The sequence below is a fragment of the Tenrec ecaudatus genome, chromosome 2 (assembly GCF_050624435.1).
Source record: "Tenrec ecaudatus isolate mTenEca1 chromosome 2, mTenEca1.hap1, whole genome shotgun sequence".
In the NCBI taxonomy this organism is placed as follows: domain Eukaryota; kingdom Metazoa; phylum Chordata; class Mammalia; order Afrosoricida; family Tenrecidae; genus Tenrec; species Tenrec ecaudatus.
The window spans coordinates 122,109,047-122,397,404 of NC_134531.1; the positions used below are offsets into that span (position 1 = coordinate 122,109,047).

Below are 288,358 nucleotides of genomic sequence, written 5' to 3' on the forward strand. Positions count from 1 at the left end.
CACTAATAAACCCCACAAATTAGAGTATCATCTATGAGTTCTGTGTAGCCATTGCAATGAATTATTGAACTCACATAGCATAGTGCTATGGAAGAAATGGTTGGTGTCAGAATATGATAAAGAAGGATGGAGGTTGGAGGCATGCCTGACTTTTGCCTCAGAGGAATCATCCTTGGTTAGATGTGGAGTTAGATTTTTCTTTCCTCTCATGTAGTCGGAGCCAGGTCAGATGTGGTTCCCATGACGTTTTCTCCTTCCTCTTAATAGATCTGTTTGTTTGACTTGGTAAAATCGAGGGGAATCAAAAAAGAAGGCCCTGGACAAGATAGATTGACCCAGTGGCTGCAAACAGTTCCATCATAAGAGCAACTGTGAGAAGTCGTGGGCCTGGGTGGTGTTTAGTGCTGTGGTACCTACTGTCACTATAAGTTGGAACCAACTTGAAAGGCCCACAGCCATAACCATAATAATTGTTTGGCTGCAACTGAGCCCTTGCAGTGAGTTTAGGGATAACTTTTACTCCCCCAAAACTATTAATAGCCTATTATTGATTGAGAGCCTCACAGATAACATACATAGTTGATTAGCACATAATATGTACACTATATGTATTATATACTGCTTCTTCATAAAACTGTATTTTCTTATGAGATGAAAGGTTAGTTTTCAAGAAGTACAAGTTTTCATGCCTTTTCTCTGGTTCTTATAAGTATTTCCAGCATCTCCAGTGGCATTTTGTATGGACTCCAAGCCGCTGTTCAATGTTTGTGATCCTGCACTACATATCATTTAAAATTGCATGAAAACTATGAAAGATCACTTTCTATTGCAATATGCAACATACTGGAATGACGAACTGCACATGTTGATGGCGCCCTGCTTTGGGGTTCCCAGAGGGTGAGACAATAAATTTGTGGTAATTCTCCACTTGTGGTAATTCTGCTATAGTAGCTCTAGGTAACTAAACCAGTAGGTTTATCAATGATAAGTTACAAAATTGTGTCAAAATGACAGTGTTAAATCTCAGTTTAGTAACTTTAACACTAAGCGTTTTGGAATTCTTACGCATTTTTCCAACATAAATGCTCTACACAGAATTGATGCAGTACTGTTATTACCAGCTATTCTAAATGTATAAGATAATTTTGTTTAAAATGTTTCATTTTAGTACTTATTATCTCGTTCAGCAAATTGGAAATGCGTGTATTGCTGGTACAGTAACTAACCTCCAGAGTCACTTTACTGACGAGGGGACGAAGGGAGTGGTGCATCCTGGGATTTGTAGTTTCCAGCAGTACAAGGACTCCCGTACTAAAGCGCCTTTCCTATTGAAATTTCAAGCCCAACTGTTAAATTAAAGCATAACTTGATAATTCTCTCCTCACTCTCCACTTGTGTGTACCTTTTTGAGCTCATTATATTCAACATTCAGACGAACTCCGTACTCGCTCAAAAACTTCAAAGGGATTGGTCGCCTTCCATAGTGGGCGGAATGCTTGGTAGACCGGTGCTCGGGATTGGCCAGCCTTGTCCAGACAAGTAGTTTTTTTTATCCACTTAGAAATATGTCTACTTTGGGTTAAAAAAAAAAAAAAATCCTTCACCGCAGCTATCTCGCGAGATTTCAGCCCGAGAGGCCCCGGTCCGCGTAGCGAGCTTCTGAGGCCGGTGGGGGTGGCGGGCCCCGGAGCCCGGACGAGAGCGGCCAGCTGCCGCGGGGAGAGCGCGCGCTGCTCGCGCCATTTCATCCCGTCAGCGCCGGCTGCCCGGGCCCGAGGCAGGGTGGGGACTGCGTGGCTCTCCCGGCCGGCGGATCGGCCCGACCCTCACCTGGGCCCACGCGCGCAGTGACAGGTGCGCGGAAAGCGGCGCCCCGCCCGCCCGCCGGCCGGCCCGCCCCCTGCGGGCCTCGCCCTCCTGGGCTCGGGATGTCCTGGGGCCCCAGCTGAGCGGCCCCGGCTTCCTGCGCTCGTCGCCGCCGCGGCCGCAGCCCCAGAGTGGCCGCCGCCCCTGAAAGGCGCCGAGGGACGCGACCGCTGCCCTCGGGCATGAGCCGGACGCCGCGTCCGCTGCGGGACTGAGGCGGCGCCATGAACCTGCACCAGGTGCTCACCGGGGCCGTGAACCCCGGCGACCACTGCTTCTCGGTGGGCAGCGTTGGCGACCAGCGCTTCACGGTGAGTGAGGGTGACGGAGGGGCAGGCAGGCTCCGGTCCTGTCGCTCGCGGCCCGTCCCGGAAAGGGCGGCTGGAGGCGAGAGCGCCCCGCCGCGCGCACGGCGTCCCCAGCCCCGCCGCGGGGGCCTCCGCCGCGGGCCGCCGGCCCGGGCCTCGGAGAGCGGAGCCGGCAACCAGGCTTCAGCATCGAGGTGCCCGAGGGGCTCGAAGCCCCGAGGTCCACAGAGGATCGTCTGTCTTTTTAACGTGCACTTATCCGTGTCCGTCTAGCTTTCGCGGGGTGCGGGAGTTTGCCAACGTCGTCGACACTGAAGCTTCGTTGAGAAATGTGTCGGGGACCCAGCATTCCCCCCGCTTCATACGCTCAACTTGTCAAGCTTAGAAAGAGTTGGGTTCGTTTCATATTTAGCTCTAACTTCGTATCAAGCACTGTAGTTAAAAAGTGTGGGTGTCTTTTAAAAAGCACGATTTGTTTGTCACGAGCAGTTCTCAAAAACTCACCGCCACCGAGTCAATTCTGACTCAGCGCAGAGTAAACATATAAAAACAGGACCTTTCGTTTTTCAAGTTCACGGAAGAATACCTTTTAAGAGAACAAGTATTAATTTTCATAAAAAACTCACTGCTATCATTCTTTGAATTCCATATGTAAATAGTCTAGTGGCCTAAGGACACTTGCATTTATCATGCTCAAATAGATTACTAAAAGTGGCATTAGGCTTTTTCAGAATCGGTCTTATATGCTATGGCGTGGTAATTCCAGTTTAAATTTTCATGAAAGTGATAGTGGTTTTCCCAGAGAGTGTGAGGAAAAGGACCCTAAATGTCTGGCTAGGGATATTTTCTGACACAATTATCCATTTTATAATAATTTCAAACTCTACATAAGCCAGTTGCATAATGATCGTAATGATGGTTTATTATACAGCTTCTGTAGACATTTTCGATTGTGATTAAAAGGTAAGTCTAATAAGCAAGTGGAAAAAAGTAAACAACTTAACAGATAGCCCAAGTTTAGAAATTATAAATTTCTGATAGTACTTGCCTTTTGATCTTTTTGAGGCTTTCTATTTCTGTAAAGAGTTACAGTCTTGGAAACCCACAAGGCCAGTTGTGCCATAGTGTTAGTATGAGTCAGTGAGTCTGCTTTGGTTTTGGTCTTCTCAGTCAGAATAAATAAACCAATTCCAGCGCATAGTAATAGGACAGAGGAGAACAGCCCCATAGGGTTTGCAGTGCTATACATCTTTTAAAAAGCAGGCTGCCATCATCCTTCTACTTCCTTTGGAAAGTTCTCCTGGTGCTTTACACTTCAGATAGCAGTCTAGTTCTAGTGTTTACTCTGCCTCTAGGGCTCCTAGAATTAATCATACCCACTATGCTTGGTGGCTTAATGAATTACTCTTTGACTGCTAAGCAAAAGGTCAGCAGTTCAAACCCACCCATGGCTCTGAGGAAGAAAGATGAGACTTTCAGCTCCCTTTAACATTTACCGCCTTGGAAACCCAAAGGGGAAGTTTTTTACTACCCTTAGACTTTACAATATAGAGGCTCTGTATGTGAACTTGATGGCAGAGAGTTTGCCATCAAAGGGCATGGTGCTTAGGACACAGTTCTACTCTGACCTGTAGGGGTGCCATGAATCAGAGTCCACTTGATGGTAATGGACTTGGTTTTTGTGGTTGCCATTGAGTTGATTCCCACACATATTGACCCTAGGTGCAGGGAGACAACCTCATCTTCCTCTAGCAGAGCTGCTGTCTGGTTTGAACCACTGATCTTGGATTAACAGTTCAACACCTAAACTACAGCTCAACTCCATTTAATACCTGAATTATACTTATAGATCTGTGCAGCCAAATGCTTAAACATTGTTCCACAAGGGTTCCTTAGATGGTTTGTGAAGACTGAAAAAACAATCTCCTTAGGTTTCAGTTTTACTTGTAGCAGGAACATGAAATCTTAGCCCTCTTGGAGAAATCTGTTATTCCTCCTGGTACTTTATGCTTTCTCTTAAGTCCTGTGTTTGCAGTACTTTTACTTGTTTGCAAAAAACTTACTAGTGGGGATTAAATTATTTTGACTTGACTTTTTTCAGTAAAGGGAGGAGCCCTGGTGGCATAGTGAGAAGCTCATTGGGCTGCTTACCTCCAGGTCAGCAGTTCAAAACCACCAGCTGCTCAGCAGGGGAAAGATGAGGCTTTCTATTCCTGCAAAGAGTTACAGTCTTGGAAACATACAGGGGCAGTTCTGCCGTGCCCTATAGGGTGACTGTGATTCACCATTGACTTGATGGCAGTGAGTTTTTGTTTTTTAGTGAAAGCTCCTAGCAGGCAGAAATCAGATCTCTTACACATACTTTCAAGTCACTGTATTTGTGTTTCATTATATCATTAAGCAGTTTTGTCTGGCTTCCTTGACTTTTATTGTTAGTGTCCACTCCCTGGATGGCAACTAACAACAGCGCAAAGGAACAGTGAGTGACTGGAGGCAGGGGAACAACTCACAGATTCTTTACCTGGATTTGTCTTCTGGGTTAGCCGAGTATAGGTGTACAACAGAGCTTCAAAATGTTCATGAACAGATGGAATGAAAAGATAATGGATCCCCACCCCCACCCAATAAGGTCCCCTTTATATGCAGGGCATGTTCTTTTATACTCTTAATTGTTTGTGTGTGTAAAGTAAAGCTACAAATAATACCTGCCACATAGGGCTAAACTCTAAATTTTTTGTGATCTACTTCTAAAAAGCCAACTATTGAAAACCCAAAAGAGCACAGTTCTCTGACACCGAAGTGGCATGCGGTGAGTCAGAGAGGGCATGACAGCAGCTGATTAAGTTCATTGCTTAATTGATTCACAGACATACCATATCAACCAGCAGTCCTACAACAGTGCTCAGTGCACTATAATGGAAATTCAAGTCCACTGGTTGGGGTACATGTCTGACTCAGAGAAGGAAATTTCACGTCTGTTGGTGGGTAAACCAGGAGGGGCAATGTGCCATTAGGAAAAATGTTTAATATTCTTTATATAGACCCCCCAATAGGAGGAATATGCCCCATAATTATGTTCCTATGTTTCTCAACAGGAGAAAGATGCTGCTTTCTATCCTTTAAAGAACTACAGTCTCGGAAACTCAAGCGGGCACTTCTACTCAGTCCTCCAGGGCTGCGATGAGTTGGCAACAACTTTATGACAAGTTACTTAGGTTTACAGGAGAGAAGAAAACATGTTGCGTACCTAACTTGAGGCTCCGTTAGAATTAGACACCTCAGTGTTCTCAGCCAGGAGCACCTAGATTAGAATCCATAACACAGACAACTGGTCTTTGGATGTTGACAGAGAAATGGAAGCTGAATAAACATTCTCTTTCCCCAACTTTCTTTAATATTAAGCATCCTTTAGTTCAATTTTTGGCTTTATTCATTTGGGGTAAAACTTTATTAGTGACTGTGTGATTGCTACATTAGGTTGGAGGATGGAAAGAACTGAAAATAAATAGTTTTAGTGTGGGTCATTATGAATGAGAAGAATATGTAGGGGGAAAGTCTTACACTATTTTCATTTGAGAAATCTTTGTGCTGCCCATCATGTGGCCTTCACTGCCACTGAGTCGATGCCTACTCTTACCAACCCTATCGGACAGGGTAGGACTGCGTCTGTGAATTTCTGAGATGCTTAACTGCTTATGGGAATAGGAAGCTTCCATCTTTGTCCTGAGGAGCTACATGGTTTTGAACTGCTGACTTTATGGTTAGCAACCTAACTCAAAACCACTATGCCACCAGGACTCTTCTTTCTTCTTCTTTTTTTTTAAATGATTTTATTGGGGGCTCATACAACTCTTATAATCCATCCATCCATTCATGTGTAAAACACATTTGTACATTTGTTGCCATAATCATTCTCAAAACATTTTCTTTCTACTTGAGCCCTTAGTATCGGCTTATTTTTCTCCTCCCTCCCCCACCCTTCCTCCTTCAGGAACCCTTGATAATTTATAAATTATTATTTTCTCATGTCTTACACTTCACCCACTTTTCTGTTGTCTGACCCCCAGGGAGGGGCTTATATATAGATCCTTGTAATCAGTCCCCCTTTCTACCCCACCTTCCCTCAACCCTCCCAGTATCACCACTCTCTCATCACTGGTCCGGAGGGGTTCAACTATCCTGGATTCCCTGTGTTTCCAGTTCCTATCTGTACCAGTGTACATCCTTTGGTCCAGCTGGATTTGTAAGGTAGAATTGGGATCATGATGGGAAACATTTAAGAACTAGAGGAAAGTTGTATGTTTCATCATTGCTACACTGCACCCTGACTGGCTCATCTTCTCTCCGTGACCCCTCCATAAGGGGATGTCCAGTTGCCTACAGATGGGCTTTGGGTCCCCACTCTGCACTCCCTGCTCATTCTCAATGATAACGATTTTTTGTTCTTTGATGCCTGATGCCTCATCCCATTGACGCCTCATGATCACACAGGCTGGTGTGCTTCTTCCATGTGGGCTTTGTTGCTTCTCAGCTAGATGGCCGTTTGTTTATCTTTAAGCCTTTAAGACCCCAGATGCTGTGTCTTTTGATAGCCAGGCACTATCAGCTTTCTTCACCACCTTTGCTTATGCACCCATTTTTCTTCAGCGATCGTGTCAGGAAGGTGAGTATCATGGAATGCCAGTTTAATAGAACAAAGTGTTCTTGCATTGAGGGAGTACTTGAGTAGAGGCCCAGTGTCCATCTGCTACCTTAATACTAAACCTATAAATATCTGCACATAGATCTATTTTCCCATCATCATATATAAATATATTTACATATGTATATCCCTGTACTTAGAGCTCTATAAATACCCTTTGCCTCTTAGTTCTTTCCTCTGTTTCCTTTTACTTTCCTCTTGGCCACCAGGACTCCTTATAGTGTGATTTTGAGTACTAAAATGGACTTGTAGAAAAACTTGGTCTGTTTTTAAATATGCACTATGTTTTAAATACTTTTGAAGTACCTTTAAGATTATTGAAGTAATACTGGTTCTCAGTTTCTTGTTTTTTTCAAAAAGAATAAATATTAATTAAAACATACCAAACCTGTCATTTAACCAGGAAATATATCAGAAAGACATTCTTTCTTATTTACCAGTTATAGTTGGTTAAAATAAAAGGTCAATGAAAAAAGAAAACCTAAATGTCTTGTAGAAATCAAAGAGATTTCAAATTAGAATACTAACAACCTTTCATAGCTTTTGATATTTGAGAAGATCCTTTGCCAAAAATAAAAAATTATGTTTGATTAGATGCTTTCTATCAGCACAAGTAAATTCAGTTGTTCTTCCTGTGTGTATTTAGTTTGAAAGTTAATAAACCTAATGTTGCAAGTGCTGAAGAAACCAAAACCGAACTCACCACTATTGAGTCATAGTAACCTTATAGGACAACTCCCCCTGAGAGTTTCCCAAACAAGATCTTTCCAGCAGGAGAAAGTCTCCTTTTTCTCCCACAGAGTAGCTAGCAGTGGTTCTCAATCTGTGGGTCCTGACCCCTTTGGAGGTCCAATGACCCTTTCACAGGGGTCACCCGATTCATAACAGTAGTAAAACTACAGTTATGAAGTAGCAACAAAAATAAATTTATGGTTGGAGGGGTCACCGCAACATGAAGAACTGTTTTAAAGGGTCGCAGCATTAGGAAGGTTGAGAACCACTGAGCTAGTACCACTTAGGGCCCTTGTGTGTGCTGGATAGAAGGATGTTAATTTGTCAGTTGCATTTTCATTGATTAGTAGTGGATTATTTTGATTACTGATTTTATTGAGAGACATAGCTGGCTTACTAACTGTACTGTAACATACCAGGGGCTTCTAAAAGTTCGTGGAAACATGGAATGAGAAGATAAGGGAATTTTTTCCATGATCCCTCCCCCCTCAACATCTTAATTTTGAAGAGCAAGGAATGTGACAATTTAGCTGAGAAGTCATCCATTGCTATTCCTATTGTTTTAATTACCTTTACATTATAACAAGGGCAATTTGAACTGTTTTGTGAATAATTGTAGAAAAATCGCTAAAATTAGTTTTAGATTTTCATTTAGTGGCATTCTATATTGTATTTTACATTTCTACTTAACAGTGGGCAGTTTATATTTAAGAAACTAGTTGAAAAAAATTTTATTAAAAAGAAATTTTATTTAAAATGAGTAGCCTTATTATTTTTTTACAATCATACATAAATGAGTTTATTCTAAGCAAAACATTTTTATTTCAAATGAGGAACTGATACCAAGAGCTCAAGTAGAAAGCAATTGTTTTGAGAATGATGATGGAACAAATGTACAAATGTGCTTGACACAGTGGATGTATGTATGGATTATGATAAGAGTTGTCCAAGCCCCCAATACAATGATTTAAAAAATACATACTGTTATTTCAACAGTTTATTGGTATATAATTCACAAGCCATACAGTTCAATAATTCAGTCATATCAAGAAGTGTTTAGACTATTTTCTTAATTCTTGAACTCATTATTAGTTCCCCTTTTCTCCCAACCTCCTCTGCTATGTACCCAAAAAACATTAGTTCAGTTACTGTCTCTATAGACTTAACTATCTTAGATTTCATATTAAGAAAAACATTTTAAAAAAATGACAAAAAAACTATCAACAATAACAAGGTAAAAAGAGGAAAAAAGCCTCAGTAGAAATTAGTAAATATTGAAAACTATAACAAATTTAAAACGGGCCAAAGGGAATCAAAATATCTATTTAAATTTTGCATCTCTCAACTATTGTCAGAAGAGATTCACCAGAGGCTTAATCCATGTGTGGATCCTACAAATGGATTTTGGGTTTCCACTGTCATCCATAGCCCTTTGCCTACTAGGTGTTCACGATTTAAGCTCTGCTATCATTCCCTTCCTCTGATTAGGATTTTATTACAATTCTTTGATCACACAGGCTGATTTACTTCTCCCATGTGGACTAAATTGGTGGCTCATTTAGATGGCGTGTTTGAAGACAAACCTTCAACACCCCAGATACTACTCTTCCTGATAGCTGGGTGCCATCTAGTTTGTTTACCACACTTCGCTATAGCACCCGTATCTGCAGTGATTTCTTCATGAGGGCGAGCACCCTGGAGGACCATGCCCTAAGAAGTAATTGTCATTTGGGGCCTAGAATTAAGTGTAAACATCAAATCCATTAATATATTTATGGTTTATATATATATATCTCTGGTTCACCTAAGAGACATCATTGTCATTTTACTTTAAAGAACATTATTAATCATCCCCATGGGTCATAGGGTAATTCTGTTGATGTCGCATTAATTTAGCCAATGGTATAGAATTTAAAACACTGTTGAGAAAAGGAAATTATACCAGTTTTGGCCAGCTATTAACCACAATACATGAAGTATAGACTTGTGCCAAGTAAACGCAAGTGATTGGGCACTGTTTACACAATAATGGAGGTTGGTGATAGGGCAAAGTTTTCAACAATATTCCTTCACAGAGGCAGGGCCACAATTACCAGATCAATATATGCCATAATGAAGCAAAGAGGGCACATTAAAATTCTATTTGGTAGTTGCAGGCCACCATTCCTTGTGTTACCCTCAAGATTGCAGCCCAGTGAATAAGCAGTACACCACCAGGGCACCTTGTTTCTTGTTCTATGTCATTGTATTCAGTTGTACATATATGCAGTGTTTTAGAGGGGCCCTGGTGACACAGTGGTTGAGCACTTGGCTGTTCGTCAAAAGGTTGGTGATTCTAACCCACCAGATACTTTGCGAGAGAAACGTGGCAGTCAGCTTCTATAAAAATGACAACTTTGAAAACATGATTGCTCCTTTAGGACTATGTGAGATAAAGTAAACTCTATAGCAGTTTAGTTTAATTTGGGTTTTTACAACAGTGCTGCCGGAGGGGTCATTTGAAAAGGAAAATAAGTTACTATTGTGTTGCTTAAAATGCTTCAATATGTTGCATTGTTCTTAGGATAAACAGTGAATCTTCCCCAGGCATTTTAGGGTATTTTTGTATCTCTTACCACTTTTCCTCCTTCCAATTATTAGCTGCTTATTAACCTACTGCCATATCTGATCTTTTACCATTCATAGATTAGGAAATGCTTTCTTTGCCTTTACTTGAGCACCATGATCTGAAGGGTGTGTGTGTAAGTAGAGAGAATTAATTTCTTTATTTCTGTAAATATATCATTTGCCTGTTAAGTATTTTTCATCTGTTTAGTGAAAGCAGTCATGTCATTTGTGTTGTACAAGTCACCAATATCCATTGCCAAGTTTCCCTCATCATAAGTAAAACAGTGATTTCCCCTTTCCTCCCATACTAGTAACCACTATCAAACTCTGAGTTTTACATATTTACCTATTCCAGCTATTTCATATGAGGTGCAACAACATTTATTTTTTTGAGATTGATTGATTTCACTCAACATGGCATTTTTAAGGATTAACAGTGTTTAGGACTTCATATCTCTTTCTGGCAGTATGGTGATCCATTTTATGTATACACTGTTGCTAATTTGTTGATGAATACCTTTTGACTACAGTCAGTAGTGGTACTATAAATATTGGGGTATGTGTGTCTATTTGTTCCACTGGTTTTGAGTCTCTTGGGTATATAATAATGGAATTGCTGACTTATGGTAGCTTTGTGTTTTCCATAACTTTTGAGAAACCTCCACATTGTTTTCCACAGTGACTGTACCATTTTGCATTCCCTCAGCAGTGCATGATGGTACTAATTTTCTTACCAACATTAACTTTTATGTTTTTCATTGTGGTAAAATACGAACAACAAAATTTGGTACCATCTTAGCCATTTAAAAAAAATCATTTTATTGGTTGTTCATACAACTCATCACCATCCATCCATCCATCCATCCATTGTGTGAAGCACATTTGTACACTTGTTGCCACCATCATTCTCAAAACATTTTCTTTGTACTTGAGCCCTTGGTATCAGCTTTTCATTTTGCTCCCTCCCTCCCCCACTCTCACTCCCTCATGAACCCTTGATAATTTATAAATTTTTTTTTCATGTCTTACACTGGCCAATGTCTGCCTTAACCCACTTTTCTGTTTTCCGTCCCCCAGGGAGGGGGTTATATATAGATCATTGTGATTGGTTCCCCCTTTCCCTTGCCCTACTGGTATGCTTACTCCCAATATTGGTCCTGAGGGGTTTATCTGCCCTGGATTCCCTGTGTTTCCCACTCCGATCTGTACCAGTGGACATCCTCTCGTCTAGCTGGATTTGTAAGGTAGAATTGGGCTCATGATAGTGGTGGGGTGGGGGGAGCATTAAAAGAACTAGAGGAAAGTTTTATGTTTCATCAGTGTTATACTGCACCCTGACTGGTTCATCTCCTCCCCGAGACCCTTCTGTAAGGGGATGTCCAGTTGCCTACAGATGGGCTTTGGGTCTCTACTTCTGAATCCCCCGTCATTCACAATGACATGATTTTGTGTTCTTTGATGCCTGATACCTGATTCTTTAGATACCTTAAGATCACACAGGCTGTTGTGCTTCTTCCTTGTGGGCTTTGTTGCTTCTCAACTAGATGGTCACTTGTTTACCTTCAAGCCTTTAAGACCCCAGATGCTATATCTTTGATAGCCGTGCACCATCAGCTCTGTTCACCACATTTGCTTATCCACCTGCTTTGTCTTCAGCGATCATGGAACAAAGGATTCTTGCATTAAAGGAGTACTTGAGTAGATGCCCAATGTCCATCTGCTACCTTAGTACTAAACCTATAAATGATTTATCCATTACCATATAAATATATTTACATATGTACATGCCTGTATTTAGACCTGTATAAATGCCCTTTGCCTCCTAGTTCTTTCCTCTATCCTTTTACTTTCCTCTTATCCCACTATCATGTTCAACCTTCATTGGGTTTCAGTAATACCTCTCGGTTACATTGCCCTTGATCAAGCCCTACCAGGCCTCCTACACCCTCACCACCATCAATTTTGGATTACTTGCTGTTCTCTTGTTCCTGGGTTTGTAAACACCCACTTCCTTTCCCCCTGCCCCCACCTTCCATGTCCCCCTGGAACCGTTGGGGAGTATTGTTTTCTCCTCCAGATTGTTTATCATGCCTGTCTTACATAGATAGACCTACAGAGATAATAATTTGCACAGTAAAAACAAGACAGCAAAACAAAGCAACAAAAGAAAGCAACAACAACAGCAAAACCCAACAAACCAAGACCAAAAAAAGAGAAGCCTATAAATAGTTCAAGGTCTGTGTGTTGACCTTTCGTAGTGTTTTCTGGTCAAGTCTGATGGGGTGCCAAGTCCTGGCCCCAAAATCTATTTTTGGTATTCTGGGGACTTACTTGCTCTGCTCCCCTTGCTGTTCTGTTGTACGCCCTTGGTCTTGTGCCTCTGTGCAATTCCTGTACTGTCTCCAGTGTTGTCCCCCGTAGCACTATGGGTCAGTGAGGGACATTGTGTCTTGTAGTGGGGCCGGCCCTATGTCTTCTCTGTACATTGCCTGCTCTGAGCAGGAATATGGTTCTCAGGGCTTGGTGGGCCAGGATGTGTTCTACTCTCTCTTCTTCCCCCATCATAACCATTTTTAAGCATATAATTTAGTGACGTTAATTTTATACCACCACACTCTACTTCTAGGACTTTTCATCTGAAACCAAATTTTGTGTATATTATGCAGTAGCTTCCCATTTCTCATTTTCCCTTCCTCACAGCCTCTCTTAACCTCTTTTATACTTTCTGTCTGTATGTTGTGCCTGTGCTAGATACCTGTATAGATGGAATCATACATTTTGCCCTTTTTTAATTGTATTTTACTTAACATAATGTTTAAAAGTTGATCCATGTAGTAACATATTTGTACTTTGTTTTATGGCTACATAATATTTTGTTGTATGGATAGAACATAGTTTGTCTGTTGGAGATTTGAGTTTTTCACTGTGAGTCCATTATCAAAAACGTTGCTAGGAATATTCACGTGCAAATTTTTGCATGGATATACATTTTCTTGGATATGTACTTAGGAGTAGAATTGCTGGCTCATAAGATAGTCATACTTGACTTTCTGAAGGATTGCTAAATGTTTTGTGCAATGTGTTGCAACAATTTACTTGATATGAGTCTTTTAGTCAAAGTCTTTGTAACTCTCACCAATGAACTAAACTGCAGGTTGAGTATTTTTCCGTTTTCCTGATAGTTCTGGGTAAGAGGTGGAGAAAGACCTAAAGAATTATGTGACTCCATTATGAGTGATTGTTCACAGGGTTAATTGTAATTATAAATATTTGGAACTCTAAAATGGAAATCGGTCACTATGGCCATTGTAATGATTTATAGAAATCAACAGAGAAGTAGAGAGTGCTATGGGTGGGACAGCTGGAAAAAAGATTGGAGGTTAGAGGCATGTCTGAACTCCACTTCATAAGAATCATGATGCTGAGTTTGATTCTCCTCCTTTATGGTTTTAGAAGGCAGATACTGCCTCTATGCCCTGTGTATGGGTATGTACATTCATTACATTCTTTTACATTTTTGTCAGTAATACATGAAGTTACCAGTTTCTCCATATCCTCTCCAACACTTGTTATTTTGTTTCAAGCTAGTGTAGTGGGTATTTAAGAGATGTCCCTTTGTGGTTTTGATTTGCATTTCCATAATGGTTAATGTTTTAAAATGCCCAAGACTAGTCCATTTCAACACACTCACAGTTAGGATATTGTTCTTTATGCAATCCATCATTAGGCCTTCAGCATCTGACAGTGTTTTATCTCCGCTCCTTCCACTGAAGTGAGCAACAGATTCTTTCTTCATAGAAATTTCAAGGGGCAGCTTGAAAAAATTATTATCATGAAATGTGCAGAGACCTAGAAAAACCAGAAGAGACGAAAACACTCAACATCTGAAATGGAAAGGAATTCAAGAAAAAATGGAAGCCTTGCATTGCAATGAAAGATTCTATGGGCAAAATATTGAATGATGCAGGAAGCATCAAAGGAAGATGGAAATAATACACAGAGTTCCTGTACCAAAAGGAACTGGCCAACATTCCACCATTTCAGGAGGCAACATATGAACAAGAGCCAGTGGTGCTGAGAAATTCAAGCTGCACTGAAAGCATTAGTCCAAAACACAAGGCTCCAGGAATTGATGGAATCTCAATGGAAATGATTCAAAATGCTGTTGAAGCACTGCAAGCACTTCTCTCTGCCATGAAATTGGGAAGACAGCTACTTGGGTACAAATATGGATCTCTTCCATTCAATTGTGAGTCATAGCCTGTAGAAATCTGCTTCTTCTAGTAGCAGGTCCTCTTCCAAACTAACGTTCTGTTATGGAGTCTATTACTTGTAGTGACTTGGATTATGCATTGAATTGCTAACCGCAGGATCAGCAGTTTGAAACCAGCAGCCGCTCCACTAAAGAAAAATGAAACATTCTACTGCTCTGAAAATTTAGTTTCAGAAAGCCTCGTGGGCAGTTCTCTCCTAAAGGTTGCTTAGTCCACACCTCTTAGTTGACTTAAGTTCTTTTTAGTTTTCTTGAAGTTCACTGAGTTACAGCGTAAAGGAGCAGGTCATATACATTGTACTTTGACTTTCTGTTTTAGTGTAACGTTTAGAAGGTCTACCCAATATCAATTGCTATTGTGCATATATTTTTCTTTCTGGAACTATAACTTGTGTATGTTCTCATGGGTATTTTATATTGGCAATTTGTTGACAAATTTATTATTTCTAGTCATGCTTCCTAGGTGTAGTATTCTAGCGAAAGCCTATAAAACGTTTTTAAGATTTTACAACAAAAGTCAAGGGAGATGGAGGAAAGAGCTAGGAGTCAAGTGCATTTATGGAGGTCTAGAAAAAGACATGTATATGCAAATATATATATGAGGATGGGGAAATAGATCTATGCGTCTATATTTATAGGTTTAGTATTAAGGTGGCGGAAGGACCTTGGGCCTCTACTCAAGCACTCCCTCAATGCATGAATACTTTCTTTTATTAAATTGGCACTCTATGAGGCTCACCCTCCCGACATAACTGCTGAAGCCAAAGTGGGTAAACAGTAAATGTGGTGAAGAAAGCTGATGGTGCCCGCTATCAAAAGAGATAGTGTCGAATGATTGGGGCAGGGAATGTATGGATGTGCTTTATACAATTGATGTATGTATATGTATGGATTGTGGTAAGAGTTGTATGAGTCCCTAATAAAATGTAAAAGAAGAAAAGAGAAAAAAATGATTAGGGCAAAGACTGTACAGATGTGCTTTATACAATTGATGTATGTATATGTATGAACTGTGAAAAGAATTGTATGAGCCCCAATAAATTGTTTAAAAAAAAAAAGAGATAGTGTCTGGGGTCTTAAAGGCTTGAAGATAAACAAGCGGCCATCTAGCTCAGAAGCAACAAAGCCCACATGGAAGAACACACCAGCCTGTGTGATCGCGTGGTCCTGAAGGATCAGTTATCAGGCATCAAAGAACAAAAAAATCATATCATTGGGTGCACACCTCCATGATACAATCGCCGAAGACAAACGGGTGCATAAGCAAATGTGGCGAAGAAAGCTGATGGTGTCCGGTTATCAAAAAAGATAGTGTCTGGGGTCTTAAAGGCTTGAAGGTGAACAAGCGGCCATCTAGCTCAGAAGCAATAAAGCCCATATGGAAGAAGCACACCAGCCTGTGCGATCACGAGGTGCCAAAGGGACCAGGTATAAGGCATCATGCAAAAAAAACCAAAAACGATATATATATATATATTTTTATGGTGTATGTATGTATATATATACCATAGTGAATGAAGGGGGAAGTGCAGAGTGGAGACCCAAGGCCCATTTGTCGGCCACTGGAGATCCCCTCATAGAGGGGTTTAGGAGAGGAGATGGGTCAGTCAGGGTGCGATGTAGCACTGATGAAGAACACAGCTTTCCCCCAGATCCTGGATGCTTCCTCCCTCCAACTACCATGATCCGAATTCTACCTTGCAGGACTGGATAGGGCAGAGGTTGTACACTGGTGCATATGGGAGCTGGAGGCACAGGGAATCCAGGGTGGACGATACCTTCAGGACCAGGGTGTGAGGGGCGATGCTGGGAGAGTGGAGGGTGAGTGGGTTGGAAAGGGGGAACTGATTACAAGGATCCACATGTGACCTCCTCCCTGGGAGATGGACAGCAGAGAAGGGGGATAAGGGAGACTCCGGATAGGGCAAGATATGACAAAATAACAATCTATAAATTATCAAGGGCTCATGAGGGAGGGAGTAGTGGGGAGGGAGGGGAAAAAAAAAGGACCTGATGCAAAGGGCTTAAGTGGAGAGCAAATGCTTTGAGAATGACTGGGGCAGGGAATGTGCGGATGTGCTTTATACAATTGATGTATGTATATGTATGGATTGTGGTAAGAGTTGTATGAGCCCCTAATAAAATATAAAAAAGAAAAAAGATTATAATTAATAATGATAGGCAGCTTTGCACAAAAAAATTTTAGAACAATAATCTTAAAAGTTTTAACGAGAGCATAAATACAATTTAAAATTAATTTTAATGCCATTAGATACTTAAAATATATGTATTTCTGAGTACAAATTTATGTAAAAACAAAACCAAGTTTATCTAACCTTTTCTTTAAAAACAAAATGGGCTGTTTTTATAAATACATTTTCATTTTTAATAATAAAAATGCATGTACATTTAAATGATTTAACATTTTATAGCTGACTTTTAATATCAACTTGTTCATGGATTATGATTATGTCAGAAACATTCTGTTGTTGTTTTCTGTTGTTGCTAGAGCCATCAAGTAGGTTCTGACTCATAGCAGCCCTTTCTTTTCACATCAGAACAAAACACCTTACATTATCGTTATAATTGTTCCTCTGTGGGAGCCCATTGTAGTAGCCACTGTGTCAGTCCATCTTGTGCAGGCCCTTTCTCTTTTTCTGCTTCCTCTCCACTTTACCAAGCATGATGATGATGTTCTCCAGGGACTTCTAATAATATGTCCAAAGTATATGAAAACAAGTCTTACCATCCTTGCTTCTATGGAATATTCTGGCAGTACTTCTTTTAAGACAGATCCGTCTGTTATTTGACAGTCTGTGGTATTTTCAATATTCTTTACCCCACCATAGTCCAAATGCATCTAGAACTATATTATTAGAGGTAAACTGCAACTTAATGAGTCTTCTAAATTTTTTTTGTTAATTTTTAATGCAAAATATAACAGGTCAACTGAAGGGAAGCAATTCTGTCTGTCTGTCTTCTTTTTCAAACAATTCTCTTGATACTCCTCTCTGTGCTATCAGTTGTTCTTTATCTCTTTTGTGCATCCTTGTGATTAACAAAGGACTGTTTGTACTGTCTTCTTTTTGCTCTAAGGTAATGCCAGAAAGCGATTAGAGCAAAGCACTGAATAGTGTGGACTTTGTATGTTTGGTTTTTCAACAAGACAGATACTCTATTTTGCCTGATCTACCTATTGTTACCAAATTCTTTCCTAAGTTATTAAAAAATGGTCTTTTTCATTAAATGTGTTCATAGCTTTGAATTGATTGTTAATACTAGAGGCCTGACTGAAGTGAAATTCAGTCATAGTTTCTATAGATCCTTCAGAAACGTTAATGCTACTCCAATTTTAGGCAGGTAGGTAATATTTTGTTTGTTTTGCTTTTTATTTCTAAGGTGACTAAGTGGACCATGTTTCAAAATTTAATGTGTAATCATACTTTCAGTTTTGGAAAAGAATATTGTTATGTTTGAACCCACTGATGCAGAAACTGCATCAATCCATTTTGCCCATTAGCTTCCTCGTTTTCGATGACTCTCTACTAAGAGTTTTGTTTTGTTGTATCTAGGGTAACTGTGAGTTGGAACCAACTAGACAATACCTAACAGCAACATCAGGGTATGAATGTCTAACTTCGCAAAGTAGTTGTACTATTTTATTCTCTTGTCAGAAGTTCGGGTTGCTTCACATCCAAACAAACAAAATTACTGCAATTGAGTCAATTCTGACTCATGGTGACCCTGTAGGACAGGGTAGAACTACCTCTGTGAGTTCCTGAGGCTGTAACTCCTTACAGGAGTAGAAAGCAGCTCCTTCTTTCTCCCACAGAGCAGCTAGTGGTTTTGTTGCAGTTTCAAATAAATGTCAGCCACTATAATGTCTTAAAATTGAGAAGAGTCTTTATTCAGCTAGCTGGACTACCGAGAAACTGAAGTTGTTTCCCCTTATAGCAGGCCCAAGTGGACCGCTCAGTTTATCTTTAAAAGCAAAACCTCATTTTCACTTGTCTAGGACTCAAGCAACCATGGAGAGAAGCAGAAAACATAATTAATGGGTTAATTGTAACTTAGAAAGAGCAAGAAATCTTTGCAAGGTACATCTGTTATCAAAAAGGAAACAATACCAGAATTGATTATAACATCCTGGTTAACATAACAAGGCTAATTATACCATTCAGATTAAAACATCAAAAGGAATAATATTGATGAATAATAAAAAGAAACAATGTATTGAAGAATAGTCAAAACTATTTACAACATTCTGAACCGGGAAACATGAGAGTACATTTTTTAATGAATCTGCAGTAGAGAGCGGGCATGTCAACCAGCAGTCAGCTTTCCAAGATGAAAGGGGAAAGCAGGGAAAGTCATATGGCAGCCGACAAAAAATGGAGTTTCCTTTGCTAGTCTGCCTCAGTTTCAAACTATGGACCTTGCGGATCACAGCGCAGCTCAAAACTACTACACCACCAGTACGTCTCACATCCAAGTAAGGACTTTTTAATTATGGAGATAGTGTTCCTTTGTGCTCATAATTCTGATACTAGCTCTGGGATTTGAGCCTACATTCAAATCTTCCTACTAAGTTTCAGTTTCTATATTGGCAAACTGGGCTGATTATAGTAAATAACTCATAGGATTTGTAGAGAGGATTAAATTGGCTATCAATGAAAAGTGTGTGGTATTGGCCTTCTGGCCAAAAGCTAAAGGAGAAAATAGTAGTGAATGAAACATAGGAGAAAGCTAAAAAAATTAAAGCATTTAAAAACTTTTTGGAAATGCTGTAATAATTTGGGTACTAAATGTTTTCATTGTTACATTACATGGCTGGTAACTCTTTGGAAGTAATGTCATTCTTATAAAAATATTACAATAAATAAACAATAGAAGCAGGATCCATGTTGATTTTCCTAGATTTGCCTATTACTAATAATTTACTCAATTTGCTATAATTTATTTGGGGGCTCTTACATCTCTTATCACAATCCATATATTAATCCATTGTGTTAAGCACATTTGTACATATGTTGCCATCATCATTTTTAGAGCATTTTCTTTCTACTTGAGCCCTTGATATCAGCTCCTCATTTTCCCCCTCCCTCCCTCATGAACCTTCGATAAGTTATAGATTATTATTTTCATATCTTATATCATCCTCTGTCACCCGTCACCCACTTTTCTGTTGTTCAACCCCCTGGAAAGGGGTTATATGTTGATCCTTGTAATCAATTCCTCCTTTTTCCTCCCACCTTCTCCTTATCCTCCTGATATCTCTATTCTCATTATTGGCTCTGAGAGGTTTATCTATCCTGGATTCCCTGTGTTGCTGGCTCTTTTCTGTAGCAGTGTGCATCTTCTGGTCTAATCCGATTTGTAAGGTAGAATCGAGGTCCTGATAGTGGGGTGATGGAAGCACTAAAGAACTAGAGGAAACGTGTGTTTCATTGTTGCTATAGTACACCCTACACCCTGACTGGCTCATCTCTTCCTTGTGATCCTCGGATGCTATATCTTTTGATAGCCAAGCACCATTAACTTTCTTCACCACACCATCAACTTTCTTCACATTTGCTTATGCATCCATTTTGGTTTCAGTGATTGTGTCAGGAAGGTGAGCATCACAGAATGCCCGATTATTAGAACAAAGTGTTCTTGTGTTGAGGGAGTACTTGAGTAGAGCCCCAATGTCCATCTGCTACCTTTATTATTAACATATAGATATAAGTAAAGTACATAGATATATTTCCCTATTGTTATATATAAATATATTTACATATATACATGTCTGTATTTAGACCCCGATAAACGTCCTTTGCCTCCTGGTTCTTTCTTTTATTTCCTTTTACTTTCCTCTTGTCCCACCATCATGTTCCTCCTTCATTCTGGTTTAGTAATTCCTCCCTGTTACATTGCCCTTGATTAGGCCCCACTAGGCATCCTACAGCCCTTCTCTCCATTGATTTTTAGATCACTTATTGTTCCCTTGTCTCTGGATTGGTTGACACCTCTCCTTCCTTTCTTCCACCCCCCCCTTCTACTGTGTCCCAGAGGAATCATAGGCCTTTTGTCTACGAATTATTTATTCCACTTATCTAGATAGACATGCAGAGACATTAATAAGCACAAAAACCAGGCAAAGCCAAACAAAACAACAAAGGAAGACAAAACATCACCAACAAAAAGAAAGCTATTGACAAAAAAGGAAAAGCCTATAAATAGTTCCAGGTCTCTTTCTTTCTTTCTTTCTTTCTTTCTTTCTTTCTTTCTTTCTTTCTTTCTTTCTTTCTTTCTTTCTTTCTTTCTTTCTTTCTTTCTCTTTTTTTTACCTTTAGGAATGTTTTTCAGTTGAATCTGTCCCCCAAACCCCAAAACCTATTTTTGGTATTCCCCAGGGATTTCATCACTTTGCTCCCCTTGCCGCTCTGTTGCATGTCCTTAGTGTTTAGCGCCAGTGTGATGGGGTCAAATCAGGCACAATTCCCACACTGTGTCTCCAGTGTTGTCCTCCACAGTGCTATGGTCAGTGAGGGACAGCATGTCTTGTGGTGGGACCTGCTCTATGGTCTTCTGTGTGCGTTGTCTGCTCTGAACAGGAGTATCATCCTCGGGGCTTGGTGAACCAGGATGTTCCCCTCACTCTCCATCCCTCTTTGTTTCTCCTGTGTGTTCTAATCAGAGGTGCCCCACTCCCCAAGCTATAGCTTCAGTGCTGTCCTCTGAAGTGCATTCTTCTTGGGGGCGGGGAGGGGGGCCGTCCACATAGTTAGAATTGGGGCCGGCCTGCAGCCCTCTCTATTGGTTCCCTGGCCAATTTGCTTTCTAATTTTTACACTATATCATGATTTTCTGAACCACCTAAAGGTGAGTTATAGCCATCTTGGCTCTTTACCATTAGTGGTGTTTTCTTCATCTTTTTTTTTACTTTTAATTTTAATATTTTTCTTTTTCTCCTGATTTTTAAAATATCATTTGATTGGGGGCTCTTACAACTTTTATGACAATCCATACATCAATTGAATCAGGCATGTTTGTACATATGTTGCCTTCATTCTATTGTAGACATTGACTTTCTATTGAGCCCTCGGTACCAGCTTTTTTTCCCTCTTCTCCCTTCTTCCCCCTGTTTTCTTCTGAAAATAGGAAGAACTTTATAGCTTTATGTTGGTATAGTACATTTATCTAATGTATCATCCATATTTCAGATTTATCAGTTTTTTAATAGTATTTTTACCCTTTTCAGTAGAGGAGTTAGTCAAAGGACAAGTACTGGTTTTAGTTATCATGTCTTTTTAATTATTCTGAAACTTTGCATAGCATATTTTTTTGTGACACTGACCTATTTAAAGAACACGGTATACCTCATTTAAAAGTATTGATTGTATTGAAACATGTATCAAAAAAGTGACATTTTAATCTGTAGTGTGTTTAAACTCAGTGTTCCCAGTTGTACTCATTATTTTGTGCAGCCTCATACTATACTGTTAACCAAGATGCAGTCTTATTTTCCCCTATGACCCATTAAAAAATTATTAATATCTGTTTATTATTATATACATATAATTCCATAGTTCAGTCACATCAAGTAGAATTGTACAATTGCTACTACAATCGGTTTCCAGACATTCCTTTCTACATGGACTCCTTGAGATTCTCTCCCTTTTACCTCCTCCATGACTGTACCTCCTCCCCTGAAACCTTTATTCTACTTGATGTCCCTAGAAGTTCATCAGTCCTGGGTTTCATATACTGAAAAACAGAAAAGCATAACACAACTTCAGTAGGGTGACCTCAAATGACATAACATCTTTGAGATAAACCATAATATGAACAAACAAAAACAATACAAACCAAAAATCCAGAAAATTTTGGAAACCAGATCAGGTCCAAAGGGTGAAGTCTTTATGGAAGTAATTCCTACATCTTTCTCCTGTGGGGTAGCTGGTGGGTTTGAACTGTCAACCTTTAGATCAGCAGCCACGTGCTCAGACACTGCACCACGAAGGCTACTTTCACATATGATTACCAAATATTTTCTCCCATTATGTAGGCTGTCTCTTCACCTCTTAAATGAAATCCTTTTATATACAAAAATAATTTTGATAAAGTTCAGTTTTTATCTTACTGTTCATGAAGCATATCTGAGTTGTTCTTGTCATATCTAAGAACTAAGGAGTTCAAAAAGATAAGGTTTATAACAAAAGATAAGGTACTGCAGCTTTAACCCTGTGCTTGCGTCTTAATAGTTTTATGGTTTTAAATCGCACATTTAGATCTTTGAACCATTTTGAATCAGTCTTTTTACATGAGTTCTGGGTCTCACTTCGCTATTTTGTGTGTGTGGACACCCCTCCATTTTTAGCAGAGTTTTTTCATCTTGTATTTGTCTGATAGTTCCTCTTGCTTATATTATGATCATGTGTTTTGAGCAGAAATGTACATAGTGATTGTGAGTAACTTAAATAGGTGATTATTGTGTCCACATTTATGTATACATTTGTAGGCATATAATACCTATCTTTCATTACTGATGTTAATTTTCATTTTCATGTTGCCCAGTTTCTCCACTGTCCCTCCCCACCCTAAATTAATAGTCGTCTATAGAAAATCACTTTTAAGATTATGCAACAATACTAATTTTCATCAAAACTTTCTTCTTTTTTGAGTAGGTACTGATAATTCTTGCCTGCCTTCTTGCTTTTCTTTGTTATTTTGTTGTTCTTTGTGTCTTAGCCCTCCCTGTCTTGCTGACATAACAAGTTATGAGTTCTCCTTGTAGTTATCCTGTTAGTGTGCTCATTTCTACTGGGATGCCTTTGATGTTGGATCTGTCAGCAAACAAAGCTAGCAAATGTATACATGTACGTCCATATGATATATAATATATAGAAATACGTAAAATACACATTTTGAAAAGCAGAAATTCACACCAAATTTTGTAATTCCTAAACAGCGCTTCCTATCTCTTGTGCTTTCTCCCATTCTTTATCTGTTCCTTCTTGATCATGAGAACCCTGGCTCATTTGCAGAATTCTTTGCCCATGCCATTTGTTTGTAATCAACCAACCTGCTAAAGAGTTCTCCTTACCCTGCCTAGGCCTGGGCAAAATCTATATTTATTCCTTTTCCTCCCTTCCAACAACCCTACTTCCTTTCAAATTCTTAATTTGAAATGCAGTTAGTTACATAATTTGTTTCATTTTGCTTTCAGTTTAAGATCTCTCCATTACTGATTTAATTTCATTTTGAAATATATATGATATTAATATGCTTTCAAACACCCTGACTGAATAAAAATTGTACTTCAGTTATATCTAAATGGCAAGCATGCAAAATTTAACACTGAATATTTTCACAGCAATAAAAAGTATTTTATCAAAATTTAATATCAAGGATACATCCATTTCTAAGATAACAAGAGGAGTATTATGAGAGACAACTTTTCTTTAAATAGTTCTTGGAATTTATTCTTGCTAATTAACTTGTGACCGTCTTATGGTTCTATTGTTGATCTTTATATGGAACATAAACCATGGGAGTTTTTGTTTTGTTTTAGCCAACTTTTCCATTTTGTGCCACTAGTGGAAGAATCAGAATTGATGATTTCTAATTCTTTTTACTAATAATTCCAGGCAAGCTTCTTAACTTAGGAACCTGGGTGGAACGAAAATAGCTCTAGACTAAGAATCAAAAGCTGGGGTTTGCAAGGCTACTCTGGCACCGAGAGAAGTTTTATCAGCCTATTTGGCCCTTGATTGGCCCAAGAATTGCATGGAACATAAACAAATGTATGTATAAAGTCCGTTTCTTATACATATCCATCTATGTCAATATGCACATATTCTTAAATTTTTAAATTGTGAATTAAAAAATAGTTTACATGGGGAATCCAGGACGGATGATCCCTTGCTGACCATTGGGAGAGTGGTGATAACCGGGAGGGTGGAGGGAAGGTGAGGGAGAAAAGGGAAACAGATTATAAGGATCTACATATAACCTCCTCCCTGGGGGATGGACAACAGAAAAGTGGGTGAAAGGAGACATCGGACAGTATAAGATATGACAAAATAATTTGTAAATTATAAAGGGTTCATGAGGGAAGGGGAAGAGGGGAGGGAAGGGGAAAATGAGCTGATGCCAGGACCTTAAGTGGAGAGCAAATGTTTTGGGAACGGTTAGGGTAACAAATGTACAAATGTGCTTTACACAATTGATATATGTATGGATTGTGATGAGTTGTATGAGCCCCCAATAAAATGACTAAAAAAATAGTTTAGAATTGTAACATGACTGATAAACTGTATCCTGAGCATTTCTCACGTGCATTGCAACCTATCAACTTCCTTAATAAACTTTGAATCATGAGTATTATCTGTGAGTTCTGTTTAGCCAATACCTAAGAACATAATTGGTGTCAGAATTTAGATTAATTGCACTGGCTCCAGATTCATAGAAACATGGTGTTCTTTTAAGAGATAGAACTCAGGCATCGAAAATAAAACATTTGATTCCTAGAATGGTTATATTGGATCCTGTTATTTGTAAGGAATGATATGCTGCAGATGTGAGGAGAAATGCTGCTTGTGGAGTGATCTGGGGAAGAAGCCTGGCTGACTTAAGATTATTAGACCAGTGCCTACTGGAACCATCCTGCTAGAAGCCCCAGGTCATATGACGTAAATAGATAGGGTGTAGGGGTGGGGACGTGATTATTGTATTTGGTTATTATTAAAAAGGTTAAGGGTTATATGTTTATTTGACTGCACTATTGATACTGTATCTTTCTCAAACCTTGTAATGTAGGAAATTAATCAGGATTACAAGAAATAAATCATGGTTACAAGAGCTTATAAGTCTCCCTTCAGCCTATATTTGATTAGATATACAAAAAAGGGGAGTTAAGAATTACCTGAAAAGAAAAGGCTTTTTTTATTTAAAGCCAAGGCAGAGTAAGGGGCTTAGAAAAAAATCTGAGCCCTATTCAGAAGTGTGGAGAGAACATTTGAAGGGAAGACTTGCGGAGCAAATCACCTTTCAAAAGTCTGGCTTTTGAAAATTTCAACAAGCAGTTTGCCACTGGATGCATCAAAGCAGGAAAGCGCCTTTCTAGGACTGAAAGTTAAAAGGGAGCTGGTGAGCTCATAATGGTAACCACCTGGATCCACTTACTGAGTGGAAGTGGAAAAATTGCAGCAGTGAATACATGGGCTGATTTGGACATGTTCTTTTGGTACCCATTGATGTCCACAGAGGCTAAAGATGAGAGAGAAGAGAAAAGGCTGACTGTTCTGAATTTAAAGAATTTTAGGGATATTGAACCTTTGGGCATTCCTAGCCCCAGAAACCAGCTGGTCTGAAGCGTAGGAGGTACGTGTGGACTTCCAAGCTTGCAGCTGTTTCTTTAAAAAGAGGAAGACCCTTGATGGGGCAGTGAATGATTTCATGTGGCTCTTCTAGCCAAGGTCTATAAATCCCACCAAATGATCTTTTGCTGAATGGGTCTGGTAATGTGGTGGGGGAAGATAACTGATAGAACTCACCTGTGAGTAACTGAACAGAATTCCCTGAAATGCCAGCCTGCTGCCTAGCAAATGAGCCCTCTAAGAAACAGGAGGAGGGATCTCATTAACAGCAAGATTAAGGAATGGAGTGCCCCTCTAGATCCAAGATCCCTGCACAGTGAACCTCTTCAATCTGGAAGACAGCTATAATATTAGAGGATCAACAATAACAGGCCCAGGAGTTAGAATATGAAACAGAGTGGTGCACTTCCCAGCCCACAGAATAATTCAACTGCATTCTTGGGGCAGGAGGCTAGTTTGTGGCATGGAATGCCTTTGGGCACTTAACTGGAGAAGCTGGACTTGCTAACCAGGGAAGTAGGACAGAATGCTAGGGTTGAGGGTATGTCCCTTTGATCATTTACCTGAGAGAACTTAGCAACTTGTCCTGATAAACAACTTGTACCCTGACCATTACGACCTGTTGCATTACAACCGGTCATCTTCCTTAATAAACTCTTTAATAATGAATATTGTCTGAGTTCTGTGTAGCAATTGCAATGGATATTAGAAACTAGAGAGGTAAAATAGCACTAATTAAATAACACAAAAACCATTTTGGCTTTGATAAGAATTAAGGTCAAGCATGTATATATATATAAACTATGTTTTTACATTAAGGTAGTATATGTTCCAACATGATGAAAAAGTAAAGTTACTTAAAACTGCAGCTGAAGAACTTCTCATAATGGAAAACACCTTGTGAATGACATTTCATTATCAAAGTAAAATAATGCATGCCAGCCAACCTATAATATGTGAACCCTAGGAAGACAGTTATATAACCCTGTAGTAGAAGACATTCCATCCTTAAAGGAGACAAAAATAAGACAAAAGATAATAATTCTGCTAATATAAACTCAAAAAGAGTTGTAACATGCTTTCCAATAGGCTGAATATACCCTTGGATTTATTTATATATAGTAACTAAATTTTGTGCAATTTAAATATATATTTTTTATTCTTTTGGTATACAAGGGGGTACCCCCCTAAAAAAAAACCCAATCCCCCCACCCCAAAGCTATGTATTTAAGTGTTTTTACAAAAAAAAAAACCAAAACTTTGTGTTGGGCAGGGATGTCTAGGGACACAGAACCAGGATATTTATTAGTATAGATATGTTTATACAGCATGAAAGAATATAACAGCTAATTAGTCCACACAGCAGTACACAGTGCTCAGTTCAACTCACTTCTGTGGAACAGTTAATATACTGGAAGTCCTTCAACTCATGCTTAGTCCAAAGTCAAGAAAGCAGACAGCTGAGTCTTCATTCAGGCAATGCTATCAGAGTCCGCCCATAGGCAGCAAACAGCAGGGCAGGTCATCACCAGTCAGCAACTCTGGAGCTTAGCAAAGCAGGCCCAGTGGAATATCTAACTCAAGCAATGCAGGATGAGAGGATCCACCAGCCTCAAGCTCAAACAATGTACACACCAGCAGCGTGGCAAAGGAGGTCTCCAAAGAACCTCAAGCTCTAGCAACACTATCCACTAGGTTGGCTTGTCCCACAGGTAGTATAGCTCACAGGTTGAGGCAGAGAACTAGCTAAAACAACTGCACATGGGTGCGATTACCAGGAAGCAAGAGAGAAAGGGGAGGGTGGGCCTTGCCGAGCCATTTATATCTTTGCCCTCCAAACAAACTGCAATGTGATTAGTCCCATATGTTCCTATTGGTCAGGTTGGTAAATAAACCTGCCTATCACAATCAGCTTCAAAGTACTCTCCATTGCATTCAATACATTTGTTAAATCTGCAATTCCATTCTTGGAAACATTTTTCAAACTTATCTCTTTGGATGGCCGATAGCACCTCCTTAGATTTTCTTCTTTTGTGTCATCAAATCGCTGTCCTATCATGTTCCTCTTCATTCGCAGAAACAAAAAGAAGTTGCATGGAGTGAGGTCAGGTGAGTAAGGTGTGTGGGGCAAGAGAGGCATGCCTGTTTTTAGCCAAAAATTGGTGTATTGAAATGGCTGCATGAGCAGGTACATTGTCATGGCGGCAAAACCAGTGTCCCATCTGCCACAAATCAGGCCTTTTTTGTCACACGCTGTTTTTATTTAGAATCTCTAAATAAAAAGCTTGATTAAGTCTGACCTGGTGGAACAAACTTCAAATGCACATTTGCATTTGAGTCAACATTTTTCGTTTGTTTGGGAAGTTGACGGATGTCCAAAATGAGGTTTGTCATCAGTCGACATTTCACTTTTTTTTTTTAGACGAGAAATCCACTCATACACGAGTTTTCCACATAACACTGCCCTTGTAAGCTATGTTCAGCATCACAACAGTTTCTGTGGCATTTTTTTTCTGAGCAGGAAACAAAATTTCACAGCCACAAGCTGTTCTCTTAAATCAGCCATCACAAAAACACAGGTTTGAGAGAAATTGCTTTTATGAAAAATGCGCTTTGACCAGAATGAACCTTTGCAAACGATGCAACTCTGGGGACTAACTCAGAGAGAATTGCTGAATGCTTGCCTACCGGGAAAACTGTTTACTATGAAAGCTTTGCCTAGTGTAGCCTTTTCTGTTTTCTTGGGGGGCCGGTACCACCTAGTATATAAATCACCAACTCTGTGTCAGGCTCCTCTGGTAGAATGAAGGGATAGATCAGAGAACAAGATATGCTTGAATCTTATTCTCTTGGAACTTAGGTGCTGGTAATGAAAATGGACACTAAGCATGATATTGAAAGATCATGCTTCTCATGTATCCATTGGGTGGGGGCAGGAGCTGGAGATACTACTGTGATGATGAGTAATGCTGAAGGAAGAGTGGTTGGAGATAGAGACCTGGATATTGAAAAGAAGCTAGTGAGTCCCAGGCTGGGCAGATTAAATGGCAGACAAATCCCTTTGAGGTAGAAAGAGAGATTGATATAATCAGGGAACAGAAAGGACAAGAATAGAGGGCAGGACCCACTTGAAGGAAGGAAAGAAAGAGTAACCTGAGATTGGGATGGAAAAGGTGGAAAAATCAAACCGTCTTGTCCAGGGTAAAGAGTTGAGATTTATTGAGATGTAGGAAACTATTGAAGAAGTTGAGGTAGTAAAAATGACTTTTACAATATAGATTTCAAAAGAGTTGTCTATGTGAAAATTAGACAAGAGCTAGAAAAAAGTGTCATTGTTGGTATACGCTTTGCAGATAAGGCTGAGACATATGCTGTAAGAGTATAAGTATGGGAAATGTTTCCAAGTTTATATATATATATGTATATATATATATATACACACACACACACACACATTTAAAATTGGTCTTTTGGTATGCTATTTGATGCTAGTATCTAAATGATAAATGTTTTCCTGACAATTTCATCTTGTTTCTTTTTTTAGGCTTATGCATCTGGATGTGACATTGTAATTTTGGGAAGTGATTTTGAAAGATTACAGATAATCCCAGGAACTAAACATGGAAATATTCAAGTAGGATGTGTAGACTGTTCAGTGCTACAAGGCAAGGTTTGTGATCCTATGGTAACATGCACATTTGTTTTGCATATGCTTTTTTGTTTGGATAATCTCCAGTGTAGTGTGTTTCCTATTGAATTAGAGGCTGAGTGTGTTACAAGAAAGCTACGAATTTCTTTGGCTCTGTGAATATGCATTATAGATTTGGACAGGAATTCTGTTCTCTATAGTAATTATTAATTCTCTAAAGTAATTATTGCCTGGAAAACATTATAAAACAGAATCAAGGAAGGATAGATCGCTTCATTAATTTAAAAGATTTTTTTTCTCCCTGCCATCTAGTAGACCAAATCATAGTGACCCCATAGGACAACGTAGAACTGCTCCTGTAACTCTTTAAGGGAGTAGAAAACCTCTTTCTACCATGGTTTTGAACCGACCTTGCAGATAGTTCTCTAATATAAAAGATACACAATTTCTTTTAAAATGTAGAACCGGTTTAAGACTTACAAATATTAAAAAATTGATTGGATTGAGGGAAAACAAAATAAACATTTGTTTACAAATAAACTATGTAAAAGTCAGTGGGTTGTCCTCCCCGCCCCCTCCCTGGTAAATGGTAATCTTCCTATAACTAATGGACAAGTTTTGTTTCTACGGAAGATGAACTCTTCTAAAATCAATCATTTTTTTATTAATGTGTTACAACTCTAAGAAAAATGAAAAAAGTCTATCTGGACTTCTCTTTGCATATGAAAGGGTACAAATTAAGTTTTTTTTAAAAAGAGCCATACAATTCTATGTCAGGTAAAATACTGTCTCATATAATATAGCTTGACTTAGCACTCTATAGGAATAGGTGACCAGAGCCAGGTGTAGTTGAAATGAGATTGGAATAGATTTTATAAATTTACGAATTCTGGTACTCTACATATATAAATACATTGTTTGACTACATAATTTCACTAAATATTTTGGGTGAGGAATTAGGATGATATCAAGTGAACCTAATATTGTTTTTCAAATCTAATTTTTACTTCTGGTAAATCTGCTAGTTTGAGAAGTTACTGTTTGGGACCTAGTTTAAAGATATTCATGGTGAAGAGTTTCAACTCCTTAAAACCTTTACCTATTGTATGGCCTACTGTTCTTTGTGTTAACCAGTTGTCCCTTCCCTTTAATGTAATGCCTCACAAGTGTCACTTCCTTTGTTCAAGCTTTTCCTGCTTCTCACTGTATTACAAAAATACTTTTGTTATGGAAGGCTAAAAATTCTTGACTACCCTCACCCCTCCCTCCAGTTAAGTTTGTAATCTTTATTGTTAAATAAAAATTAGTTTGTACATCCAGACTCACAATTGGCTAGTTAATATTAGAAATCTAATTAAATAACTTCCAACAAGAGTTTGTGCCTGGTTGCTAACTGGAGGTTTAAGTTACCACAGGTGTCTTGGAAGCAAGGCCTGGTTGGTGGTCTGGTTCAGAGGAACCAGCTATTGAAAACTCAATAGTGCATGATCTATTGACATACAGGGAGTGAGGAAGAGTCACAATCAACTCAAGTGGCAAATTGGTTAGACTACATGACAATCAAGATTTATAATCATTAAGAGCAAAGAAGGTGACTGTGAGGAAGTACCTCACAGTCTGATTAAGTCCTCTCTTCATGGCCAGTATTAAATGGACACTTACTGAGTTTTTCCTCTTACCTCCAGTTTTTATTACTCCCAGTACTAAAAATAAATTTTCCTTTGTTTTGTAAATACCAGTATAATCAAAGACATCAGGAAGAACATTTACAGGTTCTGGTACCTGAGCACTTCTATTTAATTATAAGAAAGAAAGGCTATTCAACATCATAGTCACCAGGATCACTACTGCTGTTGGATTGTGTTTTTGTTTGTTTGTTTTTTACTACTACTACTACAACATTCATTTTCCTGCAAAAATTTACATGCATTTATATCTTATTTCTTTGTGTTAAAACATTCTTAGATTTACATTGCCTTGGAAAAAGTTCAAATTGCTCACCTCTGTATAAGGCACTGCATAACATGACACAAACCTTTCATGTTAGTTTCTTATGCATTACATCCTTATAGGTGGCACTGTCTTCTTGCCATGTTGGGTCACCTGTCTCCAAAAATAGGTTGCTTCTTGTTTAGTCTTTATTCCTGTGTTCGCTCCCTCTCAGGCCATCCCAGAACAATTCATTATGGGTGATTTTTATGGTCTAAAATAAATAGAGAAAAGATTGTAAATGTCAAGGATTTTGTTTTACTTGGATCCATGGTGAATACTCATGGAAGGAACTGTCAGGAAATCAGGCATTTATTGCACTGTGCAAGTGTCCTGCAGAATCCTTCTTTTAAGTATTGAGTAGAGATGAGAGTGCTTGAGAAATAAGGTACTCCTAACCCAAGCCATGTTGTTTTCCACTGCTTCAAATGCCTGCGAAAGCATAAGGAAGACAGGAGAAGAATTGGTACATTTTAATTAAGGTGTTAACAAAGCGTATTGAAAGTACCCTAAACTGCCAGAACAGCAAACCTGTCTTGTAAAAAGTACAGCTAGAATGTTCCTTAGAGGCAGTGACAGTGTGACTTCATCTCACGTACTTTGGACATGTTATAAGGAATGTTATAAGGACGTGTTATAAGCGAAGTGAAGAAGGACGTAGTTGAGGGTCATTGAAAAGGAGGAAATCCTCAACAAGATGGTTTGACATCATTGCTTCCACAGTGGGGTCAAACATCACAATTGTGAGAGTGGCACAGGACCAAGCAGTGTTTCATTCTTGTGTGCCCTGGATTGCTATGGGTTGGAACCAACTCCATGGCACCTGACGTAAGAAATTCTCAGAACTCTTGAAAGTAGTCAAAATTTCCCCCTGCATTTGTGTTCGATAGCCTTATCCCTTACAGCACTTCACCAGGTCATATACTCTTATTTCCATCTGTATTTTTTTCTTCCTACTTTTCCTTCCTTTGTCTATCTAACTTACGATAATCTTCTTCATTTGTGACTCACTCAAATTATTGTACTTTATGAAATGAACAATTACTATTTTACAAAACAGAACCAAGGAAATATATATACTTCTGTAGGGGGCCAGCCTCAACCAAGTGGGGCCTAAAGGGCAGCTTTGTAATTGAAGGGTAAATTAGTGAAACATCAGACAGGACATGCAAGGACTCACTTCTTTAGGTGGCAGGATCAAAAGAGAGAGAGCCAAGCAAATGCCTTCTCTCACAGGCTTATATAACCTTGGGCATGGGTTGTACAAGGGGATGTGTTAGAGGTGCACTCAGAACAGGAGGAAGATGTGCCAGGGACACAGGCATGACAGGAAAGGTACATACCTAACAAGATTCTAGAGTTCTAAAGTTAAGCACTTAACCTTGGTTGTCTGAGCTGACTTGACTTAATCTATGATCCTTATCAGAAGGGAGTGGGCTTACTTAAGGTGGGGTGGTCTGATCACTTCTTGAAGGCAGACGACCTTCAGGCAGTTAGCCTTCAAGCAGTTAACCTGCAAGGTACCTTGTGCTTACAAGCAGCACCTTAAGATTGGCATTGTTAGGAGGGACATTGGGAATAATTTTAAGAGAATGTGACTGGGATGCATCTCCAACTCATGAGAGTGAAGGCCAGTCTCCACCAGAATCTGCCTCGCAAACTCCTTAAATATGAGCACAGAGAATTTGTCCATGTACATTCACTCCCCCAGTTTCAGTTTCTTACGTACTTCATTTAAGAGTACATTTAACAATATTCAAATGAAGCAGAATATTTTAAAAATATTTTTAAATGTAGTAAGAAGTTCACAATGTAACTTATTCTTCAAAATTTAACTGAGTGTGAATCAAAACACATTTCTGGAGACTGTGCATCCTCTTTAGCTAATGGGCCAAAAACTTAGCCAATAGTTGCCCCTAAAACCTCTTTGCTCACCCTTCATCAGCATTGGGCACTTTGAATCTATTCTGAATCATTCAGTTCTTTCTCTTTCCAATACAGCACATTGGTTTTTGCCATCATCATATTCACTTGTAATACTACAATAATCTTGTCAATTTCTATTTTAATTTATTTGTTTCTTCATATAGAAATCTGAATGATCTCATTTTTACATATTACTACACAGCATAAACTAACCTTAAAACCTCTAATGGCTTCTCATTTCTTTTAAAATAAAATCTAGACTCCCTCATGTGGCTTAGAAAATCCTTCTTGAAATGATTCTTATCTACGGTCTACTTTTCATCCTCATATTTAGCCATTTTTGTGACAGTTTACTATTTTAGCCACATTACTATTTGAGAAGTTCCTTAAATACACATTTTTCCCATTTCAGAGCTCTTATATTCTCTCTGATTTAGAATTTTCACAGAGCTTCATCTAGTCCTTGGCCCCTCATTCCAAACATACATCAAGATTTTAGCCAAGTGAGTTTTTCTTCATATATCAGTCCTTTATTGGAAACTATGTTTTATTGAAAATTATAATGTTGGCTTCATTAACCTGTATAAATAAAAACAGAATGATTTGCTCTTTTGCTTTAAGAAAGGAAGCCCATTGTTGCTGCCAGCAAGTGTTGGACTACTAGCCACCAGGTTCAGTGTCAAGCCTACCAGCTGCTCGGAGAGAAACTGATGAGCCCACCTGCTCCTCAAAAGATTGACAGCCTAAGAGACCCTAGTCAGGGCCACTCTGATTTGGAGATTGGTCCTTGGTAGTAGTTTTGGGTTTGGATTGCTTTGGAAACCTATTTTAGATGGTCATTTTTAGTAAAAACACATTTCTTGTGTTCATCTATGTTAAATTAAAATAGATCTGTGTATTACAGGTAAGAGAACCTGGTAGTGTAAACAAAATGGATTATATAATATAATGAACTTTTACTTGGAGATAAAGAGAAATTAAGTCCTCGTATGGGAGAGTTTCAAGCAAACAGCTTATAGACAAATTTCATTTTCTTTTAAATTTCACATTTCCATGATGTTTTTGAAGCCCCTTGGAGCATGCTGTAATATAGATGAACCTTAAAAACGTGATGCTGAGTAAGGCAGTCGCAGAAAGACAAAAATTGCATGATCCATTTATATTAAAAAAGTCTATGTATAGGGATTAAGTAATAGATTAATGGGTACCAGAATTGGGTTTTAGAGGAAAGGGGGGAGTCGTTGCCTATGGGACACTTAAGTTTCCTGTTAACAGTGGTGAAAGATACATGTGGCATAGTGTAGAACTGCCCCTTCGGGTTTCTGAGGCTGTAACTCATTGGAGCAGAAAGGCTTATCTTTCTCTTGTGGAGCAGCTTGTGGACTTGAACTGCTGACCTTGCATTTAGCAGCCCAACACATAACTCAGTAGCACAATGTGATGAATGCAATCAATGTTATCGAATTGCACATCTAAAAATTGTTAGTTTGGCAGATGTTTTGTTAAATACAGTTTTTACCACAATTTATGACAATATCAAACTGACCATGATTAAAAAGTGAGTTTTTATAGATTATTTTCCCTAAAGTTTACAGTACTGTAGATCAATTTAGTTGCATAGGCAAATAATGTCTGAAGTAATAAAGAGCTTACATTTTCAAAATACTTTACATATTAAATATTACCTTCCCTCTAAAATGTAAATCAAGTCTCACAATTCTTAAACTAGCTAGGGCAGTTACTCTTGCTCTATTTTCATGAAGAAGAAACAGGTCAGGAATACTGTGACCGTGACAAGTCCCATCCACATTAAAGAAAAGGGTAACTACATTATTTGAGTGACTCAAAGCCTAGTGCATCATTATACAACTCAGGTTATATATGTACGCATACACAAATGCCTTTAGCAGTCAGCTGTATAGATGAGTACATGTCTAATTTTAATTAAAGTACTATGTACCTATTTCTTTTAGACTAAAAGCATCTTTGAAGTCTAACATCCTTCTATTTATCTGACATACTGGCAGTTTCAGTCTGCAGTTTTCTCTGGATAAAACGTTCAGAACTAAGTTCACACTGCCTTCTACACTTCTGAAGAGAGTAAAGAGCATTCTGTGCTCTATTACAAAAGGAAATGCTTCCTGTATAGGTCAGATCTAGAGTTTAGCAGACTGTAGTACCCATTGTCTATTTTAGCTTTCTAATAACCAACACCATTTTTGTCAGAGCCTCTTCCCTTCTAAACTTCCAGAAATTTGGGGAAGAAAAAATTCCTAAAGCTTGCAAATTTTAATAAATGCAGGTGGGTTTTTTTTCTTAAAGATATCTAAAACCTCTACTTCATTCTTTTTAGTACTCTTTCTGGTTATTCACCAAAGTTAGACGTATACCAGTAGACAAAGAACAGAGTCAGAAAAGTTCAACCATCTGAACTTGTGTTAAGTAATGCATGTGACAGCCAGATCTGGAAAAGTCAACTAGAATTTAATCACATCTACAAAGCCCTAATACTAAGTTGTGAAGTAGAAATTTTACAACCTGAATTTCCTTGGTGAAGAACTATTTGTGCAGTTCCATTCATCTGTTGATGAATGTGTATTTTGTTACACTTTTTGGTTATTGTGAGAGCTATATTGAACATTGGTGTACACACTTCTGTTGATGTTTATGCTTTCAGTTCTTTTGGAAAGTGAAATTGAAAGATGATACAGTTTTTCCATGAACTTTGGAGCTCCTTAATATCTACCTAATGGGATTGCTGGGTCAAATGGTTCTGTGAGGTGATTGAAAGCCTCACTTCACCTCATAAAACCACTGGTCAGCCAGGCCTTCTATTCCACATAGGATTGCCGTGAATCAGAACTGACTCAATGACACCTAGGAACAACAGTAACAAGATGGTTCTATGAGGGACTGCGAAATGGTTTCACATGCAATCATACCATTTTTTCCCCACCAGCTATGACTTAAAGGTTCCAATTTCTTCACAACCTCATCAACACCTATAGTTTCCATTTTTAAAATTCATAGTCATTCTAATGGTGTGGAAATGGTATTTCATTGTGGTTTTGATTACATGTACTTAAGGACACTGAGCATCTTTTCATGTGCTTGTTAAGTTAGTGGGATAGACTCTGATGAAATGCCTGTTCAGTTCCTTTACATGTGTTAGTCTTTCTGTTGTTAAAGTGTCACAGTTCTTTATTCATAACTCTCCCAAATTTCTCTCAAATCTGTAGGTTGTCTTTTCACTGTAGTATAAAATTATTTGAAGAAAAGTTCATAATTTTTTTTCTGTCTTTGCTGCTGGTGCTTTTGATTTCATATTTAAGAACCATTGTTAAAACCTAGTCCGTTTACATATAATTCATGTTAAGTTCCATATTTAGTGACGACAATGTTTCCTTTAAGAAATGGTTTTAACCTCTTTAATGTGTGTGTTAGGCAGGATTCTCTAGAGAAACACCAGGACACTTACGCTTATATATAAAAGGATAGGTTTATTGTCAGAAGGAATGCAATAGCTAATTAGTCCACACAGCAGTACAGAGGGCTCAGTCTAACTCACTTTCGTGGGGCAATGAATACACTGATGAAAGTCTTTCCAACTCATGCCCACCAATGGTCCAAGGTCAAGGAAACAGCAAACTGGCTGGCCGGAGGTGTGGAGTCTACCTGCAGGTAAGACAAGCAGAGCAGGACAGTAGGCAGCAGACATGGCAAGGTGGGGAAGCAACAGCAGGAAGATGAGATGTCAAGGTGTACCAGAGGCCAGTAGCACAGCAGTATAGTAAAGCAGGTCGTGAAAGAGCCTCAGTGTAGTAGTGACGCATGGCGCAGTGATTGACATGATCCACCTTTGGCTCGGCCCACAGCAGCAAGTTGGTCTAATCACCAGGGAAAAAGAGGTAGAGGCCAGCCTAAGAGTGTCATTTATCTTGGTTGCCTTCCAATCAATTGGCGACCTGACTGACAGGCTATACTCCATTCCTTTTGTTCCAATGGGACCCATATTGGCATAAAAAAAACTATCACAGAGTACAAAAGATCCAAGATCTCATTTTGAGGACTAAGACCTGGCATTTTCAATCGCCTCATATGCATGTGAAAGCTAGACAGTAAATAAGGAAGACTACAGAGGAAGCAATGCATTTTAACTTCAGTGTTGGTAAAGAATATTGAATAGACCGCCAGAAGAATGAACAAATCTGTTTTGAGAGTTGTTCAGCTGGACTTAGAAGCAAAGATGGCAAGACTGGCTCATACACATTGGGGACACCATGTTATTAGGAGGGACCAGTCCTTTAAAAAGGACATTGTGCTTGGTAAAGTAGTGCATCAGTGCGAAAGGAAAACCCTCAATGAGGTAGGTAGATACTGTGGCTGCAACAATGAACTCAAACATTTGAAAGCTTGTGAGGATGATCCAGGAATTAACAGCAGCCAACGAAAATGATCTGTCTAATGTAAATATCGGGTATTTAATTACCTTAGCAATGTGATTTTAGTTCTCAAAATAAATCTGTGAGGAAGATGAGTATTATGGGCATTTACATAAAGATAAGAGAACTAAGGATTAGGGAGGTTAACTTGATGAGATTATGACTATCTTTAAAGTAAGTTTTCTTAAGTATCACTAAATGAAATTGTGTGGTTATAGTTATGTAGTCCTATTCATTTGTTTTGTTCTTTTGATTCATAGTTAACAGAACCATAATATAATTTGTTTCTCTTTTCTTTTAAAAAGATTGCAGCATCATATGGAAAACTCATCTCAATTTTTGAACCAGTTAACCTACAGAAAGAAAAGAAAACTTTGGTTAGTAATTTCTTGTGTTTCTTTTAGGAACTGAAATTTCTTAAGACGTAAAAGATACTTTAAGAGTATAACATCCCTGAAACCCAAATGAAGGCTGAGCATGATAGTGGGACAAGAGGAAAGTAAAAGGAAATAGAGGAAAGAACTAGGAGGCAAAGGGCATTTATAGAGGTCTAAATACAGGCATGTACATATGTAAATAAATTTATATAAGATGATGGGGAAATAGATCTATGTGCATATATTTATAGGTTTAATATTAAAGTAGCAGATGGACATTGAGCCTCCACTCAAGTACTCCCTCAATGCAAGAATACTTTGTTCTATTAAGCTGGCAATCCTTGTTGCTCACCTTCCCGACACAATCCCACAAATGGGTACATTAGCAAATGTGAAGAAGCGGATGGTGCCCAGCTATCAAAAGATATAGCGTCTAGGTCTTAACGGCTTGAAGGTAAGCAAGCGGCCATCTAGCTGAGAAGCAACAAAGCCCACATGGAAGAAGCTCACCAGCCTGTGTGATCATGAGGTGTTGATGGGATCAGGCATTAAAGAACAAAAATTATATCATTGTGAATGAAGGGGAGTGCGGAGTGGGGAACCAAAACACACCTGTAGGCAACTGGACATCCCCTTACAGAAAGGTCTTGGGGAGAAGATGAGCCAGTCATGGTGCAGTGTAGCAACAATGAAACAACTTTCCTCTAGTTCTTAAATGCTTCTTCCCCACCACTATCATGATCCTAATTCTACTTTACAAATCCAGCTAGACCAGAGGATATAACTGGTATAGATAAGAACTGGGAACACAGGAAATTCAGGACAGATAAACCCCTCAGGACCAGTGGTTAGAGTGGCATTACCTGGAGGGAGGGTAGAGGGAAGGTGGAGTAGAAAGGGGTAACCAATTACAAGGACCTACATATGACCCCCTCCCTGGGGGACGGACAACAGAAAAGTGGGCGAAGGGCAACGTTAGACAGTATAACACATGACAAATAATAATAATTTATAAATTATTCAAGGGTTCATGAGGGAGGTGGGGTGGGGAGGGAGGGGAAAATGAGCTGATACTAAGGGCTCAAGTAGAAAACATGTTTTGAGAATGATGATGGCAACAAATGTACAAATATGCTTGACACATGGATTGTGATAGGAGTTGTAAGAGACCCCAATAAAATGATTTTTTAAAATCTCACACTACAATTTTCAAATAAGTTTTATTGAAATAAAAATAAGAGTATAACATCCAAATTGTCATCAAGGGATATCAGTGTGAATTATAGTTAATTGGAGATAAGCCATTTCAAATAAAAAACATTGAAATGTTTTATTGTAATATAATTAAATAGATTTGGCCGACTTTTCTTGAAATGTTTTACTTTTTTCCTTTCTGATACATTTTTTCCTGATACATTTTTATTTGAAGAATCAATACTTAACCTTTAACAGGTAGATTGTGGCTGCTATTCCAGCCATATATGGCAGCTTTTTCTTTGTTTTCACATCTTAGCTTTACATCGTTTGCTTGCCTTTTTTTTGGTGTATATTGTTCTTAAGATTACATGTTTTGTTGCAGAGTTATAATGCACATCTACAAGTTATTTTATGACACTTATATTCTATAATTGAATCAATGAATTTTTTCTCTATAAAGAAATTATATTCAGAAATAGTTCTGAAGACTGGTTAAAACATTAATGATTAAACATTGGTCTTAGATAGTATATTCCACAGGTGTTTTAATGTTCATCAGTATGACCATTGAACCATCTCCACTGAAGATTAAATTAGTTATTAAAACCATATTAAAGAAGGACAGCATAGTGTACCAGGCGTCCTGAAACTATGGCCCGTGGGCCACATGTGGCCCACTGAGGACATTTATCCATCCTGCTGGGTGTTTTTGCCCTATTTGTTTTTTTATTTCAAAATAAGGTATGTGCAGCGTGCATAGGAATTTGTTCATAGTTTTTTTTTTTAACTGTAGTCCAGCCCTAGTCTGAGGGAAAGTGAACTGGCTCCCTGTTTAAAAATTTTGAGGGCCCCTGGTGTCGACAAAAAGCACTGTGTTGACGCCCCAAAGACTGGTTTTTTCCGTTATTTTCTTACTCTCTGATTAAGTCTCAAATTCATCCTATAAACCTGTTTGTTCAGCTATGGAATTACATAGAATTTATTCTTCATGGAGAATTTTGTAAGTATGGCAAAGATGTCAGAGACTGTATGTGGAAATGTGGTAATCAATTGTGAAAAATATGGTATTTTTATAATAAGAGTATCTTAAGATTTTAAGACTATTTACCTTTTGACAGTTTTCATATAATTTTTCCCTTAACTCAAAAGTAAAACTTTCAAATTCTAATATATTTTGTGTCACTGTTATTTATTTTTTATAAATAAGACAGCTGAAGCCCAAAGAAATTAAGTCACTTGATTAGTAAAACAGTTACTTAGCCACAAAAGTACGGCCGAAACCAGTTGTACTGATTTGTAGATGGTGAGCATTCTTTATTTTGTGTTAGTGAAAATGATTTGTCTGAGATAATTGATGTACATCTTTAAATTTTTTGGAAGGAGTATATATAATTCTCCCAATTTCTATTTATGTTAATATATCATCTTATTATTCTAGTCTAGAGGCTCATGTAGATTTATAAATTAGCAACGGACAGCATTAAAAATAGAATTAAAAGATGTTACCTTTTAGCACCCAGAGCAATGTATTGCAAATAATTCTTAATATTAGTTGAATAAAATAACTGACATTTTAAAATAAATGTTACAATAAAATGCATTTTTAGTAAGTGTAGAATAGAGAATTTCAGTTTTTGTACATTTTCTCTTTTATTATAATTGATTAATAAGATCAAAGTTCAACAGGAAAGAGATGTCTTATTGGTAGTCAGTACTGTGCACAGAAGATAAGAAGGAATGTATTTGGCAATGAAAAGAAAAACAGGGACAAATGCAAAAATTAGACTTGGAAGATACACAAATCTATAATTTTAAAAGATGGCCTCAGATTCTTTAGATGCTCATAAAAAGGTTGGACTCTACCTTCTGGAATATTCTTTTAAGACATTTTCTTATGTGACATTCCTTATAAGAGATACTCTTCAGAATCACTGTTTGAGATTATCTGCTCATTTCTAAACTGTAGACATGATTTGTGCTGAGACACTTATTTTTATTTATTTATATTTTCAGGCACTTACTTTTACAAAGGGCCTTCAAAAAGTTCATAGGAAAAAAATCCATTACTTGTCATTTCCATGTTTCCATGAACTTTAGGAGAGACCCTGGTGTTCCTAGTTTCAGAAGATCTGATTTGTACTGTGATAGAGAGACATTCCTGTAACACGGATGTCTTGGAAACGTACTTATAGATCTCTGTGGCAAAGTCACCTGAAATTAGTTTTTGATTTAAATGATGTGTCTGTGCCTTATCCCAGACCCTTTGAATCTGAATCTTTTGTAATGGGTCTTGGAAATTAGAATTTTAAATAAACATCTTAAACTGTTAGTTGATCTTAAACTGTTAAGTGGGCTGTTGGAATCAACATCTAAATTTAAAAAGAAAATTAGAAGAGGAAATGTCAGAGAGCAATGTATGTAGTAAAGGTAAATTTACATGTATATGTGTGTGTCAGTGTAACATGTATTTTTTACTGGTTTGCATGTAAAAGATTGAAAACGTTTTTTAAATATTGCTTTAAGGAATAGAATGGCTTTTTGTTATTAGGTGCCTTGAGTTAGTTTAAACTCAAGGTAACAATTACATACAATTAAGAAAGTGTTATATCTCTTACTCTAAATTTTCCTACATACCATCATGAATATCCCAGGTGGGGAAACCGGTTTTGAAAGGAAGGAAGAAGCCCTAAGTAGCCTCAGACACATTTAAAATTAAATCTTTAATTATAACTATAATATTATTTTTATAAAGTTAGAGGTTAGTAATATAGTTGTCCAACATGGCATATTCTTCTTTGCTGTATGTGAAAACACAGGTTCCTGTAACTCTAGGAGAGATGATAGCCTTTCCCAATGTCCATTACATATTTCGTAATTCTCTTCACTGAATGACCATTATGGTCATGAAAATTAATTAAATTACCTTTAAAAATTACTGCATTATTATTGAAAATAAGCATTTTGAAAATAAACATTCATGCATGTATCTGATAGAGAAAAGGTATAGTAATAAAAATGGATAAATTACTTTTTTCTTGTAGGAATCATACAGTCAGTGGCAGAAAACGGGACAATTTTTTCTGGAGTCAATAGCACACAATATAACTTGGGATCCCACAGGTAAGAAAACAAGAGAAACGGATGTATTGCTTGCTTAAGTATTGCTTGTATTATTCTACTGTATTTCAGTTCTATGTGTGAGATTGCGAGAAATACAAAAGTAAGTAAAACAAAATCATGGCTTTTTAGAACTTGCCCTAAAATAATGATAAATAGATGATAAAATTTAGTAAGTGCTACAATATGAATATGCATTATTTGGGGAAAGAGTGTAGTGGGTTATGAGTTAGGTCAGTAGTTTGAAATCACCAGGTACTTTGTGGGAGAAAGATGAGACTTTCTGCTCCTATAAAGAGTTGTATCTTTGAAAATCACAGTAGTTCTACCGTGTCCTATATGGGTCACTGTGAATAGGAATTAACTCGATGGTAGTGAGTTTCCATTGAATTTGGTGAGGAAACCAAACTCACTGCCATTAAGTTGATGCCGACTCATAGCAACCCTATGATACAGTTTAGAAGTGGCCCTGTGGGTTTCTAAGACTGAAAGTCTACAGCAGTAGGAAGCCTCACCCTTGTCCCACTAAGTGGTTGGTGGTTTCCAACTTCTGATTTTAGAGTTAGCAGCCCCTGTGTAAACGTTATGCCACCAGAAATCCTTTTGGGAAGGGGACATTCTTTCTGGAGAGTGAAGCTTTATTAAAGAGTGTTTCACATGAGAATGGGTAGATTTTAACAATGAGTATAGGGTAGCATGAAAGAAATAAAATTCTAAAAAGATAACAAGTTTATGTGTCAGTGATCTGTTCTGCGTTTTATAACCATCCTGAGACATAGTGGCTTTAAACATTAACCATTTTATTGCTCACGATTTAGGAATTACTTTATGGCTTTGTGGAGTTGATGCTTTTTGCTCCATTGCCTGAAGTAGCTTGTCTGGGACTAGAACAATGTTTCCCCAAATGGATGAACCACCCGCTGTGCTGAAACAATTCAGGGGGTGGCAAAAGGAGATACCAGCACTTCATCCTGAATTATGGGCTATAGTACAATATTTTCATTGCCAGGGGTGTACCAAGTGATTTAAAAAAATTTTTTTGTGTGTGAAAAAGGGACAGTAGGACTAAAATGTTTGAGAAACTATGGACTAGAACAGGAGTTTAGCAAAAGTGGCTGGAAAGCTATATGTGATTCTTTTGGTATGTACGAGGTATTATTTAGATAATGGTGACTTCCTTTGAAAAATATGTTTATGGCTCTTGAATAATTTTTAGATTATTGTTAGTGCCAGCACTGGCTTTCCCGTCTGAACTGTTTGCCATCCCCTGGGCTGGTGGAGACAAGAAAGACTTGATTCATTTATCTGCCACTTTGGTGTTGGCTCTCAACTGGGAGCCTTTTTCCCTTCCATATGGACTCTTACCTTGTGCTCACCCTCTCTCAGGTGGCCGCACTAGCAGCTGAATGCTGAGAGGAGAAACAAGTTCCAAACCCTCATAAAGTTTTGGCTTAGAAATCTCAGAATGTTATTTCAATCACAATTTATGGTCCAAACGAGTCTCATGGCTTGTCAGTAGTAAAGGAGTGGAGGAAGCACTTTCATCTCAGATGGAAGGTGTGACAAAGTCTGATTGAAGAGGTTTTGTTTAACTGGGAGACATGATTTACTGGGAGCTGTTTTTAACAGTCTACTTCAATGATTGTTAAAATGATTGGCCCAGAAAAAGAAAATGTAGGCTATGTTGTACTAAGTAAGTTCATTAGGCCGTCAATTGAGAGCTGAAGGAATAAGATTGTAGCCTTTTTTAAAAAAGGCCTTTAAAGGCATCCTAATAATTTTAAATTTAATTATTTCTATTTGTCTAAAGGCTATTTTAAGTTTCTAAGAGGAAAATAATATGTAAGATAATCCTTTTATAAGGTTGGTATGGTAGCAGTGAATTAGATAAATCAAATAGTAGGAATAGGAGACAGAATGACCTTTGAGAAGGAAGTATTCCCAGTTGTATGAATGAGAAAAATGAATATTTTCAGTGCCTATAACATACTAGGTACTCATTTAATATTAAATGAGTGAACGAATAATGCAAAGAGTAGATGGCTATGAAATGCATTTATGCAGAGAATTGACATTATTTGAAAAATGGATTTGAAGACTACTTTAAGACTATATATGACCACATAAAGAAGATTGACATATCAGAGTTAGAGAAGTTAGAATATAGATTTTATTTGGATGTTTGGAGTTTGAGATGCTTGCATATCATCAATAAAGTAAAAACTGAAATCATCACCATCAATTTGATTCTGACTCATAGTGACACAATCAGAACTATTCCTCAGGTTTTCTGAGCCTGTAAATCTATATATGGAAGCAGACCATTTCATCATTCTTTTGTTGTGCCAATCACTGTCAAGTCAATTCTGACTCATAGTAACTTTATATAGGGTAGAGTTAGAACTGACCCCTGGGGTTTCTGAAGCTCTAAACCTTTATGGGAACAGAAAGCTGAATCTTCCTCCTGTTTTGACAGTAATGATCTTGTGATTAACAGCCCAACATGTAATCTACTATACTAGCAAGATTCATATTGTGCCACACAAGCCAAAACCAAAGTCAGTGCCATCAAGTTGATTCTGACTCATATCAACCCTATAGGCTAGTGTAGAATTGTCCCTGTGGGTTTCTAATACTTTGACTTAGCAGTTCTCAGCCTGTGGGTCGTGACCCCTTTAGGGTTTAACAACCCCTTCACAGGGGTCACTCGATTCATAACAGTAGCAAAATCATAGTTATGAAGTAGCAACGAAAATAATTTTATGGTTGTGATGTCACCACAACATGAGGAACTGTATTAAAGGTCTGCGGCATTAGGAAGATTGAGAACCACTGCTTTAACTCCTTACAGGAGTAGAAAGCCTATCTCTCCCTCAGTACAACTGGTGGTTGCAAACTACCAACCTAGAGGTTATCAACCCAACACACAGCTCCTTAAATATTCAGTAGATAATTAGAAATTTGGATCTAGAATATGAGAGAAGTTAACTTTGGAACCTTAAATTAGAAGTCATCAGCATAGAGAGAAAATAGGTCTTTTTGCAGACTAGATAAGAGGAAAGAGAAAAAAAATGTCAGAACCTTTAGGTTATTTTAGAAGATGCAAGTTTTAAGTATCCTTTGACAATTTGTAATAAAGAATCACAATATTTTTCAATGTTCTTTTTTTTTAGGGGATTTGTAAGACAGGTCACTTTTCTCTGGTAATGGCACATAGTTAAACTAAGCACTCCTTTGCTGCCATACTAGCCAGACACCCTGTTGGAGAAAACCCCTAATGATATGCTCCTTTAAAGACGTCAGCCTAGAAAATACAGTTAGCTCTTCTACTCTGGCCGGTAGGGTTGCTGTGAGTTGAAACCACACAACAACAAGCCAGTCTGTAAAAGGAAGCCTGGCGACTCCAAGATGAATCATGAGTACTAATGGAATGGTTGAGGGTTGAAACCTACCAGCTGCTCAGAAGGAGAAAATTTTCACTCCCATAAAGATTTCACTTCATATTTTTCCTTACATTTTCAATTCAAGTACACATCATTTCTCCCTCTTGTGGGATTTTTCACTTGTATTTGTTTTGCCTTTAATACTGTCACAAGGAATCATAAGATTTTTATGCTTTGCTCCATACTGAAATGTGTACTTGTCATGAAAAGGGACAGGATATTTTTTTGTCCTTTCATCCCCAGTGCCTAGGACCAGGCCTGGTGCAAAGAAGACACCCATTCGTTGTTGGTTGAATGAGAGCCAGTGAGAACGCTTTACTACTTTTTTTCAACAAAATGAAATTGCACCCACTTTTCTTCACCCAGATTTTTTTTGTTAATTGACTTTTTGGTCATTTTAATTCCTTTTATATTGTATGAAAAACTCACACATGTTAACCTACCTGCATGTAATTATTAACCTAACCTAAATAATAAGTGGTGAATTTTTGTTTGTTTGTTTTTTTCAGGCAGCCGTCTTTTAACTGGGTCCAACTGTTTGCAGCTCTGGTCCAATACTAATTTAGAAAAGCTAAATGAAGATGAGAATGCAGATAAAACAGATCTTAACTTTGGGGATTGGAGATGCATCTGGCATTGCAAGTAAGCAACTGATTAAAACAATTAAATAGAAAAGCCTATTTGATGTAGTTGTATTATATGAAGATACTTAAACGTTCATGGAAAAATTCCATTATCCTTGCTTAAACTTTTTATTGTGAACTGGGTGAAGGTTTAGAGAGCACATTAGTTTCCCATTTAATAATTTGCATATTTTATTGCAATACCTACCCACAATGTAGCATCACTGATCCTGTTTCTTCTCTGTTTGTTGTTGTCATTTCTCCTCCTTTCCAAACCCTTCTGAAGAATGTGCTTGAGTAAATGCTGCCCCTTTTACCTCCAATGATTGATTATTCTAAGGTGTCTGAACATCTTTACTATTATTGTTCCCTATATGTTGCTGCTGCCGTTGTGAAATGCCATCTGGTTGGTTCTGACCCATAGCAACCCTGTTCACAACAGAACAAAATACTGCATGGTCCTGTGCCATCCTCACAATTGTTTCTATGTGTGAGTCCATTGAGATAACCACTGTGTCAGTGTGCTCACTTTTTCTTGCCTCTCTACCGATCATCATGTCCTTCTACAGGGACTGGTCTCTATTGACAAAATGTTCGAAGTTGTAAGATGAAGTCTTGCCCTTCTTCTGTCCAAGAAGCACTCTGGCCATACACCCTCCTCATCACCGATTTGGATCACTTGTTGTTCCCATGTCCCTGGGTTTGTTAACACCACTTCCTTACCCCCACCTCCCCCACTCATGTCTCTCCAGAACTGTTGGTCCCATTGTTTTCTCCTCCAATTGTTCATCCAGCCTCTTATTTAGACAGACCTGCGGAGATAATAACATGCACAATAACAAGACAGAGCAAAACCAAGCAACACTGTACAACAAAACAACAACAGCAACAAACCAGATTTTAAAAAAAACACAACACGAAAGAAAAGCTTGGCCAAGGACTGTTTACCAGTCCATTCTGTTGGGGAACCATGCCCTGGCCCCCAAATCCACCTTCGGCATTCCCCAGGGACCTCATCGCTCCATTCCCTTGCTGTTCTTTTGCACCCCCTTAGTGTTTTGCCTCGGTGTGACGGGATCAGGTCGGGTGCAGTTCCCATACTTTGTCTCTGATGTTGTCCCCTGTAGGGCTATGGGTCTGTGAGGGCCGTCTTGTCTTATAATGGGGCCAGCCATGTGGTCCTCTCTGTCAACTGGCCGCTCTAATTGGGAATTTTGACCTCACAGCCTGGTGGACCAGGATGTGCTCCACTCTCTCCTCCTCCCCCTTCATCTGCTCCAGTGTGCTTCGATCAGATATGTCCCTCTCCCGGAGCTGCAGATTCAGTGCCGTCCTTTCAAATAAATTCTTCTGCGGGAGGGGCAGGGGTCCACGTAGTAGTTGGGATTGGGGACAGCCCCCCAGACCTCTTCACTGGCTCCCTACTCCACGCCGGCATGTTGCATTCACATCTTGGAGCACTCACTGGGTTGAAGTCTGGTCCCTCTTTCCCTAAGACAGAATCTTTTAAAACTTCCACCTTTTCTCCATTTATCATGATATTACTTCCTGGTCCAGTTGTGAGGATTTTGGTCTTCTTTATATTGAGTTATGATCCATACTGAACACTAATCCTTGATCTTCATCTCCAAGTGCTTCAGATCCTCCACACTTTTAGCAAGATTGTGTCATCTGATATTGCAGGTGGTTAATCAGCCTCCCTCCAATCTTGTTGACACATTCTTTTTATGAGCCAGCTTCTCTGATTATTTGCTTAGCATACAGGTTGAACAAGTATTGTGAGAGGATACAACTCAGACACACCCCTTTTCTGATTTTAAACCATGCCGCAGCATTCTCTTCTATTCCCACATCTGCCTCTTGATCCATGTACATGTTCTGAATAAGCGCACTGTAGTGTTCTGGAATTCCCATTTTTTTTCTCAAGGTTTATTGTGGTCCACAGTTTATAAACCATAGTTTATTATGGTCCACACATTTGAATGTCTTTGCATTGTCAATAAAACACAAGTAAACATCTTTCTGGTATTCTCTTCTTTGAGCCAAGATCCATCTGGCACGAACAGTGATATCCCTTGTTCCATGTCCTCTTTGAATCTGGCCCAAACTGTTGAATGAGTGGTATCAATGATTGTTCTGTAGTTTGAGCCTTCTGTTGGATCACCTTTCTTTTTTTAAACTTTCTATAACACCAATTTACTCGTTTATTAAAAAGTAAACATTTCATAGAATACTTGTGATGATTCTTTTTTGGGGGGAGGGAGTGAATCGCCTTTCTTTAGAATGAGAACAGATCTGAATCTTCCCAGTAAGTTAGTCAAGTAGCTGTATTTCAGATTTTCCAGCATAAACAAGTGAGTGCTCCCAGTTCTTTATCAGCTTACTAAGCATTTTGATGGGTATTCTGTCAATTCCTAGAGTCTTATTTTTGGCTCATGCATTCATTGCATGTGAACTTCCTTTTTTCAACACCATTGGTTCATGCTTCTCTGCTAACTCCTGAAATGAAGAATTGTCAACTAGTTGGTTTTCTTTGTTTTTTGAGGGGTGGTGGTGCAGTGATTCTGTGTATTTTTTCCATCTTCCCTTTATGCTTCCTACATCATTCAATATTTTGCCAATGGAATCTTTCAAGATTGTAGAACGAGGCTTGACTTTTTCTTTATTTCTTTCAGATATGCTAAGCATATTCTTCCATTTTGGCTTTGCAATTCTAGGTCTTTGCATATTTCATTATAACATTTGCTTTTGAAATTTTCTATTCAGCTCTGACTTCGTCTGTTCTTCCAGGTGCCTTAGCTATTCTACAATTAAGAGCAAGTTTCAGAGTCTACTTGGGTCTTTTCTTAATTTCCTTAATTTTTAATGACTTTTTGATTTCTTCATAAATGATGGTCTTGATGTCCTCCCACAGCTCATCAGATCTGTCATTAGTGTTCAATGTACCCCACATGAAAACATCTATTCTGTAGATGAAATTGTGCCCATAGGGCTGAGTTTATTTCCAGACATGAAGCGTGACTACGAGCTATAGTCTCAGCAGTTCTATCAGTCTCTTTCTGATCAGTAAGTCGGATCTTTGTTAGGATTTTGAGTTTTGTCCACATTTTTTAATACTCTATTCAGAACCTTCTAATGTATTCCCCTTCAGAGTACTTAGGAGTAGTAGCTGGAACCATCTAGTTTTTCTAATATCTATTGTGAAGACTAATGTTAAAGTAGCTCGTTAGTCCATTGAAATATTTGTTTCTGTATATCTTCAATTTTTATAACTCTTTCTTTCACACAGAGAAAAACCAATAGTTGTACCTTTGTTGGCCACTCACAAACTTTTAAGACCTGAGTCAGTATTGATCAGAGTAGGATGTAGAACATTGTCTTTGTGACCTATGTTAATCCACTTGACCCTCCACCCGTACCCTCTTCTTGATCTTGGTCCTTAGCCCCCAGACCCAATGATTCATGCCCTCAAGGTTGGTTGTGTCTGAAAGGTTTTAGTAAGTTTGTCTCTTGTATGCTCCACAGCAATCATGGATACATTTATGCAAAGGTAAATAAATATTCATATACACATATCCTCTGTCAGACCTACATATAGTCATGAGAACACCTCCACTCTCCTTCCCTCTGGGAACTTAGAATGTGTTTTGATGAGAGCTGAGGAAATTTAATGTTAAAATAAGTTCAGAATGTACAGTACTAACTTGGACTAGATATACTAATTACTTATTGGAGATGTTATTAAAGTTAGCAGAAAAGCCATGGAACAAGAAAAGATGCACATTTCTGTTTAGAATCAGCTGAAGATTATATCCACTGGAATACATTTAAACTTAAATTTTGATCACATTCTATTTGTAAAAACATTTGAAATGTCACTTGCACATATTAACTGAAGATAAGTACTATTGAGAAAAAAATAGGTTAAGGGGAAGAATATTAGAGGTGAGATTTTAGACACTTTTGTTGTTTTTTTTTGTTAAAAAGGGAGTTTCTGTACAGCGTGTTCTTCTTCCAGAAGATTGAAAAATGTTTTGACAGAATTTTATTCTGCATTCTTCCATTGTTACTTCATTTGTGGATTATGTGTGTGTATGTGTGTGTGGATTGTATGTGCTTCCATCTGTGTGTGCCTCTCATTTTGATTTTTTTTTCTGCCCACCAACTGTCACATAACCTCCAACGTGTCCTTCCTTTGGTTTGAATCTATTTTTCTTGAATTAAAAATTTTGAAGTATTTAAAGATTGACTAACTTTTCTGAGCATAGTATCTTCCAAATCTCCGTAGTAGGAGGGGGTTGACAGTTTGTTTCATCATTGTTCATTAGGTATGATTAATATTCCATTGTATGCATAGACCAGAGTTTGTTGATCATTCCTCTACAGATGGACACTTTGGTTGTTTCCATCTTTTTGCTTTATGAATAGTGCTGCATTAAACCTGGGTGTGCATGCAGGGTGGTACCCCCAGAAAAAAAAACAAACCAGAATTGAGCTGGGTGGAGCAGAGCTCTTGTAGTACGCATTTTTATTGCTGGGTGAGCATCAAGGAACTCACACTGAGTTAGTGCACCCAGTCACATTAGCTGGGAAGGTTCTCTGTGGTAACAGTGTATTTTTTGGTAAAAGCAGTTTCACTTGAACCTTGTGTTTTTGTGATGGCCTATTGAACAGAACAGCGTGAGGCTGTGAAATTTTGTTTCCTGCTTGGAAAAATGTCACAGAAACTGTTGTGATGTTTAACACAATTTACAAAGACAGCGCTATTAGAGAAACTCAAGTGTATAAGTGGTTTTCTCATTTCCAAAAAGGTGATCGATTGATGACAGACCTCATTGTGGACATTCATCAACTTCCCAAACAAATGAAAATATTGACTTGTGCATTTGGAGTTCATTCCACCAGGTCATGCTGTTAAGCTTTCTATTTAGAGGTTCTGAAAAGATAGCATAGCAGTACACAACAAAAAAGGCCTGGTTTGTGGCAGACAGTGCACTCTTTGCCACCACGACTAAGCACCTGCTCATGCAGCTATCTCCTTGTGCCAGTTTTGGGCAAAAAACCCGCATGCCTCTCTTGCCCCACACACCTTAATCACCTCACCTCTCTCCGTGTGACTTGTTTTTGTTACCACAAATGAAGAGGGACATGAAAGGACAGTGATTTGATGATGTAGAAGAGGTGAAGAAAAAACTAAGGAGGTGCTGTCAGCCAACCAAACAGTTGAGCTTGAAAATGTTTCCAAGAATGGAATTGCTGATTTGACAAATGTATTAAGTGTAATGGAGAGTACTTTGAAGGTGACAAGGATGTTTTGTAAAAAAAATTTAGTGTATAGGTTTGGATTTATGGCAGGTCCGATCCCATGGACCTCTCACAGTGTCCCATGCCAAAGCATACTGTAACCCCGAACCATTGCCTGGCTTTACCCCGTGGGCTTCAGGCACTGAAGCAGTTTGCACAGTGGGAAAAAAATTAAATACATTCCTTTGAAAAACAATTCTGTTTTGGGGGTACCCGCGTGTATCTGTTCATGTTTTGTTTTTTTATTCCTTTGGTGTGTATCCAGAGTAGAAAGATGGCTGGACCTGTGGAATTGCTGTTTGCAAATATTTAAGAAAGTACTGTACTGTTTTCTATAATGGCTTACAGATTTGCAGGGATGCCCTTTATTTTAATTTTTAAAAAACTTTTATTGGCATTTCATCCATATATCATTGTAATTCAGTAGTTGAGTCATATCAAGAAGAGTTGTTCAATCATTACCACAATCTATTTTAGAACATTTTCTTCTAGGTATCTAAAAATTTTAATTTTTCCCCTTCTTCCCCCACCCTCCTTCCCTCTCTCACAAAACCTTGATAATTTATAAATTATTATTTTTTCATGTTTTACACTGTCCAATATCTCCCTTCACCTACTTTACTGTTGTTCATTCCCCAGGGAGGGGGTTCTGTGTAGATCACTGTGATCAGTTTTCCCCCTCTCCCTCACCTCCCTCTTACCCTACTGGTATCGCCACTCTCACCATTGGTCCTGAGGGGTTTATCTGTCCTGGATTCCCTGTGTTTCCAGCTCTAATCTGTACCAGTGTACATCCACTGGTCTATCTGGATCTGCAAGGTAGAACTGAGATCATGATAGTGGGTGGCAGGAAGCATTAAAGAACTAGAGAAAAGTTGTATATTTTATCGGTGCTACCCTGCACCCTGACTGGCTTGTCTCCTCCCCATGACCCTTCTGTAAGGGGATGTCCAGTTGCCTAGAGATGAGCTTTGGGTCCTCACTCTGCACTCTCCCTCTCTCACAATGGCACAATTTTTTGTTCCTTTGATACCTGATATCCGATTCCATCGACACTTCATGATCACACAGGCTGGTGCGAAGCTTCCTCCATGTGGGCTGCTTCTCACCTAGATGGCCTCTTGTTTATCTTCAAACCTTTAAGACCCCAGCCCCTATATCTTTTGATAGCCAGGCACCATCAGCTTTCTTCACCACATTTGCTTATGCACCTGCTTTGTCTTCAGCAATTGTGTCAGGAAGGTGAGCATCATGGAATGACACTCTTATTTAATATAGTCCCAGAAGTCTTAGCCAGAGCTGTTAGACATCAAAAAGAAATCAAAAGTATAAAAAGTCTCATAGATGAAGTAAAACTCTCTGTTTGAAGACAATATAACTTTACATATAGAAAACGCCAAAGACTCTTTAAGAAAATTTCTGCAATTAATTAAAAATTTGGCAGAAACCTGGCACTTTTAATAATGAATCTTAAAAGATGTCCTAATGACTAACCAGGTACATAGAAATGTATATACATCATGATCCTTATAACACTTTTTGTGTGACAGCAAAAGTTGGAAACAGTGAATTAATTACTGTATATACTTGAGTAAACCGATCCGAATATCAGCTGAGGCACCTAATTTAACCACAAAAACTGCATTAAAAATGTGCTGAAAAACTCAGCTTATACACAAGTATATACGGTAATTATTCTAACTCATGAAATTAGAGTATAATGGAATTTTCCCACAACCTTTTTGAAGCTTCCTTTTGTATAATGAAAATACCCTACAGCCAGTTAAATAATGATATATACTGATGCAGAAATGACACATTTTAAAATAAGTAAAAGATGAAAGATACTGCAATGCAAACTGTAAATATGAATTTGCTTTCAACCCCCACATTCATACCTCCCCCTAAAAAGTAGAGGGGGAACAGTAGAAAGAGAGGGAGAAGAGAGAAAAGCCTGGAAGTCTATCTATTAAGATGTTAGCTTTTTTGGTCTGGGTGAAGGTGCAATGCATTGGTGAAACTACTGGTGACTTCATTTTCTTTTCTTCATCCACCTGTATGCATATATTAAACTAAGAATCAGTTGTAATACTATTGATACTTGGAATAAGATGTCACTGTTTTTTCTTTTAGAAATTAATTTAGAATGGTTCTGTTTCCTTTGTAAGTGTGAATTTGGGTAATGGAAAGGGAAACAATGATAATGAGGATTGTTTTGAAGTCTGCATAAATGAGTAGTCGGAAATAAAGCCAGCAAAAAGAAATGAGTCAAGTACCTTTGAGAAAAAAAATGCAGGTAGGCAACAAGTATGCAGGTCGAGCTGACAGGCTATATCATTTGTGACTACAAGACTCCTGTTAAACCACATGTAACCTTTAATTAGGAGAATGCTACTCTAAGGCAGAATTTATTGGCTTATTTTCTATTGAAATGTGTATTGGAAGATGGAATCCAAAATTCTTGGAAATTTGATCTCTACATTTTAAAAATGCATTCTTTATCTTTTGTCATAGACTTTAAAACTTTTGATAAGCCATTTCTTGCTAAGATTTTTAAGCCTGGACACTTTCAAGTGTTTCTTACTCTGTTCACTTATGAGTATATGAAAAGTGAGTGGGGAAACTTCTCATCAAATTTTAAAAAATTGTACTCAAATTGCTGAATAATGAAGTAATTTGAATTTTCTTCATTTAATTTTCCTTGAAAATTATTCTTTATGTGTTTGATTTACAGAACTGCTTCCGAAGTGCATTTAATGAAATTTTCACCAGATGGAGAATTTTTTGCCACTGCTGGGAAGGTAAATTATGAAAATACTGGTAAAAGAACTGTATGCTTTTGGTTTACTTTTAAACTTAAGACATTAAACTAGCTTCATTCCTTTATTTAAGTTGGAAATATTTTCTTTTTCAATTAAAAATATTAAATAGAAAAAATAACTAATGTATTAAAAAGGCAATATGGTACAGTTGAGCTAGCACTGTGATCATGGTAAGGTTATTTAATCCTTTTGAGTCTTGGTTTTCTCATATTAAAATGAGGTTAATATCACCTACTACTAGGTGGTTAATGATAGAATTAAATTGCACAATACATCTAAGTGACTGGTACAGTGCCTTGTATGGAGTAAAAGACCAATGTACTATAAAACAGAAGCCCTACTAACTCAGAGCAGTCCTGGGTGTGCTTTCTTAACCTGTAGACTCTTGCAGAAGCAGATAGCCTCACCTTTCTCCCTGGGAGCTGCGGGTGAATTTGAACTGCCTACATTGTGGTTCAAAGCCCGTTGCCTAACCCACAGTGTCTTCAGGGGCCACTACTAGATAGCTTTTAGCTGACAACTCGGGTTGATTAATTTGTAGTTGAAAGCTTTCTAGAAAAGTATTTGTAATCATTTCCCAATGTGAAAACTTTGCTACCTCCTGTTTTCAGAAAAATTTATTTCTTTAAAATTGTTTTCAGATCAGTTTATCAATCACTAATATTTTAAAATTATTGGTCTATAAACCAAGAGTGTGGGATATTCTAAAACATCAGTGAGTTTTTGTAGGAGAGAAGTAGAGTTGTTTTTTCTGATTGACTTTAGGACTGGGTTTTAAGAGTGGCATCCAGTACATGCTGGCTTCTCTTTTTTCCTTGTATTCCTTTTTCCCTAAATTACAAGGTACACATTTGATTTTACTTAAAATATTTTATGTAACAGTTGGCTAAGACTAGTTAACTAGGGATTTCTGTGTAGCACAAATAGTTAAATATTTGATGACTGACCAAAAGGTTGGTTGCTCACACACATCCATAAGAAAGGCTTGATTAAAGATCTGCTTCACAAAGGTCACAGCCCAGGAAACTCGATGGAGTGCAGTCCACTCTACAAAACATAAGATTACCTGGAGTCAGAGGTGACCCGATGGCAACTGGTTGGACCATAGTCTTGAACTGTTGTTGGATGGTAACATATCAGTGGCCTCATGTTATACTGACTTCATGTGGCAGAACAGAGCTGCCCATAGGGTTCATTTGGCTGGATTCTTATGGGAGAACATTGCCAGGCCTTTCTTCTGTGGAGCACAGGGTAGATTCAAATGACGAACCTTTTGTTTAGCCACCACCTGCTTAACCATTATGCCACTTCTGTTATTAACTACGGTAGTTCTAACCTTCAACATTTTCTCGTGATAATTCATGATACCACCCTTTTATTTCCTCTCCAGTACTTTGCAGATTGGCTTGACTGCTACAAAGATAGGGCTGATTGTTTAAACCCACTAGCAGCTCCACAGCTGAAAAATGTGGCAGTCTGCTTCTGTAAGGATTGCCACCCTGGAGACCCCACAGGGCCGCGTTAATCTGTTTGAGACTGTTGCTTTCAGTCAGATTTGACCTGCTGACAATGGGCTCAGGTTTTGTACATCTGCCATTAATGGTATTAATCTCATTTGACACTTGGCTAAAAGGGAAAACAAACTCTAATTTTATCTTTTGAGAATTTTTCTTGAATGACTCCACTTACATAGTAAATGGTGACTAGCATGCCTTTTTTTCTTTTAATCAACCCTTACAAGTTACACACATTTATACACTTCAGTTCTCTAAATACAAATTAAGGAATGCTGAGAGAAAAGCAGATCTGACTTGGAAGAAGTACAGCCAGAATGATCCTTAGAAGCAAGGCTGGTGAGACTTCGCCTCACACCTTTTAGACGTGTTATCAGGAACGGCCCGCCTCTGGAGAAGAGTTGCATGCTTGCTCAAGTACAGGGCAGTGAAAAGCAGGAAGACCCTTAACAAGACGGATTGACACAGTGACTGCGATAGGCTCACACAAGAACAGTTGTCAGCATGGTGCTGAGCCAGGAGGGATTGCCTTCTGTTGTACACAGGATTGCTAGAATGGGAACCTACTTGACCCGGCACCTAACAATGAGTAGAAAAACATTGTCATCATTTTCCTCCTCAGTTACTCCATGCTTAATACTTTTCCCATTCCTAAATTTATGTGACTGGAAGAAAAATCTTTTGTCCTTTGACTCAGCCTGCAATTTGATTCTGAGTTTGATTCTGTTTGCTTGACTGTGGTGTTTTTCTCTGGTTTTCCCTCAGGATGACTGTCTTGTAAAGGTGTGGTATAATGTAGAAAACTGGCGGACAGCTGTTCCCTCTCCAGATGGAAGGTCAGAAAAACAATCCCAAGGGGAGATGGACTTTTCATTTGTATATCTGGCCCATCCTCGAGCAGTAAATGGATTTTCCTGGCGTAAAACCAGCAAATATATGCCTAGGTTAGTGCGTTAGTGTTATTGTGATCTTGAATGTGTCTAACTTCTGAGCCTTTGAATATTTGTGTAATGTAAGTCGGCCCCCTGACCATAAGACCTTCAGCCTTCAGTCAGTGGAATCAACGCTAAAAATGAGAGTCTTGTAAAAGGAGTATAAGCTGAGATAATGTGCCAATGTAAAATATCCTATTCGCCATTGTCTCCCCTCTGCTGCTTGTTCTTTTTCACCAGGTACGTATGCTTAACTAAGTGGCTCCTGTTGATATTTTTATTAACTTGCTGATTTTCCTGATATAAGCCTTCTACTTATTTTTTTTTAATCAGATAAATTTTTAAAATACGTGTTTCAGTGTATTTTGGTTTCGTCCACTCTCGCTCCGGCTTTTTGAGTCACCCAGTTGAAGGCACACTTTGCCGACAGTGTTTCAGCCTTTGGGCTCTTGATGTTTATGAGGCTAATAGAGTAGTAGTTGATTTTACTTTTATTTGTGGAAACAGAAGGCTAATTCGCTGAAGGTCAGTGGATAACTAAGAAGTGAGGTGGTTGATGTGTATCTTATAGTGCGTTTTCTATTCTTGTATTGCAGTACTTTGGATCTGTGGTAGGTAAGGAGAGAATAGGTAGATTGAATAGTTTATCAGTGACCAGTGTGCAGGAAGTAAAAATAAAACATTATGAAATAATAACAATCCTGGTGGTGCAATGGTTGATAACATGGCTGCTAATCGAAAGGTCATTGGGCAAACCTTAGCAGTGGTTGTCTTGAAGAAAGATGTACAAACTCTGGGGCCAATTTTACTCTGTCTTGTGTGGCCATTATGAGTTGAAACTGACTCCATGGCACAGGAAGGAAATGTGAAATTTTCATTAGAAGATATAATTTTTTCTTGCTTACTATTTGAAGATTTAAACCTTAATTTCAGTTTGCTCTTAGAAATATGAGAATAATTTAAAAATTTTAAAGGTCCCACTTCATGCATGCACAGTTTTATTACAGACAATGTTTGTAAACATGTCTGTGATCAGTGAATAGTTGAAGATAAGTTCTCTCAATAATACTTAGTTTCAGTACATCTAAGTCTCATTCCAATGTCTTCAAAAAATTAAAAATGGTCCAATCCAAACTGACTTCTGAAGGGATCTGCTGGGTAGTTAAATCCAGGCAGAGATGTCACCTCAGCGGGTTAAGGCACTTTTTATATTCCAAGGGGGTAATTTTAGTAGATATTTTCAAGGGGCAGAGCATGACCATGGGGCTTATTAAGAAGTGTTAAAAAATTTTTCTAAACTGCATTGGTGCAAAGAAAACAAAACAGGAGTGTCAAGGAATTTTTGCCATTGTGACAACTCACCTACTCGTCCTTAGATGGTTCTTTAGAATCCTGGTGGTAAACCTAAACCCATCAACCTTAATAACCTGCTCCTGCACCTTTGCAAAACTCAAAGAGCACTGAGCCCTGTGAGACTGCCAACACTTCTGTCCTGCAGTGGTACGAAGTGAGGCAAGCAGAATTCTCCACGGAAACACCACTTTAAAATCTGTCCACACAATAGAAAACTGGTTGAAGAGAGTCATCAGTCCAGTGTAAAGACATGAAAAATAATAATAATTGATAAATTATCCAGGGTTCATGAGTAAATGGGGGGAGGGAGGGAGAAAAAGCGAGGAGCTGATACCAAGGGCTCAAGTAGAAAGAAATTGTTTTGAAAATGATTAGGGCAACAAATGTGCTTAACACAATGGATGGATGTATGGATTGTGATAAGAGTTGTGTTAGCCCCCAATAAAATGATAAAAAACAAAACTGTCTAGACTTCAATGAAGAGTGGTCTGTGAAATAATAACTTTGCGTTTTGATGTTTTTATGATATTGTTACATTTTTGTCTTACCTTTGTAAGAAGACACTTGAATTAACAGAATCAAGAACTACTAAATTCTACATAGAAAAAGAGCTAGATTGGTAAACATGTGGCTGTAATAAAATCAAACATCCATTCAATTGCAGTGGTCCTGACTAATGTTGAATGTTTATATATTGACATTTTCTTCTTTGGTACTTAAGTTGTATGTGTTTTAAAAAATATAGAAAAAGAATTATATTGTGCAAATTTGTGTTTTTGTCTCTAAAATATTTTTCCTTTTTAGGGCTTCTGTGTGCAATGTACTGTTGACTTGTTGCAAAGATAATGTCTGCCGTCTTTGGGTAGAGACATTTTTACCAAACGATTGTTTGCTCTACGGAGGTGACTGTAGCCATTGGACTGAACCAATTACTTTAACAAATAACATCAATAGAAATGCTTCCAGTAAAGAACGAGTTCAAAATGCTTTAGAAGTAAGTGAGTTTTTGTTGGATGTTATTGTTTATGTTTTACTACTTTTCATACATGATCTTTTTATATAGTCATTCTAATTAGTGTACAAAGGCATATGTGATAACAAGAAGTATAAATACATCAAGAAAACAATTTTCAGGAATTTGTTTCAAATATATATACTGAGAGACTAAGACATAAAACTACTTATAACTGTGAAGTCACTTGAATATAACATAGCCATGTAGCTCTTTTAAGTGTTGTTTTTTGATATTGAAAACAGCAGTTGATCTCAAAATGGTTTATCTTTGAAAGCTTTGTATTATTTTTTAAATCGTTTTTATTAGGGGCTCATACAACTCATCACAATCTATACACACATCAATTGTGTAAAGCACATCTGTACATTCATTGCCCTCATCATTCTCAAAACATTTGCTCTCCACTTAGCTTCTGGTATCAGGTCCTCATTTTTTCCCCCTTCCTCCCTGATGCCCCCTCCCTCATGAACCTTTGATAAATTATAAATCATTAATTTGTCATATCTTGCCCTGTCCGACGTCTCCCTTCACCCACTTTTCTGTTGTCCGTCCCCCATGGAGGAGGTCACATGTAGAACCTTTGTATTATTAAGGAGCAAATGTTTGTTTTTTAACATTTGGGTAGTATTGGTTCAGAATAGGATTAAATATATATCGTGTGGTACTTGGTAACTGATATAATGTCTCTGTGTAATAATAGCTGGAAGAATTTCTGTACTGAATTAGAAAGCTTTTCTTTGGCTCTTCCTTCTGCCTCATGTTAGCCAAATAACCTTGGGGTTCGTGTGAACTGTTTTTTCCTGAGAAAACTGATAATAATCATACTTCCATTGGCTACCTTATAAGATCAGATGATATGATAGCTGTGAAAATGCATTATAGATTATAAAATATCATTCTAATATATGATGGTGATATTATTTAGTTCTTGAGTAAGGCAAGTAATTTGTGGGTAAAATAAAAACTATATGCTTAAAGATATCATTTCCATAGGCACGTTATTATAAACCTTTTTAAACTTTTAAGTTCAAGAAATGAATTAGAAGAACATAAACCAAATACAATTTAATCGTAGAGTACCGTGTAAAGATTAACAAAAAGATAGGCAATTTTAAGTCCTGACCTTATTCTTTAGGTTTCACATTTGCCATGCAAACATTTTTAAAGAGGGAGGGTAGAGGGAAGTTGGGGTGGGAAGGGGGACTGATTACAAGGATCTACATGTAACCTCCTCTCTGGGGGACGGGCAACAGAAAATTTGGACAGTGTAAGATATGACAAAATAAGAATAATTATAAATTATCAAGGGTTCATGAGGGAGGGTAGCGGGGAGGGAGGGGAAAAAATGAGGAGCTGATACCAAGATTTCAAGTAGAAAGCAAATGTCTTGAGACTGATGATGGCAACAAATGTACATTTGTGCTTGATACGATGGATGCATGGATGGATGGATGGATGGATTCTGTTAAGGGTTGTATGAGTCCCCAATAAAATGATTAAACATTTTTTGGAAGATATTTTTACATACTTATAAGACAATCTGGTCTAGAATATATCTGTCATTTATTTTATACATATATGTTATTTAATCTATACATCTGTGACTTATAACCAGATGAGCATTGCTTTTACTCTGGTTTTCTTTCTCTTTTTTTTATTCTGTGTTTCATTTACTCAGGTAAATCTGAGACATTTTCGTAGAGGTCGGAGGAGATCACTTGCACTTGTAGCACATACTGGATACCTGCCGCATCAGCAGGATCCACATCATGTTCACAGAAATACTCCACTGCATGCCAATGCACTTTGCCACTTTCATATTGCTGCCAGCATCAACCCAGCCACAGGTAATAAAAGACTGTTCCGAAGATACTTTGGAAATCCGGTAGATTGTTTTTATAATTTGTTACACTTTCAGTTTTTAAATAAGTTAGGAATGACAATTTGAACTACGTTTTCATTCTACCCACCTCATTGGTTATACAGAGAGAAGACTTTATTTTCATTTTAAGGTCATGTTTGGGTTATACTTTAAGATCTTAATAAGTCATTGAGGTGCTCAAACTCTCTGCCACTGCATCTATGCCAACTCACAGCAATCTAATAGGACAAGGTAGAATTGCCCTACTAGGTTTCCAAGACTGTACCACTTTATAGGAGTAGGAAGTCTGAGATAGGCACTGTGAATTCGCTGGAAAGCTAAAATCTGCGTTAAGACTTAACACGGGGATTCATTACAAAGTATTGCTATCCGGGTTTCATTTCATACATGCAAGGGCTTATCCCAAACAAAATGTGTCGAAACGTGTCTCTCTGATCAGTGGATAGCTACAGTCAAGTTCGCTCAGTAATACACCTGGGTTAGCCTCTTTAGGTTGCCTGCAACAACAACAACAAAATCTTGCACAAAGATCAGTTAGCTCAAGGAGTCTTTTAAGTAATATCGAAGTCAATGAAGATGATTAGAGGGAACACATCATTAACCAGGGCCAAGTCTTGCACTGCCCAGGACTATCCAGGGATCCAAATCCAGTCAGAGCAGTGGCTTCTAACAGGATCTGCTGAACCAGTTCAATTCAAGGCAAGTAATTCAGCTCTGATAAGGCTCTGGTGATTATTTTGGGGATTCCAAAGGAATAATCATGATATATTGTCTCAAAGAACATAGGATGCTTACAGGGGCTTATTATAAAGAAGTGTAAAGAAAATGTAAAACTGCCTTCCTGAGAAAACTAAGAATATTATGTCAAGACATTTTTTCCCATCACAACAACAATGTAACTGCTCTATCTTTGGAACTTACCAAGGACTGTCCTATGAGACTTTCTTGAAAAGCATTATTTCATCTACCTCACAGTTCTGATCTTGCTCCTTCAACTTTCCTATGTTCTCAAAACTCAAAGAATATTTAAAAGGAATGTGAATTTGAGTCCCTCAAGGATGCCAAAACAGCAAGAGTATACATTGTGAAAATGTCGATATTACTAAAAATTCTTTACAGTTCAGTGCAACTCGAATCCAAATCCCACAATTCTTCAACGAAATCGAGAAACCAATCACCAACTTTATACAGAAAGGAAAGAAACCCAGGACAAATAGAACACTATTAAAAAATAAAAACCATGTGGGAGGCCTTTCACTCCTAGACTTTAAAATCTATTTTATAGGCATGGTAACCAAAACCTGGTACTTGTACCTATAGTGATACATATGGACACCAGTGAATTAGAATTCAGAACTCAGAAATACAACCAACTACCTTTAGACATATTCTCTCTGATAAAGGACTAAAACACATTAAATGGGCAAGAGATAGCCTTTTTCAACAAACGGTACTGGAAAAACGAGACCTTCACAACGAAAATAATGACACAGGACCCGTACCTCACACTAAGTAGATGAACCATTGCCCTAAATAAAAAGCACAGAAGTATAAAGACCATCAGCAAAAAAACAGGGGCAAACTTAAGTACCCTAATAGCAGGCATAAACACACAACCAAACATAATGAAAAATATCCACACTATGGAAGACAAAGAACTAGAACCTCCTAAAAATATCACATTTATGCACATCAAAACTTTATCAAGAGAATTTACAGAGAACCCACAGATTGGGAAAAATAGTAATAATATATGAAGGGCTAATCTCCAAAAATTTATAGAAAAGTACATCTTAAGAAGAAAAATGAAAATAATCCAATCAAAAAGTGGGCACAAGACATTAGTGGACAGTTTACCAAAGATGGCATACAGGTGGCTAACAACTATATGAAGAAACATTCATGTTTATTAGCAGTAAGAGAAATATGAACAACAGTGAAATACCACCTCACACCAACATTTATAGTAAAATTCAACGAAACAAAATAATAAATGCTGGAGAGGATGCAGAGAGATCAGAATGCTTTTCCATTGCTGGTGGTTCTGTAGAACTGTACAACCACTGTGGAAATCAACATGATACTTTCTTAACCAAATACAAATGCAAGTACCTATGATCCAGCAATCCCTCTACTAGGTATACATCCTAAAGAAATCAAGAATACAACATGAGCATCTAAGATATATGCAGACCTATATTTATTGCAGCAATTTCCATAATAACAAAAACATGGAAATAGCCATAAAACCTGATTATAGAGTTATGGATAAATAAAAGCAGTGGAAACTCGCTTACATACCACAGGTATGGATAGCACTAGAGAATATTATGCTAAGTAAAACTTAGTCTTACAAAGGTAAATATTGAATAACATTATTTTAAGGGAAAAAAAAGGAATGTGCTTTTTATACAAAAGAGAAGGTTTCTGATGACTGAGGAAGCTAGGGACAGGAGCAGGAACCAGGAGAAGGGAGGGTTGGGATACTGACGAAGGAGAGAAGGAAGTCTGCAGAAGCGGAGGAGAAAGGCAACCACACTTATTCCAGTTGTGAGGATTTGGGTCCTCTTTACATTGAGTCATAATCTTACTGAAGGCTGCAATCCTTGTTCTTCATCAGCAAGTCCCACAGTGGCTTAAGACCTCCTCACTTAATGTAGATAATTCCTTATAAAGAACCAAAGCCTTACAACTGAAACAGTAGGAAACATCCTGATAAAAAGAGAGGGTTGAAATTTTCAAGAGTTTCATCTTGCTTGGATCCACAACCAATGATCATGGAAGCAGCAGTCAAGATTAAAGGATGCATTGCATTAGCTAAGGCTGCAGAATAAGACAGCGTTGAAATGTTTAAGAGCAAAGATGTCACTTGGAGGACCAAAGTGTCCCTGACTAAAGCCAAGATATTTTCAATTGCCTCTTATGCATGTGAAAATTGGACAATAAAGAGGAAAGAAAGTTGATGCATTTAAGTTATACTTATTGGTAAGAATATGGAAAGCACTGTAGACTGACTGCCAGAAGTACTAATAAATCTGTTTTAGAAGTAGTTCAAAGAGAAAAAAATGATTAGGGCAAAGACTGTACAGATGTGCTTTATACAATTGATGTATGTATATGTATGAACTGTGAAAAGAATTGTATCAGCCCCAATAAATTGTTAAAAAAAAAAAAAAAAGAAGTAGTTCAACCATAATGTTCCTTAGCGCGACATCGTGTCATATAATTTGGACATCTTATCCAAGGAAACTAGTCCATGGAAAAAGATAATCATTTTTGGTAGTGTAGAGGGGCAGCAAAATAAGAGGGAGACTCTAAATGACACAGTCGCTCCAACTGTTGACTCAACCCTAACAATTGTGAACACGGTGCAAGAATGGACAATGCTTTGTTCTGTTGTACACAGGGTTTCTGAGTTGGGGCGGACTTGAGGACACTCAACAACCACAAATAACAGAATGTCTGTCAGAGAGCTTTGAAAATCTGTTCTTTTAGTTTTAGATTTTAGATCTGTACAATGAATAATTCTCAGAAAAATTATTGCATTCTGTCTTGTTTTGAATGCCTTTCTTGAATATGAGAAGGGATTCTCAATTTCCTGTCTTCCAACTTCAATCTGGATACTATTGTTAATGAATAAGCAGTGTACGCTTAGAGTTGGATGGATGGAGTCATCAAAGAAGTAAATATGTTAGTTCTTAAGTTATAAAAAGTGGTTCTGGTAATAAAGTACATATACAAAAGTACTTCAAAAGGTTTGTGGAAAGATGAAACTCAAAGTTAACAGAATTTTTCCACGAAGGTTTTGAAGTTCTTTTGTAACCCTGGAGTCCTGTTTGCATAGTGGTTATGAGTTGAGCTGTGATCTGCAAGGTCAGCAGTTCAAAACCACAAGCTGTTCCTCCCATAAAGAGTTACAGACTTAGAAACTCACAGGGGCAGTTTGACCTTGTACAATAGGGTCACTATGAATCAGCATATATTCAATGGCAGTGAAATATTGTAACACACTTCCTTGATAACCTGATGATGGCATTTTCAGGGTAGTTCTAGGTTAAAATATGCTATTACTAAAGTTTGGGTATAAATTAAGGTTTTTTCTATTAATATATCTAAAATGTTACAGACTTTTAAAATGAGACTGTTAGATTACTAGTAGAGAAAACATTTGTATGATTGAATAATTTAGATGATATAACCCAGAATATACATAAGAACTTCAAAAAGCTTATCATAAAAAGAATAAAACAATAATGATTATATTTCTTTAAACTTTTTGAAACCCTGTAGTATAATGTTAACTCCTAGATAATAGCTAGGAGCCTTGGCTGTGAATTGGTTAAGTGCTCAGCAGCCCCCCTGAGGGAAAAAGAAGTAGCAGTCTGCTTCTGTAAAGATGTGGAAACTGGAGCAGCTCCACTCTGTCCTTGTGTATGAGTCGGATTAGACTCGATTCCAGTTGGTTAGTTTTGTTTTTAGTTATACTAGTATGTTACCTTTATCTTTTAAGTCTGTCGTCAATAATAGTGGTGGATAATAATTTATGTCGGAAGTCTTACTTAAAGGTTAAATAAAATGTATTTCAGAGGCTTAGAAAAAATATAACAGTTATTACTGCATGTATGAAACCTATATGTTTTGTATGCTGGAATGCTAATGTTTTTATATTTTAATTTCTGTGTTCCTCATACCTAGATATTCCACTTCTTCCTTCTATTACATCCCTGAGCCTCAATGAAAATGAAGAGAAGAGTGGACCTTTTGTTGTACACTGGCTGAACAATAAAGAGTTGCATTTAACTTTGTCCATGGAAGTCTTTTTACAGCAACTTAGAAAAAGTTTTGAGCAACCTTCTTCTGAGGCCAGTGTGGAAGACTGTAATCCAGTTGATGTAAAGTCTGATGAAGGTAAGCTTTAAAAAGGATAAAAAACTAAATGTTTGATTAAAATACTAATTTTTTTAATGTTGGCGTACTGGTAGAGATTGTCAGAAACAAACTTCAACTATAGCCTAATACAAATTTGAATGAGCTCATTTCATAATCCAATGTAGGTAGGATGATTCAGGGACTCAGACTTCCTCATTCCTGTTCATCTGTCACCTTGTTTGGGAAGGTCCATCTATGACTTCCACTGAGCTTTTTAAAAATGCAGAAGCAGAAACTCCAACCAGATTTAGTAATCTAGAAATCTGTAAATTAACAAAATCCCCAAGCGCTGTATATGCATGTAAAAGTTTGAAAAGCATTGCCCCGGGACCTTATATTCTTCTGCAGTTAGCCTGTGGTTAGGTAGAGAGAACTGAGAGATGGTGTAGTGCCTTTTCTACTGCCTTTACTCAAAATTGACACATAATACATTCATTCACATTCCATTGGCAAGAACTAATCATGGGGTCCATGACTTGTCTCTGACTGGATGCACTAAGAAAATGGAAGCATGAATTTGGTCAAAGGAGCTTGATGGTGTCGTGGTTATGCCTTGGGCTGGACAGCCACTCTAGAGGAAGCGTGAGTCTTTTTGCTCCTGGAACTATAGACAGCCTCAGAAACCCAACAGGACAGGTCTACTCCATCCTGTAGGCTCACCATGAGTTGGAATTGACTCAATGGCAGTGAGGTTTGTTTTATTTAATTTTAATGATTTATAAGAGCCTTGGTGGCATAGTAGGGTATGAGTTTGGATGCTAATGAGAAAGATAAGCAGTTCAAACCTATCAGTTGGCGCTAGGGAGAAAGATGAGGCTTTCTGCTCCCCTAAAAATTTTCACTGTCTTTAAAAACAAATTTTCATTGTATTTTAGATGGGAGTTTACATTTCAGATCAACAACTTTGCATTCAGCAATTTGAACCACTAAACAAACTCCCCTGCTCTCATAAAACTTTACAGCCTTAGAAACCCAGTGGGGCAGCTCTCTGTCCTATAGGGTCACTATGAATCTAAGTTGATTCGGCGGCGCTGGGCTGGTTGGGTTGGTATGATTTGTACATAATTTTGCTTTAAAAAAAGTTTCCTTGTTTCTTTTTAATCACAAGCTTGTACATTCTCATTAGAACACCACAGTCAAATATTACAAATGATAATAACATTTTCATACTGTTTGGTAAGTGCCTTTTGAGATTCCTTTTTCTTAGATGCTCATATGAATATGTATTTACTGACTTTATTGCATTATGGATATTCATTTTTAAAACAAATTCAATATTTGTTTTTTAAAATACCGAATTTTACCTTACAGTGTACTATAACTTGCTTTTTGTTTCATAGTGGGCAGTCTTTTTATTTTTACAAATGCTTGAGTGTTCCATGCTAAGAGAACTTACATTTTAAAAATTATTTTATTAATAGACTTTTAAATTGTTTTTTCCCCACTATATTAATAATGGTGCAAGGATTCTTCACAGCATAGTTGATTACATGTTGGATTGCTAACCACAAGGTCAGCAGTTCAAAATCACTGGCTGCTCTTCAAGAGAAAACTAAAGTCTTTTTACTCTTGTAAAGAATTATTATCTCAGAAACCACAGAATCAGTTCTGCCTAGTAGTCCCTTAGTGCTTCGAGTTGCAGTTGACTCGATGGCACTGAGTCTAGTTTGCTTGGTTTAATAATAATATAGAGGAACACCTTATCTTTGTGTGACATTTTTTGTAAGGTAGATTCCTAAAATGGAATTATTAGGGAGGAGCTTTAGTGGTGCTGTTTGGAAGCATTGGACTGCTAACCCCAAGGTTAGATGTTCAAACTCACCAACCAGCTTGCAGGATGAGTATATCAGCTCCTGTAAAAATGTAGCCTCAGGGTTAGCTATGTCAGCATCATCTCAGTGGCCGTGAGCTTGGTTGTGGGTTTGTGGTATAAACACTGTAAAGTTCAATAACTTCTGCCAAATTATCCAGAAATAATTTATTAGTTTATAGTTTCTGCTCACTTCCAGGGAGTGAGCAGAGAGAGAAGGTATCTCCTGCTCCAAAGGGAAAACATACAGGCATTCCCTGAATCCTCAGGGGAAGGCCATGCCTGCACAGAGGCCTCATTGACTCTATAACCCAATTGATAGAGTAGACGCCACCCCTTTATTCTTAATCCTCGCTAGTCCCAAATTGACACCAGATTATGTAACTACCACACCAACATTGAATCTCATCAATATATTAATTTTTCCCAGTTGGTATGAGAAATATCACGTCTTGTTTTACTCTGCTTTTTTTGTCACAAACAGATAAAATATTTGTATTTATTAGCCTCTCTTTTCTGGCTTGCCTTTTTACACGCTTTGCCTAAGTTTAGTTTTTTCTTTATCTTATTAATATGTTTTCTTAATGTAAATGTTTTTTATATTTACATTTTAAAGCATCTCTTTTAAGGAAGGGTGACTATCCGTCACAGGAGGCGGTGACTGGGGTGTTTAAAATAGAGGTCAGGGTATAAATATTTCCCTGTGTTTCTTTGCCCACAATTTATTTTCAGATGCATGTCTTGAGGTCTCTGGCAATTGAGTGCTGTGACTCTATTCCTTTAAGATGTCTTATCAATTATAAATTCATACATCTAAAGGATAGTAGCAAACTCAGATTTGGATAAATACAGAATTAGGAAGAAAAGAATACATTATATCCCAATTATATATTGTGAAATTTCAATCCAGGATTTATAAGCACAATTTTCATTCTTTTATTTCACTGTAAGCAAATTGGAGGTCCGAAGAAGTGCCATGTTGTTCTGAAGGTTAGCTGAATGGTTAATTGTGGGACATGGCTTAGAAACCACTTAATTTATTTTTCTAGTCCAATATTATTCATTTTACTGCTAGTCTGCTAAGTCCTATAAAATCTTGTCTAGAATTACTGAGTCAACCTCAATCAACTGAAGAAGCAAAATTACTTTTAAAAGGGAGCATCTTAATATGAAAGTTGTTGCTTTTCATTTCAAGTGCATTTCTGAAGATACTTCATAACCTCATGTAATAAATTGATTCTATTTGCCTTGTTTCATAATCCTTTTCCTTACAGAAATGGATGATGGTGTTGACAATCTGAAAATTAATCACGAAAAGAAGGAAGTGAGCAGTAATAAAATAGTACCAAACTCAAGCTTTGTACCATTACCATCAGCTGCCATTGATCATCAGATTGAAGTACTTCTGGCTGAATGGAGTAAAAATGCAGACATGCTCTTCAGTATCCATCCTGTGGATGGTTCTTTGCTTGTTTGGCATGTAGATTGGCTGGATGAATACCAGCCTGGTATGTTTCGTCAAGTGCAGGTACTATTACTCTGATCTCTGTATAATTACTTGTTAAATGTTAAATATAATTACTTGTTAAAAGCACTACTTCGTAGTAGTTACTTGATGAAATTTCACGTGTTCTAATACTTGCTCTCTTAATTCTAGGTGTCCTTTGTTTCCAGAATTCCTGTAGCTTTCCCAACAGGGGATGCCAACTCTCTCTGTAAAAGCATAGTGATGTACGCCTGTACAAAGAATGTCGACTTGGCTATTCTGCAAGGCAAACAAAAGCCTGCTGGTCTCACACATTCCACATCAATGCTAATCTCTTCTGGTCACAGTAAATCAGCTAACAGTTTAAAATTAAGTATTTTCACCCCGAACGTTATGATGATTTCAAAGCATGCTGATGGCTCTCTCAATCAATGGCTGGTCAGCTTTGCCGAAGAATCTGCTTTTTCTACAGTTCTCAGTATTTCCCACAAATCCAGATATTGTGGACATCGCTTTCATCTTAATGATTTAGCTTGCCACTCAGTATTACCATTATTGCTGACTACATCACACCATAATGCATTAAGGACACCAGATGTCGACAGCCAAAAGCAACCTGATGATACTGTCTATGTTGAAGATTGTTCTTTGGGACAACAGAATAAAAGCACCACTGATGTGGTATTTCAGGACCCTAATGCAGTTTATAGTGAGCTCATTCTCTGGAGGGTTGATCCAGTTGGGCCATTGTCTTTTTCTGGAGGCGTTTCTGAGCTTGCCCGGATTAATTCTCTTCACGTCTCTGCCTTTTCCAATGTGGCATGGCTGCCTACTCTTATACCTAGTTACTGTCTAGGTGAGATTTTTAAAAATTAATATTTAAGAAATTTAATTTTTTAAATATACTATCCCTAAGTGGTTTAATTGTAAATGTTTGTAAATCCTTTCTAGGGGCATACTGCAACTCTCCTAGTGCATGCTTCGTAGCAAGTGATGGACAATATCTGAGATTATATGAAGCAGTTATTGATGCCAAGAAACTTTTATATGAACTGTCTAATCCAGAAATCTCTGTAAGTAAATGCTTTGTAAACTTCTGTGTGTATAAAGATTTTAGGTATTTGATTTATAATTAGTGGCTTCCTGGACTGAAGCGATCTACACCCATATAACCCCTGATGCCTTGAATTGCCAGTATTTTAGTTAACAGCCACGTGTTGAACCATTGGACTACCAAGCCTGCTTTGTGATATTTAGAGAAAAATTATTTCAGGTAGAAAAACTAATGCAGAGACCCTGATGTCAGCATGTTTGACATACAGTGATTACCTCTGTTGTCAGACTCACTTCGTTCCAAAGTTGTTTTCAAACACTGAAAAGTTTAAACACGGAACATATTTTCCCCATAAAAAATAATGGAAAACCAAATAATATGTTCGGTGGCCTCCAAATTTACATGGATAAATTCATTTTCCAGGACTTTTACACAAACTTAACAGCCTTAGGTTGTGGAAATACTCCCCAAAGCATCTAAATGAAAAATACAGTAAATAAAATTACAATATTTTATGCAAATAAGCTAAATAAAAAGCTCCATGATAAATGTTTGCACTAACAAAGTACTCTATGTTGTCAGGAGAAAAGCAGCGCTTAGCCTGAAGCGTCACCCCTTTGAGCCCAAGGCAAGACACACAGAGTGTCTCTGGCTCGCCTCAGACAGGGTTTGTCAAGTCGAATTTTCAGTTTGACCACGCAATAAAGTTACAGACATGTAGTAGATTTTTCTGGAACTTTGCTGATCGAGCAGTGCAAGGTTCAAGCTTGGAGCCTTTCAACAACAGAGGTATCACTGTGTTATAAAAACAATAAGGAGCCTAGCGCAATTCGGCTTTTTTGGGGTACTCCCTGGTATATGTAATTATTTTAAAATTAATTTGTTTATAGTAAAGAAGATATCTTTTTTAAACAGAAATACGTTGGTGAAGTATTTAACATTGTCAGTCAGCAATCGACAGCCAGACCAGGATGCATTATTGCATTAGACCCCATCACCAAACTTGTAAGTATTACTTTTTCCTACACAGGACGCAGCCTTTGAGTCGATTCCAACTCATGACAACCCATGTGTGTCAGAATGAAACTGTAGTCCATGGAGTTTTTAATAGTTTGTTCTTCAGAAGTAGATTGCCAGGTCTTTCTTCCTAGGTATCTCTGGAAGAACTCAAACTGCAGACTTTTTGGTTAGCGACTAAGTGTGTTGGCCATTTGCATCATCCAACGGCTCCATTCAACCAAAATCGTGCCCACTGCCATCAAGTTGATTATGACTTACACCAACCCTACACGGGGTTCTGAGACTGTCAGTCTTTATGGGAGCAGATCGTCTCATTGTTCTGTGGAGTTGATTGTTGTGTTTGAACCACTGACCAACAGGACTCACAGGACTTCTTTAAAAAGCCCGTAACATTAGATGCAGGTCGTATCTGTCAATTACTCTTGGTATTTCTTTATTTGCATTCAGCATGGCAGAAAAACACAACTGCTTCATGTTTTTCAAGAAGATTTCATTTTGAATGACCTTGAGAAGAAAAGTTGGGGAAAGGACAATTTATCTCATGCAGGTAAAGAAGCATTTTTAATTTAATGAGAGGCTATAGAATATATTAGGAAGTTAAATAAAGATGAATCGATAGAACATTTCACACTATTTGAAGTTGAAATTGTTCCAAAGGTTTGTTCTATTATTTATCATGTTTTAATCAGAAAATAAGCATGAAACCTGAGGGGGTTCTGTCTTTTAAAAAAACATAATAGAAATATTTTGTCAGTTCTATCTTTTTATAAAAAATAATAGAAATATTTTTGCCAGTATATTGGGTGCTTTTGGTATAGATGGGATACTGTTTAAAACTATTTGGGTAATGTGCACATCTGACCTTTTGAAAATGTGTAATCTTCAGTGGTCGCATAAAGACAAACTAAATACTTTTATAATAATAAAACAGTTTAAGGTTTTTACTAAACTCCTCTAGCCAACATTAACCATGATTTTGCAAAAAGGAAAGGTGAGAAAAATAAAGCCAACATCTCCTGGTTATCACTTTTAATGATAGAGTCAAACCAAACTAAAAAACTTAGGGAAAAAGCAAACAAACTTAGAAAGCAGCCATGCAGTATGTGCTGGCTGCTTAAAGAGTCAATTATCGACTGTGAAAGAATACTAACACAAACTTTTTCTTTCCGTTCGGATTTTTTTTAGTTTTGTCTATTGCATTTTTCTTGCAAATTAATTCTTGCAAATTATTTTTCTTCTGCTGTTCTATTTTCTTTCGTGAGAAGTGCTCCCTAGCATTCTGTGCTTTCATGGTAAAACCATGATTTCTTACATTGTTTTCATTTACTTTTCTTTCATTGGCCCTTTTACTCAGCTGTGCAAGTAAACAAACATTGTTGATGTGTTCTTATAACCTCTGAACATAATGAAGGAAAAGTGTTAAGAATGAAAATAAAAAAGAATGAAAATCAAATGTGCCAGATGAAAAGAATTAATTAAACACATTGTTATTTTTTATGTTGATTTTAAAATATTGATTAAAATTAAGACCATTCCAAGAAATTATTTTCTTTTTGTTAAGATTGAGTTCTGCAATGATTTTCATTTGTCTTAGCATTTTTCCTCCATTTCATTTCTAACTTGTTATTCTTCTGTTTATATGATGATTACATTTTTCTTAAAATATTTAGGGAATCTTTACAAACTTTCACTCAAAAATTATTATCTAAGTTGTCAAAGGAGTTTTGTTAAATTATCTTTTGTTCTAGCACAACGGTTGGCAAACTTTTGAGACAGAAAAGCCAATCCAATCCTATCTCTCACAACAATTTAAAGGTTATTCGAGACATAAGTATATTTTTAAAAACAAATGAAATCACTGTTATCTCAATATGTAGCCTTTAAAGTTTTTCAATTTTACTGAAGAGTCACATGTATATACCAAAAGAGCCACGTATGCTGCAGCTTGCTCACCTCTGTTCTAGAGTTAAGAGAAAAATTGTTTTACAGATACTTTCGTTATTGGGACATTCTTTACTGTTGGTGAAATACTCAGAAAAAAGATTGATTTTTGTTTTTCTTTTACAATCCTTGATCCTTTTCTTTAATTTTTATGTGTGCCCAACTAGCCCAGAACACATTACAAAAATTACTTTTCATTTTGTTCATTTCTAAACACAATGTGATTTAAGATACTGATAATTTCCTTTCTTAGTGTTCCTTTGTAACATGTTTTTCTTCTGTGAACCTATAAAAGGATAAAACCATTAAACTCTAATGTTTTTCTCTAGTTTTTTACATGCTCTGTTATAATGTATATATGTTATACATTTTTAGTTTATATGTAATTTTCCTTCACTATGACTGATTAAAAGCTATCATAAAATAAATTTTGGGTTTTTAAAAAACCATCCTGGATTATAATATAATGAATACCTAAATGTTGGTCATTGCATCAAAATTATGACATTATTCCATTATATCATTTAATTCACTTGAAAAAACCTGTTTGACAATATAGTTTTGTTATTGACAATTTTTTTCTTATTTTTCTTTATTTATTTTTAATCATTTTATGGGGGCTCATGCAACTCTTATCACACTCCATACAGACATCAATTGTATAAAGCACATTTGTACTTTCACTGCCCTCATCATTCTCAAAACATTTGCTCTCTGCCTAAGCCCCTGGCATCAGCTCCTCATTTTCCCCTCCCTCTCTACTCCCTCATGAACCTTTGATAATTTATAAATTATTATTTTGTCATATCTTACACGGTCTCCCTTCACCCACTTTTCCGTTGTCCATCCCTAAGGGTGGAGGTTATATGTAGATCCTTGTTTCGTTTCCCCCTCTTGACCCCACCTTCCTTCCACCTTCCCGGAATTGCCACCCTCATCACTGGTCCTTCAGGGATCTGTTATTGGCAATTTACCCAATGGCTATATCACATATATAAGTGAGTTTATATATCACTTAGTTTTTATCATCTTAAAAATTTTATCATGAGGGGACTTCGAAAAGTTCATACAAAAGGGAATTAAAAGGAAGCAGACATTTTCATAAATTTTTTGAGATCCTCTCATATATGTCAATAGTTTAGCAAAGGCAGTATGATTAGAATGTACAGAATATGGAACAATGTATAAAGTTATGTGATATTTTTACTATTAATTTTGAATTAATTTAAGGGTAGTATGTGTATATTTGTTGCATCCTTATAATACCATTTTGAATTTTGAACCATAGTTTAAAGTTTTGAACTATTTGCTTTTTTTTTCTTCCCAAAATCCAATTATTTATTTATTTTATAAGTCATTTTATTTGGGGCTCATACAATTCTTATCACAATCCATACAAGATTCAATTATTTTGATTTGACCTTGTTATACTAGTTCTCTCATTAATCCCTTTCAATAATAATAAATATCATTAATACCAACAGGCAGCTCACCTAGTAGATTTTCTGAAAAGTTCTACCTAATTGTAATAGAGTGTACTCAAGACAACCGGTCCTTGCTACATATGTGGAATTTACATTTAAAGTCCATTCCTGTCTCGTTGGGTGAGTTTTTTGTAATTATAAGTACACATAAAATAAAAAATTAAACCTGTTTAGACAATTATATCCTTAAAAAAGTCAGTCTGAATTAGAGGTGATTGTCATTTTTTTTGTTGCTTAATTCAACTTTCTTTTTATAATAAAGAAAATAGGTAATTTCTAATAAATTAATACAAATATTAATATATGTACTTCTTATCTCTTATAAGGTATTTGCAAATTTTAAAATTATTAACTTTTCTGCAGATGTAATATTTATAACATTTTCCCCCACTTATCGGTCCTTTTTATGTTTTATAGATGAAAAAAGAGATACAAAAACATCCGAAGCAGTTTGCCAGCCTAATGAACATTATTCTTCTCCAGAAAAGATTCTATCTCCTTTTTCACAAAAGTATGAAGCTTGCAGAGCAAATCTTCAAAGTACCAGCAAGTTGACCCTTTCTTCAGAAATGGTTTACAGCCAAGAGTTGCATTTACCTGACGGAGTTGAGATAATAAGTGTTAAGCCATCAGCAGGTTTGTAAATTTTGTGGGAAAAGAGTAATCAAAGTTTGAAACCTCTTGAGTGTTTGTCAACATATGCACAACTCCTTCTTTTAAATCCACACAAAATAACAAGTGGAAAGAATATATATCAGTACCCTCCATAGGAAACTTAAATTTATATTTTCTGATTATGCTGACATTTGTCAGCTAATTTTGGTTTTAAATACTGATTTTTAAACCTTCCATTGTCTTTTGAGAGAGAAAATGAAAGTTGTAAACTCTTGTAATTTTAGTAGTAACTGTCAGGAGCCATGTACTAAGAAGAATTCTAAGTGTGTGTTTCTTGCTACATATTCATCCTCATTATTCTACTGAAATGGTTCTTAAAATGGGGTCCCTAGAGATAAATAGCATCAATATCACCTGGGAGCTTGTTAAAAATGAAAACTCTTGACCCACAACCCCAGACCTACTGAATCACAAGCTTCGGGTGAAGTCAGCTGTTTTAACAAGCCTTCAGGTGATTCTTATGTATTCAAAAGATCAATAATACCAAGTTAAAATCTGTCTTTTGTAGTCAAGTATGCATCTTTGTCCTTTTCTACTCATCTTTTTTCCCCTGTGTACATAAGTTGAATGCTTTTTACTTATTTCATCATCTTATTACTTCAATCACTTAGTTTTTATTGAGTGAATGATAACAAATAATGATAATTGTGTCATTTAGCAATAGTACTATATTCCTTTTGACTTTAAAAAAGCTTTGTTATAATTATGTTGAAATGTGCTTTTAAAATATGATAAATATTCTAAATAATTTTATAATGTTATTATTCATGTTTAATAATTTAGAACAGTGGCCAGCCTCCTGTTTTTATAAATAAGTTTAACTAGGCCACAGCCCCATTGATTATTTGCTTTTGTGAATGATTGCTCTGTGCTACAGTGGCAGAGCGGAGTAGTTATGGCAAACACCCTAAGAACCAGAAAGCCGAGAAGCGTCCTTACTGTCTGGCCCTTTAAGAAAGTTTCCTGAGTTGGGGGAAAAGTTTCTTGGCTTCAAGTTTAAGAAACAAAGCTAAGAGTTTATGATTACATTAAGTCCCAACCAAATCCCACTTAGGAATCCTCTCAGATCAAGTGTTGCATATATCTGATTCAAGAAAGACCGGGTAAGGGGATCATTTCGTACTTGTGTAGGCATGTGCTATTCTAAATTGTATTGAAAATATGAAGGAGAATGAACTAGTATATGTTAAGATTTCTTTAATGTACTGGTCAACCTTTCAGACGAGATTTCTAATACTATATAAAACTTGGAAAGAGTCATGAAAAGAATGTTGGATTATAGCTTAGATGTCTAATTGTGCAGTTTTAACTGTTGACTATGAATACAAGATAAGGCTCAAGATAGTTGTACATGGCTATGATTTTTTTTTACCTACAAAATAAAGGAATTAAATAGCTTACAGTTAACTTGAGTTCTTTAGGTTTTGATGATGCTGTCCTTATTTATATTTTGTATTATTAAAACGTGTTACTCAACTAGTTGACACTTAAAATACAGATAGACCTGTCATGTTTTTAACAGTAGTTCAAGCAAAAGGACTGAAATCTTTAGTGCATGAAAAAACAAATATTTAAATTTGATATTTGTTAATAGACTCTTTTTTTTTTCATTTTAGGGCATTTGAGTTCTTCTTCCATATATCCTGTATGCAGTGCTCCTTACTTGTTGGCAACTTCATGCTCAGATGAGAGAGTAAGATTCTGGAGATGCAGGGTAACAGGTGTAGAATCTGCTACATCAAAGAATGGCAAGATGGATCTTACATACATCTGGGAAGAATGGCCATTGCTTATTGAAGATGGACTTCAGAACAATAGTAGTATCTCTGTACCTGGTAGACCTATAGAAGTTAGCTGTGCACACACAAATCGTTTAGCAGTAGCTTATAAGCAGCCTGCATATACTAGTAGATCTTCTCAGGATTTTATGATGCATGTAAGTATTTTTGAATGTGAATCTACAGGAGGTTCATGTTGGATTCTTGAACAGACAATTCATTTAGATGAGTTAAGCACAGTGTTGGATTCTGGCATTAGTATTGACAGCAATTTAGTGACCTATAATAAGCACGAGATTTACTTATCCAGTAAAGAGACTTTCACATCAAACACAAAGCACTTAGTTCACTTAGACTGGATGTCTAGAGAGGATGGTTCTCATATTCTGACTGTGGGGATTGGATCAAAGCTGTTTATGTATGGACCCCTGGCTGGCAAGCTACAAGAGCAGTCTGGAAAGGAAAGCATAGCATTTCCGCTCTGGGAGGGTACTAAAGTTGTGCCTCTTTCCAAGTTTGTACTGTTACGAAGTGTGGACCTCGTTTCTTCTGTAGAAGGCTCCCCTCCTTTCCCTATTTCTTTGTCTTGGGTTCGTGATGGCATCCTGGTGGTAGGAATGGACTGTGAAATGCATGTATATTCCCAATGGCAGCCATCTTCTAAACAAGAACTGGTTATAGCAGATTCATACAGTGGAAGTACTCCATCTATTGTAAGTTTAGTAAAACAAAGTAATTCATCAAGTTTTGGGTCGCATCCTCCAAAGAAAACTCTGACTCGATCCATGACCAGTCTTGCACAGAAAATCTGTGGAAAGAAAACGGCATTTGATCCTTCAGTGGATATGGAAGATTCTGGACTCTTTGAAGCAGCTCATGCACTTTCCCCAACTTTACCCCAGTACCATCCCTTGCAGCTTTTGGAACTCATGGATCTTGGGAAAGTTCGGAGAGCAAAGGCCATCTTGTCGCACCTTGTCAAGTGCATTGCTGGAGAAGTTGTGGCTCTGAATGAAACTGAAAGCAACCATGAACGCCGCCTTAGGTCTCTCACCATCAGTGCTAGTGGAGTCACTACCAGAGACCCCCAAGCATTCCACAAAAGTGAAAATACAGATTATACAGAAATAGATTCTGTCCCTCCACTTCCTTTATATGCTTTACTTGCAGCAGATGATGACAGCTGTTACTCAGGCTTGGAGAACTCTAGCAACCAGAATACCTTAAATAAATCAAACCAATTATCAAGTGAAAATTATGACGAGCTTTTTCAGATCTCAGCTCTAACGTCTGATAGCCATGTGTTAGAGACAGATGAAGAAAACACAAAGCCCAGGGTTATTGACCTGTCACAGTACAGTCCAACTTACTTTGGTCCTGAGCACGCTCAGGTTCTTTCTGGCCACTTACTTCATTCCAGCTTACCAGGACTCAGCCGAATGGAGCAGATGTCTTTAATGGCCTTAGCAGATACAATTGCAACTACAAGTACTGATATTGGAGAAAGCAGAGACAAAAGCCAAGGTAAAATTAAATTCTGTGTAGAATTGGAGGACAAATTGATGATAGCTTCTTCACAACACATTTAACTTGCTTCTGTACTTAAGATTTGTATTCAGTAATTGTTACTTTAGGTATTATATTACCTAAAAATAAAAGACCATTCCATTACACAATGTTATGAGCTATAATTTGGCTTTGGAAATATTAAGAGTGATATTTGTTTCCTTTAAAAATGCCAGGGTAAATTCCGCCTGCCTACAGCAACAGACAAAGGCATGATAGAATCCGGTCTTGTCTGGTTTGGGGGCTTTACTCCACATAGCCATTTTCTTCTTAAATTCCTTGAGTTAGAATCCTCACGAGATTGCAAGTAAGATTCGAAATGAGGAAGTCCACCTTTATTCCAGTCATTCGGATGCATCCCATGAGCCAGACTGACAGGAAAATACGGGGTTATATTTAAGAGGGGAAAAAAGTGAAATATGTACTAATTTTTATGTAGTAGCACCCTCCTTTCGTACAATCATAACTTCCAATAGTAGCAGCAGATTCCTGGGGTGGTGATACTCGTATGATCTGAACCTTTCTTGAAAATATTAGTGTACTATATGTCACAGAAAGAGTTAAACTATTTAAAAATTGTGCCACGTTATTGAGAGTTCTTGATCACAGGAGTACAGATTATGAAAGTTGTCATCGATACTAAATCAATTCATTCTCTGCTTTATGATTTTTTCCAATAACTTTATTGCTACCTTTTTCTGTGTTATATGATTCTATAATGAAAGTTAAAATTTAGGCTGATAACTTTTGTCAATTTAAGAACAATGTTATACTTAGCGCCACAATATGGTGGTTGCCAACATTTTTAGCTTTTACTGGTGCCTTGGTTAAAAGAAACAATTTTTTGTTATTTTACAATTAAAAAAAAATTCCTGGTTGTAGGTGGAGAAACTCTTGACGAATGTGGATTAAAATTTCTTTTGGCTGTTCGACTCCATACCTTTCTTACAACTTCCCTTCCAGCCTATCGAGCTCAACTCCTTCACCAAGGTAATTTGGGTCATAATCTACTAAATGTGGCAGTTTAGTTAAGAAGAGTAGCTTGTAAGCTTTTAGCTTGTTTTTGCTCACACATGAAACAGCCAACAAATTCTCCATGTAGTAAGGATCCAACTTCCAAGAATGTTATTGGAACTCAGCCCTTGCCTGTTGGTGTCTGGCTTTGAGTCTCTTCAGTTTTACTTTACTATTGTTTAGCTCTTCTTTCTGTTTCTTCATTCTCATTTTGTGTTTAGCTTTGGAAATGTTAAGCCTAAAATGATAACTCATATTTCTCCATTATCAATGAAAAAAAATTGAGCTTGGTTAGGAAGTAATAGAAATTTAAAAATAATTAGAATAATAATCTGTTCATTCACTGTGTGAGTTTTTTTATTTGTTTGATTGTGTTTCTTATTTATTCTCAAAGATTTTGCTTATAGTGGGCATTTCAGATTTCGTGACAAGAGTTTAAAACTTGGGACCATAATCATGCCCAAAGATGTCAACGCTGAATCTTGTGGTTAACCGTTTGTTTTACTCGGGCTTAGGTCTAATTCCAAATAAATTTCATTGTAAAGGAAGAGAATTAAAAACTGACCAATAAACAACACCTGTATAGACTCAGAGGTTGGGAGATTTATCCATGTATAGATAGGGTGCTTTATAAATACAGCAGGTAATACCGCAGATAATAGGAGTGACTAATAGCAGTTTTCTAGGTTCTTTTTTAAATGCTTTACTTATTTTACTTAATCATCAAAACAATATAAGGTAAATTGTAAATTATAAATTAAGAAACTGAGCCAGAAAGAGATGAATTAACTTTTCCAAAGCTATATAGTTAGTGGATCTGCAAATAAACACACATCCAGATTTCAGAGTCTTAATTGTGTTAGGTTCAAGTCACCAAACTAATGTTTTTATAATTCATTGGATTAAAATCATAAAGCAAATGTTGACCAAAAAAGATGAGAAGCAGCATTGAAGAGAGAAATGTGCCCATATATAATATTGTTTAGATGTATGTTTCTCATTTTCTTAAGTGATGATGGGTAATAGTGTCAATTCTGACTCATAGCAATCCTGTAGGACAGCGTAGAGCTACTCCTTAGGGTTTGAGACTGTTAGTCTTCGTGGGAGCAGCAACCAGCCTGATTTTTCTTTTGAGTAATAATAGCTAGAGAAAAATGCAGTAATATAATGGGTGATAGCTAGAGAATAGTAATTCTGCAACAGTGCCATTTGCCATAAGCATTTTTCCTTACCTTATTGAAAAGTGTTTTAATTGTAGAAAATATATGCTCATTTCAGAAACTGCTAAAATGAAAGAATTGTTTGGAGAAAAAAAGAAAAATCATACCCACTAGTCATAGACATTTGATTATAATTCTCTGAGTATCATGTAAAGTTCAGGCATTTTTTATTTAAAATATAGAACAAACATTTTTGAGAATCATTATATAATGGTGATTATATACCTTTCTAAACATTCTTTTTCACATTTTTCAGGTCTGTCTACTAGTCATTTTGCCTGGGCATTTCACTCAGTAGCAGAAGAAGAATTGTTGAACATGTTGCCAGCGATGCAAAAAGACGATCCCACTTGGGCTGACCTAAGAGCTATGGGTGTAGGGTGGTGGGTCCGGAATACCCGAAATTTACGCCGATGCATAGAAAAGGTAAGTGTGTTTATTTTACTGCAATAATGAGTATATTTTTTGCACATATCATTACAAAGCATTCAATATTTACTCTGGTGTTATCCTTTTTTTCTTTTTAAAGCACTGAAATATTTTTAAATATCCATTATGTTTCAGAATATTGTTTTTTTTTGTTTTTTTGTTTCAGAATACTATTAATGTAAAATTTTAAATTGACATTCTAGTTCTAAAATTGTTAGTGAACATGTTTGTTAGTAATATATATCTAATTTTTACCAAATAATTTACTTATATGTTTTGAAAAGTAAGTAAGATAGAAGTGTTAGCTCTGTTTCCACTGTACCTGTGGAGGCTGTAACTCTAAATTACTGTGGTCATTATCCACACACGTGGATACACACTCATAGCCGCGTAATTTAAAATGGATTGAACATGCATGTATGCTAGCTTCATATAGAAGGAAACTTTTTTTCACTTAAAAATGCACTTGTCAAATTTTCACCAATATTTTCTAATTAAAGGTAGCCAAAGCTGCTTTTTACCGAAAGAATGATCCTTTAGATGCTGCCATCTTTTACCTCGCAATGAAAAAGAAAGCTGTGATTTGGGGGTTATATAGGTAGGTGAGGAAACTGTTTCAAAATGAAAAACTTTTTATAAAAAGTATACATGTATTAAGATTTGTTCAAATTGGTATTCATTTTTTTAGATTCTTCAAGTTTCTAATAACAGATTTCATAAGGGAAGAAGCCTACATGTTTTCCAAAATAGAATTTTGATGAGGTCATTTTTGTTTGTTTTCAGGTTTATCAGACGCACAACCCATGCTTTCACTTACCTTAAGAACATCTCATGATAATCCTAGAGAGAATACTTTTGTAAAAATGCATACTAAGTATAAAAAGAAAGAAAACAAGAGTCTAGGGTGGGGAAGAAGATGGGTTGCTGGAGCCTGGAAAAAGCATCTTCTCTCTGCTCTTTTGAGAGCTGGTGGGTCAGTCTATCCCTCCAACTGCTCGTTCTTGAAGGCCTTGATTGCGTTCCAAAGCAGAGATCACTTTGAGTTTTTGCCTCACATTTCTTGGCAAGACTTGGTGACCATGATGACCATAAAATGGCTCTTGTTTGTTTTATGTTCATTTCCAGTTGAATCTTTATGAAAAACAATCTTTTGGGGATAGTTTTGATATATCAACCTTAAGGTAGTAAATATCTTAGATTTTTTTCAATTAGGTCATACTTTGTAGATTTTTTTTCAATCAGACCATAGTTTAAAGGTTTCTGTCACCAAAATCACTCTATAGCTGTTGGCCAGGGCACATGGAGAAGTTAACGTGAAAAAGTTAGTGTAATTTATATATTTTGCAAGGACATAAAAATAACTCCACACCCTGCTGCTAATACAGTTTTCAGTGAATTTGAAAGATTTTTTTTCTCTGATTTATATAAGAAAATGTTATTCCTATTCTTTACTGCTGGGAAAAGAAGCAGGATGTAATTTACAAACTGGCAAATGCAAAGCGGCTTCACAAACTTTTAAAAGTTCTCTTGTATGTCTGTTGATTCTTAACTCTTTGTAAGACGGAATTGATCATGGAAGCATTGTGTTCCAAAATTTTCTAACTTCTCTTTTCTTCATAGATCTCAAAAGGATGCCAAAATGACGCAATTTTTTGGACACAATTTTGAGGATGATAGGTGGCGTAAAGCCGCTTTAAAGAATGCTTTTTCTTTACTAGGCAAACAGCGTTTTGAACATTCTGCAGCATTTTTTCTTTTAGCTGGTTGCCTTAGAGATGCAATTGAGGTAATGAAAGGCCTTTTTTCCCCCAATAGCATTAACAGCTTTTACTTGTGACTTAAACCTTCAATTAAAATTTTTTTAACTTAAAATTAAAAAAAATTTTGGCTTAAAATTATATGGAAGTAATATAAGGCTAAAGATGAGGCATTCTACTCCTATAAAAAGTTATAGAATTGGAAACTCACAAGGGCAGTCAGTTCTACCCTGTCTTAGAGAGTTGCTATGTATCTGAATTGACTCCATCCATGGCAGTGAATTAGTGTATTTGTTTGTTTATTTTCCCGGGGGGGGGGAGGGGGGGGTTGTGGTTTTTTTTTTTTTGAGCAGACAGATTTACAAGTATTGACGCAGACTTTTCCCAAAGAGGGTGCTGAAGGAAACGAAAGAAGCCCTGCCCTCCCAAAACGGAAGGCAAAGCAAAGGCATTCAAGGCCAAGAAGGCAGTGCTGAAAGGCGTCCACACCACACACACATACACACACACACACAAAATATTTGCATGACACCCACCTTTCTGTGGCACAAGACCCTAAGCTAAGTAGGCAGCCCACATAACCCCCCGAAGAAGCAAGCTGGAGCACTATGCCCTCATTAAGTTTCGCTTGACCATGGAGTCTGCCATAAAGATGATCAAAGACAACATCACACTTGTGTACATTGTGGATGTCAAGGCCCACAAGCACCAGATCAAACAGGCTGGGAAGACGCGCTATGACATCGTAGTCAAGATCAACACCTTGATCAGGCCTGAGAGCAAAAAGACATATGGGTGACTGGCTTATGACTAGCACACTTTAGGTGCTGCCAACAAAATTGGAATCATCCAAACTGAGCCCAGGTGGCTAATGCTAAATAAAATATTTTTCAATAAATAAGTAAAATAATCAATTTATTGATATAAAATTCTCTGGAAGATTTGTAAAAACAAGTAGTATATTTGTTGTTGTTATGCTTGCTTATTAATTTCTGTTAATAAACTTTTTGTTGTAAATATTGAGCTAATTTATTTAATCTGAAAAGAATCCCATACTTATTTATAAGAAATTTTTTTTTTAGGTATGTCTTGAAAAACTGAATGACATCCAGTTGGCTCTTATAATAGCAAGACTTTATGAATCTGAATTTGATAGAGCATCTACATATAAGTCTGTTTTACGAAAAAAAGTTTTGGGAATTGAGTCTCCTGCCAATGAAGTCAGTGTATTGAACATAAATATGCATTGTGACCCTTTTCTTCGGAGCATGGCATATTGGATTTTGGAAGATTATGGTAGTGCTCTGGAAACATTAATAAGGCAACCTGTCAGAGAGGATCATGGTAAGGTGCACTTTGGAGCTGTTAGTGATAAATCATTTTTCAGAATCGTCCTAGGTACTGAGGGTAATATAAAATTGCTGAATGCATGATCCAAGACTTAATGGTTTCATTGGAAACACAGACTTGTATATATAGTTTTTGTATGCATGTATTGCTTTTGTTAAGGTGTTTTTTTAAATTAAGACTTTGACTTTTTTATCTTCATGAAATAGAATTGTTGATCATAAATACAATCAACTCTAGAAGATAAATGTTTTGGGAAACTACTAAAATAAATGTTTATCTTTGGTAGGAGTTATGGTTGGTAAACAGTTTTATAACTTTAAGAATAAAAATATATTCAGTGTAAAGAAAGCTGATATAAGTGATATGATTTGAAAATATTTAGCTAAATAAGCCTTGACACTAATTGTTCAATAGGAAAATGAGCTATAAAGGGTTTGAATTGTGTCCTTTTACTTTGGGTGAAAGTATACATACGTTTTTGCACATACATTCACCAAATTCTACGTTTACTACCCAGTAATTGACTCTTCGCATTGTGTTACCATTTTTGCTATTTCTGCCTTTATTATTTTACCACCATTGGCATGGATTCACTAGCCCCTAAGCTGCTCATCTGTGATTTAGAAAATTTACTAGCCACTCCAAGGGAGAAAGATGAGAGGCTTTACTCCTATAAAGATTGACAATATCAGAAACCCACAGGGGCAGTTCTAGTCTGTTCAGTTTCTCGGGTATTTGTTCAGTAGACAGATTGAACAAGTACAGATTGAGAAGAGGCAACCCTGAGGCACACCTTTCCTGATTTTAAGCCATGCAGAACTCTTGTTCTGTTCGCACAGCTGCCTTTTGATTCATGGACAGATTCTGAAGTGAAGTGTTCTAGAATTCCCATTCTTCTCAAGGTTGTCCATATTTTGTTGTGGTCCACACAGTTGGATGCATTTGCATAGTTGCCATAATGAAATACAAGCAAATATCTTTCTGGTATTTTCTACGTTCACCCAAGCTCCATCTGAAGTCAGCAGTGCTGTCCCTTGTTCCATATCCTCTTCTGAATCACATCCTCAGCCTGAACCTCTTGTAGCTCCATGTCAGTGTACTGCTGCAACCATGTTTGGATGATCTTCAGCACAATTTTACTTTCATATGATATCAATGATTAGTTTGACCTGTTCATTAAATTTTGTCAAAGGACCAGGTGAATGATTCAGCTCCTGAATTTTTCTTAGCTCTCAAAATAAATTTCTTTTCAGATCAAGCCATGATGTCAGACTGCAGTCCTGCCGTTTTCAACTTCTACAATTATCTAAGGACACATCCTCTATTGCTGAGACGTCATGTTGGCTCTTCTGATGTATTTTCCATACACAGAAGTCTAACAGGGAAAAACGGACTGTCTGGAACAATCAATTTAAGTGAAAGAAGATTATATTTTACTACTGCCAGTGCACATTTAAAAAATGGTTGTCCCATGTTAGCTCTGGAAGTTTTATCAAAGATGCCCAAAGTCATAAAAAAGACAAAACCTTTCTGTATAACGTCTAGTTTTTTTGATACTAGTAAAGACTGTTCTCCATCTTCCCCATCAAACTTGGATGCAAGGGCAGATAAGTCTGCTATCGATTGGTCCCAGTCATTGGTGAATGGTTTTGGATCTTCTTCGGAGGGTTCCTCAGAGAAGCAGTCAAACTCCACGCTCTCTTTTGATTGGAGTCAACCAAGTGTTGTATTACAAGAAGACTCCTTAGAGTTAAAATGGGACAGTGATAATGATGAAGAAAATGAGGACCTTCCTATTTCAATGAAGGAAATAAAACCTTCGCAGAGAACAACCAGTAAAAACTTAGATGAAACAAGTTCTAATTGCACAGAATCCTTCAATGCACTAGATGAGAATGATATTCTAAGTCCTTCAGAAGATATAATTACAGTTCAATTAAAATTTAGAGCATGTTTGAAGATTCTCACAGTAGAACTTCGTACTTTATCTACTGGCTATGAAATAGATGGTGGAAAATTGCGTTACCAACTCTACCATTGGCTTGAAAAAGAAGTGATAGCTCTTCAGAGGACTTGTGACTACTGTGCAGATGTTGAAGAATTACAGCCTGCATTTGGTGAAAATGTAGATGAGGTTCGATTAAATGATGATACTGAAGATTTGCTTCATCAAACAAAAGTGAAAAAACTGAAAGAAAAATTTCAGGAAAGAAGACAGTGGCTTTTAAAGTATCAGTCACTCTTGAGGATGTTTCTTAGTTACTGCGTACTCCATGGATCCCATGGTGGGGGACTTGCATCTGTGAGAATGGAATTGATTTTGCTTTTACAGGAATCTCAGCAGGTATGTAACATATATGATAGCTGTAAACTAGGGCCTTTGTAAAAGTTTCTGACATGCTGTTTTTATGTTTAAATATTAAAATTCCTGATTTTCTTCCTTAATATTGCTTTAAGAAATGGTCCCTTTTATGTAGTGCTGCATATTGTACATTTATAAAGATGTGTGTTTTTACTAGAGGAGAAGATATTATCCATCACTTATAGTATGATTGAAGAATATTTGGTTTTGATGTATATTAATCTGCTCGTGCCCCTTCTAACTCTTTAAGTTTTTTTTTAAGTTTTTAATGATACTTTGAGTTTTTATATTTTTTGAAGTTTATTTAAAGAGGCCTCTGAATAATTTAAGTAGTGTGTTCTAACTGTTAATCGCTTACAAAGCTTTTCCCCTTTGTTTTTAAGGAAACATCAGAACCAATTTTTCCTAGCCCGCGGTCAGAGCAAACCTCAGTACCTCTCCTCTTTGCTTGTACAGCTAGTGCCAAAACAGTAGTTGCCAATCCATTAGTGCACCTGAGTAATCTAACACATGACGTTCTACATGCCATAGTAAAATTAGATTCACCACCCCATCCGGATATCCAGAACAATAATGTAAGTATGCTTTGTTTTAAGCTTTTAATTTACTTGTATGCCATGAAAAAACTAGAATATACATTGTAACCAGTATTAAGATTTGACTGTAACAGAGACATTGCTGTAGTACCAAGGATATAGTGAGTCTAATCAAAGAAAACTTGTATTTATAGACAAGACTCATCATGTATTATGTATAACCAATTAAGCACTTTACTTTTTTTTAATAAATCATTTTATTGGAGCTCATGCAACTCTTATCACAATCCATACATACATCAATTGAGTAAAGCACCCTTATACATTCGTTGCCCTTGTCATTCTCAAAATTCGCCTTCCACTTGGGTTCCTGGAATCAGCTCATTTTCCTTTTTTTCTCTCCCCCTCCCTCCTGCTCCCCTTCCCCCATGAACCCTTAATAGTTTATAAATTATTATTTTATCTTATCTTACATTGCCCGGCGTCTCCCCTCACCCACCTTCCCGTTGCCCATCTCCCAGACAGGATGTTACACTTAGATCCCCGGGATCGGTTCTCCCTTTCAACACCCCCTTCCCTCTGGATGTCGCCACTCTCACCGCTGGTCCTGAGGGGTTCATCCGTCCTAGATTCCCTGTGTTTCCAGATCCCTACTGCACCGCTGTGCATCCTCTGGTATAACCAGGTCCGCAAGGCAGAATTGGGATCATGATAATTAGGGTGGAGGAAGCGTTCAAGAATTAGAGGAAGGTTTTGAGTTTCATTGTTGCTACACTGAACCCTGAGTGACTCATCTCCTCCCCACTACCCCTCTGCAAGGGATGTCCAGCTGTCTACAGGGGCACTGGGTCCCCATCACGCACTCCCCTCGTTCAAGGTGATGTGATTCCCACCCCTACCCCCCACCCCCCGCCTTTGTTGTTTGAAACCTGGTCCCCTCTGCCCTTCATGATCACACATGTTGGTGTGCTGCTTCCATGTGAGCTTTGTTACTTCTGGGCTAGATGACCGCTTGTTAAGTACTTTACATTGTAATAAAAATGCTAGCTTTGAGCTTAACTTGGTAGTTTTATTAAGATAAAAATAAGAAGCATTATTCAGATACATGTGTGGCTCCTTAGCAGTACATGTAGCCAAAGTACTGATCTTAGAGATATGCTGTGTTTTAAGAGTTTTAAGAGTTAATTAGTTAATAACTTGTGTTTTAAGAGTTAATTACTTTTCTAAATACCTCAAAAATTTTGAGGAAAAATGAAATTCAAAGATAATGGAATTCTCCACAAACTTTTTGATGCCTCCTCATATATGAGTAAGCCAAAAAGCATTGCTATTGGGGTTTCAGTTCCTGCATTCCCAAATTTGTTAGAAACAAGACACATTTAAACACATCTGTGTGATCAGTGGATGGCTGCCAACAAGATCTCTCAGTAATACACTTGCATTAGTCTCATTAGAGTGCCTTTTAAAAAAATATGATTAAAGCAGTGCCTTCCAAAGGGTCTGCTAACCCAGTTCAGGGCAGTTCAATGAAAAATTTTGTTAACTTTTTTTTGAAGTTCAACAGGGTTAATCTTGATTTTTCTCAAAGGATACAGGATGATCAAAGAGCCTTTTTAAGAATAATTTTTAAGAAAATTGAAAACTTTATTGGTGGGAAAAAGGCCAGGACTATTGTATGGATAATTTTTTTTAAATCATAACAATGAACCTGTTCGTTCTCTACAGTATTGCCCTGGTTTTGCCTCTTCAGACTTCTTTTTGTTACCCAAACTCAAAATCACTTTTAAACGGACTATTATTTGATTTTCTCAAGGATGCTACTGATCTGTAAATTAAAGAGCATGGACTTCTTAGAAAAAGGAATAGAGATGGAAGCAGTGCCTTCGGGAGGATATAGACCCCGATGGAAGAAATGCCAAGAAACAAGAACTTCACATTTTGGTGTTTTTGTTTGCTAAAGATTTTTGTGATTTTGTAACAAAACTGTTGACATCTTCATGTGAACAGTTTTGCTTATTGATAAGTTATATATTTTAATAATAATGTTATGCAGTCCTGCCATTCCTCTAGAATAGCCAGACACCTATGAACCAGCTACAGCAGAATAATTTTAAATACTTCTCTACCCCCACCCCCACCCGCCCAGGATCCTTTTTAAGATTCAGATTCTAAATTTACTAAATCAGTCTGAGATTCAGGCACAGGAATATGGGCGTTTAAGAAGTTCTCAGGTCATTCTGATGCTCATAACTGCTCATCTAATTAATTATCTAATCAACCACAATATGTTTCTTCTCCATTATCACTCTACCATTAATACTACATTTTATCTTTACCCCAACATCATGAAATCCTTTGCGATGGGATCACATTGTTGCTTTGAGGAAGAAAAATGCTGTTAGTGTGCTTCCACAAAGTTTCTTCTACTTTGGAAACCTTTTAGATCAGCTCTAATCTATCTTCTTTCTTACAGACTCTACACTTCATACTTTCTCACTGACTCTACACTTTACCCATGATGGCAGTGGGTTTGAGGACCATATTTGACTATCTTTGCATATCTTACTCTTTCTAAAAACTGTTCTCAACGACCATCATTTACTCTCACAGACTGTATCCTTCCTGTCTGATTTTCTACTTGCCTACTCGCAGACATTCCTAGAGTTCTGAACTTCTTTGAAAACTTTACTCCTTTAAATTAAATGTTGCCTCTTTTCCTGAACTGCTTTATAATATAAACCCACAGTTAGGATTTTAACTTCCTTCTGCTTGTGCTCACTTTAATGACCCTGTTCAACCCTGAGTTATAGCATAACCCTGTTGTGTCAGTTAGCTTTTGCTGTTAAAGATCCACCCTGAAACGTTAGTAGTTTCAAACCCACCAAATCCATTGCTGTTGAGTCCCTTCTAACTCATAGTGGCCCTCTAGCACAAAGTGGAACTGCTGCTTACAAGCAGTTTCCAAGGTTGGAAATCTTTTTAGAAGCAGACTGCCCCAGGTTTCTCCTGTGGAACCGCTCTACTGGGTTTGAACCACCAACCTTTGGGTTGGCAGCATTAACCACTGTGCCCCCCCAAAGCTCCCTGTCTTTAAAAACAACCACTCTTTATTTAGCTCATTATTCTATGAGCTAACTGCTCATTTCTTCTGGTTTGGACTAGCAAGGTGCATCTCTGCTGAGCGTTTCATTTGTCTCTGATCAACTCGTGGTTGGCTGGACACTGGGTGAGCTGGGATGACCTCATTTACATGTCAGCTCTTGGCAAGCTGTTGGCAGAACTGTAGTCCATATTGTATGTGTCTTGTCCTCCAGTGAGCATCCCTAGGTTTTTCATGTGGTGATTATAGGGGCTTAAAGATCAGTAAGAGTAGAACCTACAAGGTTTCTTGATGCCTAAATTGAGAGCTCACATATCAATTAAGCCATCAGAACTATTACAGCACTTAGGAACCCTATATGACATAGTGGAACTGGTCTTTACAGAAACACATCCACGTCTTTCTCCCTCGAAGGGTCTGGTGGGCTCAAACCGCTGATCTCAGCCGGTGCTCCACTAGGGCCTTTCGCGTGTCACTTACACTGCGTTTTGCTAGTCAGCATAAATCACAGGACCAGCCCAGATTTAAAAGTAGAGGAATAAACTCCACTTCTTAGATTCCACTGCAAAAGTTTACCATCACTTTCGCAATTTCTATATATAGTAGTCTTTGACATTTTTGTGTATATGATGATATTCTTGAGTTTAATTTTGTATTTTGTATTAATAAAGGCAATAAATGGCAATTTTGATCTTTCTCTTCCCACTTATGTACAAGACTGTCATTTGCCCTAATCAGATCAAGAGTCTAGTTTTTTTTTACTATTACTGTAGTTTATTTTCTAGCCTAAATTTTTTTTAATCTTCTTTTACTTCTGTTATAGCTTTTACCCTTCTGAGTTGTCTGACTCTACTGCCTTTCAGCTACTGTTTTTCATACCTATATTTTTTCCATTTTCTAAAGTTTTACTCTCTTTAAACCTTTTATGATAGCTAGGCTACATGCTTAAATATTGCTTGTATTCTACCATACATTCCACTTACAGGACATCAGGCTTAGTAAAGTGTAGAGAGCCAGTGAGAACGAGGAAGACCTTCAACAAGATAGAGTAGCCCTATGGCTGTTAACATCTCAAACATAACAATAGTTGTGAGGTTGGCGCTGGACTGACCGCTGTTTTGTTCAGTTGTACATAGGGAGTCTCTATGAATCAGAAGCAACTCAACAGCACCTAACATTGTACATTGGCTTGTCCATGAGTGAACATCATTTATCAGTTACCTTTCTTGTAGGTACCTTTCTTGGTTCAGGAAAAAACAGATTATTGGATGACTTGCTTTTAATACATATTTGATGTCCTACTGGGTAGCAGTCATCTACTCCCCTGTGTTCTTAAAATAGACATTAGTTAAAAAAAATAGACATTAGTTGACTGGGTTTGTAATGTATTTTGTAATTTCTGCTAAAGATCTTTGTGCTTTTTCTTTATATTTCTGGGCAAATATCAGTGTTTTAGAAAAAGCTATAAAATAGTTTAAGGACAAAGTGGTTTTTTTCTTTTAAAAAATTAGGTCTTGAAAAATATTGTACTTTCTTCCCACCCCCAAGGGAGATGAACAACAGAAACATGGGTGAAGGGAGACAGTGGACTAAGATGTGAAAATGTGTATGATATGAAAATAATAACTTATAATTTATCAAGGGTTCATGGGGGGCGTGGTGGTGGAGAGGAGCTGATTACCAAGGGATCAAGGAGAAAGAAAACGTTTTGAAGAAAATGATGATAGCAACATATGTATAAATGTGCTTAATATAATTGATGTATGGATTGTTATAAGATCTGTAAGAGCCCCAATAAAATGATTTATGAAAAGAAAGAAAAATGTTGTACTTAAAAAAGTAATTTTCTTGTTTGTTTTTCAGGTATATGTAATGCATACATTAGCAGCTTCACTTTCTGCTTGTATTTATCAGTGTCTTTGTGGTAGTCAGAATTACAGGTAAATATTGTTTTTATGAAATTAAGAATACTTATAGTAAACAATCAGGTTTCATATTTTGTATATTTCTTTTAGAGAGACGCTATATTCAGCGATCTATTTTAAATAATGCAAAAAAGCATATGATACTTTTTTCATCTTTGAAATGTTAGCTTATGTCTTTATGGCAACTGAAGCTTAAAGTCTTCTCAGTATAATTTACCTACTACATGTTCTCTGAATGATCGCTGCCTTCTGCTAGCCATTGCACTAGACATATGAGAATTTTAATTTAAACTAAATGAAGTCTTCTAATTAAGATCTTTCCAGTGCTAAAGATAAACTTCTTGAGCAGCTAAGTGGAATTCAGCATGGTATAATCACTTAAATGATAAGTACTATAACCTAGGTAGTACTGGGATGAGGATATAGAACAGTACATGCTTGAGGGTACTCAATCGTGACTAATTTGAAAGAACTGAGAAAAATTTTACAGAAGAGTTGACATTAGTACTTTTCTCTTACTAGTCTAAAATTTAACTTTAGTTTATCTAGGTTTTAAAAATTACTGTCTGGGACTCCATGGGTGGTCTTTTTATATCTATCTTCAGCTCTCTGAAATTTCGTACTTCTATTTAAATATTGTTATTTTTCTGTTTTATTTTTTCTCCTGGTAAATTGATACTATAATTTGTGAATTCATCGTATTTTTCTTTTAATTTCCTATCAGATATTTCATTTCTTGATCACTGTTACAGTTCAGGAGAAATCTTTGTTCAGTTTTCCACCTACTAATTCATTCTTCAAAAATGTCTTGTTATTTTGCTTGAGCCCTGGTGGCGTAGTGGGTTATACATTGGGTCACTAACCACAAGATCCGTCATTCGAAAACCATCAGTCTACACTGCAGGAGAAAAATGATGCTTTCTACTCCTGCAAAGACTTGCAGTCTCAGAAACGTAACAAGGGGCAATTCTACTCTCTCTTATTAGGTCATTATGAGTCAGAATGGATTCAATTGCTGTCAATTTTGTTATTGTTGTTATTAATTTTCGTTTTGTTTTTAATCTGTTTCTGTGTGCCCATTCATTCATAACCCCTCCCCAACCTGATCATAAGTTGCTTTCTTTAAAGTTTTGTTAAATTGACTTCCTCTTTGAAATCTTTTGCTATGCTTGTTATTTTTTCTATAGTTGGGAGTCTTCTCTGTTGGTTTTTGGTAGTCTGTTCACTGTGTGTGTTTGAATATTCCTGTGAGTAGCCTGTTTAACGTGCTGACTCTGTGACTGTATCCCCAACATAACTTCAACTTGATTCCTTTGACCCTATTCATCTTAGAAGTTCACTTTCTTGATAAATGAGTATGGCTTTATTTTCCTTAACCTACTTTTAACTTTTCTTTCACTTCTTTCTGTAGGCTTAATGTAGCAGGTAATGTTTTTTTTTTTTTAATGTTAGTCTGTAGATTTACTAATCATTGTAGGTTTAAGCCAATAAATGTGCTCTGTGAGGCAAAGGAACCTAAAAGTCTTTTCAGTATAATGTTTAAATGTGGGGTTACTTAAAAAAAAAGTGTGGAGTGTGTCCATTATCTTTTAATCCTGTTTTCCCATGAATTTTTTGAAGCTTCATCATGGTTACATATTTGTTTACTTAATAAACGATATAGGACTTTCTAACAGTCATTGACAAACTTCTTTGTTCCACATCTAATCAGAATTATTTCATAATTTGGGGCCAAGCTCTGTTATTGTTATTCATTTGTTTACTTCGTCTTACTTTAAATTATCTGTTGCTTGGGGAGGCTTATCCTGAATCCCCAAATTGTATGAAATACTTTTCTATTTCATATCACCCTCTGCATAGGTTTGTGTCTAGAAACAGTGTGATAAATTTACCTATGTTTCATTCCCTACCTGATTTACGTGTCAGGATACAGAGAAGCCACATTTTCTATTATAGGCCTAGTATTGGATAAGATGCCTAATGTAGAGCCAGGTCCGCATTAAATAGCATTTGAACCTTACCTGACTTTGTTCCCACTCAAATGATTTGTTTTGAAGTCCCCTGTATAAGCTTGCCATTTGTGATCCTTAGTGATTTTCTTGTATTTATTCTAACTTCCATTAAATGACTATGTTTAAGACTTCTCACATGTATTTTAATTTATAAGGCTTATCTATTTACACTTAAAACTGGGATAAGTAATAAATAAAAACATGTTTCGGGTACCCTAGAAATTAGATCTAAAATATAAAAGTAATTTATGGGAAATTCATCATAGATTTAAATATTCTTTTTTTTTCTCTCAGTTCATTGCAAACAAACCAGTTTACAGGAATGGTGTATCAGACAGTACTGCTTCCCCACCGGCATTCTTTGAAAACAGGAAGTTTAGATGAAGCAATAACTCCCAACACATCACCAGCTAAATGGCCAGGTATAAAAAAATTGTGTATCTGTGTTTTTTATTGAAAGTGTTAGTCTAATGAATAAAATCAAGTTTGTTTTTATAATGTGAAAATTATTGTTAAATATTGCTAAAAATGGTGCCATTATTCAGCACTACTTCTCAATCTCCACAAATTACTTTAATGCAAATTAATAATTTCTAGATCATTACACTAAAATAAATCAAGTGCTCTTTCTATTATGGAATTTAATTATTTTTACATTTTTAATGATAGAAAACATTCATTAATGGTATTGCAATTTTATAAATGTTATTTATTTTAGTTGCAGCAGTGAGATTTTTTTGGCATGACATTTTGAATTAGTAATTTAAGTTGCGTTTCTATGGCTTAGCATTTGTTCATTAACTATAATTGTTTTCCCTGGTTATGAATCCAAGAAAGGACATGTTTAATCCCAAAGAGGTTTTTATTTCAAAGAATTGGAAATGTAGTTATTTATTTTTAAAATTCATTATTAAACATGGCTATTTTTGTTGCATGTTGTAGGAATAACCTCTCTAATTCGACTTTTGAATTCTTCTGGTGAAGAAGCCCACCCTGGGCTTACAGTTTTGCTCTGTGAGATTCTCACAGCAGTTTATCTTAGTCTCTTCATCCATGGCCTGGCGACACATTCTAGTAATGAACTATTTCGGATTGTGGCTCATCCTCTCAATGAAAAAATGTGGTCTGCTGTGTTTGGTGGAGGTGCACATATTCCCAGCAAAGAACAGACACATTCAAAAGCTTTAACTGGTTAGTGTTAAACCTTTTTACCTGTTTTGGATTGGTTTGGTTTACTTTAAGACCGAAGTTTTTATTCCTGTGAAGAATAATTTTCTCAACTTTAATTACATTTAATTTAGTCACTGTTCTAAAGTTCTTGTTATAGACTATTTTCTTAAATAGTTTTTCACTGAAAATGCAATATATAAAGTTTCTGGTGCAACTCTCTAACCTTAAGATACTCATGCACCAGTCTGGTTCAACATATCAATGATTAAACTTAATGTAAGTTTCTTAAATCTTTCACTATTGAAATTTTTATTTGCTTTGAAATACATTGTTATACTGGTTTTTGTTCTATCCCAAATACAGACTCTCTCTTCTTTCTTTGGCAGGAAGGCACTTTGCTATGCCTAGCCCCCACCAGGTAGTGGTATTCTCCATGGAGTGTGTGGGCTTTTCCAAAGCTCTCTCAGCCATCAGTTCTCATAGCCCTCCCAGTCTTGCAGGCAAGATACTAGCTTTAGAAATAGGCTTTTATAGTTCAGCTTGCTTTATGCTGGTTTGGAGGGGTTGGGGTACAACTGGTTCAATTTTATTTTGTCTGGTATTTATAAAGCGATGAGACATTTTCGTTAATGAAGTCATTTTATTGATTTAAGTGAATGATTAGCATCATTAGACCATGTTTACTATTTTATAGTAAATATGCTTTTAAATTGCCTGGTTTTAATACTTTTCCTTAGATTTTAATAACTTGTAATATGCAAAAATAAAGATATGTCAGTGCTAATCATGCTAAACGAGACTATTGCTTGAAATGAACAGAAAGTCATTTCATTTGAAGCTGCTTTATGATTTGCTTAATCTGACCATTAGGGTCTTTGGATTTCTAAGTGTTTATAATGATAGTAAGGTACATTTCTACCATTGTGTCCATACTTTAATACATTCTAATATTAAACTATATGTACTGTACTAATTTTAAAATAGGAGCACCATATATTTCTGCCTGGAAAAGAATTGTTATAATGTGCTCCACCTTTCTGTTAAACTTTCTTTTTGTGACTTAGTAGCTAATATGCAGTTATCTTGGTTTTCAAATTTTGAGGGTAAAGAAGTATAGCCTTAAGGAGTAACAGGTGTAACTGAGAGCCAGATTCATTCAATACTAACATATTAAAGAATTTTTAAAAATTAAATGCCCTTTAAAATGTAAGACATTTATATACATATTTTAGAAACCCAACAGGTTAATTGATCTCTTTATGAAATTTAATTCAGTTCCTTCTTATTATCTAGTGCTTCTATGCTTTCTGTACTAAAAACTAGTTTGCACTATGATGTAGCCTGAACTATGAAACAAAACCATGTTGGCTTAGCTTCTTCCTACTTTTTGCATTTGTTTGAGATCATTAATTTCCTGGACACAGTTTCTAAACTAGCTTCCCCTACACCTCTCCACCCAAATCCCATCCCAGACAAACAAGGATGCAGTGTCAGAGTTTTATGCTTAGTACTTATTATAAAACAAATTCAATTTATAACTTTGAATAGAAAGTAGCATTGTAACCCACAAGCTACCATTGACAAGGAGAGGAATGAGCATAACTGTGTTTCAATAAAATGTTCTTCAGAAAAAGAGGCAATAATTTACACTAGAAGTAAATGCTGTTTGATATTGCCCTATTTGAAACATTGTATGGCCGTTCCTGTTAAAAGGAATGCAGATGTTAAGAACAAGCAATATGTCTAAGTCAATGTACCTTCTTAGCATTATTTTGACATTCCAGGAAAGAGTACTTTAGAACAAGTGACATTAGAAGGAATGAATAAAAATTTCCCTGCCTTGGCCCCTGACATTCTTGACACAGGTAGGAGTGAGCTAATTCATTTTTGACTGCTGTAAACTATTGAAAATGCACCTTGCTAATATGTCTTCTTCTGACACTTGATTCCATCCTGCCTGGTCTTCATCTGCTGGACAAATTTACAATACAGTTATATCTCCCTGGCTCTTTTCCATTGCTCTAAATTAAATTTATTTCATTCTACCTTTTATCCTTATAAATTTCAAATGAAGATCTACATTCTCAAGCTTTTTAACATTTTATTGTGCCATACTTTGGTGATTTTTAAAAAGAAGACCAACTTCATATGTAACATTAGGCTCTAACTTTAACTAAAGAAAGATCTTAAAAGTCTATGGGCCGTGAGATTCATAGCTTTATTAGGGTTACTGCTGTAAGTTCAGGGCTTTCAAACTTCAGACTTAGAGACAATACATACTTGTCTTTTGATGTTATGTAAATTTCCCCATACTTTGCAATGGTTGACCAATCCCAGTTTACAACAAATTCTTCCCCACAATTCCAATCATCACTTGCTTTTAAATCATTAAAAACACTTTCAGCCTTTTCTTACACTAACCAAAAACCATACCCAGTGGCATTGAGTCATTTCTGACTCACAGTGACTATGTAGGATTCCCATGACTAAATCTTTATGGGAGTAGTCAGTCTCATCTTTCTGCCTCGGCGCAGCTGGTGGATTTGAACTACTGACCTATATAGTTAGCAGCACAACATTGATCCCATAGTGCCACCAGGGCTTCTTTTTCTAAGCAGTAAAAAAATAAATCTCACTGCCATCAGTCAATTCCAACTCACAGCAACCCTACAGGACAGAATAAAGCTCACTGTGGTTTTCCAAGACTGTAGATCTTTATGGGAACAGAAAACCTCGTCTTACTTCCATACAAAAGTATATGACTTTGAGCTGCTTTCCTGTGGTTAGCAGCCCAGTGTGTAACCCACTATACCACCAGGCCTCATAAGAGGCTAAATAAAAATCATACGCATCTGTTCCAACTTACATTGAACAGATGAAGGCTGTTAAAAGTATTTATTTACCTGACAATTCAATCAATTTCAAAATATTACTATTACTGAAATAAGTGTTTAGAACTTTCAAACCTATTATCTAAACAATGTTTACATAAAGATAGTTGCGTGAGAGGATTTTTAAAGTCATACATTTTCCTTGATCTGCTAGAAATTCTGATTTTAATTTTCTTTGCAATAATTGTAAACTTAATTATATATCTGTATAATTATATATTTTATATGCTAATTTTGAATAAAGAAACATTTCAATGTAACATAATTTGTAAAATAATTTTCATTAGACTGAGTCTTGGCAGATCTGAGTTATTGACAAAAAGAATTAATATACATAAATATGCAATTCTGTACATAAACCTATAAAGCAAGCGATTTTTAATTCAAATATTTAAAATTTTTCTTTTTTAAATGATTTTATTGAGAGCTAGTACAACTTTTATCATAATACATACATACATCCATTGTGCCATACACATTTGTACATTTGTTGCCATCATCATTCTCAAAACATTTTCTTTCTACTTGAGCCCTTGGTATCAGCTCCTCATTTTCACCTCCCCCTTTGAACCCTTGATAATTTATAAGTTATTATTATTCTGTCCTGTCTTACACTGTCCAATGTCTCCCTTCACCCACTTTTCTTTTGTCCTCAGGGAGGGTGTTATACGTAGATCCTTGTGATCGGTTCCCCCCTTTTTACCCCACATTCCCCTTCCCCTCCTGGTATCACTACTGTCATTGTTCCTGAGGGGTTTCCTGGATTCCGTTTCCAGTTATTATCTGTATCAGTGTATGTCCTCTGGTCTAGCCAAATTTGTAATGTAGAATTGGGATCATGATAGTGGGGAGGAGGAAGCAGTAAAGAACTAGTGGGAAGTTGTATGTTTTATTGGTGCTATACTGCACCCTCATTGGCTCGTTTGCTCCTTGCAACTCTTCTGTAAAGGAATGTCCAGTTGCCTACAGATGGGCTTTGGGTCTCCACTCCACATTCCCCCTCATTCACAATGATACTATTTTTTTTAACATTTTATTAGGGCCTCATACAACTCTTATCACAATCCATCCATATACATACATCAATTGTATAAAGCACATCCGCACATTCCCTGCCCCAATCATTCGCAAAGCATATGTTCTCCACTTAAGCCCTTTGCCTCAGGTCCTCTTTTTTTTTCCCCTCCCTCCCCGCTTCCCTCTCCCTAATATGCCCTTGGTAATTTATACATTGTTATTTTGTCATATCTTGCCCTATCCCGAGTCTCCCTTCCCCCCCTTCTCTGCTGTCCCTCTCCCAGGGAAGAGGTCACATGTGGATCCTTGTAATCAGTTCCCCCTTTCCAACCCACTCACCCTCCACTCTCCCAGCATCGCCCTCACACCCTTGGTCCTGAAGGTATCATCCACCCTGGATTCCCTGTGCCTCCAGCCCCCATATTCACCAGTGTACAACCTCTGCCCTATCCAGCCCTGCAAGGTAGAATTCGGATCATGGTAGTTGGGGGGAGGAAGCATCCAGGATCTGGGGGAAAGCTGTGTTCTTCATCGGTGCTACATCGCACCCTGACTGACCCATCTCCTCTCCTAAACCCCTCTATGAGGGGATCTCCAGTGGCCGACAAATGGGCCTTGGGTCTCCACTCTGCACTTCCCCCTTCATTCAATATGGTATATATACACACACACACACACACATATATATATATACACATACATATATCTTTTTTTTTTTTTTTTGCGTGATGCCTTATACCTGGTCCCTTTGGCACCACGTGATCGCACTGGCCGGTGTGCTTCTTCCATGTGGGCTTTTTTTGCTTCTGAGCTAGATGGCCTCTTGTTCACCTTCAAGCCTTTAAGACCCCAGACACTATCTCTTTTTATAGACAGGCACCGTCAGTTTTCTTTGCCACATTTGCTTATGCACCCGTTTGTCTTCAGCGATCCTATCATGGAGGTGTGCACCAATGATAAGATTTTTTGTTCTTTGATGCCTGATAACTGATCCCATTGGGACCACTCGATCACACAGGCTGGTGTGTTCTTCCATGTGGGCTTTGTTGCTTCTGAGCTAGATGGCCGCTTGTTTATCTTCAAGCCTTTAAGACCCCAGTCACTATCTCTTTTGATAGCCGGGCACCATGAGCTTTCTTCACCACGTTTACTTGTTCACCCACTTTGGCTTCAGCAGTTGTGTCTGGAGAGTGAGCATCATAGAGTTCCAATTTAATAAAAGAAAATATTCATGCATTGAGGGAGTGTTTGAGTAGAGGCCCAACGTCCTTCCGCCACCTTAATACTTAACCTATAAATATAGACACATAGATCTATTTCCCCATCCTCATATATATATTTGCATGTACATGTCTTTGTCTAGACCTTCATAAATGCCCTTTGACGATACTATTTTTTTTGTTCTTTTATGCCAGATGCCTGATCCCATTGACACCTCGTGATCACGCAGGCTGGTGTGCTTCTTCCATGTGGGTTTTGTTGCTTCTAAGCTAGTTGGCTGCTTGTTTATCTTCAATCCTTTAAGACCCCAGATGCTGTCTTTTGATAGCCAGGCACCATCAGCTTTCTTCACCACATTTGCTTATGCACTGACTCGCTTTGTCTTCAACAATCGTGTAGGGAAGGTGAGCATCATGGAATGCTAGTTTAATAGGACAGTGTGTTCTAGCATTGAGGGAGTACTTGAGTAGAGGCCCAATATCCCTCTGCTACCCTTAATACTAAACCTATAAATATATGATCAAAAGTCTATTTCCCCAATCTCATATAAAAATATATTTACATATGTACATGCCTGTATTTAGATCTCCATAAATGCCCTTTGCCTCCTGGTTCCTTCCTCTATTTCCTTTTACTTTCCTCTTGTCCCCACTATCATGCTCAGCCTTCATTTGGGTTTCAGTAACTCCTGTGTTACATTTCCCTTGATCAAACCCTACCAGTCCTCCTACACCCACCTTGCCATCGATTTTGGAACACTTGTTCCCTTGTCCCTGGGTTTGTAGCACCACTTCCTTTCCCCTACCACTCCCTCCCCTATGTCCCCCGCCCCTGAACCATCAGTGCTGTTTTTTTCTGTCCAGATTGTTTATCCCACCTATCTTACCTAGATAGACAGACCTGCAGAGATTAAAATATGCACAAAAAAACAAGACAGAGCAACAAAAGAAAACAAAACAACAACAGCAAAAAAATGACCAAAAAAACCCCTATAAATAGTTCAAGGTCTGTTTGTTGACCTTTAGGAGTGTGTTCCAGTCGAGTCTGATGGGGTGCCATGCCCTGGCCCCAAAGTCTATTTTTGATATTCCCTCAGATTTCCTTGCTCTGCTCCCCTGCTATTCTGTTGCACACCTTTAGTGTTTTGTCTCGGTGTGGTGGGGTCAGATCTGGTACAGTTCCCGCTCTTTGTCTCCAGTGCTGTCCTCATTAGGGTTATGGTCAGTGAGGGATGTCATGTGTCATAGTGGGGTCGGCCCTATGGTACTCTATATGCATTGGCGGCTCTGAGCCAGGAATATCATCCTCAAGGTTTAGTGGGCCAGGGTATGCGCCACTCTCTCTTCCTTCCCCTTCATCTGCTCCTGTGTGCTCTGATCAGAATTGTCCCTCTCCCTGAGCTATCGCTTCAGTGCTGTCCTCTAAAGTAAATTCTTCTTAGGGCAGAGGCAGCTGTCCACGTAATTAGGATTTGGGCTGGTCCCTCAGACCTCGCTATTGGTTCTCTGCTTTGTGCCAGGATGTTGCATTCACATCTTAGAGCACCGGGTTGAAGTCTGGTCTATCTTTCCCTATGGAGATATAAACAATACCTTTTCTTAGGTGGGTTAGTGCCCTGTTCCCCCACTACCCATGTCTTTTTTTTTCCCCTCTCCTTTTTAGTTGGCTACCATATGTACCCCTGAATTTGTTCTGGCCCCTGCCATACTACCTAGACCTCACCCTAGGAATGTTTGTGTACAGTAGCTTTTCCCCTATGCCCCTTTTGCATTTTTTTAAGCTTACTTCAGCAGACTCAGGTTGTACTTGTCCTTTTGTGATTGCCTTACTTCACCTAGTATCATTTTCTCCAGTTCTTCCCATGAAGCAATGTGCTTCATGCGTTCATCACTGCTTTATTGGGGGGTGGGGCTGTTGTTGTTTTTTTAAATCATTTTATTAGGGGCTCATACAACTCTTATCACAATCCATACATACATCAATTGTGTAAAGCACATTTGTACATTCATTGCCCTCATCATTCTCAAAGCATTTGCTCTCCACTTAAGCCCCTGGCATCAGCTCCTTATTTTCTCCTCTCTACCCCGCTCCCCCCTCCCTCATGAACCCTTGATAACTTGTAAATTATTATTTTTCATATCTTAACTCTGTCCGACGTCTCCCTTCACCCACTTTCTGTTGTCTAGCCCTATGGAGGAGGTTATATGTAGATCCTTAAAGTCGGTTCCCCCTTTCCACCCCATCCTCCCTTCACCCTCACGGTATCGCCACTCTCACCACTGGTCCTGAAGGGATCATCCGCCCTGGATTCCCTGTGTTTCTAGTTCCTATCTGTACCACTCTACATTCTCTGGTCTAGCCAGATATGTAAAGTAGAATTGGGATCATGATAGTGGAGCAGGGAAGTATTTAGGAACTAGAGGAAAGTTGTATGTTTCATCATTGCTACACTGCACTCTGACTGGCTCATCTCCTCCCCATGACCCTTCCATAAGGGGATGTCCAATTGCCTACAGATGGGTTTTGGGTCTCCAGTCCACACTCCCCCTTATTCACAATGATAGGATCTTTTTGTTCTTTGATGCCCAATACCTGATCCCTTCGGCACCTCGTGATTACAAAGGCTGGTGTGCTTCTTCTATGTGGGCTTTGTTGCTTCTGAGCTAGATAGCTGCTTGTTTACCTTCAAGCCTTTAAGACCCCAGACACGATATATTTTGATAGCTGGACACTATCAGCTTTCTTAAACATCACTGCTTTTTAGGGATGTGTAGTACTCCATTGTATGTATTCTTAATAAAGACTGTTTCTTATTAATAAAACTAGTATAGGTGTGTTGTGCATGTGCATTTTAAAATTATTTTCCTGCTAAGATTAATTTTTTTAAATCATTCATCCTTATCACAATCCATTTATAACATGCATTATGTCAGGCACATCTTTACATTTGTTGCCATCATCATTTTCTTTTTTTCCTTTTCTTTTTTTACATTTTATTAGGGACTCATACAACTCTTATCACAATCCGTACATATACATACATCAATTGTATAAAGCACATCCATACATTCCCCGCCCCAATCATTCTCAAAGCATTTGCTCTCCACTTAAGCCATCATCATTTTCAAAACATTTTTTTTCTACTTGAGCCCTTGGTATCAGCTCCTAATATTTTTGCTAAGGTTAATTTTTAAAGTTCAAAATAGGCTAAGGAATAGTAATTTTTAAATTACTCTTATTTCCTGTTAACAGTTAGAAATCCATATTTGCTTTTTATTACATGCTGCACAGCAAAATATATCTTTTTATTTTCTTAGAATACTTTTTACTATATTTTGTGACCTCTACAATTTCAGAAATTGAAATTTGTATTTGTGCCATAAAGTGGAACCTGTAGCTTTGTCCCTATGTTATCTTCCAGTCCTTTATAGGTTTAGGTTTAGCATTTAGGTCTTTGATCCATTTTGAGCTACTTTTTTGTGTATGGTGTCAGGTGTGGATCCTGTTTCATTTTTCTGCACCTGAATATCTGTTTGCCACCACCATATTTTAAAAGAGGCTATCTCTTACCTGTTGGATGAATTGCAAACAAAAAATGTTGATACATAATTTTATGTTTCCTGCCTTAGGTTTATATATTGTAAACATGTTCCCCTCAATATCATTGATTTTTTTTAACCTCATATCATATGTCTGAATTCACAGACTGCATATTCAAATATTTCCTGTTTTTGAAAACCTTCTTATATTTGGCTTTTAAAACTCTATTTTTAACTGTAGAATAATTTGTTCAAAATCCATTAGTCCAGGATTACAAGTAAGTTTTCTTGGAGGTTCTCTATGCCTCTAAGCTATAGTAATCTAAGAACAAAAGAAGTAAAAGAATAATATTAAAATAAGGTGATACATTTCTTAAACTTAAAATATTGATTTTTGAAAGGTAAATGTATATTTCACTGGATGAAACCACTAATTTCAAGTTTTAGGTTGTGTGTAACTATGAAGAGGCTAATGGAGTTTTTCCATGAAATGTCTTCCTCCCCACCAATATATGTAGCAGATAAGTTGGAGACTTTTTAAATGTTAATAAGAACTAGAATGAATGAACATTTTATCTGACCATTCCTTTCAAAGTCATTTAAAAGGACAAAGCAATAGTAACACTTTGAATATGAATATTAGGTTTTGTTAAAATTAAATTTTTCATATAAAAAATAAGTTAAACTGAGCTTGACTGGAAGCGTGATATAATGCATGTGCATGCTGAACAGCTTTAAATGATAAAACAAAATTATACTAAAGCACAAATATTTGCATTCCTTTAGAAGGTAAGTAAATTTTCTGTGTAACGATTACTGGAAGATATTGGTCTGCCTTCCTGTATAAAGCTGTTTGCTTTTCTATTTGACAATGTCTATGATAAAACCTTTAATTTCCAAATGATGATCTTATGACTTTGTGTATAACTTATACAAAATTTGTTAGCTGTTTTCTAAGAAAATACTGAAGAGCTACTAAGTGTTTTCATATTCTCTCTCTTATTTATAATTCCATTGACCAGAAAATAGCATCTTAGTGGCATTTCCAAAAGAATGAATCAGCTTAATTAAGTGGGTATGGTGCTTGAATTTTTAAAATATTACCTAATGAAAAATATAGTTTGATATAAAAAAGGCCAAGGAATCACTGAAGAATCTCATAAGTGAGTTGTTGCTTTTTAATTAACCTCAACATCCATAGTACATATTTTTTAAAACAAATGTAGAACATTTTCCTAGCTATCTTCTAGACTGATTTTTAGGGAAATATTTCATTAGTATGCTAACTAAATACATAATGGGTAAGTCAGCATTCAGGAAGTGAGGGACAAGTTGATATAAAAGAAGAAATTGTTATATGTACAGGGATGTTTTTCCTCTACTTTCTCTATTTACTTACTTCATGCTTTCATAATAGGAGTCACATTCTTCTTATATATTCAATTTATAGTTAACTATAGATCTTTCATAAAGGCAGATATAATATGTCCCATGAAAATAGTATTTAAATTTATAATACTTTATCTTGTTGTTGTTAGTTTCCTCGTTAGTGGAAGAAGGAGAAAAACAGAACAAACCATTTAGGCCATCAAAAATGTCTTGCAGAGAAACTGCTTCCCCACCAGTCATCCAGGAGTCACTAGCAGTGAAAGAGAAGTTCATCCCACCTGAGCTCAGTATCTGGGACTATTTCATAGCCAAGGTAATGCATGTGCTGAGTGTAACTTTTGGCATTTCCAAATATTTATTTGATTCTTATTTAGAAATTTTCTACTTTTAATCAGATTGCATTAAAAGAAAATAGATCATGAAATATTTTTTACCATATTTCAAACCAGTTTTTCAAGCAGTTCTTTGAGAAATGAAGAATTTCACAATTTAAACAAATGGTTAGCTTGATTAAATCTAATGTTGGTGTACTTCATAGCAGTTGAAGGAATCCAGAGTGCAGAAGTTAAAGTATCCTGGTCATGTATACTCTTTCATTCCTTTTTGTTATCTCTGGCGGTCCTTTCTTTGCCAATACACATTTACTTTACTGCTGTACAGGTGAATAACCCCAGTCCCCTCCCCCAACAACATTTCAGTTTCTATGTTAAATGTAAGTAGCGTATAAAAGAGCCCCTGAATGGAGCAAAAACTTAAAACAACCAGCTATTTGTCAAAAGGTTGGCTATTCAAACTGTCTCAAAGACACCTGCAAGGACTGGTCTGGCAATCTGTGTCTGCAGGGTCACAGTCTTTTACACCGCATGTATCCATTTTACTTTGCATACAGAGTCACCATAAGTCAGACAGAATCTACTCAACAGCAACTAATAGCAGGGATGACAGCAAAACTCCACGGAGTAAAACCTTTCCTGCTAGCTTTCTCCAGTCTTCAATTCACTACCTAAGTAACAGGTGCTATAGTGGCACTTCTGTCAAGGTAGAATGGCAGTGGTGATTGTACATCACCGGATTACACATTAACCATAAAGTATGTAGTTATCTTTACTCCTTGTCTCCTAGTGATAAACCCATATTACATTTTATAAAATTAGATAATCCCAAAAAGAAAATAGCCAGCAAAAATGAAAATAGAAAAAAATAAAATAAACCAAACCCAGTTTAAAAAAATGGAATAAAAAATAAAACACTGGAAGTGAATTTCAAATCTAACATAAGATGGAATTGTAGAAGAAATGGCTGACTGGAATGCTGACATTGCTTTCGGTTAAGAGACTCCAGATATAGCACACATTGGGTGCTGGTGAAAAATACTGAATATGCCGTAGATTGCCAGAAGAATAAACAAAGCTGTTTTGGAAGAAGTGCGGGCACAGTGCTCCTTAGAAGCAAGGTGACAAGACTCCGACTCACCTGCACAGGAGAGACAAATCCCCAGAGAAGGGTGTCATGCTTGCAAAAGCAGAACATCAGTGAAAAAAACAAAGACTACCAAGCAGGTGGTTTGGTACAGTGGCTGAAGAAGGGCTCCCAGCCACAGCGGTGGCTGTGAGGGTCAGGGCTAGCAGGGTCTCTTTCATTATGTCGTACGTAGGGTTGCCGTGCGTCAGAGCAGTCTCAATGGCAACTAGCAACCACAGCATGGGTGTTTTGGAGCTGTGAAGTAGGGAGGTTCTAAGTAGCTAAAATTTAGCTTATTTGCACTCTGTGTAAACCCATCAGCTGTGTGTAAATTTGAGTTTGGTGCTGGAATGCCTTTTAAATTAAGAGGCCTCGGTTTTCCATGAAGAAATAAAACAACCCAGAGCCAGTACATAGAGCTCATTTTTGTCATTCGTTTATGTAACATTTCTAAATCGTGGTCTCATTCACATTCCAGCTTTTGGATTTATATTCCCCCAGATCTTCATCTCACCCCCAAATCTTTGCATTTTAGTAAATGACATATTACTCATCATTAGAGTTGCTTGAACTCACAATTCAGAAATCATTATTTCTTTTCTCACTTAACCTTACTCCCCAAATCTGTAAGTAAATTTTGCCAATGCGCTCTTCAAAACCTACCTTTATTCTGTTATTCCTGTCTATCACTAACACCTGTGTCTAGGCTGCCATTTCTGGTCTTAGTTCATTTCTTCATTTTCATTCTTAGCATTTGATTTTTCTGTCACCTCAGAGTGGCCACAGGAATATTGGTAAACTGTAAACCTGAAATCTTATCTTTTACCTAAAACAAATTAGAAGAATTCCATTACATGCCTCACCATGATCCACAAGGCACTGTCTTATGCCATTATCTTCAACTTTTCTCCTCTTGCTTAGATTTGAGTCCAACTGTTTACACCAATTTCTTTTCACTTTAGAACTTTTCTTAATCTTATTTTCACTATCCACATGTGTTTTCTTCCCTCTTCTTATATGGATTATTCATGTTTGCCCTGTAAGTCTTTTTCTACATAAATGCCACTTGAAAAAATCATTTAAAAAAATCATTTTATTGGGGGCTCATACAATTCCCTTCACAATCCATACATACATCGGTTGTGTCAAGCACATATGTACATTTGTTGCCATCATCATTCTCAAAACACTTGCCTTCCACCTGAGCCCTTAGTATCAGCTGCTCATTTCCCCCTCCTTCCCCCTCTCCCTCCTTCATGAAAAAATCATTTTATTGGTGGCTTGTACAGCTTTTATCGCAATCAATGCTTAAATCCATTGTGTCAATCACATTTGTACATTTGTTGCCATCATCATTTTCAGAACATTTTCTTTCTACTTGAGCCCATGGTATCAGCTCCTCGTTTTTGTGTGTGTGTGTGTGGTTTGTTTTTGCCTCCCTCTCCTATCCTTCCTCATGAACTCTTGATAATTTATAAATTATTATTATTTCTTCATGTCTTACACTGACTTATTTCTCCCTTCACCTACTTTTCTATTGTCCGATCCCTAGGGACGGGGTTATATGTTGATCATTGTGATCAGCTCCCTTTTTTTCCCTCTACCCTACTCTTACCCTCCTGGCATTGCTACTCTCATTATTAGTCCCAAGGGGCTTAACTGTCCTGGTTTCTCTGTGTTTCCAGTTCTATCTGTACCCATGTACATGCTCTACTCTAGCTGGATTTGTAAGGTAGAATTTGGCCATAATAGTGGGAGAAGGAAGCATTAAAAAACTAGAGGAAAGTTGTATGTTTCATCATTGCTATACTGCACCCTGACTGGCTCATCTCTTCCTTGTGACCCTTCTGTAAGGGGATGTCCAATTGTCTACAGATGGACTTTGGGTCTCCACTCTGCACCCCCCCTCATTAACATTGATATGATTTTTTTGTTCTGGGTCTTTGATACCTGATACTTGATCCCATCAATCAACACTTCATGATCACACAGGCTAGTGTGCTTTTTCCATGTGGGCTTTGTTGCTTCTCACCTAGATGGCCACTTGTTTGTCTTCAAGCCTTTAAGACTCAGATACTATATCTTTTGATAGTTGGACACCACATTTTGATAGCTTTCTTCACATTTGCTTATGCACCCATTATGTCTTCAGCGATCAGGTCAGGAAGCTGAGCATCACGAAATGACAGGTTATTAGTACAAAGTGTTCTAGCAGGGAGTATAAGTACTGAGGGAATACTTGAGTAGAGGCCCAATGTCTGTCTGCTATCTTAATGATTAACATATAAATATATGTACATAGATCTATTTCCTTATCATTATATATAAATATATTTACATATGTGCATGCCTAGTTTTAGACCTCTGTAAATGCCCATTTGCCTCCTAGTGCTTTCCTCTATTTCATTTTACTTTCCTCTTGTCCCACTGTCAAGTTGGGCCTTCATTCGGGTTTCAGTAATTTCTCTGTTACTTTGCCCTTGATCAAGCCCTACCAGGCATCCTACACCCTCCTTGCCATCAATTTTAGATCACTTTTTGTTCCCTGTCCTTGGAGTTTTTAACGCCTACTTCCTTTCCCCCTGCTCCCTTTCTCTCTCCAGGACTGCTGGTCCTGTTGTTTTTGCTTCCAGATTGTTTATTCTTCCTATCTTGTTTAGGTAGACATTGCAGAGACAATAATCAGAAAAATAAGAGAGCAAAACCAAACAAAAAACAAAACAACAACACAAATCCAACAACAAAAAAGAAAAGCCTATAAATAGCTTCATGTCTGTTTGTTAACCTTTAAGAGTGTTTTCCAGTCCACTCTGATGGGTGCCATTCCCTGTCTATTTTTGGTATTCCCAAGGGACTTCATTGCTTTGCTCACCTTACCACTCTGTTGCACGCCCTTAGCATTTCACATCGGTGTGGTGGGGTCAGATCAGGCACAGTTCCCACACTGTGCCTCCAGTGTTGCTCCTCATAGTGCGATGGGTCAGTGAGGGACAGCATGTCTCACGATGGGGCCAGCCCTGTGGTCCTCTCTGCATTAGCTGCTCTGCTTGGTGGGACAGGATGGGTTCCACACTCTCTCCCTCCCTCTTCATTTGATCCTGTGTTCTCTGATCCAACATGTCCCTTTCCCTGAGCTGTAGCTCAGTGCTGCCCGCTGAAGTGAATTCTTCTGCGGGAGGAGGGACTGTCTACAAGTAGGGATTGGGCTGGTGTCGCTGACCTCTATTGATTCCCTGCTTCATGCCAGTATGTTGCAGTCATGTCTTGGCACACAGGTGTGAAGTCTGGTCTATCTCTCCCTCCCCTGTGGAGATATAAACAACACGTTCCACTTGGGTGGGTTAATGCCCTGTTCCCCTGTTTCCCGTGTCTTTTTCTTTTCCCTTCCTTTTATTTGGGTGCCATATTTATCCCTGGATTGAGTCTGGAAATGCCACATTTCAAAGAGACATTTCGTGACCCATGACTCAACTAGCTCTTATCAGACTTAATATGTCTTATATTTAGTTACTTATATCCAGTTACTCATCATTTCCACTAAAATGTAAGGTCCATCTTTATCCTTTGTAAAATTCCTAAGATCATATATTCTCCTTGGCATATTGTGAGTGCTTAATGACTTTTTGATGTGTGGTTGAATAAAGGACAGAGTAATTGACTAACCATAAAAATAATCTATTATAGGAAACATAAATATAAATAGGATGAATTGCTTTATTATTAATATACTTGAATGGACTAAATCAGATATTTTTGCTATACACCTGTAATTTATTTATTTTTCATTTTAGCCGTTTCTACCCCCTTCCCAAAGTAGAGCAGAATATGATTCAGAGGAGAGTCTTGAAAGTGATGACGATGATGATGATACTTTATCATCAGATTTCCATCTCCAAGAGCATTCAAACTCAAACTCATATAGGTATGGAATTTAAATGTCTTAAAGGAAATATTTTATCATTGTTTATATATATATAATACTTTAAAAAACAATGCATGTGCAATTAATAGCTTTATTAGTTTTAACGTTCTAAGTTAAACTACTTTTTTTAGTGAAATATGCTAAGTTCGTTTCCTTTTAAGTAATCGCTGTTACATTTTGATTATCTAAGTAGTCTATCACTTGTGTTCTTCCTCACAGATTGTGCTATGAGATTATTTTATGCCATTTGCTCCTTAAGATAAGCACCATTGTTTTAGCTTAGAAAATCCAATTATGTCTTTTCAGGAGAACACTAGTACTTTAAGATATCAGTAAGTTATATTAAGAATTAAGGTTACAGATAGACATTGGGCCTCAACTCAAGTACTCCCTCAACACAAGAAAACTTTGTTCTAATAGCCTGATATTCTGTGGTGTTCACTTTCGCGACACAACCGCTGAACACAAAATGGCTGCATAAGCAAATGTGGTGAAAAAAACTGATGGTGCCCGGCTATCAAAAGATATAGCATCTGGGGTCTTACAGGCTTGATGATAAACAAGTGGCCAGCTAGCTGAGAATCAACAAAGCCCACATGGAAGAAGCACAACCAGCCTGTGTGATCATGAGGGTCGATGGGGTCATGTATCAAGTAGCGAAGACTCAACAAAATCATACTGTGAATTGGGATGGGGATCATGGAGTGGAGACCCAATGCTCATCTATAGACATTTGTATATCCCTCACAGAGGGGTGACAGGGAAGAGATGGGTCAGTCAGGATGCAGTATACCACTGATGAAACACACAACTTTGCTCTAGTTCTTTGGTGCTTCCTTCCCCCACACTATAATGACCTCAATTTTACCTTACAGATCGGATTAGACCAGAACATGCACTCTGTTACAGATAAGAGCCCGCAACGTAGGGAATCCAGGATAGATAAACCCCTCAGGGCCAGCAATGAGAGTAGAGATATCAGGAGGATTAGGGGAGGAAGGGGAAATCTCTATCACAAGGAGCAACATATAACTCCCTCCCAGGGGGACAAACAACAGAAAAGTTGGTGAGGGGCAATGAAGGATGATGTAAGATATGGAAATAATAATCTATAATTTATTAAGGTTCGGGAGGGAGGGCAGGGGAAGAAATGGGGAGCTGGTATCAGGGGCTCAAGTGGGAAGAAAATGCTTTGAAAATGATGATGGCAGCATATGTGCAAATGTGATTGACACACTGGATGAATGTGTGGATTTTGATAAGGGATGTAAGAGCCCCCAATAAAAGTATTTCATAAGGAAAAAAAAAGGAAAGGAAGCGGGGGGGGTAAGATATCAGTAAATAAGGACTAACTTTAAAAAGATGCCATATCTCTACAAATACACTTCAGTGTACATTAGGACACATTTAGAAAGTAATTTGAAGATGTAGTATTTCTTAAACATAATTAGCACGAAGACAACAGAACTTAAGGGACTGGTTTTACAGTGTGACTGGTATCTCCACGCTTACCTGGTGCACAACATACAGCATATATAAGGATCTCCCAGAGTACACTTTATTAATGGAACTTTTATATATACTCTGAATTCAGCTTTTATTCTCAATGTTTTCCATGTAGTTTGGAAGATTTTGTTCTTTATTTGTACAGAATATCTAACTACAAAATTTAGGAAACATGAACAGTGTCAATGCCTTACACGATAGAGATTAAAAGAAATCATTTGCAATTTCATCATTTTATGCACAAAAACTCTATGAAGAAAGGTAAAGTCACATATTTAGTCTCTACAGATAATTCATGGCATTCAAATATAATTACAGCAGAGTTCTTGAATTCAGGGTGAGAGTGTGCATAGACTATCTCTTTATGAACCTACTAAATTCATAGACTCACAAAATAATTTACGTAATCTCAGTTCCATGGGATTCTCAAAATTCATTCTACAGAAAATAGAGGATTGTGTGATGTTTAAGGAACCATGGACTTATATATAAAATATTAACTTAACATCATTGGAGTTATTCTTGAAGATTGGAAATACTTTTTATTGTTAAGTAATCCTTTTATTCAGTGAAACCTTCTCTCAAACTTTTTTCAATTTATTGATGACACCACCATTTTACCCCTAACCCAAGTTTGAAATCTTGGTATTATCCTCATTTTCCAAAACTAGGGATTTAAAAAAATTATGTATATATTCTATCCACATCACATGTGCCACTTGTATAATATGGCCATATTATACAAGTGATAGAAAGGTGATTTTAAGAAGATAAGAATTTATGTTGGAAAGTGCTCACAATTATAGTAGCTGAGAGACAATAGGTTTCCTAACATGTGTTATAGAATCCTATTATTATAGAAGTGTATCTGTGCACTGTACGTCTGATAGATCCAGGTGTTTATGCCCCAACATGTAGACCAAACAATGATAGTATAACCTGGTTATCTCTTAAGTTATACAATTCAAAGTTTATTTAAATTTATTTTACATACCTTTAATTTCCAAACTGAAATTTTAAAGTTTTTAAATTGAAAATTGTCTCAGTAAATGATTACCTAATTTATTTTAACAAAAAGAATGATATATACCACCAAATATCTGTTTACATATTATGTAACAAACATACAAACTGTACACTCCCAGCTCAAATGCAGTCTGAATTATTCCTATTCCTGAATTATGAGATATTTTCTCACCTGTTTGATATACTGTATGCATTTGAAAGGTATATATATATATATATGTATATATATATATAACATTTTATTAGGGGCTCATACAACTCTTATCACAACCCATACATATACATACATCAATTGTATCAAGCAAATCCATACATTCTTTGCCCTAATCATTTTCAAAGCATTTGCTCTCCACTTAAGCCCTTTGCATCAGGTCCTCTTTTTTTTCCCCTCCCTCCCCGCACCCCCCTCCCTCATGAGCCCTTGATAATTTATAGATTATTATTTGTCATATCTTGCCCTATCCGGCATCTTCCTTCACCCCCTTCTCTGTTGTCTGTCCCCCAGGGAGGAGGTCACATGTAGATCCTTGTAATCGGTTCCCCCTTTCCAACCCACTCACCCTCTACTCTCTCAGTATCGCCCCTCACACCCCTGATCCTGAAGGTATCATCCACCCTGGATTCCCTGTGCCTCCAGCTGCTATATGCACCAGTGTACAACCTCTGCTCTATCCAGTCTTGCAAGGTAGAATTCGGATCATGGTAGTTGGGGGGAGGGGGGCGGGAGGAAGGATCTAGGATCTGGGGGAAAGCTGTATTCTTCATCGGTGCTACATCGCACCCTGACTGACTCATCTCCTCCTCTAGACTCCTCTGTGAGGGGATCTCCAGTGGCCGACAAATGGACTTTGGGTCTCCACTCTGCACTTCCCCCTTCATTCACTATGGTATTTTTTTTTGGATGATGCCTTATACCTGATCCCTTTGTCAGCTCGTGATTGCACAGTCTAGTGTGCTTCTTCCATGTGGGCTTTGTTGCTTCTGAGATTGATGGCTGCTTGTTCACCTTCAAGCCTTTAAGACCTCAGACACTATCTCTTTTGATAGCCGGGTACCATCAGCTTTCTTCGCCACATTTGCTTATGCACCTGTTTGTCCTCGGAGATCATATCACGGAGGTGTGCACCCAATGATATGATTTTTTGTTCTTTGATGCCTGATAACTGATCCCTTTGGGACCACGGGATCACACAGGCTGGTGTGTTCTTCCATGTGGGCTTTGTTGCTTCTGAACTAGATCACTGCTTGTTTATCTTCAAACCTTTAAGACCCCAGACACTATCTCTTTTGATAGCTGGGCACCATCAGCTTTCTTCACCACATTTGCTTGTTCACCCGCTTTGGCTTCAGCAGTTGTGTCGGGAGGGAGGGTGAGCATCATAGAATGCCAATTTAGTAGAAGAAAGTATTCATGCATTGAGCGAGTGTTTGAGTAGAGGCCCAAGGTCCTTCCGCCCCCAAAAGGTATATGCATTTTATTAAGAGGTAGTATATTTAAAAAAATGAGGTAGTATGTTAATGGTGTGAAGGCAAGATAGAAATGTACAAAATAAACAAGTACATTATGGGAATAAAACATTTTATTGAAAGGAAAAGCTATTACAATATGTTTTACTAATTGATATATTTTCTGTTGGCCTTATTTAATTTTTTGAATTTCTAAGACATGGCTCAAAAGTAAATTACCTGTATAAAAATCAAATACTTTGAGGGTTTTCTTCTTTTGTTATTGCATATAATGCTAGCATGAGCAACTGTAGATAGATATTTTGGTTTTCTTGGGTTATATTTTCAGGGTGGATTTCTAGTCGTTGAGTTGTTGGATCAATAGGCAGTATACTCTTTTTACTGTCTAAGTAAATATTTAACAGAGCCACTGTTGCTTTATTTCAGTTGGTCTTTGATGCGATTAGCGATGGTGCAGTTGGTACTCAACAATTTGAAGACTTTCTATCCTTTTGCAGGTCATGATCTCGCAGGTAATTAACATTAGCCAATATTGCCATGCTTTTAATTTAGTTCTCTTTATATTCGTTTTCTTAAAACAGTGGAAGAAAAATATTCACTGACATCCTGTTGTTGAAGATGTTTCTTTGAACCAAATCAACCACCTTTAAAAGTGTCTTCTCATACTGATAGGTGCCCTAGAATAGCTATGTTAGATCAAACAAGGAGACTCCGCCTCATGTGACTGACTGTATTGAGACAATGTTTATAACTCTGATTCAAAATTGGGCATGAAATAGGGTTAGATACATAGAATATTAAGTCAGTGTAAAAACTAATAACTTACTAACCCTAAAGGAGCCAAAGGTTTGGATAGGAAAGAAAGAAACAAGATTGAATACCAAGTTATTCAGTTATGAACTGTGTTTTGTTACAGTGATGCTTTAAACAGTTCATGGAAACATGGAATTAAAATATAGTTGAATTTTTCTGTGAAATTTTAAAGCTCATATATAACTAGAATGAATTCTAAAACATGTTTAACCAAAAAAAAATTTTATGTAGAATGACAAAGATAGTTTATTCTCAAATTGTATGAATTTTCTAAAATCGAAAAATCATGAACTCAAATAATGAGCATCATTATTTGGAGGTAAATATGAAAGGTAAAAGTTTAACATAGGATTAGAACTCGGAGATGTGAGGGATTACTCTATACTATTAAGTTTTGTGATTATTATGTAGTACTTAAAAGGAGTTTTAGATTTTATTTTATGTTTTTAGACAAATCTTGAGTTTATATGTCATATGGAAATTGTTTTATGCTCTTCAGGTGCTTTCTTCATGTTAAAAGTCACAAATCATTGATATAACAATAAGTTATAAGTTATAAATTTTCTCGAATTAGGATGTAATTTCTACTTCAAACTCAAAATCCAAACCTACTGCCACGGAGTAGCTTCTGACTCATAGTGACCCCATAGGGCAGCATAGAGCTTTTCCTGAGGGTTTCCGCTGTTGTCAGTTTTAAGAGCATCTCGTGACTTCAAACTGCTGACCTCTGCAGTGGAAAACCCAATACCTAACTCACTAGGCCATCAGGGCTCTTAGTTTCTACTTAGATTGCTCCATTTTCCAATGGCCTAGGCTACCTATTTATGTTCAAATTTAAATATATTTATGACCTTTTTATAAACCTGGATTTTCATATCTCTTAAAAAAATCGTTTTATTGGGGGCTCTTAAAGCTCTCATCTCAATCCATACATCCATCCATTGTGTCAAGCATATTTGTACCTATGTTGCCATCATTTTCAAAACATTTTCTTTCTACTTGAGCCCTTGGGATCAGCTCATTTTTTTCTCTCAACCACCCTCCTTCCCTCATGAATCATTGACAATTTATATATACATTTTTCATGTCTTACACCAACCGCTGGCTCGCTTCACCCACTTTTCTATTGTCCATTTCCCTGGGAAGGGGTTATATGTAGATCATTGTGATGAGTTCCCTCTTGGATTTTCATGTCTTTATTCCTTTCCACATCTCCTCTCCCAAAGTGTGTGTTAATATCTTTATGGGTCATTCTTAAAACTAAAACAATTTATTACTACTAATAAAAATGAGGCAATTTTATTTTTACGTTTTAGAACTTCCTGTGAGTTCACCACTGTGCCATGCAGTTCTAAAAACCCTCCAGTGTTGGGAACAAGTTCTTCTCCGACGCCTTGAAATCCATGGCGGGCCACCTCAAAACTATATCTCTAGTCATACCTCTGAAGAAAGGTTGTCCTCAGGTCCTGAAATTCTTCGCCACAAAGCTTTACTGGAACCTACAAACACTCCTTTCAAGTAAGTTTCCTGTGGATATTAACTAAGAACGTGATCAAGTCTTATTTAGAGTAAAAATATTTAGGCCTTTAATTAATTTGGGATAGTGATGGTTCATGGTTAGAATTCTCACATTCTGTGAAAGAAACTTTCATTAGTTTCCCATTCAGTGTACCTTAAGCACAGCCACCACCCATCTGTCTTTGGAGGCTTACATGTGGCTTAGTTGTTGAACCAAAGAACTCTGGTGGTGCAGTGGTTACACATTGGGCTGCAACCCACACAGTCTGAAGTTTGAACCCACCATCCCCTGTAGTTCCATAAAGAGGTCCAGTCTGGGAAACATAGAGAGGTGGTTCTCCCCTGTCCTCTAGGGTTGCTATGAGTCAGCCTTGACAAGATGGCATTGAATTTTTGGAGTTGTTGAACTGGTTTTCAGCTGTGTTTGAGTAAGTAAACCAAGATTGACTAGATAAAAAGTCTGGCTGTCATCATTTAAACATATGAGAAACATATGAATCACAACGGTCCAGTTTGTAACTGATCATAGAGATAGTGCATAAATGAGCAGTGTTTCTAAGTAACTTTTATAGCACAATATAAAATTATGATGCATATTGTAGTGCAGACTTTCTGTGAAGGCCCAATAGTAAGTAATTTAGGCTTTTGTGTTAGATTAGGGTGAGACATATAAGATACAATAAAAAGCTTTATATCTAAAAGTAATTATATGTCAAGGAAGCATCCCAGCTCAGCCTAACTCAAGCCCATAAGTCTGATACTAGTCCATAAATCCCTCTTCCAACTCCCTCAGTCACATGCAATGTTGCAGAAGGCAGGACTATCACATGCCGGTGGTGTAAAGTCATGTGATTCCACACTTATTTCAACCTGGCAGGGCTCGGGCAGCTCTCAGCCTGGCTAGTAAGCAGGTGAGGGAGGGTATAGGGAGGTTCCCCAGGCCCTCCTAATGGGTAGGCCATGCCCACAAGGAGGCACCCTCAGGCCATGACCTGATTGACAGGTTGAACACCACCCTTACACTTTTATGTATCTTCAGGTTGACACAAAATTATGTAACTGCCACAGCTTTGTAGGTCATACAGCCTTGACATAATCATTTGGCTCTGCCACTGGGATAGGAAGGACCCTAGTCACAACCCTGTTTTCAAAAGCACGAGGCCTGTTGGATTTGGCCGATGGGTTTTAGTATAAAAACATTTTCTTTAAATCAGTACTATTAACTGTGTAACTATCGGAGGAGATAATAGTTGACACCAGAAGATAATTCAATATATATAATTCTTCATCAAGAAAATAATTCTCAAAAAAAAGAGCAAATGAGGTGGTCTCTCTTGGGAAAGCCCGGAAGAAAGAGTATCAGATTATAAAGATGGCTGCCTTGGGGTCAGAGCAGACCGACAATGTGTGTCCAGATTTTAGGGTTTTTTGGTGGTAACACAGTTCACTTAAATGTACAGCGTTGGGATCATGTTCATTTGCACTCTGTGCTGGTTATGCTTGCTTGTGAAAATATCTGGCAACTGTGCAATTCATGTTATAAGGAATTATCTATTTTCTCATAGTATTGAAGTCATAATGTCATTTCAGAATTTTAGTTCTGTGGAATTTTTGTGTAAAAATATATTCTGGGTAATTTTAACTGGTAAAATGATAATTGTGATTTAATACTGCATAGTGTTTTGAGTATTTTTTCATATGCAAAATTGTTACGAGCCAATGAAACTATTTAAAAGTTAAACAAAAAAAGTAAATGAAGGAAACAATATTCTTAGTGACTTAGTGACCATAATTGAGTTACAGTCTTGCATTAGCTCTTACCTCATTGCTGAGCAGTACAAGTGTGGGCTGGTACATGTCCATACAAAACTGCCAGCTGCTCCTCGGGAGAAAGATAGGGCTTTCTACTCCCATAAAGAGTTGAACTCTCAGGAACCCACCAGGGCATTTCTACCCTGTCCTTTGGGGTCACTATGAGTCGGCATTGACTAGTTGGCAGTGAGCATGGAGCATATGCCCAGATACAAATCTTTGTGTAGCTTCTCTCCTAGATCTCAACTAGGAAACATATTTACAAGAGGGCCTCTAGAATTTCATGGAAAAATAGAATCAAAAGATAATGGAATTTTTCCATGAAGTTTTTGGAAGCCTCTTATATATGTTAAATCTTATGTCTGTAGATTCAAACTCAGCCTGCCTCCTGTCTTTGCAAATAAAAGTTTTATTGGATTACCAACCATAACCACTCACTCGCATATTAGTTGTGGCGCTTGCCCAATACAGTCAGAGTTGAGGAGTTGTTGTTACAGAGGCTAGGTGATCCACAAAGTCTGAAGTCTTTACTATCTGACCCCTCAAGAGAAAAGATGATGATGATAGATCTGATTTTAGTTCATCTGAAATGCACATTTATATAGAGCTTCAAAGAAATGTGATCAATTTAATCAGAAATCTTTGAAGTATATACTTAAATTTACTGTCTCCATAGATCCAAACATCACCTGGCACTTTCTGTGAAGAGGCTTTGGCAGTACTTGGTAAAGCAGGAGGAAATTCAGGAGACCTTTATCAGAAATATATTCACAAAGAAACGGTGCTTAAATGAGGTTTGTGAAGTTAAAACCTGTTTAATGTTTCCTGATTGAAGTCATATTATTAAGTAACCATGAGTTGCATTTTACAGATATTTTGAGAAATTATCACACTATACATAAATATTTTTGTATATATACACACACACACATATATATATATATATATATATATATATATATATATATATATATATATATATATATATATGCATACACACATATTGCCCAGAGGAGTGATTCAAAATAACAGGTACAACAATATTTTGAAAGTAATTAATATGTATTTGGACTTGTTTTTTCTAAATATATTGCTTGAGTTAAGATTTTTGTACATCTTGGTTTTTGTGCGTATTATAATCATTAAGAGACAAGATTGGAAATACCTGTGATATAATAGCTGAAAGAGTTTTATCTAGAAGCTTAATTGACACTGGTTTTATTTTCTGAAAACATCTCAAATGTACACATTTTCTCTTTTTCTACTGCATGTGTTTAAATTAGTGAAATTTTACAAACTCCAGTTACTTTATAATCACACTTGATTATATTTTTATATTGCTGTTGTACTGGTTATTTTTCTTCATTTAGTTCAGTTCTACTAAAAATTACTACTTTGATATGGGGAACTTGCACTTGAATTTATGATTTCCTTCATTGAGAAAGTTTTGTTATTTAAAAAAAATAGAATGCTTCTTATTATTCAAATTGGCAAAAAGCAAGGTGGCATCTAACATTGAAAAAAAAGAATTCCATGTGTCTTGTTTTCAATCTGAGAATGCAGCAAGCACACACACCATTATTTAATCTTAGGCTGAGCATGCAAGTATTTCCAAGTTATCCAATCTGAAACAAAATAAAGTTGATTTGTTATTTGAATTAGTTATGTTCCCTCAAAAACAGGATTAGGAATTATTAAACCAGCCTTGGTTGACCTCAGCTGGGAGTTGATCAGCACATGCTTCTCAATCAATCTCTGCAAAAGCATTGTAGGTACTGTTAGTGGATCGATTAACTCTCGAATAGGGAACCCGCACTAAAAGAGATCAACTGGCTCTTCTGTCCTTGTTGACTTAGAAGACTTGATCTTTTGTACTTTGAGAGAACGTTTTAAACCTAGGCTGAAAAATTAACACATAGGCAAATAGAACTTTATTCCTTTTAGGACTCCAGTGTATACATACCAGAGTTTATTCCAAAGAAAATATGTTAAACATGTCTCTGCAGTCAGTGGATGGCTACATACACATTGTCGCAGTAATACACTTACTTGTCTTATTCTTAGATTGCTTTCAAAGAAAGGCTGTTTCAGGGCCAGGGTTAAAACTGGGTTTGAGGTCAGGGCTGAGAAATTTTAAACAATATTCTAGTGGAAATCTAACCAAATCATTGCAGCTTTGCAAGGGGTTTGCAGAAAGGCTGTCCAAAATAAAATAACCGTTTTTACATAGAGCAAGCATTTTAAGGAAGGTTGGGAAGACGTTAAAATGAATTCAATGTAGAGAGATCAGCTCAGAAAGGTATGGTGATTGGATTATCGTGGTGGTTATCTATCCTAAGGGCTTAGTATGAAGATGCTTTAAACAAATTGAAAACTGCACTGGTATCAAAAAGACCAAAGAAGTTGTACCAGAAATTCTTGTTATTTCCTTCACAACACTTGCTCATTCTTTGAGAGTACCAAGTGTCTTGAGTATTTCGTTTGAATCTTTTCCCCATCCAACTCTAGCCGGTTCTTGCCTTCTGTTTTTTCCAAAAACTTGTAGAGCAGTAAAAAAATACACACAATTGGAGCCTCTTAAGAATGGTAAAACTGCTGATTTAATGTGGTAAAAATCAGTGTGCACAGTTCTTTGGGCAAAGGTTGAGCAATAGAAACCCTGCGTTCAGAAGCATATAGACCTAAAGGGAGGATATATCAAGCAGCAATAGCTTGATATTTTGCTATTTTTATTTTTTTATTATTATTTTCTTTTTTATTTATAATAAATCATTTTATTGGGGCTCACACCACTCTTATCACAATCCATACATACATCAATTGAGTAAAGCACCCTTACACATTTGTTGCCCTCATCATTCTCAAAATTCACCTTCCACTTAGGTTCCTGGAATCAGCTCATTTTCCTTCCCCCCTCCCTCCCCGCTCCCCCTCCCTCACAAGCCCTTAATAACTTATAAATTATTACTCTATCCTATCTTTCACTGCCCAGCATCTCCCCTCACCCACTTTCCGGTTGCCCATCCTCCAGAGAAGAGGTTACATGTAGATAGATCCTCAAGATGGGTTCCCCCTTTCTATACTCCCTTCCCTCCCGGTGTTGCCACTTTCACCACTGGTCCTGAGGGGTTCATCTGTCCTACATTCCCTTTGACTTGCATTTGCCTTTTAACCTTTTTTAAAAATGTCAAATATTTAGTATATGAATTACCACGCACAAAAACCAAACAAACTCACTGCCATGGAGTGCCAACTCACTGTCACTCATTAGGACAAGGTACAACTGCCCCTGTGGGTTACCCAGACTGTAACTGTTCATGGGAGTAGACTGCCCAGTCTTTCTCCCTAGGATCAGATAGCGCTTTCCACCTGCCAACCTTGTTGTGGACCGTAGCCCAGCGCGTAACAGCTCAAGAAAAATGTAGTAACTTAACAAAGAGTATGCTAGTAAGCTTGTCGGACTAATTTTGTTAGTCTAGTAACATGCCTACTGGTGAGATATTGTTTCTTATTTGATTTTAAATTTATCTTTGTCTAAAATAATTTAGTATAATTAGAGTGTTTTAAACTAGTATAAAAAGTATTGCTGCATTGTTCTATATTGCAAATTGAGTTTCTCTTTTATTTCTCTGGTATACCTCATAGTATAAATATGCTAATTTGATAAAATTGTAAGCCTTTTTTAATTGAATGCCTAATTGGTATAGTTAATAAAGGAAAACATATATATGAGGGGGTATCCCCCCCAAAAAACCCTGGAATTTTCTCCCAAAGCTATGTACTTTAATTTTTTTATAAGGCAAGCTATCACTTCAAAGTACTCTCCATTATACTTAACACATTTGTCAAATCTGCAATTTCATTGTTGGAAACATTTTTCATACTCATCTGTTTGGATGGCTGATAGCATCTCCCTCATTTTTTTCTCCACATTTTCTATGTTGTCAAATTGCTGTCTTTTCCAATCCCTCTGCATTCACAGAAACTCAAAGAAGTCACACAGAGCAAGGTCAGATGAGTAAGGTGCATGGGGCAAGAGACATGCTGTTTTCTGCCAAAAACTGGCACACAGAGATGGCTGCGTGAGCAGGTGCTTTGTTGTGGTGGCAAACCAGTCTCCCATCTGCCACAAGTCATGCCTTTTTTGTTGCACTCTGTTACACAATCTTTTCAGAACCTCTAAACAGAGTTTGTTTAACAGTCCAACCTGGTGGAACAAACTCCAAGCATACTACAAGTCAACATTTTCATCCATTTGAGAAGTTGATGGATGTCCAGAATGAAGTTTGCCCTAAATCAGCATTTCACCTATTTTAAAAGTAGAAAACCACTCATACACTTGAGTTTTTCTCATAGCACTGTTCTTGTAAGCTGTGTTCAACATCACAGCAGTTTCTGTGGCATTTTTCCTGAGCAGGAAACAAAATTTTATAGTCACACACTGTTCTCTGAAATCACTATCACACAAAAAACGAATTTTGAGTGAAACTGCTTTTACAAGAATATGCACAGTGACCAGAGAGAACCTTCCCAGATGATGCCACTGGGTGCACTAACGAGAGCGAGTTGCTTGATCTTGCCTACCAGGAAAAATGTGTACTACAAGAGTTCTGCTCCGTCCAGTTTAATTCTTGTTTTGGGGGGTACCCCTGGTGTGTGTGTGTGTGTGTGTGTGTGTGTGTGTGTGTGTGTGTTTATAATCAGTTTAGCACTTTTAGTGATACGTGTAGCACTTTTGAGAAATGAATTCTCACAGTGAAACTAAAAGCTGGTGTATCTAGATTATTTGGTTGACTTAGGGAAGGGATAATTTTGTTGACTTTGGAAAGGGAAGGGAAATACAGAACCAAACCAGAATGCTTAAAGATAGCAGATAAATGTAACTGTACATTTTTCAATCCTATCATTTTATTCATCCTTTCCAAAACAAAAATTTTTTTTTGGATCTCAGTCACATTTTATTATTACTTTTAAACATTTTGGTAATACGAATCCTTTTTTTTTTTTTACATTTTATTAGGGGCTCATACAACTCTTATCACAATCCATACATATACATACATCAATTGTATAAAGCACATCCACACATTGCCAAAACAAATTTTTTATATTTTAAGAGAATTTCCAGATTTGTTTGCTACCACATTGAGTTACCAAATTGAATTGTTACCACAATCAGTTTCTAAACATTTTCTTTCTTAAGAAGAAAGAACTCTTTAATATCAGTTCCCCTTTATTCCCTCCCTACCCCCCCAAGAAACCTTATTATGTGTTATTATTATTATCATCATCATAGTTATTATTGGGGGGGTTATCCTACCCCATCCAATATCCATTCACCTACAGTTAGGTTATTCACTCCTCTCGAGGGGTGTTATACAGTTACCCATGCTTTCAGCTTCCCCTTCCGCCCCTCCCTTTCACCTCTTCCCATACCTTCAGGGAATCATTACTCCCTTTACTGTTTCTGAAGGGTTATCTATCTTGACTTAAATTCATTGAATAGTCTTGATTATACAAATGAACATATGGAGGTCTAACATTAATGAGGTAAAAACGGTAATAGTAAGGGGAGGAAATACTAAAGACCTAGAGGATAGTTAAGTATTTTATCAGTGCTATTCCTCACCCTGAATTTATCATCCCTTACATATAGCTCTTCTGTGAGGGTCTACCCACCTAAGTTATTTTTATATTGTAATTATTTTAATTTCATAAAAACATGAAAATAAATTGTGTACATAGATTTGTAACTATCTTCACAATTCTCTGAGTTCTTGTTTCTCTAGCTTGAAAATGAGTATAACACCCTTTACTTTGCAGTGTTTTAAGTAGTAGATTTAAATCGTTGAAACCTGAGATACTTAATGCTAATTATTAGTAATTTGTTCTCCTTGTTTCGTTATTTCTTGATCATGATACTCTTAAAGCTATATTGGTTTTTTGATAAAATAGAAAAATGTGAAAAGAAAAATTTGCTTTAGTAAAATATAAGTTGGATGGAATTAAATAAAATCATAACATTTTAGCAGTATTACAAAAATATTTAATTTTTCCTGGGAAATTAGCCTATTTTTTCTTTTAAAATTTCTCCTATATCTATTGTTGTTATAAAATTGTAATGATCATTCCCAAGTTCTGACACGGCCCCAGGCCATAGGAAGGCATTTCTTTAGGCTCCTGCTTGAAGCCAACAGCTCCATCAAACTGCTGCCCTTGATTCAGGGCCAAGCAAAAATTAATTCAAGTTAGATTATCATCTAAATTTTAAAAGCTAGCATCACAAAGCTTTTAGGATAAAGCATACAATGTCTTTGCTCCTTGAGGTGTATATTTCTTGTGTAATAAAATACATTTACCAGTAAAAAATGATAATTATGCTAAAGTCTGAATCCAAATACAGTGATTTTTCTATTTTTTGAGATTGTTAAGAAATAAGATATATGACAGACCAGATATATTTTATATGGAGACCTGGAGGTACAACAGGCACTCGGCTACTAACTTAAAGATTGGCAATTTAAACCCAACCAGAAGCTCTGCAGAGGAAAGGCCTGGTGGTCTGCTCCTTTAAAGACTGTAACCTATAAATCTCCGTGAGGCAGTTCTACTCTGTCACATGGGCTCGCTAGCTGTCAGAATCAACTCAAAAGCACACAACACATTTGGATGGGAGATGATGTAGAGTATGTACAAACTATTGTGTTGTCTTCCCCGCCCCCTTTTGTGTTTAAAAGTTAAATTGTATAATTTCTTCATCTACGTTTACACTCATGATATATCTTCACGTCTGTTCCTTTCCTGAAAAAAGTGGCTTATTGATACACACAGTTTTAACTAGAGTGCTCACCAAGTTTTAGAAATTAAGTATAAATGCCTACAAATATACTATGCCTGTGTCATTTCCTGGTGGCAGTCAAACTCACTCACTGCTCCAAGGGAAAAAAGATGAGGCTTTCTGCTCCTGTAAAGATCTACAGCCTCAGAAACCTTCAGGGCACATCCTCCATAGGATCACTACAAGCCTGAATTGACTCAGTGGCAGTGGATTTGGGTTTGAGAGTTTGATGTCATTCCGAACAAATTTCAGTCATCTGCTATCTTTGTCTCCAATTTCTTTATTTCTGTTTTCTCTGAGAAAAAATAAAGATCTTGATCCACCCTTTCTTTAGAACGTGCTAATATCCCCTTCATACTCATCAGCTGTTCCCTGCAAAAAAGCTGCTGTAGGCTGCTCCTGAAAAAGTGCAGCGTCAAAAACACTGTTCGATGGGGTTTCTATGAGTCAGAGTCAACGAGACAGCAGTGAGTTACAGTTTTTTAATAACACCTTTTAAGAAGGAACTGTGTCTCGAAGCATTTATTTATGACTATTTCTAGCAAGCCAAGAAAATAGAAACCTAGAAGTCAGCACTTTCTAATCGAGTATTCCTGAGGGATAAAATAGCATGGAAAATAGGACGTAATGTATAAGAAATAGTACGCCAGCACTAATAACTTTGAAATGTGTTCTTTTGATAAATTTCCTGTTAACTTAATATTTCTAAAGAAATTAAGTGACTAAAAATTTCTGAGGAGAGAGAATAAAAGTTACAGTGGTGGTTACTGAATTCTGAGAGATTATGCTTTCTCAATCCCCTAACCATCCATCCCATACATACTGCATTATGTTTTATGAAATTCAAAATATATCTCAGTTTAGTGTTATTTTCTAGAAAATTTTGTTTAAAATATAATTTTTTAAATAGACCCATGTTTTGCATGTTATATCTTGCCTTTGCTCTTTGTCATGTGGTTATTCTTTTTTGATTAAGTCATTAGAGGACCACAATGAAACCATCAAAAATTCTATGATGGAGGAACCAAACGTCAATAAGGTACAAAATAGCATTCAATTGAAATTAGAAATTGCATTCTCTAAGGAGAAAAGCAAAGTGTTTGCCAATTAGTTTTGGCCTGGAATATTTACAATGGAATTAAATTGTTATTTATATATTTTAAACAGCTTAACCATTACAATTTTGAAAATTGTGTTTTGTTTAATAAGAGAATGCAATTTTAAAGAGAGTTGAATGTATTCTATTTTGGCAAAAGTTCTTCATAAATATAATTACAATAGCACTTTAAAAATTATTATGCAATGGTATTGTTTCATTTCTGTAAGTATTTTAAAAATAAGATATATATGATAGGAATTACTTACAGTAGTACAATTATTATTATATAGTACATATTTTATTGGTAGGTATCAAAATATAGGTCAATGCCTGGGTATTGTAAGCACAAATAGTTGGAGAACTTGAAAATGGCAGGTTACATAAATTTATGAGAATGTGTAATTGTGTATGTAAGTTATAAAATAATTTCTAAGTGCCATATGATAGCCTATTCAAGTGTGCCTTTATTAGATAAGAAATTTAACCTGTTTTGCATATTTGGCATAGTTCATTTACTGTGAAGTATTACCAGCAAAGTGATTTTAGTGGTAAAATTTTTTAAAGATTTTTTTAAGGCTGCATAATTTCAACTTATTATTCTTCCCCCAAAGGAATATTTTAGTAAAACAGGAAAAATAATCCTGTGCAGTTAGTTAGAAAAAGACTGACTTAGTAATTAAATATATTTCACTGTAACAGAAGGTTTTCTTTATATATGATCCATAGTTAGGGCATTTTTAATGGCCTTTGGAAGTTTTGAGAGAAAATTACTCAAACTTTAAATCTATTAATAAACTTAACTTGCGTACATAATCATTATTTTTTGCCATTTATACATTACAAGAAATTCTTATCCAGAGGTTATTTTCTTTTGGCATTCTTTATCAGATGTTAATAATATTGACTTGTATTTCTTTAGTCAGTTCCCTGCTATATCACAATTTAGTCATTCATATTTTTAGATTAACATCATAGCTATTTTTATCCAGAATTTCCCAAGTCCTTTGCTACAATTAAAAAAAATAGTTTGATAAGGTATTTTGTTGTTGGTTTCTATTGCATTGACTCTGGCTCATGGTAAACCTCTCCCCTCCCCCACCCCCACCATATAAAACAGAACGAAACAGTACCTGACCCTGTGATGGCTTCATGATTATTGTTACCTTTGAGCCCATTGTTGCAGCTATTGTATCAACCCATCTCTTTTCTTTACATTCCCTGACCCTCTACTGTCAAATATGATGTCCTCCATCAGTTAATTCCTTCTGGTGGCAGGTCACAGTGTCAGACAATACTCTTTAATACCCAGGTCATAGTGTCAGACAATATTCTTTGATACATAAGGTTTTCTTTAGCTATTTTGCAAAAGCAAGTCTCCAGGCCTTTCTTCCTAGTCTGTCTTAGTCTGGAGGCTCTGCTGAAACCTGTTTACCAGGGGTAATTCTGCTGGTGTTTGACATCTTGGTGGTATAGCTTCCAGCATCCTAGCAATACGCATGACATTACAGTATGACAATCTGACAACTGGGTGATGGTTATTATATATGTTATATTTAGAATAACTGCACATATTCAAAGTGTATGCTTGGTAAATGTCATACATATACACTTGTGAAACTATCACTGTAGTCAGGGTAATAAATGTATCTGTTACACAAACACATCCCCCCTGCAAAAGATCCCTAGTTCCCCTTTATGTTTCGATGTTTTGGGGGGACTTTTCGGTGGGGCTTTTTTGTATCTGTGTATCTATTGGACCTGGTAGGCTGTGATATGCAAGGTCAACAGTTCAAAACCACCAGCCTGCTCTTCAGGAGAAGGACAGAGCTTTCTGCTCCTGTAAATAGTTACCGTCTCAGAAGCTCACAGGGTAGTTCTATTCTGTCCTGTAGGCTCACTGTGAGTTGGCATTGACATGTTGACAGTGAGTTTGGTTTTTGGTTTGGTGTATTTGTTGGTTCCACCCATCTCTCAATTATTGTTCTATAATGCCTTGCATGTTGCTATGATACTGAAAACTCTTGTTACTGGTTTTCAAACATTACCTGGGTCACTTAGGGTGGACAAGTTTCTGGAGAACATCGAAACTAAGAAGGCCTACAGATCTACTTTTGGAAATTCATCAATGAAAATGGTGTTGTTCCTTACAGTGCTGGAAGATGAATCCCTTTAGTTGGAAGGCACCCAGAATACATGCATGTAGTCACAACAGTGGAGTTCTGCATACCAGTTATCTTGAAGGTGGAGTAGGACTAGACAACATTTCCCTCTGTTGTACAAGGGAGATTCAAAGTTTGTGAGAAAATTCTGTCTTTTTTTGTTAATAGTTTTATTAGCATATACTTCACATATCCTACAATTTAATCATTCAGTTGTATTAAGAAACTTTGTGCAATTATCACCACAATCAATTTCAGAGCATTTTATTGTTTTTAACTCCCCTTCGCCCCCTCCCCTATCCTCACCTGCTGTGCCCCTAGGCAAGTATCAATCAGTTACTGTCTCTATAAATCTCCCTGTCCTGGATCTCATATACTGAAAATTATGCAACTCACAAGCAGGAAGCAAACAAAGACAACAATGCTTAGACAAAACATAGAAAAACTTTAATTGAAAAGGAAGAAAATATTAAAAACTGAAACAGCTTTAAAACGTGTCAAAAGGGAGATCAAATGAAAATATAATTACCTCTACCATAATCTCCTTTCCAGTGCTCTGGTAGAAGGCCATTCACATCTCTTGACTCTGGTTAGAGGCTTAATGCATGTGGGGGCCTGCAAATGCATTTTGCGCTACCACTCCTATCCATAGCTTCTGCATTACCCTTTGATTGCATTTATTTACAAACGTTTTGAAGCCCCTAATACATGAGCACGCCATGAGATGGCACCAACTCCATAGCAACCATCAGCATCACCCAGACAGTCCTTTCAGCCATCCACCGGGGTCTCTTTGCTCCTTTGTCAAAATTCACTGGACATACATTTGTGGCCCTATTTCTAAACTCCACATTTTGCTTCACTGATGTATTTGTGTAATACAATACTAGCTTGATTATGGCAGTTGTATAGTAAATCGTGAAGTGAGATAATGTAAGTCTTTCAGATTTGCCTCTTTGTAAAATTGTTTTAGCCTTTTGGCTGGTCGCAAGTTTATATGCATTTTTATAATAAAAAGAAGGAGTCAATACTGAGATTCCAACACATAGATATGGTGTCTTTCTCCATTTATTCAGAGGTACACTTATTTTGTATATTTTACATAGGTGTTACATATCTTTTGTCATATTTATCCCTGAGTATTTTACATATGATGCTATTGTAAGTAGTATTTTCTAATTTTACTTTAATTGCCCAGTACATGCAGATATGGTAAATTTTGTATTTTGATCTTCTTTCTTACAAGCTTTCTACATTTGCTTATTCCAATTTTTTTTATAATATATATTTCTAAATTAGTATATTGCCTGAAAATACAGCTTTACTTATTGCTTTTCAATCTGGATGTTTTTATTTCGTTTTCTTGCCTTATTCCACTGGTCAGAACTTCCATTCCACCACTGAGCAGATATTCCTGTCTTCCTACTAATCTTAGGAGAAAACATTTAGTCTTTCACCATTAAGAAGCCAATTGAATAAAAGTCTACAATGCATGACTTCAGCCCTTAAATATGCTAAATATTTAAGATCATATTCATTGTGAATTTTAAGTGTGATTTTTGTTGTATGAGCGTTAGCAAATTAGTTCGCAGCACGTACCAAGTTCTGTGTCTAACTTTACCAGATCATGCTTCCACGTTCTTCCTTTCCGAGCTCAGATTCCATCATCCGTTAGTCTTACAAACACCCTCACTCTTTTGCCTTGTGACCTCCCCTCACTTAGAGTAAAATCACAACTCTCAAGTTAGCTTGCAATCTAAGTAAAGTGCTCTGAAGTGAATTTTGTTTTTCCGATTCACACTTTTTCCCTTTCAACAAACTTGCTGTCAAATTTATCTGCTGAGACTTTGCCTAGTCTTTCCACTGCAAGTGTAACTTCTGCTTTATATGCAGAAATGTTGCAATCCTTCCTTCAACAGTAACCTGACCTAAGACCAAATCTTCTCTGATCCTGACTTTGGTATAGGTGGTTAATAAAAAGAAATCTGTATCTCCCTCCTAGATAGCTGGGGTGGGTTGACTTTTTGTTTTAGGGTCTTCACTTATTCTCATCAGCCAAGCAAAAAAACATATTTTCTGTCTTTTTTACCCCCTATACTTGAAATGCATATCTCCCCTAAATTTAGATCTCTAAGCTTTTTCTTCCGTATATTTACTATTTTTTTAGATTATCTCTTGGCATTCAGTTTTATCCATAGCCTGTAACTAAAGTATAGCCAAATTAATTTCTTGAACTCTAGACTTGCATCTGTCATTATCTAATTTTCCCTCCCCCTGAATTTCAACATAGAACTTTCTCGATACTCCTACCCACAGCCACTCTGTCTCTCACTGCTGGCCATCTCCACAAGTCAGCCACTTAGCAGGCCTGAAAACTAGTAGGTCACCTTGATCTCCCGCTCTGTCACTCAGACTGCAGTGAAAGCTGAAATTATATCTTACATTAACATTTTTCCACACCTAGTGATTGCTTCATTATTTTATCTGTTTATAAAATGATTTTAAATAGTATTCTAAGTTGAAAGATAATGTGTACCACTTTTCACAGGTAAGCTGGAGGTTGATTATATTAACCTGACAATAAAGTATACCAAATTATTATTTATTCAGCTACTAAAATGATTCTGGCTCAGAAAAATTGCTATTCCTTTCAAAATTTCTGGTTTTCTTGAATGAATTGAAAGTTATTTTAGATCAAAGATATATAGTGCAGACCATGGGCTAAGTTTAGAGTTCATGAGAAAAAAAAAACTTTCCATTTCAAAAGGGCTGTTTAAAACAAAGAGAAACACAGTGACCCTGAGGTTTGTAAAGACTAAAATATTCAATATCTGACCTTTTCATATTTGTAACATTATTAAGGAGTTATAATAGTTGGTAAATTAATCTTACTGTACTACTCTCTAGTCAAGAGTAAAGCAAGGTTAATGTAATTTCTTAGTTGCATGTTTATCCTTAAAGTCGGTTCATTCCAACTTCAAAGGTTAACTAATTAACCAATTGTGTGTTATATAACTACTTAAATGTGGAAAGATAGATTTGAAAAATTTTAATTCTATTACAAAATATAACTTCTAAGATAATTAGCATATAAAATAGTACCATTAGCGTAGAAATATCTGAAAATTTTTAAACATATGTACTATGTGTAAGATTAGCATGTATTTTGGGTATTATAATCACTGTCTGTTTATATTTTATTTTTCTCCATTTAGATAGAAGCAGATTTGGGATATCCTGGTGGTAAAGCAAGAATTATTCATAAGGAATCTGATATCATTACTGCCTTCGCTGTTAATAGAGTGAGTGCAGAGACATTTTTTTCTTTTTTTTAGTGATTTTATTTATTATTTTTTGTTTAATCACTTTTCTTTCATAATTAGAAAATACCTAGCCTCAATTTTATTATCAGTATTTCTATTGATAGACTAACTTTTAAATTTTAGTATCACTCCTGTTTTTTAACTTTATTAAATGTTTATATTATTTGATAATATGATATAAGTTACTGTGTAATTGTGTATAATTAAATAATAATGCTTTCTTGTAAGGAAAATGCTTTCTTGTAAGGAAGTACCAAGTATATTCAGTAATCTGTAGAATTTATGTAATACATTCTAGCATCCAATCGGAATAAAAAGGGTTTTCATTTCCTTTGGTGGGTATTTTGAAAGTTCTTTAACTTAATCAAATATAAGAACAACCTTGAATATACTCATCAAACAAAGGCTTATCTGCACCTCATGGAGAGTCTCCGTCTTTGCATTCTAGCTTTAAGAAGGAGCCTGATGGCACATTGGATTATGTGTTTGGGCTGCTTACCTGCAAGCTCAGCAGTTTGAGCATCCTGCCTCCAGCCACGCTGAGGGAGAAAGAAGGATGGTCTTAGAAACCCTGTGAAGCAGGGGTAGTATGGGGACCAGGGGACAACTGATACCAAGGGCTCAAGTAGAAAGAAAATACTTTGAAAATGATGATGGCAACATATGTACAAAAGTACGCACAATGGATGGATATATGGGTTGTGATAAGAGCTGTAAGAGCCCCTAATATAATGATTTTTTTTTAAAGGAAAGAAACCCTATTGTATTAGTCTGGGTAGACTAGTGAAACAAATCCAGGGAGGTTCATATGTGTATAAGAAAGAGTTTTATGTATAAGAACAATTGTACATTAAGAAAACATTCCAGCCTAGTTCAGTCCAAGCCCATTAATCCGATATTAATCCATATGTCCAGTACCAGTCTGTAAATTCTTCTTCAGACTCACGCAACACATGTAATGATGCCGAATGCAGGAAGATTACAGGCCAGTGGGTGAAAAGTCTTGTGGATCCAGTGGCGGTAGAGGCATCTCAGCACTGGGAGGGGTCTCCACATGATTCATGTAGCTCAGAGAGAGAGAGAGAATATGTCTCCCACTTCCAAGGAGGAATGTAGGAGTTCCCAAAATCCTCGGGAGAAGGCCATGACCACACAGAGGCCTTATTGGCTATGATCTGATTGGCAGGCTAGACACCACCCCTTTACTGTGAATCCTCAAAATGACACCAGATTATGTAACTACCACACCTATGAAGCAGTCTTCAACTCAGTAGCATTGGGTTTAAAATTATTGTGCTCAACAAATTTAAATTCCTTTATAAAACATATTTTTGAAAGATAATTAACATATAAAATAATAACGTTAGCATAGAAATATCTCATTATGACATTTATGTTCTAAATGCTTACCTTAATATGGTAATTTTAATGTATTTAAATTTTTAATTAATTTTTTAACCAATGTGTTTTCTATCTACTGCTTAGCTTTTTAAGATTCTCCTTAGAGATGTCTATGAGCTTGTGGAAGCATTGACCATATATACTCATGTATAAGCTGAGTTTGTCAGCAAAGTTTTTATGCAGTTTTTTGTGGAAAAATTAGGTCCCTCGACTGATGTTCCAGTTGGTGTATACTCGAGTGTATATGGTAACTTTAAATCCAGTGGAGTAGTGCAAGGTTTTAGTCACTTATTTTAGTCACTTTTAGTGTTTTTATTACTTGTCTTTCATCATTTTCATTGCCTTACTGCAAAATTTTTAGTCACTTTAAATAATATAAACATAGTTTATTTGTTTCACATATTCCTACTTATAAAAGGAACTTTAATATAGTACTGTTTAATTCAAATTTTATATATGTGATATTTTGTAAATGTCTATTTCTTAGATTTATATCCTACTGAATTTTAACTATTCAATAATCCTTTCAACACTTGAGTCTCTGTTTTGCTGTGCTATATTTGCATTTTCTTCCTTTTTCTTAGCTACTTCTTGTTTCATTCTGTCCCCATAGCCCCTGTGTCCTTCCTGTCACAGATATTCCTGAGCAATGATTAGTTCTTTTCAAGACAGGCAAGTCCAGAATCAACCCCTTATCCAGACAGTTCTCATGTTATAATTTTTAAATACCATGATTCTTTTCCTTCTTGCCCTCAAAGTCAAAATTATGGCATGTGCCCTATAAAATCTGCCCCCCCAGTCCTATAATAAAATCGATTTTAAATATTCTATATGAAAACAATTTTTCTTTTTAAAAAACACAAATACATGTGTAAAACAATGAACAAACATTCACTAATAGAAAGTTTGCCTCTCAGTAATATATGAGCTTAAGTTTTGGAGTTTTTTTTAATCATTTTATTGGGGTCTCCTACAACTCTTATCACAATCCATATGTACATCCATTGTACCAAGCACATTTGTACATTTGTTGCCATCATCATTCTCAAAGCATTTGCTTTTTACTTGAGCCCTTGGTATCAGCTCATTTTTTTCCCTTCCCTCCGTGCTTCCCCTCCCTCTTGAACCCTTGGTAATTTATAAATTATTATTATTTTTTCATATCTTACACTGTTGGATGTCTCCCTTCACCCACTTTTCTGTTGTCCATCCCCCAGGAAGGAGGTCACCTGTAGATCTTTGTAATCAGTTCCCCCTTTCTGCCCTACCCTCCTGGTATCACCACTCTCACCACTGGTCCTGAAGGGATCATCCACCCTGGATTCCCTGTGTTTCCAGTTCCTACCTGTACCAGTGTACATCATCTGGTCTAGCCAGATTTGTAAGGTAGAATTGGGATCATGATAGTGGGCGGGGAGGAAGCATTTAGGAACTAAAGGAAAGTTGTATGTTTCATTGTTGCTACACTGTACCCTGACTAGCTTGTCTCCTCTCCGCAACCCTTCTGTAAGGGGATGTCTAGTTGCCTACACATGGGTCTTGGGTCCCCAATCTGCACTCCCCTTCATTCACAATGATTTGTTTCTTTTGTACTTTGATACCTTATACCAATCCCTTCAATACCTCGTGATAACAGAGGCTGGTGTGCTTCTTCCATGTGGGTTTTGTCTCTTTTGAGCTAGATGGCCGCTTGTTTACCTTCAAGCCTTTAAGACCCCAGACGCTATATCTTTTGATAGCTGGGCACCATCATCTTTCTTCACTACATTTGTGTATGCACGCATTTGTCTTCAGTGATCATAGGGAAGGTGAGCGCACAGTGATATTAGTTTTTGTTCTTTGATGCCTGATAACTGATCCCTTTAGCACCTCGTGATCACACAGGCTGGTGTGCTTCTTTCCTGTGAGCTTTGTTGCTTCCGAGCTAGATGGCCGCTTGTTTACCTTCAAGTTTTTCAGACCCTAGACCCTATATTTTTTGATAGCCGGGCTACATCAGCTTTCTTCACCACATTTGCTTATGCGCCCGCTTTGTCTTTATAGATTGTATCGGGAAGGTGAGCAACATGGAATGCCAGTTTAATAGAACAAAGCGTTCTTGCATTGAGAGAGTACTTGAATGGAGGCCCAATGTCTATCTGCTACGTTAATACTAAACCTATAAATATATGCACAAAGATCTATTTTCCCATCACATATAAATATATTTACATTTGTACATGCCTTTATTTAAACCTCTATAAATGTCCATTTTCTTCCTAGTTCTTTCTTCTCTTTCGTTTTATTTTCCTCTTGTCCCACTACCATGCTCAACCTTCATTTGGGCTTCAGTAATTCTTCTCAGTTACATTACCCTTTATCATACCCTACCAGGCCTCCTACACCCTCATCACCACCGATTTGGATCACTTGTTTCCTTGTCCCTGGGTTTGTTAACACCACTTCTTTTCCCGTGCTTAAGTTTTATTTCCCTAGATTCTATATTATTTTTTGACATTTAAAAAATCATTTTATTAGGGGCTCATACAACTCATCATAATCCATACATACATCAGTTGTGTAAAGTACATTTGTACATTCATTGCCCTCATAATTCTCAAAACATTTGCTCTGTGCAACGATGGAACATACAACTTTCCTCTAGTTCCTAAATATTTCCTCCCCGCCCACTATCATGATCCCAATTCTGCCTTATAAATCTGGCTAAACCTGAGGATTTACACTGGTACAGGTAGGAACTGGAAACACAGGGAATCAAGGGAGGATGATCCCTTCAGGACCAGTGGTGAGAGTGGTGATGCCTGGAAGGTGGAGGGAGGTGGGGTGGAAATGGGGAACCATTGCAACGATCTGCATATAACCTCCTCCCTGGGGGATGGACAGTAGTAAAGTGGGTGAAGGGAGACCTCGGAATAATGAGGGTAATGAATGTACAAATGTTCTTTATACAATTGATGTATGTATGGATTGTGATGAGTTGTAATGAGCCCCTAATAAAATGATTTAAAAAAACAAAAAACATTTGCTCTCCACTTAAGCCGCTGACATCAGCTTCTCATTCTGCCCCCTCCCTCATGAACCCTTGATAATTTATAAATTATTGTTTTGTCATATCTTGCACTGCCCAACGTCTCCCTTCACCCACTTTTCTGTTGTCCATCCCCCAGGGAGGAGGTTATATGTAGATTCTTGTAATTGGTCCCCCCCCCCTCCCCGATCCACCCCACCCTCCTGGTATCGCCACTCTCACCACTGGTCCTGAAGGGATCATCCACCCTGGATTCCCTCTGTTTCCAATTCCTATCTGTACCAGTGTACATCCTCTGGTCTAGCCAGATTTGTAAGATAGAATTGGGATCATGATATTGGGGGGTGGGGAGGGGAAAGCATTTAGGAACTAGAAGAAAGTCGTATGTTCCATTGTTGCTACACTGCACCCTGACTGGCCTGTCTCTTCCCTGCGACCCTTCTGTAAGGGGATGTCCAATTGCTTACAGACCTGTTTTGGCTCTCCACTCCGCACTCCCTCTCATTCATAGTGATAGGATTTGGGGTTCTGATGATGCCTGCTACGTCATCCTTTGACACCTCATGATTGCACAGGCTGGTATTTTTTTACATTCTTGTTAGATTTCTAACTTATAATTAGCACTTGCTTGTGCTGTCAAAACAGAAATACCACAAATGATGGTTTTAAGGGACAGAAATTTATTTTCTCACTGTTGAGGAATTGAACTCTGAATTTTTATCTGTTCCAGCTTCTTCTAGAAGCATCCAACAATCCTTTGCATTCCTGGGCTTGTAGGTGCATCTGTCTCTGCCCTCTGTCTTCCTCTTCCCCTGTATGTGTCTATTCTTTTTTACTAACTCAGCCCTGATTAGATTTAGGAGCCACCTTACTCTGGTATGTATTAACATAACAAAAGAGAACTTTTTTTTTCCCCTGGAAAGGATCACCTTCACCAGTACAAAGATTAAGATTGTAGTACTTGTTTAGTTTGGGAAATTAAATTCAATCCATCATGGACAATTTTTGCTTGGCATTAAAAAAGTCACAACCACTAATAATCCCTTACACAACAGAACAAAATATTTGCCAGTCCTGCGCCATCTTCACAATTGTTCCTCAGCCTGAGCCCTTTGTGGTAGCCACTGTGTCAATCCATCTCCTTGAGAGCCTTCCTCTTTTTCACTGCTCCTCCACTTTACCAAGATGATGTCCTTCTTTAGGGACTAGTGTCTCCTGACATGTCCCAAGTGTGTAAGGCGAAGCCTTGCCATTCTTACCTCAGGATCACTCTGGCAGTCCTTCTTCCAAGACAGATTTGTTTGTTTTCTTAGCAGTCCATGCTACTTTCCCTATTCTTTGCCAGCACCGCAATTCAAATGGGTTAATTCTTCAGTATTCCTCCCCACCCTACCCTTTTTTTACTGATGTCCTATTGATTTTATTTATTCCCATTGAATAAGGAAGACTTTTCACTTAATCCACATTTAGAAAGAAAGAAAAAAATCACAATAAGATTTAATTAACAAAGCAAACAAACTGCCATTGAATCAAATCTGATTCATGTTGGCCCTATAAGACAGAGTAGAATTCCCTGTATGGGTGTTCTATAAAGTTACAGATGAGGTATGATTTTATGGGAGCAGAACAGGTTGTATTTTTCTCATAGAGTGGTTGGTATTTCCAATTGCTAGATCCCCAAAATGTAACATTGCCCTCCAACTTGTGACAATGTCTTTCACTAACAAGGAAGTTCGTAGACTTCTCCAAGGCTTTCTCAGTTTCATTAGAGCCTCATTGTGTATGCAGAATTTACCAAATCTTGCCCCTTTCCCTTCCAGAAGTTAGCCAACCAGATGTTCTTTGTGGCCTAGCAGCCCATAATAAATATGTACATACTCTAAAATGTTATCTTTATTTGGATAATAAAGACAGGAACCAAAGAAAAGCTTAAAACTGAGTTATGTATATCACACTTTCCTATTTTTTTCCTAGTCAAAGATTAAGAGGAGTTAATTTGAACAATTGACCGTTATTTTTATAGTTTGAAGTTCCTTATCTTTCACACATTTTCTTACCTTCCAGATCTCTGCTCTTCAGCATCTCCCTCAATTTTTGTGTTGTGCTTCTTTAGGCTGATCCTAGCGTTCTTGCAGACTACAGAGTCAATCCTAGGAAAGGAAATAAAGTGGTACTTCTATTACCATTTATAGTTGGACATAACTTATGAATATTGTGCTAAAATTTTTAATTGATGAAATTATATATATACGAATGTGTAGTCTATGATTAATGATGCAATTTATAGATGTTAATTTCCATGTTCGCAAATGACTCATATATATTGTACTTTTTTAATTATATGTTTTTTTTCTATCTCAGGCAAATAGAAACTGCATAGCAATTGCTTCCAGCCATGACGTTCAAGAGTTAGATGTTTCAGGGATTCTAGCTACACAGATCTATACTTGGGTGGATGATGATATAGAAATGGAAACCAAAAGGTACCTATGTTCTTTATTTCTGCTCAGTAACTTTGTTGTATAAATGTGTATACCTAATGAACTCTAGCTTTCACTAGATTCTCTAAAGTCACATTATTTCGTTGTAAGCAGAGTTGGGGCTGCTGTGTACTAAACTGTTAAAAGGGGAGAGCAGAAGCATCGAAGGGAATTGAAGATTTAAAGGGAGTGGGTGAAAGGACCTGAAATCATTTAGATGTGAAGGCATTGTTTATAACTTAGAAGTAAGAGCTGAAATCAAAGTAAAAAATGTAAATATCAATATTACAGCAGTCAGCTGCATAAGAATAAAAACTTATAGTTACTTTCATTCATTCTTTTGTAGCTCAGAAGATTTCTTGGTTATACATGCTCGTGATGATTTAACAGCCGTTCAGGGTACAACACCGTATACACACAGTAATCCTGGCACTCCAATCAACATGCCATGGCTTGGTAGTACACAGACTGGCAGAGGAGCATCTGTGGTATGTAAAATTAAAAATACTTTAATACATGTGTAAGAGTCCTATCTTTACTCCAATTAATGGATTTAGTTCTTTAAGTCTTACATGCGGAAATTATACATTTTAGCTAGAATAGTATACTTTCACTTGAGAAGAAAATCAAGCAAAATCTGACATACAGAAGAACTAAAACGTAATTTTTTGTAGTGATGTAGGATCTACTGGAGCTCTGATACTGAAGGGATAGAGCTGATACACAGAACCAAAGAAACCCAGCACCATTAAAATTTTCAGTGGTCTTGTCAACGGTGGTCAGTCCCACCCCTCTCACCACCAATTTCACAAGTCCTATAATGCCATCTACATGTGAAGAGTGCTTTCCCTCCTCCTTTCCCTCAGAAAATTATTTCACTAAATAGGGAGAATGTTCAAGTAAAAACTCAACCATCTTTAATAATACCACATACTATTTCATGCTTAATGCAGTTCTGTATGACTTCTATGATATTTTAATTCTTTGAGCTATGACAGCCACTGTATCCGAGTTACCAGTGGTGTACTGGTTGTGCATAGTGCTGTGATCCAGCAGCCACTCCACAGGAGAAAAATGGGGGTTTCTACTCCCATAAAGAGTTACAATCTTGCAAACTCTGTCCTGCCCTATTGTGTCACTATGAGTCGGCATTGACTTTATAGAAGTGAATTTTGGATTTGGGGGTTCTGTAGATAACTTGTGAAATTTAGAGAGAGCGTGCGGCTTAGGTCACCCTGCCAATTTTAAGATTTCATGTTGTAAAGCCCACCAGCTCCTTAATTCCATGACTTTTCTGTAGGGGTGTTTTGTTGTTGTTAGGTGCCCTCAGTTGGCTCCAAGTCATAATGACCCAGTCCACAACAGGATGAAATGGTGCTCAATCCTGTGTTTATGTTCGTTCCATCGTACCGAGGGTCTTCCTCTTTTCTGTAGACATTGTACTTCACTAAGCAGGATGCTCTCCTCCTGGTACTGGTCCCTCATCTCTGAAGTATGTGGGCCAGAGTCTCCCTATCCTTGCTTCAAAGGAGCATTCTGACTGTACTTCCTCCAGGACAGATTTGTTTGCACTTCTGGCAGTCCATGTTATATTTAGTATGTTTTACCAACATTTTAATCTAAATTCTTTTTTTGGTCTTCTTATTCATTGCCTAGCCTTCACATGAATGTGAAGCGATTGAAAATACCATGGCATGGGCCAGGTGCACCTTAGATTTCAAAATGATGACTTTGCTTCTTAACACTTTAAAGAAGTCTTTTGCAGTATATTTAATACGTCATTTGATTTCTTGACTGCTGCTACTATGGACACTGATTATGGGTCCAAGAGAAATGAAGTCCTTGAAAACTTCACTCTCTCGTGCATTGTGCCTCATGTTACATTATTAGTCCAATTGTGAGAGTTTTTTTCATCCTTATATTGAGGTGGAATTCATGCTGACACCTGCAGTCTTGACCTTCCTCAGAGAGCGCTCCCTATCCTCTTCTCTTTCCATCAATAAGATGGTGTCTTTTGCGTGTCTTCATCTACTCCTGATGCTACATTGTTTATATTGTCCAGCTTCTTGGAATATTTGCTCAACAAACAGGTCTTTCAGTGACATCAGTGTGTGTGATGGGTAGGAACAGGTGGGATTAGTAAGGTCACAGTTTGATTGAAGGGCAAAGAGATAAATGGCTCAGCAAGGCCCACCTCTCTCTCTTGCCTTCTGGTGATTGGGCCAGCATGCTGCTGCTTTAGCTAGTTCTCTGCCCCAACTTGTGAGCTACACTACCTGTGAGACAGCCAACCCGTGGATTGTGTAGCTAGAGCTTGAAGTTCCTTCAAGACCTGCTTTGCCACACTGCTGATGTGTACATTACTTGAGCTTAAAGCTGAAGGATCCTGTCATCTTGCATTGCTTGAGTTCGCATCTGGGCTTGCTTCACTAAGCTCCTGAGCTGCTGGCTTTTGGTGACCTGCCTACTATTTGCTGACTGTGGATGGACTGCCTGCTTACCCTAGGGAAGAATCAGCTGATTCCTTGACCTTGGACCCAGCAGCCCTTGTAAGTTGAAGGACTTCTAGTATATTAAACTCTTCCACAGAAGTGAGTTAAACTGAGCCCTATCAGCAGATGAAGATCCTGAGAGCTTTGCACATTCTCCTTTTAGGAGGCAGCTCTTCCACTCAGCCTTTCCCTCTGAGAAGCTCTTGCTCCAGCACACGTTCACACACTGTTCTACTGCCACACATAAGGTTTTTAATGAACAATTTGTTTTCAGAAGTGCTACCAGGCCCCTCCTGTTCCTAGTCTATTGTAGTCTGGACACTCCAGTGAAACCTTTCTACCATGGATGACTTTGCTACTGGTATTTGAAATACCAGTACAGAATCCCAGCAATACACAAGTCACTGCATTACGACAAAATGATAGACAGTGGTGGTGGAGTATATTAGTATTAAATTGAAAGGCAATTTGGAGATTATTCAAATGAAATGATTTGTTCATAGTTAATTTTTTTTCCAGTTGACATGCTAAAATTTATTTATAAAGCCAATTGATAGTATAATGGGGAACTTGAGGATTCAAAGGATAGTATAATCACTCATTTTTTTCCTTCCCATTTCCAGGTTCAGGAAATACAGTGACGTTCCTCCTCTAATACCTTTTTAGTCAATCTCTCTTCTACAATTTTAGTAGCTAGAGTACTCTTTTTTAAAGTACTAGGCAAATTGCCATTTCTCTATGTAAAACTTTCAGATTTCCAAATAAAACTCTTAAGAAATACTTGTCTTTGACATAGCTTCTAAGGCCCCACATGATCTAACCACTGCCACTCTCTAAAGCCGCATTTTCTTTCCTTCTATAATTTCCATAGCTTCTCCATCGCAAGCATCTAATCTCTTTATTCTCTCGTTCAGCTTTTTACAGTACTAATGGTTTTATTGTTTGTTTTGTACTTACTAGAATGTAAGGTCTGAGTCTGCCTGCCTGTGCATGCTGACGATCTATAACTAGAAGGTGATGTTTGACCTAGAGTTAGGTGCTCAAGAGGTATTTGTTCTTACTCTTAACAATTCCGACACTGAAATCTCCTTTCTCATTTCTTTCATGACTGATTTTTTTTCTCCTATCTAAATCCTAGCATATGTCTTTAGGTGAGGTAGTTTTGTTTGTGAACAAACCAAACTATGATAAGTAGTCATAGTCCCCACTCCATTTTCCAGAGATATGTACCAGTATAATAAGGTTTTCACTTAGGGACGCAACCGTAACAGCTGTGAGGATGGTGCAGGACTTGGTAGGGTTTCTTTCTGTAGTTCCTAGGTTCCTTATGAACTGGAACCAGCTCAACAGCACCTAACAACAACATGATGAAGTTGTTCATTTTTATGTAGGTTTTCTTAACTAGTTAGTTATTGCTTGATAACATTCTACATATCCCTTCAGAAACCTTTTCAAACTTGGTTCACATATTTTTTTTTTTTATTCTTAGAAATTTTAGCCAGTAAAAAGAGAAAATAAAGGAACTAGAACTTTCAGGCAAAAAGAAACATGAGATTTCAGCATGAAATTTACTAGAGTATCACACAGCCATTACTTATTTATTTGTGGTTGAGAGATGATGAATAAAATATTTTCTTAGTCCTGCAAGCTCTTATTGTATTATAAATACTAACAACTTAAAAAAGACTTCCTATTACAAATTTCTGGTGTTTTTTAGTATAACTATAAACAATATGTATTTTCCAGTTTTAAAAAAATTCTTTACCAGCCCCGCTGACCTTGTCCCATTCCTCCCTACTAATCTTCAGCTTCCCAACAGTATTAGATGAATTGAACAATTTAAAATTTTTTAAAATGTAATGTGCATGAGACTGCTACAAGCTTGTTTTTCCAAATGATTGCATTATCGCTTAAGTCAAGTTGCTGTATGCATAGGAAGTGTTTAGTAAATGAGAGCTCTCCCTTTTGTTTTATGTATTTATTTTGCTCTTGTTTGAAAGGCTTCTTAAATCACTCAAAGCTGTTTAAAAACTATTGTAAATAAGCAGCTCCAAACTATCAGTTCAAAAATTTATCCAATTTTCTTTTTGCCTCCCTTTTGTTTTTCACATGCTTCTGCTTGTCTTTTTAACCTTATATACTTACTATTCAGGATTATTGCAGTAAATTTAATGGGATCAGAAAAGAATTGTCCAAAAAAGATGTAAGACTAAATTCTTGAGGGGAATTTATTCTTAGATCCTGGTCCTATGATACAAAAACAGTAGGTGTGAATAACATATAAGAGCTGCTTTATTAAATTTCATTCTGGTTGTTATCTTTAGTAGCTCTTATACTGATAGGTGAAATTACAAAAATATATTATTTAGGTTCCTATACCAATTGGAATATTTAATCCTACCTCATATTACAACTATAAAATAATTATTTTTGTTTTTTTAACAGCTGATTAAGAAAGCCATTAATAATGTCAGAAGAATGACTTCTCATCCAACTCTTCCTTATTGTAAGTTAAAGATAATGAGCAATTTTTCATTCCTGTGTCTTTTTTCTTAATTAAAAGGCTTTTGTTTCATTAAAAGTCAATGTTTATTTTACTATTTTTGTAGAGAATGCTATCAACTAAAATCACCAGAATTGTATTAAAATGGAGAAAATTTTTGTTGAATTTAATAGATGTTAGCTCAATGGAGTATATTTATGGTATTTTAACTTCATATTTTAAGCTAGCAAATTTATATGTACACATGGAGTCCTTAAAAGAAAATACTCACAGCCATCAGGTTGATTTGGATTTCTGATTACCTATAGAACACAGTGGAACCGCTCCCTAGAGTTTCCAAGGCTATATATCTTTAAGTCTCATCTTTCTCCCTAAACAACCAAATCCACTACCATTAATCCATCTCCTAGTGGCCCAATAGAACTATTCCCTAGGAACAATGGAACTGTTACCAGGTGTTCTGAGACTAAGCCTTTCAGAAAACCTCATCTTTCTTCCATCGAGTGACTGGTGAATTTGAAATACGACTCTGGTTAGCAGCACAGTGTGCCATTAGCTACACCACTAGGGCTCCTTGATGAACTCCTTAAACCAAAAGCCAGACTTAACTGCCATCCAGTCAATTCTGACTCAGAGTGAGCCCATCGAATAGTGGTTCTCAACCTGTTGGTCGTGACCCCTTTGGGGTCGAACGACCCTTTCCCAGGGGTCGCCTGATTCATAATAGTAGCAAAATTACAGTTAGGAAGTAGCAATGAAAATAATTTTATGGTTGGGGTCGAACGATCCTTTCCCAGGGGTCGCCTGATTCATAATAGTAGCAAAATTACAGTTAGGAAGTAGCAATGAAAATAATTTTATGGTTGGGGAGGGCACCACCACATGAAAGGTTGAGAACCGCTGCTATAGGACAAGGCGGAACTACACTTGTGAGTTTCCGAGACTGTATCTTTTTATGGTCATAGAGACTTAATGCCAAAGGAACTCCTTAGACACAGCTAAATTGTAGAAGATAATAAAACAACTGCAACCTTGTGTTACATAGACCATAGCCATAATTTGTTCATTAATTGCCTCACTGTAATCAGTTTAAGAGGTCTTGGGTGATGAGACAAATGAATAAGCTACTGACTACTAACCAAAAACTTGGGCAGTTTGAGTCTTCCCAGAGCCATAGGAACGAAGACCTAGTGAGCCTTTGAAAGCACTATGGGGTGTAATCCAACTCTGAAATGGGTCACCACCAAGGGGAGTCAGCCCCGCAGTAGTTTTGTTTTGGAATAATCAATTCATTTCTTATTAATTGTCAGTTTATGTTTTTATCATTCATTAATAAGCATGGGAAATAGATATTTAAAAAGCACATATATTCTAAGGTTGGATGTACAAGTTTATTTTCCATTAATCTTTTTTAGGAAATTCTAAATTTTGTCTTCATTTAACAGTGAACTTCATGGGGAATTTAATGGAAGTGTTGAAATGATGAGAAATAATAGAAATAAAATACTGGTGGGTTAGAATCAGTATTCATTTTGCCATGTGAGTATTGCAAGCTGTAGCCTTTGTCGAGTTGAAAACTAGAAATACATACTTTTCATCCACAAGTCAGTGTAATGTGAAGCAAGAACAAAGAGCAATTATAAGGTTTGTAAGTAAGGAATCAAACGTGTTTTGTAAACAATGCTTCGATAATTACCACTTTAGACAGTGCTCCCTATAGCAAAAAATATTTGCCATTGCTCCAATCTGTCTCTATGTCGTAGGGATTGAAAGTTTCGTAGGACATTGAAGGCACCTCAGTTTTTTCTCAGCCCCTTTCTGACAGCTTATCAGTTTGTAATGAACAATCCCCTTGAAATAAATGGAGTCCCTTGCTTCAAGGTTAACTGATGAATTTATGTTCAAAGGTATCAGGTAACATGAAATCACTTCTGTTGTGAGGGGTAAGTACCTTGTTCAGAGACTGCTGAGTTTAGTTGAAAGTTAATTAAATATGACTGCCCTTTTTCCGGAATATCATTATTTCATGAGCAAGTTTCACAGGTAATAATTTCATTCAATAAGTGCTTTTTATGCAATAGAAATGTTATAGACAGAAATTTTAAGATTGGGCCCTGAAGTAGATACTTCATACTATTTTATTTTTTTATTTGGAGTAGATTTTAAAAATTATATAGTCACTCTAACCTAACTAAATTTTTACTTGTACTCCAAAGAAAATTTTAGAAGTTAAGCTACTGTCTGTACTAGCAGCCAAAAAGCTCACAGGAAAAAAAATTCCATCATCTTTTGATTTCATTTTTCCACAATATTTTGTAAGCACTCTTGCTTAGTTGCCTGAAGTCATTAATTTTCTCTTTCAGAATAGTAATATCTTTCCCCTTTCCAGTAAGTACTTACTGAGCTCATATGGTAGGTTGTATGTGCACGTGAATGAGTAAGGATGAAAAGGGCCATATAGGGTTGTGAAGACTGATGTTTGCACGGTCTATTAGTCTGTTGTGCAGATAATTTCCATCACTCGTCTATCATACGAATGGAACCAATAATTGCACTGTAGGTGGTTGCTCGTGAGCTTTTGAAACCACTGATGATATTCACCAAATTAGGATATAGAACATTGTCTTTTGAACCATGTTTTGCCATTTGGCCTTAATGTTCCCCAAGGCAAATCCCACAGAACCAACAAAAGTCCATTTATTTTACATTTGGTAATAAATGATGAAAACTTGGCTAATACATAACTAGCAACTTGCCAGCTTATATTTTAGACATTAATGTAATTTTTCACTATCACTATACCACATTCTCATAATTGTATATGAATATCTATTATATGCTTGGCATATTTCTAACAACTTTATTATATTATTTCATTTAATTCTCATACATATTTAGTAATTTATAGATTTATAGGTAAGGTAACAGCTCACACAGAGTATCACAGAATATGAGTATCACAGGCAAAGTGAAGAATTCGTAATTATTTAGCTTGTTCTATTCCCACATTGAAACAGATAATATATTTGATTTATTGAGTAAATTAGGATAACATAGAGATTATACATGGCATTTGAGTTTTTTTGTTTCATGTCTTAGATAATAGCCCTACTAATTAATGAATTCTTAGCCTGGATGGCAGACTATCTCTTTACTAATCCCAAGAATGTGCTATATTAAGTAGTTATAATAAAAATTACTCAATAAAGGCTATTAAAACACCTTTGAGATTATTTTAAAGAAAAATACAATTTGTCTTATTTACATATTTTTATTGTTTAGAAGATATGCTTGCAGTCAAAGGAAAGTACATAAAACTATTTGTGCTTTTGATAAATATTAAAGTAAATTTTATACAAAGAATTATTTGGTGGGTAATTTCTTTCATTAAGATTTTCACATTGGAGTAAAATTTTTCCACAAAATTATTATACTAAATTTGCGATTTCTCCCCCTCTTATAATACAGATCTGACAGGAGCTCAAGATGGAAGTGTCAGAATGTTTGAATGGGGCCATTCTCAACAGATAACCTGTTTTCGAACTGGTGGCAATTCAAGAGTTACACGAATGAGATTTAACTATCAGGGAAATAAGGTAGTATGTAGACCTATAAGTGTGATTGTATTGGAGGTGTGAAAGCATAGTAGTTTGTGTCTCTAAACAATATATGCTTGGTTTTGGATTTTTTAAAATATAATCAAGGAACGTTTAATAAGTTCAATTGCTTCTTTCTGGAAGTACATTGTTACATACCCATTAAAATTCACTTAATTAACTTACAGAGACTAGATGATTATAAGATAAAGTTTTTATTAGTAAATACTTTCACACCTTCTGTATCCTATGGAATCTTGTCATTCAAAGTGTGGTTCAGCACCAAGCAGCAAGTATCATCTGGTAGCTTGTTAAAAATGTAGAGTATTGTTCCCAACCCAACCAACTCACTCACTCCCTGCAGTTTAACCAGATTATCTGTTGATTTGTATGTATGTTAAAGTTTTGAAACACTTTAGAGCAGCACATCAATAAACTGCGATCTGACCTCTTGTTTAACAAATGACGTTTTATTGGAACAGTGCTATGTCTATTCATTTATATACTTTCGTGTGGCCCTCTGGGTTAAGCTATGGGCTGCTACCTTTTATGTTAAATCCACCAGTCACGCCATGGGAGAAAGATCAGGCTATCTGCTTCCAAAAAGATTTATAGTCTCCCAAACCCTAAGGAGCAGTGCTGTGTCCTCTAGGGTCACTGGGAGTCACGGTTGCTTCACTGGCAGTAGGTTAGGTGTATGGCTAATTTCCCACTATAACAACAGAGTGCAGGAAGACAGAGACTGTGTGACTGCCAAGCCTAAAATGTGTATTATCTGGCTCTTTAGGAGAAAGTTGGCCAACTTCTCCGCAAGAGCATACTTTACTATCTTCCCTTCTTATACACTACCATTTACTCAAATAGTCTCTCTGTGCCCCTCCTATCTCACTAACGCTATTAAAGGGCAATTTCAACCTGCTCTTTGTCACCAGTATGAGTCTCCAATAAAAACTATCTTTGGCTTATGGCATCTTGCCACCCCTTTTCCTTCAGTCTCCCAACCTTCAGATTTCTTCATGCGTCCCCTGTCGGATGGTGCGCTGGAACCTTTTTGTCTACACTGTTTATCACACAGCTCTATTCTATTTCATAAAAGTTAGGGATGCTCTTTTAGTGTAGCTAAAAAGCAAAATTTTCAGAGCATATAATTTCTGAATATCAGTTAGCACTATTATTTGCTCCTTGATAGAAAACTAATGGTTTTTTTTTTGGCAGAGACCCTTAGAGTTTTACAGTCCTTTCCGTTGTATTCCATATTAACATCCTGAGTCTTTATACCTTTCCATTTTGGTTATTAAGATTATTGTACCTCAACTCATCTCTAATTAATCCTTAACATTACCAACAAACTTATATAACTAACAACATATCTATAAAACCTCACTAATAATTAAAGAAATGTAAATGTACCCAATGTTTTTCTTGTCTAAAATGGATAAATAGTTGAAATTTTTATAATACTGTCACTATGATATAACAAAAGGTAATTAAATCATCGTGATCATTTCAGATTGAATCTGTTGACAAAGCTTTCCAATTTCTAGATGTGTTTTTATAGAAAGGGAGACGTAGTGGCGCAGTGGTTAATTAATGTTTGGCTGCTAGCAGAAAGGTTCCTGGTTCCAGCCCACCAGCTGTTCAATCAGAAACCATCTAGGAAACCCTATTGTTCTGAGCTGGCACCAACTCAACAGCAGTGGGTTTGGTTTTTAGTTTTTCCTAGGTAAATATTCAATGATATATATCAAAATATGCAACACTTTATTTTAATTAGAGAAAATGGACAATTGTCTATAAGAAAAAGTTCAAAATTAATAGCACAGCCTAAGAATAAGGTAGATCTCTATGCACTTATATAGAAAGATGGCTATAGTAAGTCAAAATGTAATTGTAAAACAGCACATTTGTTGTAACCTTGGTTTAAAAAAACAAAACCTAAAACCTATGTGTATGAGTGTTTGAATATACACAGAAAAATTTTTGAAAATAAACACATCAGATGATTAACATTTGTTCGACCTGGGGCAGGGGCAGGTAGGTGTACAAGGCAGACATCTGTTTATTTTACATGCATTATATAAATATACATTATTTTATAACATAAAGGAAAAAAATTAACAGTCTTATGCAAAGACTTCTTTCAACATTGACGTTTTCCAAGTAAAAATTGCTCTGACATTCTCCAGAATTGTTAGACTCTGATAATCCTGGTTTGTTCATCTGATTGTATGTTACTGGAAGTCCTTAATTTGTCTTTTTCAGAATGAACAGTGCTTTCTAAAACATGATAAAGCTTGGTCATATGAATTAGTATGTAATTACAGAACCTTGGTTTTGGATTATTGATAGAGAATATGCAGATTATAGAGTAGCTTCGTGTAGCAGAGTGTGTATGACAGGACACTCGTTTCCTTTAGATCCCTACTGCATTTTTTTAACACGGGAGCAACTGGGCCCATGCATAGGGAAATTGGAAAGTCATCAACCACATGCTTAAGAGTCAATTTATGAGTCGTAACGAGAATGAAAATATTAACATGAACTTTTTTATTTGTATTAAAATTTTTAAAATGATTTTCTCTAAGTTTGGAATCGTTGATGCTGATGGATATTTGAGCTTGTATCAAACAAATTGGAAATGTTGTCCAGTAACTGGAAGCATGCCTAAGCCATATCTGGTAAGCCAATAAATTTTACTTTTAAGAAAATAACAAATGTTATTTTCCAAGAATGTCTGTTTTAACCAAAAAATATTAAAACCAGTAAAAAAATGTTCCCATATATTTAATCCTATTACTGTAAGCTGTTGTTATTATGTGAAAATTACTGGGTGAAATACTGTAGAACATCCAGAGTCTTGGGAAATTAGCTCAAATAAAACCAAAATAATAATCTGCAGAGAACCTGACACCTGTGAGTCATATAAGCCATTTCCTCCCTCAGAAAGCGCCACCTGTGCTGTGGTTATTTTTCTCCAGTTCCCTCTTATGAATAAGGTATCCAATAGCTAGTACTATTGGGTTTTTTGCCTCCTTTTTGAAGAGCTAAAAAATATGGATGCATTTCTATTCAGGACTCTGAATAAAACTTCAGCAACTTCTTGACATTGTTTGTATTTAATGTATTCATTGTTGCCGTTTGTAAGACTGAGGAACACCTGTTAGGAAGAAATTAAGATTCTGGTAATTTGCCCTAGATTAAATGTTGGAATGGAGTACTAATTTCAGTGAAAGCCAGCAAGGAAGGGTTAGAGAAGCTATCTTGACAAGATAGTAATTTCTCATATTTTTATGACGCCAACAGATATAAGTATGCGAATTACATTCCCAGAGGAATTGTATTTTATCTCTTAAATAGGTAGATTGTATTTATTATAAGAACACATGATTTAGCCTTTTGTACAGATGGTCTAGGGAATGGGGAGGTGGCTCAAAAGATAGGTGTAGTTAACAAATTCATTTTTTATTAAAAAGAAAACTCTGAGCTATCATTGGGTGGAAGTTTTTCTTATAGACTAACCCTTCCATAATATACTGTTATTTGGTAGACTATTACAAAAAATGACTTTCTTTATGCTTTTGACTATTAGTAATATATTTTTACTTGTATTTAAACAATTTTTAAAGATGACTTTAATCATTTGCAGAAAATTCTCAATAACATTAGCTAAGATAATCAAGTGTCTGAGATCATCTAAAATCTCAGTTTCTGTCTTCCCATGAAACAAAAGTGTTATCAAAGGTATTAAGTGAAATATTTGATCTTCTTTTCTTTCCCTTTGTACTTTTTAGTTGAACAAAGTAAAGGAGTTTCTCGTAAAGGGTAATGACACATGCAGTTGACACAAATGGTTCTAGAAAAATAAATTAGGTGTGTGTCTATGAAAAAAGGAGAGGCAAAACAAATGTTAAAAATATGCAAATCTGGATAAAAGAATTCGAATTTTCTGTTATTCCTGCAACTTTTCTAAAATTTGTAGGGGGAATTAAAAAAAAAAAAAGACAACCAAAAACCACGTGATCACTTTTTGAATAATACACCTGTCCAGAACTGAAAGCTTTTGTGACTGAAATAACATTTATTTATAACATTCCAGACTTGGCAGTGTCATAACAAAACAGCCAATGATTTTGTCTTCGTGAGTTCCTCCTCTCTGATAGCTACTGCTGGTCTTTCAACAGACAATAGGTAAGAGATTATAACTGAAGTGTGTGCGTGTGTAGCTGAACTTATCCATTTATTTTAGACTGCTGTATTACTTTGGTTTATTAAGAATTGGTTTCATAGTTTTTCCCTTAAGTAATTCTATCATAAGGATTTGTTTCTTTCTTAGAACCTTTTTTAATATTCTGATCATACACCTAAAGAGAGTCTGGTACCCCTAAAATCAAATTCTATTTCTTTCTTATTTTTAAATTTTTGATGTTAAGACCACAAAAAGCAGTAGGGGGACAGTGTTTCCTTATTAATGCAATTAATTTTCCCCTATGTTATTCTCTCTGTATTAAGAAAGGTTGGGGTTACAAATTGGGAACTTTTATATATTGCATTGTTGATTAATCTTTGTAAGAGCCCCATGAGGTAGAAAATATCACTGTTTCACAAGAGAAAACAGGAACTCAAAGAGACTTCTTGTCCAAGATGACATACCTAGTAGCTGGCAACTAACATTGTAAGAAAATCTCTCTTCTCCACCCTCATCATCTGTCGCCCACTTTTGTTTTCCATCTTGTAGCTGCATTCTAAGACCTAGGCCCACTATCTTTGCCGAACATTCATATGTAGCTATGAAGTCATGCTTTGTTGTACGCATGGGATTATAGGAATATGGAGGCTATGGCCCATCGCCCATGAAAATTCATTACATAGGTTAATGTAATGAAATTTTTTTTGCAGCTCATGAAATGGAGTGAAGGCAAGGTCCATTCATACTAGAAAAAATTTTATCTGTATACAACTAATGTCTTTCATTATTTATGTACATAGTCCAGAAGTTAACAAATTTGATGTATATAAAATATTGTTTTCATATTCCTTCTTCATCTAATATTTTTATAATACATGTTATCCTAAGGTAACACAGTTTTATAAGGTTCTTTTTTTTTAGTTTGTGTACAAATAATTGCTATATTGGTGATTTATATTTGGTGCTTCTATAAATCTAGGAGCCTTCTGTGAGAGCATTGCTCCAGTGTTACATAATTATGTGGTACAGAGTTTAAAATCTTTTTCATCTTCTTTTAGTCTTTTTTGTCACAAAATGCTTTTTTTCTTTCCAGGAACATATGTTTGTGGGATACTCTTGTTGCACCTACCAATAGTTTAGTCCATGGTAAGTTTTATAAGCATCACTCCTATCCATTGCCAAGTGGAAATTCTGTATATTAATCTCTAATCAAATATCGGGCTCCAGGTGCAATTACGGTTCGTCATTCCTCTTGTGATCACCCAGAATTTCTACCTAGGCAGTAAGCTAGGGAAATTTTAGGTCATGCACAGTTTGTTTTCCATCTCTGAAATCGTCTGTGTTGACCAGTGTCTAGTATCTTGAACCATTGTTTTTGGTAGTTAACTGGATTATGAATTATTTCTGGCAGGCAAAGAAATCTGGTCTTTTTTTCTATCTTGACAAGAAGTAGGAAATTTTTTTTTTTTGGGGTTAAGTGGTTCTTACTTATTTTTGTTTTTTCACTTTCAGCTTTTACCTGCCATGAGAGTGGAGCCACGGTGTTAGCATATGCTCCCAAACATCAACTGCTGCTATCAGGTGGCAGAAAAGGCTTTACATGTGTGTTTGACCTTCGCCAACGACAACAGAAGCAGCTTTTCCAGAGCCATGACTCTCCAGTGAAAGCCATCGCTATTGACCCAAGTGAAGAGTACTTTGTTACAGGATCTGCTGAAGGGAATATCAAGGTAAATACCGATGCCACAATGTCTGCACAATGGAAATCTTCAGAAACCTTAGCCTGTTAATCATATTGATGACACTCAACAATGCTAATTGTTATTTAGTATATCTTGTGATACGTGAAATAACATCTACCCTTGAAGTTTTTCTGGTTTTTTATTGATATTGATCGTGCTTAACTAAAGCATGCAAAATAACTCTGCTTCCATTCATTTAAACATATTTTAGAGGTGCATTAGATTTAGTCTTGACTCCGAATTCATCCTTTGACTTGTAACTTACCGAATTCAGTTTTATACTGAGACCTAAACTGATGTTTTCCTTTATCCCAAATTTCTTCTCATCTTTTTATAAAATCAGCGTGTCTGATTCAAGAATTCTGAATGTACCTTGATAAACCCTACCTATATCAGTCATTCTCCGACCCTTACTGTGTTTGTAGCACATAGCCACCTGATAAAACTGCTAAGCAGCTTATCAAAATTGCAAATTCCTGGGTCCCAACCATGGAATACTGGGTTGGTTAACTCCAGCACTGAAGAATCTGAAATTAGATAAGACAGGTTCAGTGGTTTGATGGGCTGGCCTCTGGCCACATTCGGAAAGACCTACAGGGAGAGGTCAGTTTAGATTAGTCTGTGTTACTCTGGAGAATGTTCTGGAGAAGTTATTTTTAGAGCCCATTCATTTAATCAATAGAGAGCATATTAAGGGCTAATAAGTTTGTAATTCTTGGTTAGAACCAGGCAAGTTGTTTTCATAATTCTCAGCAAGAAAAATAGCTAGAATGACAGAATTTTGAAAGGGTTTATTTTTTTTTTAAGTCAAGTATATACCAAAAACTATTTTGCTTCGTGATCACTAGGTGTGGAAGGGATCAGATCTCAGTCATCGGAGAACAAAAAATCAAATGATTGTGAATGAAGGGGAGTGGAGAGTGGGGACCCAAGACCCATCTGTAGGCAATTGGACATCCCTTTACAGAAGGGTCGCGGGGAGGGGAGGAGCCAGACAGGGTGCAGTGTAGCAACAATGAAACATACAACTTTTCCACTAGTTCCTAAATACTTCCCCCCACTATCATGATCCCAATTCTACCTTAACAATCTGGCTAGACTAAAGGATGTACACTAGTACAGATAGAAACTGGAAACACAGGGAATCGAGGGCGGACGACCCCTTCAGGACCAGTGCTGAGATTGGCAATACCAGGAGGGTGGGGAAGAATGGGGAAACCAATTATGAGGATCTACATGTAACCTCCTCCCTGGGGAATAGACAACAGAAAACTGGGTGAAGGGAGACATCTGACAGTGTAAGATATGACAAAATAATAATTTATAAATTATCAAGGGTTCACGAGGGAGAGAGGAGGGGGAAAGGAGAAAAAATGAGGAGCTGATTCCAAGGACTTAAGTAGAGAGCAAATGTTTTGTGAATGATGAAGTCAACGAATGTACAAATGTGCTTGACAATATGGATGGATGTAAGGATTGTGATAAGAGTTGTATGAGCCCCCAATAAAATAATTTTAAAAATTATTTTGCTTTAATTTGAAGCTTGTTTCCAATTTGAACTGCCTGCTCTTAGAATAAGTCAGTATGTTTTACATTTGATTGTACTCTGATTCTGCAATTTAATGTTTAATCACAGTTTTTCAAAGGAAACCTATACAATATAGTATTCATAATTCAATAAGTTTGTTTTCGTAGTATGAATTAATACATTTCTTAAGGGGAAGAAACAGGGTTTTTCTAAATATCTAAAAAATATCAGGAAACAAATTGATTTTCTTACATATCGTATGAAAAGCATTCACATACATGAACATGCGCATAATTTATTTTAGAAAATTATTTTAGAAATTTAAGACTAAAGATAGAAAGTCTTAGTAAATTATTCTGAAGTTGTAATTATTAATTTTACTTTGTAGTTGGAACATAACTTTGCTTAGTGAGAGGTCCTCTTGGTGTTAAGGCCTTTCCTTCTTTCCAGCCATCCTGATCTAGACAGGGATTATATGCCCTCGGACAGCTGTGTAGTTAAAGCTTTGCTGAAAGATAGCTAAGAAAACTTGATAAGATTTCCTATAATACTGCAAGTTTCAGTAGCATTTGACATTTAACTTCCTTGTATTTTAAGCTCATCTCCAATTTGGAGTTAATAAGAACTTTCTGTCTTGAGGAGATTTAAGAATTTATGATATACGAACAATTAGAAGGACCCTTAGTTGCGCTGTGGGTTACATGTTGGGTTGGTAACCACAAAGCAGTGTGTTTCTTTTAGACACAGTCAGAGGAGCCCTGCTTACTTAATGGTTACACATTAGGCTGCTACCCAAAAGGTCAGCAGTTTGAAACCACTAGCCACTTTTCAGGAGACAGACAGCTTTCTGTCCGCCGTAATAGTTACACTCTCAGAAACCCATGGGGGTAGTTTTACCCTCCCCTAAAGAGTCAGAGAATCATCTCAATGGCAGTGAAGGAGTGGCACCCAATCAGGAGTCTAGGTGGCACAATGGGTAAAAGTCAGGCACTAGCCTAGCAAGTTACTCATTGAAACCCCCAGTGGTTCTGTGAGAAAAGGATATGGCAGGCGGTTTCTGAAAAGACTTTGGGAAGCTTTGGAAAGGCCATGGGGCAGGCAGTGGTACTTTGTCCTGTAGAGTTGCTGTGAATCCAAACCAACTCAGACACAGTGAATTTCTTTTGGTTTTTATACAATTAGATCTACAGTTTGTATCTTTGTTTTGGAAAATCCTTCTTTGCTTAAAACCAAGCCAAAAATCAATTGCCATGTAGTCAATTCTGACTCATGGGGAACCCGTGTTTTAGAGCAGAACTATGTACCTTAGGGTTTTTGCTGATTTTTTGTTTTAAGTAGGTGATTCTGTGTGGCTTGAATGGCCAGCCTTTTGTTTGTTTTTTTTAAGTCATTTTATTGGGGGCTCTTACATCTCTTATAACATTCCATACATCAATTGTATCAAGTATATTTGTACATATGTTGCCATCATCATTTTATAAACATTTACTTTCTATTTGAGCCCTTGGTATCACCTCCTCTTTTTGTCCTTCCACCCTCGTGACCCCTTGATAAATTATAAATTGTTATTATTTTCATATCTTACAGCAACCACTATCTCCCTTCACCCACATTTATTTTAATAATTTTTATTGGGGGCTCATAAAACTCTTATCACAATCATTACATACATCAATTGTGTAAAGCACATTTGTACATTCATTGTCCTCATCATTCCACCAAACATTTGCTCTCCACTTAAGCCCTTGGCATCAGCTCCTCGTTTTTCCCTTGATAATTTATAAATTGTTATTTTGTCATATCTTAAACTGTCAGATGTCTCCCTTCACCCACTTTTCTGTTGTCTATCCCCTAGGGAGAAGGTGATATGTAGATCCCCATAATCAGTGCCCCCTTTCCACCCCACTGTTCCTCCGCCCTCCCGGTATCGCCACTCTCACCCCTAGTCCTGAAGGGATCATCCATCCTGGATTCCCTAAGTCTCCGTTCCTATCTATACCAGTGTACATCCTCTGGTCTAGCCAGCTTTGTAAGGTAGAATTGGGATCATGATAGTGGGTGGAGGAGAAAGCATTTAGGAACTAGAAGAAAGGTGTATGTTTCATCACTACACTGCACCCTGTCTGACTCGTCTCCTCCCTGCGACCCTTCTGTAAGGGGATGTCCGGTTGCCTACAGATGTGTTTTGAGTCCCCACTCTGCACTCCGCCTGATTCACTGTGGTCAGATTTTTTGTTCTGTGATGCCTATAGCTGATTCCTTTAACACCTTGTGATCACACAATTTAATGTGTTTCTTCCATGTGGGCTTTGTTGCTTCTCAGCTAGATGGCTGCTTGTTTACCTTCAAGCCTTTAAGATCCCAGACGCTATAACTTTTGATAGTGGGGCACCATCAGCTTTCATCACCACATTTGCTTAGAATTAAGGTAGCAGATGGACATTGGGCCTCCCTTCACCCACATTTCTGTTTTTCATCCCTCTGAGGTGGGGGTCGGGGGGGTCGGGGATCATGAATTGATCATAGTGATCAGTTCCCCCTACCTTCCCTCTACCCTGCTGGTATCGCTACTCCCATTCTGTCCCTGAGGGATTTATCTGACCTGGATTCTGTGTAGCAGGAGCTCTTATCTATACCAGTGTACATGCTCTGGTCTAGCCAGAAATGAAAGGCCGGACTGGGGACTTGATAGTGTGGGGTGAGGAAGCCTCAAAGAACCAGAGGAATATTGTTTCGTCAGTGCTATACTGCACCCTGGTTGACTCATCCCTTCCTTGTGACCCTACTGTGAGGGGATGACCTAGTGTCTACATATGGGTATTGGGTCTCTGCTCTGACCCCCCTCGTTCTCAACAATGTGTTTTTTGGGTTTTTTTGGGGGGGTGGTCTTTTGGTGACTGTTACTTGATCTCGTCGACACCTCATGATTGCACCTGTAGGCTCGTTGCTTCTCTGCTAGATAAGGCCAGCCTTTTGGTTAGCAGCTAAGTGCTTAACTCTTTGCACAGCTCAGGGATTCGTATCAGCATAAGAAGGGAGGATTAAAATTTTATTTGATTAATTCTTAGTTAATCAATCCCAATTTGCTTTCTTATTATTTTTCAGATTTGGAGTCTTTCAACCTTTAATCTTCTCCACACTTTTATCAGCGAACATGCTCGGCAGTCCATTTTCAGGAATATTGGAACCGGCGTGATGCAAATTGAAACAGGACCAGCAAATCACATTTTCTCTTGTGGAGCTGATGGAACAATGAAAATGAGAATACTGCCGGATCAGTTTAGCCCATTAAATGAAGTGTTGAAAAATGATGTGAAATTTATGCTCTGACACTTTGACTATAACATGTATAATTTATTATCTACTTCATGGAAGTGGCCAATAGATATAATGATATAATGTACAGTGATCACTCATTAGTGCCACATATAAGCTAATACTCTCTTGTTTTCATATTTATTTTATAAAGCCTTTGCCCATTATACACTGATGCCTTAAAGATTAACAAGGTCATTCAGAATTAGATTATATTGCCTAAAGTAGAGTGTGTAATTAATACTGTAATACATACATATTTATAGTATTTGGTAGGAAGTATGTCGTAGTGTTAAAGGAGTCTTGCTTTCTTTTTGTTGTTAATAACTTCTGCAGATGGTTTTACACAGGATAGTCATCATTAATTCACTACACCCTTACTTCCTCATATTTCTACATCTCAGACGTCCCTTTTTGAATCTACACTAGTGTGACATTTCGGTAAGAATCCAACAGTGAGCATCTTCACTAAAGCTCGCTCATTGGGGCTTTAGTGATACATGAGCCAAGTGGCTCATACAGAAAATGTTCATCCGTCTAACTCTAGATCTCACCTCATGTATGCGTGTGTATATCTGTGTATATATATTTTGCACAACTTATTTGAACTTAGTTTGTGTACATAAAAACTACACATTTTTCATGTGTTTTGTGCCATAACAAGTACTGCCACCAGAATAACAAACTTTTAGCAATTTTTTTAACATTTTGTTTTTTAATTTTAATCCTAATTAGCAAATAAATTTGAGAAAGACTTGCAAGAGTATTACTTTAAAGGTTGTTTTAAGTTAAAAGAGCCTTAGAGGGAAATAAAGATTCTGTGTTGGCATAGGTAAGGCACTTTGGCATGTGTATGCTTGTGAATTTGTCAAAGGGTTTTGAGTACCAAATTAACGTTTTATTTAAATTTTAGTTTAGTTTTAGGTATTTTGGATCTAAAATTTTGAAACCTTCAAGCAATGTTTTCAGAAATAAATGTGAAAACAGTCAAACAAAGTATTTACAAATGTAAAGTACCTGTCAGATCTACCATTAATAAAAAACCAAACATATTATTTTTGCCAAAATATATATTATTTTATTATAAATATTACCAAAATATTAAAAACACAGAATGCTTTCAACTTACATATGCTAATCCTATGTCTTTCTGTTTTGTGCTGTATACCTTTTCTAACTCAGAATTATAGAAAACATGATAAATACTTGATTATAACCAGTGAAACTTGAGGCAGATGGGACTTAAGAGTTTAAGGGACAATTATATATACGATTTAGCTTAAATATATTTTGTTTAATAAGAACTATAAAAGATTTTTATGTAATTAAATATGGACAACTGTTATCTTGGAAATTAAAGAGTCAAATAAAGTAAAGAACTGAAGGGCTGGCAAAATGAATTTTGTAATATCCTCAGGATACTTTTATCTTAAAAATATATTGGTAAATATTTTGTAAATTGTATTTCATAATTTTAAATGTGTTGAACCCACATACAGTGGAAGCACTGTAATTATGTAGAGGTTTGTATACACATAATAACCTGTACCTATAAATTGTGCAATAACTATGTGACTATTTTGTCATAGAGAAATCTGTGACAGCATTGCAAACAGTAATATTGTTCAATGTAGTGGAAGTTTAAGTTATTTTCCAGTGATTTCTTCACAAATCAAGATTTAAAAGTGTTTGGACACTTTCAATGAAATAGACTATTAATATGCTTCTGAGAAAAATGATGTGGATAAGCAAGCATTTTATTTGAGGGTTTATATGAATACCTAAATTATGTAAACCCATATGTATTTACATCCAGAGTCATAAATATTTTAAATAAACAATCATGCAGTGACTTTTTTAGCATACTATTGTTTTAAGAAATATTTTTCCACTTTAGTTGACTTTTCAAAAAGCATTTTACAAACGTATATACATAAAATATACATACCATTTGAAATTAAGAAATTTTCCATTTTGTGTTAATCCAGAGAACACTAGATAACTTGTCCAAATAACCTGTTCATCCTGTTCTAGAATCGTTTTAGCTTTATAGGTAAGCATTATTTAAATAGATGAGAAAAAATAGGATATATATATACATTTAAAGTGCTCTATAAATAATAGTTCCATATTAATAGAAAGAATATATCAGAAACATTTAACTTGAGTGTACATTTTCTGAGATGTAGTTGGGTTTTTTATTGGGAGCTCTTAAAGATATTATAATGATCCGTAATTCAGTTATATCAAGTATAATTATACAATTGCTACCATAATAATTTTCAAAACTCTTTCTTCTTGAATTCCTTCCTATCAGCTTTCCTTTATAGCCCTTGAGATTTAGTTGTATAATCAAAGAGCTCATAACAAGTCTCATATTCTGAGTTACAAGAACAGTACAATAGTTTTCTTCATCATCCTTTCTGCATTTATTTTCCATTTTCCTTTAAATAAAAAAAACAAAAATTGCCATGATTTCTCACATTAGTTTCAACAACTGAAAAACACTAATAATATGCTTCTTAAGAAAGACCTTTGCAACTGCACATCCCCTTAAAGAAGAGTCGCGAGGAGGAGATGAGCCAATCGGTGCCATGTAGCAATGATGAAACATACAACTTACCTCTAGTTCTTTATTGCTTCCTCCCCCCAGCTATCATGATCCCAATTCTGCCTTACAAGTCTGGCTAGACCAGAGGATGTACACTGGTACAGATGGGAACTGGAAACACACGGAATCCAGGGTGGATGATCTCTTCAGGACCAGTGCTGAGAGTGGCGATACTGGGAGGGTGGAGGGAAGGTGGGGTAGAAAAGGGAGCCAATCACAAGGATCTATATATAACCCCCTCTCTGGGGGATGGACAGCAGAAAAGTGGGTCAAGGAAGACATCAGACAATGACAGTAATTTATAAATTATCAAGGGTTTTTGAGGTGGGAAATGAGCTGATACCAAGGGCTCAAGTAGAAAAATGTTTTGAGAACAATGATGGCAACAAATGTACAAATGTGCTTGACACAATTGATTGGTGTGTGGATTGTGATAAGAATTGTACGAGCCCAAGAAAGAAAGACCTTTTGACAGCGACAGGATGGAAAGGTTCTTTATGGCATGATTAGAAATCCACACGCATTTTATTAGCAACAACAAATATTTAATGTCATGTACTAGAAGGATCTATCAAATTTAAAAGAGCAAACTGAATAAAATGTGTGTGTCATGAAATACAGATATCGGTGTCTCTACAAAGAAAGCTTTAAAGCTATTGGAGAAACTAGGAAACAGAATAGGCAATTCACAGACAGCTACAAAATATGGCCATCCTAACTAACGGTTAAAGGAATGTTATGAAAGCAACAGTGTTTTACTGATTTTTCTCTATTAGGCTATTTCTTTTTTGGTGAAGATAGAAATGGGCACACTCAAACATTACTGTCAGGACTAAATTGCTCCAAAGTTACTTGGATGTTTATTAAAATTGAATGCACATAGCTTTCCCTGTACATCACTTGTGAGAAGGTATCCTATAAAAATAAAACCATCCCAAAAAGAAAAAGTGATTTTTATTGATAAGATTTTCACATCAATAATTGACTGGAAATTATCTTTGTGTTAATTACTAGAGAAATGTTTTATCATTTAGAAAGGTCAAACTTGATTGTGGTTACCATTATGCTGATACTTTTGTTGTTTTCAAAATGGTGAATGACACACAGCAGAGCAAGAGACTGCCCAATCCTGTGACATCCTCACTAGTGTTTTCTTTGAGCCCATTGTTACAGGTACTCTGGACCCAAAGTATGATGTACTCTTCCAGGGACTACTCTCACCTGATCACATGCCCTAAAGTATATAAGATGAAGTGCTGTTACCCTTGCTTCCAAGGAGCTCTAAGATTTGTCCTTTGGCAGTCACTGGTACTTTGAAGATGCTTCACTAGTACCACACTTCAAGTCCATCAGTTCTTCTATAGCCTTCCTTATTAGTTTTGACTGTTGGATTCCCTGAACATTGATTGTGAATCCAAGAAATATGAAATCATTGATAACTTCTATCTTTTTTCCCAATGATCATGATATTGTCTATTTCTGTATATTAAGTTGAAATCCATACTAGAGACTCAGTCCTTGTTCATCAGGTACTTCAAGTCTTGTTTTCTGTAAACAAAGTTGCCCATATCACATGTCAATAGTCTCTAATTATGATGCCTCATTCTTCGTATAGAAAAGCTTCTTATTTGTTCAGTATACAGATTGAATAAATATGGTGAGGAATACAATCTTAATGCATATCTCAATTTCAAAACATGCAGTTTTCCCTTGTCATATTTTACATGAACACAATGAAGTGTTCTGGAATTTCATTCTGTGCAATTTTAGCCATAGTTTGTCATGATCTATACAGTTGAATGCTTTTGCATAGTCAGTAACACGTGTCAACATCTTTCTGGTATTCTCTGCTTTCAACTTGATCCGTCTGACCTCACCAATGAAAGCCCTCAATTCAAGTCTTCTGAATTTGGCATCAGTTTCTGGCAGCTCCATCTTAAATTTTACTTGCATGTGATGTGAATGATATTTTAGATAATTTCCCTATCTTTGTTGAGTTGCCTTCCTTTGGAATGGGTACACATGCATCTCTTCCATTCAGTTGGTCAGCCCAACTGTCTCAAATTTCTAGACATCGGCTACTGCTTGCTTACAGTGCAGCATCTGCTTGTTGAAACATTTCAGTTTGTATTTCATCGATTTCAGGATCCTTGTTTTTGACTAAGACCTTACGTGCAGCTTAGATTTCTTCCCTCAATACCATCGATTCTTGATCATATGCTACTACTACTTGACATGCTTGAACACTGGCCAGTTCTTTGTAGTGGAGTGACTGCATATTCATCATCTGATGCTTCCTGTCTGATTCATTATCATTCAGTATTTCCCTTTCAATTTGAAATATGCTGAGTATACATATTTTTTGGTTTGCAAACTCTTAAGTTTTTGTACATTTCATTATAATACTCTCCCTTCGTGGGCTGCCCTTGAAGATCATGCTTCAGTGCCTTCTGGCCTCCATTGTAGTTTTTAATGACTTCATGTATGGTGCTCTTGATGTCATCTCGAAACTTGTCCTTGGTGTTCTATTTGTCAACTGTTCATCAGATGGCCTTGAAAGCCATGTGAGATATGCTGAAGGTAATGTTTTTGTTTTTTCTTTTTTTTTAATTAAATACGTTTATTGGGGCTCTTACAGCTCTTACTACAATCCACACATACATCCATTGTGTCAAGCCCATTTGTACATTTGTTGCCATCATCATTCTCAAAACATTTTCTTTCTACTTGAGCCCTTGAGCTCCTCATTCTAATGCCTTCGTTGCCTCCATTATAAACCCTTGATAAATTATAGATTATTGTTTTCACACATTACATCGCACTCTGTCTCCCTTCATCCACTTCTGTTTGTCCTCCTGGGAGCGGGTTATATGTTGATCCTTGTCACTGATTTCCCCTTTCTCTCCCCACCTTCCCCTTAGTCTCCTGGTATCTCTATTTTCGTTATTGGTCCTCATAAGTGGTGTATCTGTCCTGGATTCCCTGTGTTTCAGGCTCATCTGTAGCAGTGTGCATATTCTGCTCTAGTCAGATTTGTAAGGTAAACAAGGTTATAATAGTTGGGGGCGGGGAGGCATTAGAGAACTAGAAGATAGTGCTATACTGCACCATCTGGCTCGTCCCTTCTTTGTGACCCTTCTGTAAGGGGATGTCCAATTATCTACAGATGGGCTTTGGGTCTCTGGGTCTTAAATGCCTGCTCCCATTGACACCTCATGATCACACAGGCTGGTGTGCTTCTTCCATGTGGATTTTGTTGCTTCTCAGCTAGATGACCACTTGTTTATCTTCAAGGCTTTAAGATCTCAGGTGCTATATCTTTTGATAGCTGGGCACCATCAGCTTTCTTCATCCCAATTACTAATGCATCCATTTTGGCTTCAGTGATCATGTCGGGAAGGTGAGCATCACGGAATGCCAGATTCTTAATACTTAGTGTTTAAATATAAGTACATAGATGTATTTCCCTATTGTTATATACAAATATATTTATATATGTACATGCCTGTATTTAGACTTATATAAATGTCCTCTGCCTCCTAGTTCTTTCCTCTATTTCCTTTTGCTTTCCTCTTGTCCCACTATCATATTCGGCCTTCATTCAGGTTCAGTAATTCCTCGCTGTTACATTCCTCTTGATTAAGCCCCACTAGTCCTCCTATGCCCTTCTCTTCCTTGATTTTAGTTAACTTGTTCCACTGTCCCTGGATTGGTTGGCACACACACCACTTCCTTTCTCCCACCTCCCCTTCTCCCGTGTCTCCCCAACCATCAGTCCCGTTGTTTTCTTCTCCGAATTGTTTATCCCACTTATCTAGATACACATGCAGAGACATTAATAAGTGTGAAACCAGGCAAAGCCAAGCAAAGCAACAAAAGAAGGCAAAACCAACAAAAAACCATAAACAAAATAACAAAAAGAAAGCCAATGACAAAAAAACAAAAAGCCTATAAATAGATCAGGTCTTTTTTTGGACCTTTAGTAGTGTTTTCCAGTTGAGTCTAATGGGGTGCCACACTCAGTCCCCAACGTCTACTTTTGGTGTTTCCCAGGGACGTCATCTCTTTGCTCCCCTAGTATTATTGTTTTCATGAATTTTTAATTTTCTTCAGCTTAAACCTAACTTGCATATAATAAGTCCGTCCTGGGTCTTGTTTTGGCAAATGAGATGAACCTTCTTTTCTCTTCCCATAGATGGCAATTAGATACCCGTTTCTTAAATCATCATTGTGATAAGAGTTGTATGAGCCCCTAAGACAATGATTTTAAAGAAAGAGCTTTATATACAAGATCAATTGAATATTGCTTCTAGCCCAGTCCAAATCAAGTCCGTAAGTAAGATATTAGCCCATATGTACAATACCAACCTATAAATTCCTCTTTGGACTCACAAAACACACACAATGATGCTGAATGCAGGAAGATCACAGGCCACTGGGTGGGAAGTCTTGTGTACCCAGTGGTGGTGTGAGCATCTCAGCACTAGCAGTGGTCTCCATGTGGCTCCTCCAACGCAACTCTGGCTGCATCACCTTGACTCCATCAGGCTCTTTCCATAATGTCTCGCAGGGAGTGAGTGTGTGTCCTGCCTCCAGCAAGCTATTTATCTCCTTAGCAGCTCCAAATGAAGTCATCAGGTTGTGACCTGATTGACAAGCTAAACTCCACCCCTTCACTCTTAATACTCAAATTGACAACAGATTATATAACTACCCCACATAGTATTTTTCCACTTTTATCCCTTGTATCACTTTTGTGTTTCTCTTAGATTAACAAATACATCTGATACTATTATTTCCTTTGTGTTTTACAAAGTAATACAGTAAAGTAGAACATATAAGATGGGGCTTCAATTTGTGGAAAATTGAAATAAAAGAAAATGAAATTTTTCCACTAATTTTTGAAGCCTGCTCATAAATTGCTACACAGTTTTGTATTACATGTCCTTGAGTCATTCTCAACTCATAGTGACCCTACATACAACAGAAAGGAACAGGGCCAGGTCTGAGACCATCCTCACAACTGTTACATTTGAGCCCTTTGTTGCAGCTACTGTATGACTCCATCTCATCAAGGATCTTCTTCTTGTTCACTGACCACCATTATGTCATTTTTCAGGGATGGGTAGCTCCATAACTTAACCTTAATACATACAGCGATGTCTCACCATCCTCACTTCTAAGGAGCATTCTTGCTGTTCTTTAATGACAGATTTTGTTTATTCTGGCTGTCTACGGTACTTTGAATAGTTCTCCCTAACATCATAATTCTAATTCTTCAGTCTTCCTTCTTCAGTGTCCAATGTTTACATGGATATGAAATGATTGAAAATGCTATGGGCTGTCTCAGGAACACTTTAAAGGAGTCTTGGGCAGCACATTTTCCCAACACAGTTTAATTTCTTGACAGCTGCTTCCATGAGCATTGATTGTGGACCAAAGCAATATTAAAGCTTTGACAACTTCCATCATTTCTCCATTTATCATGTTGTCTCTCAGTCCAGCTGTGAGGTTCTTGCTTTCTTTATATCGAGTTGTGATCCAAGAACTGTAGCCTTCATCTTATCACCAAATCTTCAAGTACACTTCGAGCTCAGCAAGTGAAGATTGTGTCGTCTGCGTATTGAAGCTAGTTAACAAGCCTTCCTCTGATACTGATGCCTCATTCTTCTTATTGTCCAGGTGCTCTGATTATATCCTTATCATAAAGTTAAAATTGTTACTATGATTTTTCTACTCCTGCTTATAGCAGCCCTATGCACAGCTGAACAAAATACTGCTCGGGCCTGTGCCATCTTCACAATTGTTATGTTTGAGCTCATTGTTGCCACTGTGTCATTCTATCTCCTTGATAGCCTTCCTCTTTTTGGTTAACCATCTACTTTGCCAAGAAGGATATTCTTTTCTAGGTTCTGGTCTTTCCTGATTACTTGTCCAAAGTTTGTGTGATGAATTCTTACCACCCTCAGGCCTAAGGAGCATTCTGGCTGTACTTTTTCTGAGTCTTATTTGTTCTTCTGACATTCCACTGACATCCATGTTCTTCCGCTCTCCATAGTCTTCACAAACACCATAATTCAAATGCACCAATTCTTCAGTCTTCCTGATTCATTGTTCAACTTTCATATGCCCATGAGGCAACTGAAAACACCATGCACAATGATAGCTTTCCTCTTCAACTCTTCAGACAGGTCCTGTGAAACAGATTCCCCATCCAATATGCCATTTATTGCTTCACTGGATCCAAATCACATGAAATCCTCGACAACGTCAATCTTTTCTCAATTTATGATGATGTCATCTATTGGTCTAGTTGATAGGCTTTTGGTTTTCTTTACATTGAGTTATAATCCATACTTAAGGCTGAAATCCCTGATCTTCATCAGTAAGTACTTCAAGACCAAACAAGGATAAGTCATCTGCATATCACAAGTTCTTAATAAGTCTCCAATCCTGATGGAGGAAAAGTTGAAGTTATCAAGGATGTTGTCTTAAGTGACTCCACAATCAATGCTCATGCAGTAGGCAAGTGATCAAAATATGTATTATGTCTGCTGCCCAAGACCTCTTTAGAGTATTGAAGAGCAAGGATGTTACTGTGAGGACTAAGATGTGCCTTACCCAAGCCATGGTATTCTGCATTGCATCATATGCATGTGAAAGTCAATATTTGAATAAGGAAGACCATAGAAGAATCCAATTTTGAATCCATGGTTCTGGAGAAGAATATCTAAAGTATCATGGAGTGCTAAAAGGACAAATCTATCTATATTAGAAGAACTAAGATCATCCTTCTTAGAAGCAGGATGACAAGACCTTGTCTTGCATACTTGGGCTATATTGTCAGAAGAAATCAGTCTCTGGAGGAGGACATCCTGTTTCGTAATGTGGAGGGGGAGTGAAAAAGAGGAAGGTCCTAATCAAGCTGGATTAACACAGTAGCTGCACCAATGGCTCAGGCATAAGAGCAATGGGCAGGCTGGCACAGAACCATGAAGTGAGTTGTTCTGTTGTCCATAGGGTGGCTAATGGTCGGAACCTACTAGGTGGCACCTAACAACAGCAATCTTGATGTCACAGGCTTCTCAGCACGCAGATGGAAGAAGGATGGTGAGAGATTGCAACACAGATGCACACTCTTCCTGTTTGTTTTATTAATAAATCATTTTATTGGAGTACTTACATATATAACAATCCATGCATCCATTATATCAAGCGGACATGTACAATTGTTTGTGTCAATAATTTCTAAACATCTTAAAAATTTTTTGATTTATTTATTTAGTGTTTAAATCTTCATTTCTTCATCATCTTTCTTTAAAAAAATTTTTTTTGGGGGGGCTCTTACAACTCTTATCACACTCCATCCATCCATCCATTGTGTCAAGCATATTTGTACATTTGTTGCCATCATCATTCTCAAAACGTTTGCTTTCTACTTGAGCCCTTGGTATCAGTTCCTCAGTTTCCCCCTCCCTCCCCACCCCCCCTCTTTGATCATTTGTAAATTATTATTATTTAACATCTTTCTTCTTGAACCCTTTGATATCAGATCCTCTTTTTCCCCCTCCCTACCCCACCCGACCACCCCAAGAACCCTTAATATTGTGCATATCTTACACTGCCCATTCTATCCCGTCACCTACTCTCCTGGTATTCGTCTCCCTTGAGGGGGTTATTCTGCCCTCACTGCTATCTCTTCCTCCCCCTTTCTTTCCCCTACCTGTCTGAAATCATTACTCCCATTACCGATTCTGAGGGAGGTTGTCTTTCCTAAATTCCGTATATTGAGAGCTCTCACCTGTGCTACTGGATGCACACCAGTCTAGTGGGATTTGCAAAGTAGGACTGAGATTGTAATAGTTGGCGGTGGGGGGGGGGGGGAGATTAAAGAACCAAAGGAGTGTTGTGTATTTTATCAACACTAAACTGTCCCCTGTATGCATTTTATCTTCCATGCAGGCCCTCTGCATGGGAACACCCAATTATCCACAGATGGATGGGTCTCCACCTTGACCCTTCTCCATTACCTTGATGAGATTATTTCTTTTTTAACTTCTGATGCCTGTTCCTGTCGAAGCCTCATGAGTACACAGGCTGGCGTGCTTCTTCCATGTGGCCTTTGATGCTTCCCTGCTAGATGGTTGCTTGTTTAGCTTCAAGCTTTTGGTTCAGATCTTTTTCCCACCTCCTCAGAGGACTATCTTCTTACTCTTTTGGTGAAGTGTTTGGATGTACACAGGTATTTTATCCTTAGTATATCCCACTTGTAAATTTCAGATTCTTCTGTGTGTGTACCCTTTCCTATTTGGTTAGTCTATGTATTCCTTGTGCCATGGTTCTCAGGTTTGTCCTGATTCCTTTGTTTACGGTCCTTTGGGGTTTCACTTCGAGGTCTGTGATCCACCTTGAGTTTTTTGTGCATGGGGTGAGGTAAGGGTTTTGCTTCATTTTTCTGCAGGTAGGTAACCATTTTGTCAAGCTCCACTTGTTGAAGAGGACATCCACTTTCCATTTGATTTTTGGGGGGCCCTTATTGAAGATTCATTGTCTACATGCTGATGATTTATTTTCTGGGGTTTCTTTTCTTTTCCCGTTGGTCTGAGTACCTGTCATTATACCAGTACCACACTGTTTTGACTGCTGTGGCTCTATCATATGTTTTGAAGTCATGTAAAGTATTCTCTGCTAATTCTTGGGTTCTTCCCTCTCCATATGAAGTTGGTAGTCAGTTTTTCCATTTCTTTAAAGAAGGATGTTGGTATTTGTATTAGTATAGTATTAAACTTATATAGAGCCTTGGGTAGTATTAACATCTTTACTATAATGAGTCTTCTAATCCAGGAGCATGAGATAGGCTTCCATTTGTGGAGGTCACTTTTGGTTTCTTGCAGTAGGGTTCTGTTTTTTTGGTTAGGTATATCCCTAGGTATTTCAATTTGTGCTTGGTTATTGTGAAGGGTACTGCCTTCTTGATCTCCTCTTCTATGGGTTTGTCTGATGTATCTAGCAATCCAATAGACTTCTGTTTGTCGATCTTGTATTCAGATACTCTTCCATATCCTTCTATCTCTGCCAGCACTTTCTTTGTGGAGCTTTTGGGGTCTTAAATGTATAGAATCATGTCATCTGCAAATAACGATATTTCCACCTCTTTTCCCCCCAGATGAATACCTTTGATACCTTTCTGTTGCCTTATGTTGTTAGTTAGAACCTCCAGTACGATGTTGAATAAAACTGGGGACAAAGGCATCCTTGTCCGGTTCCTTTTTCAGTGGTATTGTTTTCTTCGTTTCTCCCTTGACTATGACGTTGGCTGTTGCATGGAGAGCTTATATTAGCTTGAGGAATTCCCCTTCTGTCCCAGTCTTGACTAATTTTAAACCATGCAGTATTATCCCTTTCTTCGTTTGCACAACTGCCTCGTGATTCATGTACTAGGCTTCATTCGGTTATGCAAATGCCTTCCTTGAATTTACATATGCAACATTCACAGAAATTGACCATATGTTCTGTCAAGTATTCCTATGGAGGCACAATAGTTATAGTGCTCAGCTGGCCAAAAGAAGGTCCACTGTCCAAAACCATTAGTCCTCTCCTTGAGAAAGATGTGGCAGTGTGCTTTTGTAACATTTAGATCCTTGAAAACCTTAGAAACACTTCTGCTCTTATCCTATAAGGTTGCTGTGAGTCAGAATCCAGTCACAGTGAATATATTGTTGTGTAATTGTTGCTTTGTATTTTCCTGTTATTAAAAACATAAAATTCCACAAAGTAGGAGCATTATACTATTCTCTAGTCACAATATAAGATTAGAAAAAAATAGAAATTGTCCCTTTGACCTAAAAATTAAGAAACAAATAACTTCTGGATCCAAGGAGAGGTAATAACCAAATCTTAAGAGTCCTACAAAATAAAAAAAGTAGTGGGCTTACTTGTAATACTAAAAAAATATAGCCATATCCTAATCCACAGAATGTGTGCATCTACTATGACAGAAGAGCAGTAATACCCTTAGCAAAATACATGAATTAGCTAAGGATCTTGAAAAATTTATCCTGGGTTATCTAGCTAGGCCCCAAATACCATCTCATATGTCCCTAGAAAAGAGAAGCAGAGGCAATGTGAAAACAAGCCAAGGAATGCTTAGAACAATGGTTCTCAACCAGTGGGTCGCAACCCCATTGGAAGGCGAATGATCCTTTCACAGGGGTCGCCTGTTTATGAAATAGCAACAAAATAATCTTATGGTTGGGGGGGCACTACAACATGAGGCGCTGTATTAATGGGTGGGGGCATTAAGAAGGTTGAGAGCCACTGACTTAGAACTATCAAAAGCTGAAGGACACAAGGAACAGATTTTCCTCTATAGCCTCTTGAAAGAGTGGCCCTGCCAACACTTTGATGATAGCATCCTGGCTTCATACGTAACAGACTATATGCTATCCTGCTGTTCTACACCACCAGCATTCTGGTGTTTGTTACAGTGGTCATGGGAAACTCATAGAGATTTTTGCACTGGGAAGTAGAATGCTCCTGGACCTATATTTAAAAAATATTAAAGTGGGTGGGGATTGAAGGAACTTTGAGAAACAATAGAAAAAGCATAGCTTGTGTTGAATGAGTGGATCTTAAAGACGTATATAGTTAGAATACAGAAAGAGAAGAGGAACATGTTATTGGAAGTTAGAGGAAAGGAGATCCGTTTAGATAGAGGCAGGAAATTTAGTTGAATTCAGAACTAGTAAACAATAAATTTCTCTATTTAACTGAGGAGGGTTTCAAGTACAGCGTTGAAGGTTGAGGTAGCTAGTTTATTGTGCCAGCCTGGCCAATAAACAAATGTGGGATTAATTGAAGGGCGGAGAGAAATATGGCTCGGCGAGCCTCGCCTTGTCTCACTCTTTGATCATTGGACCAGTGTGTGGCTGCCTTGCTTGTTCTGTGCCTCAATTTGCAAGCTACACTACCTGTGGGACACCTAACCTGTGGACTGTGTCGCTGTAATTTGAAGTTCCTTCAAGACCTGCTTCGCCACACAATTGGAATTTACATCTCTTGAGCTGGGGACTGACTTTTGGTGACCTCACTGTTGGTGACCTGCCTTGCTGTTTGCTGCACAGGAGTGAGTTGCATGGAGTCATTTATATTGCTTTATAATTTACCTGTTCATTTCTTGTGCTATATATCTATCTGTCTATATAAATATATATATGTATATATAATTATTAGCAATCTTGTTTTGTCTCTTTAGAGAACCCTGTCTAAGACAAAGGTGTTGCCTTGTTTCTTGCTACTTGTAATAAAATATGAGACAAAAGGTAAATCAGGGAAGTTGCTTTAATCATAAATGAATCAGCTAGGTTTTTTTTAAAGGAATCCGCTCTTGATTTAGGAGATGCATGGGCTATTCAAAGTGCATAGAATTAAAAAATATAAAAATTCACTGTTGATAAGTGTGTTCTGGAAAGAAAGCCAGGACGTCAGCTAGAAAATGTTTAGATCAGATTAGGCACCTATTTGGTTTCTTAGGGTTGTTGTAACAAAATACAACAACATAGGTGACTTTCATAAACAAAATTCAATTTTTTTTCATGGTTCTGGAGGCTTAATCAGGATCTCAATCACGCCCATTCCTTTCTGGGATCCTGAATTTTGGTGCCTACTGGCAATCATTGGATTCTTTTCAAGTAGACAAGTCTTAAATCTGGTTGGTCAAGTATGTGTCTCTGCATCTATTTTGTTCTTTTTATATCTCAGAATTGATTAGGTTTTAGATTCACCCTAGATGGTATGACCTTAATTGATCACATTCCATAACATTATTTTATACTACATTATGTGACATAATATTACATTACATTATGGAAGATGATTTGTTTTATTGATTGATCAAGCAACTGGACCTACAGCTTTGCCAAGTTGACACATAAACATATCCATCTATGGTGCAAAAGGTTTTCTCTTATGTAGGCTTTCTGGCCCGTGGTTTGAAATTCCCCCAAATTTTGAGGTAACTGTCCTAATGATGCTTTGGTTATGTGTGGGCTAAACACACTAGCCTTTTGTAGGAAAAGATAAGACTGACTACTCTGGGAAAGATGTACAGTCTAGGAATAGATTCAGTGGCATAGGATTTGGATTTGATGTGCACTTAAGTACACAGTTCACCACTATATGCAGTGTGTACAACGGCCACTTGGGTACTTCTGTGGGCTTGGTAAAGTATTATGTGCTAACATCAGTGTTTGTAGCCTGCTGGAAATGTTAAAGCAGTACACCTTTCCTGTCTCTCTTCCCTCTTCCCGAAGTACCTCCTTATTTCCCCATAAACACTATTTCAAATACTCATGGCCTCACAAAATTTTCAACTTGGCTCTTTTGTGAAATCTTACTCATTTCCTTCAGGAAGGCAAGACATGTCTTGTCTACTTCCCGAGTGCATATGTTTTTATATGTAACTATTTTGTTCAAAAGGAAGAAGCTAACTCTAAATGGGGTCTTGAAGCAAGAGAAGAGGACATGATAAAACTGGGACAGAGATATTTTAAACACACAACTTGATCTAGTTAGTTCCAGTGTCTTCAGTTGGGCACAGCAAAGTATGCACAGATGGTTTGTTCTTTGTTTTTAAAAAATCATTTTATTGGGAGCTTTTACAGATATTACAACAATTCATAATTCAATGAAATCAAGTAATTTTACAATTACTACCACCATCGGTTTTAAAATATTTTCGTTCTTCTTGAACTCTTTGATTTCAGCTCCCCTTTAACCCCTCCCTCTCTCACCTTACCCCCAGGAACCCTTATTATTATATTATGTATTGTATCCATCCACCTGCAATTCTGTTATTTGTTCCCTTGAGAGGGGTTATAGTCATCATTGCTATCAGCTCTCCTTCCCCCCTCTCCCTGCCCCCTTCCTGTACCCTCAGGGAATCATTACTCCCCTTACTGTTTCTAAAGGGTTATCTCTCTTGGTTTTTAGGCATTGAATGATCTTAATTATACAAATGAACATATGCAAGCCTACCGATATTAATGAGGTAAAACAAAGACGATTATAATAAAGGGAGGAATTATTAAGGTACTAGAGGATAGTTATGTGTTTCATCAGTGCTTTACCAGTCCCTAGTGTTATAATCCCTTCCATGTGGTCCTTCTGTGAGGGACTGTTTAATTATCTTACAGGTGGGTTTTTGGCCTCCACTTTGTCTATACTCCTTCAGATTAATTTAATTGCTGTTTCTGATGCCTATTCTTGTAAACACCTCATTATTACACAGGCTGATGTGCTTCTTCCATGTGGGCTTTGTTATTTCCCTGCTAGATGATCACTTGTTTAATTATAAGCCTCTAAGACTACAGATGCTATATCTTTTAATAGCTAGGCACCATCAGCTTTCTTCAGCACATTTGCGTATGCACCCATTTTGTCTTCAGTGATTGTGTAGGGAAGGTGAGTAACATACAGTGCCAAAATATTAGAACAAACCATTCTTGTACTGAGGTAAGATTTAAGTAAAGGCCCAAAGTCCTTCTGCTACCTCATTTCCTTGTTGTATTTACATATATATACATATCTAGACAAGTTTACCTATATTTATATCTTTACATATATACATATCTATATTTATACCGAAATATATAATTTTTACTTTTCCTTTCCTCTTTTTCTTTCCTTCTGCCCCACTATCGTGCTTACCCATTGTTCATCTCTCAGTAATTCCTCTTGGATGCATTTCGATTATCAAACATGACCAGGAATGCTACTCTCCTTTCAGCCAATTTTAGAACCCTTGCAATTCCCCTGTCCCTGTCATTATTGGCTCACCAATTACCTCCCCCTGCACCTCGCCTCTACCCCTCCCAACCATCAGTCCCTTTGAGATTGCTTATCCTGCATATCTTATATAGGTAAACACCAAAAGGAAAAAAGGAATACCTATACAAATAGTTCCAAATGCACAGAGGTATTTATCTTTTAAATTTTATTCTATTTTAATAAATCATTTTATTGGGGGCTGTCACAACTCTTATAAAAATCTATACATCATTTGAGTCAAGCACATTTGTACATGTGCTGCCTTTTTCATCCATCTTTATGACTGGTTCCCCTTTTCTCCCCCTACCCTCGTGGTACCACTACTCTCATTATTGGTGTTGAGCATATCTGTCCTGAATTCTGTGTGTTGAGAGCTCTTATCTGTACCCATGTACATACTCTGGTCTAGTCAGATTTGTAAGATAGAACTGGGGTCATGAATGATAGTGGGGAGGAGGAAGCATTAAAAAACTAGAGGAATGTTGTGTGTTTCATTGGTGTTATACTGCACCCTGGCTGACTCATCCCTTCCTGTGACCCTTCTGTGAAGGATTGTCCAATTATCTACTGATAGGCTTTCGGTCACCATCCTGACCCCTGTTGTTCTCATTGAAATGGTTGTTTGTTTTGGGTTGTCTAATGCCTGATACATCATGGTCACACAGGTTGGTGTGCTTCTTCCATGTGGGCTTTCTTGCTTCCCTGCTAGATGGCCGCTTATTTAACTTCAAGCCTTTAGGACCCCAGATGGTATATCTTGTAATAGTCAGGCACCATCAGCTTTCTTCAACCATATTAGCTTATGCACACATTTTGTCTTCAGTGAACGTGTCGGGAAGGTAAGCATCACAGAATACCAGGTTATTAGAACAAAGTGTTTTTGAATTGAGGGAGGACTTGAATAGAGGCCAATGTCCATTTGTTACCTTAATACTTAAGCTATAAATATATGTACATAGACCTATATTCTGGTGGTAATTACATAATCTATTGTCAATGTGAGACTTAAGAGTGAAGGGGTGGAGTTTAGCCTATCAATCAGGTTGCAGCTTGATGACCTCATTTAGAGGCGCTATGGAGATATATGGCTTGCTGGAGGCAAGACACACACACACACTCCCTCTGAGACATTACTGGCAACTAGACTGATGGAGCTATGCTGATGCAGCCAGAGTCCTGGAGCTGAAGGAGCCATGTAGAAACCTGTACCAGCACTGAGATGCTTCCATTGCCCCTGGATCTACAACACTTTCCACCCACTGGCCTGTGATCTTCCTGCATTTAGTGTCATTGCATGTGTTGCCTGAGTCTGAAGAGGAATTTATAGTTTGGTATCAGACACATGGACTAATATCGGACTTATAGAGTTGATCCAGACTCAGCTGGGATGTTTTTCTCAATATTTAATTGCTCTTATATATAAAGCTCTTTCTTATACATACATATATGAGTACCCCTGGATTTGTTTCTCTAGTCTACCTAGACTAATACAATACATGGCTATATTTATACCTCTATAAATGTTTTTTTGTCTCCTAGTTCTGTCCTCTATTTCCCTTTACTTTCATCCTGTCCCACTATCATGTTCGACCTTTATTTGGCTCTCTGTACTTCCTCTTGGCTACATTGTACTTGATCCCCACCAAACATTCTATGCCCTACTTGTCATCGATTTTATATTTCTTGTTGTTCCCTTTACTCTGTTTTTTTTTGGCTCCTGCCTCTCTTTCCCCCCACCTCCTCCTCTCCCATGTCCCCCTGGAACCAGATGTTTTCACCTCCGGGTTGTTTAGCCTGCCTATCTTATATAGATAGACATAAAAAGAAAGAAAGAGAGAGAGAGAGAGAGAGAGAGAGAGAGAGAGAGAGAGAACATTGATAGCTCCAGGTTTGTCTGCTGACCCTTATGAATATTTTCCTATCAGGTCTGATGCAATGCCAAACTGCGCCAGCCCCTCCCCCCCCACCCCCCCCCCACACACCCCACAGTCTGGGACACTTTGTTGCTTTGCTCACTTTGCCGCTCTGTTGCGCTTCCTTTGCATTAAGCCCTGGTGTGTGTGGAGGGGAGGAGGGAGGCGGGGCAGACCAGGCACAATTCCTACACTGTCTCCAGTGCTGCCCACCTTGTAGCTGTGGGTCAATAAAGGAATGTGTCTCATGGTGAGGCTAACCCTTTGATCCACTCCATGCATTGGCTGTTCTAATGTCATCCTTGAAGCTTGGTGGGCCAGGATGCTGTCCACTGCCTCACTCGAGCTCTTTCCCTCTTAGTTTGTTTGCATGTGGTCTGGGCAGTCCTGCGACTCTCCCCCGGCTGTATCTTCACACAGTACTATTTTTGTCACATAGTTGTAGTTACTGCTATCTCCACTTCAAGTGATTTATGAGATTGTGGGTATTTTTACTTATTAATTCATATGTAGCTACAATTGTATAAAAATAGTCCTTGAAGAAGGACCCCATGCTTGGTAAAGTAAAGGGGTAATGAAGGAGAGGAAGGCCTTCACCTCAACCAGACAGACAGACAAAGCTGCTGCAACAAGGGCCTCAAATATAAGAACAATCCTGAGGATGGCACAGGATCAGGCAGTGTTTCACTCTATTGTACATGGGGTTATATGAGCAGGAACTGACTCGAAGGTATCTAACAACAACACCAACATATTTAGCCAATGAAATGAGTTATTTGGTGTCTCCTAGATTGTTTTTAAATCATTTTATTAGGGGCTCATATAACTCTTATCACAATCCATACATACATCAATTGGTTTTTTTTTTTGGTTTTTTTTGTTTCAGCCTTTGTTTTTATTTTATTTGTTTTTTTCCCCTTTTGCATTTTTTTTTAAACAATTTATTGGGGCTCATACAACTCTTATCACAGTTCATACATATACATACATCAATTGTATAAAACACATCTGTACAGTCTTTGCCCTAATCATTTTTTTCTCCTCTTTTCTTTTTTTACATTTTATTAGGGACTCATACAACTCTTATTACAATCCATACATATACATACATCAATTGTGTAAAGCACATCCATATAGATAGTATATTTCTTTTAACATAATTTTTTTTAAACAATTTATTGGGGCTGATACAATTCTTTTCACAGTTCATACATATACATACATCAATTGTATAAAGCACATCTGTACAGTCTTTGGCCTAATCATTTTTTTTCTCTTTTCTTCTTTTACATTTTATTAGGGACTCCAACAGCTCTTACCACAATCCATACATATACATACATCAATTGTATAAAGCACATCCATACATTCCCTGCCCCAATCATTCTCAAGGCATTTGCTCTCCACTTAAGCCCCTTGCATCAGGTCCTCTTTTTTCCCCCCCCTCCCTCCCCTTTCCCCCCTCCCTCATATGCCCTTGGTAATTTATACCTCGTTATTTTGTCATATCTTGCCCTATTCGGGGTCTCCCTTCCCCCCTTCTCTGCTGTCCCTCTCCCAGGGAAGAGGTCACATGTGGCTCCTTGTAATCAGTTCCCCCTTTCCAACCCACTCACCCTCCACTCTCCCAGCATCGTCCCTCACACCCTTGGTCCTGAAGGTATCATCCACCCTGGATTCCCTGTACCTCCAACCCTCATATGTACCAGTGTACAGCCTCTGTCCTATCCAGCCCTGCAAGGTAGAATTCGGATCATGGTAGTTGGGGGGAGCATACATCAATTGTGTAAAGCACATTTGTACATTCATTGCCCTCATCATTCTCAAAATATTTGCTCTCCACTTAAGCCCCTGCCATCAGCTCCTCATTTTCCCCCTCCTTCCCTGCTCCCCCTCTCTCATGAACCCTTCATAATTTATAAATTATTAGTCATATCTTCAACTGTCCCATGTCTCCCTTCACCCATTTTTCTGTTGTCTGTCCCCCAGGGAGGAGGTCACATGTAGATCCTTGAAATTGGTTCCCCCTTTCTACCCCACCCTCCCTCTACCCTCCCAGTATCGCTATTCTCACCACTGGTCCTGAAGGGATCATCCACCCTGGATTCCCTGTGTTTCCAGTTCCTATCTGCACCAGTGTGCATCCTCTGGTCTAGCCAGATTTGTAAGGTAGAATTGGGGTCATGGTAGTGGGTGGGAGGGAAGCATTTAGTTAGGAACTAGAGAAAAGTTGTATGTTTTACCGTTGCTACACTGCACTCTGACTCGCTTGTCTCCTCCCTGTGACCTTTCCATAAGGGGATGTCCAATTGCCTACAGATGGGATTTGGGTCTCAACTCCACACTCTCCCCATCATTCACAATGATATGATTTTTTTGTTCAGATGATGCCTGATACCTGATCCCTTTGACACCTCATGATCACGGAGGCTGGTATGCTTCTTCCATGCGGACTTTGTTGCTTCTGAGCTGGTTGGACGATTGTTTACCTTCAAGCCTTTAAGACCCCATAGGCTGTATCTTTTGATAGCTGGGCACCATCAGCTTTCTTCACCACATTTGCTTATGTACCCACTGTCTTTAACGATTATGTCGGGACGGTGAGCAGTTTGATAGAACAAAGTATTTGTGCATTGAGGGTGTATTTGAGTGGAGGTCCAATGTCCATCTGCTACCTTAATACTAAATATATACATATATGCACATAGATCTATTTCCATATCCTCATATATATATTTACATATGTATATGCCTTTATTTAGACCTCTAGATAAATGCCCTTTAACTTCTTGGTGTCTACTAGATTCTAATAATTTTATTACCCCCCCAAATTGGGGATAACTAAAAATTACATTGCAAATTAACTGACTTAAGTATCTATTGGCCCAACCAGAACAACCAAAAACAACAAAACTCAATGCCATCCAATGATTCCAACTCATAGTAACACTATAGATGAAAATATTCGCATACTATGATATAGGGTGGGGAAGAAAAAACACACGTCCTCACCAAAGTCAAAGGGAAGAAAGACTAGACCTTTTTGATCACAATGATGCTATGAGTCGTCTGGAGTGCAGCGATCCAAAGTAAACGCTGATGCTGTCCACTGTGTGTCTACTGTTGGCTCCCCGTGGTCTCTCGGGTCTTGATGTCCTGGGAGGTGCTGCAAAGAGGTGGGGTCAGTGATGTCTTTCACATTTTATACTACTGTCATTTTTTAAAGTCAGCACTTTAAGGCTTTACGCATTCCATTGCTATTGCAATGTAAGGATTTGAAGCCGTCAGCAGCTTCTGGGAGAAACATGAAGCTTTGTGTCCTGGAAAAAGTTTTAAAGCTTTTGGAACCCTACCGAGGAGTTTGGTAGCTAGACCTCCAAATAGTCTTGAGTGGAAGTGGGTTGTTTATTTTTTCAATATCAGGTAGGTCTCAGGTGGAACTCTTTGAGAACTGCTTTGAGCCACGTGGAAAGGAGGAGGGGGAGGCGAAGATAGGTGTGGATGCCCCTCGTGCCCAGAGGGCTCACTGGCCACCGAGCTCTCTAGCAAACCCACCACGCCGAGACCCCTCAGGCCTGACAAGGGGAAGAGGCTCAGCGGCCACCTTGCCCTGTCCAGTTCTGACACCCAGCTGGGGTTGCCCATTCTTGAGGTACTCCAGGCGGCTGCTCCTCCTCTTCTGCCCGCCCCGCCCGGTGCCTGAGCACCCTGAGTCCGTCGGGTTCCCAGTGGTGGGGCTCCGGCCGCGGCTTCCCGCGCTTTCTAGTTCTGTGGGGCCATGGCCTACTGACTCTCCCTTCCCCGCGCGACCCCCTCGGGCCTCCAGACTTCTCCTCCCAGACACGCCCCCCGCCCCGCCCCCGCGTCTCCAGGCTCCTCACCTAGCCCCGCCCCCGGTCAGATGGCCCCGCCTTGGGGTGGGTCCCGCGCAGGGCTCCTCCCCCTGGTGCCCAGACCCGCGCTCCGCAGAGACAGCCTGCGGACGCCGCTAGTCCGAGGGCGAGAGGAAGGTTCTGCCCGTCAAACGGCCCAGCCTGCGAGCCCTGCCGTCGCCGCGCCGCCGCGCCTCTCCTCCGAGTAAGTGCCTCCCGGGCGCACCGTCCCGAGGGAGCTTCCCGCCTCCGAGCGTCGCGAGTGAGGACTTGCGGGGTGTGCGCTTAATTGTGTGTGGATTGCGTGTGTGTGTGTGTGTCTGTGTGTGTGTGCGTGCGTGCGCGCGCACTTAGGGACACTTCTGGGAGTTTTACCGAGTGCCTGCGTCGCCGGGGGAAATACGAGAGCCCCGGCTCAGACCCCTCGCCGACTTAGACCTGAACCTCCACTTCCTGCCCTGCGCCCCACTTCCCTCTCTTTTCTTCCTTTGGTAGACGCAGCCCCCCTCCCCCATGTGTCACGCCCTCTTGGTAACCAGCCCCACGTGCAGCCCAAGAAACTGCCCTGTTATCTGGCTGGCCCAGATTGCAGACTGAGATGCTGGCTGAGATTGTCATCCACCCTCGCGTTGTACAACGGGCCGGGGCCGCGGTTTTGCTTTGAGCTCCTTTGGTGAAGACTTCCTCTGCAGAAGTCTGGGTGTGCGTGTGCGTGTACTGTGGGCGCTGGAGCGCCGGCGGCCGTGGACTCCCAGCACCTGTTGCAGGGACACCTGAGCACCCACGCTCCGCGGACCCGCAGCAGCCGAGAGGCTCGCTCGAGACCAGGCTGACCAGCTAGGCTGGGCATCCAGAAGATGTTCAGTGATTCACTTACACCGTAGTTGGAAAGCAAATTAAAATACAGCCTTACTCTTGGCGAGTCCTGTAAGGAGTAAGATTGTCGTTGAAGGCCACGATTCAAACAACCAAATCTTTAGGCTTTTTAAGACGGATAATTTCCCCATAAATTAGTTTCATTCAGGGTCAGGACATTAAAGAAAACGTTAATTGGTAAATTTGCGTCATTTATGAATTCATTTATGAAATAGTAGTTTCACCTGCACGATGGTTCCTGAGGTTCCATCCAGCCCTAATGGTCTCTGACGTGTACACATCAGTCCATTTACTCTGTGTTGTTGTTATGAGAGTAGAGATACCCACACAATGACCCCTCTTATCTGATAAGAAATGCTGGCCGGGAAATGACCTTTTACATGGAAGTTACTCCATGAAGTGTCCGGACAACAAAAGTGTGTAACTGGAGGAAATACCCAAACAAGGCAGCCTTTAAGATGCCATTGTGTATCGGCATATGAAAGTTAAGAGTTGATAAGTCACTGTAAGTGCTGCTTATCACAGCAGATATTTTTATCCTGGCTTGAATCCTGTGTTACAGACAAGTGTTTCCACTCTGTTTAAACCAAAGAAATATTATGCTTTGCTATGTAAACATATGACTCCATCTCTCTTTAAGGAGAGAAATAATTATCACAATTAAGCCCCTGTAAACATTTATTGCCACTTTCTAATTAGATCTGTTGTAGAGACTTGAGTCAGCAAGTTGTTAACATTCTAGTTAGTAACAAAATTAGCTTTTTTGTGGATCTTTTTGGGTGCATTTGGCACTCTTTAGAGTTTCTACCTATAATTTGAATAAATGAAATTTAGAGAAAGGGTTTTATGTAGGGCTCTATGCTTTAATAGCTATAAGCCTTAAAAGCCTCTGTTTTCTGCTAGATATAGATGGTTTAAGAATCAGGTATCAATTATTTAAAAGAATGAAGGTTTCCCTTACGAGAATAGTGATCTTGCTCAAGGGGACTTTTTTTTTTCCCTTAGGGAAACTTCTGATCTATGGTATGTCTGCTATAGTGTGTTTAATTTACTGAGACAGATGTTGTGTGAGCTAGTCTTCTGAACTTTATGGTTTCTTTATTTTCTGTTTCTGACAATAGTATTAGACTGAGTTTTGCCCCAGTAGTGAGGCTGAGTTAGAATCGGCAGTTCTAGGACCTGAAATAGAATGAAGGCAATGGGGTGAACATTCTGCAAGGGCTGGATTCTGCAAGTCTTCGTTCTTTTGAAATTGGAGGAAAGGGTGTGCGGCATGAATGATTGCATGCAAACAGTCCTCATTAGGAAATGCTGTGTTGGGGGAAAGGTAGCCTTCTCGATGGCTCTGTCTTGGGGAGAGCTCGAGTGGCATAGGGGGTTTACAGGTGGGGCTGCTAACCACAAGGTCAGCAGTTGGATTCCTTCCACCTCGGGAGGCAGATGAGGCTTTCTGCTGCTGTACATATGTACAGCCCCAGAAACCCAAAGGGACAGTGATGAAAAAATAGGTACTACTTAACTTTGCAATTTGCAGATTTTTGCTCCTCTAGGGTGCTGCCCAGTAGCAGAAAAAGATTGACTCATTGGTGGCCAAACTGAAATTTCAAAAACGCTTGTTGCAGACTTGTGAATAAAGTCAAAACTAACCAGTGGAGGCAAGTTAGTTTTCATTCTACATTTGGCCCAAAGGAGAAAATGATTTGCAAGTGGAGTGTAGATAATTATAGCATGTTAGAGGCAAAACACACCTTTAGAAACCATGGGGTCTGTGTGTCTTAATTAAACCACAACCGTTTGCCGTTATGCAAGTTTGGAGGAGTCTCCTCATTGGGGACAACACTCAAGGTTTCTGAAATTAAGGTCTCAAATCCAGGATGTCAGTTGGTGTGAAGAAAGCTGTTTGCTACAAGGGAGCCCCTGAAGGTAAGTTTACAGTGGCGGAAGTACGTTCAGAATCCTATGTCTTGCAAAATAAAGGTACTTCCTTAGGACAACGGAAGAAGTATTTTTAAAACAGACTTTATTATTTCTCAATTTTTTTTCTGATGTCTGTTTCAAATAACCAATGGCATAACAGTAGTGAACCTGATTTCCTAGTTTTCTTTCCTTGGGCTTTTGCTTCAAGTATAAAAGTTACCTGAGAACCTTGTTTTAAAGTAGCGTCATTTTCAGCAATACTTAGTAATGGTCACTCCACCCTTTTTCTCTAAAAGCACACATTTCTGAATCCCAGCTCAGAACCAAGGTGTCTGCATACTGCATAGCTAGGTCGGCATAAAGTGATCATGCCTGGGGGCCAGCCAACATGATACTATTTCTCTGAGGTGACTGGAGTTTATCAAAGGATTCTGTCCCCATTGGAACACTCCATGCTAATTTATATACAAACCGGGGTTGTTTTTCTTCGGTAACCGAGAATGAAGTTCATCTTCACTAGGAATAAAAATAACTTTCGCTCTAAGAAGTGATTCATTCACTTCTAGTCTCTCATGTCTTAGTCACCACTGACTGTGCCGAGTATAGGCTGTATTTTGCATCCCCTGAGCCTTTGTCCTCACCTAAATACTGGGGATACAATTAGCATTCTAGGGTTGTTGAGATTGGCCTGCATGCAGAAAGCACCCTGGTGAGTGGTAGGCTCTATTGGGTAGGCCAAATAGGTCTCATTTCAACAGGATGGTATTTGTACTAGGGTCCTAATGGAGCCAAGAGGGAGAGAAAGAGTGGTAATTTGTACCATATGTGCTTTTAGCATGAACTTTTCTTTTTCTTCCCTTATGATGTCAGAGGAACCTGACGAACGGGGTGAATACAGCACAGTTTCACTGACTCCCAGCTGCAGAGTGTCAGGATTATATGAGGGAGATCTTCTGCTGGTTAAGATAAATAAACCCAAGCAGATATTGGCGTTTTATGAGGCTCACACATAAAGAAGAGTCTTGGTGTCCATTAAGCTGTTCTGTATGTAAAGAAACCTTGGAAAAGCTCTATTACAGTTCAATTGTGAGCGGTGCAGTGGGTTGGCCCGCATTTAAAACAGGTAATGGCCGACACCCCGCTGTCCAACACCCCCGGAAGAGGAAGAAACCCTGTCTTTGCTGCCTTTAATACCACACCTGGTCTCTGCTGGCAGGGTCTCTTCAGGGGGGTGTGTGATTTCTAGGAGGCAGAGGGCAGGATCACTGAAAGTTCTTCTGGTGACATGGTGCTCAGCACACAGTATGCTCTTGAAGATTTGAAATAAGCGTCAAAGTGGAAATAACTCACGTGACAAGGACCTTCCCTAAGCTTGGCTCTTATTCCTTCAAAACCAAGGTGATATAGTTCAGTCACCTCTCCACTCCCAGGTTATTGTTTTATTTACTCAAAGAATATGGGTTTTTTTTGTTTTAGTTTTAAACAACATGGCTGTCAGCAAAGGTAGGAGAGGCAGGGTGTGTGATTGTGGAGGCCTTACAATAGTCATCCTTTTCTGTCTGAGACTCTTAGTCTGATTCCTGTTCAGACTCACGCACACACCCAGACTTAACAGGAATTTCTCATAAATGCCACGGTCTTCTGAGGAAAAAAAAATACAGGAACAATGTTGACAACAGATTGCAAGGTTCTGAACAAACTGGTGACTCAAACTTTTAAGACAGAGCTCCAGTACCTGATTCTACCTCTTTGTAATCAGGAAGTCTCCTGTGTTTTTTCAAGAAATAAGGTAGCTTGCTGGGAAATGACAGGTGTTTGATTAAGTACGAGAGAGAGAGAGAGAGAGAGAGAGAGAGAGAGAGAGAGAGAGAGAGAGAGAGAGAGAGAGAGAGAGAGAGCGAGCGAGAGAGAGAGAGAGAGAGAGAGAGAGAGAGAGAGAGAGAGAGAGAGAGAGAAAAGGAGTAGAGCAACAGGTGAGGCTTTAAAAACCTCATGGAGAAGTTCCATTAGTTCTTGGTTCCATTTTTCCACAAACTTTGTTTCTTCACAAACTTTTTAAAGCATCCTCCCTACTACTTTGAGTGCCCTGGAAGGGTGGAGTAATCTTGATTTAGTGATAGAATTCCTTTTGTCTTAATGTAGTGATACGTCCCAGGTGACTCAGTTGCTTGTCCTTGGGGAAATGAATGACTTTGGGCTTCCAGCAGTGCCCGGTCATGGTCTCCATTCATTTGCACACATCCAATTGTCACCTTCCCTTTTATGACCTGGAAGGACTGATTATGCACACAAGGAATGGCTGCTATTTCTTGCCAGTGACAGACTGTGTGTAAATAGGGAGCCTCCCAGGGAAGCAGGTAGTCTCTGCCCTGAGCCCTCTCTCTCACAGCTAATCACTTACCAGCCCAGAGGTTCTGCCCACGTGGAGCCATTGGAGAATGTGATTATTTTGACAGTCACAAAGATGATACACCGGAAACTTTGAACTTGTACTCGCTCATTCACCCACCCACCCACCTGTTCACCAACTCATTCGCTGGACTGCCTGCTGTTCTAACTGACCATGTGGGTTTCCAAGACTGGGCTAGAGGAAGGACCTCTTCTTTTCCCCCCCGAGGAGTAGCTGCTTGATTTTAGCTGTTGACCTTGTGGATTACAGCCCAATTTGCAACCACTACGTCACCTGGGCTCCTTTGAGCTGTATTTGAGGACTTACCTGGGGCAATAGATTCCTAGCCTGACTGCCAGAAAGCATCACCTGGGAAGTTTGGTCTAAAAGGTACAGATTCCTGGGCTCCCCCGTACTGAATCAGCATCACCAAACCTGGCTCCAGAATCTGTGTTTCTAATAATTGCTCCCACATGACTGATGGATAGCAATTTGAAAATCCCTGTCCAAGAGACCATCATTTTAAAAAAAAGTTATTCAGGCAGCAGATATCTGTAGGGATTTTATAGTAGTGGAAAGCAAAGTTCTCTTCAAAGTACAACTTGGCATGAAAGTTTAAAAAGGATTACCACAAACATGCACACACAAAATGAACACCTGTGCACGCATCTTAAGATGTGACAGAGTAGCTTTTCAAGCAGGTCCTCACTGGGCTGAAAAATCGTGCTAAGCAATGAGCTCAGGAACAAAATATATCCCAAACCAAACGAGGTGTCCTACAAGGATCGCTAGGAGTTGAATGCCGAAATAAGAGACATTGGTATTTATTTGCTGGAAGTGTTTATTTGGAATTATTGGCAAGACTGACATAAACTAAGTGCTCCAGCTGATTGGAGAACGGCTCAGATTACCTTGTGGATCAGTGACCTGGGACAGGCATTTTCAGAATGGCACGACTCTTGAGTTGCCAGGAGGTCAGTTTTCCTGACACTTGGCTGCCTCCACCTCTGAGATCCTGCGACCTCCAGCACCTCTCCTTGCCTTGTACCCCTCTTGTTTTCAGATGGTTGGAAAATGGGAGAACAGATTTTTCTCTTTGAAGCTATCTTAGCTATCATTTTTCTTTCTTGTCCTTGTTTTTTTTTAAAGTTTCGAGTCTCCCCATTTCTGATTTCTAGTTTATTTTTTAACTTATTCTAGTAGAGCCAAGGGAATTATGAATGGTAGATCTATTACTAAAGATACATCCTGCTAATTTTAGTAGAGCCACTTCCCCCCTACCCCCACAAGGTTTTCATATGTGATCAAAGACCAGCCTTCTTCTGCAGCTCCTCACCCTCCAGGTTTGCTGTCCTAGAGCCCAGCACACCAGGGTCCCTGTTGGGTGAGTGGGGCAGATGGAGGTGGAGATAGGCAGAGAGCAGAGGATGAATCCCTCCACTCCTTGTTTTGAGTACCCCCAAGCACAGCCCTCTGCTTTTAACCGTTCTGTATTTTGTGAGTTCTGTACCTTTTCTATGGTTGCCCTCATTGCTCATTGTTCATGGCAGAAATAACTACATCAGGATACTTGAAACTGCAGCCAAGAGGATACCCAACCTACTCTGTTTCTTGAACATTATCAGATTGCAGAGTCGGTAGGAATTGAAGGCGCCTTTGTGGCTGAGTGGGTTACACCTTGAGCAGTTCAAATCTAAAGAACTCTGCTGGAGAAAGAGGAAGCTTACGACTTCAGTAAAGAATTATAGCCGCAAAAGCGCAATGGGGGCAGGTCTACTCTGTCTTACAAATTATGTCAGTGCCAGTGCGTTGAGTCTGGAATTGAGCAGATTGAGGACTGGGCCAGTGGCTGGGACCAGGTTATCAAGGGCCCTGGTTCTTTCTATCCTTCTCTTCCTTCTTGCACAAATTTTTACTGTTTTATCTTCAGATTTGCTGCCACCTGGCCAGAAATTGTCCCCCTCAGCTCTGGGTAACATGTACTCCTGATCTCTTTTGTGGTTGTTTTTCCTTGTATCGCCTTTCAACAGCAAGAAGAGTGTGTGTGCTTTTTGGTGGGGGGACTGATGGACACAGAGAAGGCAGCATAAAATTATCTTCATTGGGAGTAAAAGCTTTCCTGAAGTCCCTACAGACCTCAGAGGCCAGAATGGAGTCACAGTGGCAAGTGAAGCCATCTGCGACGGTGAGAAATGGGCCCTGGGAGGCTGGTCTTGCCAGTGGAATCAAGGGAGGGAGAATGGTAGTTGTGTGGGGAAGTAGCACTGTCTGCCACCAACACTAGCCACAACTCCGATATGCTAATGACTGGCTCAGGCCATCCTTTGACTGAGAATAATAATCCCAGATTCTATTGGGATTAAAACAAATCAGTGGTGATGAGTAGCGGGAGAAACAGCGGGGATGTGGAAGGTGCTGAAAACCACCTATGGTTTCTAGCAGTGACATTTGGATGTTAACGATCTTAGATTTCTGAAAATAGCATAAGCTTTGGAGAAAGATCTCTGCATTAATTTCCGGAAGATTCACAATCCCTGAAACAGTAATCCTGGCAAACCTTTATTGAGTGCTTAAGAAGGATCAGGTATTGTGCTCAATACACATGACTTCCTCCCGTTTTCATAACAGCCCTATGCAATAGGTACTATTTCTTGATCCTCATTTACAGAAGAGGAACGATGGTTTAGGAAGGTTCAACACTTGGACAAAGTCCCAGCACGGATGCCTCGCAGAATGAGGTTTATAACCTGGCAGTCAGCTAGTGCTCTGAGCTGTTAGAGTTAATAAAACAGCAACAAAGCCACCCACCATTGCTGACTCATGGTAACTCCATGTTTCAGAGAAGAACTATGTTCCAGCAAATTCTAGGGCTGCCACCTCTCCGAGTTGCCTTTGGGTTCAAAGCACCAACGTTTGGTTAGTAACTAGCCCTTAACTGTGTGTATCACCCTTAACCCGTAACTGAACTGCTATTATGATTGCTGTTAGGCGACACCCAGTTGCTTCTTACTCATCGTGACTCTGCATCTGAACAAACCACTGCCTGGTCCTGCGCCAGCCTCACAATGGTTCTCATGTCTGCGCCCACTTTTGCTCCCATTTGTCAGCCCCTCTCACTGAAGGCTTTCCTCTTTGTCGCTGCTGTCCCTCTGCTTGACCAAGCTGAGCCCGCCTTCAGGGGCTGGCCTTTCCTGACAACATGTCCAAAGTACGCGAAGTAGACCCTCACCATCTTTGCCTCAAAGAAACATTCTGGAGCTCTCTCTCTTCTCTGAACTCCCAAAGGCTGTTTGTTAGCTACTCTGATTCTGCTCGGTAGCGCTTGTCCCTGTGTTACTTTTAACTTTTGTTGGTTGGTTGGTTTTAGTAGTGGGAAGATGAATCATTGGGCTTGCTTGGCCTTGCTAACACCCACTTACCTCGCTTCATTCCACAAATTTCTCAGTCTCCCCCGCAAGGTTCGGAGAAACCCTGGAAGCGCCTGTGAGGTACACACCCCACCAGGGAGAGACTGTCCATCACAGACAGCGCCATTCCCATCAGCAGAGTGCATCAATAACCGAAGGTCAAATTAATATTAAAAACTCAGAGAAACGTGCCCTTTCTATTGCCCCTCGCAACAGGTGCCAACCTGCGAGGTGGCAAGTGTGCCCCCAGGCAAACTTTGCGCAAGCCAGAACAATGACTTGACTGTAGCTGGCAGTGCCATTGAATTGTCTTTGTCTCACAGCTCTGATGACAGGAATGCTGTGGGGCCTCTCCTCCAAGGCCCTTCGTGCCCAGCTCCGAAGCAGCGGCCACTCAGGGCCAGGTCATGATGGGGGCTGTATTTCCTCATGTACATCCTGAAACTCAGTTCTAAACTGTATTGGTTACCATGGGTGGTGGTGTTTGCTCAGACTTTTCAGGAAGCCTAAAGGAGATTGACGGATCTGTGGTTGCTAATCACTGACATAGGGAGCTGGGAAGGAGAGGAAGGGAGTAAGTTCCACGTTTAGTTCTGGGAATTCAACACTGCCCTGGGTGGGCATGTTGAATGTTACGACTTTGAGTCAGGTGATTCATCCCGTATTTGTGAGAACAGCACAATGACGCTGTGCAGTTCCAGTCGACGTCCAAGGGTATTGTTTTGTGTTTGTTTAAAGATCGTTTTATTGAGGGCTTTTCAAAACTCTTATTAATCCACACATCCATTGTGTCAAGCACATTTGTACATATGTTGCCATCATCATTCTCAAAACATTTACTTTCTACTTGAAAGTATCAAGTATCCTTGGTATCAGCTCTACTGTTTTCCCTTCCTCCCCACCTCCCACCCTGGTGACCCGCTGATACATGATGTTATTATTGTTTTCACATCTTACACTGACTGCTGTCTCCCTTCACCCATGTCCAAGAGGTAATTTGGAACAAAACTTGCTTGTTTCTGTTTTGCAGCATGTCACTTGTTATATATGTCCAAAGATAATTTTAAATGCCATAAGGCAAGTTTAAGTCAAACCGTCTATAAGTAATTTTACCTTTCCGCACGGGAAGTCCACTGAAGCAAAGGTCCAGACCTCGGATTGATTTGTGACCCAGAACCTCAACTTTGCAGTAGATCTCACCTTGCAGGCCTTTCCAAACAGTTGGCCCTTCTACTGGCATCTCTAGATTTTATTTTTTTCTTTTAATCATTTTATTAGGGGCTCATACAACTCTTATCACAATCCATACATATATCAGTTGTGTCCAGCACATTTGTATATATGTTGCCATCATCATTCACAAAACACCTGCTTTCTACTTGAGCCCTTGGTATCAGCTCCTCATTTTTTCCCCTCCCTCTCTGCTCTCCCCTCCCTCCTGAACCCTTGATAATTTATAAATTATTATTATTTTGCCATATCTTACACTGTCCGATGTCTACCTTCCCCCACTTTTCTATTGTCCATCCCCCAGGGAGGAGGTTATATGTAGACCTTGTAATCTGTTCCCCCTTTCTCCCTTACCTTTCCTCCACCCTCCTGATATCGCCACTCTCACCACTGGTTCTGAGGGGGTTCATCTGTCCTGGATTCCCTGTATTTCCAGTTCCTATCTGTGCCAGTGTACATCCTCCGGTCCAGTCGGATGTGTAAGGTAGAAATGGGATCATGATAGTGGTGGGGAGGAAGCATTCAAGAGCTAGAGGAAAATTGCATATTTCATCGTTGCTACACTGCACCCTGAGTGGCTCTTCTTCTTAATGTTATTTTATTATTAATACTTTTTATATTTTTGTGTGAAATTAAGCCCCAATAGAACACCCACATAAACGTACAGCTTAGTGCATTACTATAAGGCAAACCATGGAATGATCACTCAGGTCAGGACTTTGCCTGCACACAGCCAGTCCCAATCATACTCCATCCCTCCCAAAATAAGCACCATGCACGCTTACTTTAATAGCCACCGCTTCCTTGCACTTCTATGGTTTTAGCCCCGAGTGTGCATCCTGACCTACTGTAGGTTTATTTTGACCAGGTTTTAAAAACTTAATAAGGTTTTCAATTTTCTTTCAATCTGCAGGGTTTTTTTTTTTACCATATCTATCTCCTGAAGAGAAAAAAACATTGCTAAAGAACCAAATTGTTTGAGCTGTAGAGTGTCCTGCCATCTAAGCCATAAGAAAGATGCCCGTCCACGGTACATCTCCATTTGTTCCCTTGCCTGCTCTTTCCAGCCTTTGGATATGCAGTCCCTCTCTCTGCCATTGAGCTGATTCCGACACATAGCTAATGCTATAGGACAAGGCAGAACTGTCCCTGTGGGTCTCAGAGATTGTTCATCTTTAGGGGAGTAGAAAGCCTCCTCCTTCCATGGAGCAGCTGGCTGCTTCAAATCGCAGACCTGCAGTTAGCAGCCTGCTGTGTAACCACTAGGCCATCAGGATTTTCCATTAGCCTCTCTGACACGATTACAGGCACTGTTGTGGTCTTCCCCAGGAAGCGCAGTGTCTGGTTTTCCACTCTTTTTTGATGTTAGCGCCTGTTGACCCGCAGTGTCTAGATCTATTCCTTTAGGGGGGACTCAGAATGGTAATGCACTAATTGTCTGATTTTTTCATTGTTTCTTGATTTAAATAATTTAATAAGGATGCACATCCCTTCAATCTGTTGTTTGATTACCCAGGGGTACAATTTGTTTAGAGAAAGCAGGAACAATGCCTTTACCCAGTTTTCAAATCAAGCGCCTACCCCTCACCCACACGCCTACCCTCAAGCCCCCGCCCCATTGAATTCTGACTTGCACGGTTTCACTGTATCTGTTGCTAAATCTTTTGACAGCAGTTTGTAGTACAACCATTTCAAACATTTTAAAGACGAGGCTCGGGCTGTGGGAATGGAAGGCTCTCCCTAGATCAGACGTGGAGCAGAGCCGGTGTTCAGTTGCTGGTGCTCCTTCCATTGTTCTTCTTCCTCCTGAAGAAACTCTCTCTGACATCACCGAGCCAGCTCACAGGTGCTTACGCTAGGCCACTGTCACATGTCAGAGCTGGAGCCCACGGGCTCCGAGCTTTATTTGCATCTCTGACGCAGTGGTCATTTCTACGCTGAAGAATGCATGGGCGCAGGTAGTGAGAATGGCAGTTCATTTTCTTAAAAAAAAATCATTTTATTGGGGGCTCATGCAACTCCTATCACAATCCATACATCCATCCATTGTGTCAAGCACATTTGTATGTTTGTTGCCATCATCATTCTCAAAATATTTACTTTCTGCTTGAGCCCTTGGTATCAGCTCCTTATTTTTTCCCATCCTTCCCTGCTCCCCCTCCCTCATGAACCCTTGATAATTTAGAAATTATTATTTTGTCATATCTTACACTGTCTGATGTCTCCCTTCACCCACTTTTCTATTGTCCATCTCCCAGGGAGGAGGTTATATGTAGATCCTTGTAATTGGTTCCTCCTTTCCACCCCACCTTCCCTCCACTCTCAGCACGGGTCCTGAAGGGATCATCTGTCCTGGATTCCTGTGTTTCCAGTTACTATCTGTACCAGTGTACATCCTCTGGTCTAGTCAGATGTGTAAGGTTGAACTGGGATTATGACAGTGGTGGGGAGGAAGCATTTAGGAACTAGAGAGAAGTTGTATGTTTCATCGTTGCTACACTGCACCCTTAGTGGCTCATCTCCTTCCCATGACCCTACTGTAAGGGGATGTCCAGTTGTCTACAGATGGGTTTTGGGTCCCCACTCTGCACTCTCCCTCATTCACAATGATTTGATTTTTTGTTCTTTGATGCCTGATACCTGATCCCTTCGGCACCTCGTGACCACACAGGCTGGTGTGCTTCTTCCATGTGGGCTTTGTTGCTTCTGAGCTAGATGACTGCTTGTTTATCTTTAAGCCTTTAAGACCCCATACATTATATCTTCTGATAGCTGGGCACCATCAGCTTTCTTCACCACATTTGCTTATGCACACATCTGTCTTCAGCGATCGTATTCGGGAGGTGAGCACACAGAGCAAACCCAGGAACAAGGGAACAACAAGTATTCCAAATCGGCAGTTCATTCTGACTGATGCTGGGCAGCAACTCCTATGAAGTCCAATTAATGTGAAAAATTCAAGATGTATCTGTAACATAAAAGCAAACAGTCACATGCACCAAAACATTATGGGGCTGCCTTGTTTTCCAGGTCTCACAAGTTTTCCAGCATTGACCGGATGCAGTTTTACCACTTTTCTATCACTCAATTTAATGCAGGATATTTGTGATATTTCCTTCTCTGACAGGTTTCTGCTTCACACAGGTTCTGGCTTTGCAAGTTTTACTATATAGAGAGCTTAGCACTGTGCATTGCACGGAGAGGGAGCCCTCATGGTGTAGCGGTTACATGTTGGGCTGCTAACCACAAGGTCAGCAGCTTGAAACTACCAGCTGCTCCGTGGGAGGTAGAGTTACAGTCTCCGGAACTCGGGGGCAGTTCTGTGAGCCAGAATTGACTTGATGGCAGTGAGTGTGGGGTTCTGTTTTAGAAAGTTTTAATATTGTTAGGCTAGAGATATTTAGTGAATCTTAAAGTATTTCTTCAATTTTTTTAATGCACAGAAAGGTATACTCTATATACTAAGGCCGCTGACATCAGTTGAGTAGCTGACATTAGACCCAAACCATGACTAGCTGTTCCAATTTAGTACAAGCTCAATTCAAGACAGCTTTAGGAATGCCAGCCATATGAGTGTGGTTCAGAGACTCCACCTTGAGGAGCCCAGGCTGTGAATCAGTTGTCAGGACTGCCCACAAGGTGAGGTCCACAGGGCTTGCTGGTCCGAGTCGGCTGTGTTACTGTACTAGCACTTGCTTGCTTGTTCGTGCCTCAGCAAGGGATGGGAAGTTATTAGTGTGTCCGTTTGGTTTTTTTTAGACATTCTAATAATGACTTTGATGGAGAAAGAAGTTCAAAGAACCTCAGTGTTTGAGGGCCCTGCTGTCTGCCATCTTTACCGATATTCTCAGAAGCATTCGGGATTTAGTTTAAAAACTTTAGCATCGTTCTTTGCCAGCATGTATTAAAGATAACTGTGCTTACATGGCCTCTCTAAAGCACTTAAGCAAAAGGTTATTTGCACTGTGTTGTGGGGGCAAGCTCTGGACAGCTTGGTAGAAGGTGGCTGGCTGCCTGGTGACTAGCTGAGGATCCAGCCTGAGATGTGTATCTGAGAAGTGTGGGGTGGAGACTAGATAATCCCTACTCCCTCCCAGCTCTGAAGTCTTGTGCTTCTGATTGTTAGCACCTGCATTTTTTTGGTAGTCATTTTAAGCACGGAAGCCAGAAGGCGGAAGCTACTGCTACAGCAAGAGGTTAGTGCCTTGGGTCCCTTGGGGGATGAGTGCTGTCTTGGATGTCTTGGATGTGGCCCCTTAACTCCCCCATGGTGGGGAGAGAGAGAGAGAGAGAGAGAGAGAGAGAGAGAGACGTGCACGCCAGATAATGATAGAAGGTGCATCTTCCCAGGAAGCTTCAGGGCTGCAAAATACTGTTATGAGATATTCTTGTGGATAAATTAATTTTTAGATTACCTCTCTGTTCCCCTTTGTTGTTAGGACAGATGACCGCTAACTGTATTATTACGTATGAGGAAATCATGCTGAGGTAGAGCTCAGGCGTGGAGCCATCACAGCGACACTACAGGACAGAGCAGACCTGTGCCAGACGGCTTCCAGGTTGTAACCTTCACAGAAACCGGTGCCTCATCCTTTCCTGTGCTACAGCTGATGGTTCTCATCGCTGCCCTTTGGTTATCCCCTGAGCACTTAATCCCTGTGCCACAAGGAGCTCATCTGTGACACTGAAGATGCTGCTAGAAATGACCTTACATAAATTCAGTTTGGTTCAAAAAGCGTTCATTACATTGTGTGTGCGTGTGTTAAGAATGAAGGAAACAAATCCGTGAAACAACTGGAATGCTTATCACCTGCTTTAGCATAAGTACTTCCGTATGAACTTGAGAAGAAATACTATGCAGCTTCAGAACAGAGTTGGTCTCTGTACTCTGAGATGGAAAGATTTCCAAGACAGATTAAATAAAACAGCAAAAATAATGATCTCATTATGTTTGGGGAAAGGGCATTTTATAGGTTCTGAGTGCATGCAAATTTTTTCCCAAAGAATGATCAATAAACATTCAATAATGGTGTTATAGATTAGAAGAAGAGGAAAGAGTTCAATATTTCATTTTATACCTTGTGAAGAGTTTACATTTCATAATAAAAATACATTTAGCAAAGGAAAATTTAGACTTCAGTTTAGATTTGGGGGAAAAAACAAAAAGCATACTGTGACAGGGAGGTGTTGTACATACAATTGTAGGCTCACATGAGAATGCTCCCCCATACCTCCTTCCCAGCCTTGACCGTGTTCCTGATCCACACACCTTATGAGCAGTTACTTCCTGTCGGGCAGTGGCATGTTACAGGTGAGGTAGAACAGGTTCCACAGTGAAGAAAGGCCTGGTGGTCTACATCCAGAACCCAGCCAATGAAAACTGTGGATCACCACGGGTCTGATCTGCAACAGACCATGGTGATCCTGAACAGCATTTTGATCCATTGTCCTGTGCTGGCCATTATTTGGGGCTGACTCAGTGACAACTCTAATGATAACAGGATCCCAGAAGAGTCAACAGCTCCCACATCTACTTAGAACCCCCTCCCCCCCAAAAAAAATCAAACCCCACAAAAACGATGGTAGTCTACAAGAACAATGTGATAGGGCCGGCAGGGTCCTCCTGGTTCATCCTCCGTGCTTCAGATGGGCATTGTGGAGCAGTAGCTGGCCACCAGGTGCACCCCTGACATCTATCAGTGAGCTGTGCACTTTTCAAAAACGGATTCCTTTTAGCCTTAGTCTTCTCACTTGCCAAACAGTTGTCAGTGTTAAGAAGCACAAATGCACAGCTACTTGGACGGAACTACAGAACAATATTTACTCAGTGTCCCGCTCTCTGTGTTCAGACTCAGAGCCAGGTGTGGTCATCACTGTGCCTCTGTGACCCTGGTCTGCATTCATAAACCACACTACCCTGCTATTGTCTTTGCTGGTTTTCTCCCCTTCTTAAAATACCCGTGGTTTCTCTTAGCATAATTAGACTGTCCCCTCTTAATCAGGTCAGGTGCTGTCCCCTCCATGAAACCTTTCCTGGTTTTCTGCCACCAAAAGCCCTGGAGTAATCTCTTCTTTTGACTGTATACAGCTCACTCAGGTTTGCTGTGTTTATGTTGATTGTGCCACTTAGGACATTCGATTTTAGTGCCTTACTCATTTAACTTCCTGAAGGCAGGAACGGTGTTTTATTACATCTTGATCACTCCCCTCCCTTACCTGTGTTCTTAGTACAAATGTATTGATGTAATTTTCATTTATATTACTTACACATACATCATTTGAACTTCCATTTGAAATTTCATTTCATTCATTGAGTTTAAAGGTAATAAGAAGAACATTTCCCTGAAATCCATTATGAATATCAAGTTAGATGGTTTCTTTTCCCTCAAAGGGATTTAACTTAAAAATTGTGGGAATGTCCTCCTTGGAGAATGTTTAGGAAGAGTTAAGATGGACATCTATCCAGGACATATGTTTCCAAACTTAGTTGGCTTACTGCCTCCTTTTCAGAAAAAGAAATTACTTAGCACTGCCCTTTGGCAATGAAAAAGTTCTGTATTGTAACCCATAATGCAGGATATAATGTAGATAGCTGCTTTTGCTAAACCCCACCCCCACATTATTCCAGTACCCCTAAGGGACTGGATTGCTCACTTCTGGAAACACTGATCTAGGGTGATTCCCCTTTAGTTGAGTAACTTTTTCACAGGGTCTCATCTGACGAGGTGAGATTTGATCCTGATATTTTCAAAAACAAACCACACCCAATAGTAAGATAATTCCTGACAAAAGTCGAGAGCATTTCGAAAGAAACATGTACTAAGATCATAGACTTGTGTGTGGAAGCAGCTTGTTGTTCACATTCCTCTCCATCTTTATTCACAGAACATACAAATGTGATCATAATATATATGCAACTCATTTTCCTACTTTTTGCTGTAGTTTCTATGTTGTATTTAATTCTTCAACCAGAGATGATTGTTGACTGCTGAGAACAAGACAGAGACTGGGAAAGTGGGAAACCAAATTTGACCCAGGGAATTGAAGAAAGAGAAGGTCGTGCTTAGATATTACTGAGCGATACTGGAGCAAAATCATTAACACGTTATTTGAAGTTTGCAAAACAATGAGATTAAGATCATGAGCCACTTTTAAGCCTTTTCTTCAATTAAATGCACATCTTTGAGGGACTAGACAGTGGGTTGTTTAATTAGTAAAATGTCTCCATTTTAACTTTCATTGTGAATTAGGGGAAGGTTACATTCAACAATTCAAACACAGTGTAATTCGACCAATCAGTTGCGATCCTCTCAGCGTACCATTGGTGATCTTCTGCTCTCTGTTTCCTGTCTCCAATCCTCTATTTTTCCTATCCCTCTGAACGTTGGCATTGGCTAAATGCCTCCCTTTTGATCTGAAGTGGTGGATCTTAAATGGTTAAGTTCCGTTCCAGGCTGAAGGGTAAGGACCAATATCTTGGGGGTTCCATCAGTTTCTTTTTTTCCCATCAGTGTCTATTTGATTAGTAAGCCTACTCTTTATGATTTGGGGTTCTGTTTCTCATGTTTCTCCCATGTGTCTAGGACCTTCAGAACAGTTGGTCGTGGTAGCCAGGCACCCTTTAATTCTCTGGTCTCAGGCGTGTGTATACTGATGCTTGCGTGGTCCGTTAGTCCATTGGATTGATTGTTTCCATGCTACTTTCAATGGTCATTGTGCATTTTTTCTGGACACAATAGTTGTATCTTCCATGCCTGCTCATGAGTAGTCACTATTCCCCAAATGAGGTGAGTGAACATTGTCTTTGTGAACTACTGACTTCGTGCCCGTTGACCTTGGTGTCCCCTGAGACTCTGGTTGTGAACCCCCAGGCCCAGCAACATGTTCCCTCAAGGTGTGTGTGTATGTCTAAGAAGTTTTCATACCGTTATCCCTTGGTTGCCCCATCCCATTCTTGGCTATATTTACAGTTAAAGTAAAAATATGTCTAAAAATATCCTGTTAGATCTGGATATAACTGTAGGTACACTTCCACTCTCCCCCCCCCACCTGTTTAGCCTGCATGTCTGTCTCATCATCTACTTATAGATCCCCACTGTCGCACGATTGTGTGTATAACAGTTGTTTGCCTCATTGCCTTTAACTCTTGCAAACTGCCCAGTGGTTTTGCCTGCCTCCATCATTTTTCCTATCCTCCCGATTCCTGTATTTTGCTGTCCCCTTCACCCAAGTAACACTTGCCTGATTAGACTTTGTTTTTTTTGCCAAGCAGTGACTCTTTATTTACAAAAGTATTAGGGGAACAGCTGGGAGGCAGCCATTCCTTATCTGCAGCTTTGAATAAGTGGTTGTTTCCTAATGAGCTCAGGTCTCACGTTAATGTCCTCACCACCACCCAGCGCGTTCTGACCCCCAGCAACCAGCACAACAGAGTAGCATTGCTCCTTAGAGTTCCCGGGACTTTAAATCTTTCTGGATGTAGATGGCTTCATCTCTCTCCTGACTAACACCAATTGGATGGAGTAATTTTACCCAGAAGAATCTCTTAACAACTATAGAAATCAGTATGGCACGTCTCAGAAAGCTAGAAACGCACTGCTCCATGATCCAGCAATGCCAGCCAGACTCCAGACCAAACTCGCACCCGTCACGTCAGGTCTGACTCATAGCGACCCTGACTCACAGCAACCCCTGCCTTCGAGTCAGTTCCTAACTCATTTGGAAGCTATTGGGCGGAGTAGATTGTGCCATCAGGCTGTAAATGTGTATGGTTGCAAAAAGCTTCATCTTTCTCTATCCTAGGGGCTAGTGAGGTCAGACTTCTGACCTTAAAGTTAGCAGTTTCTAATGTGACCAACTATACCACCAAGGTATATACCTTAAAGACCTAAAAATAATCGCATGGAGAGACACATAGAAACAATTATGCTCATTGCTACTTTGTTCACAGTAACAAATACATGGAAATAATCGAACTGCTTGTCAATGAATGAATCGATAGGCAAACTATTACTTATATAACGATGGCATACTACGCTGCCATAAAGCACCATGGATTGGTCTGTGAACCATATCCAGATATGGATGGATATGGAGAGCATAATGGTTTGTAAAATAAGCCAAGAATCAAAAGACAAACATCCCTCTTTTATAAGAAGGCAAGAATATATGGAGAGACCCGTGTTCACTGACAGTCACTAGGGGTGGTGGTAGATGGGGGTAGGCTTTGGATGGTAGAGAATTATTTCTGATAATGGGAACCGTGGCGCTGAATATGGATATGAGTGCAGCACAAGCAAATCATCCTGGAGCTCAGATAGCTGGGCAGAAGTTACATTGGTCTATGGGTAGGTGCAGTTGTGGTTTTTTTTGTTTTGTTGTTTGCTACACTGCCCCTGACTGGCTCCTCTCCTCCCTGCAACCCCTCCGTAAGGGGATGTCCAGTTGCCTACAGATGGGCTTTGGGTCCCCACTCCACATTCTCCCTCATTCACAATGATATGATTTTTTGTTCTTTGATGCCTGATACCTGATTCCTTTGACACCTCATGATCACACAGGCTGGTGTGCTTCTTCCATGTGGGCTTTGTTGCTTCCGAGCTAGATGCTGCTTGTTTACCTTGAAGCCTTTAAGACCCCAGACACTATATCTTTTGATAGTCGGGCACCATCAGCTTTCTTCACCACATTTGCTTTTGCACCCATTTGTCTTCAGCGATCGTGTGGAGAAGGTGAGTAACATGGAATGTCAGTTTAATGGAACAAAATATTCTTGCATTGAGGGAGTACTTAAGTGGAGGCCCAGTGTCCATCTGCTACCTTAATATTACACCTATAAATATATGCACATAGATCTATTTTCCCATCCTCTTATATAAATACGTATGTACATGCCTTTATTTAGACCTGTATAAATGCCCTTTGCTTCCTAGCTTTTTCCTCTATTTCCTTTACTTTTCTCTTGCCCCAATATCATGCCTTCATTTGGGTTTCAGTACTTCCTCTCAGTTACATTATCCTTTGTCCCTCCCTATCACAGGTGTTTTTATAGGTGAGAACAGTTAGAAATATCTATAAATCCCCTCAACCAAACCCAGTGGTGTCGAGTCACTTTGGACTCAGTCAACCCTGTATAGAGGGGATTCTGGGGCAGCAAGTATTTCTGGAGCAGACAGCCACATCTTTCTCCCGCAGAGCAGCTGGTGAGCTTGCTCTGCTGCCCTGTGAGCGGCCCAATCAATGCACAGCCTACTATATGAAGTATCTAAAGGTACGTGTGAAGACAAACACATGTGGGCAAATAAATTCATGGAAGACTCAAATATGATGCTCCTCCGACCAAGTTAAACACCTTGAACAATTGATTTTCTGCGTTTGAAAGCTTATATACCCTAGTTTCATGGGACAACTCAGTCATTTGAAATAACAAAGTTCTTACAAGTCATGATCTGCGTACTTGTGAAGTGAGTAACATCTGGAGTTTTGAAACGCTTTGAGAGGCTAAAACATAGCTACTGCTCTCTGTTTGCCAAGTAGAAACTACTGTTGAGCTCCATTTGCCAAGAACAAAATATAAGAAGGTAACCAATAGCTCAGGGAGGAATCAAGGCTACTTGAGCCCTAAGCTTGTCTACCCTGAAGCCAGAAGAACTAGGGTTGTGCCTGGCTATCACCCTGGACCGTCTGACCGGGTCACAGCAGCTGGTCCCAGATAGAATGAGAGTGAGAAAATGAGCAGAATTAAAATTCTTATTTAAAAAAAACAACAACAGGACAACCTGGGACAGTGGAGAGCAGAGAACATCCTGAAACCATCACTCTGAGATTCTCTTTTAATATTTTTTCGTTTTCTGAGACACTCTTAAAGCTAGATCTGAACCTCTCCCCTGGGATCTCATTTTAGTGAAGTAGAGTTTCACACAAAATAAAGGATATACTAAAGGGCAGTGCTTTACTTAAAAATCATCTGTGTGAGACCAAAAGGTCAATCAGGACCTCAAGGCAAAAGTGAGAAGACGAGGGCCCGAGAAAGAACTAGCGTACTGGAAATGGAACAGCGAAGGAACATGTGGACACGTTGTGATAAATGTGACTGATGTAACTGAGCAATTTGTGGTGAAATTGTCAAATGAGAGCCTGTCAGGTGGGGTAAATTTTAACCAAAGCTCAATAAAATACACTTTTAAAAAACCCAACAATCTCCACCCTTTCTAGAAGAAATTACTCTTGACTGCTGTGTCTCTAGTAAGATGTGTTTAATCTTTGAGGGGGATACCAAAATCTCTTTGAGGTCTGTGGATCATCTTTAAAGTGAGAGAGGAACCTTTAACATTCGGCTGCATGGAATTACAGAGCACCAGGACTAAGGGACTTGGTGGCAGAGTGATTTCGTGTTATGCTGGACTGTGACACAGGTCAGTAGCTGCAGCCACCAGCTACTCTGTGGGAGAAAGATGGGGCTCTCTACTCCCATGAAGAGTGGTAGTCCCAGAAAATCGCAGGGACAATTCTACCTTGTCCTATAGGGTCGCTGTGGATCGGCACCATGTTGATGGCATTCATTAAGTTTTATTTTCAGACACTGGAAACCTTGGGGAGCACTGAGGCATATAAGGTCTCCAGGAGTTAATTCCAACTTGGTGGTAGGTGATCCTATGCCTGTTGTACACACTCCGTCAACTAATGATTGCAAAGTTTTATTTTTCCAACAGTTTTATTGGAAACATTGTAAACAATGAGTTTCCCTTGGTAAAGGTTAATCTCGTTCTGAGGAGATAGTCAAGATGACTCGTGCAATCAAGGAGTGTTGTACAGTCATCAACACAGAGGTTTGGAACATCTTCATTCTCACACTCGTCACCTTCAGCTCCCCATGTCCCTAACCTCTGCCCTCTCATTCCACCAAGGAACCCTTGATCCAGTTACTGTCTCTATAGATTTACTAATCCTGGATTCCATTGACAGAAACTGAAAACCGAACTAGAGTTAAACAGATTAAAACCCTCAAGCAAAAAGAAAGCAGAAAATACTAAGAACAAGTTGAAATGGATCCTAAGGAAGATCAAATGTTACAGTATGGAATTTTAACTGATCTGGAACAATCCATTTTCCAATACATGTTATTCACGGGCTATTCACATCCTGTTGCGTGGTCACAGGGCATTCACCGGGGAAGGCTGTAATCTTGACAGAAGTCGATTGCTAGGTCTTTCTCCCATAGAGCCTCTGGGTACATTTGAACACCTGACCTTTCAGTTAGCAGCCGAGCGCTTAACTCCTACATCACCAAGGAGCTGTAATAGTCCCCCCCTCCCCCCCGTTTAACGACCTACTCTAAAACTTAATGACCGAAGACAGTAATAAGCACTTACTATTCGATGCCGTCTGTGTGGGTTAGACACCGAGGAGCAGCTGCACGGGATGGTTCTGGCGTGGCCTCTCTTGTGAGACGGTGCTCGAGGGAGTTCAGGACTGCACATGCTGAAGGCATTCTTGGGTCTGGAGGATCCAGTGCCAAGGGGACTCACTCGTGGTTGGCAAATGGGTGCTGGCCCTTGGCACAAGGCCTTTGTTTCTTATAAGGCAGATAACGTTTTTAAAAAATCATTTTATTGGGGGCTTGTACAGCTCTTATCACAATCCATTCACTTTTTTCTACTTGAGCCCTTGGTATCAGCTCATTCCCCCCTCCTTCTTCCCTCTTGAATCCTTGATAATTTATTTAAAAAATTTTCATATCTTACACTGACTGATGTCTCCCTTCACCCACTTTTCTGTTGTCCCCCTGGGAGGAGGGGGTTCTAGTAGATTATTGTGATTGTTTCCCCCTTTCTCCCCCCACCTTCCCCCTACCCTGTTATCGCTGCTTTCATTATTGGTTCTGAGGGGTTTATCTGTCCTGATTTCCCTGTGTTGTGAACACTTATCTGTACCAGTGTACATGCTCTGGTCTAGCTGGATTTGTAAAGTGGAACTGGGCTCATGGCAGTGGGGGGTGGTGAAGGCTTTAAAGAACTAGAGGAAAGCTGTATGTTTCGTCAGTGCTATGCTGCACCCTGACTGGCTCAACTCTTCCTTATGACCCTTCTGTAAGGGGATGTCAAATTGCTTATAGATGGGCTTTGGGTCTCCACTCCATGATCCCCCTCATTCACATTGATATGATTGTGTGTTCTGGGTCTTTGATGCCTGATATCTGATCCCATAGACACCTCATAATCACACAGGCTGGTGTGCTTTTTCCATGTGGGATTGGTTGCTTCTCATCTAGATGGCCGCTTGTCTATCTTCAAGCCTTTAAGACCCTGGCAGATATCTTTATTGATTTACTAGACTGTTTTCCTAATATGAATGTTGGTTTCCCCCAGAGAATGGTCCAAGAGAGGACAAGGACAAAATCCTCAGAAGTCTTCTAAAATCAAGCTGAGGAAGGCACCCACCATCATTTCTGACAGATCCCAGTCATTTACATAAGTCATCCCTATTCGTGATACGTGTGTGAGAAGGGGACATGCAAGGGAACCCCAGGAAGCATGAATCCTTGGAGATGACTACTTTTGAGATGGGCTACAATACGGGACCAAGAGCAGTGTGGTGATGAAAAAAAACGTTCAGTGCCTCATGGAAGGAGGTGCACTACTAACCTGATGCATTCTCAGTAGCTAAAAGGGAGTGAAAGGGTGTTGAGAGGATGGGGCGCGGAGCAAAGGGGCTGGGCAGCGTTAGTGTGTTTAGAGAACGCACTCGGTGCTCGGTGCCGTGTGGCTGCAGCCTACAAGGAGCCAGAGCCTGTGATGTCTTGAAGCCCAAGGTAGGAACTTTGGACTTTCTCGATTGTTAGGGATGAGTCATGGAAGGTACGTGAACAAGAGAGTGACCTCATCGTGGGCATATGTTAGCTTTAATTTGTGTATGAGCTTTAGGATTTTTGTTCTCAATATTTTTGGGTAGACGTCTTTTTAATCTTTAAATTCTACAACACTCTTACCTGTGCCTGTTGGTCATGTTCTACCTTGTACTGTTTAACTTTTCATATATTTGTCTTGTTATCGCAATTAGATTACAGAGGCCATATGGGTGGAACCCATATCTTGATCCATTTCCACTTCCCCTGCTGTACCTAGCTCACTGGGTACCCAGTAAATATTTGCTAACTAATTGGATAGTAGCAGCCAACTATTATTTTTGTGAGCACCTACTCTTTCCGGTCTGCAGTGCATAATTTGCAGCTACCATTTTTGCAAGAGCAGTTGTGGTTGCTTTGATTTATTTAAGTGGAAAAAAGTGCACAGAATAAGTTCTATGAGTGCGACATTTGCCAAAACATTTATAGCAAACTTGGAATAATAAATTTATTTTTCAAAACCCATGAATTGGTTTTACCTTCAAAGAGAGTGCTGATTTTCTCTAAGTGAGACCAATGGAGTCACAATCAGTCACAGGGTGAAGTAAGGCTGTTTTCCTGTTTAAATCGTGAAAGTAGTCTCTTTCATGCACTTGTAACACAGTTATGGAGTAAATGTCCTGTTTAGGGGTTGAGGTAAGATTTTGCCACTGCCTTCCTTGGCTTGAAAGGTATTATTGTTCTTGTATTTTTGTTGCCTAAGTAGTGATTCCACCTAACAGAGAGTCTCAAGAAAGTCAGAGATAATCTGGCTGCAAGCTATCAGAATCATGTGCTTTCTCTTCTTGAAAATCTTCCAAAAAGCATAGCAACAATAACCAGGAATGCAGACTATAGCCTCATAAAACTAGGAGACTTCTGCAACCCTGGACCATGCAGCAACTGAACATGTAAAGCAGATAAAATGATCCCAAATGACTTCTCAAGGAGGAGGAATGAGGACAAGAATAAAATGTAAGACATTGAGAGAGAAGGGCAGAAGCCGCCTTTTGTCCAGGGAGGCTCAAAACTGAGCATTCCCACAGCCCCAGGTTCTGCAGAATTAAAAGCTGGATGGTGCTTTGGGGGTGAGAGTAAGGTGTGAAAATCTGCAGAGATGAAGGGGGGAGTCCCTGGATGACTGAGAAGGGAAGTTCCCCAGTAGCATCTCAGCCCAGAAGCAACAGCTATGTTAGAGCAGAGGGTGTAGTAGGGCTGCAGGAAGGATGATTCTGGAGAGTTACAAGAAGAGATCAAACAAGGGCAGAAGTCCAAATGGCCAATAAATATATGAGAAAATGTTCCACATCCCTAGACATAAGAGAAATGCAGATTAAAACAACTATGAGATACCAGCTAACACCCTCAAAGATAGCCCAATTCAAAAAAATCAGAGAGTAACAAGTGTTGGAGGGGCTGTGGAGAGATAGGAACTCTTGTCCACTGCTGGTGGACATGTAGGTATGTACAGCCACTATGGAAATCGATTTGGTGATATCTAGAACAGATGGAAATTGAGCTACTATACAACCCAGCAATCTCCCTACTGGACATATACCCAGAAGAGACAAGAAACAAAACCACGGCCAGCCATCTGTGCTCCAATGTTCATTGTGGCACAGTTCACAAATGCAAGGAGTTGGAAACAACCCAAATTTCCATCAACAAACGAATGGATAAAAAAAACACGGTAGTACCTACATTACAACAGAGTACTATGCATCCCTAAAAAAAGCAGTGATGAACGCATGAAACACATTGCTGCATGGAAAGAACTGGAGGAAATTATGCTAAGTGAAGTAAGCCAAGCACAAAGGACAGTACAACATGAATCTGCTGAGGTAAGCTCAAAAATGCAAAAGGGATATAGGGAAAAAACTACTGTATACATACATTCCTGGGGTGAGGTCCAGGTAATATGTCAGGGGCCAGACTAAACCCAGAGATACATATGGTAGCCAACTAAAAAGGAGGGGGGAAAATGACACAGGTATCAGGAGAACAGGGTACTAACCCACCCAAGGGGAGGGTATTGTTTATATCTCCACAGTGAAAGAGGGACCAGACTTCAACCCGGTTCTCCAAGACAAGAACACAACACACTGACATGAAGCAGGGAACCAATAGAGAGGCCGGAGGGGCCGGCTCCATTACCAACTAAGTGGACAGCCCCCTCTCGAAGAATTCACTTCAGAGGACAGTACTGAAGCTACAGCTCAGGGAGAAGGACACGTTTGATCAGAGCACACAGGAGCAAAGGAAGGGGAAGGGAAAAACAGTGAAGCACATCCTGACCCACCAAGCCCTGAGGATAATATTCCTGTTCAGAGCAGTCAATGCACAGAGAGGACCATAGGGCCAGCCCTAACATGAGACACAAGTTCCTTCACTGACCCATAGCACTACGGGGGACAGCACTGGAGACACAGTACGGGCATTGTTCCTGATCTGACCCCACCACACTGATGTGAAACACTAAGGGCGTGCAACAGAACAGCAAGGGGAGCAGAGCAACGAAGTCCCCAGGGAATACCAAAAATAGATTGTGGGGCCAGGGTGTGGCACCCCATCAGACTCAACTGGAAAACACTTGTAAAGGTCGGAAAATAGACCTTGAACTATTTATAGGCTTTTCTTTTTGTTGTTGTTGGAGTTATTGTCTTATTTTCTTTTGTTGCTTTTTCTTTGTCTTGTTTTAACCATTCAAAACATCATTTTGGTCTCCTGTAGTCATCTCTCTAATATGATCTGATTGGTAACCCCTTTATTCCCATCCCACCATTATAGATAGAGGGAAATCCCTGGAGGCTTATGTCCTGTGTAGATCTCACAGATGTAGCCTGGTCTTCCACTGTTCTCCAGAGCCTTTTGCAAACCAGAATCTCACAATTTAGGCTCTGATACTGTTCCCTCCTTCGGCTTTGGCTTAAATGGTTTACAGTCTTTCAGGCATGGATGTCAGTGTGCTTCTTTCATGTGGACTTAGTAGTCATCTCAGATAGCTGCTTGTTTGGAGACAGGTCGTTAAGACCCCAGATGCTAGTTTATCTACTGTCTGGCACCATCTGATTTCTTCATTACACTTTGCTATAGGCACGCATATCTTCTGTGTTCCCTTCCTGAGGCAAGTATTGAGCAGGGCCATGATATAATTGTTCTTAAATTGGAACTAGGATTTAGTGCAAGCCCAAATCAATTCCTGGATCAATGTATTTTTATCTGCCTTTGGCTCACCGCAGGGACAGTCCTTGTTAATTTATGGTGGAGAGTCTAATCATCTCCCTGGAGCATAAATAATATTCCTTTAATATTGTCAATGATTGGCCCCTGGTGCTGATTTTTAAAACATTGTTGAGAGAGGGATATTGAACCAGTATTGGCTAACTACATATCGCAATACCTGAATTATTCACTTATACAGAATACATCCTCATGTGGCTGGATGCTATTTACACAAACTATAGGAGTTGATTTTTAGGCAGAATTTACAATAATATTCACTGAGAATGTCAGTTGCAGGTTTGCCAGAATAACATAGATATTAATGCAGCAAATAGAGCATTGATGTGCTAAGACAATGTTTGTACACCTACCGACAGACACTTCAGTACTCTTGGCATAGCTCTCTTCTGCTTCTTCAAACACTATGACTTTTCAGTCTTTAGTCCTCAGGGTATAGGGTGTTTGAGGGAGAGTCCAGTTCACTGAGTGGAGTTTCTACATCGGAACCCTCTGGTGTGGCCTTTGGGAGTGTTATGCTCCTTGAAGATCCAGGGTCCAATGCCTCAGTGTTCTTTGGCACTTGGCTTGGGTCACCAAGATGTGTCTAGAAACTTGGACCACTGTGGCATATAGGTAAATATTAGCAGGGATACTAGGTCCTTCAAAGTTCTGTCAGTCCTGCCCCTTCCCCGCACCCTGATACTTGGACGTTGGTCCTCCCCCTTTTATTACCAACAGACATGCACTTGTGTTTTCCTAGACGTGTCTGCTCCCTTTCCTCTCTCCTGACTCGACTTTCCCATCAGTATCCCTTATCCCTCTGGTAGAGATGTCTACCTGTCCGGGTGGGGTGGGACAGAGACCTCATCATAAAGTTGATTTTTAATTTTTTTAATATTTTAAAGATGATTTTTAAAAGATAAGCTTCCAACAATTCTATCCCAAGTATCCACCCAAGAGAAATAAAACACTGTTGACGCAAAGACTTAAGACTTATACTCAAGTGTTCATAGCAACATTACATGTCTCAGCCCCAAACTAGAAACAACTCAAACCCTTGGCATTTGGGTCCTGAGTCAGTGGTTGCCTGGAGCTAAGGTGGGAATGAGAATAAAATATAATTGGTCAGTTTTGAGATTATAGAAAGGTTCTGAAACTGCACTGGAGTTATGGTTACACAACTCTGTAAATTTAACCCTTCCCCCCAAACCTCCCTTGAGTTTACACTTGTAAATTCTACCTCAGTAAGGCTACAAGGAGGACCCCTGGTGTCCAGTGGGTGAATCACTCAGCTGATAAACCAAAAGACCATGGATCCACCTCACCAGGAGAAAGTCACTGGGGAGCAATGTGGCCATCTGTTTTTGTTTTACAAAGACAGTATCGGGAACCCTATAGGGCAATTCTAGTCTGTTCTGTAGGGTCACTCTGAGTTGAAATCAACTCAAGGGCAGTGGATTTGATTTTTGTTTTGCTGTTTTTTCCGGAGGTATAAGAAAATGTTTTCTCAAGCTGTCCTTTGAAGTTCTCTACTCTGCACCTTGACTTCATCCTTTCTTCCCCTCGCTCTAGTTACTTAGGCTTATTAGCGAGTTTCACGGTCTCTCCTGGTACCTGCTTTGATGTTTTCCTTCTTTCCTGTCTTTCTAATGACCTTTGCTTTCTTCGTGAGTGATCCTCTTGATGCCCTCCCACAGCCCATCAGTGTGCAATGCGTCAAATGTATTCTTGAGATGTTCTCGACATTCCGGTGGGATAGACTCAAGGTGTATTATGGCTCCTGGGGGCTTGTTTTCATTTTCTTCAGCTTGATCCTGAACTTACATATGAGCAACTGATGGTCTTGACCACAGTTGGCCCCTGGTCTGTGTGTTGCATTTGGGGAAGTCCATGTGAAAGTTTTTTGTGTTTCTGAGAAAAGGTATTTGTTATTAACAAGTCGTTGATGCTGCAAAATTCTGTCTCCAAGTCCATATTTTCCAACTACTGTTCTTCCTCTTTGTTTATAACTATTATATTCCAGTCACCAATGACTGTCAATGCATCTTGACTGCATATTTGATCAATTTGCAACTGAAGTCATTGGTAGACTTCTTCAATTTCTTGGTCACTAGCTCTTGTGGTTGGCAAATAAAATGGAATATTTCATTGTATTGTGGGATTTTCTATAAGACTATTTATATATATAACCGGATCACAGATAACATTGTACTTCATGTTGGATTTAGCAAGATCTTTACTGACAGTGAATGCCATGTCATTTTAAAAGGGTATCTCAAGAAAAAAAGCCAAATATTATAATGCAAGGTGCAAGGATCTAAAATTAGAAAACCAAAAGGGAAGAACAAACTCAAAATCTGAAACTGAAACAACTCAAGAAAAAAATTAAGTCTAGAAGAACAATTGTGAAAGATTATATAGGCAACATATTAAATAATGCAGAACACATCAAGAAAAGGTGGAAAGAATAGTCACTCTACCAAAAATAATTAATTGAACTAATCTACCATTTCAAAAGTTAGCATATGAGCAAGAACCAATGGTGCTGAAGGAAGCTCAGCATGCACTGAATGCATTAGCTAAAAACAAGGCTCCAGGAATTGATATTTAAATGTTTCTGAAACCGGAAGAAGCACCGGAAGCATATACTTGTTTATGCCAGGAAATTTGGAAGACAGCTTCTGTCTTCCTGGCCAGCTGACTGACAGAGATCCATATTTGTACACATTTCAAAGAAAGTTGACTCAGCAGAATGCTCAAACTATGGAATGATAGCATTCCCATCTCACGCAAGTACCATGTTACTGAAGATCATCCCACAGCAGGTGCAGCAGCACATTGACGTGGAGCTGCCAGAAGGTCAGGCCCTGTTCAGCAGAGGGATAGCAGTGTGACAAAAGATGGACTGGGGCTCTGAGTGGAGAATACCGAAAGATGTTTTACTTGTGTTTCATTGTCTATGAACCGCGGATCACCTTGGGAAGATTGGGACTTCCAGAACACTTCCTTGTGTTCTTTCAGAACTTGTTCTTGGATCAAGAGGGAGGTGTCTGAGCAGAGCCAAGGAAGACTGCAGGTTTTAAAATCAGGAGAGGTGTGCAACAGGGCTAGCTTTCCTTGATACATTTCCAGAAAATCCCAGTGATTGTATCATCAGAAGTTTAGTTTCCTGTTTGAAAAAATCACATACGGTAATTGTGTGATACATTTTAAAGGCCCCCAAACAAACTTGTTGTTGAGTTAATTCTTATTTAAGTGACCCTGTTAGGACACAGTAGAAGGCACTACAGAGGATTTCCCAGTCTGTAAATGTTTATGGATGCAAACTGCTCCATTTTTCTCCCATAGATCCACTGGTGGGCGTGAACCACTGACCTGTTGGTTAGGAGCTGAGTGCTTAACCACGTTGCCACCAGAACCTGGGGTACATTTTGGAAAGAATCAAAGTGAAATGAGCCATGCTGTTTAAGAAAAGTAGACGATATAAAACAATGCTATTTGTAATTGCTGAATGTTTTTATACTTCCCTATCCCTGCACCCTAGTACCTTCCAGTGCTCACAGAGATGGCTGACAGCCTTAAACTCTGAACAGTGCTAATGAGGCAGTACAGAAATATGGGCGTCTTTTCATAGTTGTTGTTAGGTGCTGTTGTATTGATTACAACTGGCGACTTCATGGGATAGAGTAGGGCTTCCTGCAGAGTGCTCTGAGTTATATTTTTCCCATAGTCACTGGGTGGATTTCAGCTGCCTGCCTTCTGGTATGCAACGGAGTGCTTCGGTGCTTGCACCACCAAGGCTGCTGCTTATCTGAGAAGCCACTTGCTACAGAACACTGTTGTTATTCTGGGGGGTGGGGCTAGATAGGTTCCTGCTAATATTTTAAAATGAAGAACTGAAACAAAAAACCCCAAACCAAGCTTGCTGCCATTGAGTCAGTGCTGACTCTTAGTGACCCCCTGTGGGTTTCCGAGACCGAGTGTTCAGTGGAGTGGAAAGCCCAGTCTTTCTCCCGCAGAGCTGCTGCTGGTGGGTTGCCGAGCAAGCGGATTGTAGACTAACATGTAACCACTACACCACCAGGCTCTTGGAATATTGAGGAGACATGGGTAATGTTAAGAAAATTAAGTAATTCACTCTTTTGTGAGAAGGATGGGTAGAAAATGAAGTCTTTGAAAAGGTTCCATCTGGGGTGACCTGCTGCTGAGAACTTGCTTTTTCCAGATATCCTGAATCAGAGTCTGTATTTTAACAAGAACCCAGAATATTCTTACAGGTCCCTAGGTGACCTTGTTAAAATGTGTATTTCGATTCAGTATGTCTGTGATGAAAGTGCAAGTTCTCAGCAGGGGCCTGAACCTGGAGTGACCAGTTCCAAATTCTGCTTTTAATGGAGATTTTATGAGTTCCTTCAGAGGTTGTTGTTCACCTAGCAATCATCTTTCAGACAGGTTTAGGTAGGTCAGTGCAGTAATTCCTTTTTGTAATAAACACTTAAAGTTTATGATGTAAGAGGGTTTCGCACACAAAACCAGGTGAAAACTACAAACTGGCAAAGCCACCTTTAGATGCTGAGGACAAAAGGAGATCAGCATTGCTGGTCTTTCTTCAGCTCCAGTTCAAGGAGACATACCGAATCAAACCCCCGGCACCCACTCCATCCCAACTCATAGTGACCTCATAGAGTGTTTCTCAGATGGTACACCTCACCGGGGCAGTCAGCAAGGAGCAGCTGGTGGCTTTGAACCACTGATTTTGCATTCCAATACCTAATCTTTTCTGGACAAAGCCTTCATAGTACATTGTTATACCGTGGACCACTGAAAAAATACCACCTGACTTCATTTGATTTTGTGATAATTTAAAACTTTGCATGTATGCTCACCTTCTCTTCCTGCTGAGAAAACCTGGCCCCTTGTGTCCTAGTGCTCTACAGAGCACAAACCATAGTCTAGGAAATTAGGAAACTAGGGCCTGATTTCCCTACCGAGTGAGCCATTTAGGGGAACAGCCATGCAGCCAGTATAAACATTCTACTTCATCTAGAGCTAACGTTTTGGTTTTTCCATGACCCATGCTAGTGAAGTCATGAAGAATTTTTTTCTTAGAAATTTTTATTTACTTTGTTGTTGAGAATCTACACAGAAAAAAAAATACACCAATCCAAGAGTTCGTACATGCACAATTCAGTGGCATTGATTCGGTGCTTCGAGCTGTACGGGGATTGTTACCCTCCTTCCCTGAGTCGTTCTCTCCTCCTTTCAAACCAGTGAGGAGAAACTGACGGCCCTTTAGCTTAAGAATTGGCTCACTTTAATCAGCATTGGTTTTTCACTCTTAACTGTGTGTTGCCTTGCAGAACATGTGCAGCTCCGGTCCCCAGAATTGGGGCACAGTTAATGCTTTGCTACTGACAATGTCTTTGGTAGAAATTAATCATCTCCTTCCTCTCTCAGCTGCCTTGTGCTGTGTGAGCCGAGCTGTGTACTGGAATGGGTTTAGTTAGATGCTCCTAAAACGGCTCCTTTGAATCTTGGAGCCCTCCAAGACCAGAAACTGGATTTTGTCTTCAGCCATCACGTAGGTATCAAATGAATGAAGTAAATAATAGAGATATCTAGCATAGACACAAGAAAGAATACTTGTGTTGGAAACACAACGGAGAAAAAAGCAAATTGAGTTGAAGTAATAATAAGAATAATTAAGTGGCAGGTCAGTGTGTGGTAGGGAAACTGGGTGACTGCAACAAGAAACATCATTGGTAAGCAAAGGAGTCCCTTTCCCAACAAGCGTGCAGGAGGTGGTTACGTTTTCCGAGAAGTTCTGTCAACCTCATGGTTAAGTGCACCCAACAGTAACAAACAAACACAAAACAGTTACTTTTTGTTTTCTCAAACCTTGTGTAATAGTTTCTTACTAGTATTAGGGAATGAAAGCTTTCACCAAGTGTGCACATTGTAACCAGTTTGAGTGGAAATTGTCGGAATGCCTTCGGAGTGTAAGGGGAGAAGCCAGTGGCCGCCTTTCCCCAGAGAGTGCCCTCTTGGGGTGTGTGATCTTACTAAGAGACCACTCTTACAAGCTGTCAGTTCCCAGCTTGTAATTCTCAAAGTGGGCTCCACCCCTCCGCACACGCCCCCCCACCCCCACCCCTTTTTCAGGATCAAGTTCAAACTCCTTCACCTCACATATTAAAAGCCTCATTATTTGGTTCTCATCCAATTTTTCAGCCGCATTTCCTCTTTTTTTCCAAAGACCCTCTGTGTTTCAGCCATTCTGAACTATTTCTAACCTTTAAACTTTTTTTTAAATCCTTTTATTGTGAACTCGTACAGCTCTTATCACAATCCATCCCATCCATTGTGTCAAGCACATTTGTACATTTGTTGCCATCATCATTCTCAAAACATTTGCTTTCTTCTACTTGAGCCCTTGGTATCAGCTCCTCATTTTCCCTCTCCCTCACCCACCCTCGTTCCCTCGTGAACCCTTGATAATTTATAGATTATTGTTATTTTTATAAATACTGTTCTTTCTCTTATGTGGAGCCCTGATAGTGGAGTAGGTTAGGCAGTGGGCTGCTGACTGCAAGGTCAGCAGTTTGAAACCATGTGTTTCTCCGGAGGAGAAAGAGGAGGTGTTCTATTTCCGTAAGTAGTTAGTCTTGGGCAGTTTGACCCTGCCCTGCAGAGTTGTTCTGCATCAGAGTGGGCTCGAGGGCGGTGAGAGTTCCTTCTCTGGGGGTGCCTTTACCCCATGCATCTGACTAATGCCTTTCAACTCAGTCGTTGAGATGTCCCAGTCGGGCCCGTGCTTTCCATGTAAATCTCCAATGTCTCCATTTAAACTAGCACACACCAGTGTGCGGGAATCTCCCAGCTTTTGCCATGCGACTTTTGTACTGTGTTCTAAGTATGGGTCTGTTGTCCTGCTTCCCCCATGAACAGTCATCCTGATAGTTACCTGATAGTATTGAGCAGTTACTAAGTACCAGGTACTTTTCCAGAGTCCCTGGGTGTCAGTTAGGTACTTGACTACTAGTTAAAAGTTTGAGTCCATTCAGAGGCTTCTGGGAAAGACAGGTTTGGTGGTGATCAGCTTCCCAAGGCCGCCTCCTTGAAAACTCTGCAGAGCACTTCTGCTCTGCCCATGAGTTGGAATCACCTTGATGGCTAAGTTAACAAGTTACTTTGCTAAGGAATCCATTTGTATCAATTTAATTTAATAATACCTTTACATCAGGTGCTATTAACACCTCCATTTAAAGATGTGTAAGCCGAGTCATGGGACGTTGTGTAACACACTCAATGTCTTAATGCAACTAGTAGGCTGAGTGGGATTTGATCCCAGGCAGGCTGGCTCCAGAGCCTTTACCCACTGGCTTGTTGGCAGGGACTGAATCCCTAATCTGAGCACACAGTGGGCGCATGGTGTTGAAGGGAATGGATAACTGGATGAATACAGTAAGCTCACTGAGGCCAGTCTGCTGTAGAGTGGGATGTGTTATTGGGTGTTTAACTAATAAGGAGGTGAGCACAAGAACGAGAATGCCCTAACATTGCAGTCCTGATTATACAACGCTTCGTGATATGACCAAGCTATTGAATTGTATGATACGTGAATTAGAACCCAATAAAACTGTAAAACAGTTAAATGAGGTGCCTGTTTTCTTTTACAGAAGCATGGTGGTTAATGCGACTATTTCTGAATTATTAGTGGTCAATTTCTGAGATCCACTTGACCTTCTCTATTGATCTTCCTTTGGTATATAAGAAAAAGTCCTTAAAGCCTGTCTATTTAAACACAGACTGAATTGCTAAGGAACAGAGCTTGTCCAGCATACACCATTGATGGCTCAGAGATGTTTCTGGAAACATAACTCCGAATAACCTGGTCCCTTTGCTTTCTGCACCAGCAGCTCATGGTACCATTGAATCCAAAGTCCTTAAAGCGCCTCAGAATCCTTATCAGAATATGATGCACAGTTATTGCACTTACAGTCTTGTTAGGAATATTGGGAAATAAAAGAAGCCTACATGAGTGCCTCTTAAATCACTTCTATCACATGGAAGTAGCATAATTGTTTAAGCCTGGGTTCTCCAGAGAAGCAAAACCAGCTAATCATATACAATAGAAATTTACATCAAGAAAAGAACTCAGAGTTGTGGAAGCTGGCAAAATCCAAGTTGATGGGTCACATGTTAGGCTGGGGCTTCTCCTGACTTGCTAAGCTGTGGGAACTGGTGAACTCAGGATCGACAGGCTTGTGGTTTCAGAAAGGAACGAATCCTAGGGCAGCAGGCCACATGGCAGTCCAGAAACGGGCTGCTGATGGCATCAGCAGGCATTATGTCACATTGGTGGTTCAAGTGCACAGAATTAGAGAGGTTGATGAGCCAGATGCAGGACCCAGACCCAGTTAAAAGCAAGTCAGCCTTTCCACAGCAGGCACTTATATTGGAAGCAGGCCACATCCCCAGGGAAACTTCCCTTTAGCTGATTGAGTCAGGGCTGTGATTAGATTTAGGGTGTTGCATTCCATCCTAATCTTACAACTAATTGGCTGTTCATGGCAGATCCTCCTATAGATGTGATCACATTGTGTTAGGTTCCATCATGTTGGATTACTAGGTGTAAATTGCCAAGCCACTCGATCCTGGTGCAGCCAAGTTGGCACAAAAACTCACTATCACACTATCTCTGTCTTTTTAGGTTATAATTTCCTTTCAGTGAAGCTGAAAATACCCTTGTAGAAATCATTTAAAGCTATCTTTTGCATCAGCCTTGTAGCACAGGTTTTTCTTTAGTGTGTACCAGGAACCAGATCAACACATCACTGCTTAATACAAATTAATCTTAAATGACACATTTACCCAAGTTGTAACACAGTGTTGAATTGAAAGCTCAAGAAAAGTCCTGAAGGAATGAAGTGAAAGTTCTTTTTGTAAAAGCACATGTAGTTAAATAATTTATAAGCAAGTCAGTGTAATCTGCCTTCTCATGATGTAAAGAGAAGCCACGTTGCTTGGAAGGGAGAATGAGATAAGTATAAATCTTTAGACTGTACACTGAAACGGTAGACCTCGGCAGAGCTATTTGAAGGGGATGTTTCTCTGGTGCTGTGAGTTGCCATTTACAGGGTAGTACTATGAGCAACATCTAAAAAAGGTGATTTGCAAAAGGACATAAAAATCTGAGAAAACCTAGGGTATTTAAAGAAAATCTCTTTAATAGTCATTCTAGGGCTTTCTCCTTTGAAAAAATGAATGATCTTTCAAATCACCACTTGCTTATTTGAATATATTGGGTGAGGGGTGGGGGAGTATGTTTTCTAGTTCCTAAGGAGGAAGTGACATTTTTGCAATAACAATTAAAACACCCAACTCCCTATCTTAGAAGACCAAGGTCCTTCCTAAGTGAATGGTAGTAATGATTCTGATTTTGAAAGTGATTTGGAATCAAATTTATGAAACTCGGCTAGCTTCAAATCTACTTTGCTGTGTATCATAAAGTCTCCCAAATATAATTACTTTTCCATAGACCACAGGAATCTGTGCCTTAGCAAGCCCCCTTTGCGATTTTGAGGATGGAGGGTGGCATAGTGAGAGCAGTAGTGCCCCAGTGTTCCTCTGCTAAGGACTGGACCCGATCCTTCAGCATCCAGATGTATGAGTGTTCCCCCCAGCCCGCCACCCCCTCAGAGAAGGGGAACACCATGCCCTGCTCTGCTGCTGATCCATCCTCCCTGCGGGGCAGGACTGCCTCTACTTCCCTAGCCTGCCCACCAGCAGCATAAAGACAGGCTATGACTTGTCCAAGCCTGCCTCAGCTGGATAAGGGAAGGATGCAACCCCCTACTAGATGCACAAGACCCCTCAACAAATAAATGTTCCTTGCTCCTTGCTTTACATTTTAAAAAAATAAAATAAAACATCTCCTGGGCTGGTTTTCCTATAAGGCAGTGGATCTCAACCTTCCTAATGCCTCAGCCATTTAATACAGTTCCTCATGTCGTGGTAACCCTCAAACCATAAAATTATTCTCGCTGCTACTTCATAACTGTCATTTTGCTACTGTTATGAATCGAGCGCTCCCTGTGAAAGGGCCACTCGACCCCCAAAGGGGTGGTAACCCACAGGTTGAGAACTGCTGCTATAAGGGATACCCTGTTCCAGTGCTTGATCTAAGCCACTACATTTAGGAGAACTACTTACATGTAACTTATTTTGTTTCCAGAATTAGTTAGGTGTTGAAGGTGAAAACCCTCAAATCTTAAGAAAGGATATAAAGTTGATAAAACAAGTAAAACACTCTTCTCACCCCTACTCTACAATTAGAAGTAGCTTTCCAAAAATTTCTATGTATTTTCATGCGTGTGTATTTTATATATGCATATGCAAATGGTATTCTGTGTTTCATGAATTCACATGTGCCATGTAAAAGAGACCAGCCCCTGGAATAGGACATCATGCTTGATAAAGTAGAGGGGCAGCAAACAAGAGGCAGACCCTTGATGAGCTGGACTGACACAGTGGCTCAAACATAACTACTGTGGGGCAGGTTGGCATTGGACCAGACAGTGTTGCGCCATGTCCCATATGGGGTCGCTGTGAGTCTGAACCGAGTCAGCCATAATAACACAAGATCCCGTGAATTGTGGGAACTGTTATGAAATTAAAAACAAAAGTATTTTTTAAGCTTTATGAACTGTATAATGTTGCTTTTCTGCATTCATGTTTTCCCCCATTAAAATTTTTTGAATACCAGTTCTTTTTTTTTTTTTTTTGAATACCAGTTCTTATTAGCAGATCTGCTTCATTCTTTTTGTACTTCATGGTATTCCATAGTTTTAATGTAGCTTAATGTCTCCAAGAAATCCTTTATAAGAGCTGGAAACACAGGAAATTTAGGACAGATAAACTCCTCTGGACCATTATTGAGAGTGGCCATACCAGGAGGGTAAGAGGAAGGTGGGGGAGAAAGGGGAAACCGATCACAATGACCTATGTATAACCCCCTCCCAGGAGGATGGACAACAGACAAGGGGGTGGGCGAGACATCTGATAGTGCAAGGCATGAAAAAGTAATAATAATTTGTAAATTATCAAGGGTTCACGAGGGAGGGAGAGGAAAATGAGCTGATACCAAGGGCTCAAGTAGAAAGAAAATGCTTTGAAAATGATGATGGCAGCATATGTACAAATGTGCTTGAGACGATGGATGTATGGATTGTAATAACAGTTGTATGAGCCCCCAATAAAGTGATTAAAAATAATCCCTTATGGATGGAAATGTATAGGTTTTATATTACACCCAATGCTACATTGACTCTTGAGTCACTGAAAGAGTTGCATAGCAATGACTATATTTATAATGAAAGATCTCACTGGGTCAAAAGATGTGCACCTTTTAGTAGCACTTTGTATGGGACGCTGTTGTCTGAGCCGCTGTGCCCCTCTGCTCCCCAGACTGATTGTCTCGCCAGTTATCTCTGGTATGCCTGCTACACAAGCCCAGCAGATGTGCGTGTGTTTGATAAACTTGTTGGACTGTTCCCTGTTAACGGTCAGCATTGAAGGAGACAGTTATTTACATTTTCAGTCGCTTTTTGTGTAATATAAAGATCAAAGACCCTTTTCTGTAGTTTCTGTCTCAAACCACAACTTCCTTCCTCTGCTCGAAAAGCCCCTGCAACGTGCAATATATTTTACTTTCTCTCCTTGAGTAGCAGATAATTTTATTGGACTGAGATGAAGCATGTAGATGCCCCTCACTGGATGGCAACCTTACTTAGTTGTTTGTTTGTTTGTTTATGCTGTTGTAGACCCTTTTGAGAATTTGAAGAAAGCTTTGGAGGATGGATTGGAGTTTGCTACCAGGCAGCTGTGGAACTGCAGCACATTTCCCCAAAGCTGCCACAATCCTCTTTGAAGGATTAGTTAATAATTCTGACAAAATATATATTTTCAATTGTAAAAAATATTGTAAAAAAGAGAAAAAGCTGCTAGTCCATTCCAGTGCATGGCCACCATATGTGTGTCAGTGAAAAACTACACCAGAGGGTTTTCAGTGGCTGTGAACTTTTGGAAGAAGACATCCACGTCTTTCTTCCCAGGTGCCTCTGGGTGGATATTTCAGGTGAAATATAGTAGCAAGGAAATCATGTTGGAGTAAAGACAGGTGCAGTTGTTTGCATTGATTGTAATCTCAGTGCTCAGACTGGCAAGGGGCCGGGGAGGGAGGGGCATTGTAGGTGAACTCTATACTACCACCAGTGACAAGCACAGTGCTCAGGCCTCAGCATATCCTGACACCCTGACGCCCTTCCTCAGGAGACCAGGGGTCTGTGGGTCACAGGTTGGAAAGTTCTAGGGCTCGATAGCAGTTCTGGATGGGAATGGTAAGTGGACCAAGAAGCTTTGAGCAGGCTATTGCCTAAATATCAGCTCTGATGTTTCTCATCTGCGAGGACTCTGCCTGTCCAGGTGCTTCACTTCTTTCAGGCCTTCATTTTCCCACTGGAAATAGGAATAAATCACAACAGGAGGTAGGATTGTGGGAGGGTTCCTGGAGGTAACCTGAATCAAACACCTGGGACACAGTAGGCGGTGAGACGGCAGTGCCTTGCCTTTCCTTCTGTCATCTTTGGTTTGTTTCATGGGGATAGGCTTGCTTTGCCCAGGAGGCCCGTTACCAGTGGGACTGAGGCTCATTTTAGTTCTCAGAACTCAGTGTTTGCAGAGATTAGAAAATGGAGTGCCTCCGAGGAGCTGTGTGCTAAGGTGAGGAGAAGGCAGTGGTCTGGAGGACCCAGGGAGCAGTCTCCTGCTGGCATGCAGACCTGAACCTGTGCTCAGGAGAGTAGCCCCAGCAGGGTCACTGTGCTGGGGAGGGACAGGGATTGCCGGCCCAGTCTCCACAATGGAGGAAAGGGAGGGATTTTCAGAAACCTGGGTGGAGTCCTTGGAATGGTGCAGATGGTTGATGCACCTGGCTGCTATCTAAAGGGATGGAGATTTGGGCCCACCCATGCACAATAGAGAAAGATCTGGAATCCAGTTCTGAAATATCCACTGCTGTAAATCCTGTGGAGCACTGTTCAACTCTGACATGCCCCACCGCCCCCAGAAGTGGAATCCACTTGATGGAAACTGGTTTGGCTTTAAAAACTCATAGACAGGAAGAACCAAACTTTCACCCGAAGCCTAATTTAAAAGTAGATTAAAATGCTGTAAGAAAAGGAACTGCACGTGGGGTCTGAGAAGCCAGCAGATGTGTGGTTCTTTGGACATTTCTGCTCTTACTCCAGGATGACTGCAGACGGCGGGCCTGCTTCCTAAGGGCGACATAGTGCTGCATGCAGTTCCTGCCAGTTCCTTTAAAGATGGCCTCTCTCCTCTTGGAATTAGGCTTCTCCAGCATCTTTTTTTTTTTCTTTCCCTGCAGAACTCTTTTTTTTGCTTTTCCAAAGTACCCGTAGTGGCATGATGTGGACTATTCGGTGCCCAGCTGGTGCAGTGGTTAAAGCATCCATCTGCTAACTTACAGGTTTGAACTCAAAAAGGGACTCTGTGGGCCACAGGGGTGGCTGGCTGATTCTGCAAGGTCTACAGCCTTTGGAATGATATTCGGCAGTTCAGCCCTGCCCTGCCCTGCCCTCTAGAGTTGCTTTGAGTCAGGATCAACTTGACAGCCGATGGGTGTGTGGACTACTAAAAACAGGACTAGCTGAAAACCTTGTAATTATAACACAGAACCTGTATGTGCAGAATTCTTATCCCGAGCACTTGAGCTGAGAGCCCTGATATTGTTGGTCAGAGGGAAAGTGCCGGATCGCTCTCCGGCAATGCCAGCTTGTCGGGCTTTGAGATAGAATTGTGTGTCTGATACACAGAGTTCAGTAGGACCCAGAGGTGGTCTGGTGTTGGAGAGAGAGGTAAAAAAGAACTTTCTCCGTCTGAAACACTACGGATCAAACTATACACTGGCACCGTTTTTGTGGGGAACAGTCTGGTCACAATTACCACAATTTCAAACTCATACATGTTCATCCGGCAACTTTGAGAATTCATTGGACACCTGCACAGATGTACATGCACAAGCGTTTTCTTAGGCTATCCACTGCAATATTCTATGTAGTAGCAAATATTAGAAAACGTTTAACTGTTTAACAAACTTAACCACCGAGGGTAAGTGAGCCGAGTTTCAATGTGCTATTTCTAGGTGGGCTCACACGGAGCTACGACAGAAAGAAAAACAGGCTCATATTTATTGACACTGAAAGATAGTCACTAAATACTTTTAACTCCCAAACCACGGTGCAAAGTGTGGTTCTGTTAGAGTCAGGAGCAAAGGGTGCGTGACGAATACATACGTTCCTTTGTCATCTTTCATTCTGTTGACAACATCAAACAACAAACACAAATTTGGCATTTTAAACTTCAGAATATTAAAAACCAAACCACATTGTTGTCATGATTCTACCTGGGAAAGAAGATCTTTTGGTTTTACACAGGGACTAAGAGCCAGGAAGCTGGAAGCAGATCGGGATTCAAATTCTCTCCGGACACTTTTTCTTCTGTGAAATGGAACTACTCAGCCCTGACCTCGTGTGAGGATTAAAATGAGATTATTAAAGAAATGACCAAACATTTAGTTCAATGTTTGGCATGGAATAGTAAGAGCTCAACAAATTTTAACTTTTATAATGAACATGTTTTTCTCATCAGAAATACAAAAAGCTGTTTCCGTGGGAAAGGGTAGCCCATGTGAAGAAGCTTAGTGACAGCCTCAGAGGGTAAAAATGTACCAGCCCAAGGGGTCAGATTCGTTTATAGGAATGGTATGGACTTGTTGCAGGGTAGAATGTAAAAATTTACCACCGAGAGAATATCAATGGTTGGAAGTAACTAAGATTCCTAGAGACTTCTCAGTTTGTACAGAGAAGGCTAATGAGGGGGTTAAAAGTTTTGTAGGCACAGAATAGGAAAAAGTCAATTTTCCCGGAAGAGAGGGTGATGTTATTAGGACAACCAGTACTTAGAAAAACTGTTATCCAATAAAAACTAGGCCACATACTTGTTTTTATTATTATAATATTTATTTTGGCTCCTGTATTTGGAGGCATTGGGTTTTACTGAAAGAATGTTATGCAAGGTGAAAATGTTGATAGCATTTCTTGAAATTGTGCAGAGGTGTAAAAGTTGTAAGGTGCTGCATATAAATTTTTGTTACATATGATTAGTTGAGAGCTAATTTATATTTGATTTCAAGGTTACTTAAAAGCTCCAAGGAAAAGTATTTTCTACTTATTTTTAAAACATAAAAATGATTCACAAATGTACCAATTCTTAGCCTTTTGTGTACGATCAAGTATAGTACAAATGATTCACAAACTTGAAGGAGTTTTACAGAAATCCTAAAGCGGAAATACCAGTCTGCAAGAACTTGGCTTGTGCAGGTACCTTGTTCTAGGGGCCAGTGAGATTGGAAGATGAGAGGGGAGGCTGGAACTTTTGCTTCTGTTGTCTCACGATCCTAAATGCCACATCTGCCAACCCCCAGAGCCAGAATGCACACAGTTTCACCAGTCTGCTTTACGCTGTAGGTGCCTTACAATCGGGCCAGATCCATTTGCTAAAGCTTTTTCTTGTAAGCTTTGCGTGGTGAATTGAGTGAAGGTGCGCAGAGAAGACCACATTTCCATGCAGCAATTCCTATCCATTTTGTTTAATCTCCTTACAATCCTCACCATGTAAAATCACTTATCCCACTTGCTCCCTCTGTCCTCTGTTGCCATATATCCTTCTTTCCTAACTGTTGTGAACGTTGGGTAAATGCCCTTTGGAACTCAAGTGGTTGGTTATTCTAAGGTGTACACATGTCCCTAGCATCATTGTTCTCCTTATAGGCCTGTCTTTTGCATGGCTGATCTCAGGGTGACAAAGGGCCATAATCTAGGGATTTCCAGCAGTCTCTTATCTGACCAGTATGCCTGGTTTCTTTTATAATTTTGAATTTTGTTCCATATTTTTCTTCCACTCTACCAGGGCCTTCTACTGTGAACCCTTTCAGAGCCATAGGTAGTGGTAGACAGGTACAGTTTAGGGTTGTGTTGAATGATGTTCATGTGGTCTATTAGCTCATTGGACTAATTGCTTCCATGTATTTTTAGACTTTCATCATTTTTCTTTCCTCTGGACAAGGAGAGACCAGTGGTCTCTTGCACCTAATAGGGACACTCGTGAGAACCCAGTTGCCGTTCACCAAAATAGCACGTTATTGTCTTTGTGGACTGTGTTATTGCCATTTCCCAAGATTATGTTCCCGAGTCTCCAGTCCCAGCAGTTCATTCCCTCAAGGAGTTGATTATGTCTAAGAGATTTATTTAACTTCACCTTCTTTATGTTCCACCTTGTTCATGGATACATTTGCAACAAAGATAAATATGCAGGTACAAATATCCTGAGTCAAATATACGTATGTGTGTGTTTGTGGGTGGGTGTGTTTTCCGTTTCACACCTCTTTGGTCCACATAGATCTATTTGTAGATCTTTGTTATTGCGGCAGTGTATATATACGCATATGGCTCTGGGCCCTTTAACTCTGCTAGTGATCTTATTAACGTGCAATATTTTAATAGAATTCTCAGCCCTTTCTATAATCCTATTAAAGCACAAGGCATTCTGTACGTATTTGGAACACTGAGCTCAGCATACTTGTGTTAGGAAACAGCCTCAGGATACTTGATACATCCAAGGTGAGTCAACAAGGATTGCTACTAGGGTTCTACTTCATGTGGACATGGGTTTATACTAAACATGATTTGTTTAAATATTTCACTGTGATCTGTAGATGGCTGAGGACTATTTCTTTCAGAAATACACGGTTTCAGTCTCTTAAGGTGCTTGCCCCCCCCCCCCCCGCCAATCATTTTACTGGGGGCTCATACAACTCTTATCACAATCCATATATCCATCCATTGTGTCAAGCACATTTGTACATTTATTACCATCATCATTATCAAAACATTTGCTTTCCACTTGAGCCTATCAGCTCCTCATTTTCCCCTCCCTTCCCACACCCCTCACTCATGAACCCTTGATAATTTAAAAATTATTATTATTTTGTCATATCTTGTACTGTCCGACATCTCCCTTCACCCACTTTTCTGTTGTTCATCCCCAAGGGAGGGGGTTATATGTAGATCCTTGTAGTCAGTTCTCCCTTTCTACCCACCCTCCTGGTATCGCCACTCTCAGCACTGGCCCTGAGGGGTTCATCTGTCCTGGATTTCCTGTGTGTCCAGTTCCTATCTGTACCAGTGTACATCCTCTGGTCTAATCAGATTTGTAAGGTGGAATTGGGGTCATGACAGTGGGTGGGGAGGAAGCATTTAGGAACTAGAGGAAAGTTGTATGTTTCATCATTGCTACCCTGGACCCTGACTGGCTCATCTCCTCCCTGGGACCCTTCATTAAGGGGATGTCCAGTTTCTTAAGGTGCTTTTAAAATATATGCATGGGTGCAAAAAGCGTTGCTCAAAAATCAAGTAGTTCAGAGAGCTGATCTTTCTATTAGATGGTTTCATGGAATGAATTGTATCTGGAGACAAGTATTGGATTTTTCTAATACAATCTAGGGATCAAGGTCCAATCAAACCATTGGCTTGAGGTTGGGGGTGGGGGTTAGGGAGGGGGATGTGGAATCTACAGGGCCATTTAAATTCAAATAGGTGACCTCAGAAGGTTATGGTGATTCCCAAAGACTTTCTCCACAAACACAGGATGATCACAGGGGTGTGGTGAAACAAAGTTACTTGGTATGACTCTTTGTGACGCCCACCAAATGACTGGGTGGGATTATGGAAGTAAGGTAAGCAGGATCTGTCTGTTTGGCCATTCCACTGAGCCCTTTCAGAGGCAGGAAGAGAGAATGCCACGACCACTGGCTAGACCTAACCTGAGCAGAGGAGCAGCACTGAGACTGTGAGGCAGAGCGGGCACACTTCCCAGCCCACCAATGAGTAACATTTGAGTGCAGTTGGGCAAGAGTGGGGTGGCTTGCAGAGTGGGGTGCCCTTTGGGCATTTATTACCACTGAAAGAGCTTTGTAACATGTGCTTGACCAGGACAGGGCCGAAGCCGAGGGTCTACGTGGCTGAGAAGTAGAGGACCAGAGAGACATGCAGGCTGGCATGGCTGAGAAGAGGTGCTGCGGCAGACTTGAGATCTGTTAACACCCCTGAAAGGATGCACCTAATTGTGGATGTTGTCTGTGAGTTCTACGTGGCCATTGCAGTGGCTTCTTGAACCCAGCAGAGAAGTAGCGTCCTGGGAAGGCATGGTTGGTGTCAGAATAGGGTTAAGCAGGTTGGGGGGTGGGAGTGGGGGCATGCCTGACCTCTGTCTCATAGTCATTCTTGAGCAGTATGCAGTTAGATTTCCCTCCTTCCTTGTGTAGGTGGAGGACGTCAAACTTCGTCCCTATGCAATTTCCTCAGTGGCTTTTGATGACAGGGTTTTAAGAAAGTTGAAAGCTGCACTGGTGAGAAAAATGCCTTGAAAGGGGAACGGACGGCAGTGTCTCCCTCCCGACAGGGCGCCTGCTCGCTCATTGTGGGCACCATGAGCCGTCCCTTGAGAATTTTTTTTTTGGGAAAACCTTATCCCATCCACACTCCAGCCTTGATCTTCAGTGTTCCCAACACTCAAAGCACATTTAAAAGGAGCATAATTGGGTCCCTTCCGGATGCCCAAACTGCTGTCTTGACATACTGTAAACAGAAGAACACAGAATCCAGCCAGAAAGTGTTAAAGAGACCAAATCAGTGCCATCTGAAGAGCATCAACCTAAGTGGAGGATACATTGAGAAATAATAGCCGCACACTTGGGTACTTTTAAAATGTTTCCATGATTTTGTAGCAGTGCTTTTTGACTTTCTGGTATCTTTACCCTCGTGTGAACAAAATATGATCCTTGTGCTTAAAGGATGTTTCTGTTTCAGCTGGAGAGACTTCAAGACTCAAGTACTTGAGGTATTTTTCATGCATGTAACTTTGTTTGTAAAGTAATTGCAAAATTCTAAGGACTTGACAATTCATTTAGCAATTATTTGAGTGCTTACTGTGTGGTAGGCCTCAGGTTTTGCATTCTGGGGTTAAAGCTCCAGAAAAAAAAGAAAAAAAAATTCCATACTCTAGATAAATTTGTTCAAAATACAACATAAAATATAGTAAAGGCAGTGTAATGTAGGGGTTAAGAATGGCTTATGCCTGTTTTGTTCATTCATGAATCTTCAATGTGTGAGACACTCAGTAGCTGCTGGCTGAATGAATGCTGATAGAAATAGGCTGTCCCATGGAAAATTACAAACTAGAAGTTAAGACCTGCTTCTCCTGGATATAGGTGTATGGGAATGTCCGAGGGGTGCCTCTCCCCCTCACAAAGACAGTCATGGGTTTCGTAGCCAAAGTTAAACACTCTGTTCTATGAGGCTGCTCATTTTGCTTCCTCAAGATGGGTGCGAATGTAGCATTCAGTGTTGATTACACTTCCATAACATCTCCTGGAGGAGTTTGGAGAGGGAAGAATGCCGTTGCTGGGCTCCAGGAACACAGCAGTCTTTATCTCCTGTACTCACTGGTCTGCCTCTGATACTTAAAACAGTGCTTGGGACGGCTTGGTCATGTTTAAGGCAGAGTGCGCAAATGAGAAGATGCGAACGTCTTGTCAGGTATTGCCATGAACTTGTGCCGCTTAGCAGGTTTTTGTGGCTGGACGAAGGCAGTGAGGGCTTAGAAGGGAGAGTTTTTTGTGGCGGGGGAAGGACTTGGTTTAGACTTGGAGCGTAGTGCTCTTAGAGCAAAGTCACAGAGATTGCGGTGTGAACAGAACGTGTTTGTGGGAAATGGCGGAAATTGGTCTGGCTAGAGTGGAGGTTTCATAGTTGGAAGAGGAAGGCCAATGCTGGGTTATCCTAACAGTTAGTATAGCGTCTGAGTGGGAGCCTGCAGAGCTGCGCCGTTGGAAGGATGTTTGGCAGCTATGGTGCAAGATGGATTGCTGTGAGAGCTGAGCGGAGCCAGCGCCGAGGTGCTTTGCAAACCCACGAGTAACAGAATGAGAGCAAGTGCCAGCAGGGACAATAGAATGGACGGGACGAGAGAAGACGTGAAAGAACCAACAAGGCACGGTTCACAGAAGACAAGGAGTATGGGGAAGTGAAAATTGAACTCCAGGATGCAGTAAAGGCAGGGTCAGAGGTATACACTGTGCCCCGGGATTGCCGATGGCGTCTAGAACAAAATCGACTATGCACACGGACCACCATAAATGATGTATGCAAACCACGCATCGTTCCTTGGCCATGAACAGTTCCCCTAATTTCTAACTGCAAATTAATGAGAGCATGAAGCATTCACAGGTGACAAGAGACCAAGACTGATGTAGGTTTTCTGTCACAGGTACAAGCGCTTGGCCGTTAGCTGAAAGGTGAGCTGTGTGAAACGAGCCGCCGGGCTGCAGGAGAAGCTAGTGACAGCCAGCTTCCAGGAAGAGTCACTGGTTCTTGTTGTTAGTGCTTGCTGCTGCTTTTAATTTCTTTCTGTCTGTGAGATCCAGCATAGGTAAATCCATAGCGACAGTAACTGGATTAATAGTTTCTTAGGGGTATGGCAGGGGAGGTTGGAAGGAAATGTGGAGCTAATAACAGTGAGCACAACAAGCATGAAGAAAATGTTCTAAACTGATTGTAGTGATGATTCTACAACTCTTCTTGATGTGATTGAATTATATGTGAAGTATATGCCAACACAACTTTTGACCGTCCCCCCCCCCCCAAAAAAAAATAGACAGCCTTGGAAACTACAGGGAAGTTCTATTCTTTCCTATCAGTTTGCTGTGAGACAGATTCAGCTCTCTGGCAATTGGTTTGGTTTTAGTCATTGATAATGGGAGTGCCAAGCCGGCAGTATTGGTGGTGGTTAGGAGCATGGGCTTTGGGGGTATGGAGAAATGGGTCTGGGTTCTGGTTTTGCATTGGGAAGTTTCTTAAATGGGCTAAGCCTTAATTACCTTACCTATAAAATAGGCACATTAACAGCATGCCTTCCAAAGCTGTCATGCAATTTACGCACATAGCAAATTATTTTGCACATTATAAGCACTCAATACACTTGCAGATGATTTTTCTTTGAAAGGGGAGGAGGGTGTGTAGTGTATGTGAAGACTTGATTGTTCTTCATTAAAGGACATCCGACAGCACAGCAGGTAGGTTGGTGCATTGTTAATGGGCAACCCAATGCCCTTCCTGGAGCTCAGAGGCAATGCCATGCTGTTCTCTGCAAAGCTGGAGCCAGACTTAGGGCTGTTGAGCTTGCAGAGGAAGCTCACTGAGGAGTAACATGGAGAGAAGAACAAAGCTGTTCACAACCATGGGGCTTTTGTCTTCCATTAAGGAAACAAGCACTTACGAATGGACTCTGCTGTCAGCTCCAAGCACCTCTGAATGGACTTTGTTGCAGTTGCCATGAATGCAAGACTGTCTTCCTGGCCCACTATTGTTTGTTTATTATTTATAATGAACCCAGTATGATGTTTTAGGAGCTCCTTAAAGAGACAACTTTCAAAGTTGTCTTCATTGTAGAACTGGTATTTCTACCCTGTGAAGAAATAGTTCAGTTTTCTTGCTTTTGGTGCTTGGTTTCTATTATTATTTACAATCTTAAAAACAATAATAGCTTAATGGAAGCAATTCATATACTATACAATTGCTCATTTAAAGTTCAAAGTTTAGTGGATTTCAACCTTTTAACTGTGATGAAAGATTACAGAGCAAATGGTTTTTGCATTCAACAAATCATACACGTGTGTTTATTTGATTGCAATCTTGGTTTCTAAAGCTCCCACACCATGGAGTGTTTTCAGATTCGGTGTTAAGATTTGACTAAATCCATGTGCCAATTCCTGCACAATTAAGTTGGAAAGAAGTTTACAGATCCGAGATTCAGTTAACCATTTTCTCTTTCCTCTACTTTTCTCATTTTCCTTGAGATTTGTAGATTCTAATACCAAGAAAGGAGATACTGATTTGAGGGGATATAATACACTTCATTGTTGTGGTCATGTGACTCAATGATTGATCTGGTATCACTGATGAATTATTGAAGGGTGGAGGGATAAATGGCTTGGTGAGCCTCGCCTTTCTAGTTCTCGGGTCTCTTGCTTTCTGATGGTCAGACCAGGGTGGAGCTGCCTTAGCCAGTTCCATGCTGTAGTGGATAAGGCTCACTTCCTGAAAGACATCCCTGAGGAGAAGCCACATGGACCTACCCCAATGCAGCCCTGCTGGAGCAGCTGTGTGGAGACCCCTGTGAGCGCTGAGATGCTTACACATTCACTGACTCAACTTTCCTCCTGCAGTCGGCATCATTACGTCTGTTTTGTGAGATGGAGGAGGACTTTGTGGATTGATGTTGGACATATGGGTTAATGTTGGACTTGTGGGCTTGGACAGCACTTGGTTGGGATGTTTTCTTGATGTGCACTTAACCTTTACATAAAACTCTCTCATACATGAGTTCCTGTGGATTTGTTTCTCTAAAGTACCCAGACTGACACAACTGCTAAATACTCTAAGGCAGGTTCTCACATTGTGCTCCACATTAGAATCTGTTAGCCTTCAACACTCCCGATGCCTAGGCCCTACCTCAAATAAATGAGAATCTCTGGGGGTTAGCTTAGTCATTAGAATGTTTTTAAGCTCTTCAAGTGCTTTAACGATGTCGCCATGTTGTGGAGCCAGTGCTTTAGAACTTTGGTTCCCAGCTGGGGACGGTTCTGCTGCAGGGCACATTTGGCACAGAGTGGGCACTAGAGAAGCCAGAGATGCTGCTAAACATCTTAAAATGCGCAGGGCAGCCCTCTGCAGCAAATAATCGTCCAGCCCCAAACATCAGTAGTGCCCGTTAGGAAACAGTGCTCTCGAACAGTGTTTTCTAAAGTGGGCAGTACCACTCCCAGGAAGTGCTGGAATGATCCAGAGGTGCTGTAAAAGCAGATAGCTACACCTTGGATTGAGGGCTGCAATATAAAATTTTAATTGCAAGGGGAGCACTGAATCTTTTTTTTTCTGAGATGGCACTGTAGGCCCGATAAGTTTGGGGACTCATGCAAATAATCAGCTTTAAGAAATAAAATATGCCAGAGCAAAAGACAAGGGGCTTCAAAAACTGTGGAAAAATAGAATTAAAAGATAATGGGATTTTCCCATGAACTTTTGGAAGCTATATGCCTGTTGTGAGACAATCATAGCAGGTAGAGATTTATATTTTTGATTTCCTGACACGGGGAAAAGAGGGAGGTGCTTAAGAAAAGCCTCCGTGAGTCTTTCTGTAGTTGCTCCCAGAGTGGCCTGACGGTTGTGTCCTGGTCTGGCCTTGTGACCAATGGGTATACCTCCTGGTCCTGCTTTCTTGGGCAGGATCTCGCCCATACTATGGTTCCTTATGTTTATTGCACTTGAATGGCTTGGAAAAGGACCAACGTTAGAAAAATTAGACCCATGGATATCAGTCAATATAAACAATTTTAAGTAAGCTTTTGAACTGCTTATCCTAATAATAGTGCTTTCTAAAATTAGGGAGTGAACCATTAAAAATGATTGAAGTGGTCAAGAATTTAATTTTGCTTAGAAGTGAAAACCAGCAGCTCCTTGGGAGAAAGACAGGGCTTTTTACTCTAGTGAAGAATCAGTCTCAGAGACTCACAGGGCAGCTCTACCCTGTACTCTAGGTCACTGAGTTAGCATCCATTTGATGGCAGTGAGTTTGGGTTTTTGGTTTGGAGCCACAATTAATGTTCATAGAGGCAGCTGTTAGGACATCAAAGGATGCACTGCATTGGGTGAATCTGCTGCACAGGACCTCCTGAAAGAGTTGAAAAGCAAAGACATTACTTGGAAGGCTAGGGTGCACCTGAACCAAGCCATGGTCACTTCATTTGCCTCATATGCATACAGACGTTGGACATTGAATAAGGAAGCCTGAAAAAGAATTGATACGGTTGAACTATGGTGTTGGGCAGCGGTTCTCAACCTGTGAAAGTTAAGAAAATTGGACCCATGGATATCAGCCAACATAAATAATTTTAAGTAAGCTTTTGAACTGCTTATTCTAATACTAGTGCTTCCTAAAACTATGGAGTGAATCGTTGAACATTATTATCATGAGCTATAAGAAATCTTGCTTTCTATGCTATAGACCAGCAGTTCTCAACCTGTGGGTCATGACCCCTTTGGGGGGTGAAACGACCCTTTCACAGGGGTTGCCCGATTCATAATAGTAGCAAAATTACAGTTATGAAGTAGCAACAAAAATAATTCTATGGAAGAAAAAACATTTTTTTTAAAAAACGAAAGAAAATATGGTTGGGGTGGGGGAGTTCACCGCAACATGAGGAACTGTATTAAAGGGTCACGGCATTAGGAAGGTTGAGAACCACTGGTTTGGGGGGAGAGTATTGAAAGTCCCGTGGACTGCCAGAGGAACGGACAGATCTGTTTTGGAAGAAGTATAGCCAGAATTTTTTAGAAGCAAGGATGGTGAGATTTCATCACACACAGTTTATCAGGAGTGGCCAGTCCCTGGAGAAAGACATCACGGTGGGTAAAGTGGATGGGCAGCGAAAATGAGAGAGGCCCAGGTAAAGATGGCTCCACAAAGTGGTTTCTACGATGGATAAAGCAGAGCAATTGCAAAGGTTCAGGACTGGGTAGTGGTTTTCTGTGGCACACAGGGTTCCTCTGAGTTTCAGGACCTGACAATAACAACAACACACAGGGTGATTGCCAGCTCTTTTGTTTGGTTGGTGGTGTGGTGGTTTTTTGCTTTTCAAATTGGTCCTTTGAAGAAGTTTCAAGTTGCACCTGTAATTCTCTGTGTAAGCCTTTGGTTTTAGAAGTAAATTCGTGTATTTAAATCTGTAGCTATGTCTGTTTTGGGATTTATTTTCGACATTGTGTGAACACTTAAAGGGGCCACGTGGCGTTGTCTATGGTGGCAGCTAAGTTTCATGTCCATTTGGGAGGGCTGGATTCCCCATCATCTGAGGTAACAATCATGAGGCCAGCTCCCTGGCAGGATCTTAAGGGACACAGCAAAGCAGCTATGGGGAGGATACTACTGTTAGGTACCGTGACTCAGTTCCAACTCATGGTGCCCTTGTGAGCAACAGAAGGAACTGCTGCCCCATCCGTTGTCTGTGCCCCTATCCTCACCTTGTGGAGCCGTGGTGGTACTGTCTAGTAGGGGCGGCCCTGCAAATCACAAGGTTTGTGGTGCAAAAATTGCCAGCTACTCCAAGGGAGAAAGCGGGGGCTGTCTGTTCCCATTAAAATGTACAACCTTGGAAACCTTATATAGGATTGCCATGGATTGGAATTGATTTGATGGGAGTGGATTTGGTTTGAGTTTGCTCTAGATAGTTCCTAGAATAGGGACCTGTTTGTACATGTAAAAAGGACAGGTCTTGTTTTGGGAATAGGGGATTTACTGGGTGTAGCAGGAGTTTTCAAATGTTTGAAGACATGAAAGGGAGATTAGGGAGCCTGTGTATCCTCCAGGTATAGAACCACAGCCAACGGACTGAAATATAGGAAGAGAGATTCCTGGCTTAGTTCATAGATTGTCTTAAGAAAGCTTGATTCCCAGAGGAGGTATACTGGCACAGATAGGAACTGGAAACACAAGGAATCCAGGACAGATGATCCCTTCAGGACTAGTGGCGAGAATGATGATACCGGGAGCGTGGAGGAAGGGTAGAAGGGGGAAACCCATTACAAGGATCTACATATAACCTCCTCCTTGCGGGATGGACAACAGAAAAAGGGGTGAAGGGAGACATCGGACAGTGTAAGATATGACAAAATAATAATCTATAAATTATCAAGGGCTCATGGGGTGGGGAGTAGGGAGAGGAAAAATGAGGAGCTGATGCCAAGGGCTTAAGTGGAGAGCCAAAATTTTGAGAATGATAATGGCAACGAATGTACAAATGTGCTTGACACAATGGATGGATGTATGGATTGTGATAAGACTTGTATGAACCCCCAATAAATGATTAAAAAAACAAAAAGTTTCCTCCTAGGCTTTACCTAAAAGTCTAAGAGGATTCAAATAAGTCTGAATTTTTAAGTACAAAAAAAAGAAAGCTTGATCCATTGGTGGGAACATGGCTACTTAAAAAAATGTAAACAATGACATGCCCTGCCATTACTACACTGAATGCCATTGGGGGTGATGGCAGCTGGGAGGGGCATGGAGGCTTAGGGATGCAGACTGCCCCGCCTTTCTCCTGCGGAGCCTCTGGTGGGATGGAACCACCTAGCAGCTGAGTGCTTAGCCATTGCTCCATCAAGTCTCCTTTCCACAGGAATAGGCGTCTGCATTCCCTCCTTCCCCAAACCTGCTCCAGCCCAGACTTGCCCTTCTCAGTCAGTAACCCTCCTTTCGTAGCTGCCCAGGCCAAGCCCAGGAGGCAGATGGATTGCTCTCCCTCCTTCAGCACTCCACACCCAGTCTTACAAATCCCATCCATTTTCCTTTCTGAGTGTGTATGACCCAAAATCTCACCACTTCCTCTTCTCTCACCATCCTGGCTCTTGTCGGTGTGCTCTGTAGTCTTCTGAAACCCCTCTTTGCTCCTGCCCTGCTTCCAGCTTTCCTCCTGTGGGAAGAGGAATTGTATAAAACACATCACATCATGCCCTTCCCTCTGGGCTTCCCACGACACTCAGTAAAGCCCTCACACCCCAGCACAAGCTTGCACTGCTTCCTGCACTGGGTGATGTGGCCCCTGACGGGCCATAACGGCTTGTCTCCCACCACTTCCTGCTTCTCCCACTTTGATCAGACCATGTTCACCACCTTGCTGACTGTCAGTCTTTTCAGTCTTGTTACTGCTGCCCAGGCAGTGAGTCTTCCCCTCCCTCCCCTAGCCTGTATCGATTTCCCCACCTTTCTCAGGTTTCTGCTCAAATGTCACCCATAGGGGGAAGGCCCATTGAAAATCCTCTCCTCCTCCAATTACTCATGATCACTGTCTCCTGTTTTCGCCCCCCCCCCCAAAAGGATGGTTTTACATCCATTTTGTATTTTTCATTTTCCAGAACCTTTGTCACTGCTTTATCCCCAGTAGCCAGAACCATAACCATCATCGATGACCAGTCAGCTTTAAAATAAAATCATTTTATTGGGGGCTTGTATAACTCTTATCACAACCATCCATCCATCCATTTTGTCAAGCACATTTGTACATTTTTTGCCATGATTATTCTTAAAACATTTTCTTTCTACTTGAACCCTTGGTATCAGCTCCTCATTCCCCCCCTCCTTCCCTCATGAACCCTTGGTAATTTATAAATTATTATTTTTTCACGCCTTATACTATCCGATGTCTCCATTCACCCACTTTTCTGTTGTCTGTCCCCCAGGAAGGGGAGTATATGTAGATCCTTGTGATCAGTTCCACACCTCCCCCCCCCCATTTTCCCCCTCCCCTCCTGGTATCGCTACTCTCATTATTGGCGCTGAGGGGTTTATCTGTTTTGCATTCCCTGTGTTTCCAGCACTTATCTGTACCAGTGTACATCCTCTGGTCTAGCCGGATTTTTAAGGTAGCATTGGGATCATGATAGTCGGGAGAGGGATCATGATAGTGGGGAGAAGGAAGCAATAAAGAACTAGAGGAAAGTTTCATATTTCTTTTTTTTTTCTTTCTTACCCTAACCCTAACCCTAACAAGTTGCAAGTTTCATTGGTGCTATACTGCACCCTGACTGGCTCATCACCTCCCTACAACCCTTCTGTAAGGGGATGTCTAGTTGCTTACAGATGGGCTTTGGGTCTCCACTCCATACTCCCCCTCATTCACATTGATATGATTATTTTGTTCTTTGATGCCTGATACCTGATCCTATCAACACCTTGTAATCACCCAGTCTGGTGTGCTTCTTCCATGTGGACTTTGTTTCTTCTCAGCTAAATGGCCGCTTATTTATCTTCAAGCCTTTAAGACCCTAGATGCTATATCTTTTGATAGCCAGGCACCATCAACTTTCTTCACTACATTTGCTTATGCACCCACTTTGTCTTCAGCAATTGTGTCAGGAAGGTGAGCATCATGGAACATCAGGTTAATAAAACAAAGTATTCTTGCACTGATAGAGTACTTGAGTGTAAGCCCAATGTCTATATGCTACCTTAATACTAAACCTACAAGTATATGTACATAGCTCTATTTCCCCATCATCATATATAAATATATTTACATAAGTATATACCTATATTTAGACCTCTATAAATGCCCTTTGCCTCCTATTTCTTTCCTCCATTTCCTTTTGTTCCACTATGATGTTCAGCCTTCATTTGGGTTTCAGTAATTTCTCTTGGTTACATTGCCCTTGATCAAGCCCTAGACCTCCTACACCCTCCTCACCATCGATTTTAGATCACTGTTGTTCCCTTGTCCCTGGGTTTGTTAACACCCACTTCCTTTCCCCCTCCTCCCTCTCTCCCATGTGCCCCTGGAACCATAGGTCTCTTTTTTTCTCCTCCAGATTATTTATCCTGCCTATCTTATCTGGATAGACTTGCAGAGATAGTAATATGCACATAAAACAAGGCAGAGCAAAACAAAGCAACAAAAGAGAACAAAACAATTAACAACAAAAAAAGCCAACTACAAAAAAAGAAAAAGCTGTAAATAATTCAAATTCTATTATTTGCCCTTTAGGAGTGTTTACCAGTTGAGTCTGATGGGATGCCACGCCCTAGCCCCAAAGTCTATTTTTGGTATTTCCTGTGGACTCTGGTCCCCTTGTTCTGTTGCTTGCCCTTAGTGTTTCACCTCGGTGTGGTGGGGTCAGATTGGATGCAATTCCTGTACTGTCTCAAGTGTTATCCCCCCTATTGCTATGGGTTGGTAAGGAACGTTGTGTCTCCTTGTGGGGCTGGCCCTGTGGTCCTCTCTGTGCCTTGGCGGCTCTGAGCAGGAATATCATCCTCAAGGCTTGGTGGGCCAGGATGTGCTCCAGTTCTCTCTCCTCCCCCTTCATTTGCTCCTATGTGCTCTGATCAGACATGTCCCTCCATGAGCTGTAGCTTCAGTGCTGCCATTTGAAGTGCATTCTTCTGTGGGGAGCGGAACCTGTCCACGTAGTGGGATTGGGGCCGGCCTCTCAGATCTCTATGACCAGTCAGCTTTTGGTTGAATGACGAAAATGATGACATGCTCCTCCTTGAGACTAGGTCCCCAGCATTGGTAGTTTCTCACTTCTCTGGTCCATAGCCCTTTCCCCACAGCCAGATTCTACTGTCAGTTTATCTCAGAACCTGTTTCCTTCCTGCTGCTGTCATTTAGCCCCTCCCTGTTTTCTCACAAATGACTCCAGGAATATGAAGAGTGGAGCAGCAACTGGCATGTTAGTGATAGGTGTAGAAACCAGGAAGACATGTTCTACCTCACTCCAATTTCATAATTCCTCAGCTCCCTCCCTGACCGCTCAGTGGAAGTCCAGGCTGCTCCCGTTTTCTGTACACAAGCTTTTCCACCACAGTCCTGTCTCCCTGCTCCTCCTCAATCTCCGTTGAAGGCTCCTTCCTCTTCCTCTACCTTGTTGTTGGGTGCTGTCCAGTCAGTTTAAAAGAGTGACGTTGTGTGACAGAATAGAATGTTGTCCTAGGTTTTCTAGGCTGCCATCCTCATGAGAGGAGATCTGCAGACCTTTGTCCTGAGGAACAGGTGGGTGTGGGTGTGTGCAAACTGACAGCTTTTCATTAGCAGCCAAGCACTCAACCATTGCACCACGAGGGCTCCTGCGCATTCTTTAAACACTGATATTTCTTAGGCTTTCCATTCTTGATCCATTCCTTGCTTTGGTGATGCCATCCATTCCTAGAAATTTTGATTTTGTTTTTACATGCTGAAGACTTCTAATTTCCATTTCCAGTCCAATCAGCAAATTCTAGACATGTAAGCCCAACTATCAAGTGTTCATCTGTACTTGGATATCTTGCAAGCAGCTCAATCAAATATGAGGTGAAGGAAGATGATCTTGTCTTCTCTTTCAGTTTTCTTCTTTTCAGTAGTTGGAGCTGTTAAGCTGTATACAAATCTAGAGGCATCTTTTTCTACCTCACTCCCATGTCTAGACAATTGCCAATCATGTCAGTTCTCCCATTAAACAGCTGGAGAAGCTCACTGTGCTTGTCTCTTCCGACTGCCATGAACCAAGACCAGGCGACCACTCTTAGCCTCTTATCTAGATTATTCTAAGGGCGGGCAACTGGTCCTTCCGCCTCTAGTCTGACGTACTATGACACGATTAGTCTTTATAACATGTCAGTATGATCATGCCACCTCTTACTTAACACTCCCTAGTAAGAATTCTGACAAAGTATACTGACTTTGTGGTAGGGTTTAGAATATCTTCAGTAATCTGTGCCCCAACTACTGCACTTCCTTCTTGGCGCTTGTTGAAGTATTTCCTTCTCTTCCGTTTAATCTCTTTTCCCCACAATGCACACACAAACACACCTCCTCTAGCACTGTGTTTATCCTTGTATCCTAGGGCACAAGCTGCAGGAAGGCCTCTGTAAACATTTGCTGAATGAACAGGAGGAGGCAGTGGTCCTGCATTGTGATCGTCAGAATCTTCTTTGTATTAAAGTGGGATTTTCCTGTTGTGTCATAGTGCTGTGTATATGTGGCTCTGGATTCCATTCTTTCCAGAGACTTATTAAAACATGGAACTGAAAGAAAGTACATAGGATCCTCTTAGCAAACTGCTTTTAAGTTTCGTTCTTTGAAGTGATGTTGAGAGCTGAGATTAGGAGACTACCAAGCACAATGACCTAGGAACCAAACAAACCACCTTGTGACGGGTGTCCAGCAGGTGGGAAGGCTAGCTCACTGGGCCTCTGTGGTTGAACTTTTCCACTAAGGCCTTTGTCAGACTGGCTCAGATTATACACCCGAGACTTGTTGTGACTTGTCCAGAATGTTTATTAAATTTTCAAACCTGTTTGGGAAGAAAACTTGGAACAACAGTGTGTTTAGGTTTTGCGCAGTAAATCTTATTTAAAAGAAATTAAAAAGAATCTAATTGCGTTTAACCTGTAATCAGATAGGTGGGGCTGTTGGTCTGGTCTCTGTTGTAATGAATCTCAAGAAGAATTGGGAAAGTGTTTTCCTTAGGAGATCCAAACCTGGTCTTTCAAGCCTTCCCCGCAGGACTGGGAGGCCCCAGGGTGACGTCTTAAAGTCTCCATCTTCTCAGAACTCCTATCTCTGACTTCTTCCTAAAGAGGATCAGAGGGCTCTGACTAAGACACAGTGCTGAGTCACAGGGAGAAGCTCACAAGGAATGACACACTTCCTGTCTTAAGTTCTGTTTTGTTTTCTAATAGCTTATTTTCTGGTTTTGCTTTGAAGATTCCCTGACAAGACAGAAGCTGGCCTTAGCAATCCCTTGATCAGAAGTATTTCCTTACTTTTATGACAACGTAGAAAATCTACCCTGCTCTTGAAACTCTTCTAACACAGATGCTTAAAACCTTCTGTTTCTTATGAAAGCACTCTGTCTTCATGATGTGTATTTGTAAACTGTACGTCGCTCCACCCATCGAAAAGAAAGCCCTCAATTTCACAACCTAAAAAAATAAAATCATATTACAATGAGTATCTTTCTGGGCTCTCTTCTTCTACCTATAATTTTTCTCCACAAAAATTATATACAGTTTACTCTCTAGTCATATACCACATAATGCATACTAGGGCAGCATCCAATCACATAAATATCCATGGCCCCAAACCCTTGACAGCCTCTTATAATAGGAATTTGGGTACATACACTGAGCCGTACAACTTACAGGTGGTGCCTTGCTATATGCATCAAACCATTATAACTATTGTATTAGTGTGTTCAAGATATGATCTTGTCTCTGGAAGTGTTTGCTATTTTATGCATAGAGAGAAACATTCTGTCTATTGAAAGAAACATTTGACTAACTGATGTTAGAGGCCAACAGGATCCTAAATGTTCTAATTTACATCCAAATTCAACTTAAAGGCAGGTTTTTAAACACAATCTAGTCTTAATCCAGGGACTGTCTGTATATAAGATCTTATTTGCACAGTGTCCAAATCACATAAAACCCTATTTTACAGAGCCTCTTGTGGATGTTAAGCAAAGCATAACTATAATTTCTCAACTTTTATGTACTATTTTATAACCTTCCTGAATAGTTCCTATGTTATTAATTAGGCTACAGATCATCTTTAAAGATTGTGTTTAGTGCCATCTTATGGATTTGCTTAGCCATTCCCTTATAAGGGCAAGTGGGCAGTTTTCTGTGTCCAACATTGCATTGTACTGCAATGAATTTCCTTGCCCCACACCCTCTACACTTGTCTCCATTCCTCTGGCAATATTCCTAGAAGTAGTTCAAAGGCATGTAAAGTTTTCATGCTTTTGCCTTCACTGACACTTTACCTTCAAGGTATTTATCATGTTTCATGTGCCCACCGTGTCATATAAATGTCTTACCGTATCTCATAAGACCCTACATAGTCTGGCCCCTGTCTAATTCAACTGCATGCCACCCTCTTCTTCTTCTTGCTGCTAGCACTGTCCACCTTGGCATCCCTTTCACTGGAGCATGCCAGGTGGGTCCTGTCTCGGGCTGTGGCACATGCTTTTCCGTCTGCCAGGCTGCTTTCCCCGTGAATCTTGACTAGTTCTCAGCTCTGATGCTGTCTGTGTGATGGGTCTTCATCAGACTCCCTGTTCATTTCCATCCTAGCACCTGTCACAAGGTGTGTTTTTGTTTATTGCTGTCTACTTGATTCTCACTCAAGGTGACCCCATGTGCGCAAAACAGATGTGCTTCGTGGAGTTTTCAAGACTGTGAACTTTGGGCAGCAGATTGCCAGACCCTAAGTTCAGAGGTGCCTCTGGATGGATTTGAACCACCAAAATTTGAAGTCAAGTACTTAACCATTTGTGCCACCTACCGACTCTAACACCAACTGTAAATTTTTGTATTACTTGTCTGCCATTTCTTTCTCCCACTGAATGCCAGGTTTTTTTTTATTCTCCATGGTTGCTCTCACCATCTAATTAAAAACCTAGCACTCAGTAGATACTAGATGAATGCAAGTTGTTTTTGTTGGATCCTTGTTGATTTTGTTGTCTTGAATAGTGCAGTCTGATAGGACCAATGTGATATATATGTAAATGTATACTAATAGCTATCTTTTGAGGCAAAAGATGGTCATTGTTATAAGAATGTCTCCAAATGGCATGGGGGGGGCACACAGGAGTGGGCGCTGACTTCTGGATACGGGCATCATGAAAGACTTTGTCTGAGCTGAACATTGGAGATTGGCCATGTTTTGTGGATGGTGATGGCAGAAAAGACGGAGGTGCTGAGCAAAGTGTGTGAGTAGATGAGCAGAGGTATTCTATAAGAATATAACAAGACCGGCTCTAATAGCACAGATTGAGTGGGTTCGAGAGAGACAGGAGCTATAAAATGAGAAAACTCATAGTTAAGAAAAGGACAATGTAGTTGAGACACAGGAGACCCTGCAGTATAGACATTCCAAGACCCCTAACTTTATAAGAGGCAAGCTTAAATACCATTCCTACATGTAGCCTGCGACTCATGACAAGATGACACAGTGGGACAGTTCACAATTCTTTGAAGGTTGACAAAGAATCACCAGCCAAGTTACTCACCAATGACAGGGGAGGATTAGGTTGGGAACATGAAGTAACTGATAAGTTTGCAGACTGCTGCCTTGGGCAGCTTTAGTCAGGGAACAGGAGGCAAGTGCCTGTTTATCTCAACTCCCGTGGCTGAGCCATCAGCATTCTCCCATGGGCCATGAACCGTGGAAGTGGCGGTCCTGTTCCATTTTCCCAAGGAGCAAACGACTTTACCCTCACAGTAGACTAATACAAAACTCCAGGGGACACGACTGGGGACAGCCTTGAATACTGTGCTGCAAGTTCGGATCTTTTTTCATGGGCAGCACAGAAGTACTACCTAATTCTCATCAGAGAGTGACCAAGTTAAGTGGAGGTCGGACCACCTCCTAAACTCAATTCTAGTTTCATACACAATGTCATGGCGGTAAGAGCTGTGGATGGAGATAAGTCATCAGGCAAAGTGGAAATTCAGACAAGAAAATAAAGCCTGAAGCCTACTTCTGAAAAAGAAGAGCTGATACCAAGGACTCAAGTAGAAAGTAAAGGTCTAGAAATGATGATGGCAACAGATGTACAAATGTGTGTGTGAAGAGGGGCAGGGGGTGGTAGAGACAAGGGAAACCTTTCTGGAGAATGTTTTTTTAACCTTTAGGTTGCCGCCACCTGGGCAAAATTAGAGATGTCAGAGCTCCTTGCCTTCTAACGGGGTATGTAGAGTAGGAGCGAGAGGCTTTGCTGACTTCTCAGGAATGTTGGCTTTGGAAGATACCGCCTTTAAAGCAGAGGGTCCCCTGTAATCTAAATGGAAATGCATGTGGGAAGAAGAGCGTAGAGTGCGGTGAAGGAGAACGACCAGGCAGACCACCAGATGACTGGCCGACGCGGGAAGAAGAGGATCAGAAACGTCACAACGGAGGAACAAGCAAACAACAGAATGGCAAGTGGAGAGGGAATCCAGCTTGGGAACATCACGTGTTGCTGAATTAGCTAGAAATTCTAGAAAACGAGTAGAGAAATTGACTCTTGTAGCTTCATAGTTTTTCTTGGCACACTGAGGGTTTAATCAGTTTCGCATTTTAATACTGGACATTGCGTTCAGTTTTGCATGAAGGCTTGCAATGGAGGGATATTATAAAATGCTGGGACTCTGTTTATGTTCAGCTCAGTAGAAAATAAACCACAGGCAACTGCCAGGATATTTATTGCAGCAGGCGCCAGTACTTCTTTGCTTTGTAAATGCTAATTTCGTGTTTTCATTGGCGGTGCACATGTGAAGGGGGATTAGAGCCTCAATTACAGAAAGACCTCCACAGATGCTCTTCTGGAGGCCTAGGATGTGGCGCCCACAGCTGCACAGATCCCAGATAGCGCGTGGCTTTTGGACCCGTCTTTAACCTTCTGAGGTTGCTTTTTTTGCCTCGCTTGTAAAATGAGGCTAGATGACACCTGAGGTGTAGCCAAGGCTGAAGTTAGGTGATTTTAAGAGAGACAAGCTAGTCTTTTTTTTGTTTTGTTTTGCCTTATGAGTGACATTTTATAGAATTCATACTTAAAATGAATACCTGAAACAGAGGAATGCACAATACGTGGCAGGAAGCCTAATTTTTTTCCCCCTGTGCATCCCATTTTGGTGCATGCCCCTGAAAGGCAACTAGAATTAAAGCCTCTCCCTGCCCCCAGTCTCTCTTCTCAGGTGTGCCCAGCAGCACCTGTAGACATTGTTTAATTTATCCATCGAACTTGCCTTGAAAGGTGAGTGTCCAAATGTTTTTATTTTCCAGATAGCGCTCGATGGGTGGTTCTGTTGGTAAACGAAGGACATCTTGTGTTATGCTATGAAGGGAAAGTAGATTAGGAGGAACACAAAACCCAGTTCTGCCCAGGAGCTGGAGCCTCCAGGGACACTTCTCCCTCAGCCTGCTTTCCTCCCGCTCTGCCGCAATGCCGTCCTCCTCGAAGAGAAGTTGAGGAACAAAGGTGCCACAGGAAGTTCTGCCTGTCATGTTGGTGTCTTGAGGAAGGTCATAGAAGAAGTTGGGGAGTTGGGATCCAGCTAGAGGGGAAGAGTCTAGAGAGGCTGATTAGGAGAGGGGGTGATTGAACAGAAAGAAAAACAAGTAATCTTGCCAGCCACCGAATCCTGCACCAAGGAGCATATTAAGAAGTTGAGGTGTTTTATACGCCTCTCCAGTTCTGGCTCTGAGGCTCTGGAATCAGATGAAATAAGCACAGGAAGGTATCTTTTTTCATGCAGGCACCGATTTCGCCAGTCTTGTGGTGATGTTATTGAATGTGTTGCTGATAAGGATGTGGGTGGTTGCAAAGGAAATATTTTTCTCAGGGTGTGTAATAAGCAGTTGATGAAACTGGGCCAGAGAGAGTGCATGTGTTCTGGAGGTTGTTCAGAGAGGGAAAGGGCCAGCTTCCATGGCTTCCCCCATCAGCCCTGTCCCATCTTGTAGGGCCATGTTAAGTATGCTGCTAAACTTCTTTTGCTCTGATATTCTCTTTGGAAATTGGAACTACCAACCACTTTCCCTGGGTGTGAGGGAGAGTGAAATGATTTCAGCGATAGCGCCTTACTCTGAACTGCTTAGATAACATGAAGTGCATGTGTACACCAGCGGAAAATCAGGTTTTCTAATTGCCATCCCCATTGTGGTTGCAGACAGATGTGAAAGAACGCCCGATACAGATTATCCCACACTTCCCTAATGGTGGCCCATGCCTATGTCATTCGTACCTACATGAAGCTCCAAAAACATCCCGGTGACCAACGGGGGTGGTGGTGTGGGTGCCACGCAGCCTCGGGCTTTGACTGCAGGACTGGCGAATCATAACACCACACCACATCACACACACACACACCTGTATTCTTGAGCGTAAGTTGCTTCAACAAAGCCAGATCCTCAGCTAGGAGGCCACCTGACAGGTTCCAGAGCTGGGAGGCCTAGCCCCTTTCTCCCTTCTCCCTTGCCTCAGAGTTCGAGTAACGACTGTGTATCAGAGGCCATCACAATAGTTGATCTTTGAGTCTATGTGTCTTAATTTGCAGTGCTAAGGAATTCGTTTCAGTGATAGAATTCCCGCCTTCCTCTGGAGAGAGCCAGGCTTGATTCCTGGCCAGTGCACCTCATGCGCATCCACCATTGACCACTAGGGACAGGCTTTGTGTGTTACCTTGATGCTGATGCCAAACAGATTTTTTTAAAAAAATCATCTTATTGGGGGCTCATACAACTCTGTTCAAAGTACATCCATCCATCCATTGTACCAAGCACATCTGTATATTTGTTGCCATCATCAATTTCAAAACATTTTCTTTCTGCTTGAGTCCTTGGTATGGCTATTCTCAATATTAGAATATTAGTGCTGAGGGGTTTATATGTTCTGGCTTCCCTGTGTTTCCAGCTCTTGTCTGTACCCAGATTTGTAAGGTAGAATTGGGGGTCATGATAGTGGGGGACGAAACATTAAAGAACAAGAGGAAAGTTGTATGTTTCATTGGTGCTATACTGCACTCTGGCTAATTTCCTCAAGACCCTTCTGTAAGGGGATGTCCAGTTGCCTACAGATGGGCTTTGTATCTCCACTCCATACTCCCCCTCATTCACAATGATGTGATTTTTTGTTCTTTGATGCTTGATACCTGATCCTATCGCCACCTCGCGATCACACAGGCTGATGTGCTTCTTCCATGTGGGCTTTGTTGCTTCTGAGCTGGATGGCCTCTTGTTTAGTTTCAAGCTTTTAAGATCCTAGATATGCTATATCTTTTGGTAGCCTGGCACCATCAACTTTCTTCACATTTGCTTATGCACCCACTTTATCTTCAGCCATCATGTCAGGAAGGTGAGCTTCATGGAATGCCAGTTTAATAGAACAAAGTGTTCTTGCATTGAGGGAGTACTTGAGTAGAAGCCCAATGTCTGTATGCTACCTTAATACTAAATCTATAAATATATGTACATAGCTCTATTTCCCAATCGACATATATAAATATAATTACATATGTACATGCCTATAGTTAGACCTCTATAAATGCTCTTTACCTCCTAGTTCTTTCTTCTATTTCCTTTTACTTTCCTCTTGTCCCACTATCATGCTCAGCCTTCATTTGGGTTTCAGTGATTCCTCTCAGTTACATTGCCCTTGATCAAGCCCTTCCAAGCCTCCTGGAACCTCCTCGCCATTGATTTTGGATCACTTGTTGTTCCCTTGTCCCTGAATTTGTTAATACTCACTTCCTTTCCTCCGCCTCCCCCTCTCCTATGTCCCCCCAGAACCACCCGATCCATTGCTTTGTCCTCCAGATTTTTTATCCCACTTACCTTATCTAGAAGACATGCGGAGATAATAATAAGCACAAAAACAAGACAGAGAGAGCAAAACAATGCAAGAAAAGAAAAGAAAACAACAACAAAAACCAATGACAAAAAAGAGACTGGAATACACTCATAAAAGTCAACACGCAGACCTGGAACTATTTATAGGCCAAACAGATTTTAGTGGGGGTTCCGAACTAAAATCATCTAGGAAGTAAGGACTGGTCATCTGAAACCCCTATAGCTCATAGTGATGATGAGATCACAAGGATGATGCAGGACCAGGCAGCATTGGGTACTGTGTGGGCTCACCCACCGTGACTCAAAGGCCAGCAGAAGAGCAGACTACAGCACCACTGAAGAGCCGTCATGACATCTATAAGGACCTCCAATGAGAATTACATATTTCATTTCATAGGCTATTCTGTAAGGTTTGACCATTTCACAAAGTAGGCAGTTTGCATATCAAGACTGATGAGAATCTCCTTGCCTCTGTCTGTGACTTTTCTTAATTTCCAAATGAAGTAGGATGAACAGAATCTAATTCCAACTGCTGAGATTGCTTTAAACATCAAACTTGAGATCTCAGCCTGAAAGGCCTGGATATCCTTGTCTCAAGCAAAACTGACGAATATGAGCAATGGCCTTTTCACTGATAGGTTACCCATTCAGATGCTCTCTTTTCTCACACTGTTGAAGAACTCTTTCCAAAATCTGCAATGTCCTGCTGGGCATATGGGTGCCCACTTGGTACATGAGGCTGTAGGTTTGCCGTGACCTCTGTCCTCACCTGGTCCTGGGACACTCTTGGTTGCCTGTAGCCTATGTGAGCACTCCCACGTCATGGAGGCAGTGTTCATGTGGTGCTGCACGGTTCCTTTACCATCCTTCCTAAGCATCACCGGGCTGCTCTGTCTGCTCCGGGCAGTCACTCACAGAGAGGGGCCTGGTAACTACAAAGCCATACCGCTCTCAGTGAGGCCATGTTGTAGGGGAGCATGAGAGACTCATTATTGCTGTTTAGATGTACATTTTCTGTTTCTTAAACTTTGTAATTTACCCTCAGAATCGCTAATGAATCAGGATTTGGAAAGTCCTAGTGATTCAGAACCTTGCACTTCCAGGGAGTATTTTCTCTTGATATTTTGTCAATTGGAGCTGTCATGGCATTCAGGGGAAGCCAGAAGTTGGGGTTATAACAAAAAAAGGAGCACAAAAGGATTATTCGGTTATGTTTTTCTAGGCTGCCTGGCTTTACAATTCAGAGCTGTTAGCTCTGAGCTAAGAATAGTTAGCTCTTATAATGTGGCCTTACTGGATACACGAAGAGATCCCTGAAAATCTGAGTGCTACAGCAAAGTGTAGTGAAGAAATCACATGGTGCCCATCAGAAAGAATAGTGTCTGGGTCTTACAGACTTCTCTTAAAACAAGCAGCTGTCTAAACCGGGTATCAGCTAAGTTCACATGGAAGAGAAACACCAACCTGTGTGACCCAAGGATTTTTTTTTGTATTTTAATCATAATAGTTTTATTGATATATCTTTATACAATCCAGTATAGCCATTCACATACATTCCTGTTTTCAATTCTATGGAGTGGAGTAATACAATTGTTAATGCTCTGAGGCCCCGCCCCCCTTCCTGCACCCTGAGGGAGCCATTATTCCTATTACTGTTTCTGCAGGGTTATCTATCTTTTAAAAAAATCACTTTATTGGGGGCTCATATAACTCTTATCACAGTCCATACATACATCCATTATATGTCTCAAGCACATTTGTACATTTGTTGCCGTCATCATTCTCAAAATATTTGCTTTCTACTTAAGCCCTTGGTATCAGCTCCTCAATTTTCCCCTCCCTCTCCCCTCCCCCTCCCCCATGAGCCCTTGATAATTTATAAATTATTATTTTGCCATATTTTACACTGTCCAATGTCTCCCTTCACCCACATCCCTATTGTCCATCTCCCAGGGAAGAGGTTATATGTAGATCTTTGTAGTCTGTTTGCCCTTTCTACCCCACCTTCCCTCCACCCTCCCAGTAACTCCACTCTCTCTACTGGTCCTGAAGGGATCATCTGTCCTGGATTCTCCGTGTTTCCAGTTCCTATCTGTACCTGTGTACATCCTCTGGTCTAGCCGGATTTTTAATGTAGAATTGGGATCATGATAGTGGTGGAGAGGAAGCATTAATGAACTAGCGGCAGGCTGTATGTTTAATTGTTGCTATACTGCACCCTGGCTTGTCTCCTCCCGACAAACCTTCTGTAAGGGGATGTCCAGTTGCTTACAGATGGGCTTTGGCTCCCCAATCTGCAGTCCCCCTTATTTACGGTGATAGGGTTTTTTGTTCTTTGATGCTTGCTATCTGATCCCTTCGACAGCAGGGTTATCTCTTGACTTTCATGTACTGAACAATCATAAATATACAAATGAACATATGGAAATCTAACAGGACTGATGAGGTAAAACTAATAACAGCGTTAACAGTAAGGGGAGGAAATAATAAAGAAGTAGCAGATAATTACATGTGACCCAAGGATTTTAATTAATAAAATTCAGGACCAGACTAGGAACTGTATTAGAGATTACATTTGATGACCTAGTTTGCAGAAGGCTGTGGATGACAGTGAAAGTCCAAAGCCCATTTATAGAGCCCCCACATGGATTTAGCCTCGGAGGACTCCTCTTTGATTATTGACTGGAAATGCGAGTGGCCTTGCTTGGGGACACAGTGAATTAGGAATTAGATTAATGCATGCATAGTTTGGTTAAAATTTAATACCTTATCATTTGTTCGCCCTTTTGACCCATTTGAAACTAGTTCTGGTTTTATTTTTTGCTTTCTTTTCAATTAAAATTTTTCTCTTTATTTTGTTTTTGTTGGTTTTTTTTTATTTTGTATGTTTATCTTTATATGAACTCTAGGGTAGGTAAATGTATAGAGACAATAACTGGATTAAGTACCATAGGAAGTTTGGGGGGAAATGGGGAGCTAATAATAATGTGTACAGAATGAAGGAAATGTTCTAAAATTGATTGTGGTGATAACTGTCCACCTCTTTTTAATATGTGTGAACCAATTAATTGCTTTGTGAGTTATTATGTCTATCAGGCTGATAAGGTTTAAACATTTGTTCACTTTGTAGGAGTCAGTCTACTTTGACAGCAGCGGATATATGAGTTAGTCACATGATGAGGGTGACTAAAGAAAATAAATATACATATATGTTTATACATTTGTATTGATTCAGCATCTCTTCCCCAAATTAGTAGTTTGCATCGATTCAGGTGATAATAATGCTGGTCAGCATTTGAGCACTCGCTGGGCATCGGGCCATGAGTTACTGCTTCACATAGCTCTTATTACATCTTGACCGCAGTTCTATGAATCAGTGATGCTATTCTCGTTTTACAGAAGAGCAAAATTGCTCAGAGGGGGTTAGTAAGTTGCCAGTCTACAAAACCAGAAAGTAGCATAGTTATCTCCAGCACACTTGCTCACTGCATACCACTTGGTATCATTTTCCGAGTGCCTGATAGGCTCCAAGCTGCTACGGAAGACAAAAATAACATCAACCATAGGAGACCAAAAAGGAAGCTGCGATGTATTCAGTTACTTAATATGGCACTTGTAGCCATTTTTGTGATGCATTGTAAATTCTAGCCTCTGAGCCTGTGGTTACAATCCTATTCTGGAGGCGTCCTCTGTGAAGGACTCTGAGTCTCCGTCTTAGAGGACACGACTCAAGTCATCACCTTTTTCTTTGGGGTACAGTCTACTGAAGTGCAGCGACCACTTGTCCATATAACAATGAGCCATCTCAGATGTAAGGAGAGAGAAAGTCCCAGACCATCAGAAGAAAGTCCCAGGACCATCAGCCACCAGTGGAACATATTTAGATTTCGGTCTGAAGTAGTGATAGCCAAACTGTGAGAAGAACCATTGGTGTCAGGATAGGAAATTAGGAGGTGGAGGCATAGCTGACCTCCACCTCATGGCAGTCAGCCTTGAGTTTGTAGGGAGTTGGATTCTTCTTTGTTTTGTAGGAAGAGGAGGTTAGATATGGCCTCCGTGTAGTTCACTCAGTAGTATATACCCCCAAACAAATCTTGGAATGCAGGTAAGAGTAAAAAAGACAGACAAATTGAAACCCAAGGATGAAATGGGCAGGCTACTATTACATTGAAGGAAGCAGAACTAATGTCACAAAACAAAATGTATATATATTATTGAATGGAAAATAATTTTCTTTGTAGAGTTTCACCGAAACCACAGTAAAATGTAATAAAATGAATAAAAGGAAAGAAACTAATCATGTAATAGGAGATAACATCTAAAGCTAACATCAGGAGAACTGTGAAAGCTACCCAGAAAGAACTATCAAGGAATCACAAATGAGTGGCCGTAAAGTTCGAGTGCTGAGATCAAGTCTAGTCAGGGTTATAAGGAAAAGGCCCTTCATACAGGGACATGTGAAATGGGCCTTGCAGGACATGCCGAATACTAGTAAATGCGAAGGGGGAAGTGGGGATGTGTGGGGTGATGCTGACTGTCAAGTACTTAGATAAATAAACCGTTCTAAATAGAGAGATCCATCTTAGAGCAAGTACAGCCTAGAAGGCTGTGCTCAGAAGCAAGCATGGAGGGATTTTCTCTCACTTACTTTGAGCATGTTATCAGGAGTGACCAGTCCCCGGAAAAGGACATCATGCTTATCTAAGGAGAGGAAGGGCCTCGAGATGGACTTAACACTATGACTGCCATCCTGGGGGACACATGACTACCATTTCGAAGCTAACAGATCAGGCGGTGTTTAGTTCTCTTGTAGGGAGTGTGGCTTTGAGTCGGAGCCGACTTGATAGTCCAGAACCTGACAACAAATAGACTGTTGGCGTCCTACGTGGAACACTCCATTGCTAGCCGTAAGACCAGCAGTCATATCTACCCTGGGGCATGTCAGAACACAGCCCTAACAATCTGCTTTCCAAAGGTCACAGCCCTTGACAACCATTCGGAGCAGTTGCCCACATGGCTCGCCATGAGTCAGAATTGACTCCACGCCAACTAACAACAGCTATTTGATTGTGCGTGCGAACGTGCGTGTGTGTATAAACAAACTCAGACTCACTGCCATTGCTTTGTCGATTCCCTTGTAAACGTTCTGAGACTAAATCTTTACTGCAGTAGAAAGCCTCCCCTTTCTCCTGAGGCACAGCCTCTTTGCCAAGCTGGCGCTTAACAGCCTCCCCCTGTGTGGGTCTTGCTTTTACCTACCAACCCAAGGCTGTCCAATCACTTGTGGCGCACAGCACCCCGGCAGGATGGCGTCCGAGGGCTCCCTAAGGTGTCGGAGGCTATGAATCTCTCTGGAGGCAGGCTGCCTCACCTCCTGTGTGGGAGCCGCTGGGAGGTTGACCCGTCTGTGTGTTTGTCGCCCTTGTGGTAGCAGCCCACCCTGTCATCGCTGCACCACCAGCGGCCCTTGCAAGCACGCTTCTTTAAAAAGATGTGCATAACAAAGTTTCCAACCTATCTTCGCTGGTCCCCAGAAGCAGAACACCTCCCAGCAATGCTTACTGTTAATAGAAAGTCATGTCTATACCGGCCAGGTAGGAATAGGTGTGTTTTATTCTTCTAGACATCTGTGATTGGGCCACTCCCCACCGCCCACCCCCCCTTTCCCCCCACCCAAGTATCCACTCCTTTCTTACCCAGCATGTTGAAACCGTAGATTTCCTGTTTCTGCTGGATCTTGAAAGTACCTCCTCCTTACCTATCGCAGATAATCTCTGGAATCAGGCTGCGTGCTTTTGTGTAGCCGTAGTTTATAGCTAGCAAGTGCAGGCAGCAACCAGTCCATCCCCACGGTGAACTTAGAGACCTCTCCGGATTCACAAGTAGAGACTGCATAATGCATTCCACTGCAGGTGACGAAACCCAGCTCCCAGAATAACAAGCAAGACAACTTTAAAGCGACGGTTGCTGACCAGTATCTCCTGTGCGGGTGGTTCGGGAAGCTCCCGGTGGACTTTTCTCCAGGATGGTATAAGTTATTTGGACTTGTTCTTGGCGAGGAGCGCCTCTTCCGGAAGGTGATACAGATGTTATCGGATACCTACCAACAGGGTAGCATTTTGTGCTCCTCAGACCGGTGCGGCTCTGCCAAGACGCCCTGAAAGCCCTTTCTGGTTGAGTACAGAAGGAAAATGCTGAAGTTCGGTGAGTTACAACTGCCGCCAGGCCATCGCGGGCCCAGTGCCTTTGTTGGGATCTGGTGGAATGCCGGGATGACTGAGCCGCGCGGTGCGGGTTGCCATCTTAAGTGGTTATGTTCAACAAATCACTGCTTCTTTCGCCGTGTTCGGGGCGTGGGGAAAGGTGTTCCTATGAAGCAAGTAGGAGTGCTGTGGGTGGAAAACATGGCACCCGAGATTTGCACGTGGACAGTTTGATTTGAAAACAGAGGAAGGTTTGAAATGTGTTAGAAATAGGGCTTTGAAAAGCCTCTTTAGGGAAGGACGGTCACCCTTTTTTCTTCACCATGTTTTTAGTATGGTTTCCTGTGGTCCGTGTGCTGGCGATGCTGGTCGTGACTTATAAACTGCAGGGTGTTCATTTCTGCTTTCACATTGGGTCGCTGTTTGTCAGAATATTGCGGATGCCTTTTCTCTTACCAGCTGCAAAGCAGCTTTACCTTCTACACCGGGCGTTGCTGCCTTAGAAATAGCATCCTGGGTTTGGTGCATTCAGTCCTCCTCGGTGTTTCCAGAAGTGGACTAAATTTTATGAGTTAAGTAAATTGGAAACGAAAAAAAATTTGAGGATTAAAATAAAGTGAGCTTTAAAAACAGCCCTTAAAATTTCCTGTGTATTTGTGTATCCTCCTTCCCCCCAAAATATCTATGCATAATAGTTATTTATGTTTAGCCAAGATTTTTCAGCTTAAAAGACTTTTGGGACATTAAATTCTATACTAACAAGGACCTAGAAATTAGAAGACACACAGAGATGTTAGCGTATCCAGTCTTTTAACCAATTACAGTAATCCTTGGTAACTAATCCTGTTTCCTAAACTTCTGCAGCGTCACCTGACCATTGTTTATGGGAAATGCACATTTGTCTGACAGATACACGGAGCCATTTACTTTCTTTATCTTTGATTGGCTCACTGTCTACCATTTTTATATTTACATATGCGGCAGCTTCGAAAAGTTCTGAGAAAAGAGGAATTAAGAGATGATGGCAGGTTTCCATGATTCTTTTGAAGCCTTCTCCTGTATAAGTATTAATACTCTTAGATAAATAAGGAGCCCTGGCGGTGCTGTGGGTAGACACTGGGCTCTAAGCCTCTGGTTCAAACCCACTAGCAGCTCTGAGAGAGAAAGATGAGGCTGGCTGTTCCCATCCAGATTTACTGTCTCAAAAGACCTGTACAGGGTCACTATGAGTCAGACACCACTTGATGGTAGTGGATGAGTTCTTTGGGGTTTTCATATATGAGTGGTTGTGTTCTGTGTCTATATATCATGGTCCATATACAGTTGGGGTCAGAGCCAGGTTGGTCAGGGAAGTTTTGTGGAAGAAGTGAGTTTGGGGTAGAGGTTGAAAATGAGAAAAGAAGTTTGGGGTAGAGGTTGAAAATGTTAAAAGAAGAAGAAGAAAATGAGGATAAGTCATGTGTTTTGCCAGAGACATAGAGTTCTGCATGAAGCCTCCAAGGCCTCAGTGACTAAGTCACAGTCTTTCATGGGGAAACATAAACCATTTGAGAGCAGATTGAAAACTATTGGTTGAAAATCGTCCAATTTAAAAGTGAAGACGAAGTGAAGGGTGGAAGTGCCAAGAGAGCTGTAAGTTTAGAGGCTCTTTGCCTGGGTAAATTTCACTCAGGCACCCCCACATCCTGCCCACGTTGCCATCTAGTGGACATGGTAGGAATGCATGTGGAAGAACCACTGCTGTGTCTTCCTTGACTAACTGAATACCATGTTATCTTGGCAGTAGGCACCTTACTTCTGTTTTCCCCACTGCTTTTACCCAAAGACTGTAGAGTGAGGACATGGATGTAACAATGGTGGCCAGCAAATGAAATATGGAGTGAAATGCCAATCGAGAGCATTTTGCATAGACTGGAGTCCTGGGCATGACTGGTTGCTGAGCATGCAGGGTGTACATGATCCACCAGCTCCATCCTGGGAGCATGTAGGGGGCTGAACTGGAGCAGGTCTGCAGCAAAGTGAAAGGCACTTTGTTTTTATTGGGTTTGATTGTTTTTCATGTTTTCCATTCTGCTGTGTGGACAGCAGAGCCAGGTCTTCTGAACAGAAGTAGGGCAGCCCACAGACCTCAGAGCCAGAGATACAGTAGAGGGCCATGTTCCCCCTCCCTCTACTCCACCCAAGCATCTCTTCAGCAAATACTGCTGACCTCTTCTTATGTATCAGACACTGCCTGGTACTAGAGATCATCACTAAGTACATCAGTGAGCAGGGCAGACAGGAGCCCCTGTGCTTGGAGAAGGGACATTCTCAGACAGACAGTAAGCACACTATATTAATAAAATACACAAGAGAGATGAGGCTTTCTAGTTCCGTAAGAGGTCACGGTCTCAGAAACGCAGAGAAATTCTGTCCTGTCCGGTAGGGTTGCTATGAGCTGGCATTGGCTCGATGGCAGTGAGTTTGGTTCTGATCTGCTCAGTTGGATGCTGTTAAATCCTAAGGGGGGAAATCGTTTTGAAAAACTGAAAAAGAGGAACAGGGATTGTTGTAAGTACAGTGTTCCTTTAAAAAAAGAAAAAGGTCTCCACTGATAAAGTGATGCTATCCTAACCAGAGAGAAGTGAGGCCATCCTGAGGTAGAATGTTCCAGGCAGATAAACGCACTGATACAAAGGCCTGGGGGAGGGAACGGGCCTGGCGTATTGTCCAGAGACAGCAAGAGGCTGGTGAGCTGGAGGAGAGATGAGTCAGAGGGATGATAAAGGTTTCCTGGTTATGCCAGGCCCTGTGGCATAATTAATTAATTTGATCTAACTAGGCATGGGATGAGAGGCCATGTGATCTCATCTTATCTCATGATAAGAGATGATGTGCTGTGTAAGCCAGAGCAAAGTTAGGTGTCCAGAGTCATCCAACCTGTTAGAGCCAGATGTTGGGATGAGCACCTATCCACTGCCTTCTTCTCTCCTCACCACCAGGTAGCCCTGTGGGGATGTGAACCCACACTCAGACTCTACTTCCCAGGCCAGCTGGCCAGCGGAAGGGCCATGCCACGGGTCCGTGTGCTAATGCAAGAAGGGGACACAGGGAAACAGTGTCTTCTTTTGTCTTGACATGCAGAGGAGGCCCTTGGGTTTTCCCAGTGGTTAGTCAAGGACTTATGGTTCCATGAGCCTCTCCCAAATGCTAACCTGTATTCATTTGTAGCTTACTCGGATGTAGTTCACCAAGGTAAACATTTCTACAGTCCTAAGAGATTTGATCACAATCAAGAAGCGGCAAGATTGGGTACTAAGTACTATCAGTTTTACTTTACTAAAGTAAAATCTGTTTGAAAATTGGACAACCAGTTGAGGAGAGCAAATTGGTTGCACATATTTTGCCCAATGCTCTTTGTCTTCCTGCTTTACTTTGAACCAGTTCAAGCACTCTGCCCCCTCCCATCGCCTTTAGGTCTTATGCTCCTTGTCCTCTGGACACAGGCCAAGTCCTCTTATCATCCTTCCCGGGAGGGTCAGACCAGTGCTAAGTACAGAGAAGAATGACTCTGTGCTGCCACCGCCATTGTCTCCTCCTGTTCAGTCATCCCGACACCTGTGTCCTGTGGACGCAGTACCAAGGGTGATCCCATCTTGTAGAAGGACTCAGTTCCTAACTCTTGCCTTTCTTTCCCTTTTCTTCCTCTGTTTTTTATTAAAAGATTATTTTATTGGGGGCTCTTACAGCTCTTCTGACAATCCATACATTAGTTGTATCAAGTATATTTTTATATATGTTGCCATCACTATTTTCTAGACATTTACTTTCTATTGAGTCCTTGGTATCAGCTCCCTGCCCCCCATCTTTCCCTTCTTAAATCAAAGCCCTCACCACCACCACCACTTTGTTATAGACAATATAAGAATTGTATCATATTTAAAATTTTTTCTTGTGAAAAAAAAATTTTTTTCTTGTGACAAAATAGATATAATATAGGAATCCCCACTCTGACGATTTTTAAAGTAAAATGTAATGGCAATTGTATTCCCAATGCAACCTCACTACTATCTATTTCTGAAAGTTTTTCATCATCCCAAATAGAAACTTCGTACCCACACATAACTCTTTATCCCCTCTTTCCTCTTAGCCCCACATAATCTCTAATCTACTTTCTGTGTCTCTGAATTTACCTATTCTATATAGTCCATGTAAATGAAGCCATAATGTTTTTCTTCTCATTAACATATCTATATTTACATTTGTTTGCATAAATTTTTGGTGGGAGGGTTGGGGCCAACCCAGGTAGTCTCATATGTTTATTTGCATCTGTTGTTCATGCATAAATGAATCCTACCATTCAAACCACTGGGTCAGCATTTATTTGCATCCCTAAGAATTAGTATTTCTATTAGTATAGTTCAGTGATTCGTCGGGCTCGGGAGTTTCTGGGTACACCCTCCAGAGGTTGTTAGGGGAGTGCTGTGGGTGGGGGAAGCGGGAGCTCAGAGCTGGCACTGGTGAGGGCCTTGCTAGAGGACATTCACTACCAAAACTCAGGACAGAAATACAGCTATTTCTGTGTGTGTGGGGGGGGGTGGGGGGAGAAGGGGCTTCTGTGAAAACTTAAGAGGAGATATTTTTACATTTCTATCTAAGCAGAAGAATCACCAGTATGTGGTACACATGGGGTATGGAGAAGGAGTGTGTTCAGTAAGGTGCCTCCAGAGGGAGCCTAATTAAAACCCTAACAGAGTTCCTCATTGGGATTCAATGCCTTGGCTGCCAGAATGCAGAGTGGAAGTGCAGGAAAGCAATTAACTGTGTAGCTAGGCCTTGTTAAAAACAGCCTCACGTGGACATTAAGCATATTATAAGGCAAAAATCTGGCCTGAACTTATAAAAAGACATACCCTTGTGAATTTGTTTCTTCTGCGAACTACTTAATGTTCATGCCCTTCACCAAACAGGACCCAGGGCAGGCATGACCTAGCTCATGGCTCCTTGCGCCAGAGTGAGATCTTGAATTTTCACACATCTCTGAACCTTGCCCCACCACCTTACTCTGACAAGCCTTGTTGTGGCCACTTCATGTGGCAAGCATGGTCCCACCAAGGATTGATCCACGAGGAATCTCTGTGGACAGATGGGCCAACGCCGTGTTCTGAGGGCTCACGAGGGCTCACGAGGGCTCCCTTAAGCCCTCTTGCCTGTCTGGTACCTGAGGTTTCTCAGCATCCCCTCTGGATGTGCTCTCTGCCACCGCTGCCACTTGGCAGGGAAGAGTAGGCCTTGCTGCCGGAGGGGTCTTTCGAGGTGCATTCTGGCCTCTGTTAGACGGAGCTTGAGGACACGGAGGAGAAAGCTTGGATGACTGTGCAGTGCTGGCCTCTCTCACCTCCTCCTTCAGTGGTAGGAATGTGGCAAAACCCAGCCAGGACTAGGAATCCTCCCGCTCTGCCCCTCAGTAGGCCCTTGTATCAGTTAGGGCTGGGCAAGAAAGAGGAAACTTTTTCTCCTGACTCATAGCACTAGAAAAGCCAGCCAGGTTCAATATCAAGAATGCTTTATACAATTGATGTATGTATATGTATGGATTGTGATAAGAGTTGTATGAGCCCCTAATAAAATGTTAAAAAACAAAAACCTTAACTAAAAAAAAAAAAGAATACATTTCCCCGTTATTCTGCGATCGGTGGTTGACTTTTATCCAGAACAGGTGTGTCTCAGGATGACAGGATGTCTGCAGTGATACTAGGCTTTACATGATAAAACACACTCGCTGTCCAGGAAAGAGCATAGTGGCCTCTGGTGGCTTGGAGGAGTTAAGGACCTTTTCCAGAAGCTCCAGCAACTTTCCATGTCTCATTAGCCCAAACTGGGGCCATGAAACGTTCTATGTGCCGATTCGCCTGGGTTTGAGATCGCTGTAACTGAATTAATACGGTCTCAGGACTGAGTCTGGGAAGGAAGGGGTGGGGTCAGTTTCTTCCTCTGGTTTTAGCAGCTCTCCCGCAACACGGGGAGGAGGGGTGGAAGCGATACCAAGAGCCAGTCACTATGCCTGCTACACAGGCCTCCTCTACAGTGATTTTTTTTCATGGAACCATTTCTTATTTGGTGACTGACTGTGGTATGATACAGGGAATGGAGCCTCTCTTGTGGACTCAATCACTGCCCGATGTCAGCTGACACAGGTACCACCAGGAAAACAAGAACTCAGCCACACTGCCGATCAGAAAGGGGCGCTTGAACGTCAGGCCTTTCAGGCACTGCCAGGGCACCACAGGCCGGGCTGAGTAAACACTGAACAGTGAGAATAAGAACTAGGAGAAATTAAAGTTAGCATTAATTTGATGGCAGTGAGTTTAGTTTTTTATATACTCTACAGTTAGCTGTTTTAAATAACAATGTTATTAAGATAAATTCATGTGCCATAAGATTCAATTTTTCAGATGTTACCCTTGTGTGCTTTTTAGTATATTTGCACAGTTGTGCAGCCATCACCACATGTAATGGCAACACGTTTCCATCATCACCCCCCAAAGAAACCCCAGACCCATTAGCAGCTGCTCATCTCCCTGTCACCCCAGTTCCTGTCAGCCATGAATTCACTTTCCATCCCTACTGTAAAGCTTTTGAAGCTGCAAACTAGTGAACGGGACAATGAATCGTACAGTTTCATTTCATTCACTCTACATGATATCTCTCGGGTGGCTGTCGAGGGCAGGGAAGGGGGCTAAGGCAGCATTCAGAGCGAGGCCCTTCAGAAAGTGAAAGTCAAGGTGAAAAAGGAAAACCACGTTTTCTAAGTTCGAGTGGAAGAGGTGCTCGTTTATCTTTGTAGATTACATACATGGGTAAGGGTGCAGGATGCCAAAATCCAGAGCCTGTCCCTGGTCAGCCGACATTCCCTGCCACATCTTTAAGGAAGAACTAAGGAGCATCAAAAAGCTCATGTAAAAAATTTACTATCTTTTAATTCCACTTTCCACGAACTCTGTAGTTTCCATGTATATGCAGAGAGCCAACTAGTGCAGAGAGAAGACTTTTGTTAGTACTCGTCTCTGACCTACACTCTAATGAGGAACTTAATGAGTGTCGCTGCCATATGGGTATCTACAATGGAGGACTTTGGTGTGTGGATTAATGTCGTGCCCCTCGTTGGGTCACTACGAGAAACCCTGAGCCACAGCGGAAGCCTTGGAGATTTAGTTTCCAGTCCCTGCTAAGACACTTGAATGCTAAGCCTTTGGATGTGTCATATCAACATGCTGGGCCTTTCCCCCCTCTCTGATTTGTGAGCAAATTGGAGGAACGAGAAAAGTGAATGAAATGACCCCAGAAACTTCCTTTGCACACCAGCTTCTGATTGTTGGGTTTTGCGCAGGGTGCGATAGATACGAGGGAGTACATGTGGAACTGAGTTGGGGGCTTAAGTTCTCCTGAGACAGATGGACAAACAAGTGACAGTACAGCTTCTGTAGTGTTTGCTACAGATGTCTGAAATAGCCGCCGTGGCCCATTTGAGAGCTGGGTGTGAATTGCTCCAACATGAGAGTACTGTCAGTTGAAAACTACAGATGCCGTATTTATATCTTCAAAACAAAAAAGCCTTGTTTCCTTTGCCAGGCTGGGCCTGGAAGTCAGCCTCCAGGCTTATGTGTGTACTGTGGCATCCGGATGTCAGGGATCTTGTAGGAGTCGTGTTCCTGAGGCCAGATCAGAGGCTGGCTTGTGACAGGTACTTCTGTTAAAAAAAAGGTTTCAAAGCCATGGTTACATTTTTCCCCCCAGGGACTGGCCAGCTCCACTGGTGTTTCCTGGTAAGAGTCTGATTGTAAGTGGTGTTGCACATGGTTGTTTTATCAGGTTCTGTTTTAAGTCAAACCGCTGTGCTGTTGTGCAGTAGGGGTCCTTGGCTGGTACACACGGTGCTCACTGCAAGGTTGGCGATTCAAGTCCACTCTGAGGCACTTAAGAATAAAGGCCTTGGCATCAGGAAAACCAGTTATTGAAAACCCCGTGGAGCGCAGCCCTACCCTGGCTCATGTGAGCTTACTCAGTGGCAACTGGCTTATTGAGCAGGATCCCCACTGGTATTCTGCCTTAGCACAGACTGGCACCGAACCTCAGCAAGAGAGAGTGATTGCTTGCTTGCTTGTTCTGAGTGTTAGTCTTTATAGCCCTGTGGCCACAAATTCAAATGCCCGCAGGAGCCAGGCAGGCCATATCAATGGGTAAATCGTGCTTATTTGCACAACTGGGAGTAGTGAGGTCGGTGGTAATTAAGGGAGGACAGTTCTTCTTTTCTAAAGTCATTGACGTTTCGAAGAAAAGCAAACAACACTTTACTGGCCACAGAAACGGCTTCTGTGAGCTGGCTGTAGTGCCAAGAGTCACCAGTTTCAGCTGTGATTGATAGGTTAGTTCACCTTCACATGTACGAGGTTTTGTGGGTGTGCAAACCCTTGTATAATTGGTTTTAACTATCTCTGGGATGAGAGAGCCATGATTATTTTCACCCACCAATTTGGAACTACCTCAAAAGAAACCATATCCTCCCAACACTCATTTTTTGGTTTTTTGGCTTTTGGGGGATTTAGTTAATGTCAGAGCCACAGAGATGTAAATTGCGATCAAAACCATTCTGAATATATGTATGTGTGACACACACACACACACACACACACACACCATAGTGAATGAAGGGGGAACTGCAGAGTGGAGGCCCAAGGCCCATTTGTCGACCACTGGAGATCCCCTCATAGAGGGATTTAGGAGAGGAGATGGGTCAGGGTGCGATGTTGTACTGATGAAGAACACAGCTTTCCCCCAGATCCTGGATGCTTCCTCCCCCCAACTACCATGATCCGAATTCTACCTGCAGGACTGCATAGGGCAGAGGTTGTACACTGGTGCATATGGGAGCTGGAGGCACAGGGAATCCAGGGTAGATGATACCTTCAGGACCAGGGGTGTGAGGGGCGATGCTGGGAGAGTGGAGGGTGAGTGGGTTGGAAAGGGGGAACTGATTACAAGGATCCACATGTGACCTCCTCCCTGGGAGATGGATGGCAGAGAAGGGAGACTCTGGATAGGGCAAGATATGACAAAATAACAATCTATAAATTATCAAGGGCTAATGAGGGAGGGGGCAGCGGGGAGGGAGGGAAAAAAAAGAGGACCTGATGCAAAGGGCTTAAGTGGAGAGCAAATGCTTTGAAAACGATTAGGGCAAAGAATATATGGATGTGCTTTATACAATTGATGTATGTATATGTATGGATTGTGATAAGAGTTGTATGAGTCCCTAATAAAATGTTTAAAAAAAACAAACAAGAAAAAACCATTCTGAATATTTTGTACCACTTAGAAAACAAACTAACAAGAAAAACCAACAACTGTATCACTAAAGATAAGGAACCACAAGCATTTGAAACTGACAACCTGCCTTGCAAGTTGTCTACTGGGAATATTTACCCTGTCTTTTCTTTTCCAGATGTTAGGCAGATGTGGGGTTAGTGGCCAGGGTTGAATGGGGAGTGGCACAAGGTAGTAGTCACTGCAACACACACTCACACACTTCTACTTTCTACATTTCTGCCATAGTCCTGGTCTCTGCTGGGAATGAGCAGCAGGCAGCAAAAAAGAGATAGTGAGCCCATTCACATGTAGATGTTAGCCCTGCCCTCCAGGGGCACTTGCACTTGTTTATAGATATACAAAATGGCTCATTTCAACACTGTTCACAGTTTAGCTACTCTGTGTTTATCATGTGTGAACATCAGCATTATTCATTTCCAAAAACCTGAACAGAAAATAGTGCAAAATTTTACCCAAATTGCTGCCTCTATAATGACAGGGTATCCCCTGTTCTGCTAAGAAATTTGAGGATTGGGAACCATCCAGATGCCTTGGAGACAACACTTGTATTGCCTCCTTTGGGTCAGAACTTCTGGGCCAGGACTGGCCCTGAATATGGTGTGGAGGTTTCTAGTTTATCCTTTGGTATTTGCATTATTCAAACTCACATCAGCATCTAGGCAAATTTTTGCACATGTGTTTGTATAAGAAATTGAGGGGACCTAGTTTTTCTGTGTTTTGTGTTGGTCATTCAGGGGACTTTTGTTAGGGTCCTTCCAATTGGTTCTGGCTCATAGCCACCCTCTACACAGCAGAACGAAACACTGCCTTGTCCTATGCCTTCCTCCCAACTGTCCCTGAGGTTGAGCCCATTATTGTAGCCACTGTAACAATGCATCTAATGGAGAGTTTTCCTCTTTTGCATTGACTCTCTACCAAATATGATAACCCTTTCCAGGGATGGTCTCTTGGAGGAACCCTGGTGGCATAGTGCTTTCTTGTTGGGCTGCTGACCACAAGATCAGCAGTTCGAAACCACCAGCTGCTCCATGGGAGGAAGAAGGGGTTTTCTACTCCCGTAAAGAGAGCCTCGGAAACTTACAGGAGCCTGCCTCTAGGGCCCATATGTATCAGCATCGACTCTGGCAGTGAGTTTGGTTTTGGAGTTTGGTCTCTACTGGTAACAGTAGGAAGTATGAGAGACGAAATTTTGCTATCCTGGCTTCTCACCCGCATACTCGACTCTCAGACTACCTCCTCCAGACCGATTTGTGTGTTCCTCAGGCAGTCCCTTATACTGTGGATATTTCTCACCAGCACTGTAGTTCCAACGCATTACCGTAACGTCGTCTTCAGTCTTTTTGATTATCCAGCTCTCACAGGCATAGGAGGCACTTGACTGCCTTTTCTCAGTCCAGGCACACCTTAAACCTCCAAGTAACATTTGGGTTTTTTTTTTAACACTTTAAAGAGGTTTTGTGCAGCAGATTTGCCCAATGTAATGCTTCATTTGATATCTATATATTTATCTATAATATATTTTTTCCATTTGAAATCTTAACTGCTTCCATGAGCATAAATTGTGAGTCTAAGTAAAATGAAATTCTTCAGAAAAAAAATCCTTCAATGAAAGACAGCTTTGACCTTTTTGCCATTAATCTTTATGCCGTTTATTTGATATTTGTTTTCTTTACATTGAATTGCGGGGGCTTAAGGGACTTCAAATGTTTTCACTAAACCTACTAAATAAAACTGTGTCCAAATCATGTTCTTTTAACAGCGTTTTCTCTTCTGGGTGCTCTGTCAGTTTATTCATTTCACTGCAATGTCATGAGTAAATATTCTACTAATGCTCCCCCCAGGCCCCTGCTGGCACAGAGAATTACACATTTGGGCTAGTCATTCAATCCCACTAGTCAGTCCCCTGGAGAAAGATGAGGCTGTCTGTCCCTGTAAACATGTACCATCTTATAAATTCTTAAGAGGCAGTTCCATTTTGTCCTGTGGGATCACTGCGATTTGGAATCTTCAATGGCAGCAGGCTGGGTTTGGTGGGAATGCTTTCTTCTCTACGCACTAACTACCTTTTATTCTCCAATGCTTTGCCATTTGGCTTCTCTCCTTCCCAAGTCTTATGCTACTGACACTTGTTTCTCAGAGATCACCAGTGCCTCCTGGCCACCAGGACCACTGACCTTTCTTCTGGTTTCCTTTTTCACCTGTTCTTTCTTCACCTCTGAGCTTTCATAGATGCGGTTAACTCTACCTGACATGGTCTTCTTTCATTTCTTCTTCCTTCCCCTGCCATGGCTGACCCTCCCCGTGATCTTCAGGTCTAGTGTCAGGATCGGGTCTTTCAGAAGTCTTCCTTGATGACTCCCTCCTGCAGGTCTAGTTCAGGTGCTTCTTCTGGGAGCTTTCACAACACTCCATACTTCTCTGCTGTTGTACATCACATACAATATTCTAATCGATAACTTACATGTATCTTCCCCAAAAGCCAAGACCATGGCTATTATATTGATACCACTTGCCTTACATATGCATAGTGTACAAAAAAATATTTGTAGAGATCTACAAACAAAGGGGGCATTCAAACTAGGGAGAGTGTGTGCCTTCTTCTAGAGTAGACACTTGTCCCCTGGTGTTCCCTAGCAATCTTGGCTGCCCTTAGGTCCCTTGAAGCCTTGATTAAAGGTATAGAGGAGGGTGTCTTAGTCTGGCTTTTATATGTATAATATATATATATATAAACAAAAATGTTTATATCAAGAAAGTGGCTCCCCCAGTTGGTAGTGCTGATCAAGTCCAGTCTGGGTCACGTCTGCAGGAAGCTTTCCCCGACTTGCATAGCTGCTGAGAAGGAGGAATCAGGAAGCAGGAAGACCACAGGCTGCTGGAGGCAGAGGCAGATGAGTCCAAGTTTTGCAAGTCAGGTTCGTTGTTGCAGTATTGAATGAACTCAGGGTCAGCAGGTGATGTGGCAAGTTGATGAGCCAGACACATGACCCAGGTCAGCAGAATGAGGAGAAGCCTTCCCACAGTCTGCTGAAATCGACATAGACCGCACTCTCCATGAAAGCACCTTCTCAACTGCGTTGGGTTTGACATGAGGTAGGAGGCTGCACTCATCCCTAATGCTCCTCTTACTATCTCTTTGCTGCTCACAATAGATACTGCCGTGGAATTATTTACATATGTTATATCTCATCATGGGGGAGGCCGCCACTGCTAAACCACTTCCAATCCTGGCCCAGCCAAGTTGACCCAAAGCACAAAGAGGCTGTTAGAAACTGTCGATAAAAAAAGTGATACTTGGTGCTGAAGGAGGACAACTGTGAGGAAATCCTGATTTTGTTATGGAACCGCTTCAGTTAGCAGACAGGATTGTTCTGCATTGTTTGTGTTGAACAAGTAATAGCTACTCACTGGTAAAACCCATAGAAGGAATGAGTGGATAGCATTTAAGGGCCCTGATCAAGCACCAAATGGATGACTGGTGATTTTATCTTCATCAAGAAGGAATACAATTGAAGTACTGATTAATATTTGAAGAGAAACAGAGTTAGAGGAACTGATACTGTACTGGGCATATGAGGGGCTACCAAACAAAACAAAACAGAAAAGCTCCGCTGGGTGGGGCTTTCATCATACACATTTTTTTTCCTGCTAGGCAAGCATCTCGCATCTCACTCTAAGTTACTGCACCCAGTGGCATCGCCTGAGAAGGTTCTCTCAGGTCACAGTGCATTTTTTTTGTTCAAGCAGTTTTGCTTGAACGTCGTTTGTTTTGTTGTGATGGCCAACAGTGTGGGGCTGTGAAATTTTGTGTCCTGCTCGGGGAAAAATGCTGCAGAAACTGCTGTAATGTTGAACACAGCTTACAAGGACAGTGCTATGAGAAAAACTCAAGTGTATGAGTGGTTTTCTTATTTCAAAAAAGATGAAATGTTGATTGATGACAAGCCTTGTGCTGGGCATCTGTCAACTTCCTGACCGGACAAAAATGTCGACTCAGTACATTTGGAGTTCGTTCCACCAGGTCAGACTGTTAATTAAGCTTTCTATTTAAAGGTTCTGAAAATATTGCATAACTGTGCAACAAAAAAGGCCTGATTGTGGCAGATGGGGGACTGGTTTTGCCACCCGGACAATGCACCTGCTCACACAGCCATTTCAGTGCGCCGGTTTTTGACCAGAAAACAGCATGCCTCTCTTGCTCCATGCATCTTATTCACTTGAACTCTCTCCATTTGACTTCTTTTGGTTTCCACGAATGAAGAGGGACACGAAAGGACAGCGATTTGACAATGTAGAAGAGGTGAATAAAAAAAAATGGGGGAGGTGCTGTCAGCTATCCAAGCAGATGAGTTTGAAAAATGTTTTAAAGAATGGACTTGCAGATTTGACCAATGTATTAAATGTAATGGAGAGTACTTTGAAGGTGATAAAGTTTTGTAAAAAAGTTTAACTACATAGCTTGTGGCAGGGGGATTCCGGGTTTTTGTTTGTTTGTTTGTTTTGGTACTCCCTGGTATATAAAACTATTCAGCCAGTACTGAACTAATTGGTCCATTTAGAGACTTCCAAGAATAATTTTAATTGCATGTACTTAAATCTTATTTAAGCACCCAACATGCTTTCTCACACCTGCGAAAACATGACTGTACTGTAAAGAAACTACAGCTATATATCATTGATGTATGCTTGAGACAGGCTTTCCAGATAATCTAAAAAGAATATGAAATCCTAATCACAAGAATCTTCATGCAATTGGGAATAAATTATTGAATGAGTATAAAGACAATGAAAACAGAAATTTATTAGGTAGACTTTAGTATGCAAAAGTAGGTTTACATCTGTGTTACAGAATCTTGTGATTAACTACAATAGCCTACTTCATTTGAAAAAAAATGCTTTATTGTATTAGTTTGGTAAAGAGGAGATATCCTGTACATGTTTTAGGAACATTTTCACCAAAGACAGATTTCTAGAGGCTCCAACACTCACGGAGCCAGCTCTGCTTAGGTGGAGAATGCCTGTGGTAGAAGATTCACATTCACATCAGTCACCCACATCAGACTCAGATGTGTGAAGTGGAACTGCTTGCCTTCCCCCTTGGTCACCCCTGTTCCTCCTCCAAATTTCCTCTTTTCTATTAATTTCTGGCTCCTTCCTCTAACCTAGCCACACTCAGAGCTTCTGTATCAGCTCTGGTCTCTGATCTCACTTCCTGCTCCCTGTCCCTCTGTTCTTGGAGCATATGGTGTACTTGCTGTAAATGTAAGTGTTTTTGTGCGCTGCTAATTCAGAGACCGCATCAGATAGGAAAAATACCATTAAATGAAGTCAGAGACCCACATGCTAAGTCAGCACCATGTCTGTGCTAAGCGACCTTGAGTTAGGTGCTACTTACTGTCTTTAAGGATTTGTGTCCTTCTCAGAAGTCAGTGGGGCCAATGAGGCATAAAGGTTTCTGTCTTACATGGTTGCCCGTAGGATCTGTGAGAGCACTTCTAGAAACTGCACCTGGCTGAATTGTAATAAGGGAGCTCCATGAGTCTCCTTTGCACTCATTGATGATGCAGTGAATACAAGCACACCCTCTGAACTTTGCCCGTGGGTCAGTCCTGCCCCTTTATTATAAATGGTTGATTATTCTACAACAGACATGAGTTCACGTCTACATGTAAGGGGGTTCCACTCATCTTTTCCTGATCAGTAAGGCTGGCCTTGTCTTTGATTCTGATGTTGCTCTTCATTTTCCTTCCACTCCATTCAAGACCACCTGTGTGATCCTTTTCAGAGCAGTTGGCTGTGGCAATTGGGTACCAACCAGCTAGTTCTTGGTTCTGAACTAAGTTCCTGGTTTGGGATTTTGGTCCAAGTGGCATACTTTTTCCTCTCTCTGCTCAACATTATAACATTTGGGACAACCAAAATGCTAGTTTCCCATGTTCACAGCTTAATTTCACCCACTGAGAAAACAGATGACACATTGTACAGTGATGGATCCCAAATTGGCTTTATAAACTATAGTATATTCTAAATGCAAACAGCCTCTGAAGGGAAGTTTGCTCCTAGGAGGCTTGTGAATAGACTGTTTATTGCCTGAGAGAAGGTCAGGCTTGCATTGAGAGGTGTCTGGAATTCCCATCTGGGATGTAGTAGTTTATATATTCAGGTGGCCTAGTGCCGGATGTTAGTTCTTAACCCAAGAGAAACAAAGTTTCCAACCTGAAGATGGTGACGTCGCTGCTCTTTTAAAAGTGGGCAGCTGCTGCTGCTGTACCTGGCTGGCCCTACAAATTTCGTTAACTGAAGTGGAATTGTGTTCAATCTGCCTTATTAATGGTGGTGTTTGATGGATGGTGAGTCGTGTTGCCTCCATGAAGATACGCACAGTGTGTTGGTGGAAGGCTGGAGTCCACTGAACTTGTACTGGGGATGCTTGCATTTGCTCAGCAGTGTGTGCATTCTGTGCATCTTTTAAAACAGAAGGTTCGCAGCTGCCAGAATTGTTTTCCCCTTGGTTCTTTTTCTACACTTGATCTTAGCCAAAAGGTCGAGAAGCGATGTTCCTTGGCTTTTTTTCTGACAGATTTTTTTTTTTTAGAAACTTGATAGATTTTATGGATTGCCGCAGATTACTAGCTTCAGTTCTTCAGATGCACTACAAATTTTCTTGTTTTCTAAATTTGAAGACAGCAAAGGAGTATATTTATTTAATGTTATTATGTGCATAGTTCTTGGATTAAGTGAAGATAAGACTATCCTCTCCCCCAATTTTATTTATTTACATCTCATTGAGAATATAGACAGCAAAACATACACCAACTTGTTTCTACTTGTACGAGTCACTGACATTGATTACATTCTTGAAGTTGTACGACTATTTTTCACTCTCCTTTTCTAAGTTGTTCCTTACATTAATGTAAACTCAGTACACCTACAGGTTCATTTCCCATCTTTCCAGTTACTCTTGTCAATTTGATTGCATATATATCATTAAAAGAGTAATAATGTACTGTGAATTAGGTGAAGGTTTATAGAGCAAATGAGAGTTCTGCATTCAACTATTCATGCACATTCTGATTCAACTCATCCATTGCACTCCCCTCAACGTATCCATTGGATGTTTCCTATTTCCATTCTTCTTCCTTCTTTAACCCCCGGAACTATGCTCTTGGATAAATCCTGCCCCTTTATTGTCAATGGTTGATTATTCTGCAACAGAATATTATCCCACTTCTAGGTCTAAGGGTCATATGGCCTTGGGGGTTCCACTAGTCTCTCTCTACCTGCTACTAAGGCTGGTCTCTGCTTTGATTTTGACTTTTGCTCTTAATTTTTCTCCCCCTCCGTCCAGGACTTTCTAATGCAGTGGTTCTCAACCTGTGGGTTGCTACCCCTTTGGGGGTTAAACGACCCTTTCATAGGGGTCACCGAATTCATAACAGTGGCAAAATTGCAGTTATAAATAATTTTATGGTAGGTGGGGTCACCACAACACAAGGAACCGTATGAAAGGGTCACAGCATTAGGACGGTTGAGAACCACTGTTCTAATGTGATCCCTTTCAGAGCAGTTGGTTGTGGTAACTGGGCAACAACCAGCTAGTTCTTGGTTTTCAAGCTGTGGAGACAGACATTTTCATGGTCCATTAGTACACTGGACGAATTGTTTCCGTGTCTTTTGGTTTTTGTCGCTCGTTTTTCTTCTGGATATAAATAGTTCTTAAAACAAAATTCTAAAGGTAGAACTTTTTTATTGAGCTAAACTGTCACTCGCTTTTAAAATGACTTCAGGGATATTAGGCTATTCGTGTATGTTGTAATCATTTGATTTTAGTAAAAGATTAATAATTTAGTAAGTGGCATAGAACCTTCAACGTGCTCAACATGTGTTTTATTTTCTAGAAAGAGAAAAAATACAAGGTATAATCTCTTTTTTTGTGGTTAAGCCAAGTAGTGTTTATTTTGTATTATTATTTTTACAAAAATCACAGACTAATAATCTCATTTTAGATGGTTTATCACTCTGTCTCAGAAGTCAGCTAATGTCAAGATTTCTGTTGTTATTGGGTGCTATCGAGTCAGCCCCTAACCCATAAGAACCCTGTATACAACAGAATGAAACACTGCCTGGTCCTGTGCTATTTTTACAATGAACTCTTCTTATATTTGTGCCTGTTGTTTCAGCCACTGTGTCAGTCCATCTAGTATGAGGGCCTTCCTCTTTTTCCCACTGCCTCTCTACTTTACCAAGCGTAATGTCCTTTTCCACAGACTTGTCTTCCCGGGCAACATGTCCAAATTACATGATACAAAGTCTTGCCATCCTTGCCTCTAAGTAGCATTCTGGCTGTACTTCCAGGACAGACTATGTCTGTTCTTCTCCAGCACCAAAATTTAAGTGCATCGATTCTTCAGTCTCTTTAGTATAAAGATTAGCAATTTTAAAGACAGAAGTTCCTATAGAAATATTCCCTCACAATGGGCTTCAGTGGGCTTTATGGAGGCATTGGTCCCTGATCCAGGCCTTAGTGGGCAGAGTGTGGGCAGAAAGGATGGTGGTGCGTCCAGCGGAGACTTCCCCCATAGTGCGGTGGCACCAAATATTCAAATTTGTCATAAGGTTTGTTTGAAGTAATTCCCAGTGGATGAAAACAAATGCTGGCATTTCTGAATGATTTACTTGCCTTTCTTTCTACATGTGTGTATTGGAGAGAAGGGGGTATGTGTTCATGATTTTGCCTCTAGTAACATCATGATGCCCTGGTAGCATAGTGAGTTACGTGTTGGATTGTTAACCACAAGTTCAGCAGTTTGAAGCTACCAGTTTACAAAGAATGAGCCTGAGGCTTATGAAGGAGAAAGATGAAGGTTTCTACTCCCACAAAGAGTTACATTCTCAGAAACCCCCAGGGACAATTTTACTCTATCTTGTAGGCTTGCTCTTAATTGGGACTGAATTGATGACAGTGAGTTTTTTAATGTCATTCATGGAGTCCTGAGCATTTCCAATGGTTAATGTTTCTGGTTACTAATGGAAGGTTGTAGGTTCAGCTCCATCTAGAACAGTGGTTCTCACCTGCCTAATGCCGTGACCCTTTAATACAGTTCCTCATGTTGTGGTGACCCCCAACCGTCGAAAATATGTGTTTTCTGATGGTCTTCGATGACCCCTATGAAAGAGTCGTTTGACCCCCAAAGGGGTTGCTACACAGGTTGAGAACCGCTGATCTAGAGGCACCTCAGAAGAATGGCCTGGTTACCTACTTCCCAAAACTCAGCCATTGAAAATGCTAGTGACCCTGGGTTGCCATTGGCTTGGAATCAAATTGATGGCAACTTGTAGTATCTCTTTCACTTGTCTGGTAATCTCCCTTTGCATCATGCCCATCGACCCGCGGATGGTCCCTCCTGATAACATGCTCCAAGGACATTAGATGAAGTCTCCCCATCCTTTCTAAGAGCATTCTGCTTATACTTTTTCTAAAATATATTTGTCCTTCTGGAAGTCTACGGTATTATTTTATCTCTGTTGCCATTTCCATAGCTCAAACGCATTAAATTCTCCAGTCTTCTTACAGATTATCCAGTTTTCTTGGGCATATGAAGCAATGGTAAATACCTTGGCTTGGGTCAGGCATACCTTAGCTCTCAAAGTAGCTTCTTTGCTTTTTAAAATCATTTTATTGGGGGCTCATACAACTCTTATCACAATCCATATATACCATTGTGTCAAGCACATTTATACATTGATTGTCCTCATCATTCTCAAAACATTTGCTCTCCACTTAAGCCCTTGATATCAGCTTCTCATTTCCCCCCTCCCTCTCCACTCCCCCCTCCCTCATGAACCCTTGATAATTTATAAATTATTCTTATTTTGCCATGTCTTACACTGTCCGACATCTCCCTCCCTTCACCCACTTTTCTGTTGTCCATCCCCCGGGGAGGAGGTTATATGTAAATCCTCAGAATCGATTCCCCTTTTCTACCCAACCTTCCCTCCACCCTCCAGTATCGCCACTCTCACCACTGGTCCTGAAGGGATCATCTGTCCTGGTTTCCCTGTGTTTCCAGTTCCTATCTGTACCAGTGTACATCCTCTGGTCTAGTCAGATGACTAGATAGTGACCATGATAGTGGGGGGCGTGAGCTTTGCTTTTTTAAAACAGTTTTTTCAAAAGGCCTTTTGTAGCAGATTTGCCCAATGCAATGGGTCATTCAATTTCTGACCAGTTTCCGTGGACATAGATTGTAGATCCAAAAAAATGAAATCCATTAGCAACTCACAGTCTTTTCTGTGCAGTCCCTTCACGATGTTGTTCATTAATCCAGTTGTGAGGATTTTTCGTTATGTTCAAGTGTAGTCAGTTTTGAAGCCTGTCATCTTTGTTCTGCATCAGCCAGTGCTTCAACAATTCTTTTAAGCAAGCATGGTTGTGTCATCTGTATATTATAGGTAGTTCATGAGGGTCCGCTAGTCCTACTGCTGCTCTCTCCTTCACATAGTCCAGCACACCCTCCTGATTTTAAGTCATGCACTTGCCCCTTGGTCTGTTCAAATGACTTACCCTTGCTCGGTGTACGAGTTCCACGTGAACAGGTGAAGTTTTCTGGAATTCCCATTCTTTGAAATGTTATCTATCAATAGTCTGTTATGATTGACACAGTTGAAAGCCTTTGCATAGTCAATAAAGTACAGGTAAACATCTTTCTTACATTCTCTCCATTCAGCCTCATCAGCAGTGGTATCCCGCATGTCACATCCTCTTGTGAATTCAGCTTGAATTTCTGGCAGCTCCTTATTGATGTACTGGTGCAACTATTTTTTAATTACTTTCAGTAAAATATTACTTGCATGTAATAGCATTGATATTGTGTGATGGTTTCTGCATTCTATTAAATTACCTTTGTTTGGAATGGCCACAAAATGGTTCTTTACTTGTCAGTTGCCCAAGTTTCTGTCTTCCAAATTTCTCAGCCAAGATGAGTGATTTCAGCACATTGCATTTGTTTATTGAAACATTTTTCTTGATAGTCCATCAATGTCTTTTCATTTCAGTCATTGCCATTTGAAAACAGTTATGGATTAAATGTGTGGCCTCTCCCAAAACTAGGTAGTGATATTCTAACCCCTATTCCTGTTGTTGTTTGTTTGTCCGTCTATCAGTTTCTGGACCGTTGATTCTTGACAGTGTTCAAGGGCTACTTGGACTTTGTCCTTCATTACCATTGGGTTTGATCATGTGCTGCCTTCCAACATGGTTGGACATTGACCAGCTCTTTTTGGTTCTTTTTGGACTGTGTATTCCTTCCACATTCCTGCGATGCTTCTTGGGTTATTTAATATCTTACCTAAGCAATGTTAATCAGTCTATTAAGCACTCTTCTTATGATTGACAAGGTTTGAAAGCCTTTACATAATCAATCGGCTCAAGGTAAACACCTTTCTTAGGTTCTCACCTCTCATCCAAGATCCATTTGACATCCACAGTGATATCCCTCAGAATTGACTATTTCAGTATCGCAACTTGAGATTGGAAGTTTCGCGGGCTCCATTTACCTCGGAAATTTAATCTTTCCTAAGAATACTCCTGTGAGTGTATGGTGGTGCCTGAGGCATCTTGGTGCACAATTTAGGAATCCCAGGGTGAGAATCTTGAGTTTTTTTAAAGCAGTTTTAAAAGTATAAAAGCAATGAAAAGATAAGGGGTTGAGTTGGTTAAGAATGCAGAAGATTTCTGAGTAAAGTAAAATTTGTATAGGGTCATCATTTTTTAAAACCATTATGTGACTGGAGATTGATGTCCATGTCTCTCAGTAAGTATCAGACAACCAGTATTTTCTCTATTGGAATATGTTTCTGTTTATTTGGTTGAGACCAGACAAAAGTAGTTGGTTTGTACATTGGAGCAGTTTGGTATGAAAAGAATCTAACTCGAAACCAAAAGCACTGTCATACAGCTGATTCGGCTCATCAGGACAATCCTCAGCATGAGCACATGTGAGCAGCAGCACAGAAACTAGAGTGGGGGAGTGAACACTGAATCCCCAGCTTCCCCTTATGTTTGCTTACTCTGCAACATAAAATCATTCTAGAGAGTGGGGACTGGTGCACCATTTTAGTCCTATTTTCTATCTCTTTCCCCCCCAACAGTTTTATTGGCACATGACTTACATATCTGACAATTTGATAGTTCGATCATTCAATGAAGGGTAATTGTACAATCACCACCACATCAATCTTAGAGCATTCCTCCCCGTGGTTGACTTGTGTGATTATGATCAGTTCTAGTGCTCCCTCTGCCCGCCTCCCCACTTCACGAGTATGCCCAAATCCCCTGCCCTCCTTATAACCCCCCATCTTTCCCTGTCACTCCTTCTATCAGTGATTCTCCTTGTGCAGTACTCCTCCTGGGCTTCACGGCGGGGAGACCCAATAGAAAGCAATTTTCTATCTCTTTATATCTGTTTTGAGTTGATTTTATTTAGTTCAAATTGAGAAACTAAAATTCACCACCTATATATAATGAGTTGAAAGGGTTTCTGATTAAGAAAATGCGTGCATTTTAGTTTCCTTTTGTTTCCATTAAGAATGTCGGGATATAATGCTCCTTTTAAGTAGTCAGGTTCACTCCTCAGATGAGCAGTTTATCATAAAATACCTCCATTTTGAGGATTTCTAGAACATTGTGGATCATTACTGTTACATTCAGTACGCAGGCCTCCTTCAGGGAGAAGTAGCGTAATGGGAAGTTGTATAGCCTGTCCCATTCAAGTGGAAAGACTTCTGAGCCAGGCCTTTCAAAGCTCCTGTGCCTGCGGGAAAAGTTATCTGCTCTCCAGCCCCCGCTGCTAAAGGTCTGTTTGGGTAAGTTGGCTTCAGTTCACATTTTCACCACCTGCTGAGTTTGTCTGTTGCCTTCCAGCCTTGGCCTCCTTCACCTGGCAAGCCATTCCTGGCCTGTAGCTTTGCTCTAGTCTTTTCTAACTTTTTAATAAATACCACGTGGCACACATGTGAATGTAATAGAGAGTGCACCCCATGTTGAAACTCGATATCGAACTATGGCAACTCGGTGTGGGTTAGACTTTCTAACGGGTCTCAGACCAGGAGTTCACAGCTCACTTTCCACATAGGGTACAATGCTTCTGGTTTCTTTGTGACATTTGAATTTTCTCAGAAACCTGAATAAAGACCTGAATACTGTACAGATGCAAATAAGTAGGATGCATTCCTCAGTCTATCTTGGGATCGTTTTATCCCCCCTTAGAGTGATGAGATGAGCTTTTCTGTCCCTGTAAGGCGGTGTCACAGCCGCAGGAACCCCAGGGGCAGTTCGACCATGCCCCTAGGGTCGCTGTGAGTCAGAATGGACCCGGGCAGTGAGTTTTGGTTTTCGGAGTGATCACGTTGAAAAGAAAAGACATCATCATCCCTGCCTGCCTCCACCAGAGCTGCTAGCTTCTGAATTCTTCACGATAATCAATACCAGATGCGTGGCTGCACTGGGAAGGTGTGTAATGGTCTCACGTTACATTCCACTGCCGCCAGCAGTTGAATGCTGAGGGACTGGACTAGGCTGCTGACAAAGAAAATCCTGTGCTTTCCATGTCACACAGTGATTTCCTTGCTGTAAGGATGAAGGCGGTGCCGGGGTGGAGGTCTGTCCTTAAAACTTGAATTTCATAAGAAGGACCTGAGTAGGAAATGGAACTAACTGCCTTTCAAAGGGTGAGTCCTCGGTTAATGGAGGTCGTGTGAGGAATCATTATTGCCAGTGATGGCCTAGGATGCCGCTTGTCAGGTAGATGGCTTGAGTAGATGACGTCTGCGACTTCTTCCTTGTGACTCTGACCCTGGACCTCCTCCTCCTCCTCCTCCCGCCGCACCTTCTGAAAGAAACCCAGGGAGGGGCTGGACTGCGCCTGTGAACCTGGGCACAGTAAGGGAGCCCAGCCCTTTCATTGCAATCTCCCATTTGCTGAAACACACATGTTCAAATGCAGGGCCTCCAGTCAGATCCTTCACAACCCAGAACAACCTGGCTTTGATCAGGAATGGGTTTGGGAGCGCGATAAAGGAGAACATCTTAGTTTTCAGAGTTTGGTCACATCTCTGATTCATTTCCATATTGTGGCTACCCTGCTAGAGTGGCCCTGTTCTCTCTTATAGGTATGGAAAAAGCAGCCCAATCTAAAAAACAAAAAACCACAGTCCTCAAGTCAGTTCCAACTCACAGACACCCAGGGACATCATTTTTACAGGAAAACGAGAGAAGAAAGAGATGAAAATGATCTCAGGGCAAAAGAGTCACCTCAATCAGAAACCAAACCAGTTGCTATCGAGCCAGTTCTGCTTTGTGAGGGGCAGGGTAGTGCTGTGCTCCGTTGCCTTTGTTTCAAGGCTCTGATCCTCAGAAGCAGGTTAGTCGGACTTCCTTTCGCTTCTTTTTGCCAGACCTTGAGCTGCCAACCTTTCCCTCAGTAACCCAGTGCTTAGCCATTTGTGCGTGCCCACCGCCAATCCAGGGACTCTCCAAAGAGGCAGCAACACCCGAAATCCAAACCATAACTGTGGAGTCATTTGCAGCTCCTGGCTACTCCTGTGCTACACTGACTGTCTGTAGGTCTGCTTACTGTGAGTTGGAATTGACTCAGTGACAGGTGGATTAGTTTGGTTTACAGATCTGAAAGAGGTATTAAAACCCAAACCTCCACTGCTATCGATGTAGTTCCAACTCATAGTAACCGTCCATAGATTTTCTAGAAGATGGCCTCATCCTTGTGCCCCAGAGTAACTTGTGGGTTTGAAACACTGACCTTGTGGTTAGCCGCCTGTGTTAGGCTGGATTGAGTAGAGAAATGAATCCAGAGACACTCATATATGTGTGAGAAAGAGCTTTATATCAAAAAGTAATTGTATATTAAGAAAGCACCCCCCCCTCCAAAGTGAAAACACCCCAGCCCAGTCCAGATCAAGTCTAAAAGTCTGACATTAGCCCATAAGTCTGACAGTAGGACATAAATCCCTCTTCAGGCTCATGCAGCACATGCAATGATGCAAAAGGCAGGCAGATCACAGGCCAGTGATCTTGGGCAAAATCTTGGGGATGCATTGGCAGTGGAAGCTCTCCAGGGCTCTCACAGGACTCAGCGTGGCTCCACATGGCTTGTCAACAGGAAGGTACAAGCAGAGAGAGAGACTGGAGGTTCCTAGGACCCTCCTTATGAGAAGGCTGCACCCACAAGGAGCTACCATTAGGCTGTGACCCCATTGACAGGCTAAACTCCGCCCCTTCGTGCTATCAAGTTAACTGGAGATTATGTAACTACCACATAGCCCAGTGCTTAAGGCACAGCACTACCCCCTTAAAAGAGGTGTAACCAGTGCTTAATCTGCTTCCTGGGTTATCAGTAAATCAAACTTTCAAGTGTCCAATCTTCTGGCAACTTTATATCCCAGGAGTTAAGGTCCTGTTTAATTTTTAATCTTAAATAAAAATATGATTTATATTTGCATGTAGCTAAATAAATAGAAGCTATTGAATTTAGGCTTATTTAAGCATTGCCTATTAAGAATTGATAACTTTGAGACTATGATCTAAGCATTGGAAAGAGTAATTTGAACAGTCTATACAAGAATCAATGTCCTATAAAACAGTTGAACTCCTGTGTGTTTTCGAGACAAATACATATTTTAAAGATTTTTAAATAAATAGATTTTTAATTTGTGCATTAAGTAGTGGGTTTACATTTCTGATCATTATGCTATATGCAACAATCCAATCAACCCCCCACCCCGATCCCTGTGTCCCACCCCACCCCCTCTACAAATTTTCTCATTTCTCTCTGTGGTCCTTTGGCCTCCCTTTTACCAAAGTCAACCTGCCAACCCTCTAGTCTGCTGCTGTGTCCCCACCTTCCTTACCCTCCCCAAATTCTGCTCCAACGTTTATTCCTTTTGGTATGTTAGTCTTTGTCTTAGTTATAAATCCTTACCGTGGTGGTGGTCTCATATGGTTTTTATCCTTTTGTGATTGACTAGCTTCACGCAGCATAATGTTCTCCAGGTCCGTCCATATCCTGAGGTGCTCCGTAGGTTCATCATTGTTGTTTAGCTCTGCAGAGTATTCCATTGTTTGCATATACCAAAGCTGCTGTATGCATTCTTCTGCTGATGGGTACTTGGGCTGTTTTCGGCTTCTTCCTATTGTGAACAGCTGCACTGAACATGGGAATCCATATGTCTGTCTGTGGGATGGCTCTTACTTCTTTAGGGTATATGCTTTGAATTGTAGGGAATATCTGTTCCTAATTGTTTCACGTAGGCCTACTAGCAATATTTCCACACCTTCACTGGGATTTGGTGTTTTCTGGTTTTTTTTTTAATTTTTTAACTTGACCGTCATTGTTGGTACAAAGTGGTATCTCATCAGAATGCACTTTATGGTCTATAACAATAGCAACAACATCGTTGCTATCTTTTACATCTCCCAGATGGTGAGTAATAGTTGTTGTTTGGGGTATTGGTTTATGTCCTATACTTAACATTTTAATTGAGTAAATTGTCTTTTTTCGTATTGAGGTGTTACAGTTTTTTATAGATTTTAAAGATCACTCCCTTGTCTGTTGTAGCGTCATCTAAGATTTCCCCCACTCTGTGGGTTCTCCTTTTACTCTCTTAGAGACTGTAAATGTTTACTGGAGAAAGCTTCGTCTTTCTCTGGTGGAGTGGCTGTGCTGTGAATCAGACCTGACTCAGTGGCCATGACTGAGATACAAGGACTGTACTCACTGCCATCCAGTCGACGCTGACTCATCGCAACCCTGCAGGACAGGGTAGAGCTGCCCTGTGAGTTTCCAAAACCGGACTCTTTACAGGAGTCCGAAGCTCTGTCTTTCCCCTGAAGAGCTGCGGGTGGTTCCAAGCCCCTGACCTTGCGGATTGCAGCCTCATGATGCCATAACCACTCCACTCCACTCCTGTGTACGACCGGCCTTCATTTCCTTAGGAGCCACCCAATATAGAGATCTTTGAGTGATTTCTCTGAAAAATAGAACTTTACATGAGTAGTGTAGTAGAGTAAATCAGGATGCCTAATTGGCATTTATTGTTTTGAAGAACATTATTGCTTAGCTTTATGTCCTTGAGCAAATCATGTAACTGCTTTCTTTAATTACATATCTGTAAAATGAATATGATGACCTGAGTGAATTAGTTTGGGAGACTAAATGAAATCTATATAAAAGTTGAGGAAAGCCTCAAAGTCAGATAGAAGAAAAGGTCACTTTTTATGTGAAATAAACACTTTCCCCCCCTGCCCTAAATTTTGCATGTACAGATTTAGTCTTATATTGCCAGAATATAAATAAAAATATTTTGATGAAATGGAGGCATTTGTGACCTGAAGTTCTTATGACCTAGAAGCCACAGTCCTATGACTGTGTACTTTAGTGTTTTTCCTTGCAGAGAAATTAATACCGTTTTGAATTCAAGCAAAGAATGTCATACTATTCAAATAAATCTCACCCCCTCTCCCCCAAATCTGCATATCTTTTCATATGTTTGAGTCTGAAAACTTACTGACTGCCCTTCTTAGACATCTGGACACTTGTATGCAAAAGGCCCAATGACCTATGTTTTATAGATTTATTTTAACTATGGAGATACTGGGTTCCTCTGTATATAGTTAAATGTGCCAGCCTCCTAACCAAAAGGTTGGAGATGAGAGTACACTCAGATGCCTCTGAAGAAAGGCCTGGCGGTGTGCCACCCCAGGATCCCAGCATAGCAGCATGGCTCCACTCAGACACCCAGGGGGTTGCCTTACATCAGCGCTTCTCAACCTGTGGGTCACGGCCCCTTTGGTGATCGAATGACCCTTTCACAGGGGTCACCCGATTCATAACAGCAGCAAAATTTCAGTTATGAAGTAGCAATGAAAATAATTTCATGGTGTGGGTATCACCACAACATGAGGAACTGTATTAAAGGGTCGAGGCATGAGGAAGATTGAGAACCGCTGCCTTAAGTGGAAACCCAACTCCACAGCAACTGGTTATTGAGGTATAATTTAAGAGAAGAATTTCCTCCTGTTTCTGATAAAGTTTATGTGCAAGTTGGTATTATAATCTTCCAGAGACAAAAATAAGATAACATGAGAGGTTGAAGTAGTTAGATCTGTGGTCCACAGTATACCAGTATGCCCAAGTTTGTCAGGGCTACTAATTTACCCTGGCACATTCTCATACATAAGTGGGAGATTCCTGGTAAGAAATGAGTTGGAGTTTAATAAACCAAATCACATCGATTCCAACTCACAGCGATCCTCTGTAGGGTTTCTGAGATGCAAACCTTTTTGGAAGCAGATGGCCTCAGTGGAGCACCTGGTGGGTTTGAACCTCTGACCTTGCAATTAGCAGCCCAGCACCTGATGGCGCTCAGTATGATGTTGAAATACAGTCTGGTATTAAGTGAGAAGTGTTGCTAACTTACTTGCTGTTTTTATATGAGGCATTCATAATATATTGTTCGTATGACTCCCAGACATATTGCCAGGCAGATGATAGTGGAGAGTTTTTTGCACGTGCAAGAGTGAACTAGTCCCCATGTTTAAGAGACACACGTCATTGTGATAGACTGAGGGGTTACTCATGGGGGCTAAAAAATAGTCCCCCTTTGTATAAAACACAAAATCAAGACAAAGGGACAAACTTGTATAAATCAGAAGACCAACAAAGGAAAATGAGCTGCCCTTTGGCATTGTTGGAAGACTGGGGCACTGTAGATGGATTGCTTGGGGTATCGATTAGAGCTTGACTTGTATTCACCTGGATTGCAGTGATGGCGTCAGCTCCATTTTGTGTTTTGTCATAAATCCAACCTCCCTTGAGTTGATTCTCATAAGCAGCAATATAAAAAATTTGCCCTCGGGCAGTCTGTATTTATGATGACTCCCCTAGAAAGCCCAGAGTTAGAAGCAGTCGCATCTTCAGGGACTTCCATGGGCATGTTCTTATTGGAAATTCAGTTACCATGACTACTGGACATGAGTCTTAGCAGGACCAAGCCCAGAGGGCTCCAGAGCCAATCTTGTCAACTTTTCTATCTGCAGTAGTGTTCAGATCTCAATAATGGACCCTTTCCCACTTCTATAGTTCCCTCTGTCACCAGTCATGATTTTATAATGAATGTTGTTTTCTGTGTTCTAAATTAGCCACCTGGCCATGCATTCTTTGGACATCATTATGGCCTCTTATTGATGGTCTCCCTCATCCAGGTGATTGGCCAGTTATTGCCTTGTTTAAGAGGTTACAAAGGGGCCTCTGTAAACTATATTTGAATTTGGGTCTTCTTTTACCCTCTTGAATGGGGAGAGGGTTTTGAAGTTATATAGACAGCGGAGGAATGCCCTATCCACTTACAGTCTTCTGAAATAAGCTGCCTTTGTTCTGGAGCTAAATCAGGACTATCTTCTTCAAGGTGACTGCTGGATTATACTTAAATAAATTTCTCTGTAGGTTTTTAATGATTGCTGATGCATGTTCAAGGCTCAACTGAGCTGATAAACTGACGCTAAATTAAATTACGAGGTTTACTTGGCGCTTGAACTGTTCATTCAGCAGTTGTCCCCCTTGGCTAACCTGAGGACCTTTTCCTGAACCTTGTGTGAAAAACCAAGCAGAACAGCTGAAGCAAAGACATCAGGACACATATTTTAAGACATCTAATGTGTTGTATGCACATTGGACTTGCAAAGTAAATTTATAAGTACTTCTTACGAGGAACTCTGGTGGTGTAGTGGTAACACATTGGGCTGCCATCCGCCTGGTCAGCAGGTTGAAACCACCAGCAGCTCCTTGGGACTGGGCTTTCTATTCCTGTAAACAGAGCCTCGGAAGCTCAGAGAGTCACTCTGTACTTATTTGAATGCAGTGAGTTGGAGTTTGGTTTTTCTGGTGGCACAGTGGGTTAAGTTTGGGGCAGCTAAGTGAACGATCACCAATCTATACCTACCAGCCAGCCGCTCTAGGGGAGAACAATGAGGTCACCTGCTTCCGTGAAAATGCACGGCCTTGAAGACCTTACGGTGCAGTTCTAGCCTGCCTTGAGAGGGATGATGTGAATTGGAATCAAGTCACAGCAGTGGATTTGATTGATGGCGGCCCTTTCTGCAAAGAGAGGGTAGAAGTGAGGCCTGCCTGGCACAGATCAGGTGTGGAATTTGGGCTGAATTTCAACTGCATTGTGCAGTGGACTTGGTGGAGGTTTTTGTTTTTCCCTCGGACATTTGCATAGTCATCACCTCCAACAGTTTTTACACCTTTTCCAGACCAATTATGGGCCAGTGGGAGCTATTGTACCTTTGTAGTGCACAGCCCCGGCGGTGGGGGTGGGGGGCCTGCAGGACTCCTCGTGGACATTTGTACTGCAGTGGGGGTGGACAAAGGAGATGTGTGAGGGGGCTGGGAACTTCACAATGATTCACAATGGGTAGGACAAGGAAGGCCTTGATGTGGAGGTATTTCTTATATTCAGAGAATTCAGCACAGAGAGGGGCCATGTCACCTCTATTAGTCTGATGGTACGGAGGATGTCTGGTAGAGGGGACCCAGCAATTAACTGTCATTTTCGGAAAGGTGTGGCTGGTTACACTTTCAATGGCAAGATCAGTTTCCGGGAGGCTCTGCAAGACTGATAGTCTCCAAATGTTTCTTCTGTTCTCTCTTCTCTGGTTGGTTATGTCTTCATCTTGTTTTTAGGATATAGTTCTACCTAGAGTCTTAGTCCTTTAGAATGGCTCTGCAATACCTAGGCCTTATGTTAATTTGTATAATAACATCTGTTGCTTGTGAATAAGGATCTTTAGTGGTGCTATGGGCTAGGCATTGGGATTTCAGCCATAAGTTCAGTGGCTCAGACCCACCAGCTGCTGTGTGGCTGAACTATGAGGCTGTCTGCTTCTGTACAGATTTACAGTCTGGGAAACCCATAGTTGAACTTGACTCAATGTTAAAGGGTTCTTTGGCGGTTCACTGCTTGAGACTAAATAGCCTAAATACAGTCTTCCTGTTCAAATACTACAGTGATTTATACTAAAACGAAGCCTGACTATCTTTTACAAATGGGGAACCTTTGGTTTGCCTACTGTGGGTCTGTCACCAGGAAAGACCGATTGCTGTAAAGGACATCATAGTTGGTTAAAGTAGAGGGTTAGTGACTGCCGCAGTAGCTGCAACAGTGGGTTTAACGATACTATCATGTAGCTGACACTGTCCAAACAATAATAACAACAACAACCAAACAAACTCACTGCCATCCAGTCAGGTCCAACGCAAAGCAACGTATAGGACAGAGTAGAACTGTTCCTTTCTGAATTTCTAGGTTCAGAGGGAGTTTCTGAGACTGTAAATCTTTTCAGGAGCCTCAATTTTTCCCTTGTGAAGCAGCTGGTGATTTTGAACCACTGACCTCACAGTTAGCAGCCCAACTCATAAGCCAGTGTGCCACCAGGGCTCCTATCTGGCTAGTACTCAGCAACTTTTTGTTCTGCTCTGAGTTGCAGTCTACTGGAGGGCACCTGAGAAGAACATCTTTCTTATGAAGAATGTTTAATGATACAGTGCTGCTGTTGCCCTTTGGGATTTTGCAGCTGAAATATTTATGGAAGCAGATAGCCAGGGTTCCTCTTGGGAAACTGTTGGGGGATTCATTATCCTATCTATTAGCTGCACAGGTTTAACTATTAAAGTGCACTAGTTAATACTAAACTGTGTGAGATTTTGCTTTTTCAAATCACATATAGAGCCTGCTTTAATATCAAACATAAATCTATAAAATAATACTATTACCAGTTTTTTGTCTTTTAACAAGTGAGAAAATGGAGGCTCAGAAACCCGTCTTACTTAAGGTTATATCAGTCATTAGAGACTAACTTTACTGCATGGTCTCTGAATGCGTATCATTTGTACATTCTTTTCCCTCAGTTGATCATAGTGCTTCTACTCATGGTTTGGAGTTTTGTTTTTGCCCATTTTATTGAGAAAAAGCACCTGGAAAATAAATCTCTTACAATACAAATTTACTCACAATTTCCCCCCAAAACGACTGTTCAGGTATGTAATTTGAGGGCTTTTTGCTTAAGGTTGGAAATAATACAACTGCTTTGTAAAACACTCCCGTAAGACAGCTATATCGCTGGCTGCGATTTCTCCACGGGGAGAACTGATGTCTAACAGCTAAAGTGACTTCCGATCTCTGGACTGGTGGTCCATAATGGGATTGAATTTAAGGATAGGTTCTCTGCGTGGCCAGCTTCACTAGTCCATCCATATTTCAAAAGCTTGAATTTCCTTTGTACAGCGCCACCACCACCCCACGCATCCCCCCTTCCTCCACATCGCACCTCACCCTCTGCAACACACACATACACACACACAAGCATTGGGCTGCTAACTGCAAGGTCAGCAGTTCGAAACCACCAGCCACTCTGCGGGGAAAAGATGGGGCTTTCTATTCTCCTAAAGAGTTACAGCCTCTGAAGTTCACAGGGGCAGTTCTGCCCTGCTCCCTGGGGCGGCTGTGAGACCGCTGTGAGTCGGCATTGACTCGATGGCCGTGGGTGTGGTTTGGTTTGGTTTATCACCTTTAACCTTCCAGGAGTTCCAGGCCCTTTCTTAAGGGCCGCCCTTTAAAAGTGTAGCTGATGTGAAAAATGTAATTGGACATACTGATCTCTATATCTATCTATCCATCCATTCATAAATTAAAACAAAAAAAGTATAGTTGCTGAGCACTTCCCAGGGCCTTGGCCTCGCTGGCGATGAGTAAGGTCCAGCCACAGTCCAACACCGTGAGTAGGCTGCCCGCCTGTGTTGCAAGTACTGAGGTAAGGCGCCTCACCTTCTTCCCAAGATTCCCGCTGGGCTCACCCCCAGTTCCTGAGGAAGCTGGCCCTTACATCCACGGACAATACCTATGCTACTTGCTTTCGGGGAAAACGTCCACCACGAAGTCACTTTAAACATCTTTCGTTCTTGGAATGCAAGTCCCCAAACAAGTCCTATGAACTGTAATGTAACCCAAAGGCGCGCAAGGTTTTTCTTTTTGCTGCGCGTGTGTGTGGTACACATAAATGTAACACTGTAACTTTGCCCGGAAACTTTTTTTGCTCGTCCATTGAGTAAGCGAGTATGTGATTGTCAGGGGCGCAGTCTGCCCCTCAGTTGTGTGTGCGCACAGGTGCCCCTCCCCTTGTCCCCTTGGCGGCGGGCCCCACCTGCTCGCACCCGGGCCCAGCCAGCCCAGCCAGGTCGCCTCCGCCCAGTGACGGGCTGAGGCGCAGGGCTGGGGGCGGGCGGACTCCCGCCGCCGGCGCAGACGCGATTCGTCACTCCTGCAGAACTTTCCCCTTGAAATCCCTGCCCCAGAACCAGCCTTCCCGCCCCGGGAGGGTTTGATTTGAGTGGCTTTCCTCCCGTTTTTTCCTGTTGCGTGCCAGTTCGGACCGCGGACGGGGGCCTGAGTACATGCTCGCGGTCCCCGCCCCTGCAGCCGGCGACCCTGACACCATGCACTCCGAAGCGGAGGAACCCAGGGAAGGTATGGCGTTGATTTGCCTCCGTGCTGGAAAGAGCCGCTGGAGAATGCGGGGAGCTGGGAGAGTTGGGCAAGGATCGGTGGGCGGTTGAAAGTAAGCATGGGCACTAGGTTCCCTGTGCCTTCGCCGCGGTCTGGAGATGGATGTAGGCAGCCTTCGCCCAGCAGTTGCTTAGAGGGGATGGCAGAGAAACTCTGACCTGGCTGTCCGACCCACGAAAGACTGCTCTTTCGTTTTCTCTGGAAACAACACAGCCCGAGTGCCGAGTGCCCAGTCTAAGAATGCAAACTGTGTTTGGGCGAGGGCTGCCTGGCGGCATCAGGCGGACGAAAGCGGGGTCTCTGCGTAGAGCCTGAGCAGTTGTGGGTCCCTTGAAAGGAGTTCAGAAATGGAGAATCTCGTGTTTCCAGCCAAGGAGAGAAGCTAAAGAAGGGGGTAGAAAGTGAAAGGTTTTTTTTCGGGTGGGGTGGGGTGGGGGGCAGCTGTTGGATACCCCCCGCTGACTTTTCATCAGTGAGTTCATTTTTAGGTGGGGGATGGAGGGGGCCCTAGGGGGGACCTGAGAGATGTGAGGGGCGCCTTGTGCAGCCTGAAACTGAGGAGAGTTTTGTCTGTCTTGAACTTTGCCAGAACGAAAGGTTTCATTTACTTTTAACAGAGAACGGGTGACAGGCCTGGAAAAGCGCCAACCCAAACACAATTATACGCTGGTGTGAGTTTGGGGAGTATTTGTGCGTGAGTGTTTGTATGCTTTGTTTCCTGAGATTTAATGTACACAGAAGCGCTCTTGTGATGGCGGGGGTGGTTGGGGAAATTAGAGTACGAGAGGGGACACCATTCAAGATAGCCAGATTCCTTTTCTTTTCAAGTAGCCTCTTGGGAGGCTGGTAAATTTAAAATCAATCACCGCAGCTGAGCAGGAAGGAACCCCATCATTTCTCCATTTGGTAGACATCAAGTAGGCGAGCGCTTGCAGCTTGTCCACTTCTGTCTTTTACTGCCTCTCCTTTCTGTCAACTAAAAACTGTGTTTCATGATGCAGCCTCTGTGGGCTGATGCGTAGCTGATTCCTCTGTGTGAGGGAGCTCGTCAGTAAACAGAAGGCGGACATGAATGAAAGTGACAGCCAGCAAGGAGCACTGATGGGGCTGGAGCTCCGCGAGGGAAAGTTCCTGGCTGTGGCCTTGGTCTTTTTCAGTCTCTGTGCTGATGGCAGTGTTAGACCGCACAGTAAGCTAGGGATGCTTGGGCTTACTTGTGCTTGCTAATGAAGCTGTGATAGTTTCACATGTTTTTTTCTCACATTGTTCACAACAGATTATTACATAAGCCCGTGCATACCTTGTTTATTGAATAATCTGCTGCTGGCTGATAGCATTTTTTTCCAGTCTCAAGCCTTTGTACATCAGTGCGTACTAAGTCAAAAGTAGCCAAAGGCAAATAGGTGAACTTTTGTATGAATTGCCATTAGCACTTAAATTGGTGTGATTTTCCTCTCCTGGGAAAGAGACAGGGAGCAAAATCAGGCAACCATATCCCAAAGTATGTACTGTATACATACATTCATCTAGCAACATCCAGAAGCGACTCTCCTGCCTATCTCTCCAGTTGTAAATTTGGAAGCTCACTCTTGCACAATGGAGGATGAGGAGGTTCCCTCCTGCTCACCTGGCCTCCACTCACCATCATTTACATTCGTCAGATGATCTAGCCTCCGTACTTTTTAATAGAAATCCCAGAGTGTTTCTTTTAAATGAATCTGGAGTTCTAGAATTTAGAAGTGATGGCTTGTAAAGTGTAGGGTATTGAATAACTCTTGGGGGAGACTGACGAACAGTTTAGTAACCAGTTAGAATCATTGCAACTTCTGCCAGAAATACAGGGTGTGTGTGTGTGTGTGTGTGTGTGTGTATGTGTGTGTGTGTGTGTGCGCGCGCGCGTTTACATGTTGGTTACTGGCTGTTTTCTAGAACCTGTGTTATCAACCTGTCACCACTCATGTCAATGAGAGGAGCTGAACCGCCTAAACTGCTTCTCTATCCTTACTGATTTTCCCTCCTGCTTTGTTGGTTTTATTTTTTTTCCTTCTGGGCAGCTTAATGTGTGACCACCATGAGCTATTCAGAAATGTCTGCATTGCAAGAAAATTGCCTTTGGATGCTTCATGCCTGATTTACTGTAATGGGAGATACTTTTAAGTCATTATTCTGAACTGAAGAGACTAGTGTACTTTGTTTGGGATTGGATCTGAAAAAAATATCAAGTCAGATTCAGAGGTCCTTGGAGGCCAACATATTTGTGTATGTGCGTGAATGTAGGAGCAAATGACTGGGAATATTGTTAAGCTGCCATCATTGCTCAGAATGCTCTTGATTCCAGGCCAGGAGTGCTGAGCCTCCCTCGTTAGGGTATAGCCATCTCTTAAAGAACCAGTTTAATTTTGGTGGTTTATAAATGAATAGGAAATTGTGCTTGAGTATTAAAGAGAAAAGTCATCCAGGCCTTTTTAAATAAAAGCTGAATGTCTACGTTGTCTAGCCGTAAACTTAATAGGACAGTAAGAGGCATAAAGGAAGAAGCCCATTTAATGAAAATGAGGAAG

General features: G+C 39.8%; 2 protein-coding genes, 1 non-coding gene and 1 pseudogene across 5 annotated transcripts in view; 3 read left to right on the plus strand and 1 right to left on the minus strand.

Annotated features, from left to right (window-relative positions):
• Positions 1-1,685: 1,685 nt before the first annotated feature.
• Positions 1,686-161,187, plus strand: DMXL1 (Dmx like 1). Of its 2 annotated transcripts, XM_075541421.1 has the most exons (44): positions 1,686-2,177; positions 29,396-29,521; positions 38,163-38,234; positions 42,473-42,551; positions 46,501-46,633; positions 54,653-54,719; positions 57,020-57,198; positions 59,344-59,533; positions 61,233-61,401; positions 66,132-66,344; positions 69,450-69,703; positions 69,833-70,517; positions 70,613-70,734; positions 71,631-71,720; positions 72,183-72,282; positions 75,161-75,280; positions 75,578-75,796; positions 77,452-79,137; positions 80,062-80,169; positions 81,670-81,839; positions 82,343-82,440; positions 83,463-83,628; positions 84,682-84,943; positions 86,203-87,293; positions 87,695-87,886; positions 92,811-92,887; positions 95,179-95,306; positions 95,827-96,075; positions 106,261-106,424; positions 111,364-111,494; positions 115,920-116,005; positions 117,623-117,824; positions 120,313-120,430; positions 127,451-127,513; positions 132,948-133,034; positions 139,846-139,967; positions 140,311-140,452; positions 144,902-144,962; positions 148,428-148,555; positions 151,141-151,233; positions 152,652-152,743; positions 153,835-153,887; positions 154,254-154,471; positions 159,117-161,187. In XM_075541421.1, the coding sequence occupies exons 1-44, from the start codon at positions 2,091-2,093 to the stop codon at positions 159,339-159,341; spliced, it is 9,117 nt and encodes a 3,038-aa protein (XP_075397536.1). In that variant the 5' UTR covers positions 1,686-2,090; the 3' UTR covers positions 159,342-161,187. The 2 variants fall into 2 exon arrangements, with proteins under 2 accessions (XP_075397536.1, XP_075397535.1); XM_075541420.1 differs by lacking the exon at positions 127,451-127,513 and having other exon boundaries at positions 159,117-161,186.
• On the plus strand, positions 51,947-52,080 carry LOC142442182 (small nucleolar RNA SNORA42/SNORA80 family). The gene has a single exon (XR_012783412.1). It is a non-coding gene; the product is annotated as a small nucleolar RNA SNORA42/SNORA80 family (small nucleolar RNA).
• On the minus strand, positions 125,756-125,867 carry LOC142441550 (small nucleolar RNA SNORA2/SNORA34 family; annotated as a pseudogene).
• A 20,441-nt stretch (positions 161,188-181,628) lies between the features above and the next one.
• TNFAIP8 (TNF alpha induced protein 8) overlaps positions 181,629-288,358 on the plus strand; it is a 151,855-nt gene continuing 45,125 nt past the window's right edge. Inside the window, exon 1 of one of the 2 annotated variants that reach the window (XM_075541423.1) lies at positions 181,629-181,754. In XM_075541423.1, coding sequence (XP_075397538.1) covers position 181,754 — 1 coding nt within the window. In that variant the 5' untranslated portion in view covers positions 181,629-181,753. Of the gene's footprint in view, positions 181,755-285,480; positions 285,759-288,358 lie in introns of those variants that run through there. The other variant, XM_075541422.1, reaches the window with a different exon arrangement.

Bases quoted from the DNA above. Each gene is read 5' to 3' on its own strand.
- DMXL1 (XM_075541421.1), top strand. From the start codon at position 2,091: ATGAACCTGCACCAGGTGCTCACCGGGGCCGTGAACCCCGGCGACCAC. The intron at 80,170-81,669 runs GTAATTTGGGTC...CACATTTTTCAG, and splicing joins AGCTCAACTCCTTCACCAAG to GTCTGTCTACTAGTCATTTT. The intron at 106,425-111,363 runs GTAATGCATGTG...TTTTCATTTTAG, and splicing joins GGGACTATTTCATAGCCAAG to CCGTTTCTACCCCCTTCCCA.